Source organism: Micromys minutus (genome assembly GCF_963924665.1).
Source record: "Micromys minutus genome assembly, chromosome: 17".
Lineage (NCBI taxonomy): Eukaryota > Metazoa > Chordata > Mammalia > Rodentia > Muridae > Micromys > Micromys minutus.
This window is the reverse complement of record NC_137952.1, coordinates 36,992,338-37,250,237: the sequence shown is the minus strand read 5'-3', so window position 1 is coordinate 37,250,237 and position 257,900 is coordinate 36,992,338. Positions and strand designations below refer to the sequence as shown.

At 45.9% G+C, this 257,900-nt stretch overlaps 12 protein-coding genes and 1 pseudogene across 24 annotated transcripts in view; 8 read left to right on the top strand and 5 right to left on the bottom strand.

The window, feature by feature from the left end:
• The window catches only part of SLC4A11 (solute carrier family 4 member 11), a gene marked incomplete at its 5' end in the record, with an annotated part of 12,187 nt that extends 6,651 nt beyond the window's left edge, over window positions 1–5,536 (top strand). Inside the window, 13 exons of the mRNA XM_080931219.1 lie at window positions 1,760–1,963; window positions 2,038–2,131; window positions 2,220–2,345; window positions 2,425–2,538; window positions 2,617–2,749; window positions 2,940–3,013; window positions 3,595–3,853; window positions 4,046–4,152; window positions 4,242–4,410; window positions 4,499–4,672; window positions 4,853–5,048; window positions 5,121–5,290; window positions 5,400–5,536. Of these exons, the coding sequence (XP_080787345.1) occupies window positions 1,760–1,963; window positions 2,038–2,131; window positions 2,220–2,345; window positions 2,425–2,538; window positions 2,617–2,749; window positions 2,940–3,013; window positions 3,595–3,853; window positions 4,046–4,152; window positions 4,242–4,410; window positions 4,499–4,672; window positions 4,853–5,048; window positions 5,121–5,290; window positions 5,400–5,469 (1,890 nt within the window). The 3' untranslated portion in view covers window positions 5,470–5,536. The remainder of the gene's footprint in view (window positions 1–1,759; window positions 1,964–2,037; window positions 2,132–2,219; window positions 2,346–2,424; window positions 2,539–2,616; window positions 2,750–2,939; window positions 3,014–3,594; window positions 3,854–4,045; window positions 4,153–4,241; window positions 4,411–4,498; window positions 4,673–4,852; window positions 5,049–5,120; window positions 5,291–5,399) is intronic.
• Window positions 5,537–8,097: 2,561 nt separating this feature from the next.
• ITPA (inosine triphosphatase) lies at window positions 8,098–20,977 on the bottom strand. The gene is made up of 8 exons (XM_080931761.1): window positions 20,846–20,977; window positions 18,186–18,243; window positions 18,026–18,090; window positions 17,565–17,638; window positions 15,601–15,632; window positions 14,263–14,378; window positions 10,829–10,905; window positions 8,098–8,720 (listed from the first exon to the last, which is right to left on the bottom strand). Exons 1-8 carry the CDS (start codon window positions 20,909–20,911, stop codon window positions 8,612–8,614), a joined length of 597 nt encoding a protein of 198 aa, XP_080787887.1. The 5' UTR covers window positions 20,912–20,977; the 3' UTR covers window positions 8,098–8,611.
• A 3,224-nt stretch (window positions 20,978–24,201) lies between these two features.
• Window positions 24,202–35,248, top strand: DDRGK1 (DDRGK domain containing 1). The gene is made up of 9 exons (XM_080931715.1): window positions 24,202–24,342; window positions 25,335–25,541; window positions 26,924–27,036; window positions 27,263–27,364; window positions 30,616–30,738; window positions 31,034–31,072; window positions 34,033–34,089; window positions 34,553–34,601; window positions 34,962–35,248. Exons 1-9 carry the CDS (start codon window positions 24,252–24,254, stop codon window positions 35,126–35,128), a joined length of 948 nt encoding a protein of 315 aa, XP_080787841.1. The 5' UTR covers window positions 24,202–24,251; the 3' UTR covers window positions 35,129–35,248.
• Window positions 35,249–45,784: 10,536 nt separating this feature from the next.
• LZTS3 (leucine zipper tumor suppressor family member 3) lies at window positions 45,785–55,508 on the top strand. Of its 2 annotated transcripts, XM_080931312.1 has the most exons (6): window positions 45,832–45,896; window positions 48,081–48,130; window positions 50,552–50,714; window positions 51,133–51,609; window positions 51,905–52,759; window positions 53,055–55,508. In XM_080931312.1, exons 3-6 carry the CDS (start codon window positions 50,643–50,645, stop codon window positions 53,751–53,753), a joined length of 2,103 nt encoding a protein of 700 aa, XP_080787438.1. In that variant the 5' UTR covers window positions 45,832–45,896; window positions 48,081–48,130; window positions 50,552–50,642; the 3' UTR covers window positions 53,754–55,508. The 2 variants fall into 2 exon arrangements, with proteins under 2 accessions (XP_080787439.1, XP_080787438.1); XM_080931313.1 differs by lacking the exon at window positions 48,081–48,130 and having other exon boundaries at window positions 45,785–45,896.
• Window positions 55,509–58,493: 2,985 nt separating this feature from the next.
• FASTKD5 (FAST kinase domains 5) lies at window positions 58,494–74,268 on the top strand. 2 transcript variants are annotated; one of them, XM_080931292.1, is made up of 2 exons: window positions 58,494–58,571; window positions 71,513–74,268. In XM_080931292.1, the coding sequence occupies exon 2, from the start codon at window positions 71,675–71,677 to the stop codon at window positions 73,961–73,963; it is 2,289 nt and encodes a 762-aa protein (XP_080787418.1). In that variant the 5' UTR covers window positions 58,494–58,571; window positions 71,513–71,674; the 3' UTR covers window positions 73,964–74,268. The 2 variants fall into 2 exon arrangements, with proteins under 2 accessions (XP_080787418.1, XP_080787417.1); XM_080931291.1 differs by lacking the exon at window positions 58,494–58,571 and adding an exon at window positions 59,672–59,803.
• UBOX5 (U-box domain containing 5) lies at window positions 58,494–94,871 on the top strand. 4 transcript variants are annotated; one of them, XM_080931294.1, is made up of 6 exons: window positions 58,494–58,571; window positions 82,185–82,346; window positions 84,401–84,494; window positions 85,914–87,111; window positions 89,486–89,644; window positions 93,164–94,871. In XM_080931294.1, the coding sequence occupies exons 3-6, from the start codon at window positions 84,411–84,413 to the stop codon at window positions 93,370–93,372; spliced, it is 1,650 nt and encodes a 549-aa protein (XP_080787420.1). In that variant the 5' UTR covers window positions 58,494–58,571; window positions 82,185–82,346; window positions 84,401–84,410; the 3' UTR covers window positions 93,373–94,871. The 4 variants fall into 4 exon arrangements, with proteins under 4 accessions (XP_080787420.1, XP_080787419.1, XP_080787422.1 ...); XM_080931293.1 differs by lacking the exon at window positions 58,494–58,571 and adding an exon at window positions 59,666–59,803; XM_080931296.1 differs by lacking the exons at window positions 58,494–58,571; window positions 89,486–89,644 and adding an exon at window positions 59,666–59,803.
• Window positions 94,872–101,176: 6,305 nt separating this feature from the next.
• Window positions 101,177–103,157, top strand: AVP (arginine vasopressin; the record flags this gene model as incomplete). Its single annotated transcript, XM_080931786.1, has 3 exons — window positions 101,177–101,308; window positions 102,556–102,757; window positions 102,985–103,157. The coding sequence occupies 3 exons, from the start codon at window positions 101,177–101,179 to the stop codon at window positions 103,155–103,157; spliced, it is 507 nt and encodes a 168-aa protein (XP_080787912.1).
• Window positions 103,158–105,808: 2,651 nt separating this feature from the next.
• On the bottom strand, window positions 105,809–106,508 carry OXT (oxytocin/neurophysin I prepropeptide; the record flags this gene model as incomplete). The annotated part of the gene is made up of 3 exons (XM_080931460.1): window positions 105,809–105,864; window positions 105,946–106,147; window positions 106,389–106,508. 3 exons carry the CDS (start codon window positions 106,506–106,508, stop codon window positions 105,809–105,811), a joined length of 378 nt encoding a protein of 125 aa, XP_080787586.1.
• Window positions 106,509–113,323: 6,815 nt separating this feature from the next.
• On the bottom strand, window positions 113,324–118,128 carry MRPS26 (mitochondrial ribosomal protein S26). The gene is made up of 4 exons (XM_080931310.1): window positions 117,895–118,128; window positions 117,660–117,806; window positions 117,456–117,579; window positions 113,324–116,982 (listed from the first exon to the last, which is right to left on the bottom strand). The coding sequence occupies exons 1-4, from the start codon at window positions 118,104–118,106 to the stop codon at window positions 116,863–116,865; spliced, it is 603 nt and encodes a 200-aa protein (XP_080787436.1). The 5' UTR covers window positions 118,107–118,128; the 3' UTR covers window positions 113,324–116,862.
• Window positions 118,129–125,348: 7,220 nt separating this feature from the next.
• On the bottom strand, window positions 125,349–223,836 carry PTPRA (protein tyrosine phosphatase receptor type A). 2 transcript variants are annotated; one of them, XM_080931272.1, is made up of 22 exons: window positions 223,570–223,836; window positions 171,650–171,728; window positions 170,894–171,235; window positions 165,596–165,622; window positions 162,300–162,384; window positions 161,115–161,188; window positions 160,639–160,775; window positions 148,850–148,940; window positions 146,240–146,316; window positions 144,585–144,621; window positions 141,947–142,044; window positions 139,752–139,871; window positions 138,873–139,039; window positions 138,164–138,299; window positions 137,120–137,269; window positions 135,509–135,602; window positions 135,196–135,272; window positions 134,648–134,782; window positions 131,022–131,147; window positions 130,791–130,942; window positions 127,012–127,147; window positions 125,349–125,917 (listed from the first exon to the last, which is right to left on the bottom strand). In XM_080931272.1, the coding sequence occupies exons 2-22, from the start codon at window positions 171,720–171,722 to the stop codon at window positions 125,843–125,845; spliced, it is 2,409 nt and encodes an 802-aa protein (XP_080787398.1). In that variant the 5' UTR covers window positions 171,723–171,728; window positions 223,570–223,836; the 3' UTR covers window positions 125,349–125,842. The 2 variants fall into 2 exon arrangements, with proteins under 2 accessions (XP_080787398.1, XP_080787399.1); XM_080931273.1 differs by lacking the exon at window positions 165,596–165,622.
• Window positions 204,535–205,025, top strand: LOC308431662 (coiled-coil domain-containing protein 12-like; annotated as a pseudogene). The gene has a single exon. The product of its transcript is annotated as a coiled-coil domain-containing protein 12-like (transcript).
• A 6,344-nt stretch (window positions 223,837–230,180) lies between the features above and the next one.
• Window positions 230,181–247,941, bottom strand: VPS16 (VPS16 core subunit of CORVET and HOPS complexes). Of its 3 annotated transcripts, none has more exons than XM_080931559.1 (24): window positions 247,826–247,941; window positions 236,073–236,161; window positions 235,769–235,866; window positions 235,560–235,688; window positions 235,336–235,480; window positions 235,131–235,246; window positions 234,910–235,032; window positions 234,716–234,771; window positions 234,304–234,393; window positions 234,114–234,208; window positions 233,890–233,966; window positions 233,481–233,612; window positions 233,263–233,390; window positions 233,100–233,135; window positions 232,818–232,926; window positions 232,531–232,665; window positions 232,330–232,438; window positions 232,139–232,236; window positions 231,948–232,052; window positions 231,599–231,676; window positions 231,349–231,518; window positions 231,171–231,267; window positions 230,484–230,587; window positions 230,181–230,369 (listed from the first exon to the last, which is right to left on the bottom strand). In XM_080931559.1, the coding sequence occupies exons 1-24, from the start codon at window positions 247,876–247,878 to the stop codon at window positions 230,225–230,227; spliced, it is 2,517 nt and encodes an 838-aa protein (XP_080787685.1). In that variant the 5' UTR covers window positions 247,879–247,941; the 3' UTR covers window positions 230,181–230,224. The 3 variants fall into 3 exon arrangements, with proteins under 3 accessions (XP_080787685.1, XP_080787686.1, XP_080787687.1); XM_080931560.1 differs by lacking the exon at window positions 247,826–247,941 and adding an exon at window positions 245,712–245,782; XM_080931561.1 differs by lacking the exon at window positions 234,304–234,393.
• On the top strand, window positions 247,590–253,225 carry PCED1A (PC-esterase domain containing 1A). 4 transcript variants are annotated; one of them, XM_080931566.1, is made up of 9 exons: window positions 247,590–247,780; window positions 248,317–248,430; window positions 248,732–248,868; window positions 249,363–249,442; window positions 249,553–249,791; window positions 249,882–250,032; window positions 250,121–250,367; window positions 252,357–252,617; window positions 252,908–253,225. In XM_080931566.1, exons 3-9 carry the CDS (start codon window positions 248,745–248,747, stop codon window positions 253,153–253,155), a joined length of 1,350 nt encoding a protein of 449 aa, XP_080787692.1. In that variant the 5' UTR covers window positions 247,590–247,780; window positions 248,317–248,430; window positions 248,732–248,744; the 3' UTR covers window positions 253,156–253,225. The 4 variants fall into 4 exon arrangements, with proteins under 4 accessions (XP_080787692.1, XP_080787691.1, XP_080787690.1 ...); XM_080931565.1 differs by lacking the exon at window positions 248,317–248,430; XM_080931564.1 differs by having other exon boundaries at window positions 248,317–248,868.
• Window positions 253,226–257,900: the final 4,675 nt, after the last annotated feature.

Below are 257,900 nucleotides of genomic sequence, written 5' to 3'. Positions count from 1 at the left end.
CACCTCTATCCTGAGATAGTTATTCTGAAACAGGCTGGAGCTGGCCTCGAACTCTACATCCTCTTACCTTCCCAGTGCTGGCCTTCTCACAGCACATCCACCTCTCTTTTTATTTATGTGTGTGTTAGTGTGTCATCTGCACTCCCATCTATGTGAGGGTGTTAGATCCCCTGTACCTGTAGTCACAGACAGCTATGAGCTGCCATGTGGGAGCTGGGAATTGAACCCAGGTCCCCTTGAAGAGCAGACAGTGCCCTTATCCACTAGGCCATCTCTCCATCCCCAACAACATCCACTTTTCATTAGCTTTTTGATGACTCCGGTTCAGGCTGCCTTCTCTGGGTCTTCTGGGTGCCGGGAATAGAGGGGCTTCCCTGCTTGGCTAGAAGAGGAGAACAAACAGCTCCTGAGTTAGAAGGAATGGTGCTGGCAGTGTGGCCAGAACAATCGCCTCAAGGAAGTCAGGCTGCATCCAGCAAGGAGATGAGCTCAGGGACACACAGTAGGCACCGCCAACTGTCACTCCAAGTCTGACAGAGGGGCCTCCTGGACTTGAACCATGTGTTAGCTGTCACTGTGATGGATAACGCAGAGAATCAACTCGAAGGAGGGACAGTCTACTTCAGCCTGGGGTTTCACCCCCTGGCCGGCTGGCCTTGTGGCTTTGGAGCAGAATATTGTGATGGCAGGTGCTGTTCTGTGGGAACAGAGCTGGTCCCCTCATGGCAACCAAGAAGCTGGCTCTGACTCTGCGGCATATAGCATATCTGGTCCTCTGAGTTTGGTCCCCAACATCTCCAAAAAAGTGGGGAGAGGGTCCTGGGACAGGAGGTGCCCTTTTAAGGAGTACTTCCCAATGGCTTACTTCCTCACACCAGGTCCACATTGTCCCTTTGGCTACTTCTCAGTCCTGCCATGAAACTGTAATGGGGTCAGGATGTGTGACTTCATGATGAGGTCAGAGCCTTCAGAACCCAGTCAATCCCTCATCCCCCCCATGACCAGACCTATCAGCTGGGGTCAAGCCTTTCAATATGTGAGTCTTTAGGGGAAATTTCATACCCAGACCTTAATATTTGACCATGTCAGGAAAGAGAATACGGTCTGATGGGCCTTGACCCCTCTCAGAGTCAGACAAACCAGAAGACACCAAGGCCTGCTGAAACGTGGCTAGGAATGTGTTAAGTTCCATTGTGACTTCTTGTCGGTGTTCAGTCCTTCTTGCTTAGGACAATGCTAGTGTCTTAGTTACGAGAAAAAAATGCTGGCTGGAGAGATGCCCCAGTGGTTAAGAGCACTGACTGCTTTTCCAGAGGTCCTGAGTTCAAATTTCACCAACCACATGGTGGCTCACAACCATCTGTAATGAGATCTGATGCCCTCTTCTGGTGTGTCTGAAGACAGCTACAAAGTACTCATATATATATATATATATATATATATATATATATATATATATATAATAAACAAATAAACAATTAAGAAATGCCTATGATCTCAACACTTGGGTAGTTGAGGCCACCATAGTTCTGGTCTACAGAGTGTGAGCCTATCTCAAAACAAACAAAAAGGAAAGAAAACCACCAGATCCATGGTGGTTCTGGGGATCTGCTGGCCTAGGGGAGTAGTGGCAAGGTGCATTAATGCCTGAGATGGCGGAACCTACTTCCGGTTGCCTATGCATGGCCGCCCTTGGCAAAGCCAGGGTTTCCTCTGCTGCGGGAGCTGGAGGTGTACCTGTACCATCCTCTGTCCCCAGAAAAGCACCAAGACTGCCATGGAGGTGGCCCGCACATTTGCCACCATGTTCTCAGACATCACCTTCCGCCAGAAGCTCCTGAAGACCCGCACAGAGGAAGAGTTCAAAGAGGCTTTGGTGCATCAGAGACAGCTGCTCACTATGGTGATGCCTAGAGCAACAGGGCACAGCATGAGCTCCCTCCACACCCACAGACACCATCAGGTACAGGGGTGAGGCGGCATGGTCGGAGGGGCATGGGCCAACCAGGGTTGACTTCGTTCTATCTTTTCTCCCAGCCCCCGAAATGCAAGGACTTTTTCCCTTTCGGAAAAGGCATCTGGATGGACATCACGCGCAGGTTCCCCGTGTACCCACTGGACTTCACCGACGGTATGTGCCCTGCCAGAACTCAGCCTTTCGGGTCATGAGGCCACGTGTGCCTCATCCCCGGCAGATGCGGTCTCTCTTTTGTTTCTAGGCATCATTGGGAAAGGCAAGACTGTGGGCAAATATGTCACCACCACGCTCTTCCTCTACTTCGCCTGCCTCTTACCGACCATTGCTTTCGGATCCCTCAATGATGAGAACACAAATGGGGCCATCGGTGAGGGGCCGGGGGAGGGCAGGGATGTGCCAGGCACGACTCTGGGCAGTGGTGACCTCTGACCTTACCACCTCCACAGATGTGCAGAAGACCATAGCTGGACAGAGCATCGGAGGCCTCTTTTACGCACTGTTCTCTGGGCAGCCCCTGGTGATACTGTTGACAACCGCACCCCTGGCCATCTACACCCAGGGTACAGTGGGGTTGAAATGGGAACTGGTCCTGGAACCCAACTCAGCCCCAACCATCCATCCTGCCCTGTTGTTTACAGTGATTCGAGTCATCTGTGATGACTACAACCTGGACTTCAATGCCTTCTATGCCTGGACAGGCCTGTGGAACAGTTTCTTCCTTGCGCTTTATGCCTTCCTTAACCTCAGCCTGCTTATGAATCTCTTTAAGAGGTGATTTGTCCTGGGCTACAGGGTCAGCCTCACGACAAAGCCCTATAACCCCAGGATAGCGTGTTCTCCGAGAGGTTGCGGTGGGCTTATTAGGAGTGCGCTTTCGTGGGGACAGCCGATGCAGGAGTTCAGGGACGCCTTCTCTTCAGTGACCCGTGCACACATCTTGAGGCAGTCCTCCCCCTTGCAGGTCAACAGAGGAGATTATTGCATTGTTCATTTCCATCACATTTGTGCTGGATGCTGTCAAGGGCATGGTCAAAAGTGAGTACAAGTCAGGGGTGGTGTGCATGCCTTCAACCCTATCATGTGGGAAGCTGAGGCAGGAGGATCTCTCAGTTTGAGGACAGATAAGGCTGTCTCAAAAAAAAAAAAAAGTGAGTCCATGCTCAGAGGGGGACCTGCTGGGGGATGGGAGGTCTCGGCTGTGGCCCGATGGGGCAGAAGAGAAGGTGTCAAGCTAAGGTTGGTCTTCCCATGGCAAAGATGCTGTAGGCGCTGTGGCTGGCACAGAGCAACAGCACTGTATGTTGCTGAGGGACAATAGCTTCTCCAGGGAATGGGGCAGAGACACTGGGCCAGGCATAATGGGGTGTCAGGTATAGCAGAGACTTGGAAGACCAAAGATAGATGGACAAGGGGTGGCTCCTGGGTGACTGGGAAGGGCAGAGCCCTCTCTTATTTCTTCTGTCTCCCCTTAGAAACCCTCTCTCCCTTTATGGCCCCTCCCCTTCCCTTCATCGTTCCGACCACCCTTGGGACACCCCTCCACCCTATATCTGTAAAAAACTAAGCTACAGCCTCCCAGAAACCAGATGGCTTAGGCCTGTTGACCTGTCCCACAGTCTTCTGGAAGTACTACTATGGTCACCACTACCACACAAAAAGGACTTCGTCCTTGGAGAGCCTGTTGGGCATTGGCAGAAGCCCCAACACCAGTCTCCACACTGTGCTCAACACCAGCCTCTTGGCCAGCCCCGTAGAGATGGCCACAACCAGCACCCCCAGTGGCGCACACTCGGGCCAGGCTACGGCGGTGCTCAGCCTCCTCATCATGCTGGGCACACTCTGGCTGGGCTATACCCTCTACCAGTTCAAGAAAAGGTAAGAGGACACCTTTGATCCTGGTACTTAGGCGGATGGCGTGGAGGCAAGAGGATCTCCAGTTTGGAGCCAGCCTAAGCTATACATAGACTATAGTTCGAGGCCTTCTCTAAAGGAATGAGGGGGGCTCACGCACGGGGTGGGTGAGGGCCAGCTAGCCCCAGCCCATGCTGACGCGCCCATCATCTCTAGCCCCTACCTGCACCCGTGTGTACGTGAGACCCTGTCTGACTGTGCGCTGCCCATTGCTGTGCTCTCCTTCTCCCTCATCAGCTCCTATGGCTTCCGGGAAATTGAGAGTGAGTTGGGATGGGAGGGATGAGAGGAGGAGGATGGTGTGGCTTTGCTCCCTGGGAACTGCGGGGCCAAGCCTGTCCCCTGTTGGCAGTGAGCAAGTTCCGGTACAACCCCAGCGAGAGCCTTTTTGAGGTGGCCCAGATCCACTCTCTGTCCTTCAAGGCCATCAGTAGTGCCATGGGTCTTGGTTTCCTGCTCTCCTTGCTTTTCTTCATCGAGCAGAACCTGGTGGCTGCCCTGGTCAATGCACCAGAGAACAGGTACTGAGAGGCTGTGGGAGGGCAGGACCCAGGTCTCAGACTTCTGACAGCCAACGGGACTCTGTCTGTGTGTGCCTACCTACCTTAGGCTGGTGAAGGGCACTGCCTATCACTGGGACCTCCTGCTACTTGCCATTATCAATACGGGGCTGTCTCTCTTCGGGCTGCCCTGGATCCACGCCGCCTATCCCCATTCCCCTCTGCACGTGCGGGCACTGGCCTTGGTGGAGGAACGTGTGGAGAATGGGCACATTTATGAAACGTGAGTACAAAAAGTCCCCAGAGTCCTAGGGCAAGAGCCAGGTGAATCCGAAGGTCAGAGGGGGACAGCCTTGGCCTACAGGTGGCCTAGGGAAGGATGTGACTTAGAGACAGGGACTCGGAGGCACTGTAGCCCTAGCTACACCCACATGTAGCCGTGTGCTCTGGCCATCCTCCACAGGATTGTGAACGTTAAGGAGACTCGACTGACCGCACTGGGTGCCAGTGTCCTGGTGGGTCTGTCCCTGCTGCTGCTCCCATTCCCTCTGCAGTGGATCCCCAAGCCTGTCCTTTATGGACTCTTCCTCTACATTGCGCTGACCTCCCTGGATGGCAACCAGCTCTTCTCGCGTGTGGCCCTGCTGCTCAAGGAGCAGGTGGGTGCCTGGACCAGGGAGGGGGTATGGGAACACAACCATCTCTGACTTCCTGGTTGCTGCTGCCCACAGACATCATACCCACCCACCCACTACATCCGGAGAGTGCCCCAAAGGAAGATCCATTACTTCACGGGCCTGCAGATTCTGCAGCTACTACTGCTCTGTGCCTTCGGCATGAGCTCCCTGCCCTACATGAAGATGGTCTTTCCCCTCATCATGATTGCCATGATTCCAATCCGGTAGGACCAGGCTGGCAGCTGTCAGGAGGGCTCAGCCCCCAGGGCTGGACTTAATGGGTGCCTGCTATAACCATCCACCACTCAGTTTACCTCTCCCTCTACTTTGCAGCTACAATCTGCTACCCCGGATCATTGAAGCCAAGTACTTGGATGTCATGGATGCTGAGCACAGGCCCTGACCTGTACCACCCTCCCCATCCTTCAGGCCTGCTTTGTGGCAACATACAGGAATATGAGCTGACTGTGACTCTGGCTTGTTCTCATTGCTGTCATGTGGCCTAGAGCCCCTTGGCCCTGTGGTTTTCAGAGGCGTGTGCTCACTCCTCATCCCATCAACGTTTAGTTTGGGGTCAGAAGCACTGTCGGCGTGGGGCTAAGAAGAGTGGATATTCTTTTGATAAAAGAGTTGATGTCCAGGAGAGAGCCCGTTTCCTTGATTGTATAAGGAACTCGATTGTGCACAGCAGTGTGAATAAAAGTCTTGTTTCTATGCTTTAACACGTTGCCATCCTCCTTGGTATTGCCCCGGGATTGGAGAAGAGGATTCAAACCCACTGTGGGGAGAATAAAAGGGACCGATGTTGAGTGCCCACTATATGCTGTCACCAGCCATGACCATTGGCCCATCTGTAGAAAGTAGACAAACCAGACCTATGTGTCTTCCCATTCAGAGTTTGCTGCAAGGGATGCATTCTGGGAAAAAAAGACCCAGAGCAGACAAGGTTTGTGTAGAGCAAGGTGCTGTATGGTGTATGAAGAAATTAGCTGCAGGATGAGGGCAGGAGTGTCCTGTCTAGCCCAGTAATGTGATTTGGAGAACTGGATGTTGACTTTTCTCTTTCAGTTCCAGCGAATTACTGAACCCTCATGCCTTTGGTCATTCCTGACTCTGAACACATCTGTTGGCAAGTCTTGACAAAAACAGAAGTCTCTATACCCAAATGGATAGAGACTGTATGTAGTAACCCATGGTCGTAAGCACCTTAGCAGTCACTTGCTTCTACACTGGAACCTATGACTCCCCTAGTCACAGGTCGTCCAAGTTCCTCATGCCAGACGTGAATTTCCTCCCTGCAAAGCAGGCCTCCAGCCCAATCAGAAAACTGGTTCTCTCCACAACCACTTGTGCATCTGACCTGGTACTTCCATCATGAAACATGCAGGATCAGCAGCTTAGCAGCCTTGTCATGGAGGGGACACTTCCAGCCCTGTCCTAGCTTTATTTTATCAGACAGCCAAAGCAGCAACCTCTTCTGCAATAGCGTTTTGCCATTAAGTTCTGGAAGGCAATCAGCAACTGTGGCAAAAGCCTCTGGTTTTAGGAGCCTCAAGAGTACCTGTGGGTCACCCACTCCCAGCACTTGCTTCTTTGGATACGTTCATGTCTCTCCAGTGAGTTGCTACCTCTGTGTAATAAACCCTTTATTCTGACAATGGACAGGACAATGGCTGCAATGTCCTGAACTGCCAATCCATCTATGGATTGTCACCTCCAAGAGTGGGTACCAGCTCAATTCAACAGTAGACAGACCAAGGCTGTAGAGACAGCAGCTCAGTGTAGTGTTCTGACTTGTGCAAAACCCTGGTTTGGTTCCCAGCACCGCAAAAAAAAAAAATAAGTGCCAGATAATACCACAGACCAAACAGAAGATGCCTCCATATTAGGGCACCAGTCCCGCACACTAGCAAGAGGAAAGGATACAGGAATGCGAGAGATGCTCAAAGCCCTTGGCAGAGCTGGGGGTGTGGGTCTACAGAATGCCTTGAATGCAGGAGGCTGAGTTTGCCCACTGTACTCAAATCAGAAATATAAGCCGAAAGGAATTCCACCTTAGCTGACAGATCAAAGGCTGAACACACTAGGATGACAGTGGTACACCCATAGGTGCAGGGTGTGGACCTACACATAATCCTGCCCTGGGGGATCAGGTACAGTATGTTCTCCATGGCTGTTTATAGGGATGGGTCAAGTAACATGGGGGAGATTCAGGAAGGACTGAGCAGGAAACACATTGCCTGTGTACTCACCCCCTCCTCCTATGTGATCCAAAATTTAAAATGGGAGGGGTGGATTTCCTCAGCATTGTGGGCATGTCCAGAATGAGGCAAGGGGCAGAGGCCCCCAGTACTCACTAGAGCAGGCAGACTGCTGGGATAGTCAAGCAGTAGAGGACAGGAGGGGAAGAACGGTGTTCTACGCTCACCCACATTCCCTGCCTGAGGTCAGAAGTGCCTGTATGACATGGCTAACCCCAGAGCCACCTAAATCTCCAGTAAATGTCTACAGAACTGCCTGGACACAGGAACCTGCTTTCTTTCATCTTTCCTGAGCATCCCCTTCCTCAGCAAGAAACAACAGGGTAGGCACTGCCCCTTGAAGTTCCTCCCAGGGAATGGTTTGGGGAGAGGGGTGTACATCATGGTACAAGGCAGCTTAAGCAGGATTCCTGTAGGGCTGTGACAAAGGTCCTTTAACATTTACTTGTACAGGTGGGGGCAGGGCACATTGTATGGCATACATAAGGTCAGAGAATGACCTGCACGGTCAGCTCTCTCCCTCTTCGTGTGGGCTCTGGTCATTTGCCAGCCTATAATGTCCAAGAGCATAGGGTAAAATACTCCATACTGTGCCTCCACCCATGCCCCAGCATGAATCTGACAGAAAAGAGGCCCAGGACTCACTGCTCTAAGAATTCAAGTAGAGAAAGTATGCCAGCTACACAAGCAGGTGAGCATCCTATACACCATCGCCCATCCAATCACCCATCAAGATGGTTTCCCACCTGTCCAAGGAAACTCAAAAGATAGACGGCTCAAAACAGACATACCATTTATTCTGGAAACAAAGGTCTTCCAGAATTTACATTTGATACATTCTAAAGCCAAAAGTTGTGTTTCTTTGCCAAACCCTCAACCAGACAAGAAGTGGGAACACCCAAAATTTTCTCAGGATCCCAGAGCCAGAGGCTGCAAGAACAACTTTTTGATGTTGTTTTTACTTTGCTTTTGAGAGTGTCTCACTATATAGCTCTGGCTGTCCAGGAATTAACTATGTAAACCAGGCTGGCCTTGAACTCACAAAGATCTGTTTGCTTCTGCCTCCACATTCTGGGATTAATGTGTACTATCAGGCCTGGCCAAAGTCAGCTCAGGAATCCTAAAGGGCAGGAGGTCAGCATTAATTGGCTCAGAGTTCCCCGATGCAGAGCCAACTGCTCTTCCAAGAACTGGCTGCTAAGCTGCCTGGACCCCTGGCAGAGAGAAAGCCTTACAGGAGTGCCTGCCTCCTGGGGTGTTCCGCACTAGCCCCCACCCGTGGCCCTAGTGGTCACCAGCCCCAGCAGCCACACTAAAGTACTCCTGTAGTTTGTGCAGGGCCCGGAACCGATGAGAAATGGTGTTCTTCTCAGCCTTTGGCATCTCTGCATACCTAAGAAAAGAAAAGCCACTCAGAAGATAGGGAATCCAGATATTGGGAGGACAGGCACCCAAATGCCACGCTGAACTATAAATGTTTTTTTTTTTAATCCAATTAAAAAAAATTTACTCTTGGGCTGGAGAGATGGCTCAGGGGCTGGAGAGATGGCTCAGCGGTTAAGAGCACTGACTGCTCTTCCAGAGCTCCTGAGTTCAATTCCCAGCAACCACATGGTGGCTCACAACCATCTGTAATAAGATCTGATGCCCTCTTCTGGTGTGTCTGAAGACAACTACAGTGTACTTATATACAATAAATAAATAAATAAATAAATCTTTAAAAAAAAAATTTACTCTTGCTCTCTTGGCCTCCTGTTCTTCCTCCTCTCTTGCCCCTTTTGTCCCTCCTCCCCCATCCCTCCCCCCCCCACTGTGGTCATGTCCCACTTCTGCTTCTCTTCTCTCTTTTGTCTCTGCCCCTACTACCCTCTTAACTCTCCTCCCCATGCCTGAATAAACTCTATTCTATACTAAGAGAAAAATTCTTCTGTCATATTACATCTCAACTGAATTTCTCCTCCCAGTAGTTCCCCTATCCACCCCCAACCCACTCACTCTTCTTTCAGAAAAGGGCAGGCCTCCCAGGGACAGCAACCAAACATGGGATTTCAAGTTCCAGTAAGACAAGGCATATCCCCTTGTGTTAAGGATGAACGAGGTAACCCAGTATGAGGAGAAAGGTCCCAAAAGCAGGCAACAGAGACAGACACCCCCACTCAACTGTCAGGGGTCCCACAAGAACATCAAGCTACACAACCGTGACATATATGCAGACCTAACTCAGACCCATACAGAATCTGTGTGTGCTGTTTCAGTTTCTGTGAACCCCAATGAACCCTGGTTAGTTGATTCTGTGTTTTTCTTTGTAGTGTCCTTGTCCCCTCTGGCTCCTACAATCAAGCCTCCTCCGCCCCCTCCTAGGACTCCCTGCAATGGAGCCCAAATCTTAATGATTCTATTTGTGGGGGTGAGGGGTTCCCCTGAAGGTAAAACCTGTATCCAGAACCTGTGAACAGGCAAAGGGCAGACAGGCCCCAGCATACCACATCTGAGCCCAAGCCAATGGCCTTTCACCAGGAGAGAGCTAGGAAGGCAGGCAATGGACCAGCTCATCAGCCCGTTAAATCAGTTTTAAACTCCTCTGTGGACAGAAACCCACAGTAACGGGCTTGGAGAGAAGCTGAAATTGCTCTGCTGTGTCCTAGGTTCTTAAGGGAAGCTGGGGACAAGAATGAGGTATGTGACGAAGCCCTGCAGATCAGACAGCAGCCTCAGAGCACTGCGATGACACTGCCACAGGGGTGAGAGGTCACCCCTGCCTGTAGGCTTCAGAACTGGCTACGTGTGCCTAAGTTAATGACAACCGAATAAGTGGAACTGTAGAGATGCTCAGTGATTAAGATGGCTCACGAGCAGCTGTAACCCCGGTCCCTGACAGCCACTCATGTCTTCTGACCCCTGGCCAGTATGCTTACCTGGTGCACACACATGCACACAGGCAAAACACCCACGAACATAAAACAAGCAGAATAAACCCAGTTCCTGTCTAGGTTCCAAGTGCTCTGTGACCACCCAAGCAGAGAGTACATCAGAGGACCCAAAGATATGCCGGCCAGGGCTGCTGCACTGTTCTTGGCCCTGCGAGGTGCTGGCAAGGGAGCCACAGTCTGGGAAGCTGGTCCTTTTATAGCTCTGTGAAGTTTATGTAAGTAAGAGGGTGCAGTTAATGTGATGTGTTAAGAACATGTTCTACTGTATGGGTTTCATGTGCCCACCTGAAGCTACAAAGGTGAGCATTTCCCCAGCCCAGATGGAGCTATGCCATCCCATAAAACTACAAGGTTTATACATCTTGATAGGCAGGGCCAGAGAATGGGAGTCAGCTGGCCGCAAACGGGAGGCGGGGGCAGAACCTAGGCTGCGTTGCCCAGCCATGGACTAGGTAACCTGAATTCCTTGTGTCCACTCCAGCCGAAAGGGCCTCTCCTATATCCACGTGACTGCACAGGGCAAAGTGCCCACCCAAGCCCATGAACCAGAGAAGAAATCTGGGGTTCTTACGTTTGCTCATATCCATCAGGCTGAAAGCAGGGATCCCAGCCAAAGTCCCGGCTGCCTCGTGGCATCACAATCTGTCCCTGGAAAAGGGAAGACAAGTGCGTAACTGGAGCTGTACCAGACTAGTGCGAGTTCCTTTATTTGTAAATCTGAAAAAAAACTTCAGTTACTCAAAGTGTAGTTCAAAGGATCCACAGTGCCTATAAATTTGTCAGACACATCAGTAAGATGTAGAGCAGTAACTGGGCAAGATGGGGCAAGCCTGTCATCAGAGCACTCAGGAAGCTGAGGCAGGAGGACTGCTGAGTTAGTCAGGACTACATAGGAAGATTCTGTCTTTAAAAAAAAAATCAAAAGAAGCCCCAATGTTCATGTGTGTCCACACAGATACAGAACAAAGGATGCAGAGCAGGCTTGGGAAGAGGAACTCTGCATTTGACTGGCCCATCAATACCACCAGGATAACATTTGGATACAGTTGTCGACATTCTCAGCCTGAGGTCACAGCACAACCAGACTTCCCCTCCTACAACAGATGCTATAGGCCAACAGCTCTCACAAGGACAATGTGTATCAAGCACACCAAAGAACGATGATGGAGAATCAGCAGAGTGCACGGGCAGCCTAAGCTCGAACAGGGATCAGAAGGGACCAAAGTACTGGCTGGTTCAAGGCAGTCACTACTTAGTCACTGCAGGAAGTAGCTAAATGGAGATTTCAACAAGCATCACAATTGTTAACAATCTGACAGGGCTGCGAAAGCAAGCAGCCGACCACCACTCACTCCAAGCTTGACCTAAAGAACAGAAAACAAGATCTTGACTCATCTGCACTCTTGGGTCATTGCAGCATTAGTCACAGATCCAAGAAGAACCGGAAGACTGTCAACAGATAAACTAATGAAGAAAGTGTAGAACACGTGAGGGGCACCTGTACTCTTGGGAAGTAGGGACAAGAGGACCAGAAGCTCAGTGATATCTTTAGCTACACAGTCAGTTAAGAGGCCAGCCTGGGCTAAATAAAACTCTAACCCAAAACCAAAAGAAAACACAAGAAAAAGAAGATATATATAGTGGGGGGGGGGGGGGGTGGCTGGATATGTATTGCGGGGGGGGGGCTGAGAAGATAGTTCAGTGTTTAAGAGCACTACTGGCTGCTTTCCCAGAGGTCCTGAGTTCAAATCCCAGCAACCACATGGTGGCTCACAACCATCTGTAATGAGATCTGATGCCCTCTTCTGGTGTGTCTGAGGACAGCTACAGCGTACTTAGATATAAGAAATAAATCTTAAAAAAAAAAAAAGGTATGTAATATGTGTGTCTACACACACACACCAGCCACAAAACTCAGCTCTGCCATGTTGAAGCATGGGCAACATCATGCTGAGTGAACCAAACCAGACACAAATAGCAAATACCGAAGCAGGGACATGGCAGTGCACACCTGCAAACCTTGGTACTCAGCAGACTGAGGCAAGCCTGTCAGGGCTACATAGTGAGACCCTGGCTCAAAAATAAACAAAAGCAATAAACAGGACTGGTGTGTGGTGGCTGTGGTCTTTAACCCCAGCACTCAGAAGGCAGAGGAAGGTAGATCTCCGAGTTCAAGGCCAGCCTGGTCTAAAAGAGTTCCAGGACAGCCAGGGCTATCCAGAGAAACCCTACATTAAAAAACCAAAACAAAACAAAACAAAATAAAAAGGGGAGGACTGAAGAGATGGCTCATCTGTTTAAGAGCACTGGTAGCTCCTGCAGAGAACCTAGGTTTAATTTTCATACCCGCAGGGCAGTTTCCAACCCTCTCTTAAGTGTTGCTCCAGGGAATCCAAAGGTCTCCCTGGCTTCCATAGGCACCAGGTTATACGTGTGGGGAGCTAATATACAGGCAGGAAAAATACCCATATTCATAAAACAAAAATAAATAATAGTAAAGTCGTCAAACTCTTAGAAGTGTTAAGTAAAATGGTAGCTGCTAGGTAAAGAAGGAAAGAGATTTGTTCATTGGGTACTTTCAGACCTGTAAGATAAATTGGGTACATTCTGCAGACCTGTAAATGCAAACACTCACACTGCTGTATACTGAACAATAGTTAAGACGGATTTGTCTGGGCTGGAGAGATGACTCAGTGGTTAAGAGCACCCACTGCCCTTCTAAAGACCAGAGTTCAGTTCCTAGAACCATCTGACTCCATTATCTGTAACTCCAGGGGATGTGATGCCTCTGGCCTCCTTGGGCACCTGCTTTCATGTGCATATAACCATAAGCAGGCACACACCTACACACAGCTAAAAGAAAAGATTGCTTTGTGTTCTCTGAGTGTTTTCTCTTGTTAATATTATCCAGAATTTTAGCCTAACAGAGTAATATAAAGTGTCTATACACCCCAACTGGGAGCTAGGTTTTACTTTGGCTGAAGGGACACGGAACAAACTTGAAGGCAGATGGACACTGGCCTGACTAACTTTACTGGTGATCTGGTGGACCCCCAAGAAAAGCAACTATACCTAAGGTTTGACAGGCAACACTGGGGGGTTACTGAATGGCCACTGGCCAAGTGAACTTACGTGAAGAACTGAAATTCTAGGCTGGAGAAGAAATGATAGAACATTTGCACAGCATGCAAAGGCTCTGACTCCACAAAACTTTAAAATTCTATGTGAACAAAAAAATTCAGAAAGGGCCTTTGATCCCAGTACTCAAGAGGCAGAAGCAGACGGATCTCTGAGTTGAAGGACAGCCTGGTCTACAGAGTGAGTTCTAGGACATCCAGGGTTACACAGAAAAACCCTGTCTATAAAAAACAAAATAAATAATAATAATAATAAAAATCAGAAAGGCTGGGAGACAATCAAGAAGTGGTATAGGCCAGGCATGGTGGCACACACCTACTCGGGAGGCCGAAGTGGCTCTCTTGAGTTTGAGGCCAGCCTAATCTACATAGTGAGACCTACATAATAGAGACCTTGCCTCAAAGCAAAACTGGGGGTAGCAGGGGACAAGAGTATTGCAGAGTGGCCAAGATACACAGGACCACAATACCCCACTGGAGGTAAGTTCCACCCCGGCCACACAAGTTCAAGGCCAACCTGAAACACGTAAGAGACCATCTCAAAAACCTGAGTGGGGCGGACACAGGCCGTGGTAGAAGAACAAGACAGACGCAGCAGCTGGCCCATAGCTTTGGCTTTGAGAGCAGTTACCTTCTGTTTATGCATCTGCATCTTACCAGGACCTACAATGGCAAGATCTAAATATTTAAGGTGAAGGGTCAAATAGGTTTGGGGACTAACATTTTTAGGTTGGTCTCACAGCAAGCAGAGTACACAAAAAGCCACTGCTAACTCTAGCGTCTCCTTGTCTTGTTCCTGAAGATCATGAGCCACTTGCTCAAGCCACGGCATCCTGTGGTGACGTGAACTGTTCAGGTGGGTACGCACCGAGGTCTGGCCTCTGAACAGGAGTACAGGCTGGCTTGGGTCCCCAGTGCTGAGAGCAAATGTGCAGAGTGCATAAGCTGACTTGTCTTCAAAGCCGGCCAGGAGCTGGTAGAGACCTGTAGACACACAGTAAGGCTCAGTGAATTCACGCCGTCCAGTCCCCACCCTTACTCCAGAAACCCAGGGGTGTGAGGGATTCTCCAGAATAGACTGTGTTGGGAGGTTAAAAAGGCTGCAGTCTGGGCCTCACGGGGAGCTGGAGCATCTCCAGGCTCTGATACAAACTAAAACAAGGTTCTCTGTTGAGATCAGGGTCTCATGTAGCCCAGCTTGGCCTTGAACTCACTTTGTAACCCAGGCTGTATTGGAGCATAAGATCCTCTGCCACAACCCTGTAAAGGCTGGGATTGCAGATATGCATCATGACACTTGGGTTACACAGCTCTAGGGAATGAATCCAGAACTTTTATATGCTAGGCAAGCATTCGGACAACAGAGCTACCTCCCAAGCCTTTGTTGTTGAGACCAGGGTCTCAGGTAGCCCAGGCTAGTCTTTAACTTACCACATGGCTGAGGATGATCTATAGTTCTGGTCCTCCCATTTACAGCTCTTAGGATACAGCCTTAGATTACCATGCCTGGCTCTATTTTTGTTTTAAAAACAATTTCTGGCTTTGCAGCCCAGTCTGAAACTTGAGACCCTCCCTAGTATGGGCATGGGTCTCTGTACTTTGCTAACATTAAGATTGTTCCAAAGAACAAACTGGTTTTGTTTTTAAGAGCTTATTTTTATGTAAGTGTTTTGGCAGTATATATGTGCACTGGTGTCCACAGGGGCCAGAAGAAGATGCCAGGCTACTGGAACTAAAGTTAGGGGCAGTTGTAAGCAGCCTTGCAGGTGCTGGGAACTGAGCCCAGGTCATCTGCAAGAGCAACAAGTGCACAAACCACGAAGCCATCTCTCCAGCCTGCTTGGTTTTGTGTGAGATTATAGGATGCACCACTGTGGGCCATTTTGGCATATACTCCTGGACTAAAGGCCAGGCTAGGCCATGGCTGAAGCAAAGAACCACAAGCCGTCATTAATGTCAAGTCCTGTGATAGTCAGCACCAACTAAAGCCTTTGTCCCTACAACCCAAAGCTTTACCATCTCTCCTAGCTCTCTATTCACAGAGCTTTCTGGAGCACAGGGAACGAATGAGCTACAGGCCACCAGTGTGCAGACAGAGAAGAAAGTGGAGGCTGACGTCAGGGTCAAGAGCAACTGATTACTAAGTGGGGACTGCTCCCAGACTCAATGCCATAAGACCCCTGGGGAGAAACAAAGGGGTACAGACCTTCAGGCTTCAGCTTCTGCAGGAACCATTTTCTGCGAAAGAAAGAATGGAGAGTCAGGTACCAAGCACAGAATCTTCCTATCAACTGCTCTGCCCTACATCTGACAGAGTTCCCAGACATGAGAAGGCATGTCTCAGGTCAGCACTATGAAAATAATCCAAAGGCTGGGAGTACAGCCCAGCAGTACAGGAGAAGAGAGGGAAGGACAGGGGGCTGAGGGGAGCCAGGGAAACAGAAGGACAGGGAAGAGAGAGAGAGAGAAATGCGAATCTAATAAAAGAAAAAAAAAAATGGAGCCAGGCAGGCAGCACACAGGAGGCTAAACACACACAGGAAGGCAAGATCCTTAGTGGTGACTAGGAAAACACCTAGGCTGAAGCAGGAAGACTACCACAAGTTCTGGGCAAACCTGGGCTACATAGCAAGTTTCAGGCCAGACTGGGCTAAGAGTGAGACACACTCTCAAGAAAACTAACTAAAGCCAAATCAAACAAGCAAGTGGTAACATTTCACATTCCCTAAACTGCAAAATACTGGAGTCCCAACGGTGCCGGTGAGGCCGTGGGGCACTGGGGCACGCAGACTGCGCTGTGTGTGCGCTACAGCTCTAACAAAACAGGCAGTAAGCAGTCCTTATTTTAAGTTCTACTCTTTTTCTTTACACCACTTTTTAATCTCGGTTACATAACCACATTCTCGTAATTTAACAAAACTATCTCTCTGACTGCTTGCTTGGTTTATGACAAGATCTCATGTAGCCCAGACTGGCCTAGAACTCCTTATGCAGCCCAGGATAACCCAAAACTTTTGATCTACTTGTCTCTCATCTTGCAAGTGCTGGAATTTTAGGCATGCACTGCCATGCTGGACTGTAAACTCCAGTCCTCATGACCTGAGTTGTCTCTCCAGGCCCGTCTCTGATATTCTTTGAGACAGAGTCTCACTGTATAGCTCTAGCTGGCTTGGAACTCACTATGCAGGTCAGACCAGCCTCAAACTTATAGACAGCTGCCTATCTCTTGCCTCCTAGGTGCTGGGACTAAAGGTGTGCTTCTCTCTTTTGTTCTTAAGATTTATGTGGGAGCTGGAGAGGTGGTGGCTCAGTGGTAAAGAGTACTGACTGCTCTTCCAGGGGTCCTGAGTTCAAATCCCAGAAACCACATGGTGGCTCACAACCATCTGTAATGGAATCTGATGCCCTCTCCTGGTGTGTCTGAAGACAGCTACAGTGTGTTCATATAAAACAAAATAATTCTCTTAAAAAACTTTTAAAAAAAGATTTATGTTATTTTTAAATTTTGTGTGTTGTGTGTGTGGAGGGGGGGAGACAGAGAGAGAAAACAGGTGCCCAAGAAAGCCAGAAGCATCAGATTCCATGAAGCTGAAGTTACAATGATAAGTTGCCTGGTTTAGGGCTAAGAATCACACCTGGGTCCAGTGGAAGAGCAGCAAGAACTCTAAACCTCTGAGCCACTTCCCCAGCCCTATCTTTGGTAGTCTCAACCCTTCCTTGGTGTTGATGCCAAGACAGTGAATGGCCCATAGTATCAGGTAACTAATCATTTTACTATTCTGGTATTTTTGTGAATGGGATCCTACAGGGCTATCATAGTTAGGGTTTTACTACAATGAATAGACACCATGGCCAAGGCAAGACTTATAAAGGACAACATTTAACTGGGGCTGGTTTACAGGTTCAGAGGTTTAGTCCAGTATCATCAAGGTGGGAACTGGCAGCATCCAGGCAGGCATGGTGCAGGAGGAGCAGAGGGTTCTACATCTTCATCTGAAGGCTGCTAGTGGAAGATTGACTTCCAGGCAGCTAGGATGAGGGTCTTAAGCCCACACTCACAGTGACACACCCACTCCAACAAGGCCATACCTCCTAATAGTGCCAGTGTCTGGGCCAAGCACGTAGAAACCATCACAAGGGGTAAAGGTGACCCAGTGTAGGAATACTCACATGTAGGGGCCAGGCAGTCCCCCGAGTGCATTAAAGCACAGACAGGTGTCCTCCACAAGTACAGGGCCCTGCACCTGTAACACAAAGACAGTCCTGAGTCACGGGGGCTGGGGCTAGCCCACGGCTAGGTGACGGTGAACTCTGGAGCTATACATCAAGAGCCATACAACCAAGAGCAACGAAGGGCGGGAAATCAGCTAGAGAGGCTAACTCTCCACAACGTGCTCCTTCCCCGTTCTTTAAACTGTGTGAGCGCAGGGGTGAGGGGTTGGCTACGTGGAAGGAAAACATATGGCTGGAATGTATGGATGTAGGAATCAGAAAGGTGAGAGCTGGAACAGCTGCCAGCCTAGCAAGCCACAGCTATTTTATTCTCTGCCTGTTCCCACAAGACACTGGCTCCAGAAGCAGAAGCCATAAGAAGACAGGATGGGGGGGGGGGTGGCACAAAGGCTAAGTACCTGGCGAGCTGCCTCCTGACACTTCTGTATGGAAATTTCATCCGGTTCTCCCTGGTACTCAGGCACTTGTCAGGGAAACGGACAGAAAGATGTATAGTCAGGACACAGAGAGACAGACAAATCAAACCATTTTTTTAAATGAGACGAAACAGGAACATACGGTCAATTTTCTGCGCCACCAAATTGCATGGAAACTTGTCTCCTAGAATCTGAATGACCTGTTCCAAAATGAAAGACATTAGTCACACCATTTGTTAACAACTTCCCTACTAATTCCTGGTTACTGTGTGAGGTGTCACCCCTCTGTCTCATCAGGTAACATTCCCATTAGTACTCTAAAGCTTATCCAATTTGGCATATAAGCTTCACTTCAACTTTCAGAGGCCCCACTGGACTAGCACGCCTTCTCCCCTCCCCTATCCCTTCCAGCCTCTGGCTTTTTTTTTTTTTTTCCTTTTTATCTAGAATTCATTTTCCCCTTCAGTGTCCCAGAATTCTCTACCAAGGCTTAGCTAGAATAGCCAACAGCAAAGAAACCTGCTCTGTACTTTCATTAACCCCTTGTTATTCACCTTAGAATAACAAGCCAGGCTGAACCAGCAGTTCCCACAATTGATCTTTCTTCTTTAACTGTATAGCACTGGCTGGCCTGGACAATTCCTGCCCTTACTATTCCCCCTAGTATTCTATTCAGTACTAGTATTATGGGAATGTGCCATCCTGCCTAGCTTCCCATTGACTTTTGACTCTATTAAAATCAGGGGTTAAAGTGGTATGAGCCACCAGGTGTGCATAGCTATTGTTTTGAAAATCATGCCTTGGGCTAGAGAGATGGCTCAGTGGTTAAGAGCACTGACTGCTCTTCCCAAGGTCCTGAGTTCAATTCCCAGCAACCACATGGTGGCTCACAACCATCTGTAATGGGATCTGATGCCTTCTCCTGGTGTGTCTGAGGACAGTGACAGTGTGCTCATACATGAAATAAATTAATACATCTTTTTTTTTAAATTATGCCTTAGTATAGCTTATTGTCTTAGTATTCAGTGACGAGGCACGCACTTCACCACTCTGCCCCTCACCCCACCCCAGCACACACACACACTTTTTATGAGACCAGCTTTCACTATGTAACTCAAGGTCCTCCTACTTCAGCTTCCAGAAAGTTAAAATTAGAATTTTAACTTTTTGTACATTAGGCTATTATTGGAAGATTGTATGTTCAAGGCCAGCCCAGGCCATATCCTTCCTGTCTTAGAAGGAAAGAAGGGAACAGGGGCCATCGAGATGTGCAGCAGGTAAAAAGCATTTATTGCATTCACAAGCTTGAAAGCCTGAGCTTGTCAAGCAAGCCATGGTGTAAGAAGATAACCAGCGCCTACGTTATTCTCTTACCTCATGTCCCCCTCTCTCAACACATACACATAATTAAAAAAAAATACACACATACTTATGTATGTATGTATTGTTTTAAAGGACAGAGAGGTGAAAGGAAACTTCTCTTGAGTATGGCAACTCACTCCTGTTGTTTCAAATCCTGTCCCTAGGCAGGTTAAAGGGGGAAGATCAGAAGTTCAAGGCCAACTAGGCTACAGAGTCCGTATTTCACAAAAATAGGGGAGATATGGGGCTAGAGAGATGGCCCAGTGGTTACAGGCATCTGTTGCTCTTGCAGAGGACCCTAATTTGGTTCCTAACACTCACAGGGTGGCTCACAACCATCGGTAACTTCAGGCTCAGAGGCTCCAATGCCCTCTCCTGGTCTCCATGGGCACTGCAATGCATGTGGTGCACAGGCTTATATGAAAACTCACAAAGTAAGTCATTTTTAAGCTGAGGGTGTTGTGCTGTGCTGTGGTACGGACTCAATGGGAAGAGCACTTGCAACACAAGCACACCGACTTGAGCTCTGGTCCCCTGCTCCACATAAACTCTGGGATAGTCTTGCTAGCCACATCCTCAGATGTGGAGGAGGCAGAGACAGGAGGATTGCTTGAGCTAGAAACCCCACCAAATAGCACACCCCAGGTTTATTGAGAGTCTGCCATAAGAGAATCTGGAGGAAGACAATCACTGGCAATCTGTAAGTCCTGGGTTAAATCCAAAGCACCTACTGCCTTTACTGTCAGATGAAAACTAAATAAAGTCTCTGGGTCTTCCTTCTAAAAGCTGTAGCATGTAAACTTGAGTTTTTCTTTTGTTAACCTGCCCTTTGTTACACTGTGGTCAGCCATGATTCTTATGAGGTATTACATATCTTACATATGGCAAGTGCTCAAGGGTAGATGGATCATCGTGAGTAGTTTGGATCAACACCCCACCACCACCACCACCACCACCACACACACACACACAGCCTTTACTTTTGAGGCGGGGAGGTCTCTGAACTCAGATTTGAAATCTAGGGCTTAAGGAATGATCTATCTCTGTCACAGAGCCACTACTACAGCTCCCATAGCCCACTGACTTTATCAGCTCATCTAAAAACACGTGAGGTGGAGCATGCGTTCAGACCCAGATTTTGGAAGACAGAGAATGAAGGCAATCCCGGCTACACAGCAGGGTCAGGCTAGCCAGGACTACACGAGCCATTATCTCCAAAATAATAATTATATTTAAAAAATCCTCTGACCCTCAAGGCGTCATACTCCACGGCGGTCTCTCTCCAAGCTCAGTCCTTCACCACAGCCAGGGGCTAACCCACACTCCCCGAGGGTCCAACTCCCGATGTTTCCAGCCTTCCCTCCCATGCTTCCCTTGTGAAGAAAGCCCAACAGCCCAATCTCCACCCGCCTCCGGGACAGTCCCCACACCCCACAAAACCTCCTCCAGCTTCTTTGCGTTTCCCGTCACAAACACTATCTTCTTCCCAACCAAAGACGCGGCCATGGCAAGCGCGGGTTACGGTCCAGAATGCCCAGAAACCCTTCGCCGGGAAGGCACTTCCGGCTGGAGGCGGAAGTAGGTGGCTCGGTTTCCGGCCCTATCTGAACCCTGAAGCTTGCCTCGGGTCGCTGCAGCCAGCAACCAGAAGGTGGCAGCGGCGGCAGAGGAGCATCTCGCAGTGACTGCTGCCTGAGACGCTAGGGACACGCTGGCGTGTGGAGAGGTCTCAGCGCGCGCGCATGCGCGGATCCTCTGCTTTGCCCCTCCGGAGCCAAGAAGCGGCGCTCTGACCAATTGCAGACATTCTAACCTCACTGCGAACATAGCCAAGCCATTATCTGTTAGGCTGGAGAGCTAGTGTTTCGACCCCTTCTCTCTTCCCACCCTATCCTTTCTCCATTCCTTCACCTCCGTTTCTGCACTGGGAACATAACAAGGAAGTTTAGAGTGACCCTATTAGCCCTACCCTGTGTATGCATGTGCCCGCTAAAGCAAGAAGAGGATGTCACAGTCTCTAGAACTGGAGTTACGGGTGCTTTTGAGCTGCCTGGTGTGGATGTTGGGAACCGAACCTAGATTCTCTGAGAGTTGCTAAACTCAAGCTGGAGAGATGGCTCAGTGGTTAAGTGCATTGGCTGCTTTTCCAGAGTTGCGTTCCCAGCACCCACATGATGGCTTTCAGTTGTCTGTAACTCTAGTTCCTGGGAATACATTGCCCTCTTCTGGTCTCTGAAGGCACCAGGTATATATAATGGAGTGCACACTCGTGCAGCTAAACATTCATACATATAAAAAACAAATCTTTAAAAGAAGTACGGATGCTAGCCAGAAGTGGTTGACACTTGTAATCCCAGCACTGAGACTAAACTAGGAAGATCACAACGAGTTCAAGGCTAGCCTGGGCTGTAAATTGTGTCCGGGATGTAGCTTGATGGTAGGTTTGAACAGCTTGGCCAAGGTTCTGGGTTTGGATCCCAAGATCATACACACAAACAATGGAATCCTAATCAAGCCTGATTGTTTAGCTTAATGTTATTAACTGCTTATAGCCTTGGGTATTGTTATATAGATGCAACTTAGGGACTGATGGAACTTAAGCAAGTACTGTACCACTGACCCACATACCCAGCCCACTAATGAATCTTTCTTAAACTCTAGAACTGTCCTCACAGAGTAGCCAAAGCTACATTCTCCACAAATCTTTGCTCAATGATCTTTATATTGTGTGTCACACAATTCAGAAGCTTTGGTGTAGACTGTGTCTTTGAAGATGGGTCACAGTTTCCCCTTCACTGCCCCTCAGTGGTGTTATTTTTTTTTACGATTTGTGGTTCATTAGAGTTGAGTGGGAAAGGCTGGGCTGAGTAGCACAGCCCTTCCTGCATGGCACTTGTCTCCCTCCTCCATAAAGTTAAAGGGAATCCTCAGAAGAGAGGTAGAGGAGGTTTTTAAAGCAAAGGCAACTTCTTGGATGTTAAATGCCTCAGCTCCAGTTTCTCCCTAGGGGGAGCTTGTTATGGATTTGGATATAAGCACTGACCGTAGTGTGCAGGCAATTCATTCAATGATCCCCAGATACTACATCCCGAGCAGTTTGGTTCCTAGGACCCAGGTTAGGGGGGTGAAGGGTTAAAGAAAAGACAAACACATACACAACAAAGCTGGAATCAGGTGGGGTTCTCTAACTGATACCTCTACCCAGAACATTATTTGATCTGCAAATGGTAACTTTATATTAGTAATAAACAGATCATCACTTTAAAGCAGTATTTAGAAAATCTAAGTATTTCTTTGGTGGTTATGCATAGAAATATAAAATATGTGCCGAATAGTTGGGTGTTTTTTCTTTTTTTTCAAGACAGGTATAGTCCTGGCTGTCCTGGAACTCTCTCTGTAGACCAGGCTGGACTCAGAGACTCATTTGTAAAGCATGTACCATCACTGCCCAGCTTTATTTTTCAAACTCACAAAAAAAGAAAGAAAGAAACTAGGAAATTATTATAAGCCTTTAATACACACAAACCAACTTTCAATAATTATTAACATCTATTTTTATTATATCCAGCCTACCATTTTTGCTCTTTTTTAAATTTAATTTTAAAATGTTGGGTAGAGCGATGGTTCCGTGGTTAAGAGTGCTTACTGCTCTTTCGGAGGACCCGGGTTGGTTCCTCTCCTGACCTCCTCTAGTACATATAAAATAATATTTGTTTAAAACGTAGGAGCCAAGCAGGTCTGTGGTGCCACATGCCTTTAATTATAACCAAAGCAGAGGCAGGCAGATCCCTCTAAGTTGTGGCCAGCCTTGTCTACATTTGGAGTTCTAGGCCAAGCAGGGCTATATAATGAGACCTCAAAGAAACAAAACAACCCACACACAAAAGATGGAGGAGTATCTGGACATCAGGGTACATACCTGTACTCCCAGATAACATAAGCACTTGGGAGGCAGAAGCAAAAGTCACTGTTGGCTATATACCAAGTTTGAGGCCAGCATAGGCTACCAGAGACCCTGTCTCAGAACAAAACCAAGCAACAACTAAAGTAGAAACCTGGGCTGAGATAAAATTCCAGCAAAGTCTTAGCCTGCAAGCAAACATGGGTCTAAATCTCCAAATATACGGAAAGAACATAGGTGCTAGAGATAAAGCTTACTGAAATAGCACTTGCCTAACACCTAGAAGGTTTATCAATATTGAGAAACAAATTACAAAATATTCAAAAGTTACAGAAAGTAATGCGGTAGATACCTAAGTTGTGGTATTAGAAAGATGTTTGCACACATTGCACACATTTTCAGTGCTCCAGATCAGACTAAGGGCCTTTGCCATGAGTGTTCTACTACTAATCTACACCTTAACCCCTGCTTACCCACCCCACTATTCTTTTTGCTATTTTTCTCTTAAACACTTATTTTACATGTGTAAGTGTTTTGTGGGTTTGCACATCTGTGTATAACATGCGTGCCCGGTGCATGAGGAAGTCTGAAGAGGGTTTTGGGTCTCCTAGAATTGAAGTCACAGCAGATTGTAAGCCAAGATGTGGGTGCAGCAAACTGAACCCTGACCCACTGGAAGAGCAGCCAGCGTTCTTAACTGCAGACTGGCCTCCATGTTGCCATGTATCTAGAGACGACCTTAAAATGCTGGTCTCCAGAGTCTCCACTTGCAGAGCACTGGGGTGACAGACACAAGCAGCAGCAGGGACTCTGGAGTTAGCAGAGGCCTAGGTTAAGCCCAGGGCGGGGGCGGAGCTCAGCGAGCGCCTGGGCAGGGCGGAGGGAGTGGGCGGGGCCTGGCGATCCGGGTCCCGCAGGCGCGCTGGCTGCTCAGCTAGTGTCGTCATGGTGGGGCCTTGGGTGTATCTGGTGGCGGCGGTTTTGCTCATCGGCCTGATCTTCTTCCTGACTCGCAGCCGGGGTCGAGCGGCAGCAGGTAGGAGGTGCCGCCGTCCCAGGGCCGGAGGAATCCGGTTTTCAGAGTTCCTGGGCTTTGGTAGGCCGTCGCGTCGCGACTCGTGCGCATGCACTGACGTGCCTCCCTGTGCTTACGAGGAGGAGCTGGTGCGCTAGCCGGTGACAGCTCTGCGCATGCGCCTAGGAACACATTCTGAATTAGTGCTGAGCCCAATGGGACACAACTTAGGAACCAAGCCTACCTTTCTACTCTGCACCAATAGGAGAGGCTGCCGGTTTTCTAATATCCTGCCCAGTGTGTTCTGCTTAACTGGAGTAAGAGGGCTAGGCAGCCTCAGGAAACTGAAGTCATCTCCCTCCCGCCAAAGGGAGCACCCATGTCGCTTTGCCTCACCGCCACCTGAATTAGAAGGCCAGGTCATTGGCCTGGCACAGACAACCAGATAGTCCCCTTTACTAACACGTGATGTATGCATAGGAGTTTCTGTATATCTCTCTGATGCCTGACCCCATGAGCTACTTCAGAGCACTTCTGTGTCCCAGGGGCAGACGAGACAAGCTGAGGTAAAGCTGATCGTCAACAAGTCTTCCAGGGAGGGAGGATTCAGCCCCAACTGTGACATGTAGTCTCTAGTTGAAGTGCCCTATAAAATCATAGCATGATGTTAAGCGAGAAGTAAATGTACCCTTGCAGTGGGCATTGAGTGTAAACCTCAGGGTGAGAGTATTTGAGAGTATTCTCACAGGTCGCCTGAAAGTGGGTTGAGTTCAAGAAGATGAAGGTATTAAAGGAGGTAGGAAAAGAGAAAGGAGCATCAGACCAAGGTGTGAGTAAAAAAAAAAAAAAAAAAAAAAAAAAGCCTTGGCAAACCTGAGTTGTGATATTGTGCTGTGGGCAGCAATAGTTCGAAGGAGGTTGAGCAGGGGAGGATGAAACTCCTAAGATGCTGTTTCCTCCACTATCCGGAGAATGGGCTGCTTGACAGTGTTGTGGTTCCTCCCTCCCCAAAGCTGATGGAGAACCACTGCACAATGAGGAAGAGAGGGCGGGAGCACGCCAGGTAGCCCGGTCTTCGCCTCAAGAGTCTGAAGAGCAGAGAACGGGAAGCAGGCCCCGGCGTCGGCGGGACTTGGGCAGCCGCCTCCAGGCCCAGCGTCGAGCCCAGCGTGTGGCCTGGGAAGAAGTGGATGAGAATGAGGGTGAAACTGTTATTCCAGGTGAGAGGTCCAGCCTGGGAGAGGGCGCAGCCTGGAGGAAGGTCCAGCCTGGGGGACAGCCAAGCATGGGGGAGTGGGCCCATCCTGGGGGAGGGCCCAGCCTGGAGGAGAGGGCCCATTCTGGGTGAGGGGGTTTAACCTGGGGGAGGGCCCAGCCTGGGGGACAGCCCAGCATGGGAGAGAGGGCCCATCCTGGGGGAGGGCCCAGCCTGGAGGAGGGGGCTTAACCTGGGGGAGGGCCCATCCTGGGGGAGGGCCCATCCTGGGGGAGGGGGCGTAGCCTGGGGGAGGGCCCAGCCTGGGAGAGGGGGCTGGATTAAAGGGGTTAAGAAGTCCCTCAGGTTAGATATGTGCAAGGAGCATAAAGCCAGTGTAGGAAAGGACATTTAGGGCGGGCCTGGAGTCTTGGGCCTGGCCTTTGGTCCTCAAAATCAGCATTTCTTAGCTCAATCCATTTTTTATTGGGCACCTTTTTCTTTATCTTGGTTTAGTGGAATCAGCTGTAACCAAAGGATAAATGCTTAGAAACAGAGACGTTTCAGCTGACATTTACCTGCACACACCAGACACTGGTAGTCTTACATAGCGCTTATGATTGTGGGAAAGACTGTGTCTTCTTCAGCACTTGAAATCTGGCTTCAGCATGAAGAAGAGAATTTTGGGGAAATTGAGCTTTTGCCTTGAGCCCTTAGGATTGTTAGCCCCTTGGACTTAAAAAGAGACCTTTAGAAGATGTGCGTGCATGCTCATAATTCCTATACTCAGAAGACTGAGGCAAGAGCATGGGAAGCTTCAGGCCGGCCTGGCTTATATAGATGTGTCTAAAGCAGCACCCAGCAACAAGAGGCTCTCTGTTCGCCATCCGTCCTGCCTCGGATTTGGGTCATGTACTCTGAGGCTCATCAGTTATTGTCAGCTGGCCCTGGAATAGTCCTGAGGTTAGGATCTTTTTTTTTTCTGTCTGGCTCTGTTAAGATAAAAGGAAGAATCCAAGACACTAATCAGTTCCTGACTAGAACATACAGAGATGTTGGATTTATGGCAGGGATATTTTTCCTGGAGGTTTGGCACAGAGACGGAAGTTAGGGACTTCTTCAGGTACAAACTCCCGTGAGCCTCAAACATTCAGGTGTTGACATCTTACAGCTGTGCACTGTCTTAAAGTCTTATTTGTCCCCTTGGCCTTCCAACACCCCTAAGTACATAATGTGTATGTTTTCACACTAGTATGTGTATGCACATTTATGGTAGATGCTTCTGGAAAGCAGAGGTAGGTGGAAACCACCCCTTACCCACTCACCTACCCCTTGAAGAAGGTAACAAGGGCTGGGGTGAGTCTTTTCTGTCTAGGACTTAAATTGTCATTGTCTGACCATATCCAGCCCAGGAGGAAGAAGGCATTGAGAAGCCAGCAGAAGTTCACCCAACAGGGAAAATTGGAGCCAAGAAACTACGGAAGCTAGAGGAAAAACAGGCTCGAAAGGCTCAGCGTGAGGCAAGCGAGAGGCTGGGGAAAGCTCCAGGGAACGGGAAAGCACCCAGTCTCTAGTTCTGATGACAAACTGCCCTTTTATGCTGAGCTGGTATCTGCTGTCTCCCTGGCTTTGTGTCCTACAGTCTTAGCCCATGTCCTTGCCCAGACCACGGCTTTCTCTGGCCTCTATGGGGTTGGGCAGACTAGCCAAAGGAAGGGGAAATGTGCCATGGAAACCTCTCTCCAGGCAGAGGAGGCTGAGCGTGAAGAGCGGAAACGCCTGGAGTCCCAGCGCGAGGCCGAATGGAAGAAGGAGGAGGAGCGGCTTCGCCTGAAGGAAGAACAGAAGGTAGGACTGACCCGGGCCCTGCTGTCTGGCCCGTTCCTACCTAGCTTTGCTCCCAGATGCCCTCAGGCGATGAGATAGGCCATGGTACTGGGTGTGGCGGTGACTCCTACATATAATCCCAGCACTTGAGAAGCTGAGGCAGGAGGACAGCCTGTCTAACTTGCAAACTCCTGTCTGCAAACCATCACCTGTAGAAGCATCATGGCTTTAAACTGAGGATTTCTTTCTTTCTTTTCCCCCAATTTTATGTGCATGGGGATTAAAAAAATAAAAAAGCCAGGTATGGTGGTACGTGCTTTTAATCCCAGCATTTTGGGAGTCAGGACAGCCCGGGCTATGTAGAGAGATCCTGTCTCCTAAAAACAAAACCTTTTATGTGTGTGAGCATTTTGCCTGTATGTACATCTGTGCACTTGCCTGGTACCTATAGAAGGTGTCATCCGAACTAGAATTACAAAGAGCTGTGAGCCACCATGTGGGTTCTGGATTGGAACCCAAGTCCTCTGGGAGAGCGGCCAATGCTCTTAAGTGCTGAGCTCTTTCCAACCCAAAGCTGGAGATTCTTGTGTACCTAGACATTTGAGGACGATTGAATGTGGTCAGAGTATCAGGAACTGAGAAAGCAAAGAGGAGCAAAGTAGGTAGAGAGGTACGGGAGTTCTAGATCCTGGGGACCTGAGATTGATTGTCAGCAGTCTTAGGAGATAGTGAATCCACCGGGGCCTGGCACAGGACTGGGGCTGGAGAACTAGAGCTACCACTGGAAGATGGTTAATGAATTCTTACTTGCCAGATTATTCTAGAACCAGGTTTCCAAGAAAGGGAAAGGGCAAACATGTAGGGTACATGTCTTAGTCAGGGTTTCTATTCCTGCACAAACATCATGACCAAGAATCAAGTTGGGGAGGAAAGGGTTTATTCAGCTTACACTTCCACATTGCTGTTCATCACCAAAGGAAGTCAGGACTGGAACTCAAGCAGGTCAGGAAGCAGGAGCTGATGCAGAGGCCATGGAGGGATGTTCCTTGCTGGCTTGCTTCCCCATGGCTTGCTCAGCCTGCTTTCTTCTAGAACCCAGGTCTACCAGCCCAGGGATGGCACCACCCACAATGGGCTGGGCCCTCCCCCCTTGATCACTAGTTGAGAAAATGCCTTACAGCTGGATCTCATGGAGGAATTTCCTCAGCTGAGGCTCCTTTCTCTGTGATAACTCCAGCTTGTGTCACGTTGCACAAAACCAGCCAGCACAGTACATAAAACACAAGGGCCTCTGGTTGGCCTTGCTCCAGAACTCTGTCTGTCTGGAGGAAGCCTGGCTATGGACACTGTAGAAATGGCAGTGGGAGGCATGAACAGAGAAAGTTCTTCACCTTGGAGTAGCCATCATGCCTAATATACCCTCAGTGTTCCGGCTTTCTCTTTGTTTTAGGTTTTTCAGATATTAGTACATTTCTCATAAGAATAATAGCACATCCTTACATTAAGTGGCACACTTTGTTCAGATTCCTTCCTTCTTTCTGGTTTTTTGAGGCAGCAGGTTGGCCTTCAACTTGCTGTAGCCAGTGATGTCCTTTCCTCCTGATTCTACTTCCCAGGTCTGAGAGTAGAGGCGTGCACCACTATGCTGGTTTAGGAAGGAATTAAACCCAAAGCTTCGTGGACAAAAATTCTACCAACTTAGCTACATGCATCCCCACCAGCCCTAGTATTTTTTTTTTTTTTTTTTTTTTTTTTTTTTTTTTTTTCTGTATATGGGTGCTTTACCTGCAAATTTTCTCAGAGGCCAGAAAAGGGTGTCAGATATACTTCAACTATAGTTATTGTGAGCCCCCATGTGGGTGCTGGGAATTGAACCCAGGTCCTCTGGAAGAGTAGTCAGTGCTTCTAACCATCTCTCCAGCTGAGGTATTTTTCTTTTGCATACTTGCATACTGTGTGCCAGTGACTTGTCATGTCTTCTCAGGCCTCTGTGGGGTTTGTCAGGGTTTCCTTATTTATCATCTTACTAGCTTTGAAGGATATTGGAAAACTAGTTTGAAGACTGTAACTTGATTTGGATTGGCTAGTTTTTATTTATTTATATTTTATTTGTCTTTTAGAATAAAAAAATAGGGGCCATCATGTGGGTACTAACACTCAAACTGGGTTCTCTGCAAGAACAGCCAGTGCTATTAATACTGAGTTATCTCTCTGGCCCTGATATTTATTTAGTTGTTGCTTTTGGGTTTTTTTTTTTTTTTTTTTTTTTTTTTTTTTTTTTTTTTTGTATAGCCTTGGCTGTCCTAGAACTCACTCTCAAACTCAAGAAATCTTCTTGACTCTGCCTTCCGAGTGCAAGGACTAAAGGAACACCACACCTAATTGTTTTTTTTTTTTTTTTTTTTTTGGAGACAAGGTCTTACTGTATAAAAATAGGCCTAAGTTTCTGCACAGGCTGGCCTTGAACTTGTACTTTGTGTTCCCCACATATGGAGTCCTGGGATGACTTTATCTGGAGCTATGCTGGGGTTTGCTTTTTGTTGTTGTTTTCTTTACCCCTAGGACTGAGTATTGAACACAGAGCCTGTGACTCCCAGGAAAGTACTCCACTATTGAACTGTTAGTGTGTGTGTTTACTATTTTCCCCATCTCTTCAGACTTGTGTGGAAATGAGTCACTGTTCTGCCACGGTTAGGATATGGAAAGGTGGGTCAGTGGGTAAGGGTTCCCTGCTCTGTCGGAGGACCAGAGCTTGGATCCCAGCACCCTTACCACGTGGCACACAAACACTGGCAACCCTAGCTCGAGATCCACTTTGGCCTCCATGGGGAGAGGGAGGTGAGCAGAGAGACTAGTTGAGCAAAAGGCGAGACAATCTCTGTGTGACCTGCCCTTTTTGATCTGGGCTGCTACCAGAAGGTGGATCTTCCCGGATCAAACAGGGCAGTCAGAACAGTTCTTCAGTGAGACTCTACTCAGGTGACTCAGAAGCCAGACGGCAGTGGGCTGGCTGTGAGCATGGCTGGTAGGAACCAGTGGGCTGACTATGTGCCAGCTGGTATGGAGTAGAATCGGCTGCAAGGGGACAGGGGAAGGGTCTGGCCAGCGTGGCCTGGGTGAGGAGAGCCTCTGCCTGCTTGCTGTTCAGCTTGAGACCAAAGTCTTGAAGAAGCACTGCGTGGATTGTATGAGCATGTGTCCTGCAGACAGGAGAACAGACGTGAGTGGGCAGCTGCCTCAAATACCTGCCTCTTCTTTCTCTGTGTGCACAGGAAGAGGAAGAGAGAAAGGCTCGGGAGGAGCAGGCCCGACGGGAGCACGAGGAATACCTGAAACTGAAGGAGGCCTTTGTGGTAGAAGAAGAAGGTGTTAGCGAGACCATGACTGAGGAGCAGGTGGGCCCATACTCCAGAGAAACCTATGCCATGAGGCTAGCGTACGCTAGGTCCGAGGCCACCCACACCACCTTAGACACTTGGGGCTGTGTACTGAGAAGCTTGCTGAGTGCCAGTAAGTATGTGGTCTTGGTCTCGGCAGAGAAACTTGTCCTGTCATCCCATTGTCTGGGAGGTTCTACCTCTCATGAAAGCGGATGACTGGGTGGGACATAAGACAGGCTGCAGGCAGGCAGCATGCAGGTGAGCAGGTCTCCATCTGTGGTTGATGCTCACTGCCTTCTCTGTCCTTTAGTCTCACAGCTTCCTGACAGAATTCATCAATTACATTAAGGTAAGAGGCTGAGAGAATTCTGGTATCTTTTCCTGCCGTGTGAGTATATGTATGTGTGTCTATGTATATTTTGTATATGTTCTCAGGACCAGGCAGGGGTGTCTCATTCGGTCTTGCCTCAGCGTGGACATGGGGTCCAGAAGGGTTGGCTACTGGTTTTTGGCCAGGAAAGTCCCTTTGCTTCAGACCTAGAAGGTGGAGGACAGAGGTCTGTGTGGGAGGCTCAAGCCTCCAGTGGCTTCCTAATACTTGACTGACAGTCCCTCTGCTCTTCAGACCCCACGCTCAATGAGTCATCATGTTTTGAAGTCATTTCACATGTGTTTTCTGTCAGTTCTATCACGCCGAGGTCCCACCAAATTGGAACAAATGTCCCGTGCCCTGTGGTCCTGACTGAGAGCTTGAGAACCCTGGAGAAGCAGATGATGTATCCAGTGAGCCCCTGAGCAGTCAGCAGTGTCCCTGCACCCATAGCCACTCCACAGGCTGCCCTGGTGCTGCTCTGGGTTGCATAAGCACATCCTGATCCTCTTTGCTGCTAAGCAACTTGTCTCCCACAAAGGATGCGAGAAGGGGAGAGGTTTTCAAGTGCAGCTCAGAGGTGCAGAGGCAGCTGAGGGAAGGAGTGCAGAGGGAGCGGGGGCGATCCTGGGGGTGGTATCAGGGGCTGCCAAGAAGCTGGGGCTTGCATAATCCTCCCCCACCTCTCCTAAAAGAGAGCAGGGCTTAGATACCTCCCAGCAGCAGTGAGGGGCTGGGCTCATGTTTGGGGCCATAGCATCTCCCAGAGGGTCCTTTCCTCTTAGGTGTGAGCATTCCCCTTTGATGAAGCTCACGCTCTACCCTGGCACACTGCCCTGAGCAGACTTTTCCACACTGTCCCATTGTTGAGAACCTGCTGTCCCTACCTACACAGTGGGAAGCAGCACCAGTCTGAAATACTTCCTTTATGAGGCCTCCCTGGTGGGTTCAGGGGTCTGCTTCAGTGTTGCTGTCATTTCTGCGGGGGCCAGAAGAAAGTTGCCAGGTAGTTCTGGCTCTTGCGTTTGGTGGCTCCCTGGAGGTTCTATTCTTGGTGTTCTCCAAACTCTTGGAGCTACCATCTTGGAGCAAGGAAGAAGACTTCAGAAACTCACTTCACCCCACCTTCCTCACCCCAAGGGATCTGACCCTTTAGACAGAATCTCAGAACTGGAAGACGGTTTGTGCACACAACTCACTTGATGTGAACAGTAAGGAGGTGTGTTCCACTTTCTACCGTGGTTAGGTCTGTCTGTTGTGCAAATGCACTTGGACTGTAGCAGTGCCTTAGGCCCCATCCTCAGGAACCAGGCAGCACAGGAGGCACCTCTGGTCCTGCTCTGAGAGGGACTACTGCGAGCTTAGTGCCTGCTTTGTCCCATAGGTAAAGGCTGCTGGCCAGATCATTTTGCGCTTGCCCACTATTGGCCCAACTGCCTCTTGATTGTATCCTTCCCAACCCTCCCACCCCGACCTGCACCCCACCCCGGCCCGCACCCCTGCTTGCACATACGGTTTGGCATTCCAACAAGTCACATGCCATATGTAGCTGAGGAGGTGTCACCATGTCATTACTCCCCCAGCTCATTTGCTGTGGAAGATTTACAGAAATGCAAAGGACCGCCTTCTCTCAAATCATATGCTATATGTGGCAAAGGTGGGGGCAGATGCCTGTGTGGACCCAGCTGTGAGTCCTTGACTGAGCTCAGGTTTCAACTGAGGGTGCGAGAGCGGCACGTGAAACATGGCCCAGAGTTACTTTGCGTGTGTTTGTATGTGTGTGTGTGCTCCTGTCGTGTACAGAGATGCACACATATCTGGGGGCCTTAAGGTCTCACTTGTTCCTCAGGTACTGTCCACCCTTTTTTTCCTTGCAAGGAGAGTGATGTTCTTTGTTTCACTGGCCAGGAACTCTCCATGCAGGCTACCCTAGCCGGCCAGTGAGCCCCAAAAAATTACTTGTCTGCTTTTCAAGTACTGAGGTCCTAAGTGCATGATGCTACCATGCCCAGCTCTTCACTTGCTTGCTTGTTTTTGAGACAGGGTCTCTCTATAGAACAGGCTAGTCTTGAGCTCTCAGTGATCCATCTGCCTCTGCCTACCCAGTTCATACACTGCCACTTCCCGGCGGCCATACCCAGCTTCTTTATGTGAGTTCTGGGGATTGGACTCACGTCCTCAGAAGCACACAAGCACTTGACTGACAGCCATCTTGCCAGCCCTGGTGATAATTATTTGGTCATTCCAGGTGAAGAGGAGTTTGCCTCAGACAGTGTGAAGAGGGAAAAGAAGTGTACACTTATCAGGACCGTGGAGATCTAGATCGAAGGGTGGGAAGCAAACACAAGAGAGACCTTGTGAAAGACCTAGACCTGTTTTCATCTGGTCTGTGTCTGTCTCACCAGATAGGCTTTTAGCTCAGGGGTCTTGTTTACCATTCCTGCAAACTTCCCCCACCCCCTTTAAATGTGTGTGAATGTACAGTCTTGAACTCCTGAACTTCCCGCCACTACCTGCCAAATACTGAGGTTACAGATATGCACCACAACACCTGGCTTAGGTAACCATTTCCTATTTTTAAAAGCTTAAAAAACAAAAGGCCAACTTTTGGGTTAGCAAGATGGCTCAGCAGGTATAGGTATATATTGCTTGCTCAAACCTTAAGCTCCAAGTTCAATCCCTGGGATTCACATGGTGATTGAGTTGTTCTCTGACCTCTCTACATGTGTGTTGTTGCATGTACACAAACACACACAAATTAATTAATTAGAAAATGTTAGTTTAAAGAAATGGTGTGTGTGTGTGTGCATGAATGCAGAAGACAACTTTTTGTGTTGCTTCTTAGGTGCCATCCACCTGTTTTTAAAAGATAGGGCATGCTGGCACAGAGCTGGCCAAATGGTCTCAACCTCTCTCCCTCCTCTTCCTTTTATCTGTAGCAGTCCAAGGTTGTGCTTTTGGAAGACCTGGCTTTCCAGATGGGCCTAAGGACTCAGGTAAGCCCTAGAATGTGGACTAAAGCTACAGGGTCTGTGTGGCCAGTAGGGAGTAGGGGACTAGCCTGAAGATGATAAGTCGTGATGCCCTTTCAGACTGTCCCCAACCAAGAGTGTACAGAGTAGGGGTTTCTTTGCACTTCAGGAATCCTGCATTTCTACAGAGATGAAAAGAACAGGAAAGAAAAAGGAAAGCCAAGAGCCATACTTTAGCCTGCCCTGTGACCAGCGCAGCCCAGCCTTCTTGTACAAAGGGTGTTTTGCAATGAGACATCTCACTATTGCTTTTCTGGCTGGAAGAGAGCTTCCATCAGGGGTTTGGCAGATCTGACGATCAGAGCCCCTCCAGTCAAGATTCCCACCTAGGAGGAGCACAGTCACAGCGAGAACGGCATGCTAGGGAGAAGACGGGTGATGGGTCTGGAAACCACAAAGCAACCTGAGAGACTTGTTTTCTTCACAGGATGCCATAAACCGCATCCAGGACCTGCTGACGGAGGGGACTCTAACAGGTGAGAAAATGAGAGCCAAGCCTACAGTAGGCCCTGGCCTAAGGGCTGAGTGAGCACAGAGGCCTGCAAACTGATTCCACGGGCAGCCTGACCTCTCCGTTTGGGAGGGATATGCAGTGGGGGACACTGAGGAATTGGACTTGGTCACAGGGAAGACATAGAAGCCTCCACCTAGCTTTGGAGTGAGGAATGGGAAGAAAGGATTTGTATGACTCACCCACATGGGCTTTGATGTTTCCAGGAAGGCTGATAGGAGAACTGAAAGGCTCTACATCAGTTATAAAGGAGTAGACGGGAATTTTCAGGTGAGGTAGGAAAAGCCTGGGAGGACTCAGTCCTACTATGTGCATGTCCCCACAGGTGTGATTGACGACCGGGGCAAGTTCATCTACATAACCCCAGAGGAACTCGCTGCCGTGGCCAATTTCATCCGACAGCGGGGCCGGGTGTCCATCACTGAGCTTGCCCAGGCCAGCAACTCCCTCATCTCCTGGGGCCAGGACCTCCCTGTCCAGGCTTCAGTCTGACTCCAGTCCTTCAGAGTGTATCATGTGACCAACATGCATCTTCAGCCTTCCCTGCCATTTCGGGGCAGGGATGGGATATGACCAGAAAGTTGTGGATTAAAGGCCTGTGAATACTTTGAGCTTCTCGTGTGTAGAAGGCCTGACCTGGGGTCTCAGATAAGCAGATAAAAATCTACACTTCAGGGTTTATCTTAGAGGTGCCAGAAGTCCCATTCATGTTTTCACAAGATTTTACTTATTTATTATATATAAATAGATTGTAGCTGTCTTCAGACACACCAGAAGGGGGCATCAGATCTCATTACAGATGGCTGTGAGCCACTATGTGGTTGCTGGGATTTGAACTCAGGACCTCTGGAAGAGCAGTCAATGCTCTTAACCACGGAGCCATCTCTGCAACCCACAAGAAACCTTTTAACACATGTATTGCATTTGTGCTCTGCAAGCACAGCTCCCTAGATGAATCCCTTCTCTTGGACAGAGAAAAGTGCATATTGGGGAGTCTCTCGGACCATATCTCCTCCAGTTGGTGAAGGAAATTTCACCATCATATTTACAGACCCAGGAGTGCTGGGTAGAGCAAAGAACCCAGAAGAGTTGATGAGAAATGTCAAGGATAGAGGCCAGGAGTCAGAGGTCCCTCTGAATGTCTTTCTCTGGAAGAAGACTGGCCGGCTACTGATGAGCCAGGGAGAGGAAGACAGCCCAATTGGGCTGAATGTAACAGTTCTGACAGCACATCACATGAACTCAGCCCTGAATCCCAGACAAGGAAAAGTTCTAGCTGGTGTGGGTGATTCTGCCCACTGCAGGATATGAGGAACATATGCTCAGAAGTGGGTGTGGGACGGAAGATGTGTGACTCTTGTTGGGTTATTTGCTTTGGTTCCTGTGGGCTATGCATGCGGTGGGCATCCTACTGTACTGAGAATGAATAGGAGAGGCATAGTTGATGGTAGAGTCAGTCAGTGGTTACTTAGTTATACATTAGATCCACCTGTGGGGTTCTCAGTACGTTCCTGCTAGACTCCACACAAAGCCAGTTAAGGCAGAATCTTGATACCATCAGAGTACATCAGGAGGAGATTGCACTGTTCGAACAAGCCTGTCAACCCCGGCCCAATCCCTGACACCACATATAAGCTAGGAATGTGACCGTGCATCTGTAATCCTATGACTCCTGCAGTGAGATGGTAGCACAGGGTGCTCTGGTTTCAGCCTCCCAAGTGCTGGGATTATAGGTATATAGTGCCATGCTCCTGCCCCCAGCCTTTAATGATTGGTGATGTTCCAAAGGCTTGATGGGAAAGAAAAGACCTATAACCCCTCTCTCTCTCTCTCTCTCTCTCTCTCTTTCTCTCTCTCTCTCTCTCTCTCTCTCTGTGTGTGTGTGTGTGTGTGTGTGTTTGTACCACATACATGTAATTTCCATAGAAACCATTGAATCCCCTGGAACTAGAGTTCCAAATAGTTATGAGCTGCCATGTGGATTCTAGGAATCAAACCCAGGCTGTCAGGAAGAGCATCCAGTACTTTTACTCACTGAGCCATCTCTCCAGCCCCATTAAAGGCATATAATCTTTTGTGCATTATGTGTTCATTATCTAGTACTTAATCTGTTAATGTAATAGAACATATTAAATGAACGGTTCATTAAATAGTAGGTCACTAACAGTTCACTAAACATGTACAGATTGGTTTCACAACTAGTCAGCTAAAACTTAAAGGGCTGATGACACACACTTTTATTTTCACACTTGGGAGGCAGAGGCAAGTAGATCTCTGAGTTTGAGGCCAACCTGGTCTACATACTGAGTTCCAGAACAGCCAGGCTAAGCAAGTTACTAATTATTAAACCTTAAGTGTTAAAGATTCCTAAATATTTAATTAAAAATTCTCAGGGCTGTGGATATGGCTAATATAGAGATTCATGTTTGATTTCTAGCACCACACACACAAAAGTTAATTTATAAATATTTTAAATACTTATTTCTGTTTCTAGATAGGGTCTCATGTAACTCAAGCAAATTTTATAAGCAGCTGAAGCAAACATTCATAGTACATTACCATGTTCTGGTGTGTCATGCTTTTTGTCTATTGCATTTCAGTGCTGGTCCAATGGTGGCTAGGTTTTCAGAACCTAGTGGTGCCTTGATCTTACAGTCAATCAACAAATCTAATTTTTGTCTATTTTAAACAAAATCTTGCTAAGATACAGCCTAAGCTGGCTTTGAACTCTCAAAGTTCCTGCCTGCCTTCCAAACATTGTACACTACCTGTCTCCAGTAACAGATCCTTGACCTATAGACGTGAAAATGTAATTCAGTATTAGAGTACTTCAATGTGAGGCCTCACATTTTATTTCCAGCACCTAAAATAAGATAGAAGAGATAAAAGGTGTTCTAAAGAGTCCTGTTTCTTTCATACCAAGTACAGGGCCAAGAATGAGTACCTAGGTAAGAGTTATGTGTTGTACATAAATGGTGAATGTGTGTGCTTGATTGGTTGTTTTTTCATCTTGATGATGGATATCAAACTTGATGCCTTCTATAATACTAAACATGTACTTTGCCAGTATATACTCAGCCTCCTGAGTGTTAGGATTGAAGGCTTGAGCCACTACATTGGCAGTGGTGTGTGTGTGTGTGTGTCTGTCTGTCTGTCTGTCTGTCTGTCTGTCTATCATATTATGGAGGCCAGTGTTATCCCATGGAGTGTGAAGCAGTTGTGAGTTGCCAGATATGGGTGCTGGGAACTGAACTCAGAGCTTCAAGAATAGCAGTGTTCCTAACCACCGAGCAATCTCTCCAGCCCCATTATTTATTTGTTTAAAGCTTTAGTGTGTGTGAGAGAGAGAGGGGGAAAGGGAGGGGAGGGAGATCTGGTTGCAGGTATCCATGAAGGATATCAGATCGTAGGAGCTAGAGTTAGAAGTGTTGTGAACCACCCAGTGTGAGTGCTGGGAACTAAACCTAGGTCCTGTTTATTTCTTCAGCCCTGTTTGTTTTTTGAGACAGGATCTCTTATGTCCTAGAAAGGCTCTGAACTTGCTATATAACTTAGGACAACCTTGATCCTTCTATTTCTGTGAAAGTGCTGGGATTAGAGGCATGTGCTACCATGTCTAGTTTCCATGGTGCTATGGATTGAACCCAAAGCCTTGTGCATGCAGACAGGCACTGTGCTAAGATACATCCTAGCCCTTTTTGTTTTTCATTCTATCTTTAGTCCACACATCCCTAGAACGCACTATGTAGACCATACTGGCTGCCTTCGTTACTTCTGTATTGCTGTGTGATGTCATACCATGACCAAGACAACTTGTATAAAGGAAAGCATTTAACTGGCTTACAGTTTCAGAGATTAGTCTCCTGTCTTCACGGTGGGGGCATGGTGACAGGCAGGAAGGTACCACAGCTGTAGTTGAGAGCGCTACATCCTTCATGGCAGTCATCCGGCAGAGACAGACAGACGCTGGCCTGGGCGGCATACCTCCTCCAACAAGGTCACACCTAATTTCTGAGGTCAGCTGGAGACTAAGCACACAAATATATGGTCCTGTGGGAGTTGATTTCATTCAGAACACCACAGTAGCCGTGAACTGTTGATCTTGCCTGGCTGTCTTAATGTCCTTCTATTTTTGTGCATAATGTCTCATATCAAAATAGACTGGAGCAACAAATACAAATTCGTGAGATATTATTGAGCACATTGCCCATAGTCATCAGGACGTTGTTTCCACAACTCAGTTACTGTCCCTACTGAGTGATGACCACTCAGGAGAAGAAACACTGGCCTGGCAAAGTGAGAGACAGAGGCAGATAATAAAAGTCCCATTAGGTCATCACCAACAATGTCTATATTAAGTATGTAAAACAAGTGTTTGAAAACTCTGACTTTTTTTTTTTTAAAGTCTGCATGCTTTCATGAAATCGGTTGAGTCTGTATAACTCCAGCACATGGGAGCGCCACAGTGAGAGCTCATGGTTCTCCTTGGCTACATAGCAGGCTCTAGCTGGTGTGGGAACTAGAGACTTTTCCTTTAACACAAGACAGAACAACCTCTTCTGCTTCACAAATAGGAGTATAGGAGCTTACTTTAGGGTAATGATAGATATTTCTTTTTACTTCGTATCTTGCAAAGAAGTTTACAATGATCAACTACAGGTGGCTCCTTAGTATTATAACTCACCAATTATTTTATTGTTTTATTATTTATTTAGAGACAAAGTCTCACTGTGTAGCATTGGCAGACCTAGAACTCTCTATGTAGACTAGGCTGGCTTTGAGCTCACAGAGAACCACTTGCCTCTGCCAGTGCTTGAGATCAAAGGTGTGAGCCAACATTCCCAAAACAAAAACATTGAATGTTGAGACCTGGGGGAACATAAAAGTATAAACAAACTGTCTATTTTGGGGGCTGGAGAAAGGACTTAGTGGTTAAGAGCACTGGCTGGTTTTCCAAATAACCCAGGTTCAAATTCCAGCACCCACATGACAGTTCACAACAACTGTAATTCTAGTTTAAGGGGATCTGACACCTCACACAGACATATATGGAGGCAAAACACCAGTGCAAACTATCTTCTTTGGGTGAGGCATAAAATTAGTTAAAAAGTGATAAAAATACAGTCATAGATATAGTTTTACATTTTCTTCGCCTTTTGGTTTTTATAGACTGTGGACATGTAATCAGTTCTATAACGCCATAAAAGACCTCTTTCTTGGATCATAGCCATTTCAGTTATATTTTTTATATTGGTCTATGCTATCTTAAGGTCCTTAAGTATTTGGTCCAATTTCAAAGGGTTTTTCTCATTAAGTAAGCATTAAAATTGGCACATCTCTTTAATCCCAGCACTTTCGAGCAGAAGCAGTACATCTCTGAGTTCAAGGCCAGCCTGGTCTATAAAGCGATTTCAAGGACATCCAGGCTACACAGAGGAACCCTGTCTTAAAACAAAATGTTTTAATACAGTAGCTGGAAGGGTGATTCAATGGGTAAAGTACACGGTGGGCACCAATATAAATGCCAAGTCCCAGAATATGTCTGTAATTGGGATGTGTGTGCAAGACTATGGCCTACACAAACATACTCCTGCACCTCATTGGTAAGTAGCTAAACCCGTGAGCTAAAGCTTTAGTGAAAGACCTTGTTTCAAAACACAAGATGGAAGGCAGTCAGGTAAGGTGCCTGATGTTCTCCAGACCTCATATGCAAACCACACACCAGCTTTATAGAAACATCTAAACTAAAAGTGAGTTAAGTCCATCATCTACCACAGTTCGGTGTTCAGAGAAACAGTTCTTCCACAAAAGCTGCCCCACATTCCTCTTTGAAGCTGAAAGTTTTCTATTTCACAGTGGACATTTGGGTTGTGATTTTTTTTCACCATTCAACAATGATCATCTTTCTGTGTCTGCTTTCTAGTGCTGCCTTAACTCTTACAGAGCCTAGCGCCGGGGCACACAGATTTGTTTCTTCTGCATACAGTTATTTTGATGCAGGTTCTCTTGTACCTCAGGCTGACCTTGAATTCCATCCATAACTGAGGATGACATTGAACTTCCGATTCTCTTGCTAAACTCACAAGTACAGGGCTTTGCTGTCTGCTCAGTTTTATATCATGATGGAGCTCAAACCCAGGACTTCATGTAAGCACTGAGGTATAGCCACCACCCAACAGATTTATTACGTTTGGAGGCTTAGAACTCCAGTACAGGTTTTACAAGGTAAGACTGAATTCCTTTCAAGAGCTAGTCTACTGGCTGTCCACCTACATCTGCAAAACCAATTATGTCATTCTCTCTAGCCAGTTTTTTATAGTCAAGCTAGTTTTCCTTCTGTTTTTCTCTCTTTGCTTGTTAACTTTTGTTGTTTGTTTAGACATGGTTTTCTCTGTATAGCCCTGGCTATCCTAGAACTAGCTGTCAACCAGGCTGGCCTTCAACTCAGAGATCTGCCTTGCTCTGACACTGTCCAGCCACATTAGTGTTCCTTCTTAGAAAGGTCTCACTGCATAGCCCTTGCTGGCCTGACACTCGATATATAGAACTCAGAGAAATCCACCTGCCTCTGTCTCCAAAGACTGCTGGGATAAAGGCCAGCATACAGACCCAATCATCAGTCTCTTCTTCTTCCTTCCTTCTTCCCTTTCTCCTTCCCTTCCTCCCAACTTCCCTCCCTTTCTTCCATCCCCTTACTCTCTCTCTTTCTCTATTCTTTCTTTCTTTTTTTCCAGTCTCTTTTGATGTTTGTTTTTAATGGCTCTTCTCTATCCCATTGTTAAGAGAGGGATTCCCAAGCTGCTAGCCAGGCCACCTGGCACTAAGACAACTGAGGTTGATGGCGTGTGTTTCTTAAATGTGACCACAGTGCAATGGAAGAAGACATGCAAAGCTAGGCAAGGCTGCACTGGGGTTGTGCCTGCTCTGCTTGGTACAAAGCTTGGGAGATTTATTCACGCATTCAAAGTGGGAGGGCAACTTGAGCTTAGACCATATAAGCTGTGATTTTACCAAAGCCAAAGCAGTAGGTAGTCCGGAGTCTTAGTATCAGCAGTGATAAATTAAAAGTTCCTCTCCATCCTTCCTAGGATCTCGCTCTCTAGCTCAGGCTGGCCTGAAAGTATGTAAGCAGTGTGATGGTTTGTATATGCTTGGCCTAGGGAGTGGCACTATTAGGAGGTGTGGCCTTGTTGGAGTAGGTGTGTCATTGTGGGCATGGGCAGTAAGACCATCATCTTAATCTCAGTTGCCTGGAAGCCAGTTGTCTAGCTGCCTTCAGAACAAGGGGCAGGACTCTCAGCTCATCCTGCACCATGCCTGCCTGGATGCTGCCATGCTCCCGCCTTGATGATAATGGACTGAGCCTCTGAACCAATTAAATGTTGTTCTTAAAAGAGGTGCCTTGGTCACGATGTTTGTTCACAGCAGTAAAACCCTAACAAAGACACACAGCTTGGCCTTGAACACACAGTCATCCTACTTCAGCTTCACAAGAGCTGGGATTACAGGTCTGAACTACCAGGCCTGGTTTAGGTAATTTTAAAAGTTATTTTGTTTGGAAACCATATCTCACTATGTAGCCCATGCTAGCCTAGAACTCATTCTATAACTTAGGATACCCTTGAACTTTGGTCTGCCTGTCTCAGCTCCAAATGCTAGGTATTGGTTTTCCTTTTGTCTTATTAATTTTGTTAGCTACCATTTCTCCATGTAGCCCTAGCTGATCTGGAGCTCATTTTGTACCCCAGGATGGCATTGTGACAGCCCTCCTTACCTCTCTTACCCCAGTGCCCAGTGCTGGGATCACAGGTATGTGATACCTTTTGTGGTTTGTTTGTTTTTCTAAAGTGGATGGGTATTTTGCTTACATGCACATCTGAGCACTGTATTCACTACTGGTGCCTTTTGGAGGCCAGAAGAGGGCGTTAGATCTGCGACTGAAGTTCTACATGGTTGTGAGCTGCCATGTAGGCGCAGGGACTTGAACCTCTAGAGGAATGAGTCTTCTGGAAGAGTAGCTGGCTGGTTCTCCTAACTACTGAGCCATCTCTCTAGCACCAGAATAACTTAACTTTTCTTTAGATGGAGTCTTACTATGTTGTCCAAACTGACCTCCAGGTTTGTAGGTTTAAAGTCTCTTCACCTCAAGCTCCTGGGACAAGCATATGCTACCACACATAGCTATGAATGACTTCTTCTCTTTTTTTTTTCTTCTTTCTTTGAAGCAGGTTTTTATGCTGTAGCCCAGGCTGGCCTCAAACTCTCAGCAGTCTTCATGCCTCAGCCACCCGAGTGCCGGGATAACCCCGTCTTCCTTGACAGTATTACTTTGAAGACACAAAACCACATTCCCCATGAACTAGGGACAGAGAATCGTAAAGAGAATAATTTAAATTGAAGGCAGAGGAGTAATTGGGCCAACAGGGATGAAATGAGCAGAGTAAATGTCTTTGTGGAGATGCTGAAGATTGAATCTGTGGCTAAGAAAAGCTTCACCTGCTTTCTCAGGATACAGAGGCACTTTTCACAACAGTCACTGAATGCAGCAGTTTTGGTGGGACCCTAAAGTCTGTTCACAAAATGGAAGGAGTATATTGTGGCTTTTCTAAGTTGAGAAGACATCTTTTGTTTCTAGAAAATTAACAAATGGTGCTACTGAGACATATAGTAGTGACATTTGAGTCCTGAGGATAAAGAAAAGCTCTGGGCAGATAAAATGGTTCAGCAGTAAAAGTGCTTGGGGCCTAACCTAAATTCAGGTCCCCAAAGACATAATGGAAGGAGAAAACTGACTCCACTGTTGTCTTGTGACCGCCACACTTCTTCCATGGCTCACTTGCTCTTCCTCAAAAACTCAACAATAATTTCAAAAGGAGGAAGAAGCTTTTAGAAGCTGGAGGTGAAGTATCTGTTTTAAACAGATAAGCCCATCTCTGCTGCCATTCCCAGTGAGAAGACGGGCTAAAGTGGAAGATGGAAGGATTCTGTGAACACGGTCTGCAAAAGCCTTTTCACCTAGGCCAGATGCTTAGAACTGTCATAAACCAGTCATGTGACAGACGGGACCAAAGGAGGGATAGAAAAACAAAGTGTAAACACTGCATCAACATGAGACCAAGTGAACAGAGTCGGCAGATGCCAAAACCGACCTAAATGGATATGCATGGTGCTGGGTGGAGCCCGGGGTCCCACACACACTAGGTTCACACTGTCCCAGTTCTCCAGCATCCTCCCCCAGCACTCCCCAGGCAGAGACAAGGGGTCTCTGATTTCAGGGCCATGGTTAGTACAGAGTGAATTCCAGGCCAGCCAGCTAGCCAGAGCTACCTAGTGAGACCCAGTCTTCAAACAAACAAACTCACAATAACTCCTCAAAATATATGCTCTTGTGGGCTAATCAGAACTTTCTCTTACGTGGAATGGTAGCATAGACCTCTAACCCCAGCACTCGGGAGGCAGAGGCCATAGGTCTCTGTGTTGGAGGCTAGCCTGGTCTAGATGGTGAGTACACATATAGCCAGGGCTCTGTAGAGAGACCCTGCCTCAGAAAAGAAGAAAAAGGGGAAGAAGAGAAAGAAAAGAAAATGTCTCTTGGGGATTCTTCCCATATTATTCTGTCCTCTCTTCTCACTGAAAAGAAGCTGGACTTACTTGTTTAAAGCAAAGATGTCACATTACCTCTCAGACTTAAACGAATTTATCTTGTGATATGGTGGCCACAAACCAGGAGGATCACCACAAGTTCCAGACATTCCTTTCACAGAGCTCTAGATTATATAAATAATTTGTTATTGGCTAATAATGACAAAATAAGGCCTTAGTTTATTTAATATACTTCTTTGCTTGGATTGGTTTGTTGGTTGGTTGGTTTTTGTTTTTGTTTTGATTTTTTTTTTTTTTTTTTTTTTTTTTTTGAGACAGTAAATCTCTGTGTAACCCTGGCTGTCCTGGAACTCAATCTGTAGATCTGTAGACCAGGCTGACCTTGATCTCACAGACTCTGCCTCTGTCTCTCCAATTCTGGGATTAAAGGCATTTACTTAATACATTTAAAAGCAATCATTAGAACTGGAAACAGGAATTCATTAAAATCATTATAGGACATAAAAGCAGTTGTCAAAAAAAGCAAAAAAAAAAAAAAAAAAAATTAAAATCTATGACACAGTTGTATGTCACAGATGGCTAAACTCATCAAGTATTACCACCATCAGCCTTTCACTAATGCTGAAGCCTGGGCCTACCTTTCTTCCTCGTACTGATAGGACCAAGGTCACAGTTGAAGGGTGAGTGCTTCCTTCGGGGAGTTTTTCTGGGCCGCTGGCAGCCCCTGTACTGTGCCACATGCACTCCATCTGAGTCAAGATGAAGTCTTTAACTCAGTCTCTTTTCGGGGTGGGGATTGTTAGTTTTATAGCAGGCATGGGGCACAAGGTATAAAGTACAAATTTCCTGTAGCGACAAGTTTTAGATTGGTCGATTTATTGGCTCTTGCCTCCAGCGAGATTATAGCCACCGGTGCCTTGCATCTTGTAGGTTTGAAGGCTCTTCGGGGCTTTTTGTTTTGTTTTCCCTCCCTCTCTCTCTATATATATATATAACTTTTTAAAGATTCTGTGTATGGTTGTTTCGACCATATATTTGTGAAGCACCCGCGGAGGCCAGAAGGTGTCGTCGAATCCTTTGGAACTAGTTATCATGTGGGTGCTGCGAATTAAACCCAGGTTCTATGGAAGAGCAGCCTGTGCTCTTGACCACTGAGCCATCTATCTGTCCAGCCCCACATTTGAAGGATTTAGGACATCTGGTGCACCGGGAATATCCGGTGCAGGAGTTGAATCTAGAGTCCAAGCAGGGTTTTCCATAAACTAACCACCCAGAAAAGAGAGAAGGAACTTGCTGGAATTGTTGGAGGACAGAAATTGGGGTCTGACCCCAAGAATTTGGTACAGTGGTTAACAGGGACTGAAGCCGACTATCTGCCACCCAGCCTGTTGGGCAGGCGGGCCAGCGCTCAAGGACCAAAGGGGTTAAGGCACCGGAGTCCCACCCCCGTCCAGGATTGGCGGGTCCCGGGGGCGTGGCCGGAGGGCGGGCCCGCGTTTGCCGCAGCCGCTGGTGGGCGGGCCGGGAGCGGGGCGGGAGGGGCCAAGAGCAGAGCCGGGCCGCGCTCGCGCCCTGTGGGGCGGGCTTCGGGCTGCGCCAGAGAGCGGGACAGCTAGCGCCGGTGTCTGAGCCTCTGCGCCGGACTCTGAGGCAGTGAGTAAGTGATACAGGCCTGCTGGGGGGCCCCTCCAGGTTCTTCCTCCGGTCACCATGTCCGTCGCATCGCTCTCTGCTTCTGGCCGCTGGGAAGCTGGGGAGGGGGCGCGTCCCGCTGCTAGGGTACCGGGAGCTGGGGGATGAGGCCGATGATGTCATGGACGCTTCAACCGGCGAGGGGGGAGGAGGTGGCGGTCGGAGGGGGTGCGGCCCGGATTATGTCACCTCTTCTCTCTGCACCCCGCCCCCCCCCGGGGCCACGCGCGTTGGTGGAGAACCGAGGGAGGTATGGGTGGAATTTCCCCAACCGCAGAGACCTCTGTGGCACCTTTGCAGAGAATTTGTGACTGGGGTCTTTGAGCTAGTGAATGACACCCCCCCCACTCCGACACACACATACACAGCTGAGGCAGGCTCCTGTGTGAGCGGGTGGGTGGGGGTGTGCTGTCGGTACCTTCAGCACTGAAGCACTGGCTTCATCAGAGCCAGGATCTAGGGGATGGGCCTCTTCCCCTGCAGGTGCCCACGTTTCCAAGGGAAGATGAATCTCCCCTCACACATCCCAACCAAGAAGTTCTGCTCCCTGAATCCCTTTCCTTAATCCTTCCTGGAAGCTTTTCCTTGTTTTTAATGTCTGAATTCATTTCCTATTTACATTGCTCATAGCCAACGTTCCCACAAGCATTGGCCTTACATTTTCTTAATGCCAGGGTTCAGAGACCCCTAAAGACTTCGTTTGTGCACTGGGGTAACACAGGCTTCCATTGGAGAAGCCTCACAGTGAAATCCCCCTGGGGCATCCGGAGCTAAGTGCTCCAAGACCCCTTGGGTATCAAGGATGCTGTGCTGAGGAGTATTTGGAATGATTCCAGAAGACTATAGGCTGGGCAGAGAGCCGAGAAGAGGTCATGTGTGAAGAGCTGATTCCAGGAGAAATGTAGGATGGCTATCAAGAAAGGCCTTAGAGACTCTGCTACAAGCTCTACTTGGTTGTGGGTGCCAAAAAGAATACTAGGCATTTTACACACAATCCGTTTCCTTCTTAAAACCGCTGTAAGGTAGGTGTGAGAGTCTGAGGAGGAACGGTCTGCATGAGGTTCCACAGCTGAGCTGTGATTTACACCTGGAGCTGATGCTGCAATAATTTTAAGGCACTTGACTCGCTCATGGAAGGGTTTGGCCAGAGCCCATTTGGCCCCTTTGACTACTAGTATTGCAATGTCCCAGGCACTGAGGGTTGACAGAACAGAAACAGAGGCAGGCTCAGACAACGCTATCATCCAAGAGTGATGCTGTTCCACTGCCCTTGCAGATCACAGTTACCTAGCCAGTCCACGAGCCTGTCCTACAGAGCAGCCCTTCCTCTCCCCTCAGTTCCTATTGGCCAGGGAAATCTATTTCACTCCTTGTCCTTCCAACTCTACCAGGGATTTGAGGAAAGACTTCGCAGGATCCCAGGGTTAGAAGAGGCAAGGGCCAGGGAGCTGTTACAAGGTGTTGACAATGACAGGTTAGAACTATGGCAAGGAACTCTATGGGAATTGCCTGTGGGTTTACTACAAAGCCATCCTCACATAGAGACTGAGAAGGGAGGCTCAAGACCATGTTAGGACCCTAAGAATCTGAGAAGGATCCACTGTAGAGGAAGAGTGAGGCAGAATGACATATGACCACCTCCAAACTCTGCAAAGGGTGTGCACTTTGCAGTTTATAAAGATCTTCCCAAACACTCATCATCACCCCGTCACTGCCGGCGTTTGTCCCTTCCTCCGCAGCCTCTGGTGCAGCTCCTTTGCTCGTGTTCTGCCTTGTCTTGCTAGTGGCGTCCGCCTTCAGTGTTTCTATCTGACTTTCCATTCCTAACAAAATGTTGGTTGGTTTTGTGTGTGTGTGTGTGTGTGTGTGTGTGTGTAATGTGTGTGTACTCACAGAGAGAGGGATCACGAGTGTCCTGCTCTATCTCTCTCTGCTTCATTCACATGAGAGTCTCTCACTGAACCTAGAGCTAGGCTGGCAGCAAGCAAATCTGTGAGATCCTCCACAGCGCTGCGGTTACGAGCACTAACGTAGCTGGCTTCTGGGGGTTCAGACTCAGGTAAACATGCTCACGCAGCAGACAATCTTACTGAGCCGTCGCTCCAGCCTGTTGATTAATTATTATATTTTCCTCTGTTTGTTTTCGAAGGCACAATCTCATACAGCCTAGCCCGGACTCCACCTCATTATACACTCAAGGTGGGCCTTGAACACTTGTCTCTTGATCTGCATGCCACCACAACCAGCTTTCAGGGTTACTTCTAAATTAAAAAGGAAAGCCTTTGATTCCAAACTTCCTCAGTGTCGGCCTCCTCCGTCCTCTTTTAACAGAGAACTCTGCTGTCTCTTCTCAGCACCTTGCTGTCTCTTTGCTCTGTCTGCTTTTGTTTTACATGGCTTTTCTGAAACCATTTGACATAGACATCAATGATGTTCTCAGCTGCTAAATCCAGGCCATGTTCTTCAACTCCAGTTTTACCTTCTAGAATATTTCTTTTCAACACTGGAAACTGTCCTTGTGTTCTTTTCTTTCTTCCCTTTCTCCTTCTTGAGTTGTTTTCCCTTTTTCTTTCTTTCTTTCTTTTTCTTTCTTTCTTTTTTTTTTTTTTTTTTTTTTTTTTTTTTTTTTTTTTTTTTTTTTTTTTTTTTTTTTTTTTTTTTTTTTTTTTTTTTTGAGATGGAATCTCACTTGGTTCTCATTGTTGCATTAAACTTCTGGACTCAAGCTTTTCCCTCAAGTAGATCAGGCTGCTAGGGCTGCCCCTCCTACCTGCCTGTCTTCCTTCTCATCCTCTTCTCCTTCCCAATTTTTTGTTTGTTTGTTTGTTTTGCTTTGTACTAGGGATTGAATCTAGGGTCTTGCACTTGCTTGGGAAGCAGTCAGCCATTGAGCCTTTTTTATTTTGTAAGACAGGATCTCACTAAGTTGCTCAGGATGGCCCTGAACTTGCAATCCTTTTGCTTCCGAATCCTGAGTAGCAGGGATTTAGGGCCTGCACCTACAGGCTGGTTAGTGACCTGCTTTGGATCTGCTTCCCACTTTGGCTTTCAGGGCACAGCTTCTCTTAGACTTCTTGCTGCTCACACACTACCTTATGGGGCTCTACCGCCCTTGCTCGATGCTAGGCCCACCCACGCCACTCTCAGATGCTAACAATCCGTCTTTCCACCCTGAAAGAGGTATCTTTGGTCTTCTCCCAGGCAATCTCTGCCTGTCATGATAATGATGTCACACCCACACCAGTGCCCTAGCCTCTTCTCATGTTCTCTCCACCTGAGCTCCAGCTGCATGAAGATTACAGTTCTTCCTGTAACCATGCCCAGGCTTCCCTGCTGGCTCCAAGCCTCGGGCCACTCAACCTTCACTCTGTCAGTCTCTATATGCCCAGAGTAGGGAGAGCAGGAGCTAGGGAAAGGGGAAAAAAATTCTGAGGTCACAGAATGCAAAGGGTCCTCTTCTTGGGGCATCACACCTGTGCATCCTACTCTTAGGTGTTTCTTGTACCCAAGACTAATGTCAATCTACATGTGGGCACAGACTGGACAAAAGGAGGTGGGTGGCAACTGTGCTGTTCTCCTCATCTGTGGGGATATGCGCTGAATGGATTTCTACAATAGCAATGACCAGTTTGCTAGTGAATTTACTGCTACCTAGAACCAGATGTATATATAGTCTGGCCAGGAGAAATTGAAGGGTGTGTGTTGGCAGCTTCCCACGTTTGGGGGCTGACAGGGAGGACACAACATTAGATTTAGGCATCTCAGTAAAAGGAGGTTTGCAGAGCTTTCAATGCTTCATGGGCCCAACTTTAATAGTGAAGAAAGGTGACCCGAAGAGCACTTTTCTTTCATAACTGGTACACATTTGAGCTATTAGAGCTTCTGGCCAGTGGCAGGGACCTGCCTGGTGTCCCTGCCTACCTCTAGAACAGGTGTTCCAAGGAGCTGACTTGAGACAAAAGAACCAGGAAGCAAAATTAGGCCTCTTTGAGCATGAGTAATATGAAGCCTTGCTCCCCCTTCTGTGGGACAGCTTCGAAAGCTCACCCAACAGAACTGGCTCTGCAGACTTCATGGTCACCTGAACGGGATCAAGGTCCAAAGGGGCGTGTGTATGTGGAGAAATGGCTAATCCAAGAACTCTTCCTGGTGGTACTGCATTCTTAGCAGGGTTCAGCAGGCATGGCATCCCCGGGGGTCATCACTGATTGCCCAAGCCCCGCCCCATCTTCACCCACTTGTGAGGAAAAGCCAAGAGGGAGGAGTTGGCTGCTGGTGTTCTAGCGCTGCTGCGACCCTGCCCCAGCCTCAGTCAACTGCTGCAAAGTCTCAGAGAGTGGGGCACTCATGGGCCAGGTCCCCATGAGGCCAACTTAGGAAAATCTCTGGGAAGGCTCTCTTGCTACCTGCTGCAGCCATAGCCCGGGTGTGTCGTTGGCCTGCAGAACCTGGCTACTCCCACCCGCGACCTTGGCACAGGCCACAGCGGCAGCTCCGCCCACCCAACTCCAAGACCTGGGTTCTCTCCGTCGCCTGCCGCCTCCGGGCGCCTGGCGCACGGTAGCACGTTTTTTGTTTTTTGTTTTTTGTTTTTTTTTTTTAATTCCTCCCATTTCACAGAGGAGAAAACTGTAGTACGGGATGGCTTGGTCCGCTAGTCCAAAGTCGCGCAGCTGGTTCGGGCCGAGCCCGGACTTCGAGAGAGAGCCAAATGGCCCCTGCAGACCTGGCCTCGGAGGGTCCCAAGCTTGAGGACCCGCCGGCCCCCCACCTCTTTGGAAAGGTAAGAAGAGAAGTCTACCCTGCAGTTGGCTGTCACCTTAGTCGTTTACCACCTTGGTTCAGGGGGCTGGGAAAGACCCGCGCTGTCAGCTTTCTTTTTGGCTAGGGCTTTTGTGTCTCTCCTTTAACCTCTGGGGTCCCCTATTGGATTCAGGTACTGCTCTCCTCAACCAGTCCAATCCCCTCAGTCCAGGAAGCTGAAATGAAAACTAAATTCTGGGAGGTGTAGCACAGTCAAGAGGATCTCGGGGTGGGGATGGGGTTCATGGTAGAGTGGGGTGCATCTTCATCTTGGGGGCCTGGTAACCCTGGTGTCCATTGTAAGGAATTTGAGAGACAAAGTGAGGCCCCGGATGACTTGCTTGTGGGTGGAGGTGGGATGGATTCTCACCTCCCAACCTTCCCCTTTGTGTCCACAGTGCCCTTCTGGCTTCATCATGGCGAAGCTGGAGACATTACCTGTGCGCGCTGATCCAGGGAGGGATCCTCTCCTGGCCTTTGCCCCTCGGCCTTCTGAGCTTGGACCCCCAGATCCCCGCCTGACTATGGGCAGTGTGGGTAGTGGGGTGACCCATGCTCAGGAGTTTCCTATGAAAAGCGTGGGCACTCGAACAGGGGGTGGGGGCAGCCAGGGCAGTTTCCCTGGTCCAAGAAGCAGCGGTAGCGGGACCAGCAGGGAGAGACCTGGCCGCTACCCATCAGAGGACAAGGTTCTCGCCAACTCTCTCTACCTCAATGGCGAGCTGCGGGGCAGTGACCACACAGATGTCTGTGGTAATGTGGTGGGCAGCAGTGGGGGCAGCAGCAGCAGTGGGGGCAGCGACAAGGCTCCACCCCAGTATCGTGAACCCAATCACCCACCCAAGCTCCTGACCACCTCTGGCAAGCTAGACCAGGTTATTCTCATATTCTTGTTTAGGGTGGGAGGTAACCAGGACAGTAGGCTAAGGTGGGGGCTCTTAGAGGGAATCATGGGAGGCAGGATGGGACCCATCATGGGGAGCAATGGAGTGTAACCCCGAGGCTGTCTCACTTGTGGATCCAGGACAGAGATGGGTTGTGGGAGGCTTAAGGTGGGGAGATCTCACAGAGGGCCGGAGGTGGTTCTTAAGCAAGTGTTGGACATAAGGGAGAGGAGGGGCCAAGGATAAGATCTCAATCTGATGTCTCTTCCCTGTTTTCTTTGTGCAGTGCTCAGAGCCACTAGTTCGGCCATCAGCCTTCAAGCCTGTTGTACCCAAGAACTTCCATTCCATGCAGAACTTGTGTCCTCCACAGACCAATGGGACCCCCGAGGGACGACAGGGCCCTGCGGGCCTCAAAGGCGGACTGGACAAATCTCGGACCATGACCCCAGCTGGTGGGAGTGGGGGCGGCCTCTCAGACTCAGGCCGGAACTCGCTCACAAGCTTGCCCACCTATAGCTCCAGCTATAGCCAGCACCTGGCACCGCTCAGTGCTTCCACCAGCCATATCAACCGTATTGGCACTGCTGGTTATAGTAGCGGCAGCGGTGGTGGGGGGTCAGGCTACCAGGATCTGGGGACCTCTGACAGTGGGCGGGCTTCCAGTAAGAGTGGGTCGTCATCATCCATGGGGCGGTCAGGCCACCTGGGATCCGGGGAGGGCGGAAATGGAGGCCTGCCATTTGCAGCCTGTTCACCACCCTCGCCCAGTGCGCTGATCCAGGAGCTGGAGGAACGGCTGTGGGAGAAGGAGCAGGAGGTGGCAGCTCTGCGGCGCAGCCTAGAACAGAGTGAGACAGCAGTGGCCCAGGTGCTGGAGGAGCGGCAGAAGGCATGGGAGCGGGAGCTAGCCGAGCTCCGGCAGGGCTGCAGTGGAAAGCTGCAGCAGGTGGCCCGTCGTGCCCAGCGTGCCCAGCAGGGCCTACAGCTGCAGGTGCTGCGGTTACAGCAGGACAAGAAACAGCTGCAGGAGGAGGCAGCCCAGCTGATAAGGCAGCGGGAAGAGCTAGAGGACAAGGTGGCCGCCTGCCAGAAGGAGCAGGCCGACTTCCTACCCCGGATGGAGGAAACTAAGTGGGAGGTGCGGGCTGGGGGGCTTAGATTGTTCCCTCTCTTGACTCCTTTTCATTTTTTTCTTCCTCTGGAGACCCCAGAACAGAAGCTTACTACGGTATAGGGCGGTGTGGGGGTGGGGTATGAAAGGTGTAGGACCGATTCAATAGAGATGAGTCTGGTAGAGCGCCCCCTATGGGGTTGAGCCTGAACTCCGGCGCTTAGTGGCTTTGGAACTAGATCTGGGAGCTGGGTTGTGATGAGCCTTTGCTACTTCGGCTCTGCCTTTACCCCGGCTTCTGCTTCTGTCTGTTCTTGTCCAGGTGTGCCAGAAGGCGGGTGAGATTTCCCTCCTGAAGCAACAACTGAAGGACTCACAGGCTGATGTGTCGCAGAAGTTGAGTGAGATCGTGGGGCTGCGCTCACAGCTTCGGGAGGGTAGGGCCTCGCTCCGGGAGAAGGAGGAACAGCTGCTCAGCTTGAGGGACTCCTTTGGCAGCAAACAGGCCAGCCTGGAGCTGAGTGAAGGCGAGCTGCCCCCTGCCTGCCTCAAGCCTGCACTGACCCCTGTGGACCTGGTCGAGCCACAGGAGGCCCTGGCCTCCTGTGAGAGTGACGAGGCCAAGATGCGCCGGCAGGCTGGAGTGGCGGCTGCTGCTTCGCTGGTTTCTGTTGATGGGGAGGCGGATGCTGGGGGAGAGGGTGGGACACGGGCCCTACGCAGGGAGGTGGGGAGACTGCAGGCTGAGCTGGCTGCTGAGCGGCGTGCCCGCGAGCGCCAGGGTGCCAGCTTTGCAGAGGAGCGCCGGGTGTGGTTGGAGGAGAAGGAGAAGGTCATTGAGTACCAGAAGCAGCTCCAGCTGAGTTACGTGGAGATGTACCAGCGCAACCAGCAGCTGGAGCGACGACTTCGGGAGCGTGGGGCAGCAGGGGGTTCCAGCACGCCTACTCCCCAGCATGGAGAGGAGAAGAAAGCCTGGACCCCCTCCCGCCTGGAGCGCATCGAGTCCACAGAAATCTGATTCTCTATTTGCGTGCACAACCTTCTGACAAGTGCCCTGTCTGAAGGTCGTAGTCACCAGTGTCCCTTTTCCATTCATCTCCCTTCCCACGTGTGCTGCACATCCCCAGACCAAAGAGGTTCTTGACGCAGCTGTGAGCAGCCCCCTTGTCTCCCAGTCCATGCAGCTCCAGCACTGCCTTTGTGGGTAAACCACTCCAGACCCTCCTGCCAACGGGAGCGTGGAGGAGGGCAGAGTGCAATGGGGTGAGGTCCCAGGCGCAGGGAGCATGCGCCCTTTTGGGAAAGCCTCCGTGTTGGAGATAGAGGCAGCAGGCTTGCATTGCCAGCGAGTACCCCGCCCCTTTCCCTTCTCGGGCTGCCGCCGCCGCCACCTTGTGTCCAGTGCTACTGTCTGTGCCCTCCTTCTAGGCCACACAGCCTGAGGGAGCCTACCAAGTGTTGACAGACCCTAGGCTCTTGGGCTCTCTCCTTCATGTGCCGTTCTCCTTCCCCAGGCAGATCGGCAGAGGAAGTTGGAGCAGATGGTCTGCCTGTGGTTGAGAGGGCTACCTGCCGACCCCTCCCCCACCAAGGTCTCTGGGGCTCAAGCCTCAGAGCCTGGACTAGTCCTGAGCATGTGTCCCTCTGTGTATATTGAGGGAAGTGAGAGCTGAGGCTAGAAGCCCAGTGCCCAGGGGAGATCTGCCTTCCTATCCTGGGGGAAGGGTCACCTAGAGGCTTCTCAGTCCCACCCTCACCCTCTGGCCAGGATCCTACAAGGCTACACATCCCCCTGCTGCTTGATCAACTCCCCCCCCTCCCGCCCCCAACCCCAGGGTCACTGCTCAGCTCTGACTATACCTGCCTCTTAGGTATTCTGTTTGCCCCGTTTCTGAGGTCAGATGGATGTCTGATGTCTTCCTGTGTTTTCCCTCCCTCTCTCTCTCTCTCCTCGGCCTTCGTTCACGCTCACATCTTCCCAGGCTGCCTTTTCTTCCCGCGCCTCACCTTTCCTTCCAGCAGAAGGCTCTGCCTGACTTTTGGTGCACTGCTCACCCCCAGCTCCGCGGGCCCAAGCCTGAGCCTGGGGCCTTGGTATTGAGGGGCCAGTCGGTTCGCTGTGACTGCCCTGCAAGAGCAAGGCTAATGTGTGAGGACTACTGACCCTTGGGTTGCTTGCCAGACTCTTGAGTTGGCTTATCGGTCCCGGCAGGGTTGGCTGGTATGGTCACCAGTATGGGTTATGACAGTTCCGTCACTTCCTTCTCTAGGATCTCTCAAATTCTATCTCCCCGAGACAGGCAGGGACATTCTAATTTCTCTTTTAAGAAAGTAAACTTCCAATTCACCAGCAATAACAATCAGAGGAGACTTGGCCCCCAGCCCTTGTGTTTCTCTTTTTCACTCTCTCTTCCACCCCAAGATGGAATCCTGGGGTCAGGATTGAGAGGGTTGGTAACTACTGTGAGCAAAGTCCCCCAAGCCCTGACCAGCCTCCTCCCATGACTGGTGACTGTTTAACAAGCTGTGCACACCCCCACAAAAGTAGGAGTGCCCTATTTGTAGCCTCCAGCTCTCTGCACAGCTCCTTCTGGGTGGTCCTCAACAGGTTTTTTACCTTGATTGGCGGCTACTCTGGCAACCACTGCCCATTCCTCTAATCCCTCACTGTACCTGATCCAGACCCTAAGCCTGGTCCACAGGGACTGGGAAAAGGCATTAGTACAAAACAAAAGAGATGGGGGGAGATAAAAATATGAACAGCTTTGGAATGTCCAACCACAAAATAAATTATATATAAATATATAAATATATAAATATATAAATCTACCATATGTGATGGAAAGACTTTTCATTTTTCCTTTCCCAAAGAAATAAAATGGAGAAAGCCTCTTGGATGGCAATTCTGTGGCCAGCTTGTGTCTTTGCAAGTATGGGAGGTAAAGTTGGGCGTAGAACAAAGCTGGAACAGATATTTCTCCAGAGGAGGCATGGGACCAGGCATGTGCTATGCAAGGAGATCGGCTCAAAGCCTGGGTCTTCCATGTTTGTCCAGGAGTCATGGTTCCACCTTTCCTACCAATGGGGGTGTTCTCTCTTCAGTTCAGGCTGTTAGCAGTATTACCAGCTGACTCTAGATCAGGAGCCATACACCAGGTTGTTATCCAGAAGGCAGGTGATTCGGGTTTTTAATTAATGACAAAAGACCCAAGTGATGTAAAATGGTGACCTGTCCTTTTCTTTTTAAACATTGTATCCTATTTTTTTAATATAAAGATTTATTTATTTATTATAAGTACACTGTAGAAGAGGGCATCAGATCTCATTACAGATGGTTGTGAGCGACCATGTGGTTGTTGGGATTTGAACTCAGGACCTCTGGAAGAGCAGTCAGTGCACTTAACCATTGAGCCATCTCTCCACTGACCTGTCCTTTACAGGATTTCCTTCAGTCCTCCCCACAAAGCCTCACAGTATCAACAACAGAGGATTCTGTAAACAGCACATCTAACCACTTAAAAGATTTATTTATTTTATATATTTGAGTACACTGTAGCTGTCTTCAGACACACCAGAAGAAGGCATCAGATACTACATTGATCTTAGCCAAAAGGCCAAGAAGAGGGCATCAGAACCTATTACAGATGGCTCTGAGTCACCATGTGGTTGCTGGAAATTAAACTCAGGACCTCTGGAAGAATGGTCAATGCCCCCAACTGCTGAGCCATCTCTCCAGCCCATAATCTAACCACCTCTAAAAAGTGGTTTATTTTCCCTTCACCTGACAAGTCTAGTAATAGGTTTCATGTATATTGGTTCTCTGTGGATCTAAGGCAATGGTTCATAATGTGTGGCTTTTGACCATGACCTTTTTCACAGGGGTTGTATATTGGATATCCTGCTCTCATATATTTGCATTATTATTCCTAACAGCAAAATTACAGTTATGAAGTAGCAATGAAAATAATTTTATTTTCACCACAACATGAGGAACTGTGTTAAGGGATCACAGCATTAGGAAGGTTGAGAACCACTGAGCTAGAGTCTAGATTGTTTCCCCTCCCACTCACTCACCCAACCTTGTCTCCTCTTTGCCACAGAGCACCACAGCTCTTTGCTAAGATTGATTTGCACCACTTCATCATGATATCTGGAAGTTTTTCTGAGGCTGGGTATGCTAGCATATATCTTTAATTCTAGTACTCAGGAGGCAGAGACAGGCAGATCTCTGCTGGAGGCCAGCCTGGTCTACATAGTGAGTTCCAGAACAGCTAAGGCTACACAGTGAGAGACACCTGTCTCAAAAACAAACAAATCAAACCAATTAAAAAATACAGATACTTTTTTTAAAAAAAAAGAAAAAAAAAAAAAACGGTTTTCTGGGGACTGGGGAAATGGCTCAATCAATAAAGTATCTGCCATACAGGTGTGTAAACCTGAGTTTGTATCCTCAGCACCAATATTAGAGCAGGCCCCGAGGCACAGTCTGTCTGTCGTCCCAGCACAGGAGCCATTAGGTGGATTCCTGGAGCCCCTTAATCACCCAGGCAGAACTGTGAGCTCTAGTTTCAGTGATAGACACCGTCTCAAAAAGTAAGGTGGAGAGTGACTGGTCGCCTGGTGTTGACCACTAGCTTCCATATGCACAAAACAAAAGAGTCCTAGAAGCACGCAATAATCTATCCTTTCCAGTCCTGTTGGCTAGAGGTGGGCTATAAGCTCCTCCCACTTCATGGGAGCTAGAAAACAGCATTTTTCGAAGAGAAACTGGACTGTCATGGCTGCCTAGGTGCGATCAAAGTTTGTCCCCTGGGGGTGGCACTTTTTACTCTGGGTTTGTGAGCTGGCTGTAATCAGGTAAGAAGTCCCCAGTCAGCTTAAGCCACTTTACCAATGGCCTGGGGGGCGGGGAGCACAAATATTCAAATGTTCACAACAAGGCAGATTGCCTTACATAGAACTCAGAAGCTGGGATGCTGGTCTCAAATCAGTCTGCCTCCCCACCAGTGCCTTGGTGAGAGTATGATGCCCCTCTTAGTTTTCCTTCAGAGCTTTTCAACAGGCCTGGAACCAGTGGCCTCTGCTATAGAGGACTTGGTAGAATCTTTCCCTCCCTCCCCCCTCCCCTTCCTCCCTCCCTCCCTCCCTTATCCCATCCCCCTTTCTTTCTTTCTTCTTCCTTCCTCCCTCCCTCCCTCCCTCCTTCCGTCCCTCCCTCCCTCTCTCTCTCTCTCTTTCTTTCTTTCTTTCTTTCTGACAGGTCTTTTTATATAGCCATGGTTGTCCTGGAACTATAATCGGGTTGGCTTCAAATTCATAAAGATTCATCTGCCTCTGCCTCTTTAGTTCTGGGATTAAAGATGCTCATCACCATGCCCGACTCTTGCATCCATTTTTTATCTATCCATTGCTAGTTCCTCTTCTGAAAGCATTTTCACTGTTAGAAATGCATCATTATCCCTTTGTATAGATGACAAACTAGGCTTGAAAAGTTTGCCTGACTTCTCCAAAGTCATAAAACCTAGATGGCAATCCTAGGATTCGAAACTGTGCCAATCACTTCTGTTAAATTACTTTCTAAGAGATCCATTCAGGATAATATTTTCCCCTCTACATGTACCAAGCAAGCTACCTCCCGAAATCAGAATCTAGAAAACATTCACGGAAAACGGTGATTGTAGTCTTTTGAGCCTCGGCAGCTCCGGTATCAACGCAAGCGGAAGGAGAGGGCCGCTGGCCGGAAGTGGGTTGTGGAGTGGTTGATTTGGAGTCTGTGTATTGACTTTCCTGGTGCGGCCAGGGACTGGAGTTAGGGCGCTGTCTTCTTAGGCTTCAGGTGAGTGGGCGGCTGGGGAGGAGGTGGCTCGGTTTGCTGCCTGCACTCTGGCTCCGCCAGGCCCGGGCCGCGCGCTTCGCCATCCTGGTTCTCCCGGGCCTGCTGCGCCAAGGCGGTGCTTCCCAGCCGGCTGGCTACCCTTGCGCCGCCTCAGAGCACCTCTTAGCACCTAGGGCCACCTTGTCACACCGGACTGCTGTGACTCTGGGCAAAAGTCTTCTTCGAACGGTGCTTTTGACGTCCTGTGAAGTGGAGATCGTGTCTGTACGTATCGCACAGGGCTGTTGTGATAGTCTACCCGGACCCTCTTTACATTCCAGTGTGCACGTGAAGCTCTTGCAACGTGATTTAGCGGGTCTAGGGCGAGGCCTGAGAGTCGGTGTTTCTGGCCAGCTTCTCGCCAGCGCTTTAAGCAGCGTTTGGTTTAGGGCTCAGGACAGGGTGAGACCATAGGACATAAACCTTTTCTTCATTTTAAGCAGTTTCTGGTTGTACAAGCCCAACTCCAGCCACTAGTGTTTCTCTCTTTCTCTCACCAGGTATAGGAAATAATTGCTCCTTTTCTGTTAAGATCATGACATCTTTGCTCTGACTCAGGAACTTTGGACAGGAGCTTTTATACTAGATACATTCATGAGTCTCCTCAGAGGCTTCATTGCTCACTCAGTGCAGGCATCTGGGCATTATTTCATCCTGTGGAGCTCATATCTAGGTACTCTAACGTCAGAGGAAACTGGTATTTTGTGCTCATGTTTTCTGCACTTTGCCCACACTGTGAGTACACAGAACAGTGCCTTTCTAGAACTAGGTTCTGAGGCTTACTGCCCTCAGTTGCCTCAGGATAGCCCTAGGGATTTAGTCCTGTTTGGTAGACCAAAATAAAATCTGAAGACTACTTACTATCTGTTTCATTCAGCTGAGAATTGTGCGGGACTGAAGTGCCTTGTGTCCTCTTTTATTGTTCTTTTTGGTCTCCAATGAAGCCTTGGCATTTTTCATGTAAATAAGTCAATTTTTTTCCTTTATTTTTATTGTATGTGTTTGGGCAGTTTGCATTTATGCCTGTCTGCACCATTTGTATGCAGTGCTGGGGGCTGCCAGAAGAGGGCGTTGGATCTCCTGGGACTTGAATTCAAGTTGATTGTGAGTCACAGCGAGGGCATTGGGAATCAAACCCTGATCCTCTGGAAGAGCAGCCAGTGCTCTTAAACACTGAACCATCTCTCCAGCCAGTAAGTCAACTTTTTTTTTCTTTTTTTCAAGACAGGGTTTCTCTGTATAGCTCTAGCTGTTCTGGAACTTGCCCTGTAGACCAGACTGGTCTTGAACTCACAGACATCCACCTACGTCTGCCTCCCAAGTGCTGGGATTAAAAACTAGCTCTGCCATCACCACCTCCACAATTCCTGCCATCAGGCTTTGTAAGACAACCGATAACCTTTATATAAAAGAATTCTGTCCAGCCATGATACTGCCCCCCCCCCAATCCAAGACAGGGTTCCTCAGTGTAGCCAGCACTGACTGTTCTAGACACGAGATCCGACAGCCTCTACCTCTGGAGTACTAGACTAAAGACATGCGAGACCTTCCCTGGCTGGTGGTGCACATTTTTTTTTTTAAAGATTTATTTATTTCATGTATATGAGTAGATTTGCAGCTGTCTTCAGACACTCCAGAAGAGAGCATCAGATCTCATTACAGATGGTTGCAAACCACTATGTGATTGCTGGGAATTGAACTCAGAACCTCTGGAAGAACAGTCAGTGCTCTTAACTGCTGAGCCATCACTCCAGTCTCGTGGTGCAGATTTTTTTTTTTTTATAGAATGCACATTTTAATATGTATTATAAGTCTCCTATGGGTGATTTAAAGTGTGTGTGGAGTGTGCTCAGGTTACATGTGAATACTGTGCTATTGGCACCTGGGAACTGTGAAGCACGTTTTTAATGCCAGCATTCAGGAGGTAAAGGAGGGGCATCTCTGAGTTTGAGGCCAGACAGGGCTATAGTACTATAAGACCCTGTACTCTCCCTACCCTTCTAAAAAGGGACTTCTGAAGTTTCTTACTTTAAAACCTTGCACACTGGGAAAAAGAGAAAAAAAAAAAAGGTTAAAAAGAAAAAAAAAAAAAAAAAACCCAAGTGTTTGGTTGCATGTGACTGGTACTATTGAGAATTTTCTTTTATGACTGTATGGGTGTTTACATTTATCTCCACCTGCTTGCGTTTTCTAAAGTGGAGAATGGGCATGGTGGTGTATGTCTAAGCACACAATTCAAGGCCTGCCTCTATGGCTAGGGTTAAGTTCTCCAACACAGGACAAATGGCTATCTGAGGTGCCTGTTTAACATATCAAAATGGAAATGGCTACCACATTCTCCCAGCATCTCTCAGTACCTGTTACAGAGTCCTCCTGGCTGGCAGACTCCTCCCCTTCCTACCCTAAACTTTCTAGTCCACAGGCTGAGTTTTCCCTCTTCTGGCTTCTTTGAATTCTACATAATTTCAACCATTTTGGCTACCAGCCCTTTACCCTTTTGCCTCTTGGTTACTACTCTTGGTTCCCACTCTCCCTTTTCACCCTTCCATATGGCTCAGTTTAGTCTGTTGGCCATGTTCATTCTGGAATCTTCCAGATGCCTCTAGTTGTTCCCTCCCTCATGTTTACAATAAAACTCCTCAACTATGCGTGCCCTCATCTTTTTATTTCACTCAGCTATGTAGTTTGAGGTCCTGTCTTTAAAAAAAGAAAAAAGAAGAGGAAAGGGAAAAAGAAGAGAGGTGGTTTGTGCTAGATATTATTCTGTTTTGGCTTAGTTCATGGACACTTATTTTGACCTATACACTTGTACACGTATACTTAACCATCCTAGACTATTGGTAGGCTCTGCTTCGGAGCAAAGACAGTAGGGAAGAAACAGCCTAGTTCATGTTCTCACTGATGCTTAGGGCCCTTACTGTCTGTTTCTAAGCCTTTATGGCTTTAAATTTTGGTAGATTCCCAGCATGAGACTTTAGCTCCTAGAAAAAGTTAGAGGCTAAGGCTTTAGTAAGCCTAGCATGTATGAGGCCTGAGTTTCATTACTAGCATTGCAAAAAAAGAAAAGAAAAGAAAAGACAGGAGAGATGACTTGGTGCTTAAAAGCATTGACTGGTCTTACTGAAGATCCAGGTTCAATCCCCAGCAGGTACTTCACAACGATCTAACTCCAGTTCCAGGGGATCTCTTAGAGACATACCTTTCGGCAGAACACCAATACACGTAAAAATAAATCTTAAAAATTTTGGGCTGGAGAGGTGGCTCAGTGGTTGAGAGCACTGACTGCTCTTCCAGAAGTCCTGAGTTCAAATCCCAGAAACCACATGGTGGCTCACAACCATCTGTAATGAGATCTGGTGCCCTCTTCTGGTGTATCTAAAGACAGCTACAGTGTATTTATATGTAATAAATAAATAAATCTTTAAAAAAAAAGACTATGAGATTCAGTAATTGGTAATTTGTATATGTTGAGTGTATTGTGTACTTAATTGGTTTACATTTATCATGGCTTACCTTTTCTGCCCAGTTATAACTTCTGAGCTATGGTTTAAAATGGCCTTGCTGAGGCATATGTCTGGAAGATAGAAAGGTAAGATTTCTGGCTTCTGTAATATCACATTCTTCTGGGTGGTTGAGCAGTACCTTTTGGGAATACCAACACTCTGAAACTGTACTGTGGGCTGTTAGGATCCACAAAGAGGAGGCAGAGAGTAGAATATGTGTAGAGAATTTACACTAGGAAGGGAGCTTTGTACAGTGACATCAGCTTGATCCTTTAATAAAGGAGCCAGGAATTAATTGAACATATCATAGTCTTCTCTTTCCCGCTTTCTTGTATGTGCTCTGGGAAACCTTGAGAAAAGAGGTCACTATTTTCTCTATGTGGTAGGTAGCACATGCTGCCTTTGCAACAGTCCTCCTCCCTACTGGCTTATGCTGCATCCTGTCCCCCCATCCCCCCATCTTTCTTTCTTTAAGCCCTGGCTAGCCAGGAGCTTCCTGTATAGACCAGGTGGACTTAAGCCCACGGAGATACCTGCCTCTATGGAATTAAAGATGTGTACCACTAGGTTTGGCCTTCCCCATCTCACCCTCCCACCCTGAGACAGGGTTTCTCTGTGTAGCCTTGGTTGTTCTGAAACTTACTCAGTAAAACAGAAAACTGGCTGGCCTCAAATTCATGCCTGACTCTGCCTCCCAAGTGTTGGGGCTAAAGGTGTATATCACCATGCCTGGCCAGGTTTGGCCTTTCCTTGTTTGTCTTGTTTTTGAGACTGGGTCTCATATATCCTAGCCTGGCTTCAAATTTAGTATGTAGTTAAGAATGGTCATGAACTCCTGCCTCCACCTCAAAAATGCTGGGAGTATGGGCATACAGCACCACACCTGTAGCACATGTATTTTGTAAATTTAATTTTTGTTTGTGATTTAAATAGTTCAATAGTGTTTATAACACTGTCAGCTTTTCCATTTCTTCCTCTATTTTAGTTCCCCAAAGTATTTTCAATCATCTGTTCTTTGGCATCTATTGGTTTATTTCTTTTTCTTTGGGGTTTGATTCAGTGTTATAGCAGCATGATTAAAAGACGTTTAGAGCAGCTGCTTTCATGTAACTTTCTATTGGTTGGGAGGGCTTCCTTCCTCCCTTCATGTGGTATTGGGAGTGAACTCAGGCCTCTGGTGGGCAGCAGACAACTACTGACTTACATGCATGGGTCCTTTTTACTGTTTTTATTTCTAGATTTATTGATGTGTATGAGAATTTTGCCTAAATGAATGCATATACATCACTTGCTTGCCCAGTGCCTATGGAAGTCAGAAGAGGGCATCAGATCCTTTGGAACTGGAATTATAGATGGTTGTGGGCTCCTTTGAGGGTACTGGAAGTTGAACTCTGGTCCTCAGAAAGAGCAGCCGGAGCTCTTTTTTTTTTCTTTAAGATTTATTTATTTATTATATGTAAATACACTGTCACTGTCTTCAGACACACCAAAAGAAGACATCAGATTCCATTACAGATGGTTGTGATCCACCATGTGGTTACTGGGATTTGAACTTAGGATCTCTGGAAGAGCAGTCAGTGCTCTTAACCACTGAGCCATCTCTCCAGCTCCAGCAAGAGCTCTTAACAACATTGTTGTTTTGAGGCTGGGTAAAACTTTGTCCCATTCCAGCTTCCTGAGAACCTGGGATTACAGGGATGAATGGCTTACAGCATATAGCCAGTGTTGCTCACCCCCTCCCCCCTCTCTGTGGTTTGATTTTGAGACTCATTCCTGTTTCCTGGGCTGCTCTTCAACACCTCCCACCCCCTCCACTCGCCAGTTCTGTCTTTGTCTTTTATACATACCTGTATATATTATGCATTCCACTGTGGATGACCAAGCATGACCTTTACCATATGGCAGGACTTTCATATGAGACTTCTGGCCTCCAAAGGTGAAAATTAACTGTCCCACATCAATAGTTTGCTCATAATTTTTAGTTGGTCATTATTCAGTGTTTATTTTAATAAAATCATGTAATCATTATTCACATAGGAATTGGGAGTATTAATTTCTGTGCATGTATGTGAGTGAGTGCTGTGTGTGAGTGTGCTTTCAAAGGCCAGGGCATTGCCTTCCTTGGAGCTACATTACAGATGTTTCTAAGTGGAACTGACTCAGCCTTTGGAAAAGCAGGAAGTTTACTTAGTTGTGGAGACATCTGTTCAGCCTCTCTCAGACCCTCCCCCTTCTTTTTAATTTTTTCTTAAATTGAAAACAAGATCTCAGTATAACCCATGCTGGCATCAAACTCATGATGTTTCTGCTTCCGTCTCTTTAGTGCTGGGATTGTAAGCACTACATCCCCTGTAGTGTATATGTGTACACCTAGCAGTAGTTTTTGTTAATGTGATTATTGGCTTATTTGCCAGTTTGTCCATCCCTAGATTATCTATTAGAAGTTTGTCAGTCTTGTTATTTTGGAAAAGGTTTCTCTGTTTAGTTTAAGCTAGCCTTAAACATGGGTTGATCCTCCTGCCCCAGTCTCAAAAGTATTGAGGTTAGAGGTATATATAGGTAAGTACCACCTCAACTAATTTAAAATCAGCTCACCCTCCCTCTCAAGACAGGGGTCTCATCACACAGCACCGGCTAGTCTAGAATTTGCTGTGTAGACTAGGCTGGCTTCAGATTCACATTGATCTACCTGCCTCTACCTCACCAGTACATTAGAGGCATATTGAAACTTTTCATTTTTCTTTTGTAAAATTTAGATTTATTATATTTACACATGTAAGTGTTTTGCCCGTGTATACATAGCATGTGCATGTCTGGTGAACTCATCATTCAGAAAAGGGTATCATCCCCTGGAACTAGAGTTGTTAGCTATGTGGCTGCTGGGAAATGAACTAGGGTCCTTTGCAAGAGCAAGTGCTCTTAGCCACTGAGCCATCTTTCCAGCCCCTAAACCTGTTTGTTTGTTGATTTTTGGCTTTTTAAGACTGGGTTATCCTGAAACTTACTCTGTAAACCAGCCTGGTCTTGAACTCAAAGATTGCCTCTGCCTCCCAAGTTCAGGGTTTAAAGGTGTGCTCCACCTTTACTCTTTCTTAGACTTATTTTATTTCATGTGTCTACACATTTTGCCTGCATGTATATCTGTGTACCGTGTTACACAGAGCTGAGAAGAGAAACTGGAATTGCAGATAGAAATGCAAGCTACTATGTGAATGCTGGGAATCAACTCAGGTCTGCATCGATGAGCTCTCTCTCTCTCTAGTCCCTCAACCCCTAAAACTTTAATTTTTCCATCTCATACACCTGCCAACTTTGGTTGTGGTGCTCTTTATTTTGATTATAGCATATCCTGGAAATCCATTCTTTCTATAGATGTCAGTTCTTCTCCTTACTCTTTGTATAAGTAGGAAGACTTGACTATAGCAATACCTAGAATACTACATTAGGTAGGCAGGAGATGCTCTTAAGCTGACCCCGGTATTGATATCCTAACTCCTGGCAGGCGGAAAATGTGGAAGAAGTAGCTTCTTCAGCCCTTACCCTCAAGTCTGGAACTGAGCTTCCTGAATTGTGTTGCTATCTTTCTGTCTACCAGTAGTGTGGCCTTTGTAGTCTTTGAAATCAAGCTCCACTCAGCCCATTGGCTCTGTACCATATGAAAGATTTCTTTTTTTCCTTGTGAGAAATTTCTTTATCTTGTAAAGTCTCTTCCCTCATAACTGATACAGAAATAATAAACCTACCTTACAGAAGGGTTGTTAGAATGAGACTTAAGGCAGGGTGTGGTGGTGCACACCTTTAATTCCTGAGCTAGGAAGACAGAAGCAGTTGGATCTCTCCAAGTTTTAGACCTGTTAGGGCTATATAGTGGGACCCTGTCTCAAAAGACTAAGGGAGGAGTTGGGGTCAAGTTGGTACATAATAGTTCATTTAGGACTCTGAGCCTTGAATGGACACTAAGCAAAGGAGAGGAAGGAACAAGAGAGGGCAGTATTGGGGAGAAAGGATTGTCTGTTGTCTCGTGTAGAATCTAGACTATACACAAAAGTAGAGGTGGTAGCTCAGTGGGTTAAGTGCTTGACCCATAAGCCTGAGGGCCAAGTTTGTATCCCTAGAACCTTCACAATAAACCTGGATATGATGTGTCATGTGTCTTTAGTCCTAGCTCTTCTGGGAGGTGGAGGCAGGAGGATCTCCGGGCTCATTGGCCAGTTTGTCCTTCAAGTTCAGTGACAGACCCTGTCTCAAAATAAAGTGGTGAGCCACAGAGGAGGATGATTCCATGTGTGTACATCGCACACAGTAGTAAAGCAGAAGGGGAAAGAGGACAATGGAGGGGTGAATATGAGCAGTGTACAATGACGCCCATGTGTGAACATGGTATAAATAAAACCCTTTATTTTGGGCCATTGAAATGGCATAAATAAAGGCACTTGTCATCAGTCCTGGCAACTTGAGTTCAATCTTTAGGACCCATGTGGGGGAAGAACAAAGCCAGTTCCTGTGTGTTGTCTCCTGATCCTCACACATGTGCTATGGCATGATGTGTATCTCCACATTCACACACAGACACATATACATTAAGTAAATAATTGTAAAAGTCATTACTTAAAAAAATTTAAAACCCATTGTTCTAACACAAATTTTAATTAGGAAAAGAAAAATACAGCATCTTCCATCTCAGAACTTAATCTGCCTATTTGTTTTCTTTTGAAGCAGGGTCTCAGGTAGCTTCAGCCTTCTATTTATTTTCTGTTTGTAGGTGTTTTGTTTGTATGTGTTTTTGTGTACCATGTGTCTATAGAGGCCAGAAGAGGGTTGGCTTCCCCAGGACTGGGAATATAGATGGTCATAAGCCACCATGTGCTGAAGATTTGAACCTCAAATCCTCTGGAAGTGTGGCCAGTGTTCTTAGCCAGTAGCATCTCTCCAGCACAGCTTTCTTTTTTTAAGGTAAAGTCTCAGCATGAAGTCATAAACCTGAACTATGTGGATATGTTTGCTTCAACTCATAGAGCTCCTCTGCCTCTGCCTCCTGAGAGCAGATAGTGTACCAGTGTGTGTCGCCATGTCCAGCTATAGAAGTGATTTTCTTTACTTTCTTTCTCATTTTTCTTTTTCTTTTTCTTTTCTTTTCTTTCTTTCTTTCTTTTTTTTTTTTTTTAGACAAGGTCTTTTTATATAGCTCTGGCTGGCCTAGAATTCTGTGTCAACCAGGCTGGTCTCAAACTCACAGAGACCCACCTGTCTCTGCTACCCAAGTGCTGAGATTAAAGGTATGCACCATCATGCCTGGTTTATAAAGGTAATTTTAAAAAATGTTTTTAGATTATTACTTTTATGTGTATAAATGTTTTGCCTGAATGAAAGTGTATGTACTGTATACATGCCTAGTACCCACAGAAGCCAGAAGAGGGCATAACTTTCCTGGAACTAGAGTTACAATTGGTTGTGAGCCACCATGTTTGTGTTGAAAACTGAACCTGGGTCCCCTGTAAGAGCAGCAAATGCTCTTAACTACTGAGATGTGTCTATGACATTTAGAGATGATTTTTTAAAAATTATTGTTTATAGGCCTAGGAATACAGCTCACTTGGCAAAGTACTTGCTTGGATGAAGAGGCTCTGGGTCCAGTTTCCAGTTCCCCATGAAGCAGGGGTGGTAGCACATACCTGTAATTCAAGCTGGAGGAATAGGAGGCAGGAGGCTCAAGACGGTCAAGGCCACCTTCAACTACCTCGTGAATTTGATACTAACCTGGACTACATACCCATTCTCAAAAAACAAAAACAGACAAAAGCCCTAAAAAACAAGAAGACAAAAGCAAACAAGCAAAGCCACCTAAAAATGACCATCTGTAAACTAGATATAACGGCACATGCCACATTAGGGGTGGAGGCAGGAAGATCATGAACTCAAAGCCTGTGTAGATTTTATGAAACTGCCTGAAAAAAGCAAATACAGACAAAAATGACTACAGAGGTAATTTAAAAGTAAATGGAGGATTTGTTGTTAATTGATATACTCTTTCATATTGATAGTTTTAATCACAACTAACTAGTGGTCTGTAACATGGGACTGTACTTTTTCCATGAAGAGCTAACTAAAAAACACTGTTTTACAGTCATATCATACCTGAGATAGGTACTCAGTTCTTGTGTTGGGAAAGCCAACACAGACATTAGATATTTCCAGATAAAATGTACTTACAAAACCAGGTACAGGGCTCAATTTGGGCCCCAGGATGTAGTTTGTGACCACCTGAACAATTGGGGCTAGGCAGGTAAAATACCAGGTGTAGCACCAGGCATGGTGGTCACCTTTTCATCCCAGCATTGGGGAGGTAGAGGCAGATGGATCTATGAGTCCATGCAAAATTCAGCCTAGTCTACCTAGTGAATGCCAGGGCCACATAGTGAGATTCTGTGTCATAGAAAGGAACTTAGTGTATAAAGGTTTACTGTGAAATTGGAACATTTCCTATAACCCAGAGGAAGAAGCTTGGTAAATAGAACAAAGCCTTTTGGCCTGCATGCAGTCATGGCTCTTTATGGACTCTGGAAAGAAGAGGCCAAAAGTGGAGTTAGAAAGACACTTCAGGGGCTGGAGAGATGGCTCAGCAGTTAAGAACACAGGCTGCTCATCCAGAGGTCCTGAGTTCAATTCCCAGCAACCACATGGTGGCTCACAACCATCTGTAATGGGATCTGATGCCTTCTTCTCATTAAATAAGTAAATCTTTAAAAAACAAAACAAAACAAACCCCCCCCCCCCAATAAAAACGAGACCTTTCAGAAGATCACTCATGGGTATTTTGCAGTAACAACCTTCTATGGTCCATTGATTGGCCACTCATCTCCTTGGGGTTGGCAAGTAAGTAATGGGGGGAAAGAATGAGCAATGAAGAAAAACTAGGGTATGGAGAGATGTCTGTGGTTAAGAGTACTTGTTACTCTTACAGAGAACACACTTGGGTTCCTAGTACCCATGTGGTGGCTAACATGTGATACTCTAGTTCCAGAGGGTCCAACACCTTGGCTCCATGTTACTGCACACACATGATGCCTCGATATACAGGTAGGCAAAACAGCCATGTAACATAAAATAAAAAAAATAATTTTTTTGCTGTTGTTTTGTTTTGTTCATTTTTGAAACAAGGCCTCACTATCTAGACCAGGCTGTCCTAGAACTCACTATCTAGACCAGGCTGTCCTAGAACTCACTATCTAGACCAGGCTGTCCTAGAACTCACTATCTAGACCAGGCTGTCCTAGAACTCACTATCTAGACCAGGCTGACAATAAACTCTGCTTCCTGAGTGCTGGGATTAAAGTCATATGCCTTCACATTTGGTAGAAAAATAAATACATCCTTTTTTTAAAAGAGGAGGAGGAATATGGGAGAGCCATTTTCATGGACTGCTCATTCTTTTCCATGGGAGGAAAGTGGGAATGGTATTGCTTCCAGCCAGGTGAGGACGTGATTAGTCCCTGGCTCTGGCATCCTCTCCACTCTCCCTCATCCAGGGGAGATGTGCTGTTCCTGGGCCTGTTAGCAGACAGTCATGTGAGCTGGTGTTGCTTGTCCATTGAAGACAGGGTTGAGTAGACTTTTCTCTACCTGTGTGTGCATCAGCAATAAACTAGCTTCTGAACTTTGCTTCCCACTCACCACTACCACATAAAATGTTCTGAGTGTTTGTCCCAGCTCCTGATGACCTGCACTAGTGATCCAAACTCTGTTCGTAGTGTCTGGAAGTTGGATGTGGTGGCACCCACCTGTAACCCCAGCATTTTTTAAAGTAGATGAATGTCATGAATATAAGGCCAGCCTAAGCTGCACACACCAAAAAAAAAAAAAAAAAAAAAACCTCAGAAACAAAGCAGTCTAAAAAGGACAGTTGGGTCAGCATTTTCTAAGAGGATTAGCATTGAAAAGGGCAGGGTTCTGTAGTTCAGTTTGCACTGTAAGAACTGGGAAGGTTACTGTGGCTATAATGAATTAAAGCTTACATTCATTTTAAAACACTCGAGGGGTCAGGAGAGATGGTTCGGCCTTCTGAATAGCTGAGATAGTCCTTCACGCCAGCATTAAAAGTTCCTTTCCAAAGGCAGCACCTGGCTTTTAATTTCTCCTGTGCTTTATTTTTATATCCTCTAAAATGAAAGTTTTCATTATTTACATTTGTTGGCCATTCTAATTTCTGATTCTTCCTACTGTAGAGAGTCATTTCAGAGTTCGGTATCTGCTGCCTAGTTCCATCCTTTACACGTCTACTCTTGCGTTACCCTTCCCAAACCTCCCATGCTTTTCATTTAACCTAAGCCAGGTGTGATGATGTGTATCTTTAATCTCAGCCCTTGGAAGACAGAAACAGGAGGATCTCTGTGAGTTTGAGGCCAGCCTGGTCTACAGAGTGAATTCTATAGGGGCCAGCCAGTGCTACACAGTGAGACCCTGTTTCAAAGTAAAAAAAAGACCTAGATGAATCACTAAATGCCTGTTGTGAGCTGGAAAGACAGCTCAGCAATTAAATGCACTAGCTGCTCTTCCAGGGGTCCTGGGTTCAATTCCCACTGCCCACTGGTTTATAATTGTAGTCCCATTGGATCTGATGCCCTTTTCTGGTGTGCAAAACACTCATACACATTAGATAAATAAATTCATATATATGCAAATATATTAATGAATAGGGAAAAAAGCTTTAAAAAATATATTTCCTGCACTTTCAGAGAACCTGAACTTAGTTTTTAGCACCCAAGTCCTATAGCTCTCAACTCCAGCTCAGGGGATCCAACACCCTCTTCAGACCTTCTCAGACACCAGTCACACAATTGGTACACATGCAGACAGAACATCTGTATACATGAAATAAAAATTTTAAAAATTTAAAAGTAAATCCTACTTTTTCTTTATACTGTTAACATGGCAGCTTTTATCAATTGCTTGTATTCTCCAGGGACTATTGCGTGTTGATAGTAAAGAAATGAGTTGCCCACTTTTTACCCCCAGCTTTCTTTTGGAAATCTGTCCTTCTCAACAAGGAAATGAATCTATATCAAGCAGCAGTCTAGAAATCACCTAATGGTGTCTTGGGTTCAAGGTTTTCTTGTTGGCATTGCACCCAGTCTGTCCTTTACGCTCAATGGCTTGTGCTCTGGGCATTCACTAACACTGAACATACTTGCATGGACAATAAGTAGTACAGTTTGCATCTTTCTCTGTTTTGTCTTTTGAGACAGGGCTTCACAAGATAGTCTCAGCATAGATCCTGTTGCCTCTACCTCATAAGTACTGGATTTAAAGGGTTGTGTCACCACATCCGGCTGCACCTAATTCTTATAATGTGTACATCTTGTATTATAGATAGAACTCATTCTTCATCTACCCTTTTTTCAGTATCTGGCACCAATACTGGCCCCATCATTTGTGGCCCATGGCTCTTGTGGTTTGCCGAAGAGTTACAGGCAGTTTCTGTGGAACATCTCTAATGAAGCGCCATAAAAACAAGAACGTGTGACTTTTTCTCTGACTGCCAAAAAGATCAACACAGACTCCAGAATGTCAGCCACTCTCAAGCTATTAAAACTTTTAAAATACAAAGCATCATGTAATCCTTACCATGTAGCCCAAAGCATGGCATATTGGCATATGGAAAACATCACACAACATGGGGGACAGAATCTTCCTAAATACAATAGCTCCTGCCATCTTGCCAGAAAAGTTAAGAACATTGGTGATACCACCCTGTCTCAGAGAGCCTTCACAGCCAGCAGTGCCCACCTGGGTTTGGAATTCAACAAAGCGTCTACCCTTAAGGCCAATGAATTGCATTCAAACTCACCAAATCCCAGAAGAGGGGAAGAGGATGTAGAGGTCTTTGATTCCTTCGAAGGGACCCGAGTTTTCTTAACACTAAGGCCAGAATACCAGCTTCACAGCTACAGCAGAAGTGAGACTCGCCAACCCTTATCTGCTTCAGAAGGTGAATTAATTTTGCACAAAGTCACATTTTACGGAAATAAACTCCAGCCAGAAGTCATAACTAATTATTTTTGTAAGCTCAGCTCTTTGCCAGCAGAACAGAACTCTGTTTTGCTGTCCAGCAACAGCTTTGCTTTGCTCTGCCAGCTGAGTGTGAAAAGCATACAGCTCTTTACCACCTCAGATCTGATCAGTATTTTGAAAGCCTTTGTTGACTTAAGAATCCCCTTCTCCGCTCTGATGCTAGATGTATATGAAACCAGATTTTGCCATCAGGTATGGAAGATGAATCTGGATCAGCTTCTCCTAGTAGCTGATCTTTGGCGGAACTTAGGCCGTAGAGTGCCTCGTTTTTTAAAAATATTTTTTAGTTACCTTAATTTACACTGGAGAGAGCTATCTTTGTCTCAGCTGATTCACTTAATTTATATTATAGGTGAAAATCGTCAAGTACCACAGGACCTGATGCAAAAACTAGAATCCTTGATCCTTAAGTATATAGATTCAGTCAATGTAGAGGAAGTTGGTACCATCTGTTTGGGTTTTTTTAAGTCAAGTAGTGGTCTCTCTGAATTTGTCATGCGGAAAATTGGAGATCTAGCTTGTGCTAACATGCCAAATCTGAGTAGCCACACCTTAGTTCATATTCTTAAAATGTTCCGCTTCACTCATGTAGATCATGTAAATTTCATGAGGCAGTTTGGAGAAATTGCTCCCCAGAGAATTCCTTCCTTGGGGGTTCAGGGTGTTATGCACCTCACTCTTGCCTGCTCAGCCTTACGCATCCTGGATGAGAGAGTAATGAATGCAGTAGCTGCCTCTTTGCCTCCTAGGGTAGCACACTGTCGAAGTAAAGATGTTGCCAAATTTTTGTGGTCATTTGGAACTCTGAATTATAAACCACCAAACACAGAAGAATTTTATTCCAGTCTACTAAATGAAATCCACAGAAAGATGCCTGAATTCAACAAGTACCCAGAGCACCTTCTCACCTGCCTCATTGGCTTGGCATTTTCTGAATACTTTCCAGCTGAGCTTATAAATGTTGCTCTGAGCCCAGGTTTTGTCAAGATAGCTCAAGAGAGAAGTAAGTTTGAACTCACTAAGGAACTGTTTACTCTTGATGGTACAGTTGCCATTGAGTGTCCAGATTACAAGGGTAATCGTCTTAATCCTCACCTTCAGCAACAAGCATCTGCAAATCTGTGGAATTTAGCAAGCAAGGATATGAGGTCAAAGCCTGAATTCCTAGAAACTCTCTATTTACTTGAGACCATGTTGGGTGGCCCCCAGTACATCAAGCATCATATGATTTTGCCTCATACCCGATCTTCTGACTTAGAGGTTCAGCTTGATGCTAACATGAAGCCATTACCGTTTAATAGTGAAGCAACACCAACTGATGATGTAACCCGATTACAGTTTAAGCAAGTGGGAGTCAGCCTTACAGATGATTTGATGAGTCAGTTGCTAAAGGGAAAAGCCAAGAAGTACTTCCAGGGGGAAATTGAGTTAGATACTGGCCGGCCACCCATGGAGTTAAGAAAGGAGACAACTGTGCCCTTGGTGGACTCTGATTGCAATGGGACAGATAGACTGGGGGATGTGGGGATGGTTGACTTGTGCCCTCTCACCCCCGTGCAGCCCCCACTAGTGAAGCTAGCAATCCAGTTCACAAACAGGAACCAATACTGCTATGGTTCCAGGGATCTACTTGGATTGCACAATATGAAGAGGAGGCAGCTGGTTCAAATTGGGTACCGAGTGGTAGAATTACCCCACTGGGAATGGCTTCCACTACTAAAAAGAACTCGCTTAGAGAAACTAGCATACCTCCATGAGAAAGTGTTCACCTCTGCTCTCTGAAATGGTACTCATGGGCATTTATCCTCATAAAAGGAATGGGTGCACGCCCTACACCTGTAAGTTGAGCATCCTCAACCAAAAACTCAAAGTCAAATGTTCTAAACTCTGGAACTGAGTACTAACATCTCAGATCAGAGATATTCAAGTGGTAGTCTATGCATATATTTAAATCTCAAACACCTCTAGTCTCTAATATTTGATACAGGGATCCTCAACCTGTCTCCCAAGTAATTATAAAAGCCAGAGTGTAGGTGGGTCATAAAACCATCTATTGAGTAGCCATGTGTGTTGTACTCTTTTCTGTTGCAGAGCCGATAGCAATCGTATGTTACTACAGGTTGTGTGTTACCTATGGTTATACTCTAGTTGTAGGTTTTGCTTAGAATAAATAAGCATCTTCAAAATGACGTTGATCTTCAAAGTCTTACTGCACTTTTTTCTGTAGATAAAACTGTTCACATGTGCCTTGTACGGTGAGTGCCTCTGACACACTAAGCCTGTCACTTGCCTGCACACAGCATCAAGTTACAGGTGTCTTTTGGACCCACACCTGTGTTTAATCCTCTTGTACCGGTGGCCAATAGCTAGGAGAGCTGCCTTTCATTTTAACTAGCTCTGAAAAAGGTTTTGAGTCACATTTTTTTCTTGGATGGACAGGTAACTCAACTTAGAGATTATAAGAAATACAAGAAAGCTAAAGTGTCCAATTTCTAAAATTGCTCACTGCACTGGTGTTCCTCTTACTCTTTAAGGTTAAATGCTTTTCCAGTATTTGACAGGTAATCCCCACCTCCCCGGTAACCTGTTTGAACCTACTCTTTAAAATATATGTATCTTCCAGAATTACTTCTATTATGTTCTTGTGAAACTCAGAGTCAGATTGTATAACTCAGCTATGACAACTTCTTTATAGGCCCCAAATGGGTACTCAGATGCTCAGAGTGTCATGGTCACCCCATTCTCTTCCAAAGTAGCTCTTTGTACTTCCTCGCCTCTACATTTTGGATCTCAACAACAGAATGTCAGCTTGTTTGCTTCAAGCTCTGGGGCACAGTCAGCTACCTTTTAGAAAAGATAATTCCTCCCATTTGCCCATTGTCCACTTTGGTATTCAAAGTCCTATGTTCTGGGAAATCCCTCAGCCTTGGGTAGACCAGTACCTAGTAGATAATTCCTCTTGACTTTTCCCTTCCTGAGCCTGAGCACAGAAGAAAAAATGTGTCCCTCCTCAGAGTGTAGCTGAGGATGCGCAGTCCTTTCTTACATCTCTGAGACCTGAGGAGTTCCAGTCAGTGTTTAATTACTTACCTCAACTTCAAATACAAAAAAGGAAAAAAAATCTCCAACAAAACTGTCCACTGTAGTCAGATTTTAACATCTGTGTGCCCGCCATAACTTTCCAAACTGTGCGTTCCTAGAGGGCATCTAACCCAAATCTATGGATTTGAGGCAGATATTCAACACTGAGCCTATCTCTCCAATTCCTAACTTTTGAGGTGGCCTCACTGCTGGCCAGCTTGGCCTTGAACTCTAAAGTGCTTCAGCTTCCCAAGTTGTCCTTCAACCTCCACACGTGTTGGTGTGCTGTGGGACTGCGTGTAAGTATTTTAAAGTCGGTAACAGCGGTAGTAGAGCATACCTGTAATACTAGCAATTGGTAGGTGAAGCAGGGGGATTGCCTTATGTTCCAGGCCAGTCTGAGCGGCACAATAACACTGTCTTCAAAAAAAAGCAAAATAATAAACCCAGCCAATTTCATAGAAGCTTTGAGGATTTTTTCAGTGTACTCAGTAACACATGGGACATAGTTTGTTTTCCTTGTTTCTCTTTTGAATAATATTTCTCCCTCAAAAAAATTAAGAGGGAGAAAAATTCAAAGGGAAGCCTGAAAGTGGAGGCTTTCTCTCCGAACAGTTTGTACCGCAGTGTACATCTTTGCTGTCTTCTAGCCCCTTCTATAGAACAGAGAGGGTGCTTGAGGACTTTTCAGCCAGAAGAAAGAGGGGCCCTTTGAAGGGTGAATTGCTTCTAAGTGGTTCAGAATTGCCTTTGTCATCTAGGAAGTTAATGGAAAACCTCCTTAATGTCATTTTTCTCCTTTGTTATAAGTCTTCTATGACTTACCTATGACCAGTAGCTTTCAGACTCATAGGGTTTTTTTTTGGGGGGGGGTGAGGGAGGTGAGACAGGCTGTCATATAGACAGGTTGTCTAGGCTGGCTTTGAACAATTATAGCCAGGGCTGATTTTCAAGTACTGATATTCCCGTCTTCACCTTTTGAGTACTGGGATTACAGGTGCGCATCACCACTGCAGGTTTATGTGGGGGAAAGGGCTTTTGTATATGCTAGGCAAGGACACCTCAAATGGAGCTACACCACCAACCTGAGAATTTGAAGAACTGTTTTGGCATGTGTAGGAGTATGTGGGGATGTGTGGGGTTATTGTTTGTTGGACACAGACGTTGTAAGTGGTAGGCTACCCACTTACAACTGAGTTATATTCCCAGTGCTTTGTGTGTTTGTCTACATGTACATATGTAGATGGATGCACATGTAGGTGTATGTGGAGACCAGAAGGGTTCAATCACTCGCTTTTAGTTTTCAAGGCAGCATCTCTCACTGAACCTGGAGCTCACCAGTTTTTTAGACTAGCTAGCCAGCAAGTCCCAAGATACCTCCTGTATCCACTAACTCAGCATAAGGGTGGTTACAGGTACACACAGTCACACATGGCTTTTTATGTGCAAACTAGAAAGCTGAACTCACTTTACCAACTAAGCAACTTCTCAGCCCATTGTCTGATTTACCACAACCCTTAGGAAGAAGTCACATTCACAAACAATAATTAATGAGTTGTGCGGTTTAAAATTATTTTAATCATTACTGTACTGCATATATCGTGTATATGTGTGTGTGTGTGTGAGTTTGGATGTGCACCTACCGCAGTGCACATGTAGAGGTCAGAGAAAAACTTTTGGGAGTCAGTTCAGGTTATAAGACTTGCATAGCAAGTACTTTTACCCACTGGGACACCTCACCAGCCTGTGTGTTTGTTGGTTTGAAGCGGGGTCCTATGTAACCACAGGACTCTTTGTGCAGACAAATCGGATCTTTGACTCTTGATCCTCCTGTCTGTCTCTCCAGTGCTAGGATCATAGGCATGTACCACCACGTTCAGTTTATGGCAGTGCTAGTAATCAAACCCAGGTCTTCATACATGTGAGGCCAGCACTCTACCAACTGAGCCACATTCCCTAGCCCAAGTCTGCATATCTGCACACACAGGTACACACACATAGCCATATCTGAAACAAGTTTCACAAAACTGTTCGCCCCTGTATGTTGCACATTCTGGTGTTTCATTTTTAAACTACTTAAAAAGAAACTCTAGTGTGGTGGCATGCATGTGTAATCCTAGCACTAAGGAAGTTTCAGAAGGAGAAAGCCATAAAATTGAGGCCTGCCTGGACTATAGAGGGAGGGGGACCTGTGTAAATTGTGCAGCACACTGGTTGTGACTCAGTGAGCATTGTTCTTGGTTCTTGTTTACTTTTTGTTTTGGTTTTTTTTTTTCAGATTGATATATTTTATGCATGTATGTGAATCACATGTATGCCTGGTGTTCAATATCAAAAGGTGTTGGGTCCTCTGGAACTGGAATTAAGAATGGTTGTGAATACCTCGTGTGTGTGCTGGGAATCAAACCCAGGTCCTTTGCAAGAGTAATAAATTCTCGAAACTGCTGAGCCAGTACTCTAGCCCCTTCTCTTTAAAGATTGTGTTTTTATAATAACCCCTTACCTGTACTTTTTTAAAAAAAAATTTATATGTATATGTGTGTGAGCACGTGTGCACACATGTGCGTACTCATGCACTTTATTAGCATATACACCTGTGTGCCAGAAGAGGGCATCAGATCCCATTACAGATGGTTGTGAGCCACCATGTGGTTGCGAGCCACCATGTAGTTGCTGGGAATTGAACTCAGGACCCCTGGAAGAGCAGACAGTGCTTTTAACTGCTGAGCCATCTCTACAGTCCCCTTTTAAAGATTTTTTATTTTTATGTGTATGAGTGTTTAGCGCACATATGTGAATATGGACCACGTGTATGCCTGGTGCCTGGGGCATTGGATACCCTGGAACTGAAATTACAGAAGGTTTTGAGCCATTTAATATGGCTGCTGGGAATCACATGACAATTCTGTAAAAGGAAGAATCAGTGTTCTTAACCACTGAGCCATCTCTAGCCTCTTCACCCCAAACCCTGCTGTTTTGTTTGCTTGAGAGAGGGTCTTACTATGTAACCCTGGCTGTAGAACTCATCTGTAGACCAGGCTGGCCTCAAACTCACAGAAGACCACCTGCTTCTGCCTCCCAAGTGCTGGAATTAAATGCACGTACCACTGTCGTGCCTGGCTTTTCTTTTTCAGTTTTTACTAGTTCTTTTGAGAATTTTATTCAATGTTCCGATCATATTCACTCCTACTCTTTTTCTCTTTTTTTCTGGGTGTGTGTATATGTGTGAGGTCTCAGTATAGCCCAGGGTGGCCAAAGATGTTCACTGCCCAGGAATTCCATTTTATTTTTGTTTTTTAACAAATAAGCATTAGACTGCAGAGTTGTGCAGGCTAACCTCAATCTCACTTTTGCTAAGTTCTAACCTTGAACTACTTACTGATCCGTCTACTCCCAACTTACAAGTGCTGGAATTAGGAGTTTGCCATGATCCCCTACTTGGCCAGAGGTTTGCTTATTTTTAAATCCACAGCAAGAAATATATTTTGTTTGGACAAGTATCTGTATTAACTATATTTGCATATAGTTATGACATAATACCCATTTTCTGGTATTCTGGTTTTTTTTTTCCCGGTAATTTTTACCTTTTTAAACTTTGGGGGTGTTGCACACATGCCATGGTATGTATGTGGAGGTCAGAAGACACATGGAGAAGTTACCTTCTTTGGTGGTATGGGTCACAAGGGTCACCCCACATCTCAGGCTTCCACTGCTGCCTGACCTCAAGCAACTTTGAGCAGTCAGTTACTTTAGCTGTGATCTAAGATCCCCAGTGTTTACTTTGTTACCACATTTGGAAAAGGAGGCTAAATTTGTGAGTATTTTACTGAATCAGACTTACAGTAACTTTGGTTGCAAGGCAGTTTTCTTGGCAGGGCTGGGAAAGCTGTCTTCCTACGCTCTTTGTCTTTTTTTATGTTGGACCCCACCCTTTTTTTTCTTGGATAAAGCATTAAGGACAGGTTGACCATGAAACATCAGGGTGTTGAAACTAGACAGGTAGCTAGTAAAGCTATATACCAGCTAAGGCAAAGGAGGCAGATCTCTTGAGTTTGAGGCCAGCCTGGTCTACAAAGTTTCAAGACAGCCAGTGTTACACAGAGAAACCCTCCCATGAAAAACACATAAAACTGCATTACATTTCCTGGGAGAGGTGCCTGCTACAGTGTGTACCTGTGGAGGTTCTCTGCTTCTACCCTATGGCTCCACTGAGCATCTCACAGGCATCTTCTTTGTTTTCTTTTTTCCATTCCTTCCAAAGAGGTGTTTTCTGATGAGAATAAATAAGGACAGCTATTCTGTTACAGAATTCTGAAAGTTCTAGCTAATACAGTAAAACAAGAGACCATAAGAATTACCATTTCAGAAAGCTTACTGTTACTGATATTAAAATCAGTAGTAAGTTCAAGCCTAAAGTCAGTAGTAGATTACCTAATATGCATGAAGCTCAACTTGCACCACCCAAAAAAAAAAAAAATCCAAAATAAACAAGCATTGCATTTAAAGGCCAGAAGTATGCATTTTCTTATTTGTAGAATAACTGGCTCAAAGATTAATGGAAGTCAGAATTACAGTGCATGCCTGTAACTCCAGCACTAGGGAGGATGAGGAATTCAAGGCTAGCCTTGGCTGTGTAGTAAGTTCAAGACTAGCCTAGGGTTCTTGTCAACCTGCTTTAAACAACAAAAATTAATGTAGTAAGGAAATCTAATTTATTATTCATTGGAATCTTTAAAACATGTAGATTCCACTTAAAAATGTAAACTGAAGTAGGACTAAGGGAAAGGAAGACAGAAATCTACTCAGCATGCCGTCTCAGGGCTGGGAGGTGGAGGCAGGAGGATCAAGAGGTAGGTACACCTTTGCTGCATAGTGCTCGTGTGGCCGACTGTAAAAGTAGGAGATGACTTACTATTGAATTACTCTTTACTCATCCTACGTGAAATGATTTCACAGCAACTTTACGATATGAATATTTTAGATAAATTTAAATGCTAGACTACGGATTGTATTACCTCTTGCTTGTTCATTCTCTCTTTCCTTCTTCATTCCTCCCTCCCTCCCTTCCTCCTTCCCTCTCTTCCTTCCTCCCTTTCTTTTTATGTTTTTTGAGGCATGGTCTCTACATGGATAGCCCTTGCTATCTTGGAACTCAGTGATCTGCCTGCCTCTGCCTCTAGTTCTGAGATTAAAGGCCCAGGTCACTACTCACTGCATGTGGTTTATTCCTGCTTTATAGCAGCAGAAGTAGAGTGTCCTGGTTGTACCTTAATGCCATCAAGCTGCTTGGGAGAAACTCTTATTTTAATATTGAGAACAAAGGAAAAGTTTCTCATGGGTCTCAAACAGAGCATACCAGGTAGAGAGTGATCATTTTAACAACTTAAGAAAACTGCATACCACCTTACAAGCTGGTTTCCACAGAGCAGGTAGGTCCATGAATATGTGCTGTACGGCAGGGAGCATGCTCATGACAGTAGCTGGTCTGCTCTTAGGGACAGGCCAAGACATTATCCAGAGAGTCAGCTTGAGAAAAGACACATCTTAGAAATGTCATGGTTGTTAGCTGATGTGTTGTACCACCTGTGTCCTACTGTGCTGGTTAGTTTTTGGTCAGCTTCACACAAGCTAGAATAATCTGGAAAGAGGAGACCCTCACTTGGAAAAAAATCTGGGGGCTAGAGAAATGACTCAGCAGTTAGGAGTACCAACTGCTCTTCCAGTGAACCCACCATATGGCAGGTTGTAACCATCTATAACTCTAGTCTCAGAGGCTCTGACATACCTTCTGGTTTTGATAGGCATCAGACATGCATGTGGTACATAGTTATATATATATATTCATACATACATTCATACATATACATACATAGTTATACATATAGGCAAAACAAAAACAATCTCTAGCCAGCTGTGGTAGCACACATCTTTAATCCCAGTACTGGGGAGGCAGAGGCAGGAAGATCTCTGTGAGTTCTAGGCTAGCCTGGTCTACACAGTGATTTTGAGAACAGCCTTCATAGAGCTTCATAGAGAGACCTTGTCTCAAAAAAAAAAAAAAAAAAAAGCTCTACTAGGTTGGCTGATAGGCAAGTCTGTGGGTCATTTTTCTTGACTGATGGTTATGTGAGAGGGTGTAGCCCACTTGGACAGTACCAGCCATGGGCAGGTTGTCTTACAGGATATAAGATGTAAGCAGAGACAGCCTCAACGAGATGCTAGGAAGCTACATTATGCTGTGGTCTCTGCTTCGGCTCCTGCCACCGGGTTGCTGCTTAGTTTCTGCCATGACTTCTCACACTGATGGACTGTGATGTGGAAGTACAGCCAGATAAACTCTTTTCTCCAGCAACAAAGCACACACCAATAAAGTGTCCCAGTCACGGTTCTATTGCGGGGGGTGGGGGTTTCATCTATGGTCACCATGGTAGGGAGCATGGTGGCAGACAGGCAGGCGTGGTGAAGAAGTAGCCAAGAGCTCATATCTGATGGTCAAGTTGTAGGCAGAGAGGTAGAGACAGCCTGGGCCTGTTGTGAGCTTTTGAAACCTACAGTGACACCACCTCCAAGGCCACACCTCTTAATCTTTACTAAACAGTTCCAATAACTGGGGACCGGCCATTCAAACATATGAATGGGCCTTTGGGAGCTATTCTCATTCAAACCACTATATATGGCAACTAAATTGTGTTTTTAAAATTTCCTGTGCTGGGAATTGAACCTAGAGTTGTGCAAATACTAGTCACTTTCTCTACTACTGAGCTATATTTCCAGCCCTATTTTATATCTTTTAAAGTTATTTGTGGTGCTTTGGATTGAACCCAGAGCCTCATGCAAGCTAGCTAGGCAAATAAATGCTCTACCACTGAGTTATAGCCAAAGCCCGAAAATTGAATTAATGTTTCACTTGTTTTTGCTACAGGTGAGGATCCCACCTAAACTTCTGAGAAAGCTGTCGGGTAGCAGTATGGGATAAGACCTGCCGCCGTCCCCAAAGATACCAGATCGAAGGCAGAGATGACACTGAGGCTGACGATGATCTAATACGGATGAACTGAGTAGCCTCTGTCTTCCTTCCAGTGCAGTAAGTGCTTGTCCTAGGCTCCTGCGCTTCAGTACTGTACGCACGGAGTTGGCCACCAGTGATCAGGTTGCAGCGGCTGTATGAGCTGAGTGAGACTTGACGAGAAGGCCCTTACACAGGTCTAAAAGGCAGCGACAACGGGCAGGGCCCATAAGGTTTTCCTTGAGACTCGATCTGATGTACGTTGGAAAGGGTAATCAATTGTCATGGTTCAGGGGCTGGGGATGTAGCTCCTTTAGTAGAGTGCTTGCCTAGCATGTAGGAAATCCTTGATTTAATCTTCATTATCACATAAACTGGGTGTGGTGGCAACTACCTCTTGGAAATAGAGGCAGGAGGAGCCTGGGCTCTTAGAGACCTTATCTCAAAAACATAAAACAAACAAACAAAAAAAAAAGACTTCCACATTTCTATAGCATACAATAACTTTCAATTTGATGTGTATGTTTTCTTGCCTGCATGGTATGTCTTTGTACCACATGCATGCTTGGTGCCCAAAGAGGCCAGAGGAAGGCATCAGATCGAATGGACTGAGTTACAACTGCTTGTAGGTCGTCATGTGGGTACTAGGGTTGGAATCCAGGTCCTCTAGAAGAACAGTCGGTACTTTTAACTTCTGAGCCTTTTCTTAGAAGCCACCCTGGGATAGGAGAGGTGGCACGGCCAGTGAAGGCACTTGTCATCAAGGTCCGATGACCTGAAGTCTCCTCTTAGGATTCCTATAGTAGAATGAGAGAACCAGCGCCTGCCAAGTTGTCCTGTCTTTCCCTCACATACTGTGGCATACCTACGTATGTACACACATGTACACACACAGTAAATAAATAAATGTAATTTTACAAAAGTTCACTAAATGACAGACTCTAGTGGCCTGAGTTAAATACCTAGAACCCGTGTAAAGTTAAAAGGAGAAAAGGGCAGTCCTGGGCTGTCCTCTGACCTCCGCATGGGCTGCAGCACACGAAGCCTCACACGCACCATATGTATACATATAACAACTGTTAAAGGTAAAGTAGGAAAAGGGAATCTGGTATACTTAAATAAATGGCGTATATGCCATGCTCGTAAGGGTTTTATGCCATCCAAGTGCCATGATAATACCCGCAGCTGCTGCACAGATTCTATAAACCAAGGAAACAGCACAGCCTTCTCAAAAATAGTTTGACTCTTCCAGGTGCTTTGTTTAAGGGAACAGTTACACTGACAAGGACTAAGAGCCTAGCACTGCTGTGATTGCTCTCTGTGACCCTGTCCATTCAAACTGCACCCCCACACCCTTTAAAAAAAAAAAAAATTCTTTAAGATTATATACACTGTAGCTGTCTTCAGACACACCAGAAGACATCAGATCCCATTACAGATGGTTGTGAGCCACCATGTGGTTGCTGGGAATTGAACCCAGGACCTCTGGAAGAGCAGTCAGTACTCTTAACCACTGAGCCATCTCTCCAGACCCCCTCCCCCCATGCCTATTTTATTGTGTTCTGTTGCTTATATAATGTCTCCTTCCTATAGGAACATATTGTAGAACTGACATGTTTGGCCATCAGCTAGAAGCCTGGCAGCCTTTGCCAACCTGTAGAACTTATTTTAGAAATTTACCTTCTCAAGTCTGGAGATGTGGCTCCACAGTTAAAGGGATTTAATTCTCAGCGCCCACATGGTAGGTCGAAATCTTCTGTGACTCCAGTCCCAGGGTACCTGAATTTCTGACCTTTTTGAGTTCATGCACATCCCTGGTGCACAGACATACACTTAGGCAATGCACACGTGTACACACACACTCTCTCTCTCTCTCTCTCTCTCTCTCTCTCTCTCTCTCTCTCTCAATAAAATAAGTTTTGGGTTTTTTGTTTGTTTGTTTTTAAAGAAAATGCCCTTTTTAACTTTTCAGTGAGTGATTTTCAGTAGGACACAGGGAAGTGGTATAGACTGGAAGAATATACCAGAAGTTCTGCATCTGCCTGTTTGCTCCTCTCTTAGATTTAACTCCTGAAAGTTTAAAACTGAATTTTAATGTGTCTGGCTAATAGTAAGTTTCAATTTTTTTAAAGGCTGTTTCTGATGCTTGGAACTATTCTTTCATCCACAAAGATGGTGATAAATCTTTGTCTCCCTCAGTTCAAACCAAGAATTCACTGCAACAAGGTAAGCCAAACAAGTACATACACATGTAATGTGTTCTTTAGACCTTCCCCCATTTCCTGGCTTGTGTACTTTACCCCTTAGGTCTCAGCAGGCTGCATTCAGACAAGTATTGGCAGTCCCCAAGAATCACAGAGCACTGTCACTCTGTGACTCATTTGTGAAGACCATTTCCTCTGTGCCAAGCAAGGTCACGTGTGCCCAATGAGCGCTCTTCCCTCCCTCTCCCGCCTCCCCTGTCCCTTTCCTCTCTGTTGTTGTTTTGTTTTTAAGATTCATTTGCTTTTTCCAGGTGTTGTGGTGCATACCTTTAATCTTAGCAGGAGGGAGACAAGAGAGGCAGGAGAATCTCTGTGAGTTCAAGGCCAGCCAGGTGCTGGGAACTAAACCTGGACCCTTTCTGAAAGAACCACACATGCTCTTAACCACTAGAGAGTCCTCCAGACCTGGTTTTTGTTTTTTGTTTTTTATGACAGAGTCTCAGTGCTGACCTGCAGAGCTGAGACTGACCTATAAATCACCATATAGCCAAGGACGACTTTGGGCTGGTCGTTCTTCCTCACCCTCCCCAGCACAGGAACTCACTGGTGTGAACCGCCACACACAGTATCATGTACTGTGATTTTTTGTTTTTGCTTGTTTGAGTCAAGAGTTTCATGTAACCGTGACTGCTCTCTGATTTGCTGTGTAGCACGAGATGGCTTTGAACTGGGTAATGGTAAGTTTATACCAGAAACTCATAATCCCAGCACTGGGGAGGTAGAGGAGGCAAGTCTCTTGAGTTGTTTTGGTGGCTAGCCTAAGCTACACAATGAGTTCCAGGACAGCCAGGACTACACAGAGAAACCTTGTCTCAAAAACAAAAAAAATAAAAGAAAGAAGAAAGAAGGTAAAGAAAAGAAAAGGTCTTGAATTCCTGGTCATCCTGCTTTATCAAATGCTGGGATTGTAGATTTGTACCATAAGCCTTGCTTTTTGCTCACATTTTTAATAATGGGTCATGCTTGGGGCTATTTACCTTCAGTCTGTGACATGATATTGAATGCCTCCAAAAACTTGAGATAATTCAGTTTTAACAGATAAAATGTAAATTAGGAATGTAAAGTTTTTTTTAAAATCAAGTTTTGCAGGGCTGGAGACACGGCTCAGTAGTTAAGAGTGCTGACAGCTCTCCCAGAGGTCCCAGATGCAATGTTTTACACCCACACGGAGACTCACAACCATTGGGACTTAAGTTCCAGGGGATCTTACACCCTTTTCTAGCCTCTATGGGTACTGCAGGCGTGCAGTGCACAGACTTTCAGTCGGGGAATACCAGTATACATAAAATAAAAGCATATTAAAAAGTATTTTTGTAAGTGACAAGTTTTGAAGCCAGTTGTCATTTGCATCAGTGTGTCTCCTGTTTGTCATTCCGTCTAGGTGTCAGCTGATGGTTATGAAGTAGAAAATCTCATCTCTGAAGACCTCATAAAGAGAAGCCATGGCTTTAGGGCAGAGTATTTCATTAGACCTCCAATCTATGTGACAGTTTCCTTTCCCTTTAATGTGGAAATTTGTAGGGTTAACATAGATCTCACAGCTGGGGGATGTCAGAATGTCACTGGCCTGGAATTATATACATCTGCCTTATCCAGCAGAGCCTCTCGGGATGCACAGGACTGCTGGACTACAGTCCCAATGGAGACATCCATTCCAGACAAGGAGGCCTTCACCTTGGTAGGCAAAGTCTTACTGAAAAACCAGAACCATGTGGTGTTCAGCCACAGGGGCTTCAAGGCCAGACCACCTTTTGGCCCAATGGAAGTCACGCTTCTCTCTCCTGCTGTTGTAGCCCAGGAACTCTGGAATAAAGGGGCTCTTTCCCTTAGCCACGTGGCCCACCTCAAGATCGGCATCACCCACGTGACAGGCAGTGGCATCCCTTGCATTAAGCGTTTAGAGGTGTGGGGTCAGCCAGCCAGGACCTGCTCTCAGGAGGTGATAAACAGTGTCTTGTTGACAGCCTCAGAACACCTGCCTCAGGACTTGGGTCTGCACACTCCAGCCTTGCCCATGGAGAGTGACTGTGACCCTGGGGGTCAGTCTGAGGGCCAGCAGCCTTCCTGTACCTTACAGGACATATCCGAGGTGGTTGGAAATGTGCCAGAGGAGTTCCTGGATCCTATCACCCTGGAGATCATGCCATGCCCCATGCTGCTGCCTTCGGGCAAGGTCATTGACCAGAGCACTCTGGAGAAGTGTAACCTCAGTGAAGCTGCTTGGGGCCGAGTGCCCAGTGACCCTTTCACAGGGTTAGCCTTTACTCCACAGTCCCAGCCCCTACCTCATCCTTCCCTGAAGGCCCGGATCGACCGTTTCCTACTCCAGCACTCTGTTTCAGGCTGCCACCTGCTTGGGAGAGCACAGACTACATCAGCAATGACCCCTTCTACCATTGCTCTGCCCTCAAGGAAAAGGAAGCCAGAGGTGTCTGAGCACGGCTCAGCCTGCAGCCTTGGCATGGATGCCTCTTCCTCTGCCACAAGCCCTTTACTCTCATCCACTACCTCAGAGCCCACTGCCAAGAAGATGAAAGCCGCCAGCGAGCTCGGCCTGGCGGACATGGACTGTTCAGCAGGTAACTCACTCTTCTGTGTTCCTGCAGACATGGTGTCGCGGACTTTGACTTTATGATTTACTAGGTTAGATTTAGGAGGCTGGGGACCATGCCTCTTCCTTCTCATTTTTGTAGAGAATCTCAGTTTTGTGGTTTTTGTTTTAAGATTTATTTATATATATGCATTTTATGGATATGAGTATCTTATCTGCACACACACATCCACACCAGAAGAGGGTATCAGATCCCATTATATATAGTTGTGAGCTGCCATAGGATTGTGGGAATTGAACCCAGGACCTCTGGAAGAACAGTCAGTGCTCTAAACTTTGAGCCATCTCTCCAGCCCCCAGGCATCTTAGTTTGGTCCTAGATAACCTGGAAGCCCCGAAGGATTATGTAGGTTCTCTTATTATTCTGAGATTTCTTTTTTTATTTGTTTGTTTGTTTGTTTGTTTAGAAAGAAGGCTTCACTCTGTAGCTCAGGCTAAAGCTTCCTCTGTAATCCTGACTAGTGTTGAACTGTGTTGAGCCTCCTGTCAAGACCTGACACCTGATTGTTCCTAAGTTTTGTCACCATGTTTTGTGATGGATCATCTTGTTGGTGAACTTGCCTGCTTTGTGTTCCCTTTGTATTTTCTGGAAAGAGGGATGCTTTTTCCTGCCTTGAGTCCTCCATTCAGACCTGCTGGGAGGAGAAACAACTGGCTCCTTAAAGCAGACCCTATCTTCTTTTCTGGAACCTTCTATGCATCTTGTGTCTGGATACCTTTGGGATACTGTCTTGTCTTCCCAGAGATGGTGGAAGCACATTGCGGTTCCCCTGCTCACTCACCCATGAGGAGGCACCACACACAAGAAAGCGAAAAAGTAGGAAGTTAGGGGCCTGCCTCTCAGGAAGAAAACATGGTGGTAAATGTGAGTGTGGGTTGTACTGTTGCTGAGTATGTGGCGTCAGCTACCTGGCTTCCTGCTGACGTCACAGGGACTCCTGGGATTGGCATCCCTGCCACCCTGTGAACAGAGCAGCCCTGGCTTGCTTTGGAAATGTCTGGAAAACCATGTAACTTTTTAAGACTGGCAAGACTCTTGGTTGTTTGGTTGGTTTGGTTTGGGTTTTGAGACAGGGTTTCTCTGTGTAATTCTTGCTGTCCTGGAACTTGTTCTGTAGACCAGGCTTGATTCAGACTTGGAGATCCACCAGCCTCCTTTGTACTGGGATTAAAGATGTGCAGCACCACTGCCCCTTCTAAGAATTTTAAAGGTGGCCTTTTTCTTATGAGATAGGGTCTGATGCACCCAAGCTGGCCTGGAACTCTGTATTACTAGGATGCCTTTGACCGCCTAATCCTCCTGCTCCACCTCCCAAGTACTAGGGTCACAGGCACATGCCACCAGAGAGTAGAACACACACTCCTCTCATCCTTCTGGTGGCCAGCTGGGTTCCTTGCAGTTTTTCTTACTACCTTCCACCTTTTAAGGGTTTTGTATATTTTATTATCACTGTTATCGTTGTTGTTGTGTGTGCACTCATGTGTCATGCACGGGTGTGGAGGTCAGAGCACAGCTTTCAGGGTTAGTTACTCTCTTCTGTGGGTTCTGAGGATTGTCAGGACGCTATGGCCAGCAGGCTCCAGCATCTGCCTTTCTCTGCCTCCTCTGCTCTTGGGGTTTGGCACAGACTCTGGAAATGAACTCAGGTGCGCATGCTCTTGCTGTAAGTACTTTACTAACAGCCAGTTCCCTAGCACTTGAGCCTTTTTCTTTTTTCAGATCAGAAAGGTATGGCAGCACATGCCTGTGATTCCAGCATTTGAACTTGAGAGGTAGAGGCTGAGGAATAAACTGAGTTTGAGGCCATCTTAAGCTACATAGTGATAATTTCATCTTAAAAAGCCAAGAGGAAAACAGGAGGGAAGTAAGCTGAGGCAGAGGATAGAGTGAGATGGGGCCATCCAGAGCTGGGATCTGCTTGTCCCATCGTTTCCTTAACCACAGGAAGGCCTTGTGAACTGTAACTTAGGGGCTTGGAGTGTAGCCGAGCAAGTGGTAAAGTGACTGTCTAGATGGCACAAGTTTAGGCTCTGTCCCCAGTACTATATGATAAATGGGGGAAGAAAGGAGGTAGGTGCAGTTCTGCTTGAAGCCTCAAGCTGCCTCTGTCTTGCACAACTCCTTGGGGATCTTTGAGAGAAGCCCAGAGCTTCTGCTTCAAAGATGGGAAGGAGTTGTCAGGGCTCCTAGGACTTGACTCCTTTGTTCTGTGATTACCATCCTGGGGACATTATAGTCACATGTCTGAACTTGGAAGGGTTATTTTCTGCCTCCAAGGACTTGTGTCAATTTCTCTTTTGCTGAGTCTTCCTGGATTTTTATGGTGTGTATCTCTCAACAGGCCCGGTGTCCCATGAGCAGAAGCTGTCACAAAGTCTGGAAATTGCCCTGACTTCCACCCTTGGCTCCATGCCTTCCTTCACTGCCCGGCGCACCGAGGGGCAGCTCCAGCTAGGCACAAGAGGGAGCAGTGCTTGCAGGAGGCCAGCTACCAGCTCTGGTAATCTCAGGGGCTCTGGCGTGTGCCTGTGCATGCTGCTGGGCGTGGTCTCTTCAGGGTCTGTGAGCCTGCATAGCCAGCTCCCTCTCGTCTTCCCCAGGAGATGAAGGGCTGCCCAGGACTAAGCATGGGCAAGCTAGTTAGCCCTGTCATTCTGTGCACGCTGGTCTTCACTACAGGCTTTTGTTTTGATTATTTTGACATGGGATCTTTTGACATGCTGGCCTTGAACTTCCCAGTTCCCAAGTGCATTCCAAGTGGATTGCCGAGGTGCCCACCACACCTGGCTACAGTGGACTGCATAGATCTCTCATGGGACACAAATGCACCTTTTCTGTTTCCTACCCTTCCCCTCATCTGAGGTCTGGTATTTTATGTACATGTGAAGAAAGGTTGAGGTCTCAGATGTCATTTTTCTGCCCTTCTTGGCAACATTGTTACCATTGTACTGGAAAAGCACAGCAGTAGTTACTAAGACACAGTCTGCCTCCCCACGCCCCCAAAAAATAATAACCTAGGAGTATATTGGTTATATTGTATAGTAGATACAAAGTGAGGAACTGACTGGGTGTCTTTTCCTCTTTTTTCATTTGTTTACCTGTATAACTGTTTTATCTGTGTGTCTGCACCATTCCATGCTTGGTAGAGTTCCAAGGAAAGGTCAGATACCCTGAAACTGGAGTTACAGGTAGTTGTAAGCCACCATGTAGGTGCTGGGAACCAAACCCCAGGTTCTTTGCAAGAGCCAGTGATCTTTAATCACTGAGCCATCTCTCCAGTCATGTCCTTCACCAACAACCTTTTTAAACAAAGGACAAGGTGAAGCCTGGTGAGGCTGATGGGTAGGCGCTTGACTCCCCCTGCTGATACAGAGCCTGTCCTCCTATTGTCCTCTGGATTTCCATCTCACTCCTGCCCACTCTGTCTCCTAACTATTTCAAAGGGCCCTGTGGAATGGGGTTTGTGGCTGCTCGTCTGCTCAGCATCCAGGGATGAGACTGGCCGGCCTTTTCTGCCTTCAGCCATTTCTTTTCACTTTCTGTTGTGAGAATCTCCAGTGAGAGCCCTCATCTAAGACTGCCATTTCAGCTTTGTCTTCTCCCTGGAACTCAGACCCCACCCTTCCTGACAGCTGCTGGGACCCCTCTCATTGGCATCCCCAGCACTCCCTACCCCCATGTTGGTAAAGAGCCCCATCTCTACTTGTCAAGCCTTCAGCATGGAAGTAGTCCATTTGTCCTTCAGTGTCCTTTCTTTGACATTATCAGGTCCTTTTTATACATGTGTGGAGGTCAAAAGACAACTTTAAGAAGTTGGTTCTTCCCCACTGTAGATTCTAGGGATGGAACTCAGGTCATCAGGCTGAGTCGTCTCTTCAGCCCCCTTTGCACTTTTCTTTGCTGTGGTTCTGAGAGACACCCTGGTTCCAGCTCTGTGGCCTTTCCCCAGCCCATGCAATACTCTTGTTGGCTCCCTCTAGCTACTTTGCTCACCATCCCCATTGCCCACGGCCTCACCATCCTTATGGAGTCAGATTCTTTCACAGATCACAGTGTTCCACTTAAGGTTCACACATGAGTCAGAGCCCCACCGTCATGTCTCCTTTCCTCCTGATCACACCAGCGTTCCTGCTTCTTTATTCATTTATTTCGATTTAATGATCTTTGTTTTCTGTCTCTAAAACTGTCAAAGGCTTTAGATCTCTGAGACCTATTAATGAGGTTTCCTGTTGGTGGTAAAGGCAGTTGGAGCCCTTGTGTATTTCTCTGTGTAGCCTTGGCTGTACTTGACCTAGCCTGCCTGGTCTACAGTCTCTATGCTGGATGCTTCTGAGGTTGTTAGTACCATGAGAATTCATTTTTTATCAGCCTTTTTTTTTGGTTTGTTTGGTTTTTTTTTTTTTTTTTTTTTTTTTTGAGACAGGGTCTGTCTTAGGGTTTTACTGCTGTGAACAGACACTATGACCAAGGCACGTCTTTTAAGGACAACATTTAATTGGGGCTGGCTTACAAGTTCAGTCCATTATCATCAAGGCAGGAGAGCATGGCAGTGTTCAGGCAGGCTTGATGCAGGAGGAGCTGAGAGTTCCACATTTTATTCCAAAAGCAGACAGGAGACTGGCTTCCAGGGAGCTAGGATGAGGGTTTTAAAGTCCATGGCCATGGTGACACACCCACTTTAACAAGGTCACACTTGGAAATAGTGCCACTCTGGGCCAAGCGTATTCAAATCATCACAGGGTCTCACTGTGGACCCTCGGTTGACTTCAGACTTGCAGTGATTTTTCTGCCTCAGTCTTCCATGTGCTAGGATGGTAGACATGTCCTATCATGTCTTGCAACAGAGACAGGGTCTTACTGCATAGCTCTGGACAATACATTACTTGCTATGTAGTCCAACAGCAATCTTCCTACTTCAGCCTACCTACCCATTCCCAGAGAATCCCAGAGAACCAGAGACTAACACCCTGATGTATGTAGGGGCAAACAGGAGACCCTGTGTGAAGGGCTAAGACCAACAATTGAGGTTGTCCTCTGACTTCCACACTCCAGCCAAGGCACACATACCAGGACTCACATACAAGGATTTAAAAGGTCAGAGTGGGCTGGAGAGATGGTTCAGTGGTTAAGAGTACTTGTTCTTATAGAGAACCTGGGTTCAATTCACAACCATCTGTACATCTGGTTCCAGGGGGTCTGATACCCATTCTGCCTTCTGTGGGCACCAGGCACACGCACAGTACAATTACATACATGCAGGCAAAACGCTCATATACATAAAACCAAATATTTTTAAAGAAAGCAAGGCTGGAGTTCAGAATTTCCAAGCCAGGAATAGTGGCTTTCCAAGCACATAAGGACTTGAAGCAAGATGATCCTAAGTTCAGAATCAACCTGAAAAAAGACAAAACCAAGGAATTTTTGCAAAGTGAGGGTAACTTGGGGTCCCCCAAGTGAGCTTTAAAAACAGGCCAGTCTGTTTCCTAGAGTTGAGGAGAAAGAAGCTTTTTCAAACTAAAATCACTAGGAAGGAAGAGCTACAGAGGGCCAGGACCAGAGCTGCCCTCACTTAGAGGACTTGAAGGAATCTCATAGTGAATCTTGTAGTGGGGGGGGCTGCCCAAGGCCAGGGTAGTTCAAGGGATCAAGGGGTTGGAAAGCAGCCACTGAGAGATCAAAGTTGCCTCTGATGATCCCTGTAACCCCAACTGTTCTGACTGTCCTGGTTGATCCATTCTGCTCTTTGCTTTCCTTACAGCTTCTCTTGGCAGGGTAAGCTTGTATCTTGTGCTAGGTTTGACAGGGGACTGTACAAACTGACAGGGGACTGTGTTTGGGAGGCCAGGGACAGGCCTAATCCTGTGCTCTACATCAGAAGCCAGTTATTAAACACGCATGCATCAGCACCAAGATAAAGATGGCAGATGGGAGGCCTGCTTTGTTTCAGCTTCCAGGACCAAAGCTTATTACACTGAGGAACAACTTCACCTAACCCTGCCTCATTTTTCTGTTTCACTAGAGCATCCAAGGAGTGTCTCTGGCCCAGAGTGTGCCTCTTGCAAACGAGCATTTTCTTCCTACTCCACCAACGAGCCTGTGTACCAGCTGCCCTGTGGTCACCTTCTGTGCCGACCCTGCCTGAGTGAGAAGCAGCGCTCCCAGCCCATGGTGTGCACAGCCTGCCGGCAGCCAGTCACCAGCCAGGATGTGCTGCGGGTCCATTTTTGAGTGATGAGCCTCAACTAGAGAAGCCCCATTTTGGGGAGACCTGAAGGCAAAGGAAGCGAGACCAGGATCCCAGTGCCTCTGTTCTCTCCTGGGCTTGAACACCTCATAGTGTGTTACAGGGCCTGGGTAGGGACATCCCACTCCTGCTTAGGCAACAACAGGATAACAAAGCCATAGGGCTGAGCTGGAGACACATCCCTATTCTCCTTGGCCTACCTTGCCACCACGCAGCCAGAGCCAGCCCCAACTGCTCAGGAGCACTCCCCTGAAGCCCCCACGTTCTCTGCATACAACCTTCTAATGGAGCTCAGTAGACTGACTTGGGAACCTCACATGGCCTTCTCTGCCTCAGGGTCACTCAGAAGTGGACCGTGGTAGGGGCTGCACATGAGTTAGCCATGTGTGCCCCCACCCCTGCAGACACTTGCAGCCTTAATAGAGTGACAGTTGACATTCAACAAGGATTCCTCCTGGCACACAGAACAGGACCGCCATATGCAATGGCTGCCACCGGGTAGGCAGGGGTTCAGCTCTGCCCAGTGTGGGAGTGTCCATGCCAGGGGAGGGCGAGTAGCTCTTGAAGGGAGAGGATTCCTGTTCCATATGTATCCCACTGAAGGAAAATACATATTTATAGGAGACATTCTTTTTAAAAGCCTGTGTGTGTGTGTGTGGGCACACATGGTGTGCCTGTGGAAATCAGTGCTCCAGGGGTCAGCTCACTCTTTCCAACTCCGCGGCTCCCAAACCTCAGGTCATCAGCGACGTGGCCGTCCCCCTACACTCTGAACCACCTCCTTGGATCCCTGTGCTACATTTTTTTTCCTTTCAAAATTAAACCTTAAATTTCAGAGTCCCAAAGAAATGGATTGTATACAGCTCTGTTGGCCCTGCCAAGAGCTTCCAGCCGGTAGAAGGCACAGTCCTCACACTGTCCTGGTCTCTTCCAGGCGTTCCGCTGTGAGCCGCATGCTCTTTGTCTCCTCTGGTTGCTTTCACAGTTCCCAGGAGGTAGCCAGTAGGGAAATGACCCCTTTCTCCTATACCACTAGTTCCTGTCCAGCGTTCACGTGAGACAGCAGGGTCTGTGGGCAGGTCTCCCTGCACTGCCTGCTGACTCCTGTCTAGGTGTTGTGTTCTTAGCCCATCGGCTACAGAGGGCTTGGTTTGTGGGTTGGCCCTACCCATAACCTGTCATGGTCTTTGGAGTAGCCCACTTTCCATTCACCTCTATGTGAGTACTGGGAACCATCCCTGCCCCCTACTCCCAAGAGCCCCCAAGCTGCCGCTCCTCTGCAGTACTGCCAGAGGTGTCTGGCCTACTCTGCTGGAAAACTAGGTCTGGGAGCCCCTGGGGTGGGCTGTAGCTACCCTGAGTCAGGGAAGGGGAAGATGCTCCCACACCATAAATGTGATTAAGTTTTCTCCTAAAGATCTGACCCCCACCCATGTAGAAGTGCTTTTTTTTTTTTTTAATTCACTACCAGAAACATTGTAATCTTCCCTTGAATGTATGAATGAAAGCTGGGTGTGGTGTAAATTTGTAAATTCAAACATCTGGAAGACTGCTGTGAGTTCAAGGGCAGCCTGGGCTACAGAGCAAACTTGTCTCAAAGGCACTGAAATAAAAATATATTTGGTCCCATGGACATTTTATTTCTCATTAGAGACTGGGCCTGGGGCCAGGCACAAAACAGCTTCCTGGTAAACAAGGGGAGCTCAACACCATTGACCAAGAAGATGCAGCTACAACGTTGTCTCCACTTGGCAGCCATCCAGAGATGGCATGTCCTTTGCTGGGTGATGGGGTCATGTACTCAGTGAAGGAACAAGACTCAAGCCGTGGCACCTGGGTCTGCTGAGAACAGGTGGGTGGCTCGAGATGAAAAGTCCACAGCAGCTTCGGGCTCTGGGTCTTCATTCCCTAAGTTTACAAGTGAGGCCTGGTCAGCTGCCTGATGGGGCCACAGCTCTGAGCCTCAGCCGCTCCCTGAGCTGGTGGAGAGTCTCTGAGAGTTAGTCCTGAAGGTAGAAGAAATAGAAGAACCAGATAGCCAGGAGGAAGACCAGCAGCTGCTCACTGTTCATGGAGGATGCCTGCTCCCTGTAGGTGGCCACCTGGACCCTGCAGCCACTAGGTCTGCGGTCTGAGTAGGATTTCTCAGTCTCAGACCTGTTCTTCCTACATTTTTCCATTTTGAGGCTTCTCAGCTGCTGGGCTCCTTCCCATTTCCCAGGGAAACAGGGTCCTCTGACGTGGAGTTCCTGTAACTAGGTCTCTAGACAAAGAGACCAGTCCCCCACTGCCAGTGGCATTGTGACGCAGACCTGAATTCCATTGTGATAGCCACTGGGGTGGAGTGGGGTTCCTGTGGGCTGGCCTTCTCCCACAGAGCTCCCTTGTGCACTCTGGAAGGAAGGGTTAGCCCACAGCTCCCCCCAACTCTGCTCCCTCTTCCAGCCTCCCGTCCTATCACCTGGCCTCCAGGCCACTTGCACGTGCAGCGTCTCAATTTCTGAGTGGAAAGGGGACTAGCCAAAGCCGTACTGTTCAAAACAGTCACCTTTCATCCCTGGGTGATTATATTAAAATAAAAGCTGAGAGTCATGGCTTTTGCTTGTATTTCCAACCTTTATGCATTTGAGGCTGGCCTGGAATACAGAGAAGCCATGTCTCAAAACTAAGCAAATTGGATTTACATTCCTACTGTCACCAGGCAGCCACATATGGAGGCCACTAGACTGGGCAGTTGAGATACGGACACAGGATAGCTTGTACCTCGCTGCTATCCATTGACAACTGTCTGGGGCTCTACTTGCTGGAGTGGGTCTCTTGCCACCCCTCCCAGGGCCCTTCTTGACTCTTGGCACCCTCTCTTTGGGTCCAGGGCCCAGACATTAGCCGTGACTCAGCTGATAAAATGCAACCCCATGGCTCATTAATTAGGAAGTCTGTAATTAGCCTGTCTGGGTGCCTTCAGAGAGAACCCCTTTCACCTGCCTTCCTCCCTCTCACCCAGGGGATGAGCTCAGGCAAGGGAGCATCGCCCCTGAGACAGAAGAGGGGAACGAGACCATGAGCAACAGGGAAAATGAGATGCTGGTGCACACACTTGTGTGTGTGATGTCTCAGAGAGGTCACCTCTAATGAGATGACGGAAATGAGCTGCTCTTCCTGAACCTCGAAGTTTCCTCCAAGAAACCCATAGGGAGATGGAGCCTGGCCCAAGCTAAGGCTGCAACCATTTTAATTTTTGATACGGGTTTTCACTCTACAGCTCTGGCTGGCCTAAAACTCACTATGTAGACTTCAGATTCAACCAAACATCAAAAACCCTGTACCGTCTGCTGGAGAGCTGGCTCAGTTGAGAACACTAGCTACAAGGAATCAAACCCTGGTCCTCTGGAAGAGCATGCTGGTAACACACACACACACACACACACACACACCAGCAATGAGTTCTTCAGGGTCTTCATTGACTTGTTCTGTTATGATGAAATCTTCACCAGGGCAGTCAGGATGGCTCAGTTGGCAAATGCTTGCCCAGTGACCTGAGATTGCTTCCCAGAACCCATGGAGGCAGAAGGAAAGAACCGGCTCCACAAACATGTCTTCTGAACTCCCTATGTGCACACACACCCCACATCGCACACACTCATAATAGTGATAAATAAAAATAAACATGAAACTGATAGCATGCTCAGGCAATGGCTTTGGGAGTGACCTGTCTCTGAGCCATGGGACTCGGTCACTAAGTTCAGTGTTGGTCAGACAAGGGCCAGCACAGACAGCTGCTAAGATTTCTGCCCGACCGCGGAGTCTCTTTGTCTCTCTTTCCTTGTGAGTTTCTTGTCACCTGGCAGTGTTTCTTGGCCCTTTGCTTGATGCCTCTATGGGAAGATGGACAAGCCTGGTGTTTTCCCACAGCCTCTCCCCTCCCCTCCCTGCCCCCCTCCACAAACAAGTTTGTCATACCTCTCAGGGACAGGGGTCTTGTCCCTGTCAAGCGCAGCAGGCCATCATACCCAGAACTGTGAATCTACCCAACTTGTCTCTGTACAAAGATAAACAAGGAAAAGAAAGTTGTTGTTGTTGGTTGTGTTGTTGTTTTTGTTTTTTTTTTTTTTTGTTTGTTTTTTTGTTTTTTTTTTTTTTTTTTTTTTTTTTGAGGCACAGAGAACTGCTTGCCTCTATCTCATCGGTGCTGGCATTGAAGATCTGTGCCTCTGCCATCAGGCTGGGTTTCAAAAGATTTATTGCTTTAAAAAAAAAGATTTATTTATTAATTGTATATAAATACACTGTAGCTGTCTTCAGACACACCAGAAGAGGGCATCAGATCCCATTACAGGTGGTTGTGAGCCACCATGTAGTTGGTGGGATTTGAACTCAGGACCTCTGGAGGAGCAGTCAGTGCTCTTAACCACTGAGCCATCTCTCTCCAGCCCAGACTTAGTGATTTTTATGTGTATAGGTGTTTTGTTTGCATGTATGTCTGTGTATGACAGGCATGCTGGTCAGTCTGCAGAGGCCAGAAGAGTATACCAGATCTCCTGGGACTGAAGTTACTGACAGTTGTGAGCCATCATGGGGTTGCTGGGAACAGAATCTGAGAGCTTTTCTCGAGTAGCAAGTGCTTTTAACCACTCTACAGCCCTCCCCCTCCCCACTTATAGGATTTAAAAATAGAATAAGGTTTGTCACCTGTCTTGGAGACCCTAACCTTTAATTCCAGAACTCTGGAAGTGGAGACAGGTGGATCTCTATGCAGTTCAGGCAAGCCTGGTCTACACAGAGTATCCCACGATAGCAAGAGGAAGATCCTGTCTTTAAAAGAGACAAGACAAGATCCAGACAGTGGTGGCACATGCCTTTAGTCCCAGTACTCTGAAGGCAGAGGTAGGTTCTTTGAGTTCAAGGCCAGCCTGGTCTACAAAGTGAGTTCCAGGACAGCCAGGACTACATGCAGAGAAACCCTACCTCAGAAAACAAAACACACAAGACAAGACAGAAAAACTGCCCTAATCTAGACCACCTCACCTGATTCTCAAAAGATCTCAGCAAAAGTGGGCATGGTAGCACGTGCCTGTAAACCCAGGAGAGGGTAGAGGTGGAGAGAAAAGGAACGGAGTCAGACTCAGCTAGAGAGCAAGTTCGTGGCTAGAGTCAAACAGCTCTGCAATGAAGTAGGAACTGGGGTTAGCACAAGTAACTTCGGAAACAAGTTTGACACACAGCAGTGTCCTGCAGAGCTAAGGCTGTCGTCCCTGGGCCCCCTTCCATCCCTTCAACTCTTTCTATAACTGAAAAGTTCACTGCCTGGCCAAAGCTCCCAGGATTATTAGACACAAATGCTGGTGTTCTCCATATCTTACCATATCCTAGAAGGAAGATAAGCACACATACTGAAACACCCCACAGAAAAGACAGGCAGAGAGGAACCAGCTCTGTACCCCATCAACACAACCCCAAGCTAGAAGAGATCAGGAGTGGCGGTCCGGAGAGATAGTTAACTGGCCCAGTGGTTAAGCCTGCTCTTACAGAGGTTCTGTTCCCAGCACCCCTTTCAGTAACTCCAACCCCAGGGAGTCTGCTGCCCTCTTCTGGTCTCTAGGACACTCTGTGTAAAACTCCTCACTTTACACTCACTGTGTAAAACTCCGCTGGGAGAGATAAAATAAAGACAGACACACCCATCAAAATGGCGGCACAAAGCACTTCCTGATGACAGTAGTAGTTGCAGCAGGCGGATTTGGGCAGCAATCTGAATGGAGGGGATTACAGAGTAAATGCTGACTTTTGGGTGGCTCTCATGGACCTGATGTCCACGCATAAAGGAAGCGCTGGTGGATGTGGCTGCTCAAGGGCTCTGGACAGTCCCAGACAATAATAGTCTGCCACAAAGCTCATCTTCGTCCATTAGTAGAAAAAAGGTTTCTTCTGACCAAGGAAGCTGCTCCCTCTGGAAAACAACCCACTCAACAAGGACATTAAAAACACAAGGCCGCTGTCAGCTAACATCACCAAGACGCAAGCACTTCCCTGGGGTTCATATTAAGTGACTCAGCGCTCTCACAGCCCTGTGCCACGCTTGCCCTCCCTCCTCGATGCTGGAGTTAAGTGGGGAGTCAGACACCCCAGATGACCTGCCCAAGTCAGAAAGCTTCAAGCCACGGAGGCCAGCGTGTCCTCGGTTTCCCTACACATCAGCTGCCTCTTATCCCCGAGGGCTTCACAGTCATTCCTGAAAAGATCTGGCCTCCAGTCCTGAGAATGGAAAGCCAACTTGGCTACCAGTCCCCACTGTACTTGTTGGGAAGAGGCCAAACAGGCCTTTGGAGCTCTCCTGAAGCATTTTGGTATACCCGGGAGAGGTAGCAGGAGCCAATGGGAGCTGGGAGGGTCCTGGCCTATGCATAGTCTAGAAGACACGGGATAACTAGTCTAGGCCACAAACCGTGATGTTTTTCGATTGACTAAAGAAAAGAAGTCTGTAAAGCCTAAAGCAGAATGTGATGACCCATGCCTGTAATCCTAGCACTGGAGAGGCAGAGATAGAAAGATCAAGAATTCAAAGTCAGCTTTCTGCTATGTAGTAAGTTCAAGGCCATCCTGGACTAAACTAGACTGCCTTAGAAACAACCAAATGACTCACAGTCTAAAGTCAGAACTGCAGCTGCATCCTCAGACTGGGTCTGTTTGGCTGGGGCCCCTCCCATTTTCTCCCCTAGAACATCTGCTTCCATTCCTGCCTTAGAGCTGAGGTAGTACCAGCCTCAGGACATGGGGTCTCCCCATAGCTTTTTCCTCTTCAGTACTGCGGGTCTCACCTAGGACTATTTCTAAGCTATATCCTACCCTAGCAACTACCTCAGAACACCTGGAACTCATGGAAATTCTCCTGCCTCTGCTTCCCAGTAGCTGGGATCAAAGGCATGTGCCACAATTGGCATTATTATTATTATTATTATTATTATTATTATTATTATTATTATTATTATTATTATTATTATTATGGAGACAGGATCTCGCTAAGTTACCCAGTCTGGCCTTGAACTTTTGACCCTCCTACTTTAGCTTCCCAAGTAGCCCCGACCACAGGCCCACGAAACCAGATCCTCTGCACAATCTGTGCACCTCACTGAGCCTAGACTTGTAACTGCCATCATAGCTTTCCCAGTCCTTAGTGGGAACAGCAGACACCATCTCTGAGTCCTCCCACCCCATACCTGGCTCTGCGGGGGTATTTGTGGGCTGGAAACATCCTGGGTGCCCCTGAAGCCAGCCACACCTGGCACAGGGCAGACCTTTGACTTCGTGGCGATGGCTGTTAGCCTGTGAGACTGCAAGTGTGGATTTCCTTCTGAAAGCCCGCTTGGCATGGCTGTTTCCTCTCATCCTGGTCCTGACCCTGCTCCAAACATGCCAGCCCTAGGTGGATGGGGCCTGTTCAGTGCAGCTGGAATACTCAGCTATGATTTCCAGGTGACCCTCAAGTCAGCTCATCTGCCTAGCCACACAGCACCAGTCGCTGTGGCGGTGGCTCCTGTCACACGGTGGCCAGTGACAGCCTGGTGGCTGTCTCCCCTCCTCCACCACCCTCGGTACAGACAGGCCCACGTGTGTCCCCAGATGCCTGAATCACTGCTGACAGCTTGGGACCTGTCGGCTGCGGGCTCCTGGGGAGACACTGGGGAGGGGGTTAGCAGCCACGTTGTCGCCTCCTAGGGAACACCTGCAGACATAAATAGACAGCCCAGCCTGCTGAGGCCGCAGAGCAGAGCAGCACACGGTGCCCACCTAATGCTCTCCAGGATGCGAAACACTGCGCTCTCTGCCTGCTTCCTGAGCCTGCTGGCTGTCACCTCTGCCTGCTACTTCCAGAACTGCCCAAGAGGCGGCAAGAGGGCCACCGCCGACATGGAGCTGAGACAGGTACCACTGTGGTCCTTTTAGAGTTCCTGGCAGTGCCGTGGGAACAGGTCAGGGGCTAGGAGAGAGGGAAACGTTGTCTGAACAGTCAGACTTTAGGGCAGGTTCCTGGAAAGAGGCAGTGTCTTACAGCAAAGGAGATGGGCTATCCAGAAGGGTGAGAAGGGACCAGGTGCCAGAGAAGCCACATAAAGGACACTGTCCCCAGGCAGGGGACATGCCAGAAAATGAGAGATAACTTCCTTGTAACTGGGCTTGGGATGGGAAGGTTAAACTGGGTACCCTGGCCTCCTGGAGGTAGGGGGCGGTATGTTAGCTCATCAGGATTGGGGAGGTTATACAGAACTGTTCTCGCCTGAGTTCAAAGCCCTTCCTACCCAGCTCAGCCTCTCTTAGCTCCTCCAGCCAGCAGTGCCAGTTTCTTCCTGTCCACAGAAGATGCCCATTGCCCGGTGTCTGAGCGGAGTACGTCCCACCTCTAACCTCCGCCTCTTGCTCAGATATGTTGTACTGTATGTTCAGCTGTGAGTCTGCCCTTGTCGCAGAGCTGAAGGGAATCCGGGCACCAGGCTCAATTTTGGTCAGGCCATGGGTGGCTCAATTTTGAACAAGCTGGAACGGGCAGTAGGCAGCTCCCATAGTCTGTCTTCGGTTTGCAGAGTTCCTTTGGAGAATTCCGAGGTACCGGGTGTGTCTGTGCACCCATCAGCCTAATTCGGTCCTTGCCACCTACGTACTGGGCATACATAAAGGTTTTCAGGAGGTAAAGGCTCTTGTGAAGCCCACCAGCTTGGGGCAGGGGTTAGAGCATAGCCAGAAAATGTGAGTGAGCGGAGTACGGGAGGGGAGTGGGGTACGGGAGTGGGGAGTGGGGTACGGGAGTGGGGAGTGGGGTACGGGAAAGAGGGTCTTGGGATGTGCAGGACCATCTGAATGTCAGAGAGGTGAGGCTCCGAGAGATTGCTGCACACCAGTGACACATCAGAACTGAGGAAGGTCCCCCCAAGTGTTGGCCCCCGCCCCCAACCAGGAAGACTCTGCCAAAGCAGGAGAGGGTTTTTGAGACCCCAGAGAACTGATCCTCCTGATAACCTAGAGGGTTAGATTTCCGCTCTTGCCCTTTACTGCTGCCTGGTCCTGGACAGCGCCAGAGCACCTGCAACGGGCGGCTGGGACAGCAGCAGGGTGGCCCTAGGTTCCCACAGCCCCTCTTGGCCTCGCTCCAGCTGACCCGCATCCTCCGCCCGCAGTGCCTCCCCTGCGGCCCGGGCGGCAAAGGGCGCTGCTTCGGGCCGAGCATCTGCTGCGCGGACGAGCTGGGCTGCTTCGTGGGCACCGCCGAGGCGCTGCGCTGCCAGGAGGAGAACTACCTGCCCTCGCCCTGCCAGTCTGGACAGAAGCCTTGCGGGAGCGGGGGACGCTGCGCAGCCGCGGGCATCTGCTGCAGCGACGGTGCGCACAAGGCTGAACGTGGGGCGTCGGATGGGGTGGGGTGGGAGGTAAAGGGGGCCTAAGTGGGGAACTGGAAAATCAGGACGGGAGGTGGGGGTAGGGACGGCAGATTGGAGGGTGAGAATGAATGGGGTCGAGGGTTGGGATGAGGGGGATTGTGGGTACGGCACCCCTGGAGCTGCGCCCAGCCCCCCGGGACGCCTGCGCTCACAGAGCCCTTCCTTCAGAGAGCTGCGTGACCGAGCCCGAGTGCCGCGAGGGTTTTCTCCGCCTCACCCGCGCTCGGGAGCCGAGCAACGCCACGCAACTGGATGGACCCGCCCGGGCGCTGCTGCTAAGGCTGGTACAGCTGGCTGGGACACGCGAGTCCGTGGATCCTGCCAAGCCCCCGGTTTACTGAGCCATCGCCCCCACGCCTCGCCCCTACAGCATGGCAAATAAACTTTTAAAAAATGCACCCTGGTGTTTGTCTTTGTTTCTGGGTTGGGGAGAAGAGGGGAAGGAGAGTCACTGGAGTGGGAACTTCTTACTCTGTCCCGGCTCTAACTCTTACAACCAAAGCTATACAGAATCCACGCCCCCACCGCCACAAGGGGCAGAACTTATAAGCCTTACAGTATAAAGAAAGTGTTCTGGTGCTCCTGGATACCCACATAATACTCAGGACAAAGGCAACTCCAAGCTCAGAAGAAGAAAAAGGTCTGAGACCCAGAGTGGCCCTGAAGGGTCAGGGTGACTTAGCGAGTCTCTGAGTTCGAAATACAAGGAGGCAAGACATTGGTGGACAAGAGAAACAGAGCAGGATATGGGGGAGAGACAGGATCGATCGGCAAGAGTGACAGAGAAAGGGGGGACATCAGGACGGGAGGTGGGGGTAGGGACACTAGATTGGAGGGTGAGAATGAATGGGGTCGAGGGTTGGAATGTAGCAAAGGTAGGATCAGAGGATTGTGGGTGCGGCGCCCATCTCAGTCCCGATTTCACCCAGACTAAGGCAAAAAGCAGCTTGAGGGGCCTATTCTTACCCAAGGCTGTGCTTGGGTGTGAGAAGGCACAGAGACATTACTCCAGACCTGCCTACTCTCTGTGCAGACCCCAGCAAGAGTCTAGCTACAAGTCCCCTGCAGGCACGTGTTCACGTTGCCACACCCACTCTCGGGCAGGTAGATAGACCAGATAGGCTGAAGTTGTGGCTCAGGGTAGAAGGCTTCCCTAGCCTGAATTTGGTCCCAGCACCATGGAGATGGAAGGGGAGGGGGAAGGGAAGAGGAGGAAGAGGTAGCTGCTGCTAGGGGTATTTCTATGACTATTGCCCATAACTATAGCTAGTTATGGGTTACAGCTTAGTTAGTTATGGTGGTACAGGGCCCAGGCAGACTCCTAGCCCAGCCTTATCCTTATGTGACCCTCTCAGGGCCTGATCTCCAATAGGGCGAGGTCAGGGCAGAGCCAGACCAAAAGGGGTCAGAAAGGAGGTAGGCGTGGCTGGGGGATTCAATCCCTAGGGCTGGTATACGGGCAGCTTCAGAATAAAGGTCAGAGCCTCATTCTGCCCAGGTGGAGAATTATAAACATCCCTTCCCTCCACCTGTTTCTGGTTAAATCGGGATTCTCTTCCTCTTCCTCAAGGAAAAGGATTACATCTGCCTACCCTGCTTCTGCCCGCTGGACATTTTATTCTTTTTCCCTGTCAGGGAGTTCCTTCCTCAGCTACAGAGTCATTTTAGACACTGGCAGAGTTAACAGTGGATGCCTGACTCCTCTCTTCAGCCAGGAGCCCTCTGACCTCCACGTGGATGCTGCGTGCGCAACCCTCAAACACAGCAAAGCAACAGTGGAAAGCAATTTAGACACCTTTTAGCCTGGGGAGACAGTTCAGGAAGTAGGAGATCACACTGCTCTTGCAGAGGCCCCCAGGTCTGTTCTCCATACCCACTTAGAATGACTCACAACCACTTGGGACTCCAGTTTCAGGGGATCTGATGCCCTCTTCTGGTTCCCATGGGCACTGCACCCGTGTATACAGTCTCTCACACAGAGACACATACACACGAATGGAAATTTCACGGAATAAAAGTCGTAAGATCAAAAAAGAAAAACTCAAATCAATCTCGAAGTCTCTTTGTATATCTTCTGGCCCCCACCCTGTCTGTGGATCCCACATGTGGGGGCGGTGGGACACTTGTGTTCATTTGCCAAGTGTGAGAGCCATATAAAATGTCTGTTTATATGTTTACTTGTTTTCTATGATGGGACGCAGCCCAGGGCCTTAACGTTGTGGGGCAAGACTTTATTTACCCCCTGAGCTCCCCCCGAGCAATCATTGAACAGAATACATTGTGGGCTTCTCTGTCTGTGGACTCCCTGCTTTGTGGTACCCAAAGCACTCTGTCCTACAGAGACAGGCACAGGGTCCCTGAGCTCAGGCCTGGCCCTGGGGTCAGCCGACGGGAGGTTAGCTGGTTCTTGATCTTTGCAGCTGTGGCTTCCTTGGGGTTTGTGTGGGAACTCAGCTCTGTTGAAACCTTATGTTTCTGCAGCTACCCTCCCCTGGCCAAGACCTTTCCTTCTAGGCCAGGGTTGCCTCCTCATCCTCTGAGGTCACGGGTTTAAGTCTCCACCCAGATCTGGAAGTGACTGAAGGAGTTCTCTAGCCTCCTCGCCTGCCTTCCTATCACTCCGACCTTTGTAAGGCTTTGCCCTTTCTCACTGAAATCCGCCATTGCTGTTTTGACTTCCAAATGTGACTCTTAAGTCTGTGTGCCGCAGGCCCGTCCCAGTTGGGAGCGGGGAATGGGGCTAATGGGAGACAGAGCATCCTTCTGTACCCCGAACAGCCAGCTGGGCTGTTCTTGCTCCGAATTGCCAATATCCGTAGTGTTCCCGGTGCTTTTCTTCCCTCCCGGTTCCGACAATTAGACACCAGTCAAGTTTAAAGAGGAAATCTGCTCTATTTATTTATTTCTTTTTCTTTTTTTTCTTTCTGGCGGTGGCCATGAGGGAAGGGGGGAGGGGATGAAGGAAATGCCCTAACTGTATCATCACAAAGGCTCAGCGCTCGGAGAAGGCAGATTCAGGGTCGCAGGCCGGGTCCGTGCGGCAGCCATCTGTAAGAGAAATGGGTCAGTGGCCAGAGCAGCAAACCCGACGGCTCCCTGCCAGCCCGTGGTGGTGGGGCTTCTGCTCACCAGGGCTGCAGCAGATGCCCGCGGCTGCGCAGCGTCCCCCGCTCCCGCAAGGCTTCTGTCCAGACTGGCAGGGCGAGGGCAGGTAGTTCTCCTCCTGGCAGCGCAGCGCCTCGGCGGTGCCCACGAAGCAGCCCAGCTCGTCCGCGCAGCAGATGCTCGGCCCGAAGCAGCGCCCTTTGCCGCCCGGGCCGCAGGGGAGGCACTGCGGGCGAAGGATACGGGTGGGCGCCGTGTACAGTCCGTTTCAGGACAGTGGCAGGGCGAGGGGCAGTGGGTGCTCGGGCGTGGTCTCTGCCTTCACACCGCCAAGAGGGAGCCTAACTTCCCAACGCCATGGGTTCCCAGTAGGGCTGGCAATTGTGTAGGGATGCTCTCTGCGGGTGGGAGAGCGTCTCTGGTCCTCGGCGCTGCCGGAATGGGACAGGACGGGGTCGGAGACTCACCTTGCGCATATCCAGGTCTAGCACGGCCCGCTTGCCGCCCAGAGGGCAGTTCTGGATATAGCAGGCGGAGGTCAGAGCCAGTAGTCCGAGCAGGCAGCAAGCGAGACTGGGGCAGGCCATGGCGTTGGTGCTCGGTCCAGACCCACCGCAGGCGATGGTTCCTCCAGCCCAGATGTACCCTTTTATGTCCGGGCGCTGCCTTGGTGGAGCACTGTCTAAAGAGGGTGGCTGCATGGATGGTCACAGCAGGTCTCTTGGGTCAAATTGTTCCAAACTGTCTCGAGGCAGGCCCTTCATTTGCACGGTCTGGGCTAGGTCAAGGTCACGTCTCAGATAATGACCTGGAGCTCCAAAGGGAAGCAGCCTGGGAGGGGTGGCCTAGGCTGTTCCAGGCTAGAGAGACTTGGGAGGGGTAGAGGTGCAGCCTAGTCAGGAGCTATTTTTCACAGATACTCAACACCTCAGAAAGAGACAGGATAGGGCAAGTGGGTGAGGGAGCCCTTACATGGACCTGAAGCTTAGATGGAGAAAAAAGAAGAAAAAGAAAGAAAGAAAAAGATCTTGTTCAATCTCTGAGTGCACCTCAGCTCTTCTTTTAACTAGCTGGTAAAACAAAATATCAGTAGAGATCAAAACCAAAACACAACAAACAGACCAAAATAAAATACAAAGAAAGAAAAATCACAACAAAAGGAAAATTACATTCGTATTTAAAACTCTGCATTAGAACTTGGTATGTAGACCCGGCTGGCTTTGAACTCACAGTGATCCATCTGCTTCTGCCTCCCAAATACTGATTAAAGTTACCCACCACTATGCTAGGTGCCTACACTCCTATTTGAGAAAACACTGGCTATCAGCTGCTGGAGTCTGGCCAACAGGTGGCCTCAGCTACAGAGAGCCATTTGGCCCAAGGTCATACCCTTCCCAGGTGGCCACGTATAATGGTTGGCCTACGTTGGTACAACTAATTGTGCACCTCTGGGTGCATTTCAGGTTTGGGTGCAGGTCTGCACAGGTCTGCACAGGTCTGCATGGGAAGAATGCTACCTGATGTTAGAAGGATGAAGAGAGTGGGGGGGGCATATGGCCCATGGAGGTGCGGTGAAGCCTGGGGGCAAGGGAGATGCCTCTGGGGGGGGCATGTTGGGAATCTCTTGAGGGACCAACCACAGGACGGTATAGTACAGAATAGAGTTTATTCAGGTCATGGGAGAGTTAAGGGGATAGTAGAGGCAGAGAGCGAGAGAGAGAGAGAGAGAGAGAGAGAGAGAGAGAGAGAGAGAGAGAAGAAGAAGAAGAAGGAGGAGGAGGAGGAGGAGGAGGAGGAGGAGCAAGCAGCCCCTTTTATAGTGTCAGGTCATTGGGGCCGCATACCTGGCTATTGCCAGGTAACTGAGGGGTGGGGTTTACAGAATCCCAACACCAGCAGCTCAGTAACAGACTGCTTGCCTGGTGTGTGAGAGACCTTGGGTTCGGTCCCCAGCATGATGACAGCAATACATTTTGGGGACAGTTTTTGCATTAAAATTTAAATTTTTGTTTGTGTGTATGTTTGTGTACACAGGTTTCCTTGGAGACCAGAGAGGATGTTGGATCCCCGGGAGCTGTTTGTCATGAAAGGAGACTATGCGGGTGCAGGGAACAAAGTTCAGTTCTCTGCAAGAGCAGTGTGCAGGCTTAACCACTAAGCCATCTCCGCAGCCCCTCAGTTTTGCATTTTAATACTGTTAAAAATGAAATACATATCAAGTCAGGGTGATGGTGGCACACACTTTTAATCCCAGAACTTAGGAGGCAGAAGAGTTTCTGTGAGCTCTGGGCCAGCCTGGTCTACAGAGCTAGTTCCAGGACAGCCAGAGCTACACAAAAGAAACAAAACCAAAACCAAACCAAACAAAGACAGATCAGGGCAGTAAGACAAGGAAGATTCAACCCCTTCATTTTATGGCTGAGAAGTCAAAAACAGATCTTAGACCAGGAGAAACTAAGGTCTCAGTACCTCCTTCAACGGCTTCCCCTCTGTGACCTGAAGATCTCCCACTGGGCCCCATCTTAAACATCTTACCATCTTGAGTCTGGAGAGTTGTTTCAGTGGGTAAGAGTTACTCTCAAAGTAATTCCAGTGGAGTCAGTGTCTTCTTCTGACCTCCAGGGACATTCGGCACACATACAGTGCATTACGCACATGCTGGTAGAACATAAAATAAAATAAACAGATCTAAAAAAATTTTAAAAGATAGGAGAGTGGCTGGAGAGATGGCTCAGTGGTTAAGAACACTGACTGCTCTTCCAGAGGTCCTGAGTTCAATTCCCAGCAACCACATGGTGGCTCACAACCATCTGTAATGGAATCTGACGCCCTCTTCTGGTGTGTCTGAGGACAGCTACAGTGTACTCACATACATAAAATAAATAAATCTTTAAAAAAGGGGAGGGGGGAGGAAGCTTTATCCAGACTCGTTATATTTTGTTTTGAGATAGGCTCTTGGTTGGCCTGGAACTCTCAGTGTAGACCAGGCTGGCCTTGAACTCACAGTGATCCACCTGCCTCTAAGTGCCTCCCATGCCAGGTGCCTAGGCTTTTGTTTGAGAAAAACTTGCCATCAGCTGCTGGAATGTGGGCAATGATCTTAGCTGCAGAAAGCCACATGGCCCTTCCCTGGTGTCCACATAGAATGGCTGGTCTATTTTGGTACAAATGCTGGGCACCTCTGACTGCACTTCAGCTTTGGGCTTTAGGTCAGCTGAGGTCTGCATACTGGTTCTGCTCATCCACCCCTTCTCTTCCACAGGGGTGGGTCCAAGGCCTGTGTTCTAAACCCCATCTCAGGCTCTCTTAAGAAGTGACCTACAACATCCAGAAGTGACAGCCAGTGTCCCAGGGATCAGCTCACCACATGCAGTCTCTGTCCCTAGAGAGAATGGAAATGCCCCTAGGCTCTTTGTTCCTATGATCAACTTTCTTCTCAAGGGGCTGGGGCCAATGGGGCAAAGCATTTTACTGAGCTCATCTGACCCTGAGTCACAGTTCCTGAGTCGCTGGTGCAAATTATCAAATGCTAAGTTGGGTGAGGTTGACCTGTATTACAAATCAGTTCATTTCTCACCCAGATTAGCTTATTGGCATTCTGGGTATAGAAGGCCAAGAGCTTGACCCCCAAAATGGCCCAGAGAGACAGCCCACATATTCTGTGGGCATAGTGATCTCATCTAAGGTAATCCATGCACATAAATTAGCATGTCATAATAATATGTACATGATTCTCCTGTAAGGCCAGCACCAGCTCATCTGTGTGTGGGGAGACAGCATCCTCGTCCTCAGGGTGGGGCTGCAGCTGGGAGGGAGAACACTCTCACCCTGAAGTATCAGACACTGAGCTTATATACAAGATAGAGTACATGGAGTACAGTGTCAGCACCAGGAGAAAAGTCTCCATCTCCATGGGGTTTATCTGTCACTGGAGGAGGCAAAATATGAAGTGAGAAGCATATGACAGTGGGGTACCGTTTTAGTTAGGAACTGAGTGTACCCCATGTGATTTACTGTAGGTCCTTAGGAAGCTGTCTTGGGAGATGGTGAGATCATTAAGATAGACCCAGTGGCCGGTCTTTAGGTCACTGATGCCATGCCCACGAAGAAGGTGATCCCTCCTGGGTCTCTTCTTTGGTTTTGCAGGCATGAAATGAAAGGGGCGTATTTCTCCATGTGCTTCTGCCGTGGTGTGTGCTTCCACATAGACCTGTCAGCAACAGAGGCAATGGATCACAGACTGGAGTCTCTGAGACTGTGAGCCCACATAGCCCTCTCCTTCCAGGCATGGAGGCACACACTTGTAATGTCAGCATGCTGGAAATGTGCTGGAGGATCGTGAGTTCAAGACTAGTCAGTGCAGAGCTGCTCAGGGCTTTATGAGATACTCCCTCAAAAACCATCAAATTAAACCTGTTGCTTTTATATGTTAATAACTGCCAGGGGTTTGCTATAGTAATTAAAAGCCACCACAGGAAACAAAGGTAAGCATAGCCCCAGAGGCAGCATGTGCTAGGAAGTTGGGTGGTAGGTATGGACGGCCATGGGGGTGCATAGACAATGTCTATGCCTGGATCCCCCAAGGAGAGCAAGAAAGCCCTGGGTGGATGTCTGACATGGGGCTCAGACCTGTGAGGTTTGGCAACGCTTCCCCTGCACCCTGGGAGTGAGGCGAATGGGGTATGACGAAGCCTTTCTTTGGTCTGAGTGCAGATGCTGATGGTGCATGCTAGTAGAAATACTTACAAAGGATGGACCAGTGTGTGCCACAGAGACGGCAGCCTCCTCATGGATGCTGAAAACCTGGGATTACTGTGTACAGTGGACACCCGGGGTTCTGGGCTGCTGCTGTGGTTGCTACCATCCCACCAGAGACTGCACAGACCACCCGACCCCAGCCTTTCTGTCCGCGTGTCTGTCCTTTCTTCATTCTCTCACTACCCTTCTTAGGGCCCCCGATCCACGTTATGCAGGGGATGGATTGGGAAATGCTGTAGAAAGAGAGGCAGTGCGGGTTGTCTTTCTCCTTAAGGTGACCTGCAAGGACTCAGACGGAGGAAAGAAAGCACGTGCGTGCAGGAGGCTCAGCGTAGCGTGTTGCTGCTATGTACAGGTGAACACAAATGTAACCTCTAGAAATAGCCATTCATTATGTCAGTTTTGGGGGCAGAGCTCAGGCAGGTTTCTCTACGCAGGGTCCTAGCAGCAGCCAAGCCGCAGCTGGTGCAGCCCTTACCAGAGCGTGGTGACCATGGGCACAGGTCATTTCCCTGTGGTTGTACATCACCCGGCAGCTTGCTTCTTTAAAATATTTTTTAAAAAATATGTGTATGAGCCTGCGTGTATGTCTGTGCACAATGTCCATAGACCCAGAAGATGGAGTTCCAGGTGGTTGTGGTTGGCATATGGGTCCTGGAAAATGAAGCCTGGTCTAGAAGAGCAACCAGTGCTCTCAACTGCTGACTCTCACCCCTGCATCTCTGAGGATGAGGAGACAAAGGAAAAGTGAGAGACTGATTCTGTTCCGTCAATCTCTGAGCATATGGAAAGCCTGGGCTCACATTGTGTCATCCATCCATCTATCTATCTATCTATCTATCTATCTATCTATCTATCTATCATCTATCTATCTATCTATCTATCTATCTATCATCTATCTATCTATCATCTATCTATCTATCTATCTATCTGTCTATTTATCTAACACCTATCATCTGTCCATATATCTATCATCTATCTGTCTGTATATCTGTCTGCTTATCTACCATCTGTCAATTTATCTATCTGTCATTTGTCTGTTGATCTATCCATCTACTATGTATTTATTCATCTATGTATGTATATAGGTAAGTATGTATGTATGTAAGTATGTATGTAAGTATGTATGTAAGTATGTACGTACTATCCGTGGGCTGACACTGTACCCCTTGTACTGTATATTACTATTTAGAAAAATGTTTCTGGGTCCTTCTCACATGCTACAGGAGATCACACAAAGGTGTGGGTATCAAAAATGGGGATCACGGTGACCATTTTAGCATTCTACTTCCCACAGAAGGGAGATTTCTAGACAGAAGAAAACAGTTTATATAGAACACTTCTGGGCTGGGGCAGTGGTGGCATGCGCTTTTAATCCCAGCACTTGGGAGGCAGAGGCAGGCAGATCTGCGAGTTTTAGGCCAGTTTGGTCTATGGAGCAGGTTCCGGGACAGCCAGGGCTATATGAAGAGACCCTGTCTTGGAGGAGGGAGGGATCTCTTCATTATCTTGTTCACTTCCTTATGTGAGATACAGGCTTTTTTTTTCTCTGAATATTTTATTGCTGCCTGTGACATTCACAACTTACAAAAAATTGTTAAGACTACATTTCCAGCACTTGAGCTAGTGAAGTTCAGGCCTCTGCTCACCCTGTGATAATATTTGCACAGCCTCCAAAGGATCCCTGGACCCTTAACACCTATTTCTAGCATTTGGAAATCTGAAGCAGGAGGATTGACATAAGTTGCAGACATAGCAAATTATAGGTCAGTTTGAGATGCAGTGTTGACTCCTATCTTAAAATAATTATTAGAATAATTTAGAAGAGTGTGTGCATGGCTGACCTACTGTGTGCTTCTAGAAATCTATGAGTGGGTCAGAACTAGAGAAAACCCTGTGAGAGGCTGTAGAGTGATTTCCCTCCTGTATGCAACCCGATTCCCTCCTGCTGTGTGGGTGCTGGGCATGCAACTAGGTTATGAGGCTGGGTAACAAGCACCCTTACCTCCCGGCCTGGAATCCAGCATCTCCTGGCCTCAGTCTCCCAAGCGCTAGGATGTCTGACATGCCATGTGTCATAACACACACTTCAGTTTTGTCGAAAGACGTGAAACAGGAATAACTCGTACCTACCTATAAGATCATTGTGACAAAGGAGAACATATGTAAAACTAAGCTTAGGATGTAGTAAGTGCTCAATACATGTAAGATCATTCGAGGGCTTAAAGCCAGGGCCTCACACACGCCAAGAACTGGCTCTGTCACTGACCTATACAATCAGTCCCTGTGAATTACTGTGACCTCCGATTAACACCATGGATCTACCAGATGACATCAAATTGGAAATGAATTTCTGAAAGACTTGTTCAGCGTTCTTTCTCTCATCCAAGTCCATGCAAATCTAAAGGTCCCTCCCCATCTCCCTTTGCCTAACCATTGGCTGCTGGCATCTTTATTAATCAATCAAAAACCAATCGAGGACAAGGACCTTCAGTGTTTAGACATGAAGATTCCCAATTTAGGGGCTGAATTAATTCAAAGCATTGGAACCAATCCCCAACAAAAAAGCAAAGGAAAAGTTTACAACTTTGATTACATTTTATTCCTTTATTTGAGAAACAAACATAAGGAAGACCATCAGGGATCTGGACTTTTGAACAGCTTGGCTTTAAAGACTCTGGGATGTTTTCTGTGTTGAACCCAGGGCCTTGGGACATGGTAAGCAAGCCCTCTACCATGAAACTACACCCTGGAACCCAACAAGGCTATTGAAATGAAATTTAAAATAGTAATATATTTTGACAATTAAAGATTTATAATTTCTAAATTTCTGGAAAAAATATACGCTACAAATTTTGTATATGATTAACTTGGTTTTCTGAAAACATCTGAGGTTCTTGCATGTAATTTTGTCTCAGAGCAAATATAACTTAATTCTGACTTTGTAACAGTAAAGATTGTCAAGAAAGGTTTTGTGAAAATGTTCAGTCGCCCAGGAGACTTGCCCTGGTAAACAGTGGTCAGATCACGGGCAAGTCAGCAGATACAGTGAAAACCGCATGTGGTGATCTGTGGAGCACTGCAGGGGAGAGATGGCTCAGTGGTTAAGAACATGGGCTGCTCTTCCAGAGGACCTGGTTCAACTCCAAGCCTTGGGCCCTGCAAGGGCCTTATATAGACTGGCCTCAAGTTCTCCATGTAGCTGAATATGACAGTAAACTCCAGATACTCCCAAGTTCTATTTTACAGTGGTGTAGCACTATGTCTCCTCCACGTACCCCCACCGCCTTTTTGAGATAGGAATTTATGTAGCCCAGGCTAGCCTCACACTAAGTGAAGCTGGCTTTAAACTCCTCATCCTTTAAGGTGCCGCCACGTTCATCTAGCCTTTGCCTCTCTTTTGAGACATGAATTTGCCATGTAGCTCTGGCTGGCCTTATATAATGTGGACTAGACTGACCTTTGACTTGAAGATTGTCTGCTTTATCTCGTTTTTTAAAAAGAACTATTTATTTTATGTATGTGAATACACTGTAGCAGTCAGACACAGCAGAAGAGGACAAAAGATCCCATTACAGATGGTTGTGAGCCACCATGTGGTTGCTGGGATTTGAACTCAGGACCTCTGGAAGAGCAGTCAGTGCACTGAGCATTCTCTCCAGCCTGACCTGTCTGCTCAGTAAGTGCTGGGATTACTGGTATGTGTCATCATTCCTGCCCACCTCTGATGTCACCTTCTAAAATTATGTTGGCATGTCCACATGCATTATATGCATGTGAGTGCAGGGGTTGTGGGCACGTGGGCTGTCCTGTCCTGGAACTGGACTTGTAGTTGGTTGTCAGCCACTTGATGTGGGTGTTTGGAAACCAACTCAGGCCCCTGAAGAAGCAGCGAGTACCCTGATGACTGGAGCATCTCCAGCTACTCCTTTTATTTAAAAAAAAAAAAAAAGTTTATTTTTTTAACAGCACTTAAGAGACAAGAGGCAGGCAAATCTTGAGTCCAAGGCCAGCCTGATATATATACTGAGTTCTAGGGCAGGCAGGGCTAGCTTCAAACAAACAATAAAACCTGCAAGGTTTAAAACTGTATTTTTATTACTTTTAGGTATGTTTATGTGGGTATGTACATGTATCCCCTGGGGCTGTGAGCTGACTAGCATCACCTGTGTTGACATATTTGTTTAAGCACACAAAGAGAGTCTGGCCAGCCTTGGGGTTGGAATACTGCTTTGACTTCCTATTTGGCAATAATAATAATAATTCCAAATTTGATTCTTTGGCATTTACCAGGCTTCCTCAGTGAGTCCGTTGTAACTGTTTTTGCAGATTCACAGAAGGAACTTGAGATCTCAGGACATGTTGGAGAAACTGAGCAATGACCTTAGGCTTAATCACACCTAGATGAAACAGATTAAAATACCCAGCACCACTGAGCTGGCAAATGTACTCCTCTCTCTGTAGCCTTTCAGTCAGCACAGCAGTTTGCCTTCCCTTGGCTGCGGTTGGGCAGCACATGAAGAATCAGGTTGGTCTCAGACTCCCTATGTAGCTGAGGATGGTTGTGAGATTCTACTAATCCTCCTGCCTCCACCTCCAGAAAGCAGGCATTGAACTACCACACCTGGTTTATACAGTGGTGGGGACTGAACTCAGGGCCTATGCAGGCTAGGCAATCACTCTACCAAGTGAACAACACCCAAAGCCCACCTCCTTCAGTTTTGCAGGACCTAACCTAGCTCTAAAGACCATGGCCACAGCATTCACCTCAGCGCCCACTGATCATGAAGGGGAGGGGTCCAGGGTCCTGGTTAAGTATCTATGCTTGTGACTGGGGAAGATACATCCCGGGCAGGAGTGGACTAGGTTGCTCCTGATATGATCCTATCAGTCTACCTCAGATATTTGAATGCAGGGCCTCACCGTGTTCTGCTCAGTCAGGGAGAGTATTTACTACCCTAAAGTGGGTGTTATGGCTCTCAGGGGACTGCGTGTGGGATGACACCTGCACCTTAACACCTGCTTCTTCAGGTAGTAAGAGGCTGCTAACATCCCCAAGGTTTCTATTTCTTGGGTATTACAAAACCCTCAGTAGTGTGGAAAGCAGCTAGGATGGCTTTTCCTCGGAGTGTCTGGAGTTCATGACAATGGTATTCAAGCTCATGACAAGAGCAAAAAGGCAGAGAGCTCACTCCCCAACATGCACGCACTGCAGTCATGAACATCGGGTTTGATCGCCGGTACCACATAAAAGCCATGTGCGTCTAATTCCAGTGCCAGGCAAGCATACACAGATCGATTCTCTGAGGCTAGCTGGCTAGACAGTCTAATCAGTGAGGACCAGTTTCCAGTGAAAGACCCTGCCTCAAAACAAACAAACAAACAAACAAACAAAACAGAACAGAATAAAAAACAACAAAACAAACTTAAACCAGACCAAGGTGAAGAGAATCCTGAAGAATGACACCCAAGGGTGCCCCTTGACCACTGCTTACACACACACTGAAGGGCAGCAGCTGATGAAAGAATCAGGATGAGCTTGGGAGACAATCTGCTGAGTAGTCCAATAACACTGTATCAGGACAGAGCCCCGTTACCGAAATCACTGCTGGAGGGCTATCAGGAGAAACAGGGTTCCCTTTTTGCTTTCTGGATCTTGGACACACCAGACCCTAGTCAGCAAAGCCCAGGATTGAGCAAAGCAGATAACTAACTTGTAGCTCAGTTAGGTGAATCTTGCTTTTGGCTAGTAATCTAAAGACCCAAATAATTAGGGACAAGTAAACTTATTCTACAAAACAAAACAAACAAACAAAAAACCCAGCCATATTACAAATGCCTTTGATTTTACAAGCAAGACTGGGCTCCACTTGTTTATTTATAAAAGCAGGAAACATTTGTCCCACACCACTCCTTCAGGAGATTCAGGAGACGGCTCTTGGCTTCTAGAGGGGACCTAGTCCAGTCCCGGCCTCTGTGTGATAGGAACCTCCCACAGTTCAATGCTGTCATGAGTCTATGTGGTATCAGAACAGGGTACTATGATGGGAGTTCCAGTCAGGAGGTGATTTGCTGTACCTAAAATGAATGGGGGCTGCTCTGGAAAAGCTGAGCCACCCTCTGGGATGCACCAATTCCTACCCCAACATACAGTTCCTAGGCAAGCACCGTCCTTATCTGTGCTCAGTTTCTGACCACCTGCCCTTCTTTGGTGATGGCCCAGTTATAACTCTTCGGAGAATCCAACGCTTCTTCTATCCGAGCCTCCAGGTTCTCCCGAGTGATAAAGCTTTTTGCCTCCTCCTACAGGAAGAGAAAGGTTAGCTATGTGGCTGCCTGCACAGCCCATGGAGTCTGAGGTTCCAAGTACTCCTTTGAAGGGTGCCAAAAGAGCCCAGAGCCTCTTTGAGTGTCCCACTAATCGTCCAGGAAAACTGTACTAGGTGACCTCAAACCATCATAATCCTCTTTCTTGGACAATGACCCATAGAATCTCTCAGCTTCAACCCAAGAAACAAATCGTGACCACCTGGTTAGAGGGGGTGGACTCTCAAGATAGACACTCTCTCTTACACGTTAAAAGTTTCCCTGACTTCAAGTTTCACAAGGCAATACTAGCCTGTAACCTTTCACTGACCATCACTTGCGTGGCACACCCTCTGTGCGCATAACAAAAAGCCTGCTGAAGACTCTGGTCACTTGACACCCTGTGCTGCTCTCCCCAGAGCCTCCGTTGCTGGAGTCTCCAATGCCCATTCCCCACGACCTCGGCCCACCTGCAGTTTGAGGACTTCTTGCTCCTTCAGTTGCACCCAAGCCTGCTCCTCCTGGGCCCTCTGGGCTTGGGCCTCAGCCTGCTGCAGCTCCTGGGCCTGTGCTTCCAGCTGCAACCTAGCTATCCTGCGAGGGGAAAGGAGGCGAGGGTGAGCGGGGTCGCGTTTGAGCCTAGCCCAGCCCACCCAGCTCCGCGCCTCTCGCACCGTAGCTCCTGCAGCCGCCGGTTCTCTTCCCGGTTCCAGGCCATGAGCTCCCGGTGCTCCGTGATGGCCTCCTTCGCCTTGCGCTCAGCCAGAACCCCGGCTCGGGCCTCGTGCAATTTCCTTCGCACCTCCAACGTGAACTCTACCCTGGGTGAGGACGGGCTTCAAGTCAGCACCCATCCTCCAGCCCCAGCACTTCCCAGAGGGCGCCGGAGGCCGCCTGCCCTTCACACACCTGAGAGCGCGCACGGTCTCCCGGTACTGTCGGTAGCGCTCGGTCACAACGAAGAATTCCGCAGGGTCCACTGCGGGAGGCATTTTCACGCGTCCGACCTTGGACTTGGCAGGCGGGTCGTGGCGGGTCTTGCGTCCGCGCACGGGCAGGAGTAGCAGGGTTGGGGGCCGCGCCCCGGGCCCCGCGGCCAGGCGGTTCAGAGCGCGCAACATGACAGCTGGCGCCTGCGCCCGCCGGAAGTGGCCGCGGAGCACCACGGGAGTCCCCTGTTCCCGCCCCCGTTAGGCGGAGCTCTCGCTGGAAGGCTCCTCGCGTCCCCGAAGTCTCGGGTAGAGTGGGAGGGGCCGAGGGGCACCTTGGAGACCACAGCTCGTTGGGCCGAGTCGCCCGCGAATGACAGCGACGCTAGCAGACGCTCTGCCTACTTGTTCACAAGTTTGGACGCCGCCCCCCAAGCGTGTGGCTCTCTGGCCCAATGGTGGCCCTGTCTAGCCTTCCAGACCTGATCCAAGAAATTCTGAGCTTCTTGCTAATTAAGTTAGGCTTACACTTCCTCTTTCAGTAAGCGCTCTTCTGATGCACTTTAGATTTGCAAACGCGCAACAAACCATTCCCTTGCACTGCACTGCCCTGTTGTGGTCTTGGGCAGCTCTGCAGTTGCCAGAGTTGTTAGTATCAGTGACCACTTGTTTTCAACTGGGTGGCCTGTGTGAGGTGAACCTTGTCCTCTTCCACCTGAGCCGGGGCCTTCCCACTTTGAGACTACTCTTATTTATGAAGCTTTTAAAGTCTGATTTCCTCTACGACTGAAGAGAAACAACCGGCAGTGCAGGGCAGAGAACACCCGTCCCAGACGTAGCTCGTTCTCCTGTCCCCCAGCAAGGAGAGTTGTTGGTAATCAGAAGCTGACTATGAGTGCTGGGGAACCGAACTCTCATCCCATTCATTAGTGTTGTCAATACCAGATTCTGCAAAGAACACCAAGCCACGGTCCTGCACTTCCAGGGCACTTGGGAGGTCTGAGGAGTCTGGGCTGGCTGCAATACCTGACATTTTCTCAGAGAACAGAAGCTGCTTACTTCCTGCTCTTAACTTCCAGGCCCATAGGAGGCCCAGCCAGCACCCTTTCCCTCTCAGTCAGGCTTTGGAGATGCAATGCCAGAGGGTACTCTGGAGTCCTGGGGTAACCTGGTGACTTGTTTTCCTTCAGGGTGCTGGCCATAAGATCACTGTTGAGCTCTGGAGGATCCAGGATGGATGTCAGTGGAAACCAGGGAACTATTGCTCCCCTGCCCTGGAGTGACACAGGGTTGCTCTGAATATCAGGGAAGCTGGCACTCCCACTCGCTTTTTGCAACAGGGTCTCACTATGTAGCTCTGGATGGTCTGTCTCTTACAATGTACATCAGGCTCATAAGAGATCCACCTGCCACTGCCTCCTAAACGTTGGGACTAAAGGCACGTGCTACCACACCTGTTCTAACACTTTCTTCTTGGGGTCACCCTAGATAACCAGCATCTCATCTCAGATAACTTCAGTGTCTGGACCAAGAGAATATTCTAGGGTACGGGCCATTTCCTAGAGGCTTCCTAACCTTGCTAGCTCTGAAGTCCTCTCAGCTAGTCGGGTCCACCCATCCTTCTTTTGGAGGGTTTTGTAAGTGTAAGAGATTTAGCCTAAGGTGGATGAAAGGTGTGGAGTCTTTGTGAGTATCTAAGGCTAAGAACTAGAGGGCAGGCTCTTGGCCCCATCTCTGACCTGTTGGGGATTTGGAAATTAACTTTCTTTTCCCTGACATTCCCCACCAAGTGGCAAGATAGAATTGTTAAAGGCAGAAGCTGGGAAAGGAGGCTTTTCTGGGCAGTTCACGGGAAGAAGGACAGAGTTGGAGGAATGGAAACCTCCTCATTTACCAAGGGGGTAAACTATGCAGATGGTCGCAGGTTTTAATGACCAGGCCACTCCGTTTCCTCTGGTGTCAAATCCAGTGATATTAAAACAAAAGACCCCATGTAGAGTCTTACTTGTTGGCGTTCTATTTCCAACAAAACCCAGACTGGCCCCGAACTTGTAGCAATAACCCTTGCATCTGGCTCCAGAGTACAAAGCTTGTGTGTGCCACCATACCAAGGTACAGTGATATCCTGAAGCTGGGAGGTGCAAGTCGCTACTCAAACCCTGTCCCACAATGTTCTTACGAACAAATATGAAGTTGTTGTTGGCTTTTAAGGTCTCTAGACAAAAATGCTCCTCCATCTTAGATCTTCCCAAGGATCCGAGGTTTGAAACAAAATGGGGCTGGGAGAGATGGCTCAGCAATGAAATTCTGAATGTGGTTCCCAGCATCCACATCAGGCAGCTCAGAATGGCCTGCAACTCCAGTTCCTAGGGATCCAACACTCCCTTCTGGCTTCTGGGGAACACTCACGTGCATGTGTGCATATGATGCCTAAGTAAAAAATAAAATACTTTAAAAACCAGGTTTTAAAAATAAAATCTCAATGATTTTTTATGTTCATTGGTATTTTGCCCGCATGTAAATCTGTGTGAGGATGTCAGATCCCTTGGAATTGGAGTTACAGACAGATGTGAGCTACCTGTGGGTGCTGGGAATTGGATCCAGGTCCTCTGGATGAGCAGTCAGTGCTCTTAACCACTGAGCCACCTCCCCAACCCAAATCTTAAAAAAATAAATAAATAAAATGGTGGACCTGCTTATAGGGCAAAGGCATTTTCTGTCAAGCCTGAGGACATGAATTCAATCCCTGGAAGCCACATGGTGGAAGGGGAGAACTCCTGCACATGTGACATACATGTGCGCAGGCGTGCATGCACACATAAATGTAAAAATGCAAAATGGCTACCAAATGGTCAAAAGGGGAGCACAGGCCTTTCTGTGAGCTTCTCAGCCTCAATGACAGATAAGTAGACATACTGGGAACAAATCCACAAGGAACTTTTTCTTTTCTCTTCAGGGGCTGGTCTTCAGCAGAGCCTCTATCACGATTGCTGGGATGGTGTTTCCACACAAGCTAATGCAGCACTGCACACTCAACGCTCCAATCCCACGTTCTGGATTCTAACACTTCTTAAGGATCTGGACATTGCAGTGGGTTTACAGAGCTATGACTGCCCCTTTTTGTGTAGAAGTTACCTCAATCATCCTGACATTTTTCAAAATGGTGTTCACTTTCCTCTTCAAAGTCCAAGCTTGGTGGAACTGCGATAGTCTAAATGGATCTGTTTCAAAGCTGCAAATCAACTCTACATCTAAACAGATATCAATGTTGTGAAAAGTTTATTATGGTGTGTGTGTGTGTGTGTGTGTGTGTGTGCGTGCGAGCGCGTGCACACATAACACAGGAAGTCCAGGGACAACTTGCTAATGTGCATTTTCTTTCCCAGGAATTGGCCTTGGGTCGTCGGCTTGGGAGCAAGCCCTTTTACCCTCTAAGCCATCTTGCTGGCCCAGAGAGTGGCCCACATTGTTTTCACTTCCCTACTTCTTGGCTGTTCGCTTGCAGCCTTCTTAACCTCAAAAGAAGACTGGCGTGGAGAAGGGCGATGCTTGAGGACTCCCTGGCTCACCTAGCTCAGGACTCTGGCCTGAGAACAGCAACCCCAGCAGGGTGAATAGGGGTCTAAGAGAGTTCATACTTACTCACCTGTAAAACAGTGTGGCAGGCTTCATGTAAATTCATACTTGGCACCAGGACTGGGCCACTCTGGAGGGAGGTGGGCTTAGGTGGGGTAGTGCCCACCCAGGGTTGGCCTTTTTGCAAGTGGACCCATGTGGGCAGCCCATGGTGATCCTGCAGTCTCTCTCTGAGGCTGCCATGAGGGGTAATTCTACGTCCTCACACTGCTCATCCACACTCATTTGTAGATCTGGACACAGCTGGCATGGGCTGCTGCAAACAGGTCTTTGCCAGCAGCTCTGATTTCACCCCCTCTGGGAGAGGGGGTGGGGTGAGAAGAAACATTTATAGTCAACAGCCAATCTGTATTTTGGCTGAAAACTGTATCAAGGTAAGGCCACGCTTGGCATAATGGTGACCAGAGCCATTGGGTGATCAATTGCACTCAGCTTTAGGAAAGTGGTGGGCAATATGAGAGGTACCCCTGTGGGCACTGGGTCTGAGCTTCAGGATGGCTCTAACTGTGACTTCCTAGAGTTGTCTTATTAGCAGGAACAGGAAACAAAGGCAGAGAAATGTATGCCACATCCAGAGAGACACAGATTCTGCTAAGTGGATGACTTGTATGCATGTATTCATGTGTGTGTGTGTGTGTGTTTCTTCTTCTTCTTCTTCTTTTTTTTTTTTTTTTGGATACAGGGTCTCAGTGTGTAGCTCTAGCTATCCTGGAACTGGATCTGTTAGCCAGCCTAAATTCAGATCCTAGTGGTTTATTTTTTCTGTATATGTGTGCTTGTCATGTATAAGCGTGTCTTCAGGTGAGTACATGTGAGTACATGAGTACACATGGAGGTCATAGAACACTCTAAACCCTTACAGACATTCTGTATCCATCTTCATATTAGGGTTACAGGCGTATTCAACATAGATATGGCCAACTTTTAATGTGAGTTCTGAAGATCTAAACATGTTTTGTGCTGGCTAGTTTTATATCAACTTGACGCAAGCTGGAGTTATCTGACAGGAAGGAACCTCGGTAGAGAAACTGCTACCATAAGAGCTGTATAGCATTTTCCTAATTCTTAGAGACTGATGGGTGAGGGCCCAGTCCAGTGTGGGTGGTACCATCTTAGACAGGTGGTCCTGGATTCTGTAAGAAAGCAGGTTGAACAAGTCATGGAGCAAGCCAGTAAGCAGCACCCTCCATGGCCTCTGCATCAGCTCCTGCCTCCAGGTTCCTGCCCTGTTTGAGTTCCTGTCTGACTTCCTTCCATGAAGAACAGTGAACTCCCCAAGTTGCTTTGGCCATGGTGTTTCCTCACAGCAACAGAAACCCCAACTAAGACAGGTTTTAATGTACAACACGCTGTCTTACCTGCTGAACCATCTTACCAGCTCCACAGTGTTTATTTTAAAAGATGAGTGGATAACTTTCCTTTCAAAAACCCAAAGAACCATGCTCCAAAGGAAAAACTCTGGCCGAGTTCTCCTGGTAACTTAAGTCTTTTTAAAGGCAGAGTCTATGGAACCCTGGCTGGCCTACAACTTGCTATGTAGACCAAGCTGGCCTTAGCCTCACAGAGATCCAACTCTCTTTGCCTCTTAAGTGCTGGGGTTGAAGGCATGTGCCAGCATGTTTTTAAAGATCGTCTGCTGTTCCTTCCTAATTCAAATTCACTGTTGTGTTCCACTGAGTAGGACAGGAAAGGTATTTGTTCACCATGGAGCTTCTGCTGATGTCAGGACACACACAAGAAAAATCACAGCATCTGAAGTTGTTTGTGGCTAGCTGGGAAAACATGGTCAGAGCTGAGCTGAACTGAGGAGTCATTTGGTGCAGACACATGGCACAAACCCTGAGCAGTGGCCGAAGGTGAGGGAGTTATAGTTTGGCAGTAGAATGGCAAATGAGATGCTCCCAAGGAGATAAAGCGGAAGGGCTGTCCCGTGAGCTTCACGTATGTCTGCATCATTTGCATCATGGAAGTCAGAAGAGGGCACTGGATACCCTGGATCTTGATGATTGTGAGCCATCATGTGGGTGTTGGGAGAAGATCCTAGGGTTTCTCCAAGAACAAGTGCTTTTAACCACCGAGATGTCTCTCTATCTACATTTCTTCTAGTACATAAACACTATGGGCATGTGGTATACACTAGGCTTCTTTTTCACACTACTCTGTGTGATTTAAAGTCTGCTGATGGTTCCAGCTGTCCTTTCCTCTCTATTCAACTAAATTTTCAGCACCGTTTGCGTCTGGTTTAAGTTCCCCCTTTCCCAAGCAGTCCAAGGCACTTATCTCTGAATGAATAGAGGACATACCAGGGCATACCAGGGGTACCTGCTGAAGCCTCTGAAGAGCAGAGGCGATGCCCACCTTCTCATCTTTGTCCTCTATGACAACCAGAACACCTACTGTGCTAAGAAGCTACTTGTGATGCTGGAGGTGGTGGAAAAAAATCACCATCCTTGACACCTCAAGTGAAGGGCAACCATGGGCCTGGGTCCTAGCCATTGGAGATTAGTGAAAATAGTAAAGTGTGCAGATGAAGCTGCTTTCTGAGCTTCTTCCTATTCCAGGTTGGCAGCAGTGGCCTAGGTCCCACTGTGGGATGAGGATGACACCCTCAGAATACCGGCATCAGAAAACGAAAGAACAGGCATGGTGGTGCACGTCTTATAGCACTTGAGAGACAGAGGCAGGCAGACCTCTGTGAGTTCAAGGCCAGTCCGGTCTACAAAGTGAGTTCTAGGTTAGTCTGTGGTACACAGTGAGAGCCTGTCCCAAGAAACAAAACAGAACAAAGAGAAGCTAAAAAGTTAGATGTAGTGGCATGGTCATACTTCTAAAATATGGCCTAGGTTCTAGCCACTGTCTATAAGTCCAGCCCCAGTACTCCTGCCAAAAGATGGCAGGTAGAGAACCCAAATCTCAAATAAATAAATAGCACCGCAGTAGAAATAACAAGACACCAAACCTTCTCGTAAAAAAACAAAAAGAAAGAAACAAAGAAAGAAGAAGAGAAGAATGACCCTCATAGGTTAGTATTTGAATATTTGGTCTTCAGTTGTTGGAGGAAGTATATCACTGGGGCTGAGCTGAGGTTTCTAAGTCCCACATCATTCCCAGTCTCCTCTCTCTCTTTCTCTCCCCCCCATCCCCTCCCTCCCTTTGTCTGTCTGCCTCATGCTCGTACATCAAGATGTAAGCTCTAAGATGCTGCTTGCGCACCATGCCTGCCTGCTGCCATGCTCCACCACGATGGTCAGAGGCCCACCCTCTGGGACTGTGAGTCCCAAATTTACTTTCTTCTGTAAGTTGTCCTGGTTATGGGACCTTACCACAGCAATAGAACAGTGATTAATATACCCTGCCTCAAAAACAAGCTGAAAGGAGAAGCCCAACTCCTGAACAGTAGTGTGCTGTGGCATGTGTGTGTCCACACTTAACACACATTAAAAAAATACATCTCCTTAAGAAAGTTTAAAACTTATTCTGGACAGAAACTGAAGAGGCCAAACTGGCCTCAGCTCAAGCCTGCAGCAGTTCTTCTGTCCCTGGTGTCATTCCTGCAGAGAAACTCAGTGAGACCCTGCTGTCTGTCCTAGGAAGCAAAGTGGGTGGCTGGGACGATTACACTTGATAGAAAAGAGAACAAAGGAATTGGAAGATATCAGCCAACAGCAGGGCTAGGAACAACCCAGGAGAGCCCCAGCTTAATAAGGTTGTTCTGCCCAATACAAAGGGACCGACATTTTCTCAGGGAATCAAGAGTATTTATTACCTGATGATTCCCAGTGTGGGGCCAGAGATGCCACTCGGGCTCATTGTCCCCGTGCCTGAGGTGGCAGATATTGGTGGGAGATGAGGGTGGACTTGGGAGGGGAGGGATATTTACAGGACAGGGAGGGGAGGAGGCCTGCCTGGGGACAGTGAGACAACCATTTCCTCAAGAGCTCTGAGAAGTTTGTGCTTTGTTTTAGTTGGCACTGAGCTACCTTGAATGAGTCTTATGTTTATCTTCTTTAGAAAAAGACATTTGAAGCAAAGAATAACATGGCCCAATCTCCAGGCTGCGGATTTCATTATATCAACTCAAATATCACACTATTTAATTCCCCAATAAAACACTGGAAAAGGACTATCAGTGCTAACACATTTACATACAAAATCTCCACCTAATAGGTAATAGGAGCCTATGTGCCGTTTCTAAAACAGTTATAAGATATATACAATTTTGGGTATATTAACAAAACAGAATATTACAAAATATTAAAGGCAATTCTCCTGTCTGTGGGCCTTGTCACCTGTCACTTGAAGTTGGCATAATCTGAGAAGGCATCGATGTACTCCTGTACCACCTTATAGCAGAATTCATACTGTTCCTGGAAAACAGGCAGAGGCAGGGAAAAAACCAGAGTTATCAAAGGGATTGCTGAAGCCCCCACCTCTTTTTTAAAAAAGATGTATCACTATATATCACTGGCTGGCCTGGAACTCCCCATGTAGACCAGGCTGCCTTAGAACTCACAGAGATCTGCCTGCCTCTGCCTCCTGAGTGCTGGGAATAAAGGCATGTACCAGCACGCTGGCTTAGCAGACCCAGTTTTTAAAGTGGAAACTGAGAGAAAAAAATAATGGTGTAGACTATAGTAGATCTTCTGAAGGCAGAGGTGACCAGACATGTGAGGGCAGTCCTGTAGGTCATATGTAAGCGTGACAGGTTGAACACGTGGCATCTAGGGTGGTCCTCAGCTTGCCCAGGCTGCTAGGTTGAGATGAATCCTAACATCCGAAGCTTTATCTCCTCTCAAATCTCCTAAAAATAACATTTCCCCTCAAACTTTTCTAGCGTAACAAGATTCAGGAAAACCTTTGTGGCTATAAAGACTGTGAAGAGTCAGATTTCTGAACAGGAAAGCCAAGCAAAACAAAGGCGGACACTTCTGTTCACTCCTTACCAGAACCCACAGTACAGTACAGTAAACCCTGTGTGTTACTGAAGCACTCCCTTTGCACATGTGTGCTTGCATGCATATGTGTGATGTATGGAGCTGATGTTTGGATATGGTTATATACCTGTAGGCCTGAGCATCAAGTAGGGAGTCTTCCTCAATTGCTCTCTATTCTCTTGAGAGGATTTCTCTGAACCAGAAGATGGCTGTTTCAGCTAGGCTGGTTGGTCAGTAAGCTCCTGGGACCTGCCCGTGTCTGCCTTCAGTGTTGGGGTTACAGGTGCATACAGCCCACCCAGTTTTGTGTGTATGTGAGAATGAACTCAAGTTCGCATGCTTTCAGAGCAAGTGCTGATACCCACTGAACTATCTCCCCAGCCCCCAGGGATTTTTTTCTAGTCTCTTCTATTTCTTCTGGTACCAGGCTGTGCTCCACTTCCTGTCTCTGAGTATGGGGAGCTCCCTGAAGGCTTGCTGATAGGGAAGAGTATGGATAGTATACACACACAGACATGGAAGCATACCAGTGTCTGGACCATGTGTGGCCTCTGCAGCCGCAGGCTCTTGACAGTTTGGAAGACATCCAAAATTCCTTCTGCTTTCACACGCTCCAGGACTGTGCTCAAGGCACAAAAGGTTCCTGTCCGTCCTGCCCCGGCACTGAAACAGAGCAGATACACTTACCACACCTGCTGCCGGTAGCTGTCTGTCCTGAGGGGTGAGTTTGAGGAGGGGCAGGTTGAGGCTGGCTCTGGGACGCATCAGTGGAACAGGAGACCTGCATTCACCTCTGCCCTCCTTGCCTAGACCTTTGTGAGAGAGAAGCTCTGAAGAGGAAGAGGCGATGGATCCCTGCTGCCCTTCCTGTGTGCCCCGAGGATGTGCCTGTGGGACTACTTGATGACTTTTATACAACCTGCCAGCTTGACTCCTTGCTGTCTACATGGAGTAGCTGTCTTCACCAGCTCTGACTCAAAGTTTTTTTTTTTTTTTGCTGTTTTGCCAATTCCTTTCCATTCTTTCTAAGGAATCCAAACTTCCATCTTGACATGATCCATTTTGTCCAGTATTACCAGCTGATTCTCACAGGGGACAATGAGTACCTGCTCTATGGTAGGGGCTATGAACTCAGCAGACAGTAAGATGTGCAAAGGGAAAAAAAAAAAAAAAAAAAAAAAAAAAAAAGAGGAGCAGAGCCTCAGGGAAGGCTCTCTGAAGGGATGTTGCAAGCACAGACACCAAAGTGGCTATCTGAAAACAAGCCTCTAAGGGTGAGGGTGATGAGGTGTGTACCTGGATTTGGTACATAAGGAATAGGAATAGGAATCCAGCCTTACTGATTCCTTTTGTAAAGATCTGCATTTATGTATGTGAGGGGTAGGAGTGTGTGTGTGTGTGTGTGTGTGTGTGTGTATGTGTGTGTATGTGTGTGCATGTGCACATGTCCAGGCAGCAGGGTTTGGGGGCTGTATAAGTCATAGTGTACACATGGAGGTTAGTAGACAATCTTTGGAAGCTGGTTGTTGCAGCTGATTTTTTGTTTTTTGCCACTGCATAGTTAATACCATGCTAGCTGGCCTGAGAGCTTCTGACCACTCCTCCTCCTGTCTCAGCCTCCTATTGTCACTGCTGGAGCGCTGGGACACCAGATCTGGCTTTGTTGTGGGTTCTGGGAATAAAATTTGGGCTGTCAGGCTTGTGTGGCAAGTGCTTTTATCAATGAAGTCATGTCTTTAACCCAGAGTCAGACTTCTTTTAAAAGATTTTAAGGTTGCTATGCTAAGAATTGGGGGTGGAGGTGGGGGTGGGGGTAGGAAGAGCAGGAAAGCCAGTTTGGGAGGGAAGGTAGTTTTGACTGAGGAGCTGTGGGGGAGGTGGTAATATCTGGGTTCTGGGAAGATGGGGCAGGTAGAACAGGATTCACTGATGGCTCAGATATGATGTGGAGAATGAGAGAAAGAGAACAGGACAGTTCTCAGGCTTCTCCTGAGTTAAGCCTTGACTCTTAAGAGCTAAGCAATACTCAGGTGTCACACGCCTTTAATCCAAGCACTTTGGGAGGCAGAGGTAGGTGGATCTCTGTAAGTTTGAGACCAAACTGGTCTATATAGTAAGACCCTGTGTTTCAAGCACAAAACTAAAAACAAAGAGAGGTCTGGAGAGGTGGCTCAGATGGTTAAGAGTCCTGGATGCTCTTGCAGAGGACCCAGGTTTCACTCCTAGCACCCACATCAGCCCACAACCACCTGTAACTCCAGTTCTAGGGGATCTGATGCCTTTTTCTGCCCCCCTTGAGCACCAGACATAAACTCGGTGCAAAACATAAATGTAGACAAAACATCCTTACAAAAAAATAAAGACAAGAAAGGTAAGCAGGAGAGGAAAGGATACAGATTTAAAGGAGATTTGGAAGGATGACCAGGAGTTATGACCTGAATCTTAAGATACCTGAGCTGAAATTCTGAGTACTAGATGCACACATACCAGAAAGCAATAGGGAATTTAAGGAAGAGTTTGAACCAGAGACCAAGACTCAGCAGTAGATATTACAAGCAAAAGAATTTAGATGGACTACTTAAGGCATTGTCTACTGGACTAGGGAAAAAAGACTAGGCTACAGATAAGAGTAGAATCAGCAGAGACACTGTCTTAGTCAGGGTTTCTATTCCTGCACAAACATCATGACCAAGAAGCAAGGTGGGGAGGAAAGGGTTTATTCAGCTTACACTTCCACATTGCTGTTCATCACCAAAGGAAGTCAGGACTGGAACCCAAGCAGGTCAGGAAGCAGGAGCTGATGCAGAGGCCATGGAGGGATGTTACTCAGTAGCTTGCTTTGGTGATAAACAGCAACATGGGAGTATAAGCTGAATAAACCTTTTCCTCCCCAACTTGCTTCTTGGTCATGATGTTTGTGCAGAAATAGACACCCTAAGACAAACTGGTACTAGCATAGTGGGGTATTCCTGTGGCAACCTGACACATTTTGGGGAGGACTGTGGAAGGACTTTGGAACTTTGAGCTAGAGGGGCTGAAGGAAGCCAGGAGAGACTGAGCATCCTCAGGCAGCTAGGAGGAGGGTCTCCAAGCCCAGCCCCAGAGTGACACACTTCCTCCAACAAGGCCACACCTTCTAATAGTACTTTTCCCTGGGCCAAACATATACAAACCATCACAGACACAGAGATGCAATAATAGTTCATGAAGATGAAAACCACAAGAGAAGCATGTCACAAGAGATGGGTGACTTGTGTCCAGTGTGGCCTTTGTTGCTAGTCATCTTGAGGCTACAGGTAGTCTTGATGGAGGAGAACTGTAATGGAGTGTCAGGATACACACAGACACACACACAGAGACAGACACACACAGAGACACACAAACAGACAGACAGATGCATGCACTAGCTCAAAGTGTAACTGGAATGGGAGGAGGGAGGGAAACCTGGAAGTTAGTACTGAAGTACTTTCTATTGTTTTGCTATATAGTTGAACTTCTGACCCTCCACCTCCTGAGTGCTGGGATTACAAGCCATATGCCAACATGCTTCCTTTTATGTGAAACAGGGTCTTACAATGTAGCCCTGGCTGGCCTGAAACTCACCAGGCTGGTCTTGAACTTAACAGATCTACCTACTTCTGCTTCCTGAGTCCTGGGATTAACCATGTTTTGTGAGACTTCACTATTAAGGACATACACCAGGATAAACTTTTTCCCCCGGGGGTGTCAGGGATTTCACTTGGGGCCTTGAGCATGCCAGCCAAGTGTGTTACCACATCCTCAGCCTTATATTACGTTCCCTCTAAAATGCCGTCTCTTATTTAAGAGTCACTCGCTCCCCAGAACTGGGCTTCTTCCACTATTCTTCTGTTGGTCATGCCAATGTCATTACTAATTTGGGCGGAAACCTAGGGAGCATTCTTCTTCTTCTTTTTCTTCCATTCTTAGTCTCATTGAGTTTCCCCCTCAGATCATTTTCAAAAGACTCTTGTCTTTCCACACACTTCAGGAGATCAGGCCCCTGCCTTACCTAACTGGTCTCTCTAGCGCTGGCTCGCTGCTCCTGACTCTAGTCACTGTCCCATGCTCTTCTCAAGAGATGAATATCCCCACTTCCTCAGCACACACTGCAGGATTTAAACTCCAGGATCCCCTGACTTCCCCGTTGTCTGGACCATCCAACCCCAGGGTGTCCATCAGTGTGTCTGTGTCTCTCCTTGTGGTCTGACCAGTATTCACCATCACCCGCCCCCCAGGTTTCTTTCGGTCCCCCGTGAGGGCGGGGCCAGCACAGGGCCAACAGTACCTGCAGTGCACAGTGATGGGGTGGTTCCCCGACTGCTGCTGCTGCTTCTGCACTGCGGCAATGATGTTGATCATGCCCTTCCCATCGCTGGGGATGCCCACCTCAGGCCAGCCGTGGAAGTGGAACTGCCGAATCTGCCGGCTCTTGTTCTCCTTTGGAAGAAGGGCGGTCAGGGCACAGTGGAAGACTTGACCTTCCTGTAGGAGCTACCCCGCCCAGTACCCAGCTCACCCTGGTGTTGGTGACCAGGAGGTCTCGGACAGTGTAGCTCTCACATTCCTCCTCCTTCTTCAGCTCAACTGTGATGTCTCCATAGGACACCAGGCCATCAGATGGCCAGTACTGGGCACACTTCTCCTGGAGGAACAAGTGGGAGAGGCATGTGAGGTCAGGGGCTAGCGTCTCTGTGTGGTAGAGCAGTGGTGTCCATAAGTAGCCTGGCTCCTCACAGGCCTTCTCTTCTGAGATTTATATTTACATGCATTTATGTATGACTGTTGTGCTTGCATGTATATATGTGTCCCACCTGTGTGCCTGGATCTTACTGTATAGCCCTGGAGGAGGCAGAAGATAAAGAGGCCCCTGCAAGCTGGGGTGGGAAGGGGGATGGAGACAGTGAAAATCTAGCCTCTTCTGGCTGGCTGATGAGAACAGTAGGTTAAGGTGGTTTCGTTTGGTCCTGACTGACCTGGGCTACACACTCATGCTGTATGAGGAGTTTGACGGTGGAAAAGCTATTGCAGGGAGGTGTGTAAGGTAAGCAAGACATGAAATACATCCGGTCGTGTGGTAGAAATAAGATTTAATGGATGAGATGGAGAGACACTGGCTAGATTATTACAGTTGTGAGATTGATGTCTGGGGTTATCCTCACTAAGGAATTCATTCTCAGTCTATAAAGGTAACAACATTCTTCATTTAATTTAGTTCTTTGTGTGGGCTCAACAACAAAAATCAACGTAGTTTGGGGTTTAAAACAAAACAAGAGAAAGTCAAACTCAGAGGGAGAGAGAGTGTTAGAGGGGCAGTGCTAGCAGAGGTGGCCCGTGGCAGTGGGAGCATGGTGGTGACAGCTGTTCCAGCAGCACCAGGTGACAGAAGGCGAAGGACCTCCTGGGCTGCTCTCACAGAACAAGAACCCCGTTTAAGGGACAATATGAGTCGAAGGAGTCTGTAGTGAGACGTACAGGCTACAAACACCGAGGGGTCCTGCGGGGAATGAGGAGTGAGGGCAAAGCTGGGGACCAGGTCCATGGAGTACAGACAGCTGTGAAGAAAATGAGACGCCCCTCACAGAGACAGAGGCTGTGACTGACAGGAAGGGGTGGTATACATACCCATAATTCCAGTGTTTGGGATGGTGAGGCAAAGGGCCTCCATTATTCTGTTCTTTTCTATCCTCTCTCCCTCACTCGCTTCTTCCCCTCTCACAGACACATGGTCTCACCGTGTCTCTACATAGTTCTGGCTGCCCTGGAACTCAGCCGAACTGGGATTAAAGGCATATGCCGCCACCTCTGCTAAAAGGATGCCGATTTAAAAGCCAGCCTGGGAAATAGTGTAAGAATTTCAGAAACAAATAGGGCTTGGGATGTAGTTAAGTTATTGATCACGTTCAAAGCTCTAGGTTTGTTCCCCAACATAGAAAAAATGAGGCATGGTGGTGTACACTTGTAATCCCAGTACTCGTGAATGATATGTAATTTAATTAAATTTAATTCTCATGGTGGGGGCAGGAGGATCCAAAGTTCCAGGTTAGCCTTGGCTACGCAGTGGACTTGAGGTCATCCTGACATACATGAGATCCTGTCTGTAAATAAATAGATGAGATGAGGAAGAAGGGCTGAAGCAAGTTTGGGAACTAGCTGGCTGTCACCACTAAATAACCCTGATATCTACATTTTTAATGAGATCCCCACAAACTCAAACAGGACTTTACGACACAGTTACATTTATATTTTTCAAAAAGGTACCATTTGGCTGCTACATGAAAAACTAAGGTTTGGGCGGGACACAGAGAGTATCAGGCTCCCTTGGGTGAGGCCCTGAGCTGAGGGACTGCATGGGAGACGTCACTACTGTCCCACATGACCACACCTCATCATGTCAGAGAGAATGCAGCAGTGGCCAAACCGTAGTGTTCAGAAACTACCAGGACTCAGCCACAGACTCCCAGGCTGGGGCTATGAAGAACTTGGAGGGGAAGGTAACTCTAGACTTGTGACATAAGTCAATGGGTTAAAGGTGCACTTCCTTATTTGAATGGGTTCGCAGTTAAGCAAATGAGCGATGGCCCTTCTATTTCTGCTCCCCAAGTGCTGGGATTACAGGCTTGTGCCCCTTGCCAGGGTTAAGAGGTCTGTTTATAAAAGGGCACGTATTCATTTACTGTGTGTGGATATGAATGTGCTGTGGGGTGCATATGGAAGTCAGAGAACAGCAGCACCTACTGACCATCTCACCCAGAGTATACAAATTAGACTTGCCAAAGGCAAAAATTGTCTTAAAAAAATTAACTGATGTTTCTGTGCATGTGTGTGTGTGTGTATGTGCCAGTGTGCACAGGAGGAGGCCTGAAGAAGGACATCACACGTCATTTTACACTTCACTTATTCTGTGAGGCAAGGTCTCTCCCTGGACCCAGGCTTTCATTTTCTCAGTGAGGATGGAAACTAGAAAGGCCCAGAAATCCTGTCTCTGCCCACTGGGGCAGGGTTATAGGATTGTGCAGAATACCTGGCGCATTACTGGGTGTTGGGATTCAAAGCTGGTCTCCTTGACTGTCCATCAAGCACTAACTGCTGAGCCATTTCTCCAGCGTCTCCAAGGCTCTTTGGTTTAATGTCCTAACTCTTCTCTGTAGTGTAGGAGTAACCGTTACCAGGCCACACGAGCTTCCCCAGGCTCGTCTACTGATTCTGAACTGAGTCACCTACTTATGACGGCACACAGACTTGATGCAAAGAGGCTTCAAAAAAAAAAAAAAAAAAATCCTAACTATGGGAATTCAGCCTCAGGTAAGAGAGAGAATACGGCACCCTGTTGAGGCTGTACCACCAGGAACAGAGAGTGGGGAGTGATTTCCTAAGCTGAGGAGATGACTTAGGGCATCTATGAGGTCTCTGCATAGTCAGAGTCCCATACACTACTATTTTTAAGTAGCTTTAAGTTTTCTTCTTCCTTAAAAAAAAAAAAAAAGGCCATAAGTATGAGCTACAAAGCTGCTGGCACAGCAGCGGGGCCATTTTTTCTTCTTATCTCTCTGGTTCTGAGAAAGCGCCTCTTGCTAAGAATTTTTTTTTTTTTTTTTTTGACACAGGGTCTCACTATGCAGTCCTGGCTGGCCTGGAACCCCCTGTGTAGACCAGGGGCCTCAATCTCATACAGATCCTGCTGTCTCTGCCTCCACAGTGCTGGGATTAAAAGTGTGTGCCTCCATACCTGGCCTCAAATTATTTTGTTTTTTAAAATTTGGTTTTCTTTTACTTTATATTTCTTAAATTTCACTGTTTGCTTTTGTGTAGTAATTACAAAAAGTGAGCATGTCTTGAGGACATTCAGATGCTTCTACTTCAGAGACCTGGCCTGGCTATACAGCGTCTCTTCTCTCAGGCTTTGCCCTACCAGGGAGGTAGGATGAAGATGGTGTGTGCAATGCTAGTCTGAGGGCTGGATGCAGGAGAAAACTGGCATGGGGGGAGACATCTGGAAGCAACTGAAGGTTCAAGGAGAAGCTGAAGGACACTCAGCTACCAACCGTCTGCTGATATGCCAGGGTAGCACCAAACATCCAAACATACCTTACGGTTGCCCTCAACCTTCTTGTTTCTCATAACCCAGCATCTTCTTGAACTCACCTGGCCTCTCTCCTCCAGTTCTGTGAGCATTACGATGGAACAGGACTTCCATTCCCAGATCATTCGCCAGAAGTCCTCAATTGTGTGGAGAAGAGGGCCCTGGCTGGCGATGTAGGAGTCTTTCTGCCGGTAGCCCTGTATGGGTCAGGTTAACCACAGAGGTGGACTGTCAACAAGGGGTGAGTGGAGAAGACAGGCTTATCTGGAAGGGAGTGAGAGACCACTTGGAGGTAGACGGATTCCACAAAGAGCTCTCTTTGGAGGAAGGATCAAACCAGGGGAAGGGAAGTGGGGGTATGGAGGTAGGTGGAAAAGTAGACACAGGAAAGATTAGATCAGCTTTAGAGTCTTGTGTGTGATTATGTTGTAAGGTTCTCTTCTAGAAATATGTCTCCTGTACACTGTGTTCTTTGTGGCTACACAGACCTAATGCTCAGAGTGGGTAGGCAGCAATGAACTTAGTAGCTGTAGATTTATTCAAAGACGTTCTTCTCAAGTAGGCATATAAGGGAGGCATAGACACGCATGGGACACGACCCGTCACTTACATCAATGAAGGATGCGTTCACATAGTCTGTGTTCTCTTCGCCTCGCTTGACTGGAATGATCACTCTGTTAAATTCATCTGCAAGGAGGACAACGGATGGCTTGCAGCTCACCAACATTCCCCCTACCAAACTCCTCAGTCAGGGAAGCAAAGATACCAATGTGCCTTTGGCTTTTGTGCTTTTTTATTTCCTGTGACCACTAAAGAACTCAGAGAATCAAGAGGCAATGATGTGACTCTTGACTTTGGCCAATCACAATGCCGAAGGAGCTGGAGTCTGGAGCGGTAAGACCGGAGCGGGGAGGGGCACTTACATGGAATGATCTGTAAAACCCGGTTCTTCTTCATGTTGGCTGGAAGGTTTCCCGTACGCATCTTGTCATTCTGGATTTTGATTGAAGTTAATTTCTGAAGGAAGGAAGAAGAGCGACCATTGCTCCCAGTGAAGAACCTGAGGAGACTCGCCGACACCTCCAGGCCCCTGACTGCACGGTCTCTTCCCTACAGCGCTCCATCTCCATTCCCAGACGTCATTTTTCTGTCTTTAAGTTTACTAAGAAGTCAAACGAATGTTTAAGAAGTAACGATTCTAGGCTCCTGTGGGACTTCCTGAGATTCTTCTGACCTGGAATTTTCTTGGCCACTTTTCTGCCATTTAGAAAAATATTCAAATGATATTCTTCCTTCCTGGCTCTGAGGTTGTTTCCTCGTCTGTATGGGTGTGTTCCCTATGTGTGTGCATGTGGACCCCATTTTATACTCCCGCTGTACTTTTTGAGACGGGGGCTCTCATGGAACCTGGAGCTCGCTGTTGCAGTTGGCTGGTTGGTTGGCCAGTGTCTGTCCCCTTTCCCGTCTCTGTTTTCCTAGGAGTTACAAGCATACCCCATCACACAGTTTTTCAGGGGTGCTGTACATCCAAACTTGAGTTGTCAAGCTTGTGCACTGTCCCAGTGAATCAAGTATACATTACAGTGCAATAAGGAAACTTTAAGGTGACTGGTTCTCTGCATCCCATTCACTACCTGTCTTATGTCTGAGAGCACACTCACCACACTGCCTTTTCTTTTTAGACAGGGTCTTTCTACATAGCCCACTCTGTCCTGGAACTCACTGTATAGACCAGGCTGGCCTCGAACTCACAGTAATCTGCTTGCCTCTGCCTCTCAAATGCTGGGATTAAAGGTGTATGCTACCACATACAGCTCAATTCCATTTCTTAAATTTTGAGATAGTCTTGCAATCCTCCTGCCCCAGCCGCCCACGAAGCTGTAGTTACAAGCCTTTCAGCCTAGGCTTGAAACTTCATGTTTGTTTTGAGACGGGGTCTCTCTATGTAGTTCTGACTGTCTTGGAGTTTGCTGGCCTCAAATTCAGAGATCCTCTTGTCTACACAGGGATTAAAGGGGAGAACCACCATGCTCAGATCCTAGGAGTACCTCTCGATGAGAGTGTGACATGGGCTGCTGGGGATTGACTCCACAGCCACATGCTGTGCGTTCATTCTGTCACTGAGTCAAACTCCTAGTCACAGCCATAAGTGTTCACTAATAGCAGCAGAAGTGGTCAGCTATCCAGGGTTCATAAGCCAAACATTGCCTGTTACCTGGAAATAACAGCCTAGACCATTTGCTCTGGGAGCCTCTGTGTTACACGGGCAGTATTAAGGAGCTGGAATACTGTATGTCCTGCAAAGCCCAAAAGACTCTTTACCTGGCCTTGCACTGCTGCACACTATAAACATCTAGGAGTGCTGAGAGGCTTAAAGAAATACTATTTTCTATCCATTTCCTTACAGACGATTCAAGTGTCTCTATCATGCAGGACACACTCAACTACACAGAATTAGCATTTTTTTTCTTAGATCTGTTTTTTTTCAGACCGTGTGGTCCCTTCCGTTTGGACACTGTCCAGCTTCAACTCACCTTAAATTCCTCCTCTAACCCATTGTTGCTAGTCCCTGGGATCTTGTTATAAATTTTTTGCAGGTGGGTTTCTAGAGAGGTCACTTCCAGTTCTGTATCCCCGTACAGATAATGCTCCAGAAGGGCCTGGTATATGAAGACGTACTGCATCTGAAAGATTGTACAGAGGTCTCAGTTACAAACAGTATGTACCAGATCACTCCAGTGCTAGCTTTACTCCATGCACTCTCCCTTTGATTTTTGCAGGGAAAAAATTGTCATTCATAATGTTCCAGTACAGTGAAGCAGGACTTAAAATTCATGAGTTCCCCTGGGGGTTGTTAGGTTGGGAGACAGGGGCCTGGCCTGGTGGATTCCACAGTCTGAAGAGTCTGCCAGAAAATGGACATACACAAAGGCTGTGAGAACATGCAAGGTCTGTAAGGCAGACTTCAGCCTGCCTGGATCCATCTTGGGTCTGTGAAGGGCTCACAGAGTCTCACTACTGCTCTTGGACTTGACTGCATCATGACTGGCACGCCTGTGTTCAGGAACAACTATTCCCTTATCCTTAGGGGCCAATAGAAATGACAGCTGACTTTCTGTCACACCAGCCATAGAGCTACAACCTCTTGTATGCATTATTTCTTTTTTAAAAGATTTTTTATTTATGTGTATGAGTGTTTTGCCTCATGTATGTGTAAGTACTATGTGCATGCCTGGTGCCTGCAGAGGCCACAAGAGGGTGCTGTACCTCCTGGAACTGGAGTTACAGACAGTTGTTAGCCTCCATGTGGGTGCTGGGAACTAAACCTGGGCCCTCCGAAAGAAAAGCTAGTGCTCTTAACCACTGAGCCACCTTTCTAACCCCTGTGCTTTGTTTCTTTATGTATATGGCAGAAAGAAAGAGCTAACTTGTAATTTGTTCTCTGACCAACACATGCATTCCATGCACATGTATATACTCTATGTGATGCCCATGCACAATGAGCGGGAGTCCTCAGAGCAAGCAGACGTCCTGGCATTAGAAAGCCCTCCCCATTGCCTCACCCACAGACTACTCACGTCTGTTTGTACCATCTGGCAGCGCTGGGCCCGGATCCGGCTCACAAACCCATATACATCCACTTTGCGCTCTGAATGCATCATGTCCAGCATGGCATCGATGACAACAAAGGTGCCAGTGCGCCCTACACCTGCACTGTAGCCAGAGAGCACGGGGTCAGTGTGTGCAGGAACATCAACAACCCTACTGTGCTAGGAGCTCCTGGTCTCAAGTTATCAGGGCCTGGTACCCTGATATTTAAGGGACTCAGGATGGTGAGGGAACTGAGCCAGTCAACTGGCTTCACAGTGTAGTCTCTCCACTCCAAACCTAGGAGGGCTGCTTTCTTAAGAAAGGTACATTAACTCCAATAAATGTACTAGCAGAAGCACATGATTTTATCTCATGCATTGTCAGGGGTATATACTGAAAATAGCGGGAGCCAGGGAACAAATGCTGTAACTGCAAATACTGCTTCTAGAGGTAAGATATAGGCTCTGGCTCGAGTCTTCCTTCACAGTTATTTTAGAACCAGAGAAAGCTGCCCGACTCCCCGCCTTTCCACAGGTCATTCTCCACCCCACACTAGAGCTGGAGGATTCTTTCTGGCTGCTGCCTGGGTCCCAGTTATGCATTCTTCTCTGTCAGTCTCCTTGGTCAGGGTCCCCATGCTGATCCCTTGCTCTGGCCAAGGGGACAGAAAGTGGGCAAGGGTCAGGCCACACTGACCTGCAGTGGACCACGATAGCCCCTGCATACTGAGGGTTACAGGCTTTCACCTTCTTGAGGAACTTGAGCATGCCAATTGGGGTAAAAGGCACCCCGAAGTCTGGCCAGCTGGTGAAATGGAACTGAGTGATGAGACGCTGTGGTTTCCTGTTGGTCACGTCGCCCACCTGTGAAGTGAGGAGTGAAGTGTTGGTTCTGGTAACCGGAGGAGGGCAGCAGGAGGGCAGGCACGCTGTGACAGAGCTCAGTGAGCAACAACCAGGAGGCTGCGTGCCTGCTACCACGCTTGGCCTACAAAGGCAGAGGAGACTCAGAGAACTTAAGTGACCTGGTCTAAGTCCAAGAACCATTACAGTAAACAGCAGGGTTGGAGACACATGCAGGCCATAGGATCTCACTCTGTACAACACAGGATCTCCTCGTCAGATAACCTCCTGCCTGTGCCTCCCAGTGCTGGGATCAAAGGTGAGCATTGCCACAGCTAGCAGGGCTCCCGGCTCTTGATAAATCCTCTTTCCACAGAACCCTGATCCTCAGCTCCAGCTCAGGTTTCCATGGTCACCCTGGAAGGCTTACAATAGTTCCTGAACACTCTTGGTGTTAGAAATCCTTAGCGAGGTGAACACAGCATCCAGAAGACTGCCCTACCTCCTGAAACCCCTCTTCACGGCCTGGTCACAGTTAAGGCCGTCAAACTTTGCCTGAACAGGTCCTTTTCCTCCCAGCCATAAAAAACACGGCTCATTTTGCTTTGACAGAGAAGTCCCCGGAGGTCAGATTCCTGGTTTTAAACCCACACAGACTGTATATTGTGTGATTCTCTGCCACCCTCTTAATGATCAGCAGATACTACACAAACGCCTGGAAAGAAGACTGTACCTGCTGGATGCAGAATTTCCGTACTGTATAGTCCACCAGAACAGTCACATCCTCGACAGACACACGGACATTCCCATAGGTCCAGCAGCCTTGGTCTGGCCAGTACTGGGCACATTTACACTACAATGAAAACAGACACATGTCTCTAACTCAAGACTGCCCCGGCAGATGTAAAGGGACTGAGAGAAACCCCACAAAGCCTGTCTCTCCTCTCACTTCTGTCAGCTAAAGGTTTAGTCACTGTATCTTTCTTTCAACTGTACCCAGACTTACTCACAGACCTCCCCAACGTTTTTACTCCCATCCCTCAGTTCAAAGCAAACAGGAAACTTTTACCAGCAAAGCCTGCACCACCCAATCTCCCAGGTCAGGCATTAGACACAAGCCTGTGTGAAGGAGGGACTATGTGTCCATACACACACACTTGCCAACCCAAGGTCTTTCTGCTGACTGAACAGCTTCCAAGAGCTAACGGCTGGCTTGGTCTGCTTAGAGCATACTATCATAAAACACAGCCCCAAACTACCCTTCTAAGCATTGTGGGGCTGCTGAGCAATACACTTAATAATCTACAATAGATCAAGGTGACAGAGGGCCATCCTTAAGAAAGTCATAAACAAGGATGATGACTCTGTGATCCAGTGTAGTGGTTTGAATGAGAATGGCCCCCCATGGGCTCATAAATTTGAATGCTTAGTCATCAGGGAGTGGCATTATTGAGAAGGATTAGGAGGTGTGGTCTTGTTGGCTGCTGCAGATCCAGATGTATAACTCTATTGTTCTTGAGCAGCAACCCTGCCTTTCTGCTGCCATCCCCTCACCATGACAACAATGGACTAAACCTCTGAAACTGTAAGCAAGCTCCAGTTAAAAGTGGTTTCTTGGTCTGGAGAGATGGCTCAGTGGTTAAGATCACTGACTGCTCTTCCAGAGGTCCTGAGTTTAAATCCCAGCAACCAGATGGTGGCTTACAACTATCTGTAAATGAGATCTGATGCTCTCTTCTGGTCTGTCTGAAGACAGTGACAGTGTGCTTAAACATAATAAATAGACAAATCTAAAAAAAGTGCTTTCTTTTCTAAGAGTTGCCTTGGTCACGGTGTCTTCGCAGCAATAGAACAGTGACTACGGTGTGACGCTGGCTATAGACCAGCTACAGAGCTGGTCAGGCCACAATGTAAAAAAAGGAGCGGTTAGGAGCTGCCAGTAGGGCTCTATTCTCTCCTGGGCGGCGGCGGGGTAGAGCTGGCCCTGGAAGCAGTGGTTGCTCGTGAGCCTGCCCAATGGACATGAGTGCAGCAGAGCTAGCGGGCTGACCAGCTCAGAGACCTCTGAGGCCCAGATCCAGGGCTCTGAATTGGCCCACCCCAACAACTACACACCCCACTGATGAACTGCTGGGAGTTCATGAATGGGTTGGTCCTACAGATCCAAACTACCGGATCTCCATGACATAGGGCAACAACAGGATATCCAAGAGGAGTCCCAGGGAGGTTCCAGAATCTACTGACACAGTAGCAGAAGCCAGAGGCCTCATAGCAGACCAACAACTCCTTGCAATAAACATCTGTAAGCAATAGTATGGACAAAAGGGTGTACAGTGAGACACACTGTGACACACTAGAGATTTTTTTTTTCCTCTCCTGTGGAGTGGGGGAGGGAGAGATGAGTAGGGTTCGGGTATATGCTGTGAAATTCACAAAGAACCAATGAAAAGTTAAAAAAAAAAAAAAAAAGCAGCTGCCCACAGGACTTAGTGTAGCTTCAGCTTTGCTGTCCTCTGATGGCCATCCCTATATTAGGGACTCTGCTGGTTCATATGGCTCCCTCTATCAGCTTGAGGGTATATCAAAAGCTTTAGCAGGAGATTAAGGGCATGAGTGACCAGAGAAGCTGAGGGGGAAGCCTCTTGTCTATTCTAGCTAATGGCCCACTTCTCTCTTCTTGGTTACTTTGGAATGAAAACTAGCTATTTTAATTCTAGACATGACACTGCCATGAACACCTCTACCTTTGTCCTGAGGTTCATCTGAGTGTCCAGATGAGACACAAAAGACACATTAGCTTGTCCGGATGATCTACTAGTACAGTGACGGAAGAAGGAAGGCAGTGAGGCTCAAGCTCAGAGCTCCAGCAGAGCAGACCCTCTACCAGACATACCTACCTCAGGGCTTGCTTCTCAACTTCCAGCTTACCTCCTTTCTCTCCTTCAGGTTGGTCACCATAACAATGGTAGCTGTGTTTTGTTCCCATATCATTCTCCAGAAATCATTCACTGTCTCCTCTTTTGGTCCTAAAGGAGCCAACATGAAGATTGAAATCTAAGACTATAGTCCTGAGTTTTGGAATTTTGTGCTTTTGTATCTTCAGGGGAATATCCACCTTATTATTAATTCATCCACCTGCCAACTAAAGAAAACTTAGTCTCAAACCAACCAAGTAACCAACTGCCATGTATCTACCACGTGTGTATCAGACACTTTATTAGGACTGTGGACAGGAAGATTCTGAGTAGGAAAACACAGTGGTTTTCTAAGGATGGAGGTTAGAAGTCATGACTGATTACGGAATACAGTCCAGACAATAAGTAAGAAACTGACATTTACTCTGCCTCTTACATTCTGGAGTGAAAGTCGTCAACCCCAGAGAGGGTGAGGAACCTGTTCAGGCTGGAATTCAAATGTACTTTCCATAGGGCACCTTTCAGAAAGCCACAAGAAATTCCTAAACAAAGCCAGGCTCTGGATAATTGGGGGTGGGGGGATTTAACAGTGGAGAGGCTAGTGGAATTCCAGAGTATGGTAGATAGAAGTCTTCTCAATTGGCAATTAAACTGACAGGGCTCAGAGGAGCTGGATCTGCTATAGAACTAAAGGTTTTAGGAAGGCTCCAAATGTACTTAAAATAATGAAACCTTAGGAGGCAACAAGATAGCTCAGCGGGTAAACTTGCAGTCCAACCTGATGAACTGAGCTCAGTTTCTGGAACCCATAAGGTAGAAGGAAAGAAGCAACTGTTCAAAGTTGTCTCTTGACCTTTGCATGTATTCCATAGCATAGGCTTGTCCCTTCCAATCAATCAATCAATCAATCAATCAATCAATCAATAAAATCTTCAGCTTGTTAGCATGGTAGCACATGCTCTTAATACCAGCACTTGGGAGGCAGAGACAGAGAAAGCTCTGTGAGTTGGAGGCCATCCTGGTCTATATAGGAAGACTTAGTCTCAAACTAACCAACTAACCAACCAACCAAATATCCAGCTCAGCTGGATGTGGTGACCTACGCTTTTAATCCTAGCACATGAGAGGCAGAGGATCTCTGCGAGTTCCAAGCCAGCCTGGTCTACACAGTGAGCCCCTACCTAAAAAAATTTAAAAATCTCATTTATCTGAAGGTGTTGAAAGGAAAGAGTTAAAGAGTTTAAGGGGAAAACCAGTATCATTTTCTATGAAGAACTAGATGACTAGAGAAACAAATCAATGATTAATCTTGGAAAAGAAGATTACAAGAGCATGACATATTAACAACAGGTTTTCTTCACCAACAGATTCAAGTCAAATGAAAGTATAAAGGGGAGCTTATTGGTGCGGCTCTCAGGTGGGTTCACTGATCCCACAGGGGACGTCAGGGAAGTGGCTGTGCAGTCAAACAGACAGAAAAGCAGGGCGAAGGAACAGCTGGGGAGGGAAGCTGTGAGCTGGAGGGGGTTAGGGTGGGGGAGGAGGTGAGAAGGACCGACATGCTAGCGTGGACTCTGAAATGGGTAACAGGCATGTGTGACTGAGGGAGCCTGGAGGCCAGCATGCACTTTGTTACACTAACAGGTACCACAGGTGGTCATTTGTCCCTTCTGCTAGCGATAAGGGAGATGACTCTCCCAGGAATGCTGCTTTTATCTATCAGCCAGAAACCCTCCTAGATTTTTATTGTAGATAAGAGAGAGACCATCCAGGGGTACCCGAGGAGTCCAGAGCAGAGAGACAAAGATGCAGTCTGACCACAGGCAGCGTGCCGCACTTCCTGGGAGCCATCTAAGCCTTCCTGGCGTGTCTGTCTGTGGTTTTCCTTCTTTCCCTACGCTAATCTTTCCCTTCGTTTTGTTCTCGTTTTTTTAAGACACGGTCTTACTGTGTATCTCTGACTGGTCACTCCCCTCATCACTGGCAGAAGGGACAAATGGCCACCTGTGGTACCTGTTAGTGTAAGAAAGTGAACGCTGGCCTCCAGACTCCCTCAGTATCCCGGGGCCTGCTACATATTTCTAGCACCTCAGCTTCTCTCCCACCATAAAGACGGATGGGCGTCTCTCCCCAGCTCCTCATTCTCCTTCTAACCTGCTATCGGCTATGCTCTGGGCTCTCAGTCTCTCTCTCTCCCTTTCTCTTTCTTCCTCTCTCCCTCTCTCCTCCTTTATTCAATTCTTTATCTCCCTGCTCTGCTCCTACTACCTTAGTCTACTTCATTTCTCTGGACTCTTCTAGATTCCTCTGGAATGTTTTTGCTCTCAAATCTACAATAAAATCTCCCCATAACCATCCCACAAAGCAGTTATGTTGTCAGCGTATATGAGGTGACCTCTGCTCTTAACATGAAGCCACCTCTCAAGCTTCAAGGGACTTTTGCTAGGAATCCAAACTCAGGCTTTCAAGTTTGTCAGCAAGCACTTTACCAACTGAGCCATTTCCCCAGCCCCCTCTATATCTTTTAGGTGACAGCAACTGGAGAAAACTTATTGTATTTTCATTACTTCCTTTAGCATTTGGGCAAAATCCTCCACCCTCAACCCAGTATGGGATCATGGTATAGCCCAAGAATAAAACATTGTCATTACCTTGTGCGGCGATGAACTTGTTCTTTTCCTGGTAGCCCTGGGTGGAAAGGGATGAGAAAAAAAAGTGAAAAGCAGAAGTTGGGAAGAATGACTCTCTGGTGGGTTTCTCAGTTCACAAAACCTCCCCTGTGAATGGTCAAGGCAATTCCTAAGAACTTCCATTACAGAAGGCCCAGGAAGGTCGGCTTTGAAGAGGAGAATCAGAAATGATGAAGCTCAAGAGGTCTAGGCATTCTTCTCAAGGTGAATTATTAGGAATACTTGGGCAGGGTATCCAGAGACTACCCCTGGTCTACACTGTGTTTGATGCTTTACTAGTAGCCAACAATGTGGGTTTAGTGTTCATGGGGTGAGGCCTTCCAAGGCAGGGCATATACGGTAGCTCCGGGGTGGAGCTGGGCTGAAAATGGAAAGGACAAAGGGTTTGTTCTTAAGGCTGTTTCTCCGGTGTAAACAAACTTCACAAACAGCCAGGTTTGACAATGAACCTCTCCATTAGTCAGTGGGAGACTGGGGATGCCATCCAAAGAGATATGGAGTCTCTGAGAGACATGGACCAGACAGGGTCTCTCTGTTCTCCCTGTGCAGATGCCAGTGAGGTGGGCAAGGGGAAGCAGTCTTGCTGGGACACAAGGCTACACCAAAGTAGTGATAAAATCAAAGGACCCACCTAAATCTGAGAAGTCATTTCCTGTTCTAGTATTCTAGTTCAAACAAAGGCAGGATAGAATTGTTTCATAGCAGAGAAAAAAGAATTTAAAGTCAGCAATAAATAGCAGGTTTCTTACAACTTTCTTCTGAAAGTTCAATGGAACACAAAAATGGTAAAGAAAAAAAAATCAACACAAACACACAACACAGAAGCCAGCCCCAGAGAATTTCCTTTGTGGGTCAGTTACTGCCAGGAAGAGTGCCCACAGTGATACGGTCCCCTAATCATTAAAGCAGAACAGAAGGAAAAGCTACTAAGAGACTGATGAAATGCGGTGACTTAGCTGCTGCCTTGGCTCTGGGTACTGAAACCCGGGTCCCAGCTGGTTGTGTAGGTGGAATTTACATTCCTTCCAATAGAAACTCTTTGAAAGACTTGTTATGTGCCCTCAGGCATCTAAAGAGAGTAAGGAACCGGTTCTTTCCAGTCTAGACTGGAGTCTCCTGTCAATGTGTCGACAGCTCTGTGTCAAGTTTTGGGATCATTAGCAGGTGTGATAACCTTTGTGTTGCCCAGGATACAGATGTCTCTGCTGTCTGCACCACTCCAGGGTACCTGGAGGACTCTGCTTCCCTCAGATCTTGGTTCACAGGGGACACACTGACCAGACTTACTTGGTAGCAACCTTCTTGTTCTCTCTTATTTTTACTACAGAGGGTAGGTCTGCTTTTGTTGGTAGCATTTGAAAATGCTCAAAAAGGGTTTACAAAAACATACATCTAGATTCAGATTTTAGTACTGGAAACTGTAGCGAATGATGAAAAAATAAACAAAAATGTATTTTAAGTTAACCACTATTAAAAAAAGGAATTAGCCACTTGAAAAGAAAATCAGATTTGTTAGGAAAAGGTTGCGGTAGCAATCTCTCAAAACATAGCTAGGAAGAAGTCAATGGACGGCAGCTAGTAGCTTCTCACAGGATCAATAAGAACACAGGCCTTACGTTAATGAAGGAAGCATTGATGTAATCAGAGTCTGGAACCCCTTCAACAGGCGTCAGGTGCACTCTGGAGTGGTCATCTGAAAATCCAAACAAGAAGGTAACACTTAAACAGATCCAATCTTGTTTCTTATTGTCCCTGAAGCAGGTTAGCTCAGACACCTTGTGTCTCTGTGACTGAGACATGGTATTTCAATGTTCTATTTTTTTTGATATAGTCTTACTTTGTAGATCAGGCTAACCCAGGACTCCCATTGTAGCCCAGGCTGACCTGAACTCACAATAATCCTTCTGCTTGAGACTCCCATGTGCTAGGTTCATAGAAACATAGAAACCACTGCACCTAGCCTTTAGACTGTATAAAACTTTTAAAAATATATATTTCTTTTGTGTGCATCTGCTTCCTTGGGCTTGTGGAGCTCAGCAGACAAGAGAATCGAGTCTCTCCTTCCGTGACATGGGATCTGGGCATGAACTCAGGTCACTAGGCTTGGCAGCAAGTGCCTTTACCCTGAGCATCCTTGCTGCCTACCGCACTTGCCCTTTAAAACTGTTTTTTAGTCTTAGCCTCCAGGAGGCAGGGGTAGGCAGATCAATGTGAGTGTGAGGACAGCCTGGTTTGTACAGTGAGTTTCAGGACAGCCAGAGCTACATAGAGAAACCCTGACTCAAACATTTTTTCAGTTTAATATTACTCTGTGTGTGTGTGTGTGTGTGTAGGTCAGAGGATAACTTTCATGAGATGGTTTTCTCCTTCAATTGTGGATGGATCTCAGGGTATCAGGAATCTTTACCTGCTAAACCATCTCACCAGCCCTCAGCATTGTTTTACTTATTATTATTGTTTGTGTGAGATGCATGTGTGGGTACATGTGCTACCCCATGCATGTGGAGGTCAGAGGACAGTCTGTGGAGCTGGCTCTCTCCACATTTATGTAGATTCCAGGTATTGAACTCAGTGTCTCAGGCTTACTCACTGAGGCTGCTCTCAATGCTGTTTTTAGTGCCCTAAATATGTAAACACCTCCACCATATTAGGGTTATTATATTGTATCTGTAATACAGAATATTAAACAGTTAATAAAAAAGTGCTTCTGGACAGATGAACTATTTATTAAAGTTAGAGGAGTGTATACTGTAAATATACCTACTACATGTAAAAAATGTTGTGTACATATATATGCACACTCTCACACGGACACAAATAAGATTGCAGGTTTCACTAGTCACACCTGAGGTATTCTCACTACTTGTTCAATTACTGACACATTATGTACAAGTACTAACACACTTACTGTGCACTAAAGAGCAGACATTTTGAAGGGATGGGCACCTGTGAAATGGCTGAAAGGGTAAAGGCCCTTACTGCCAAGCCTGGCAATCCCAGGAGCTAGAAGGTAGAAGGAGAGCCAGCTCCTGCAAGCTATCTTTCAACCAGCACATGCGCAGCATGGTGTATGTGGCACTATACACATACACAAATATATGCAATTGAAGTTAAAAAAGGATTTAAGAGGATAATTGTTTTAGACAAGACTTATTGCGTGTGTCAGCCTCCATGTAGGTACCGAACTGAACCTGGGTCCTCTGCAAGAGCAGCAACTGCTCTTTAACAGCCGAGCCACCACTCTAGCTCCAAATTGAGAAATTTTTAAAAAGCCAATATATAAATACGAGGAAGTTCAAACATCTTTGTCTCATACCCTACTAGGTAAAGCCAACTCCATAACAGAGACTTAGAAAAGAATCTCTTAGATGACACCAACTGATTATCACTGGCTGGCTCTGGGAAGAAGTTATGTTTAGACTCAAAGTGTGTCTCTAAAATGACACTGCTGTTGACAATGTCTTAAATGACAGTCTGGGCTCAGCCCAGACCGGACTCAGACTAAGCAATAGAAGAACTGATACCTAAATTGATCATCCCCAGAAATCTTGTGAAGTAATTTCCGCTTGTCAGGAAAAGCCATTATTTCCCTTACTTGACCCTTACAACCAACTACATCTGTCAATGGGCTGTGACAGATCCATGTCCCCCCATGCTGGTTCCCAGGCTGTCTGATTCCTATTACTACCCTGCTCGCCTTAACACTGGGAAGGCTTCTTCCTGCTTTTATTGTTTTCTCTGTCCCTAAGAGACAGCCTCTGTAGTTTGATTTTCTAATAAACCAATGAAGTGATTTTATTCAGTGGTTTCACTGCATCCTTGCTTAAAGCTAAAGAGAACTTTGTATGATAGTTTGTTTGAGTAAGCAGTGTGTATCAAACCAACCAACCAACCAACCAACCAGCCAACCAACCAACCAACCAACCAACCAACTAACCAACCAGTCAACCAACCAATCATACAACCTACTTTCTCCCTGGTTCCATGAAGCTGCCCTTCCTGGTCTCTAGAAACAGGACTGCAATTCAAACGGTGGTCCACTGTCCCACCTTGACTGTGGGGTTGCCTGGGTCTTGGGGGAAGTACCTATGCTTTCAGCCCTAAGGGTGAACCACATTGCTCTTAATTGTCCTTTTGTATCAACTTCAAGATTTTTTCCATCCTTAAAGAATCTACCTAGGGATGTAGTTTCATATCATACTCCAAGAACCCCTATAAACACTCACAGGGCAGGATGTTTACATATCGATTTTTTTCCTTGTTTTCTTCCTTGGAGGCAGCCTCGCAGGTGGCCTGGATAGGACAAGCAGGGAGAGCCTGAAAGGTTAACAGAAATTAACAGTTATCAAGAGGGATAAACACCAAGCAGGCATTCTGCTTGACCACACCCATTCTGTCAGCAAGTCCTATGTGGGGGATAGGAGGCGAACGTAGACCCAGGTGAATATTAGCAGCCTAACACAAAAAATTCACCTTTCTCCTAAATCACCTCAAGCCTTACGGATTCACTCAATACCAAGAATCCACAGTGGGAGGATGTATGCTTTTTATATGATTATTAGTTAGAGTATTATTACAATGTGTAGCCAAAATAGACTACACCTGTAAACTGGGAGTGAGGACTGTAAAAGGGGAAATGGGTCACTTATTTATTTAGGCACGAATGTATCTTAACCATCATACAAAGACAGGATGAAACTCGTGTGAGCTACTCTGAGGGACTGGTTAGCCAGTTCCTCTCTAGGGGTCTTTCAGAGACAAGGCATGCAGCCTCTAACACCATATGGCATGGACAGGTGGGCAGCACCCTTGCAGGGGTGCAGAGGTGGATATGGTGAAGATGGATTTAGTGGCAGAGAATGGTTATCAATTGTGGAGCAACTGGAGCGTAGCTGGCACAGGGATGGCAGAGGTAAACAGTCTTGACATGAGAGCCTGGCTGTACGAACTTGAGTAAGTCCGATAATTATCAGCCATTATTACCTTATCTTCAGGGTAAGGAGTGAATGCTGTGACACCATGCGTGGTGCAAATCAGGAAATCGATGTAACGAGAGTGTGATCTGAGTTCTATCTGAACTGTCCCCTCTTGTGTGTTCCACACGCTCACAGCACACAACAAAGAAAGCAAAATAGGAACTAATTTATCGAACTTGAGTAACTTCAACTGAGTGATCAGAATGTTTTCATGTTTAAAATGTTTAAAACAACTCCACTTCTGATAATTTCCTCAAGGAAACAAAATGCCTATGTTTCCTTCATCATCTTTCAAGTGGCTGGATGCTGAGACAAGCCAGTCTTCAGCAGCAGGGAAAGGCTATTACAGTGCATGTGTGACTTTACATTCAAACAGATATATACTGTATGCCTGTTAGGCTGGGCATACAGCAAACACTGTTGAGTAAAATATACATGGTTCTTGCCCTTGTATACAATATAAACTTGTGGGTGACATTAAACTAATAATACAAGTAAAAAATATATAAACACACATATATGTCACAAAAAGCAGAATGTTATTAGAAAAATTATCAGAAAGAGCAAAATTTAGATCAAAAGTAGATGCCCATGTGGAAGAATGAGGCAGGAGATATGATTCCTAATTAACGAATAATAGAACCTGTGAAGATCCAGAGGCAGTGAAGGTTCTCCTGCACAAAGACCCAAAAAGCATGTAAGTATAAGACAATAGCCTGGTGGAGGCGCAGGAGGAAGAGGGATGGCAGGAAGCAGAGAGTCTGACAAGGTGAGACTATTCACTTTTACAGGAATTCTTAAGACAGGAGTTTAGATCCTAAATATGAGTAAACCCCAATGGGGGTTTTAAGAATGAAACTAGTATACATGTTAAGAATACCTTTGGTTGCTATTTGAAAAATAAGACTGAAGAGAGGCAAGAAGCAAAACATGGGATAGATGCGGGTCAGACAATGTGGTCTGAGTAAGAATGGCCTTCACAAGTTCACATATCTGAATGCTTCGAAGTGGCGTTATTTGGAAAGGATTAGGAAGTGTGACCTGGTTGGACAGTGTCTCTGGGAGTGGGCTCTGAGGTTTCAAAAGCCCAAGTCGGGCCCAGGCTGTCTCTCAGGCTATGGATCAGGATGTAGGTCTTTGCTCTAGTGCCAGCCTGTGTGCCCCCAGTTAGAGGCTTTCTTCCATAAGGGTTGCCTTGGTCATGCTGTCTCCTCACAGCAACAGAATTAAGACTAAGGCGGATGATGTGAGCGAGTGAACGGAAGTGAAGCAGACTGAGGGGAGAAAAAGGAACGAAGGAGAGCTCCCAGGTTTTTAACTCTGGAAATAAGACTGATTAAATGAAGGAAATGTTGGCTTTGGGAAAACTGATTTTGTCTGATAAAAGGTGTTTTACAGAGGAAAAAAGGCTATTTCCTGGGTCTTGTGTGACAAGGTATAAATTACACTGTAACTCTAAAGGTAAGGGTAATCAGTCTCAACAGTCGGCCATTCCTTCCTGACCAAGAGATTTCAGTTTAACCCTGGAGATTCTGCAATGTTATTTCCTTAAGATGGCCAATTCTTGACTCTGTGCAGTCGGCACATGACGGCGGCAGGAAAGTTTCCGCTTTTCTCTTCTTTGTAACAACTCTTGCATACAGAACTGAGAACTTCACTACTCCTGGAATTCTCCAACCCACTTACACTGCATCATCCTGGTCTAGCCTGGGCCTCCATGCTGGCACAGCACAGGTGAGATGCCGGCCTTTTCAGTCCTCAGGCTAACCCTTTCTAAGATTCCTACAAACTTCTTTTTAAAAATGATGCAGAGCAGAGAAAGGGAGAGTGAAGTTACTGTACTAGCCATGGCTGGCCTCGAACTTGTTCTGTAACTGAAAATGACCTTGACTTACAATCCTCCTGCCTCCACTTTCAGTCGCTGAGATTGAAGTAATGTGTCACCATGCTCCATTTTATGTGGTGTCAGGGATCAACCCAGGGCTCTGTATGCAAAGCAAGTAATCCCAACTGGGCTGTGGGTCTAGCCCCACAGACACAGTCTTTAACACAAGGGCAGGGGTGAGTGATGGGAGAGCCTGTTCTGCCTATGTCAGGGACAAAACAGAGCGGGCCTTGCACAGTTTGCAATTTTGCTCCGAGAAATGGCTTGCCCTGCTCTTGAAGAAGCTGCAGAACTGAGTGACAGAAGTCATTATGTTCTCTAGAAAACACTAGGTAGTGTCAAAGACCATTTCATTTCTTAGTCAAACTTTAACTGAACCAATGTTACATGCTTCAGTACTTTTTTTTAAAGGTACATCTGCCATCCACTTTAACTTACAAGTTCATTCTGGATTCTTTTACTCCTGATTTCCTCTCTCTCCTTTCACAGGTAGACTTGGGGCTTATCACCATCTTGTTATGATATGTATACCATACACCGCATCCTTACTATTGCTCAGTGTATTCTGTGATGAAAATGTAAACACCATACAGTGCTAAGGTGCTTTTCTTTTGCTCCTGTGCTGCACAGTTTTGTATGAACTTGACATAAGTCACCTAAAAGGAGGGAACCTCAAGTGAGACAATGCCTCAAGATGGGGCGTTAGGCAAGCCTGTATGGTCTTTTCTTAATTGGTGATAGATGGGGGAGAGCCTAGCCCATTGTGGGTGGGGCTATCCCTGGGATGGTGATCCTGAATTCTCTAAGAAAGCAGGCTGAGTCAGCAAGTAAGCAGCACCCTCCCTGGCCTCTGCATCAGCTCCTGCCTCCAGGTTCCTGCCGTTTGAGTTCCTACCTTGACTTCCCTTAGTGATGAATTGTCAACTGGAAGTGTAAGCTGAATAAACCCTTTCCTTCCCAAGCTGCTTTAATCACAGTGTTTTATCTTAGCAATAGAAACCCCAAGACATGTTCTGAAGTCATTCTAACTGTTGTAACTGGAATTTTTCTTTTTAACAAATGAGACACAATATTCATTCTTTTAAAACAATATTCATTCTCATTGTTTTGTTTACATACAGGAATGTCTGTTATATGTGTAGTGTTTGTGTGCCCCAAAGAGGCCAGAAGATGGCACCGGGTCCCAGGCAGCTGGGATTAGAGGTGGTTATGAGCTGTCTGACTTAAGTGCTAGGAAAGGAACCCAGGTCCTCTGCAAGAGCAGTCAGTGCTGTAAAATGCTGAGCCATCTCTCCAGCCCACATTATGAACTCTTAACTGCTGACTCACCAGGCTCGGAACTGGTTTTCAGTGTAACTGTGACTGTTTACACTTCCAAATGTGACAGAACAGATTCCATTGGGACCTTCATCCACACTGTCATGCTTTACATGTATTAAATATAGTCGTAACTGACATTCCTGCTACCAACTGGGTCAACTTTCCAGTTTACCGGTTCAAAGGCTTTCTTCCTCTGCGCAGTGCCTCATGGAGCATTTTCTCCATTTACTTTTCCCACTATTTCTGTATACATCCTGTATACATACATTCTGCATACATACATTCTGGATACTAACTGATCAGTTACCTGTGCTCTTTCACTTCCTTTTATGGTCTCTACTTATCAACAACATTTTTGTATTGCATAGAGTCAAATTCACCAATCTTTCACTTTACTAACATCTTCTGGTGTAAGAAATCTGTTCCTGCTAGGTGGTGGTGGTGGTGCACACCTTTATCCAAGCCTTGGGAGGCCGAGGCAAGGCAGATCTCAGTTTTAGCTCAGCCTGGTCTACAGAGTGAGTTCTAGGACACTGAGGGCTACATAGAGAAACCCTGTTGGGTTGTGGGGATCGGGGAGAAGAAATCCTTTCCTGTTGTGATGCCATAGGTGTGCTTTCCTATGGTATTTTCACATTTTACAAACTTGTCCTTTAAACTTCAATATCTAAATGAAATGTGCCTGGTACTTGTGTTTTATACGAGACAAATGAAGCACTTTGTTTACCCTCATAGGTCTGCCCAGTGTTCCAGTGCTGTATATGGTAAAGGCCATTCTTTCCCCAACCAAAAAGGCAACAGATTTCTGACAAGTCTGTTTCCATTTGTACCTGGGGTCTGTCTCCTCTTGGTATTCTGCTGCGCTAGTCTGTCTACCCCCGCTGACATCATCAAACTTCTGTACTAGGGACTCATTGTGTCTTCTAAGGCCGTTCTCCTCACCTTGTTCTTCTTCTTCGGGATTGTCTTGGCTAGTCTTGACTCTTTTTCTCCTCCATAAAAATTTTAGAATCAGCTTGTCAGGTTCCACAAAAAACCTGTTGAGATTTTTATTGGAATTGCATTGAATCTGTGTATCAGTCTGAGGAGAGCTGACATCTTCACCCAGAGATTTCATTTCTTCACTAGTCTAAGCTATTTCCCTTTAATGTATGCAAACGTTTTTATAGTTTCCTCTGACGATTTTGCAGCTATTTTGTTAAATTTATTCTTAAGTACTTTACACGTTGGATACTGATATAAGAAATATATTTTTAAAGTACTTCATGGCCTACACACAAAAATTAGTTTTTATGCTGCTTTTATATCTGATAATTTATCTCCCGAGACGAGACTTTTCTGAAGAAATATTTGTAGCAATAACATTTTATCTTTGACTTTGCAATCCTGTCTTGTCTTGCTTCCCTGCTCTGTCGGGGATTACCGGAACCTGCTGGATCCCAGGACTGTTACTACCGAGTCTCCATTGAGCATTCTCGTGAAAAAGAACACAACAACCAGACATACTAAATAATATAAACCAGATGCCAGCTGGTGCCTTCCCTGTATCTCTTACAGAGTGAATACTCAAAGCCCTTGTCACGATTCTTGCTAATTTCCACGGGGTCTTAGCTCATTAAGCTAGCTCAAATGTCCGTCTAGTTCCATGACATGCCATACGTGTCTTCTTTACTGGTATTCTAAAGATTAACCTGTCACTAGAAGTAGGGGACCCCAGAGGAGAGCCACACGCAGGATCTGATAATCTCACTGGCTTTTCCTCTTTCATCTCTTCTCTGTTTTTCTCTTTGCTTTGGTTCTAAACCTTTTCTTTCCTTTTTTTTTTTTTTTCTCCTCTTTAAACCTTGAACACTTTAGGAAATGGATTTGTAATGTGTGAACAAATTCAATGTTTCTTTTTAAGATAAATGCTGGAAAATAAAAATGTCCCAGTGTGTAACTAAGATGAAAGATACCGCTTCAAACTTCCAATCTGCAGGGAGTCACAGAAATGCTGTGTAGCCTTCCTTCAGCCTGTCAAACAGCTGTCAAGACCTATGTTCCTTTCCAGGACAGCACACCTGGTGATGCATCTTATAGTGACCTGACCATGATGTGCTGGCCCGAATTCAAAGGCAACTGTTCCATCACAAGTGCAATGCACCCACCAGAGCATACCACAGCCTGTCAGCTCCATTCTGCAAAACCACCATCACCTACTTAAAAAATACAGAGAGATGTAGGCCGTGGTGGTATAAGCCTTTTACCCTAATTCAAGTAGGTCATTGTGAATTTGAGGCCAGCCTGATTTATAGAGTGAGTTTCAGGATAGGCAGATCTACATAGAAGAAACCCTGCCTCAAAAACCCAAACTGGAAATTAAAAAATGCTTATTAAGGAAGTCTAGTGGTTGGATGTGAGGGCGATCTGACTGCGACATATGTCACCCCATCGATCGCCAGGGTTGATTTGGCTGATCTGGCTGGCTAGGCGGGTGTCCCCTTTCTCCCTCACCGCTCCATGTGCGTCCCTTCCGGAGCTGCGCGCTCAAAGAGAACGATCTTAGCCGAATAGAGGAGGATCGGTCTTCGGTCAAGGGTATACGAGTAGCTGCGCTCCCCTGCTAGGACCTCCAAACAAGCTCTCAAGGAAGTGACACAGCAGAAAGCTGTGTGTCCACTAGGATCTTCCTATCACCAAGGCAGGGTCTATTCTGCCTGAGACTATGCGTATGTGCGTGCGTGCGTGCACATGCGCACATGTGTCTGAGAACTGTTTTGTCATGTCATCCTGTCATTTTTCAGAAGCTTTTTTTTTTTTTTAAATAAAATATAAGCGTACTGCAGCTATCTTCAGACACACCAGAAGGTAACATCTGATCCCATTACAGATGGGAATTGAACTCAGGACCTCTGGAAGAGCAGTCCGTGCTCTTAACAGCTGAGCCATCTACCCAGCCCCCAAGGAGTTTTTTTTTAATAAGACTAGCTGGTCAGAAAGTTCCTGAGGTCCACCCATCTCTACTTCCTCAAGATGGCGATTTTGGTGTCTTAAGCCTTTTAATGTTGGTTCTGGGTATAAAACTTAGGTCCTTAAACATTTTACTGACCAAGCCTTCTACCCAGCCTGACTTCCTACTTTTCATTCCAGGAGTATAACAGTGTCTTTACCAAGGCTCTAGGATGATTTTACTGTATGTCCCTAGTATGATACTGATAGTCCTTGCCGTATGATACACACCGGTGAGGAAAACACGGGAGCCTCTGAATGATATGGGAACTGGGAGGCAGCTAGCTCAGTCACTTCAGGGGACCTACAAGACTAGAAAAAGTGCCACTTCCTAAGTGGTATAGAAAACATAAAAGCTTGCAAGACATCCATCTGGTGACAAGCACAGAGAAAATCTGTGTACAGAGTGGATGCTACACCTGTCAATTAAAGCTGATTGGCTTGTAGCTGAGACAGGAAATAGAAGGTGGGACATCCGATAGGGAGAAAGGATTATGGGATAGAGAAGGCACAGAAGGATGGGGCCCCGGGAAGAGGAAGGACAGGCATGGCACCTGAGCAGAGGTAACCTGCTACGTGGCAGAGCTAAGATTAGAATAAGGGATATTAATTCAGGAGATGGTTGGGGAACAGCCAGAACTTATAGCCTAGGTGTTTGTAAATACAATTTGAATCTCAGGGTCATTATTCAGGAGAAAAAAAATTCGGATTTTACAGATGTATGCTATAGTCTCAGTTACTAAGAGAGAAGAATGTTGTAAAACTCAGAGTTTGAGGCCAGTCTGAGAACCAATAATATCTTGGAAGGAAGGGATAAAGAGAGAATAGCAAACGCTAACACAGAGGCCACATGGTCTTTAACAAGGTACGTGGAAGCTGAGGCAAGATCCGCAGTTCCTGGCATGTCTGGGCTACATAGTAAACTTCAGGACAGCCCGGGCTATACAGTGAGCCAACATTAAGCTGGAGCCACAGACTTGACCACTGGCTTTTCCAGCAACGTTTCTTCCTAATGCAGAACCCTTGCTACCTGAATCTAGGTTTAATGGGACAAGTATATGCTTTTTTTTTTTTTTTTTTTTAAGTTGCACACATTATTTAGAGCTGTTTATATTGGTTATTTTATTTATTTACATTTCAAATGTTGTCTCCCTTCCTGGTTTCCCCTCCACAAATCCTCTTCCTCTCCTCTTTGCTTCTGAGGGTGCTCCTCCACCCACCCACCCACTCCTACCTCATCCCTCTACCATCCCCCTATCCTGGGGCGTCAAGCCTCCACAGGACCAAGGGCCTCTCCTCCCACAGATGCCAGATAAGACCATCCTCTGATATATATGTAGTTGGAGCCATGAATCCCTTCATCTGTACCCTTTGGTTGGTGGTCTATTCCCTGGGAGCTCTGGGGAGTCTGGTTAGTTGATATTGTTGGTCTTCCTATGGGCTTGCAATTCCTTCAGCTCCTTCAGTTCTTCCCTTAACTCGTCTATTAGGCTCCCCGGGGCTCAGTCCGATGGTTGGCTGTGAGTATATGCGTCTGTATTTGTCAGGTGCTGGCAGAGCCTCTCAGGACAGCTATACCAGCTGCTGTTTCCCATTTTCATGAAAAGAACTGCCTCGGTGATAAATAACCCTGATCTAGCTGTGGCCACGTTTACCAGTACTGTCTCAAAGTTTCATAGGACATTAGCCTGACCGTCATGCTAATGACGCCAAGCTAATAGAACTTCAAGAGCAAGAGGTTATCTATCTTAGATATGCATGCTGGACATAAAAACAGAACAGAACAAAGCAAACCCCAGGGCTGTCTTGTGACTGGTTTTCTGAGGTCACAGCTGTAGGCCTGCCAGGCTCCTCTCTCTGACATAAAGGATGAGCTCCTGCTTGCCCATCACTCTCCCCAGTAAAAGGAGCAATGCTTGTGTGGCTACTGTGAATCCTGGAGAAAGGATACAACACATGCTTGGGTATCCTTTCATATACTTACTGAATGGTCAGAAAAGAACTGGTCTAGACTGAGGCACATAGCTTAGCAGGTTCAGTGGGATGCTAAACCTCGAAGCTTCATGTCAGAAGTTAGTTATCTGTGAATTAGATATGCCCAGCAGAAATATGCCATGGCTAGAAGCAATGTGTATAGAAGATCTGCCACCTGCCACAGGTTCTTCTCTCTCAGGAGACATCAACTTCTTGTTGATGTCAACAGCTGACTAGGGGAAAGAACTCCGATGTGGTGTATATGACTCTGTGTGTTATGCTGGCCCAAGCTGGACAGAAGTAGACTGTGGTCGAGTTTATGCCTCACTGGCAGCTTTAATGACTGTAAGGAGAATTTAATGACTGTAAGAGAACTTTAAGTACATTGTCACACATCTCATGAGAGACCGGGCTCTAATCAGGAACAAAGAACTATTTATGCTCCAGGGGAGCACTCAACATAGTGCCCCAGCTATACATTATTTCCCTTTCTGTCTGTCTGTCTGTCTCCCACTTTCCCCGGCCCCATGTCCCTTCTAGGACTTCTCTCCAAGGATTTACCAGAATGCTTTATTATGGTATCTCAGGGGATATTATTTCCCAAAAAGAATTTTACAAAAAAAAAAAAAAAAGGTATGTCAATAGGGTCACATACAACAGCATCCAGAAGCAGCTGGTGTTACAGATTACAGAACAGTACAATGTCTACCACAGTTCCATCTGTGAGGCTGTTTGGTGGGATGTGCTAAATGTTCTCAGTAATGAGTATTAAATGGTGCTTTTTTCCCCAACAGTTTAAGACTAAAGGTCTAAACTCTTCTGTCAACTCTTACCTGGTAAATGATCGTTGGCTTCAAGCCTTTACTCCTTCCTACAAACTCTTCACATTGATGCCAGTGATCTTTCTAAAGATATGACTCTGAACATAAACCCTTCAGTGACAGAGCAGTTGTGAGTGTGGTTTGACCACCTGATAACCACGTTCCCTTTTATGTCTTGAGTGATGTCTGAGTATGTGACTGTGCATGTGGAAGCCACAGGTGGACAATGGGGATCTCTCAGTCATTTTCCACCTGATTTATTGTTCCTGTTATAGCATCTCTTACTGAACCTGGAGCTCACCAATCTGGCTAGGCCTGCCAGTCAGGGAGCAACATGGAGTCTTTGCCTTCCTAGCTCTGGGATTAAGGGAGCATGGCAAAGTGCCCATTTTTCTCATGGTGCTCGGGATCTAAACTCAGGTCGTTGGGCCTGAATAGCAAACACTCCTGACTGAGCCAGATCCCCAGCCTCCCTTCCTCTTGGGTTCTAAGGTTTCCCTGTAGTTATCTGCCTGGATCAGAGATGATCTGATTGACTTTACTAAGCTGCAAAACTTTCTCCCCTATCTGGAATCACTTTAAGAAGGAACATGTAGCAAAAGATGTCTCCAGAAACTTAGAACAGTCATCCCTATCCTACTGGACCTGACTGGATCTCTTTATTATTTCTAGAATTGGGGTAGCCATTTTGTCATTATGAGAAGAACCTACCTAAAAGACAAAGATGTTGCATGACACTTGCAAAAGGCAAGGGAAACCAACAGTCTCGGAACTGCCCTCCTCTGCCCTGTCTCCTGTTTCCTCTTTAATATGACCATATTTGATAATTAGGACAGTTAGAACTGGTCGTAACAACTGCTACAGACTAGCTGTATTCCTTGATCCCTATCTAGTTCCCACAGGCTAATCTCCATATAGCAAATAGAATCATTTCTTTTTCAAAACAGCAATCTGCTTAGTTCACAGGTTTCCACTTCCCTCCAGCAATCTCGGGTGGAGTGGTGTGGGCTAGACTTTTCTTCGTTTTGTCCCCCTACTTCTCCTTGTTTACAGGATTTTTCTTTGGGAGATATAAAGTGACCACTCTGATGCCCCCTGGATCTCCCTGCAAGAGTACAGACCACAGGCTTCCTGAGTCTTGATGATCTTTCCTTCTTTCCTCATGAAGGAACAGTTCAGTCAGCAGGAAACAGCTGGACAGCACTGCTCCTAGGCTGTGTGGCCCCTTTAAAACCATCTAAACATGTCTGACTCTTCCCTGACACTTGCCTTTTCTATTTCTGGTGCCTTACTTCCCTTTCTCTACACTTCCACTTCGTCAAGGAAATTGTGCTCAAACAGTAGCTACACATTCCATCGAGGCAGCAGCTTATTAAGTTGCTCAGGCTGGCCTTGAACTTGTGATCTTCTTGCCTCAGCCTCTCTAGTTGTATTGACATGGATGTAAACTAGACTTGGCCATAGTCTCTCCCATCCTTTTCTGTGGTAATGGGGAATAAACCCAGGAACCTGAGACACACCAGGTAAGCAACTGAGCTGCATCACAGCACAGAAGCTTTTGGCCCAGGGTCAGCAGCTGCTGGTTATACTCATCCTGCTTCCTTGAGAGACATGCAAACAACAAATCTCCATATTCAGCCTTCTGTTGAAGCCTCTGCCTTTTACATCAAACTTTGCCTACCATTTCCCATACACACTCCAGATCCCTGCTACAGACAAACAATGCCTTGAATTGCTGTTTGGCTTTCTAGGTAGTTTTGTTCTTGTAAGTGGTTTCCCAAGAGGGCAGAGAGTTATGTGAGGTTGGGACTGAGATTTGTTTTTGCTCTGTGTCATACCCTTGGCACCTAGAGTATTACTTGGTACCTATAAAATGCTTGTCAGCACTGAATGTCGAGTCACTAGACATGACAATGAACTAGTCAGTAATGAACAGATGGGTAGATGAGGAGGGTGAAGTGATTTCCTTTTCTAAAAACGTTCTTTCCATGGTTACACAGGAAAGGCTGGCCCTTAGGTCTCCCTTCCTCTGCTAACAACAGAAAACTCACGTTGAATTCCTCTCTGAAGAGCTTATTGTCATCAGCCATTCTCCGGTTAATCTCCTCTTCCAGCTTGTCCACAGGCAGTGGCGGGTACTTCCTGTTAGTGCTTGGGGACCTGGCCAGAAGTGGTACACTTTGGGGCTCTGTAGTGTATAAAAGGGAAGGTCAGTTAGGTGCCCTAGAGATTGATGCAGCCCCTCTTGTGAAGACTAGTGGTCTCATTGTTTTGAAAAGATGGAGAAAAGAGGCAGATATATATATGGCTGTCAATAAATGGTGTTTGTCACCAAGTGTGGCAGCCTCAACTGGATTCCCAGAATCCACATTATGGAAGGAGAGGACCAACTCTTGAGAGTTAGCCACTGATCTCCATGTGTGTGTGTGCATGCACAAATAAAATAAATAATGAAAAGATAAATGTAAAGGGATGGGGGAAATGTTCATTTCCTGGTTTTCTTCTCCAGATATTCCCCATGTCTTACCCACATCCTCCGTGCGGCCGTTTGACAGGCGGAAAGAATTGGAATGGCTCCCAGCTTGCTTGTATTTCTTAAACCTAATGAGAACATATTTGTGATGAAAAACTAGACACAGAGATAAATCACTCCTTGTATTCTTGCTAATGACTCTGTCTTTCTAAACCTCTTCTGTCAATCAAAGGGGGGGGGCAGCAGGTCAGGCACCTCTGAAGCGGTTCTATTCTGTGGTGACTGAGTCTCTTGGGATGGTTGTCCTTATACCTAGCATCTCGAAGTCGAGTGTAGCGAACACTATACTCCATCCTGTATGGTTCCTCTGTGTAGCTTCAGCTCCACAACACACTTGCATGTACAAGTGGAATATGGGCAAATGTATACAGTGGGGGTGAGGAGGAAGGGGTGATGGGATGGGCAGACAGAGTGGGACAGTTAAAGACTTCATAAAACAAAAATCTTGGTGTTTCCTCAGTGCACTGAGGAGAAGCCCAGAGCTCCAGAATGAGGGACACAGGTTTAATGGAGACACACAAATTCTAGATGACACACTGGACCCCTTCTCTTAATTCCTGAAGAACAAAGGGAGCACAGAGCAGGTTGGGTCCAAGAGAAGGTAGTCAAGGCAGGAGCTTCAGTAGGAAGAGAACAAATGAACCACTATCTTCTTTCTCTTAGGTTTTCTTCCTTGCTTTGTTCATCGTCTAGAAGCTTCTGAAAGGTCTGTCAGAGGAATACTTTTACCCCAAGACCAGCCTAGCGTACAAAGGCCAGGAGCCCTAGAGAGGCTTGGCAACAAAACCTCAAGTAGAAACCAAGTAAGTTTTTGTAGTGCATATAATGTTACCAGGGGCCTTTTAGGGTGTTCTTTCAAAATGACAAACCTGAAGACCTTGACACACCTGTCTCTCATAAGCTATGAGATAGTATGGGAGTCTCTGACTTCAAACCACTACTCTTCTCTAGGCTTTAGGCTGAGCTAAACTGGGAGACTTGGTTTGGACAAATAAAGAAAAGGACACAGAGAGACCAGGCCCTAAGCAAGATTGTCTTCCTAGAAAACACTATAAATCACTGTCCCTCTACTCAGTGTCCCTATGTCCTCAGGCTCCTGTTTTCTGAACTGTGTGGGCTTACTGAGACACAGGGGTATCGGGACAGTCTAAGCAGATGCAGGAACATTATCACACTTACCTTAACATGTACAGAACTATGATAATAAACACAATTACTAGCAGAGAAGACAGGGCCACCATCACCGCAATAATTGGTGTCTCATCTGAAACCAAGAGAAACGCATAGGTCATAACTTTTGTTCAATGAAGGACTCAAGTTAGGAGCTCAGGAAGACACTCTGATGCAGGATAGGGGGCACCACCAAGTAAACATTTCTGCAGATGGTGGGATGTGAAACACACACACACACACACACACACACACACACACACACAGAGCACAAAATGTGAGACAGAGTGGGAGGTGCAGAAACACTCACAAGAGAGCAAGCAGCAGTGCATGCACTACATACAATTCGGGAGAAAAGAATCCCTTGGGCCACCTTAGGGCTACGGGTAGAAAGATGCTGCCCATCTCTGATATATCATACATTTATTTACTGTGTGACTTCCTGTGTTGGGATAAAATTTGTCTTATAAGTCAGAGACTCTTTCATTGCTGTAACATTTGAGCACAAAAGACAAAACAGCAAACAACAAAAAACTAAAAGGACTCAAAGGGTTGGAAGTACAAATCCTGGCAGGCCAGGATCTAGGACCGATATTACATTCCTGCTCAGTCCCAATGTCTTCTACCTAGAGAAAAACAGAAGAGGGAAGGAAAAAGATTGCTCTTTCATAAGCACAAGCGACTTCCTGGCACAGGGTATCTGATTAAACAAGGAGACACTGCGAGATGCTTATGCACCATGCATCAAAGATGCTAGGTGTCCCCTATTCCCTTTTCTCACTTCTGATATCCTGTTCCCTCAGCTGCCTTTTGCTTAATGAAACTTACTATTTTAGTGAAGAACACTGCTTCTCATAGTTAACAGTAGAGATGACAATGAAGACAGGCTAGGAATAAGAGTGACAGCTGACCAGTAGTTCATAGAGACAGAAAGAAGAATAATTATCAGGAAAAAAGAGAGGATGAAATGGAACATTCTGGTTTAATAGTTACAAAGTTTCAATCTGAGATGCTCTGGGACCTGGCAAGATGGCTTAGTAGGCAAAGGTACTTGCTAAGCAAAACTGACAGCTTAAGTTTTGATATTTGAAACCCTCTTGCGGAAGGAGAGAACTGGCTCCTGAAAGCTGTCCTCTGAGCACCATCTGTGAACTCCATGTGTGCCCCCGCACCCACCGTACCCTCCCCCAGCGCTTTTTTTGTTAACTCTAACACTGGTGAGGATAGCTCAGTGTTTGAGAGTTTCTGTTCCAGAAGGCCAGGGTTGGATTGCCAGAACCTACATGGTGGCTCATCTGTAATCTAGTTCCAGGCAACCTAAGACCTGCTTCTAATTTCTGGGGGCACCAGGCATACATGAGGTAACTCAGAGATGCTGGGAAAACATTCATATGCATACAATGAAATATACACATCTAAAAAAGAGTTCTCAAAAGCCTAGTATAATGGCTGATTCCAGAAGTGCCAGGAATCCTGTGCCCAGCTATGCAGGGAATGGTGGCACAGGCCTTTAATTCCCAGCATTTGGAAAGCAGAAGCAGGCCAATCGCTGGGAGTTCAAGGCTAGTGTGGTCTACAGAGCTTCAGATCAGGCAGGCTAGAGTCAAGGTCCCCAGGGCCTCGCTGGCCAGCCAGTCTAACTCAAATGGCAAGTTCCAAAGTTGGTGAGAGACCCTGCCTCAAAAAATACGGAGTGGAGAGTAACAGAAGATACTTTAAGTTCACACACACACACACACACACACACACACACACACGAAAGACTAGGCATGGTGATGCAGGTATATAATTCAGCACTTGGGAGATAGAGGTAAAACATCAGTACACAAGACTCTGGTTCAAAAACAATACCCCCAAACCCAAAATCATGAAAAACTTCTTTACTATTGTTCATTTTCCAAATTCAAATGTAATCATCATTTCTTAGAGTAGATGACTTGTCTTTCAGTCTCTGCCTCTGCCTCCGACTCGGTCTCTTTAAACAGTTGTTCATTCTATAAAATCTGACATCTGTACATAAATACTCATACCGCAGAAATTCAGTTTCGCTTAGATCACAGAAATGGCATCTGTGGGTCTCCAGCCGTGCACTGTCTGAGGGTGGCGCTATGGAACCTTTAGGAGAAGCAGCTTTGCTGAGTGAAGTATGTCACTGTGGACCCAGGCTTCCTGTATGTGGCTAAGATGTGACTGCACAGCCTCTTGTCCTCTGGAGCCATAGGGTCAATAAGCTCTTGAAGTTGTTTTGGTCATTGACAGCAACAGAAACATAAAACACCATCTGGGGTTGTAGGAGCTTTATATTAGGGTGTTGAGAATCTCTAAAAGCCATGGAGTGACAATGCTTTATAAATTAAGGTAAAATCTACAGGAAGCAAATATGACTAAAGGTAATAGACGAAAAGCCAGAAATCAACCAGTTAATTCCTAAGAATTATACCATAGGGACTGAAGAGATGGTTTAGTGAGTAAGAGCACTTGTTGCTCTTCCAGAGGACCCATATTCAAACTCAGCACCTAGACAGTGGCTCACAACCATCTATAACTCCAGTTCCACAGCACACAGGTTCACAGATATACACATGCGGACAAAACATTCACACAAAATAAATGCAACTTGAAAACAAAAGAATTATGTCCTACTATATGACCAAAAGGTAAAATTCTAGCATGGGGGCATGACAAATATACAGTTTTTTATTACTAACTAAAATATATCAAGGGGCTGAAGAAATGGTTCCGTAGCCAAGAGCCCTGGCTATGAGGACTCTTAATCTATTTCTAGCACCCACATGAGGGCTCACAATCACTTGTGACTTCATTCCCAGGGGATCTGATGCAATTTTAAAGCCTCTATGAGCAACATGTATGTGAGTACACACATGTATGCAGCTAAAACACTCATACACAAAGATGAAATTTAAAAACATAAAATACTAAATCTGTTGGAATGTGTAGTGTACATAAAATCAAATGCTGTTTCTTTTACTCTTTTCTAAGGTAAACCTGAGAACATCTAAGGGACCGTAAACAAATGCCAGAAGAGAGATGATGGACAGTGGACAGCACAAAAGAGACATGGTAGACAGTGGACAGCAGAGACAGGACGGACGGTGGACAGCAGAGACAGGACAGACGGTGGACAGCAGAGACAGGACGGACGGTGGACAGCAGAGACAGGACGGACGGTGGACAGCAGAGACAGGACAGACGGTGGACAGCAGAGACAGGACAGATGGTGGACAGCAGAGACATGCAGGCAGTGGACACCCTTAAAGGACAACAGATAAAGGTGATGAGCTCACCTCTCCTGTCTTTTGAGTCAGAATTACCTGTATAACAAGTAAAAAACAGAAACGTTTACTCAGGTTAAAAGAAAACATTGCTATTTAATTTAGGGGAAAGGAAAAGGAAAAGCTCCAGGAACATAGGTAATTTTCTACATTTTCAGTACACTGCAGTAAATGGGGAAGAAGATTATCCAAGGGTTACTAAACTTTAGTAAGTTGTCTCCTTCCTTGTTCCTGAGTACGCCAATCCAATACTTACTAAAAATACAGGAATTCAAGGAAAAACACAAATAAAAGTGAATAGAAGACATTATCTCTTTTGGGGTTTTGATATGCAAAATGACAACATTAAAGATATAAAAGATCTACACAAAGAGATGCAAACAATAAAAAACAAAAAAACTCAATCTAACTGCAAGTCCATATACTAATAGACAAAAGCTTGCTTTCAGAAATCTGTGGTGAACTGGAGAGACAGCTAAGCAGGCAAAAAGGCACTTGCCACAAAGCCTGATGACCTGAGTTCAACCCTCAAGGTCTACATGGTGGGAGGAGAGGATGGTTCCATCACACCTGTACTGCAGCTGCTCCCAACCCCCATCAATAAACACACAGATGCATTTTAAAGAAACCTGTGGTGTATCTACAGCCTAGTCCGATCCCTAAGACAAATATAGTTTTGATATTTCTCATCACTATACAATAAATGTAGAAATTAACTAACAGTCAAAATTTGAACACTACAAAAAAAAAAATGTAACAAAAGCACCTCTGTGTTTTTAGCCAAGTTCTAAGACTAGGTGTGGTCACATGATAAATTCTGGCTGATGGGATTTGTGAAAACTCTAAGGTTGACATTTGGAGAATGGGTCCATGCAGATAAGGCTATTAGTCGATGGCAGGCCATGTAAGAGTGACTTGGCTCCTGATGAGAGGGCAGCCCTCTGACCATATGCAGAGAGAAGACAATCATTCATTTTTATCAGAGCTTAGACAGCATCCTAGCGAACAGCTACCTACAGGAGCACCTGTGCAGCGTATTGGAACCTATCCTGTATAAAAATCACACCACCAAATACTAGTAAGTATGAAAAATAAAAATTCAGCTTTAATTTAAAAAAAAAACTAAGTGGGTATCACAAAATAAACCTTAAAAAGGCAGGAAAGGTAAGAATAATCAATAAAAAAGCTAAGGTGATAGAGTCAATAAGGAATAGTGGGTTCTTCTGGAGGAAAAAAACAGCAAACTATGCAATAATATATCCCAAGGAAAAAAGGGGACAAAAATATGCAAAGTGAGAAACATTCACAGCTGTTTCATAGCTATGTAGGAAATTAAACTATCATGGATTGACTTTCCTTAAATTTGCCTGAATTAGAAAATATGAGTAAAATTCATAGATTTCTATGCATACTTTCAAATTCTTTTTCTTTTTTCTTTAAACTTTCAGGTTCTTTTAATGAAAATAAAACACTAGCAACTGATCAACAGTATCACATCTGTAAAGTTAAAACGGTTCAAATTCACAGAGAAAAACAAAACAAAAAAACCCACTTGTAAATATTACTGAAAACATCCTAAATAAAGGAAAACTTCTTACATATGCTCTGTAAGCAATGTGAATGACACTTTTTGGGCCATTAAAAAAATTCTCAAAAAGGATAGAAATAGGGCTGGAGAGATGGCTCAGTGGTTAAGAGCACTGACTGCTCTTCTGGAGGTCCTGAGTTCAATCCCAGCAACCACAGGGTAGCTCACAACCATCTGTAATGGACGCCCTCTTCTGTGTGTCTGAAGACAGATGTACTCATACAGAAAAAAAAAAAAAAAAAAAAAGAAAGAAAAAGAAAAGAAGAAGAAGAATGGAGCCAGAGAATCAGTAACTAAGAGAGCTGCCTACTCTCTGAGAGTTCAGTTCCCAGCATACGCATGGAGGTTCACAAGCATCTGCAACTCCAGTTCCAGGATCTGACGTCCTAATCTAGCCTTCATAGACAGAATGCATGTACACAATACACATACACACATACATACATGCAGGCAAAACACATATGTATGTAACAACCTTTTAGGAAAAGCCATGGAAGTCGAGGGACTGGCTAGGAAGGACACGATGGGAACACAGTGCTGAAGATGAGAATGCGTTACATACACACATGAAAGTGATCAGATATGTATGCGGGAGCTTTGTTTGCATGTTCATGTTTTTGAGTTAGGGCCTCTGAGTACCACGATGCATGTGTGAGGTCAAAGGACAACCTTGAACACAAGCCGTGTGTTTCTGTTGCTGTGATAAAACACCACAAAGTCAATGTGGGGAGGAGAGGATTTATTTATTTGTAGTTTATCATCCAGAGAAGCCAGTGGCAGGAGCTGACATAGAAGCCGTGAAGCTCAGCTCTTCAAGGCTTGCTCAGCCTGCTTACAGAAGACGCCAAGACTACCAGCCCAGAGGTGGTAACGCACAGTGAGCAGGGCCCGCCACATCAATCACCGAGTGTACCACAGGCCAGTTTCTCAACTGTGTCAGGCTGACATAAAACCAGCCTGCACGGGCCCTGACCTTCCACTGTATTTGAGACAAAGTTTCTTCAGTGTCTGCCATTGCACTGTGTATAGCAGGCTAACTGACCTGTGAGCTTCTGGGAGGTTTCCTGTCTCTACCTCCCATCCTGTCAGAGGAGCACTGAGATTATGCCTGGGCTTATGTGGTTTCAGGGGATTTGAACTCAGGTCCTCACGCTTGTGTGGCAAACACTTTATCCACTGAACTATGCTTGTAGCCCTCGTTTTACCTTTAAGAGGATTTTTAAAAATTACATTTTAGAGAGCGTGTGTATGGGAATCTTAATGTGGAAAGACTACAAAAGTAAAAACTAAGTCTACTTTGCTATTTGCAAGTCTAATATCGTATTTCGTGTTAAATTCGGCATGCACTGACAGGAGGTAATTACTATGGTCATCTCACAGGACTGTGAAGTGGAAAGCAGTAAGGACTGAGAGCCAGGCTAGGAAATCAACTGTGCTTATTTACAGCCCTACCTTCTGTATTCATTCCTTCAGCAGGTGTGATTGCCTTTCCCCCTAAGCAATGGCTATAACTCACAGAAGAACACTGTATGTTGTTATTTAGTGTACCATGTATGTTGTGCATAATAAACAAAAGCTTCAAAACATCACACATATAACAATGGATATGGAATAGGATCACCCACAAAGACAAACACTAATGATTGTGGTCCATTACACAGATTTCATGAATGGGTCATAAACTGTACTTTAACATTAAAATATGAAGTAAAATTATTTGTAGTTCTCAACCTAATTAAGAATAACGGCAGCCACAGACATTTATTGTATCTCTATATTTGTTTATTTTTACAATAACTGAATCCAAGGCTTGGTGCACTTCTGAGGCAAGGGCCTCCACTGAGCATATTAGCCACAGCTCTTTTTGAGACAGGGTCCGATCATGTAGCTCTGGAACTATAAATCCTCCTGCCTCAGCTTCTGAGTGCTAGGATTACAGCCACTTAACATGCCTGGACATGTGGTTTACGCCTCTCAGAGCTTAAGTCCTAACAATTTTAACAGCTGACCCTTAAAAAAAAGGTTGCTTATCACCATGTACAGAACCATAGTAAGCAATTTACCTCTATTGGTTTGTTTGTTTGTTTTCAAGACAGGGTCTTACTATGTAGCGCTGACTGTTCTGGAACTCACTCTGTAGACCAGGTTGGCCTTGATCTCACAGGGATCTGCCTGCCTCTGCCAGGCAAAGTGCTAGGATTAAAGGCATGCATCACTATATCCGGCTTATATCAACTCATCAAACAACTTCTCCACAGGCATGAATTATTACCATCATTCACTTCAACTTTATATATAAAAAATCAGGGGCTCAGTGGTTAAGAGACTCTTCCAGAGGTCCTGAGTTCAATTCCCAGCAACCACATGGTGGCTCACAATCATCTGTAACGGGATCTGATACCTTCTTCTGGTGTGTCTGAAGACAGCTACAGTGGACTCATGTACATAAAATAAATAGATCTTTTTTAAAAATTGCTTCTTGCTATCTGGGGGCAAATACAAAAATCAGAGATACAGACAGTATCAAGTAAATCTGCCTGTGCTCACAGTGGGGCTTACGGCAGAGCTGGAACTGAGCAGGAGCACACTGGGTCCGCAAACTATGCTCTTAACTGTAACTGTTAATGCTCTCTTGCTTGTCCTGCCGAAACAATGTCGTTAAAGCAGACAGGTATCAGGTCTGCACTAGAAGGTCTAGTTGAAAGATGTCATCTTTAGTATCAAATAGGATTAAATTCCAAAAGTACTTTTGGAATTCTACCATGAGCCAGACATGGATCCATCTAAGAGAATCTGAAACAGACAAGAATTCTGAGCCAAAAGGATGTGATCACAGATCAGAGGACAGCAATTTCACTAGAAAGGAAACGTCACTCATGTGGCAGTTGGAGCAATTACTTTACTCCATGCAGATGCTGCTTGAGGGACCCTCTAATTGTCTTGTCTAGACTAGGGATCTGGTTGAATAAGTCAGAAATGTGCTCTAGGTAAGCTGGTGTCAGCCCCAGAGTTCCGATCCTACCTCCAGGCCGCTGCTGCTTCACTCCAGTGACAGACGTGGCCTGAACAGATGGCTCTGAATGGATAGGCCTCCCCGAGCCTCACGCTCTCACTGTTCCTGCGGACAGTATTCCTCTACTTCGTTATGCTATAGGACATCTATCTTCACCCCTTCCCATGGCCTCTGGACTGCTTCCTCCTTAAGGCCAATGCACTATGCAGTCTGTACTGGTCACTTTCAGCTAGTTGATAAATATTCTAATACCTTTAAATACCTTTAAACACACCTGGACCTCCCCAGTCTAATCACGACCTTAGGTGCTATGCTAGCCAGGCATTAGAATTGCTAACATGATAGTGGCTGCAGAGATGGCTCTGTGGTTAAGAGCACTTGCTGTTCCTTCAGTCAACAGGGCTTTGGTTCCCAGTGCCCCCATTGGGTGGCTCACAACCCTCTGAAACTCTAAGACCAGAGATCCAACACCCTCTTCTTGCCTCCAAGGGCAACTCTACACATGTGTTACATATAAACTCATGTAAACACACAGACTCAGACACAGGCACACATACATAAAAACAAATCTTTAAAAAATTTCTGTTTCTAGGTTTCATTTCTTTTCTTGGACAAAAGTATATTTCAAGAATTTTTAGGGCTATAAAATATATGCAAAGACAGTAACTAAGCCCAGAGCAAGAGGAGCAAGCAGAAAGATCTCTGGTACCTGCAGGGGGGAAGGTTTCTGGAGTGGTTGCTGCGGTGCTGGAATTCCCCTCCCAGGGTTCTGTTCTGGCATCTGTGAACTGGTTATCAATAAGCCATGTTCCGTTCGGTGAGATGGTAGTGCCTCCAGATTCTGTGCTGGCTGTTCTCTTGGTCCCATTGTCAGAGTGTGAAGAATTAACAGTAGTTACATAGGTGGGTTCCAGAGTTAGATTTGGGCTGAATGTTGGTGCCACAGAAAGAGAAATTACTGAAGAGGTTGAATTTGAAGTTTTATTCTCTTCCTTAGCCGATTCTGTTGTTGATGTTTTAATCAATCTTGTAGTTCCTAAAGAAGGTGAAACTGCAAATACCAGGAAAAAAAAAAATCTTATGAAGAATGTGAGGCTCAAAAGTTAAGACACAATGTAGTAAGCATTAATAAATACTTCACGAATCTGCACAACAAAGACCAGACAGACAGACACCTATATCCCACACCCTCTTAATGCTGGAACCTTCCTGCTTCCTCTAAAGGACCGCTGCTTTATGGCATGAAGAAAAAGGGCTTTTTCCTTATTTACTCAGAGACACTATGTAGGGATGTAAGTATTAACATTTCTTATACTTATGAAAGAACAATCTCTCCAGTTATTTTAGCAGACAGAACAAAGCTGACTGTTAATATAATTCAGAGATTTCTAGAAGCTTCACAGTCACATTTAAATAACTTAGCATTACTTAAATACTGACCCCCCTCTCAGATGACAACTTTTACCTGTGGTAGCATTGTTAGCACTAACGTGTATTAGACCACTGCCAAACAGGGCAAGGACGAACCAGGAGTCCATGCTGACCTATAAAAAGACACAGGAGATGAAGTCTTAAAGTATTATAATTATGTCCAAATGACTCAAAATACAAAAGGGTATTTTGGGTAGCATCTTTCTTAGGTATTAAAATATGTACACAGGGTCTTCTGACAGCCCGATAGACAGTTTCCCCCAGAAGCCCAGCTATTAATTACCCTCATAGAAATAAAAGTAAATTTAAATAACATATCTTTTAAATTCTCAAACTTGGTTCCAGACTGCATCTTTATGTATGAGAGATAGGCAGTCCTTAAGTTTCCCAAGTTTACCTTTTCAAGACCTGTGTACAATACTGATCTTAGGTTCTAGAGGAAGAATTGAGGACCAATTTATTTAGAAGCCATGCTTTCACACGGTTTACAGTCTAGCTGTAAATCAATATGGCAGTCACTATCTGAGACAGAGAGGGCCTGCCTCCCTAAGAAGCACATGCAGATGCTGAGGTGAGACACATGCTGGTAATTTATACAAGTCCAAGACATGTGCTAGTACAAAGGCACTGCCTAGCAGGAGATGGGTTCAGCAGTGGCCTTTCCCAAGTGCAAAGGTGTTTCTATCCTTTGTAGGGTGTGATAACGGAGCCAGTACCACTTACATTAGACATCTGTAACTCTTAAAGAACTGGATATTGATCACTGGTGGAATCCAGTTCAGCTGCTACCTGATCATACTTCAAAGTTGGGAATGCAAACAAGAATCTGCAGGAGGACCAGGCAGCACGTTGAAAGACTACTGTATATGTGTGCTTGGCTTCTTAGGGCAAATCAACAGAAAATAAGTTGTCTTACAGAATTAGATGTTTAAAATACATTTAAAAAGAGAATAAGCAAATATTTGTGAATTGCAGCTAAGGAAAAAAAAAAACCTCCTAAGCATAAGGGCAATACAAGCAATCATGAAGGTAAAAATGGAAGCTGACAAGAAAAAAAAACAAGTATAAAAAGCTGATTGTAAACAATGCACATGGACAGGAACTTCTTAGCCAGGCAGTAATGTCACACCTTTCATCCCAGCACCCCAGAAGCAGAGGGAAGCAGATCTCTGAGTTTGAGGCAAGTCTGGTCTACAGAGAAAATTCCAAGGCAGCCAGAGAAACCCTGTCTGAAGCCCCTGTCTCACTCTCTCCAGACTAGACTGTAGGTAAATGTAATCTTGAATGTCTAAGTCAACAGGGTGCTTGCCCTGAAGCATGAGGCATGAATGCCACCTCAGCACTCATGAGAAAAAGCTGAGTGGCGGTGGGACATGCATATAGTACCAGTGCTGGGGATGTAGAGACGTGCAGACCCCCTGAGCCAGTCAGTCCAGTCTAACTGGGAACAGCAGAACACCATGAGAGATATCCAAGTTTGTCCCCACACATATGTATGCTCTCACACACCTTCACATACACAGTTCTTTCAGTTGTGGGTGGTGAGTGGCTCATACTTATAACCTAGGTACTCACTCAGGAAGCTGAGGCAGGAGGACTGTTGTGAGTCTGGGGCTAAGCTGGAGATCCTGTCTCAGAAAAACAACAAAGAGCTTCTTTCATGTTTTCTGTGTATTTGAAATTTTTATAGTAGATGACTCATAAAAAAATGACCAGAGAACCAGATCTTAGAAACCCAGAACAAAGCATCTAATACTTTTTTTTTTTAAACCACAGTGAATAGAATATTGTAGTGCTACTTACTGCTTCTGTTGGGTAAAGAAGAACTTGGGGCTGGGGGGCTGGGGGGCTGGGGGGCAGATGGCTCAGCAGGTTAAGGAGCCTGCTGGCAATCCTGACAAACTGAAATCCATCCCTGGGACTCACATGGAAGAAAGAGAAATAACGTTTAAGACCTGTCCTCTGTCCTCCATACCAGCGCCAGGGCACACATACAACAAAACTTGAAAACAAAACCGGGTGTGGTGGCCATGCCTTTAATCCCAGAGCTCAGGAGGCACAGGCAGGTGAATCTCTGAGTCTCGGGCCAGCCTGGTCTACAGAGCAAGATCTAGGATAGCTAGGGCCACACAGAGAAACCATGTTTGAAACAAAACAAAACAAAAACTAACCAAACCAAACCAAGCAACCAACCAGCCAACCAAACAAACAAAACATACCTCCAAAACAAAACAAAAAACCCAAAACTAAAAACTTGGAAACAGGAAGATCCGGACAATAAACAACTTTACAGATGCAAAGCACACTTGTATAAAGCAAGACAAGGGCCCTTCACCCCGGTTAGTCTCATTTCCTAAGTGGGTTCTGAAGAACAGAACTCTGGTCCTCGCATTTGCAAAACTTTGTCTACTGAGCCATCTCTCCAGCTTCTCATTTATTTATTTAAAAATAAAAACAGACACAAAAACTTGAAAATGATAAACCTTTGGTAAAGTGAGTGCTTACCAAGGAAGCAAGGAAACTATGAGGTGAGTCATGATCAGCTCATGTCTTTAGTACACCAAACACAATGGCATACACTGTGTTCTTTCCTTGCTCCTCCGTGTTCAAAGAGCCAGTGTGTAGTCCTTACTTTAAAAAAAAATCAAACAAACGCATTTTTAACTTAACTTTAAAATGGTTCCATTACACATACACTGGCTGATCAATTATTGAAGTTCAACATTTAAACTATAAAGAACACCCAGAGATGTCACTAACATGCATGAAAGCAATATGATAAAAGACTTAGAAAAAAATTGAAGAAAAAAAAAAAGGGGGGGCTGGAGAAATGGCTCAGTGGTTAAGAGCACTGACTGCTCTTTCAGGGGTCCTGAGTTCAATTCCCAGCAACCACATGGTGGCTCACAACCATCTGTAATGAGATCTGATGCCCTCTTCTGGTGTGTCTGAAGACACCTACAGTGCACTTATATATAATAAATAAATACATCTTTTTTTAAAAAAATCATAGCTCTGTCTTGGTTTCTCCTGTTGTGATTAAAGCACCATTAACACCACCCCTGAGAAAGGCAATTTAAGGTGGGGTTTATCCTGGCCAACAGTCTGAGATGACAGCTTATCAAAATGGAGAAGCCCAGCAGCAGCAGCAGCAGCAGCGCCAGCAGCGGATCACACTGTGCCCATAGCTGGGAAGTAGAGAGTGACGAATGCTTGTTGCTCAGGTCACTTTCCAGGATCCTGGCCCACAGGACGGTGCCACCCACAGCAGGCAGGCTTTGCTCTCCAGTTAGCCTAACTGAGATCATTCCTGACAGGCACAACCTTCTATACTTCCTTTCACCTAACCCCGATTCTGCTCTGCTGACAATGCAGAGCAGAGCCACCATAAATTACTCTGAGTATACTTTGCTGTTGGTAGTATATCCCCCACTACACAAACTATAAATGTTAAGTTGAACACCCCCTCACCACACACACACACAGGCAGTATTGAAAATAGTAGCCAGGACTTTGGGTGTGCTACAAACACTCTATTACTGAGTTACAACTCCAGCCTAGAAATCTGAATCAATAGACATTCAATTATATATACTTATACACATTTCAGGGAGAATTTATTTGAAAAAATATATCCTGCATAATTCGAAATGAAGGAATGATAGACCACAGGCATAGTGAATACTTGCTAGACCAAGTCAGACTTGCTGGCTTCTGGCCAAAGAGCAGTATTTCTTGCTCTGATATGTGATCCATGCCAGTGGATGCCAAGGTTGACAGCCATGACCTCTCACTTGAGGGCAAAGAGAGGAAGAAAGCAAACTGAGGTGCAGGAGAACATGCCTAGTATTTAGACAGCTGTGTACAATTGAGAACATCAGAGCCAAAGGACTAATACTCTAAATTGTGTTGTGAGGTTTCGAGGAAGGTGATTTCAAAACCTCTCTCGGGTGCTGGAGAGATGGGCTACAGATGGGCTACTTGCTGCTTTTGCAGGAGTGAGAACTCCCACTATGACATACTGCCGATCTCAGGATGAGATGACAAAGGAGCTCTGCACACGGTTACTAACGAGGAAGGCTGTAAACACTCAACATCACGCAGGTGTTACAGGATGACATTCCCAGCAACCAGGAGGCTGAGGAAGGAGGATCTAGAGTTCAAGGCCAGCCTGGGGCTAGCCATGAGGCTCTATCTCAGGGCAACAACAGTAACAACATTATGAAGTCCTTCCTAGTGAAGGAGAGTTCAGCTATGCACTCCTCAGAGTTTAGACTGTGGTTCTAATATCTTCCAGTAAGTCTTTCTAGTCATGTGTAAGAGTGTACCCTGTAGTCCAGGCTACACAGAGGTCAAGGCAGGAAGATCACAAGTTTGAGACCAGCCTGGCTATACAGCAAGACCCTGTCTCAAAATAAAAATAAAAAGAGCCGGGGATGTAGCTCAGTTACAGAGCATTTGCCTAGCACAAATCATGAGGTTCTTGGTTAGACGGTTACTACCATCAAAAGAAAAAAAATACATCCAGAGTTGAGTGTCTTTAACACATTCCCATTAAAATACGGTCAAGAGATAGGTATGTACTACCACTGGAAATTTTTTATTTCTGTTAAAGTCTTTTATTATTTATTTATTGAGACAGGGTTTCTCTGTGCAGCCCTGGCAGTCCTAGAACTATATGGAGTCCAGGCTGGTCTCGAACTCATAGATCCTCCTACCTTTGTCTCCTGAGTGCTGGGAATCAAATGTGTGCAGTACTATGTTTAGCCTCGTCTTATAACTCTTCTTACTACCATTTTGCAGATAAAGAAATTTGAAAAATAGGTTCTCAGTAGGTAGAGTTCAGATTAAGATTTCCTGGCTTTTTCATAACTAATGAAAAAACAGATAAATCTCCCCAAAATGCCAACTAACTGATGATTCTATTTCTATTTTACAGGTTTTTATTTTTCAGTGATGGAGTGGTGGGCCTTGAACATACGATCAGATTAATCAAGGGCTGATGTTCAAACATTCAGCCTTTGGTTCTGGTCTTGATTTTAAGTAAACTCACCTGTCTGATGGAGACAGCGTTTGTAGTGAGAAAGAGATGCTTTCAGATCCTAGTCTTATTGAATATGCCTTCCAAGTGTGGGACAAATGGCAGCTGGGAGTTATTTCAAATTGCTCTGGGTCATCTCCTGGGGCTGCTCAGTTGACTTGACTTTAAAGCAAAAGGTGACTAGGAGGAGGGATCAGCAACTATTCACTTGCTCAGCAATATTTATTACTGGAAACGATACACAGCTATAACCCTTGATTGCTTGCTTTGTGACTTTGTAACAGTATTTACATACTTCATCCTATTTAATTCTCATGGTATCATAAATTAGTTACTATTTTTCCTAGAGATTAAGGAATTTGTTCAAGGCTACATAGTAATAAATGTTTACAGGTATTTAAACATGGGCTTTTAAAACTCTACAGCTCATGTTCATTTTTTTTTTTCTTTTAATTCCCCCAGATATTGGAGGATACAGAGATCAGATATGGACACTGTTAGCAAGGGCTTCATTTATCTGCAATGAGGCATAAACTACTCGAATCCTGAACTATTACAGGTCATAAGGGGGCCAAAAGGCACTAAAAGGAGGTGGGGGAAGTGCAAACTACAGAGGCAGTTTTCAGTGAAGATGGCGTAAAGCAGAACCTGGAAGAACCAGTTACCAAGGACAAAGACCTGGCAGTCATTAAAACGGAGAGGTCTTCAAAGCTTAAACATAGCTTGTCTTGTACCATCAATGACAACACACTGGGAAGAGGCATAGGAAAGCCTGTTGTTACAGAGCACCGGGGACTAGCAGACACTGCACCGGAGAATAAGCCCTACCCCTGGCACTGGTGCTGAATCAGAAGATCTCAATCTCAAACTCCCCTCTCCTATATGCTTTTAAATCCTCAGACTGTGCAGATGGGGCAGGATTATTGCTGCCGGGACAGTGGGGAGTGGTTGACGGTAACAATGGCTGCTCAGACTTCAAGATGGCAATGGCCAGGTCATGCTCAGAGGAAACAGTTCCAACACAGGCATCAAGCAGGACCCAATGTAAACCTGGAAACGACAGACAAGTGTCTGAGAGGACGAAACTAAGAAGATGTGATGCACACGAGGCAGGACGAGGCAGCCATTATACCACCAAAGGGCTGTTGCCCGAAAAAAAAAAGACTTTTAAAATTTCCCCATAATACAAAGCTCCGATTTACCAGTGAGCACAACTGGGAAATAGCGGCAGTGAGAGAGTAAGGGAACTGACAGAATGATCTGGACTTTGGGACAGTTACCAACAGAACAGAGCTTGACTGGCTGACAGTGAGGTGAGGGGAGTCACTGACCAAAGCCTTCAGAAGGAATGCAGCCATTAAATCAAGAGGAACTAGAGGAGGGGAAGACCATCCAAGACAGACTCCAGAGAGTACACCAGTGTAGAATTAAAAGACTTACTAAGATGCTGGAGGTGCCCAAGGCCCATATGTTGGATTTAAGTGTATCACAATGCCACAGGCAGAGGATAAGCAGATTTGGGGGCATACGGAGGGGAAGGTAATAGACAAGTGAGTTTACTTGTGAATGTGCAGTACCACAGAACACACTGTATCCGCCCAGAGCGATGGGAGAAGGGGCAGAGCAGCACACAAGCAATGACAGAGCAGCTGCCATGAAAGTCAGGCAAAAGGCCAAGGGAGGGACAAAGGCAGTTGATTAGGTGACAAATGTGGTAATGAGCACGCCAGGAGGAAGCCAGGGAGAGAAGCAGTAGGTGGGCGCTGAGCGAAGGGCTGACACCTGCCTGAGAGTGTGGGCGGGGCAAGGAGAGATCAGTAAGAGACAAAATGAATGAGAGGACACCAGAGAGCACTGGAGGGAAGTCCCTAACAACAAACCTGCACCCTCTTTTCTCCCCAGGCTTTGGTGACCATTGTACTTTCTGGCTCTGAGTTTTACTATTCTTCGGGGTCCTGAAATATCTGACTTCTTATATCTGGCTTTTTTCACTTAGAAAAACTCAGGATATGTGACTGATTTTTTTTTTCTTTACAAGTTTGTAATTTTTTCAGTCCTGGGGATTGAACCTGGGTCTATTTTCAGTTACTCCAACTTTAACTGAATCAGGGAGCTCCAGGTTCAGTGTGGAACACTGGCTCAAAAAAGGCGCGCGCGCGGGGGGGGGGGGGGGGGGGCTGATTAAGGAAGATGTGTCCAACACTGACCTGTGTTCTCCTGCCACCCCCCCATCCTTCCCAATACACACCCAACAAAAAAAAAGTCAAAATACTCTGGAATTCTGAGAGTAGTAAAATTCAGAAGCAGAACAAACATGCGGTGGTTGCTATAGGCGGTGGGAAGAAGGACGTGTTTAATGAGCACAGGTTCAGCTAAAGATGAAAGAGTTGTCCATACAGATGTGACAGCTACACAACAATGTGCCTTACATACAAAGCAATATTTTATTTATCTATTTATTTGTTGATTGATTGATTGATTTTGAGACTGGATGTGATAGGAGTGGGCCTGTTGGAGTAGGCCCACTGTGGGTGTGGACTTTAAGACCCTCATCCTAGCTGCCTGGAAGTGAGTATTCTGCTAGCAGCCTTCAGATGAAGATGTAGAACTCTCAGCTCCTCCTGTACCATGCCTGCCTGGATGCTGCCATGTTCCAGCCTTGGTGATAATGGACTAAACCAACACCATAAAATGACAATAAACAGAAGAAGGTATTTAGAAGTCAAGCACATGAAAAAACAAAAACAAAACTGCAAGAATCACTAGTCATCTAGAAATGCAAAATACCAGCATATGCCCATTAAAATGAAACATCAAACATACATAATTAAAAACAGAGAAGGCAAAAATTAATATGAAAGCAAAGTGAACGCATCTAGATATAGTATAAGGAGCAATTAATATCAACAATTATAAGGCAAATGATTTGAAAACTTAAATGTAACATACAAAAAGTTAATCATGATCAATTTGAATCTATCCAAAATGCCTAAAGATGTTTTAAAAGGATATTTTAATCTAACATCTATAAATACATGCTAATTATCAACTGTGCTAGCTAGTTTTATGCCAACTTGATACAAGCTAGAGTCATTTTGGGAGAAAATACCCCTATGATATAGACCTGTGGGCAAGACTTTGATCCTTTTTTTTTTTTTTTTTTTTTTTTTGATGACTGATGTGGGAGGGCCCAGTTCTCCATGGGTGATACCACCCCTGGGCAGGTGGTCCTGTGCTATAAGAAAGTAGGCTGAGCAAGCCATGAGGAGCAAGCCAGTAAGCAGCACTCTTCCATCACCTCTCAATCAGTTCCTGCCTCCAGGTTCCTACCCTGACTTCCTTCAATGATGAAATGTATCATGGTTTGAATATGCTTGGCCAAGGGAGTTGCACTATTTTGTTAGAGTAGGTGTGTCACTGTAGATGTGAGATTTAAGACCCTATCCTAACTACCTGGAAGTCAGTCTTCTGCTAACAGCCTTCAGATGAAGATGTAGAACTCTCAGCTTCGCCTATACCATGCCTGACTGGATGCTTACATGTTCCTGCCTTGATGATTCTGGACTGAACCTCTGAACCTGTAAGTTCAACATGTGTTGTCCTTTATAAGATTTGCCTTGGTCATGGTGTCTGTTCACAGCAGTAAAACCCTACTGGCCAACCATATTCAAATCATGACAGGATGTGTAAACAAAATAAACTTTTCTTCTCCAAGTTGCTTTTGGTCATGGTGTTTTATTACAAAAATAGAAAGCTAACTAAGACATCAACCTAACAATATAGAATAAGCTAAGAAAAAATTATCAGTCAGAAACTAGCTACATGAGGTTGGTCAGTGGGCATGTCTGTTAGGGACTGTCTTAATTAAGTTAATTGATATGGGAAGACGCAGCCCACTGTGGGTAGCACCATTTCCTAGGCACTGGATCTTGATCAGTTTAAAAGTAGAGAAATGAGTGGAGAACAAACCAGGAAGTGAGCATGTATGTGCTCTTTTCTCTTTGTTCTTGACTACTGGTGATATGATCAGCTATTTGAAGTTTCTATTTAGACTGCCCTACAGTGATAGTCTGTAGCATGAAACTGCATGTTCCTTTCTCTCTTAAATTGTTTTTTGTCAAGGTATTTTGAGTTTGAGGCCAGCCTGGTCTATACAGTTAATTTTAGAACAGCCAGGGATACACAGACAGACCTTCTCTCAAAACAGTAACTAACTAACTTAGAAACCCTCTCTCAAATTAACTAACTAAGAGACCCTCTTTCTAATTAACTAACTACCCACCCAACTAAATATTTTGTTTTTAAGCTATGTGCACATGTGTTGTGTGGTCTATGTCTGGGAGTAGAGTACTCAGTGGCCCAAAAAAGGTGCTGGATCTTCTACAGCTGGAGTTGTGGGCAGTTGTGAGTTGCCTCTTACAGGTGCTGAGAATCAATCTTGGGTCCTCTGAAGAGGCCCTTCTCAGCCTCCCCCCCCCATGACCTTCTCAGTGCCCCCCCCCTCATGTCAAAGCTTTACTCTTCTATTCAATTATGCCACACGGGCCTTACCAAAGATTCCTCCTAAATTCTATATTCCCCTTGGTATCACTACTCCTGCAATAACAACTATTTCCAGTGCTGATCAGAAGCTACGACTTACTCTGCCTCCTCTTCTGTTTTGTTTTCAACAAGGGCTCACTATATAGCCTAGGACAGCCTTGCACACGGATCATTCTGTCTCCTCAGTACTGAGATTACAGACGTATACTCTCTCACCGGCAGACAAGCTTCTCTCTAAAAGTTCTGAGTCTAGGTTATAGAAAGCTTTCATAAACATCTCATCCAGTTGATAACAGAAATTCTCTATAGACTACTTTTATAGATAAGTAATTTTAATAAAACACTTCTTAAATCATGGCTTAATAATTTGGTAAACTTTCAGTCACTCCAGCAGACACCAGCAGACATTAACTTTGGTGGTTATAACACTTTATCTGGAAGAAGGGCTGTTCATTGATTCAGGGTTAGCAGTTCCTGCTGAGCTAAACGCAGCTGAAAGAGTCCATGCGGCCAGCAGGGGGATGGGCGGGTAGTTTAATTCTTTCACAATGCCTGTGGAGAGTCTGACAGCAATGAAAGCCTAGAAAACTCATGAAAGGCCCTTTCATAGCCATGTGAATGTGGAGCACAAAGGCGAAGTCAGATGACCTACTTAAAGCTCTGCCTTTATTGATGAGAAATCCATTCTCATTCCAGATTAGTCTCTTTCTAGAAAAAGAAAACCTTATAATAACTGAGAAATTAAGACACAGGAAGTATAACTCACTGGTTCCCATCATCCCCTGTCATTGCATAGAAGTCAGAAAATGCTCAAGAAGGTTCTAAACAGCCTCTTTATTTCAGGGCTCTGAGAAAGGAAAGACAGTTTTTTACACTGATTGATTTTGTGTGTGTGTGTGTGTGTGTGTGTGTGTGTGTGTACACGTACATAGGTCAGAGGATAACTTGTGGGGAGTCAGTTCTCTCCTTCCATTGGGTTTAGGGATTGGACTCAGGTCATAGGTTTGGCAGCAAGCCCTGGGAAATTTAAATTCTGTAGCTATCGGATCAGTTTTGAGCTAGAAATATCATGAAAGAAAATACTCTCTTAATCTCTTCCTGGAATGCACATTAAGTAAATGAATGGTTAAACCTGACATGTAAAGTAATGACCGTCCAAGTTATTTCAAAGCAGGGAAACACTCCTTTCCTCATTTGTTCAATCAAATTCTAATGTTATCTTAAAGAACTGAGAATCCAGAAAAAGCAATGTGAGGTGTTCACATGTCAGACATTTTCTCACTTCCTCTGTTGCCCAAAATATTTCAGTTAGTCAATAAAATCCTTTCATCCAGGAGATGATAATGAACACAGATTTTCTACATTTTGATTCATTTCCTCTTCTTCTACTAATTTCTAATTAGCTAGTTAGGTTTTTGGACACAGAGTAGCTCAGGCTGGCCTCAGACTTGCCCCAGTCTCCTGCCCCAGTCTCCTGCATGCTGATATAAAAGGAGTGAACCCCTGTATCCCGCTACTCTTTCTTTCTTAAGATTTACTTATTATATTTATTTTCTGTACATGAGTGTTTGCTTATAGCATGTATGTACCATGGGCATGCAGTACCAACAGATGCCAGAAGAGGATGTTGGTTATCTAGCAGCTGGTGTTAAAGATGGCTGTGGTCCTCCTTGTGTGTGCTGGGAACCACACCTGGGTCCTCTGTAAGCACTGCGAATGTACTGAACAGCTGAACTCTCTCTCTCTCCAGATCCCATATTCTTTCTTTCAAGTTAAAAACAACACCAACAATATGGAAGCCTCCTACCTCATTTTCTCTTTAATAACAGAAAAAGTATCTGGTTTATTCTAGTTGTTAACTCAGTAGGCACTCCTGTAATGTTTACTACAGGCACCAAGTAGTGACCTCACTCGGGAGGAGCCCAGAGAACCTGAGTCTCTCCTTACATGCCTCCTTTCTTCCTCCCTAGCCCACTTCTATGTTTGCCCTCTTCCTCCTTCTCCTCCTCCCTTTCAACCTGAATGAAACCAAACCCAGGCCTATGTGCCTCAATTTTTTTTTCCTGAAGAGAGTGTCTGTGCCCCAGAGCCGACATCTGTGAACCCATTTCAAACCGCTTCCCACACTGTCCTCTTCTCCATTTCTCCAACATACTTTTTGTTGTCATCTTGTTTTTCAAATTCTTTTCACAATGTTTTTTTCTTTTTAAGACAAAGACAGAAAGTAACCCATGCTGGCCTTGAACACTCACTTCTCCTGCCCCAGCCTCAGCCTCTAGTTAACGTGGTTACAGGAATATGTCACCATGTGAAACTCTACAATTTATTTTTAAAATGTCCATGAGGTGACAGCATGGGAACCAGTGGACAAATCTGGATTTTAGGCAACAATCAATACTGTAGAAAACACTGCAGGCACCCTAGTGTTGGCCCGTAGTCACAGTACTTGCTTTGGAAGCAAAGGCAAGAGGATCGCAATTTGGGACCAGGCTGGGATGCAAGAAAAACCCAGTCAACCGACAAATGCATCAGACTTAAGGGTGCACTGGAAAATCTGGAGGGTTGAGAGTGTGGCTTAGTAGCTGAGATCTTGCTTAAGACAGGAAAGGGCTTGAGGCTGGCCTCCAGCACTGCTGAGGAAACAAACTCTGGGCTTGGTGCTGCACACCTTTAGCTCCAGCACTGGGGAGGGAGATGCAGGCTGATCTCTAGGCCAGCTAAAGTTATATACGGAGATCCTCTCACCAAAAAATTTTACCTAGAATATGTAAATAACTGATAAATAGATCTCAATAGGTAGATTTAAGAATGAAAGTGGAGCTTATGAAAAAATTAATGAACAAATGATAATTAGAAACTTTAAAATGATGGGGAAAGGTGTACAGGATGTAATGAGGTGATATAATCTACATGCTATTTTCGTCCCAGACAAAGGGGAAGAGAGGGACGGGGCACAAGTTACCAGTGCACGGTTAAATGCAGTGTACGTTAACAATGGCCTTTGGTCTAAGCAGCCATCTTGACACTTTTCAACCCGTAACAGACAGCTGGTAGAGTCTTCCCTAGTGCCCTAACTACCTTGACTGAAGGCCAGACTGCCCTCATGTCAGCTGTGGCTATTCTGGATATCCCACAGATGGATCGAGGAAGCTACAAGGCATCTGGTGCTGAAGTACAACCCTGACTCATTGAAATAGTCTCAGCCACAATTGTTTAAATAGCTTGTGGTAGAAATTTTCCACCGCAAGTCCCAGTGAATGCTAGATGATCCATTCAGGCCAGAGGGAGTACTTCCCCTGATGATTTTAGGAGGCCACCTGTGATTGGTACAAACACATTTACTGATGTGAATCCAGCCCCTCATTTGTATAAGGACTGTGGTAACAGTGATTGGGGCAGACACCCTTCTTATAGCTACTTTCTGGAGTATATAAGCAGGCTGGGCCAACAAGATGGCTCAGTGGGAAAAAGCACTTACCACCAAACCTAATTACTGGAGGTTGATCCCTAGTACCCAGAGTGGAGAACTGAATTCTAAAAGTTGTCCTCTGACTTTTCCATGCATGCTAAGAAATGTATGCACTTAGAATCCACCAACACACAAAAAAATAAAGAAATGTAAAAATCAAAACCAAACAAACCAACCAACCAACCAATCAAAACCCTAGACTGTTGTAATCAGGACACTCACCTCATCCTGGTAGCCAGTCAGGAAAACATGCTACTGTAATATCCCCTGGTATTGAAACATTAAGCCAAATAAAGGCTTCACTCCAGAGGTCTTTTGCATACGTTTAATCTTTATCCACAGAGCGGACTGGACTAATAACTTAAAGCAAAGGTGGAAGACGCTATGGAAGCAGAGCGGTGACTGCCCTGCTGGCTGTACTATCAACAGCAGCAGCAGCAGCAGCAGCAAGGAGAGGAGCCCTGAAATCTGAAGAATAGCGTAAGCAGAAATGATGGGAAGCAAAATATGAGAAACAGGGCCATGAAGAGCTGAAAATGAGAGACTGGGCCTTGATCATGGAAGGACTCCAGGGCCAAGAGTCTCTGACACCTTAGGTCTGAGAGTTTAACATTAGCTGCTGTCAAGCAAGGCCTAATGATCCTAATACCCGAGGCTTGTACAATGCTTTAGCATTAGAAGCCACCTACTGCTACTTGTTGCTGACTACTGTCAGAAACAAGAAATGCTTATAAACTGCTGAGCAATAACCTCCAGTGAGTAGAGTTCTAAGTCTCTGGTTTCTAAAATCTGGATCTCAAGATGCAGACCTACAAGCTCCTGGATCTGCTAATCCAGTCCTTAGGCTTGGTAATCAAAGGCTGAAGACTACCAGAGCTAGAATTCCTCCTATTAAGATTCCTACCCAGGCAGAGCAAAAGGACCTTAGCCACCACTTCACTGGTAATACATAAGGAAAGTAAGCACCACCCAAGTGCTTAAGATCCTCTTCTGAGAGATATGAATTTGGGGTTATATGCAACATAGTTCTATCATATTAGTCAGAAACATGAAATTCCTGTTATCTTTATTTAAAGATTAAGCATGTTTTAAAATATGTAAATTGGTACCAAGTTGATAGGGTGTGGGGTTTATGATGACTAATTTCATATGTTAATATTATAGTATACATACGTGACCCTAAAAATTATATTGTGAAACTCCTACTGCTGATAAAAACTTTCAGAAAAATAGCAGGATACAAAATTAACACTCAAATCAGCCTTCCTATATCAAAATGGACTGAGAAAGAAACTAGGGAAACAACACCTTTCACAACAGTCTCAAATAATATAAAATGTTTTGGGAGTAACTAATTAAGCAAATCAAAGACTTGCATGATAAAAACTTTAAGGCATTGAAGAAAGAAACTGACAAAGATATCAAAAGATGAAAAGATCTCCCATAATCATGGATCAGTAGGGTTAATACAGTAAAAAAAAAAAAAAAAAAAAAAAAAGGCCATCTTACCAAAAGTAATCTACACATTCAATGAAATCGCCACCAAAATTTCAACACAATTCTTCACAGAACTTGAAAGGCCAATGTTCAGCTTTGTATACACACACACACACACACACACACACACACACACACACACACACACACACACACACACACACCAGGATAGTTTAAAAAAAAAAAAAGAATCCTGAAGCTGTTTTCTCCAGCCAAGCAAGATGCCCAAAGGAAAGAAGGCCAACGGGAAGAAGGTGGGACCCAGTTATCAAGAGGCAGGAGGCCAAAAAGGTGGTTAATCCTTTGTTTGAAAAAAGGCCCAAGAACTTCAGCACTGGGCAGGATATCTAGCCCAAAAGAGATCTAACACACTTCATCAAATGGCCACGCTACATCAGGCTGCAACGGCAAAGGGCCAAGTTCTATAAGCGGCTCAAAGTACCTCCTGCCATTAACTAGTTCACGCAGGCCCTAGAAAGGCAAACAGCTACTCAGCTGCTTAAGCTTGCCCACAAGAACAGGCCAGAGACAAAGCAAGAGAAGAAGCAAAGGCTACTGGCCCGTGCTGAGAAGAAAGCTTCTGGCAAAGAGGACGTCCCAACTAAAGACCACCTGTCCTCTAAGCAGGAGTCAATACAGTCACCACCATGTTGTAGACCCTTTGAGCTGGTGGTTTTCCTGCCTGCCCTGTGTTGAAACATGGGAGTACCCTACTGCATCATCAAGGGTAAGAACAGGCTGGGGCACCTGGTCCACAGGCAGACATGCACCACTGTTGCCTTCACACAGGTTAACTCAGAAGACAAGGGTGCTCTGGCTAAGCTGGTGGAAGCTATTAGGACCAAGTATAATGACAGATATGATGAGATCTACCACCACTGGGGAGGCAACGTTCTGGGTCCTAAGTCTGTGGCTCACATTGCCAAGCTGGAAAAGGCAAAGGCTAAAGAACTCACCACTAAACTGGTTAAATGTACACTAAGTTTTCAGTACATAAATATAATTACAAAATTATCTTCTAAAAAAAGAATCCTGAATAAAAACAAATTGCTGGAGGTCTTGTTGTCCCTGATCTGAAACTGTACTACAAAGCTACAGTAATAAACCAGTATGATATTGGTATAAAAAGACATGTGGAATTGAAACCCAGATGTAAGTCTGTACACCTATGGATACTGGAATTTGATAAAGAAGTCAGAAGCACACGCTGGGAAAAAGACGCCATCTTTAACAAAAGATGCTAATAACTGTGTGGCTGCAGGTATTAGATTCCAAACAGACTCATACTTCTCGCCCTGCACAAAACTTAACTCCAGATGGATCAGAGACCTCAAAATAAGGCTAGATCCACGGGATCTGACAGAAGAGAAATGGGGACTACTCTTGAACTCACTGGTACAGGAGAGGGCATTCTGGACAGAACACTGAAGACACAGGCAACAATATGGGACCTCAGGATACTGAAAGGCTTCTGGATGAGAAGGACACTTTATATCTAAAGTATATAAAGAAGTAAAAAAAGAAACACAATTAAAACATGGAGTAGAGCGCTAACAGAATTCTCAAAAGGGGAAATGCTAATAGCTAAGGAGCACTTAAAGACTATCTGTGGCCATAAAGGAAATGCAAATCAAAACTACTCTGAGATTTCATCTTACAGCAGTCAGAATGGCCAAGATCAATAAAACAAATGACAGCTCATGCAGGTGAGGATGTGGAGTAAGGGAAACACTTATCCATTGCTGGTGGGAGGGCAAACTTGTACGGCCACTATGGAAATCACTGTGGTGGTGCTTCAGAAAGGTGGCAATCGATCTACCTCAAGATGCAGCCATAAACGTGTGGGTATGGGTAAGCAGCCAGAGGGCATCGTCCCACCACAGATGCTGGCTCGATCACATTCACTGCTGCTTTATTTATAACAGCCAGACACTGAAAACGGCCTAGGTGTCTGTTCTGATGGATGGATCTGGGAAATGTGGTGCATTTACACAATGAAATATTACACAGCTGTTAAAAAAGGAAATCATTAAATTCACAGGCTAAATAAATGGGAGGCTCTAGGGGAAAACTCATTCTGAGTGAGGTAATCCAGATCCAGAAAAGACAGATACGGTATTATTCACTTATATGTGGGTGCTAGTTGTTAAGTCTTTGATAAGCAAGTTATAATCTTTATAACTACATAGGTTAGACATAGAGTAAGGGACTAGGAGGGTGTGGAATCGATCTCTTTAGGAAGGGAACGGTTACAGATAGATGGATGGGAGGATGAACAGGAGGATCAAATGGAGAAAGGGAAGGAAGAGGGGGTAATAAAGACACTATGAGGAGGGACTACTTAAGTTAACAGCCATTTGAGGGGTTATACTTAAACCTAATACAGTAAAGCTTCCTACAATATAAATATGAAGGTGATCTAAATGAAACTGCCAAATAATGGGGTGACAGGCCCAACTAAACAACTCCCAATCACCAAATGCAGCATCTTGTACTGGGAATGGGTTACATCTTACTGAGTTGTTGGTTGAAAGAGCCCCCAAACAACACAGGCTATTGCCAAGGCTACTGGCTGCTCTCCACAAACTGACTGTAAGGCCCTACAGCTGAAGACACCTACACAACTCACTGAACACGAAGAAGGTGAGCTGTGCCTACCTAGAGCCTTCACCCTATGTACTAAAGTTCATGGTACTAGAAGGTCCTCTGCAAACTACTAAAGAAGAAAGGCAAATACCAACAAAGATGAACTGCTGTAGGTGTGCTATGCAAAGGGGGCACACAGCTCGCAGAAGTAATAAAAGAGTATCTGCTTGGGTTTAAGGCCTACTCCCTGAGATGTAGCTTCTCCTGGACACTGCTCTGGACAAAACTCTCAGACCAGGAAACAAGGGGAAAACAAATACTACTGTTATGCTGAAGGAATGTAGCAATAAAATGACTTCTAATGACACTCTGCAGCACTCATAGATCTGTGCCTTGCTCGGATAAATGCAGAGACCCACAGTCACAACACTCAGTTCTAAATGGGATAGCTCCATTAGATTTCTCTCCTAGGAGCACAAGGAGGAGATAAAGGACAGCGAGCAGACAAGGCTTGTACAGCTCTGCACCAGGGGCCTAGCACTGAGAGGAGAATTACACACAAGTCCCCATCCCTAACCCCAAGACTATCTCAAACTGGAGACTACTCACAAATGAAAAATCCGTTTTCTCCAATGGAGGTCTCACTGGGGACACAAACCACTCTTAAAGGCAGACTTCATGCCCATCAGTAGGTGACCAACAAAAAATGAACTCAACAGCCTCTTTGGAGTTTTCGCCTCAAGTTTTGTCAGGACTTTCCCCATCCCTAACCTTACAGATAATTGGCACATATATAGCATGTGTACACAAACGTGTGTCTCTGTGCCTATATGTGCCTTTGTGCTTTTTTCCTTTGGCTCCTTTTCTTCTGTTTGCTTTTATTATTATTCCTTAGATACCTGTTTGCTTTCCAACAAGAGAAAGAGGGTGTAGATTTGGAATGGGGAGGTAGAAAGGATCTTAGAGGAATTGGAGGAGGAGAATTCATAATCAGAATATATTACATTAAAATCTATTTTCAATACAATAAAAAAAGCAAAGAAGAGGAGGAGGCAGAGGAGGAGGAAGAGAAGATCATTTAAAAAGCCCAGCAGTCTAAATGTATATAATCTAACATTGTGGAGGCCATTACAACAGCATGGTAGTACTGGAGAGATGGCTCAGAGGTTAAAAGCACTTGCTACTCTTCCAGAAGACTTGAGTTTAGTTCTCAGCACTCACTTGGTTCACAACCATCTGTAACTCCAGTTCTAGGAGCTCCAATGCCACCTTCTGGCCTCTGTGGACACTACATGCATATGATGTGGAGACATATATGCAGGAGGAATATCATAAAGATTTAAAAAATAATAGCAACACTGTTGCTAGGAAGATGTAAAATAGTTCAGATGCTATGGAAAACAGTATGGTAGTCCCTCAAAAACATTAGTGGATCACAGAACTTCTATATGAACCACAATTCCATTTCTAGATCTACACATGAAAGGACTGAGCGTAGTTACTTGGACAGATACTTGTACCCCCATGCTTAGGTATTAGTTCTAACCCCTCCCCCAAGTTGTGCCAACTGCCACCAAAGAGGGGGTATGAGAGACATAAAATAACCTTATTTAAATACTGGTGCTGCTCTGGGGGTTAGGCAGCACCCTTATTAATTATCTCATAAAGGTATGCTTACAATTCCAGGAACTATAGAACACAATGCCATCTTAATATCTCTGAGCTCTAAGGAGCTCAGGAGGATTGAATTCACATGAAATTAGGCTTTTCTTTCTTTCTTTTTTTTTTCTTTTTTTTGAAATTAGGCTTTTCTAAGTGGGCCATTGGCACTGCTTACTTGTGCAAAAGCTTGGACTGTGTTGCTGCAGAGCTGTTTGCATACCATTACACACTGCCTCCCAGTGACACTGGGCCATGTGTGAAGTTGGTTTTCCACCACAAATGAAGGCACGAGGACGATGTCATGGACACACAGGGGTCAAGGCCCGGGATGCTGCTAAACATCTTATAAATCACAGGACAGTCTCTTAGAACAAAGAATTCTCCAGCTTGAAATGTCTACGGTGTCAAAGCTTTTCAGTCATGCAACAATGAGAAATCTTATTTTCAGGCTAAGTGATTTAGGCTAAATCTATGCATCTCTGTAAGCTCTCTCTCTCTCTCTCTCTCTCTCTCTCTCTCTCTCTCTCTCTCTCTCAGAAAGCTTGTACTAATGGGAGGGACTGGGGGGAGATGAGAGAGAAGAAACTTCAGTCAGGATGTAAATACATACATACATGATAAAGATGTTCTCTCTCAACTCATGGGCAACTAAAATAACCAAATAGATATCTAATAAAATAATAGCTAGTCAGGTGTGGTGGTGCACACCTGTAATGCCAGCACTTGGAAGGTTTGAAGCAGGAGGATCACAAATCTCTGGTCAGCCTGGCAAATCTACTACATAGCACTCCCTTGTCTCAGATGAAAGGCAGACAAAAAGAAGAACAAGAACCCAAAGACAACAACCTCCTTCACTTAAGAACTCTCAATGAGATTTAACCGTATATGAAGTGCTCTTACATGCTTTTCCTTATTTAATTTCTAACTGTCCTCACTATAAGAGGGTAAGTACTGCTCCTACTATTTAGGGAAATAGCTCAAACCCAGACACTTGCCCACAGTCATAAATAAGAAAACTACAAAGACAAAAGTCTGAACCTGCTGAGTCTAATTCTGAAGCCTTCGTTCTTACCATTATCTTCCCTACACCTTTGGACAGAGAACTAAATTAATATTCATTCAATGTACAGACTACTAAATACCATATGGGACCAGCAGCCCAAGGCTGCTGAGGGGTGAGGGATAGAATTTGGTTCATCATGGGGCTGCACTATCTCACAGTGTGGTGACTCACACCTATAATCCTAAGACTTTGGAGATAGAGGCAAAATGATCAAAATGATGGTCATCCTTGGCTACACAACGAGTCAAGACAGGCCCGGGCTAAAGACAACAATAATAAAGTTTATTGAGGTCCTGATGCCACAAGTTGCTTATTCCTTTTACTGACACGAACACTGTAAACAACTACCCTTCTCACATGAAAGAAATTGTCACGCTCTTCAGTCTATTCTACTTTTGAGAATCTATTAAAATAAAAGGATCCTATCTTGTTTAAAATTTCATATAATTCTCAGCACTTGGGAGGCAGAGGCAGGTGGATCTCTGTGAGTTCAAAACTTGCCAGGTCTACAAAGTCTACAAATCAAGTCCAATGAAGTCAGGGCTATTACTCAGAAAAACTCTGTCTCAAAATAACAACAACAAAAACAAACAAGCCCCCACAAACCCTTATATAATGAGGTTCATGGAAAGTATAGAAACATAGGGAACAGATACAATAGATCAAACAAGTCATGCACGTATTTTAAAAACTTGCTGGAATATTACATATACATTTACAGGTTTATGAAGATCATAAAATAACCTATATGTATATATGTGTTAGTGGACATTCTTCTTTTTAAAAAAGAGTCGAGCTAAAGGACAGCTCAGCTGGTAATGTAAGCATGATGCCTGGACTTAGATTCCCCAGATCCCACACAGAGAAGTCACATATGGTGGAGAGGGGAGATGTGGATGTCTAGGACATACAAGCCATCCTGCCTTGCCCATTAAGTGAGCTCCAGGGTCAACTAGAGACCTTGTCTTAAAAAAACAAGGTGGATGGCTCCTGAAGTGTGTGACATGCACAGGACATGTGTTCACATGAGCATACCCCTCCCGTACATAAGAGCTGATTGTCAGGAGCCGGTCAGCATGAAAGCTTTCTACTGTGTGCTTTGTTAGACTCCAGCTCAGCTTTAACTAGACACCTTTCTTCAGCGTTAGCCCTTCATCAGTGACTAGGTGGTGAAATGGAATTTCCACTCCATCACCTGCCTCGTCAGGGAGTCTGGGTAGGCAGAGGCTTTGCAATCTAATCACTCACCACACTCAAACCTGTTGTCCCCACTGTCACCTGACTAGCTGCTCCTGGGAAACCTAACACACTGACTAGTAAGTACATGCATATTGATAGAATTTTTTTTTAAAAAATCAAAGTGCTAGCAATACTAGTTAGAGTTCTGCACTACCCAAGTATCCCCTAAGGATCATCCGCTACGTCCACATAATAAAAATGTATCCGAACAAGCTACATCCACATAATAAAAACATATTCAGGCAAGATATTGCTGGGTGTTGGTGGTGTATGACTTTAATTCCAGCACTAAGGAACAGAGGAACCACACAAAGGAACTGTACTACCTTTCTGAGGATTTCTGGTTTCAAGGCTAGCCTGGTCTATAGAAGAAATTCTTGAACCACCAGAGCTGCACAGAGAAACCCTGCCTTAAACAAACCAAAACCAAACCAAAACAATAACAAGAACCCCACAAAAACAAACAAAAGTTGTGTCCCCAAAGTTATCAAAATTACTAGAAGCCACTTGAAGAAAGATTATGAAAACTATACAAAAATAAAGACTGGACAATTTATTCTTATATGACCACTAAAGTCATTAAGGAAATCTGGGGGGAAATTAAAAATTCCAAAGTCAAACAAAAATGAAAGCAAAACTTACTACAAAATTTGGGAGAAAACTAAAGCAGTTCTAAGAGGGAAATCTAGTTATGAATGTTCATATTAACAAAAAAAAAAAAAAAAAAAAATCAGGGCTGGAGAGATGGCTCAGTGGTTAAGAGCACTGACTGCTCTCCCAGAGATCCCGAGTTCAAATCCCAGCAACCGCATGGTGGCTCATGACCATCTGTCATGAGATCCGATGTCCTCTTCTGGTGTGTCTGAGGACAGCTACAGTGTACTTAAATAAATAAATATTTTTAAAAAAGAAGAAGAAGAAAAATCAGCCAGGCATGGTGGCATACATATTTAATCCAGCATATGGGAGTCAGAATTAGGCAGATCTCTGTGAGTTCAAGGCCAACTGAATTTACATAGAAAGTTTCAGGTCACCTAGGGCTACAAAGTGAGAATCTGTCGCAAAAACAAAATAACAGAAAGATCACAAATAAATAACCTAATGATGTACCACAAGGTCTTAGATAAATAAGAACAATTTAAATCCAAACTGTTTTACATGGTAGGAAACAATAATGATCAAGGCAGAAATTAATGATGGAGATTAAAAGACACAGAAGAATCACTCAGAAAGCCATGGACAAGCCAGCCAAGAGAATGCAAAGCCAAAGCAGAAACAAACGAGACCTTGCCTCAACAAAATGGCAGGTTGCAAACCGAATCCCGGAAGTTATTATCTCATGTGTGCCAACAAGCATATACATTCCACACAACAAATAAAAACATCTTAAAAAGATCACAACAGAATAACTTTAGAAGTCTGTTCTTCGAAAAAGTAAACACGATTGACAGCCTCAGGCAAATTAATCAGAGACTCAAATTCATAAAATTAGAGAACAGAAAAAGGAAAACTATTATATATTTCAGTGAAAATAGACAATTATTAGGACATAGTTTGAAAACATAACAATCTAGAAAATGGGGGTTGGAGCACAGAGAGATGTCTCAGAGGGTGAAAGTACTTGTTCTTGCAAAGAACACAGGCTCTGTTCCCAATATCCTTATAGTGAATCACAATTGCTAACTCCAGTTTAGGGGATCTGATGCCCTCTTCTGGCTCCCACCAGCCATGCACACATGTGGAGCACACACATATATAAAGACAAAACACTCATACACTAAAATTAAATAAAATAAAAAAAATAAGTTTATAAGAAAGCTTTAAAAACATCATATACCACGATCAAGTTAGTTTCATTCTGGATCAGCAAATCAATGAGTGTTATACAGCCATGGAAATCACATGATGATTTCAATCAATACAAAAAAAGGGGCTTCAACAACAACAATCAACATCTCTTTATGATAAAAGTCTTCCAAATGTTAGGGCTAAAGGAAGTACAAAAGAGCCCACATTTTCAAGGACACCCTTAGCGGAAGTACAACTGATCTCTAATATTATCAAACCACAGCAGCAAAAGTAGTAGGACATTGGAATGCAAACACACAGACCAGTGAAATAGAATAGAGTGTCTAGAAATAAACCCACACAGCTATAAGCACCTAACTGTTTTTTTTATAAAATATCTTTTCTGCGTGTGAGTGTTCTGCCCGATGTCTGTGTACCACATATGCCCCTGGTAACCACTGATGCCAGGAAAAGGAACTCGGTCACCAGGAACTGGAGTCACAGATGGTTGTTGAGCCTTCGTGTGGTTGCTAGGAACTGAACCCTGGTCCTCTGGAAAAGTACTCTTAACCATGGAGCCAAGAACAGCCAGTGTTCTCAGCTGTTGAGCCATCTCTCCAGTCCCCATAACCAACCAATTTTTAACAAAGGTTTCAAGAATATATATTGGAAAAGGGAGCCTGTTTAACAAATGGTGCTGGGACTACCATGTTTCCACACAAAGAATGAGTCGTGGGTTGAGGATGTAGACTATCTTGGTAGGTCTATCGGTAGACTGCTTAGATTGCATACACGAGAGCCTGGGTTGATTCCTGAGTGCCATATAAAACCAAACATGGTGATACTTGCCTATAATCCCAACACTCAGGATATGGATGCAGGAGGATCAGAAGTTCAAGGTCCTTTGAGCTTAAGGCCTGGGATACATAAACCCTTACCTCAAAACAAATCAAATCAAATCATCATCACCTCCATCCCTACCACCATACTTCCACCACCACACACACAGACACTCATACATGAGGGTGGGAGTAGTGAGGAAGAGAAGGAGACAGAACATGCAATGAAACTAGATTCATATTTCTCACCTCTCACAAAGATCAATATAAATGGATCAAAGCCTTAATGCAAGGTGAAAAACTTTCAAAACGTTAGAAAGAAATACAGTCCAAGTACGGTTACAGGTGATGACTTTCTAAAAAGAACTCTCAAATAGCACAGGAAACAATCCAATAATTAACAAATTAAATATAAAAGCTCCTGAACACCAAGGAAAATAGCCAACAAAATAGAAAAAAAAAAAAATTGCCACCTACACAGAAGAAGGGACTGACAGCTAGACTATATAAAGAACTGCAAAGACTCCCCAAACCACACAATGAATGGCTGGGCCCAGCAAAACTAGATGGGGAAACTCTATTGGACACCACACACTCTGGTTGCCAAGATAGAAAGAAATCAAGCACAACAAAGCTGGAATTTTCTTCCCCACTGGCCGGCTTCCATAATGTCAGGTGTTTTGCAGGCCATTAGAGGCCAAGGGCATCAGGAAGCCCTACAAATGTCAGCCTATATCAGGTCCAAAAGGAACCGGGGACAAATGGCTGACCGTGGTGTCTGCTGCCTCCAGGCTCACTGACCCCTGTCTCCGCTCAGCTCTTCTCACGTCATCCCCTCCCTAAACGTCTCCAGCTCCCCATTCCTAACGCTGCCATTTCGGCCATGTGTTCTTTTGGTTGTCTTGGCTCCTGGATCCCTCTTGGCATCTCTCTCTTTGTGAACCACCCTCCCCGCCAACATCCTTAGTCATCGGGGAAATGCAGACCCAAACCGCCTTTGGATTCTGTTCTACCTCAGTCAAAATGGCTATTGTCAAGAAAACAATAAATGTTAGCAAGGATTTTGGCAAAGAGAACCCTTAATAGTGCTGGTGAGAATGACGACTTTATACAGCAACTATGGCGATCAGTATGGAGGTTTTCCAAAAGACTAAAAATAGAACAATCCTCTGACCTGGCCACACCACCCCGGCATAGTAACACGCCAGAGCACTTGCACATTCATGCTTATTGTTGCACTGTTCACAATGGCCAGGAAATGGAACCAGCTGAGAAGCCCTCTAACAGATGAAGAGACAAATACAACACACAACACTGGTCCTCAACCTTCCTAATGCTGTGAGCCTTTAGTGCTGTTCCTCATGTTGTGGTGACTTCAGCCACTATTTCCACTGCTACTTCACAACTGTAATTGTGCTACTGTTATGAACTGTAATGTAAGTATCTGTTTTACAATGGTCTTAGATCAACCCATGGAAGGGTCCTTTGATCACTAAAGAGGTTGAGACCCATAGGTTGAGAAGCACTAATATAGAACATTATACACAATGAAATCTTATTTAGCTACAAAAATGAAATAACGTAATTTTCAGGAAAGTTGATGGAATCAGAAATCATTATGTTAAATAGAATAAGACAGATATAAAAGACAAATTATATTTTCTCTCATAGACAGAACCTAGATTGTGCACTTGTGTACATGCATGTGTTTGACCTAATTAGAAAAAGGATCACGAGAGGGAAGAAAGCTCTTAAGGGAGGAAGGGAAAGAGGAGGTAGTGAACTACGCATAGAGCAGGAGGATGGAAATATGAAATGCCACATGAGGATGGGATGAGCTAGAACAAAGTACCATGGTGTATACACATGAAATGCCGCGATGAAACCCACTGGTTTGTGTGCTAATTTTAAAATTTACAATCACCATCTCTGAGAAGCCTGCAATTATCAGTAATTTATGAAGGTTTGGTTTTTGTGAGTCAAATAGTCTCTGTCACAGTTACTCTGTTTGTTGTTACAGTATAAAAGCAGCCACAGACTACATATGACACTTTAGCACAGCTATATCATAATGAAACTACTTATGAACACTGACGTTTGATTTCATGTAATTTTCATCCCAAAACCCATTAATCTTATTTTGATCTTTTTCAGTCATTAAGAAGTGCAAACCTGGGGCTGGGAAGATGTGCTGGCAGAGCTTTGCTGCGGTTTGGCCACCCATCCCGCTCTCAGGACACAGCCAGCAGCGCTTCTTCTCTTTGCCCTGTGGGGTTAAATGACCCCACACAGAAGCCACATGAGAAGATGGGTGCCTGGTGGTGCATAATTGTAATTTCAATGATGGGGAGATGGGAGGTGGAGATGGGCGGGTGGCTCCCTGGAGCTTGCTAGCTTGCTAGCCCAGCCAGTTTGGCAGTGTTTCAGGACAATGACAGACCCTGTTGCAAAAAGTGGAATGTGCCTAAGGAATTACACTGAGGGTGGTCCCCTAACCTCCTCAGGCATATGCATGATGTATGGGTATAATGACTATTCCTGGCTGTCAACTTGACTATATCTGGAATAAACTACAATCCAAAATTGGAAGGCTTACCTGTGATCCAGATCTTGAGGCTAGGAGATACCAGGTTCTGTCCTGGATCTTGGCATGGAGATCTTAAGGCATAGTGGCTATGAATTCTAGGAGACTAAGGCAAGGAGAGCTCTGAGTTCAAGGTCAGCCTGGGACAAAACAAGTCCCAGATCCAGGCTTGGTGGTGCACACCTTTAATCTGGGCCACACCTTCTGCTGGAGACCTGCGTAAGGATGCTGAAGAAGGAAGATCTGCTGTTCTTCCCCTACTTGCATTTACCTGTCAGCACATGTGTTGGGATCTACTAGCCTTGTGGGACTGAGCAACTACCAGACCCTTGGCCTTTCCATTCACAGCTGACCACTGTTGAGGAGTTGGACTACAGACTGTAAGTCATTATAACAAATTCCCTTACTATAGAGGGACTACCCATAAGTCCTGTGACTCTAGAGAACCCTGAGCAACACAATGTTCAATGAAGTTTTGTACATTTTATCTAAATTCTAGATGATATCCTGTGAAAGATAACTCAAACACAAATAGGAATAGCCTCATGGCTCTCTGACTCTATGTAACTTGACTCAATAGATATGTCTAATCTGAACATATTTTGGTACAATCTGATAGGCACAATAAATGGTATACCATTGTACAGCATGGTGACTATACTGGCTGGTTTTGTGTCAACTTGTCATAACTGGGATTATCACAGAGAAAGGATCCTCCCTTGAGGAAATGCTTCCATAAGATCCAGCTGTAAGGCATTTTGTTAATTGGTGAAGGAGAGAGGGCCCAGCCCATTGTGGATGGTGCCAGCCCTGGGCTGGTAGACCTGGGTTCTATAAGAAAGCAGACTGAATAAACCAGGGGACACAAGTCAGTAAGTTACATCCCTCCATGGCCTCTGCATCAGCTCCTGCTTCCTGACCTGCTTGAGTTCCAGTCCTGACTTCCTTTGGTGATGAACAGCAATGTGGAAGTGTAAGCTGAATAAACCCTTTCCTCCCCAACTTGCTTCTTGGTCATGATGTTTTGTGCAGGAGTAGAAACCCTGACTAGGACAATGGGCAACCCCCCAACGTATATATCCTAACTCCCCACAGACACTGGCAAGTGCACACATACTGTAAAAACAATTCTTTATCCCCTATGTAAAAACTAGCAGCAGGTGAACTTAGGTCTGCATGGCTGTGCAATATGTACTTTAATTTTAATATTTTTTAATGTTAAGACTTTTAAAAAGCTTAGCTTATTATTGAATTTGCTAGTAAGGCTTAAAGGAAGAGAAAAACCCAGTAATAATTTTTATGAGGCAGGGTCTCACTAAACAGCCAAGGCTGGTCTAGACTAGCATGTTTCTGCTTCCAAAGCGTTGAGCTTATAGACATGAACTACCTTACCCAGAGGAAAAGCAAAATTTTAAATGTATAAAATAAAGGCTGAGGCAGAAACGGAGCATATTCCTTATTAAACACACATAAGGAAGTGGTCATCATCATGGAATGCCTTAATGACTGTTTAATTGGTGTTTCCTGACAGCTTCTTCTGCTTAGAACTTTGATCTCTGATTAAATCTTGAAAATACCAAAAAAGCAGTGACTACTAGCTGGGCACACACCTTTAGCCCCAGTGCTGCGGAAGCAGAGGCAAGCAGATCTCTGAGTCTGAGGCCAGCCCGGTCTACAGATTGAATTCCAGGACAACCAGGGCCACACGATGCAATTCTGTCTTGAAAAACCAAACCAAACCCCCCAAAACTGATTACCATGTAGAGATAAGCAGGACACAGCAAAAGGAATCAAACAGATCGGTAATAATCTTAGCAACTATCACTAAGTACTTATCCTGTCAAACTATGACACACACACACACACACACTATTTAGCCTATTCTTTTGTAGATATTTTAGATGAAGAAACCGTGATAAAGAATACAACTGTCCACAAACAGCCAGCCGGTGGCAGATCCGGAGACCCAAACTCAACTACTGAACCAGCTCCACAGTTGGTGCTGTCCCTCAGGGACTGCAGAAAGACTAAACCCAGGCTGGTCACTGAATCACCTGCAGGGCTTACTCATGAAGGAGCTGAATGTAAAGTATCAAAGTTCTCCGTTACACCCCAGTCAATATACTGCTACAAAGTACCCAACTAGTAAGGCTTTAAATTGTTGTTTGAGTAAAGCAAATGGGAAGAAGCTATGCATTTGCAGCTCTCAGCCTTCAACTCTCAAAGATGGAAAACAAAACTGTGACAAATGACAAGTGGCATGCGATGGCTCCTTCCCCACAGCTGACAGAACCACAGACAGGACGTTCCTGGCTTACTAGAGCAACCACTGGTTTTTGTTCAACAATTTTTTTTTTTTTTTTTGCAAGTTTTGCATCCTCGGAAAGTAGGCAGGAAAACCTGGTTCTGTATCTACTTGTTGGACAGGGGTTGTTTAGAAATAGAATTTCAAATAGAAGACTCTGTAAAAGGTAGTTCTATATTTTGACTGACACTCAGTACTTCTGCATAGTAAGATCAACCATTAGGGGCCAGCAGGGTGGTTTTGTGGGCAAAGCTGACATGCACATGAATAAAGAAATGTAACCATTAAAGCACATAGCTTTCCTTTCCCCCCTCCCCCAGTTAGTAACACAACAGTCTAGAAAATGAATTAAAACTCTTTTGGGTATTAAGACCTGGAAACACTGGATAAATACTAACACACTCTGGAAAGCACAAGATCGATAAAGAAAACCACAATTGGCAGAACAAGTAAATCAGGACCTAGAAGTTACTCCCAAACATGGTGCACACATCTCCAATCCAAACACTCAGGAAGCAAGGGCAGGTGAAATGCTGAGGTCCCAGCCAGCCTGCTCTACACAGCAAGTTCTTACACAGGAAAGTAACTTAGCATTCAAACTTACAAACACCTAGGTTCAAAATGCAATTCCTTTGTCTTCTCCCTCCCTACAGTTCAAATAATCTAAAACACAAAACATTCCTCTTAGAAAGTTGGAGTTCATATATGACAGTGTGTTGGCATGAGAAAGAAAATCTATGAAAAGCTTGAAGCTAACATATTAAAGGTAGTATTAACACTGCTTTACCCTAACACGAGTAACAAGGCAAGGAGGATAAACGTTCTCACCTCTTCCATCAACCTTGTCTTAGAAGGTTCTAGGTAGTACAGCAAGGCAAGAGAAAGAAACATTCTAATTGATAAAGAGTTACACCTGGGCTCAGTAAATGATGTGCTTGTTGTACAAGTGTGATACCCTGAGCCTGGATCCCAAACACAAAGGCAAAAGCAGGGTACAGTGCCACACACCTGTGACCCCAGCACTGATACAGTGGGGCAGAGAAGGGTGGGTTCTGAGGGTTTGCCGCTTAGCCTAGCAGAAATGGCTCAGCTCAGTACAGTGTCTCCAAAACGATGGAAATAATAAGAATGTCACACACACACACACCCCATATACAACCACCTCAAGAAAACTTTAAAAATATTAAAGAAATAAATTTAATAGAATAAGCTTATCAAAAATATCATATATATGTTGTAAACAGTTAGAAATTAAAATTAAAAAGCACCATGTATAACAGAACAAAACTACCTAGGGATAAACTTGACAATAGACATGCAAACCTGTATGCAGAAAACTGTAACACCCCTGAGCTTAAAGACTTAAGTAAAGAGTCACCCTATCTCTCCATGGGTCAAAAGACTCAAGTTACATATGGTAGCCCAATCTGAGTTATAATCTGAGTACTCAAGAGGCCGAGGCAAGAGGATTTTATGTTCTAAGCTACCCTGAGCTCAATCAAGAGATCCCATCTCAAACAAAACAACACACACACAAACACTCCCTCAAAATTGTTATAAAAGCAGTAACTCTAAACTGATCTATATATTAAGTGCAATCTCAATTAGACTTCCGGCAGATCTGTGAAATGTACAGAGAATGGCGGTGCTGCTCTGACGCAGGAAAGCTGGGAGCACACCTGATAGGATGCTATGACAAACAGAATGAGCTGGAGGGATGTCTCTGGGCTACGAGCACTTGCTGCTCTTGCAGAGGACCTGGCTTAGGTTCCCAGGACTCACAAGCTTGCTCACAGCAATCGATAGATAACTCTAGTTCCAAAGGACCTGATGGCTTCTTCTGATCACCTGAGACACTATGCAGTCAAAACACTCATACAAATAAAAATAAATAAACATAATTAAATTAATAAGAGAAGGCCTTTACCTTTACCTTAAATGACAGTACATTGATTTTATACACTATCTAATAGCTACACAGTTAGATGTTAGAAGTTCAGGTGTACATTGGCTAGGCTCTCACAAAGATAAGACTCAGTATGTCTGCCAGACTTTTAGCTTCCCCGTCTTTGCATACTCTTCCAAGTTCCCAACGCCGTACCAGAACTCAGCTCCTTGCAGCTGTAGGGTCAAGGTGTCTAGTTTCTGTATTTTCAGCCTAAGGCATTCTCAGTCCCTAAAGTCTGAAATCCTTTACATGTAACCTCCATCTTCAAAGCCAAGACCTAAAATTTCCTTTCATCAAATCCTTCTCATGTTTGGTTATTTTACTTCTTGTGATTTTGACTTTGGTTCATGTGGCTGGGTCAGATCCAACTGGATACTCCTCCTTTTGACAATCTCAAAGCAAACTGACTAGCAACTTAATTACACTTGTAAAATTCCTTTAATGTGAGGCAATGTAATACAGTCCCTATAGTAAAATTCCATCATCTTCACAGGTTCCACCAACAATTACTGAAAAGATTTTACATGTGGGTGAGGCAGACACAAGACCTCATCTCTCCCTAGGGCATGAGGCAGTGTCAAGCACTGCTAAAACCACTGTTAATGTTAGCGGTAAGTTCTTATTGCAAGCACGCCTGATGTCCATTTTCCCCTCAATAAGCAAAGTCTGGAGGAGAATGGGCAACCTGAGTCCCTGAGTGGCAACTACTGGACCCCCTTCACTGCTCTGGCTGCCTTGGGGAAGAGAACTGTCCCTCTAACAGCCCAGGGACTAGCCTCACACCAGTGCAGACAGGTTGAACATTCCAGAGACACGTGACTAAATTATCACAGTGAACTGCCCTAGCTTCAAGCAGCACACAGGGCTATCTGGAACAGCTCCTACCAGACATTGTTGTCACATGCCTCTGTGAACTCTAGACAGACAAAGTTTCTACCCAGGTGAGGGGAGAATGGCTTTATCTGCAAGCTCTGGGTGTGACTGAGATCCTCCCTTTTGATTAAAGTGAAGAGCAGTCAAGGAAATGCCCTGTATCAACCTCTAGCCTACACACACACACACACACACACACACACACATACACTATACAAATATACCACACAGCACACACACACACACACACACACCACAAATATACCACACATGAAAAAAGCACATTTACATACATGAATGTGCGCACACACAAAACCTATAATAAATAAAAACCTAGATGTTAATTGCTTCCATGCTTCTGTTTAAATTACATATAACCACTCTTAGTTAAATCACCAGGTTTCATTTAGCCACTTGTTACTATTTAACCAACTTCCTTAAGTCAATTCAGTAACATTCCCAATCCCCTCTGGGATGACATGAAATCATAAGGCACTAACCTTTCCCAAATGTATTATTTCAAATCATAATTGTCATGTGTTTTTAAAAGAAAAGATCAGACCAACGAGAGAAGCTGCCAAGAATGAGTTTACTAGCCTAGTTTCCATGACTACAACAATCTGAAACCAGCACAAGAGAATGCGTATCCTTGGAAACCAGCTTTTTGCTTCCCTCAATTAAGAAAGGGATAAGAGAGAGGGGGGAGGGGACGGGGTGAGACTGATTTATAGTAATTCAAGTTGGTCTAATATGCCTTTTGCACACAATCATCAGCAACTATCCTGTCCCAAGCAAAGTTGTTGAGAGAGCTGTGTGGTCCTTAGTGTAAAAGTCCACATTAGTTTTGGGGGTTGGGGGTTATGATTTTAGTATCAATCTTTAAAAGAACAGTAATATAAGTTGTACAAATACAAGCTTTATGAATCATATGTAAATGAGGAAGATGTCTGCTGGCTTTCTGAGTACCTTTCCAGTATACTTGCATCTCACTAACACCTGAATCCATACATACCCTTGTATGTTCTAGAAGGGCCTTTTGTGAAATATCAGAATGGAAGATTTTTTGAATTATGGAATATTCAATATACTCACTAAAATACCTACATTTCCTAGCATTCATCTTGGTTTTGTTTTTTGGTTTTTTTGTTTGTTTGTTTGTTTTAAAGACAGGGTTTCAGGTTGGCCTTGAGCTTCTTACATAACTAAGGGTAACCTTGAACTCCTGATCCTCCTGTTTCCACATCTCAAATGCTAGGTGGAAGGTGGAAGATCTGACGTTCAAAGGGAGAAAAAGGAGGGTGACACTGACCCCCATCCCCAACTAATAGAAACAAAGACTGGAAGTAACCAGGTCCATGCCATTTTGTAAAGCCCTCCATTAACCTGTTTCCCTAATTCTTTCTCTCTACTCTCAAGAGTTGATTCTGGCTACTCACTGAGCCTGCACGAGGCAGGAGTGAAGAAAAGGGAGGCCTCTGAAATGATGGCGGCTGCTTCTGTGGGTGTGGGCTGCCTCAAGGAAGAGGAGCTACGGTGGAAAAACCGCCTGAGGGCCCTCCGGGAGAAAACTGGGCGAAAGGACAGGGAAGATGGGAGAGCCACAGACCAAGCAGCTCAGAAAAGAGGAAGAAGAAGTTGGGAAGCACGGGGACTCAGGCTTCGGAACTATGTCCCAGAGGATGAAGACCTGAAGAGAAGGCGGGTCCCCCAGGCCAAACCATTTGCAGTGGATGAGAAAGAAGGTGAAGGAGCAGCTGGAGGCCGCCAAGACAGAGCCTGTCATTGAGGAAGTGAACCTGGCAACCTGGCACCCCAGAAACCTGACTGGAATCTCAAGAGAGGCGTGGCCAGGAAGCTAGAGAAGTTAGAAGAGCAGTCGCAGAGTTGATCTGTGAACGGCTAAAACGCCAGGAGGGCAGCCTGGCCTCTGCAGTGGACGCCACCACCAGACAAGAGGCTTGTGACTCTGACTGAGATGTTCTTTCTGTTCAGCACACACACCCTGTGGGAAGACAGTGTCAGACAGGGATGGGGTTAGGCTGGCCAGCACTTCTGGGTCTTGAGAACTGAGCCAAAGCGCTGAGTCTCGACTTTGTTGGGTGTGAGCAGTTCATCTCCCAAGGGTGCCCACCACCCTGAGTAGGGAGTAAGTCAAAGGGAGATCTGTATATATGCAAATGGAACTTTTTTAACTTCTGGAAATAAACCTCCATTTAACTAAAAAAACAAAGAAAAAAGAAAAAAGAAAAAAAGAGTTGACTCTGCTCACAGGCCCCAGCCTAACAGACTCCTTTCCCATCTGCCTGCCAGGAACCAAAAAAGAGGAAAAACAGACTACAGCAGCCATTAATACCATTAGTCACATGGTATTTCCTCTAAGATGTATAGGAAAGGACCTACCATATGGGCCCCATTCCTCCTCACAGCTTCTGACATGCTGCTGTCTGTCCATCTATGGCATTATTATGGCATTAGCAACTCTTACTAAGTAGCATGGTCTCTGCCTCAGTTCCTGCCTCCACTTCCCTTCATGGCCTGAAAGCCAAAAAACACCCTTTCCTCTCCAGGCTGCTTTTGGTCATGGTCTTGATCATAGCGATAGAAAGCTGTGTCTGCAAAGGCTGGTTGACTGATCAGAATGAAAGGTTGCAGGCAGAGAGCTTAACTGCAGTTTATCTTGGGCTACTGTTAACTTACAAAATAGCAATTCCTCGCCTCTTTGTGTCAGACCTAACATATAAAGTCACAGATTACAAATAAGTTGAGCCTAATATCCTAACATAAAACAAACAAGCCAGCCTTTAGAATGCATTAACTTAATAAAGCACTAGTTCTATCAGCCAAAGAGCTAAGAGCGCTTTCAGGTAGCATCTAGGCTTACAGATGAGAATATCCTCTGTGCTGTGTACCAATGTTGGAACATGGAATTTGGGGCAACCTAAATCTGTGTTCCAGAATGAATGTTCTCTTCTCTCCCCTGGGAAACAAGAGCTGAGCTTCTGCCTTGACAAACCCCAAACCCAAATATTTCCCAAGATTTGTACTCACTAGTTTTGTCAACTGTGACAACTGAGAAGAGGGGACCCCAATGAGGGGGTACTGCCATCGGCCTGTGAACATTGTGTGGGGTGCGTTGTTGATTAGTGATTGACAGGGACAGCCGCTCTTTTGCAGATGAGCCTTGGTAAGAAAGCAGGCTGAGCAAGTCATGGGGAGCAAGCTAGTAAGCAGCACTCCTCTGTTGCCTCTGGATCCATTCCCACCTCCAAGTTCCTATTTGAGTTACTGATCTGACTTCCCTGAACGATGGCCTCTCGCCTATAAATGTGGTAAACTTTCCTCCCTATGGTGCTTCTTATATGGTTTTATCCCAACAACAGGGATGTACACTGATACAGGACTATAGTTGTGGGCCACTATGCCCAAAGTGCTTCACCTATATTTCTAAGTTTTAATGAAATAAAGTACATCCACCAAGGTTTCCTTCCTTCCCTTCCTTCCTTTTTCATCCTAGGTCTTCTTAAAGCAGGATTCAAGTAAATTTCTTGAACTACTGCAGGAGCAACCCCTGTGTTCTAAAGAACTAAAAGTGCATAACTCACTTTCTGCTACCCAGTGCATTCCAAAAATGGAAAGTATGAATGCAGAGCTACTTAAAGTTTAGCTGAGAAAAGTATAGACTATGGTTTTCTTACAAGAAACTAGACTAGTTCCAGCTGAGTAATGTTCAGGGACACATTAGCCAGCTACTATAGGGTCAGATGACATTTAAAAATTTGAGTTGCTTCTGATCACAAGTTAGCTTCTGTTTTTGGTTTTGAGACAGGGTCTCGTGTAGCTGAGGCTGGTCTTAAACTCCCTGTGTAATTGAAATGACCCTAAACTCCTGATCCTCCTGCCTCTATCTCTCAGTTCCAGTGCTGACAGTACAGAGCCATATACCTGGTTTTATGTGTAACTGGGAATTAAACCAAGGGCTTTGTGTGTGTTGGGAAAGCACTCTAAAAACTGAGCTGCATTCTCACCATCTACAAATCATTTATTTCTGTAGTCTGGGACCAACGCTATTTAATTAACAATGGTAATAGAAATGTTGCATTTTGGAACCGTGCAAAATAAAGAATAGCTTATGGAACTTAAAGGGGCATTCTGTGGGTGGGGTAATAGGATGGTCTTCACAGACAGAAGAATGATTATCTATATGGCAGTGTAGTGAAAAGGAAGAGACAACATATCTGTCAAAGTCAAAAAAGAGGAAACATGAAAAACAATTCTATAAGGTTAGAGTGAAATTAAGAGTATTTTTTGTGGAAAATGGCTTTCAGGTAAGTGTGTTTATTTATATGCACATATATATTTCAGCATGCACATCTATTCATAATAATCCTAATATTCTATAATTAGTCATTTGGTACCTTAAAAGCAGATGCCAAAATCAGAGGCAATGTTATTTCTGTTCTTACCATCCTTGTTTTTGAGGGTATGTACAAATCAAATTACAATATCCAACACACACAGACACATCTTCCACCACTATAGAAAAGAGGTCCCCACTCATGCCTGTCTCTGGCTCCGTGTGATAACCATCCTAGTGATTTCCCACCTGGTCTTGCACAGCAGCATGGTGTGCGCCCTGATTCTGAAAACCTATGCAGTAACAAGCTTGTCATGGTGTTGAGCTGGGCTGCTACTCAGTCACCTCCACACAGTTGGTCTCAGGAATTTAATTAAAACAATTTCATAGTCAGGTGTGGTGACTCAGACCTGGAGGCTGAGGCAGGAGGATTGCTACAAGTTTAAGTCAACCTAGGCTATTATAGAGTAAATGAGCCCTGTTCAGGGCTCAGGGTATAAGGAAGATCAATTGCAAGAAGCACGTATCAGATTTGATGCCTAACTATATTTAAAAAAAAAAAAAAAAAACTAGAGTTCCCTGAAGAAATGGTTGAGTTGGGGCAAGGTGAGAATGAAATAATGTTGTGCCAATAGATAAATAAAATAACAAACCCATGAAACAAAAGGATACAGGCTGAAAGGGTTAGCACTAGCTAAATAATCATCAAAGTAAGTTCAAAAGGAATAAAATAAAATAGGAAACCATGTTGAGTAATTTTACAAATTCAAAAGACAGAGTGAAAGCTTCTCCTTGTAGGAAATGTCACATGAATGAAGAATGATTAATTTGTTTTTTAATTTGCCATCTGGTTACCACCATAGCAATAATGGATTCAGTCATAAACCCTCAATGGATACTAAATAGGCAATTTACATAACCCCAGTGTCACTTCCACAAAATAAGTATTATTTTCTTGTTAATAAGACAGAAATATTTCTCAGTTAACTTTTCAAAAGCTGGTCAGGCAACATCTTTACCACGTGATAAAACTGAACCCAATTTTAACATGTACAATGGCACAAGTGGACATGTGCCTCCTGACAGAATGCAGTGACAAGCATACAGTGTCTGTGATTTTTCTGTCAACAATAAATAATCTAAATCTACTCATGAAGGGATATAGTTGGCTCGGCCGTTAAGAGCAAGCACTGCTCTTGCAGGACCTGAATTTGATTCTCACAAATGCCTGTTAACTCCAGCTCCAGAAAACACAACAATCTCTCTGGACTCAAATATGTACAAGCATACATATACACACACAAGCAAAAATAAAATAAAGCCTCAAATCTATTGGTGAGAAAACATGAAATAAGTAATTCTGTAAAATACTTAGACTAGTTAAAAAAATAAAGGAGCTAGTAACCTAAGGAAAGTTGGTGGTGACACAAGCCTCTCATTTCAGCACTTGGAGGCAGAGGCATGTGGGTCTCTGAGTTGAGGCCAGCCTGGTCTACAGAGTGAGTTCCAGGACAGCCAGGGAAACTATCTCACAACAAAACAAAACAAGGGTCAAGTTAGAGGCTGGAAAAGATAGCTCAGTGGTTCTATGTGCTTGCTGCTCTTCCTGGAACTTGCATGTTGGCTCACAGCTGTCCTGGAACCCCAGTTCCAGGAGACAACACCCTCTTGATAACACCCTCTTCAGTTACTAAAAAGAAGTCTGAGAAACTATTCTTCTTTGAAAGAGACCAAAGAAATGTGACATGTAAGTACTCAGCAGTGAACGGCTCTAAGGCAGAAGTTAAGAGGTAAGATGTCTTCTGGGTTTTGTTTTTGCTGCAAAGGATATAACTAAGAGATCAGTGTGCAATTGAGAGAGGTTCAGTTTATCTTGATTATCAATTTGAATCGTCTGAGACATGTGGGTTAGTGAAGCAGTTTTGAGTGTAGCTATGACAGGGTTTCCAAGATCACTGCCATAGTAGCAACCAAGGGAAAAGACTCAGCACAGAGGTGTTTGGAGCCATCTGTTAAGCTGGGGCTCCAGCTGGAACACAGAAAAGTAAGGCCATGGGGCAGATACGCTTACTCTGCTTCCTGGCTGTCACGAGGTAAGCAGCTTCTTCTGCCATGTTATACCTCACCAAAGGTCCACAGCAATGGAGCCAAATGAACAGAAACTCAACCCAAAACAGTTGAGTTCCTATGTTACTATCTGAAAAAGTATTAGCAGACAACTTTAAAATCTTCAGTAGCAAGGGAAGATCTAACCACTTTCTTTAGATATTACTTTAAAACTTTTCTAGAGTTATCTTTTTCAAAAGGGTTGTCCTGTTGGACTGACCAGGAAGTCACATGCTTGTTGGGTCATGCAGCTTCCTTTAAGAGTCTTGCTTCAAGCCAGGCAGTGGCTCATACCTGTAATCCTAGCACTAGGGAGGCTGAGGCAGCAAAGATCTTGAGTGCTAGGCCAGCCTGAGCTACTGAAAGAAACCTTAACTAAGAAAAGGGAAAGAGTACCAGCTCACTTATCTTACAGTGCCCGGAGTGGGGGCAGGGTCAGTATGGTTCTATTGGAGTAAACTACTCACTCATACTTACTAAATATCATATAAGAGTTGAGATATCAAAAACCCCTGTAAAACAAGTAAGAACCATACCTCTGTCCCCAAGAGAGCGATTTACTGTATGTAGGAAAGAAACTAACAAAATGTTGACATTAAGACAGTCATAAAAGTCAAGTTAGGGAACTGAAGAGATGGCCTGGAAGTTAGGAGCAGTTACTAGACTTGGGTTTGGTTTCTAGATGGATTAGTAACCACAGTTCCAGAGGATCCGGTGCCCTCTTCTGACCTCTGTTGGCTCCAGATACACACATGGTACACATACATACATGCAGGCCAAACACAAAAAGTAAAATACATACATATCATCTTATACATAAAATAAAATAAATATAAAAAGAAAGAAACAAACAGAAAAGTGAGCTTAGGTGACACATGCCTGTGAACCCAGCTCTCAGAAGACCAGGATAGGAGAAAGTCCAAGTTTGAGACTGGCCTACCTTACAGCAAGATCCTAGCTCAAAATAAAAACACTGGATTAAAAAAGTCAAAGTTTTCAAGTACTTCTGGGCAGCACGTGTGATTTAAATCTAGTCTGAAAACGCAAGACTCCTTCAAACTCTTTTTTTCTTCTGGTAGAGATTAAATCTTATCTTTATATAGAAAGTTCTAGTCCTTTTTGCCCAAAACAAGCAATAAAAGGCAGAATTAGATGCTAACTGAAACTACCAAGGCTCACTATAAGTGAGCTCAGATCTGCTGTCATCAAACTCAATGCAAAAGCAATTCGAATCATGCCTCAGTAAAATTATGTATCATAAAACTGTAGATCATAAAGTTCCTTCTGAGACCACTATTAATTTATATGTTGTATGGATTATCACACAAGTATGCGGACTGCCACACCATTTGATAAAATAACCTGACAGAAAAAGCACAGGGTACTTGAGAGATGGCTCAGCACTGCTTGCTCTCCCCGAGTTCTTGGTTCCCAGCACCCACGTAGTGGCTCATAATCCTCTGAAACTCCAGTTCCGGGGATTCATGCCCTCCTCTCAGCTCTGTGGGAACCAGGCACACATGTGAAACATATACATCCAAGCAAGCAAAACACTCATAAGCATAAAGTAAATAACATGTAAAAGAAAAAGAAAAAAAAAAAAACAAAAACCAGAAACACAGGACACAGTCTGAGCTCAGACTTCTATAACTCTAATACTTTTTCCTTCTTCACAAACCCGTGTGCACTGTGTCTTATAAGGGTACCTGAGTTAGGCCCACCAAAACAAAAAGAATTCCACCTTAACACTACACCTGCCGACATTTACAGTCTTGGTGTCTGATTCTGTATCATGCTAGAAGGACTGTGTGATTGTGTGCTAACAACAGTGAGTAATGCTTCTTCTCTGGGAAGAACTCATCTTTCATGAAACTGTGTGGTACAAACTGACTGTGGAGAGCTGCTGTTCAGCATAATCCCTGCAGTCAGCAACACTGTAGGATACGCTCACAAACCCAGGCGGGCAGATCGCATGTTATGTGTTCTTACTACAGGAACAGAAGTCAAAAAATAAGAGTGACACACAAGAACAATTTTGCAGGTGGTGAATGACTTTTACAATCATTGTGGTGACAGCCTCACAGCTTCACATACTAAACCTCATCCAACTGCACACACTTAACATATATTTCAATGCATATCGTTATACCCCATGTGCTGGTTTTTGTCACCTGACATAAACTGGAGTCACCTGGCAAAGAGAGAACCTCAACTGAGAAACTTCCTCCATCAGACTGGCCTGTGGGCATGTCTGTGAGATATTTTCTTGGTTAATGACTCATGTGGAAGAGACCAGCCACTGTGGGAAGTGCCACCCTGGGCAAATGATCCAAGATAGCAAGCTGGCTATGCCATGAAAAGCCAGCCAGAGAGGAGCATTCCTCCATAGCCTCTGCTTCACTTCCTGCCTCTAGGTTCCCACCTGAGTTATTTTCCTGGCTTCCCTCAGCAATGGACTATACCATGAACGTGTAAGCTAAATAAAGCCTTTCCTCTCCACATTTCTTTAGGCCAGAATGATTCATTGCAGCAACAGAAACCAACTAGAATACCTTACTAAAACTGCTTAAAAATAATAATGAAAACCAAATTGGACTTTAAAAAAAAAAAAGACTTTCAGACTTAAACCATGAATCACTATGAATAGATCAGGAAACCAGAAAGATCTCTTCAGGTAGCATGCAATCAAGAACGTGGAATACGGGAGGAATGGTGATAGAGAATGTGCAGGGCATATCTAGCTGCAGAATGATGTGAGGAACACGGGAACACGAGAAATGGCCCAGAGCAGGCCAATCTGAGAGACAGTAACGTAACGTATTACCAATGATATCAATAGCAACATTTAAATTCTGGTGTCCGTTCATCAAGATGGAGATTAGAAAAGAGGTCAGTCCTGAGACTCGTGCAGGTATCTGGGAAACACCTCAGTAGGGAAAGCAAGGTTGTTGCTTATCAACATAAAGTCACAGACACACTCATGTCCTTCCAAGAATGTGTGTGTGTGGTAAACACAAACAAGGCTGGTGATGGACCCTGGTAAGCCCAAGATTGGTCAAAGAAAACAGGCCTGAGGGAAATGAGGGGAGGCTAGAGAGGACAGTGAGCCATGTAGGAAAGCCTGTTCAGGGTGTAGACGATTTAACTTACTAATCCACCCAATACCTTTCCCTTTCTTCCCTCCTTTCTACATTTCCCTGGTAAAACCAGGAAGGTTAAAAAAAAAAAAAAAAAAAAAAAAAGGCAATTTCTGTGCTCATTCAAGCACACAGCACAACCACCGGATGGTACATTCGGGATTCTACATAAACAGAGCCACCCTCAGAGTCAAAGTATCCCAGAAGCAGAGCATCCAATCTCTCTCCACCCAGTCTCAGAACCCCTACAACTGTATTGCTGTAGTCATAGCTGGGCTTTTCTGTCCAATAACCTTGACTCTTCGAGATGGTCAAACTGTCCCCCAAAGCTGGGTGACAGTACGATCCAGGGAGACAAGCTCTGTGTGATAAAACAAGGCGTATCAAGGTTGCAGCACTAAGAATTCTAAGTTTCAGCTGTGTGTTGGGGGTTCAGACCTAACCAACAGAAAGCACTGGTCTGACAGAACCTGCTCTGCTGCTTTGCGGGTTTAACTCCTTCCTTACGAACACAGGTTGCTCAACGGAGATCGAAGGTGGTTCGCTCTAGCAGGACAAGTACTGGCTGTGCTTGAAGGACTTCAATGTGTAAGTAAATGGCCGTATTTGTCAGTTCAGTGACAAAGAGGGTTGGAAGAATTTCATCTGTGAAATTTTAACATTTATTTAAAAGAGTGAAGAGAGACAAAATACAGAAAAATAGTTTTCCCATTTCTTTGCAAAGAAGCAATTACAATCAAATAAGGCAAAAAAAAAAAAAAAAACAAAAAACTTGACTGTATTGCTGTTTTAGTAAGTGAATTTACAGCCCTTCTATACGAAAAAGCCCCTCCCAGCATCCAGTTCACACAGAACTGGCTGCTCTAACCACTGCCTGTTCCACAGGACTCTCTCAAAGCATAACTTCTGAAAACTAAGCATGACTAATGGTAAGCAACCTGCGGGGCAGCCAGGCCACCGGCCCTGCTCTCTCGTGCCAGGGTTGCGAGTGCCACCATAGCAGGCTCTTCCACCTGGATTTAGGAGAGTCTGAAGTGAGGTCCTGATGCTTTGCTGACTGAGCCATCTCCCTAGGCTCCTAAGGGTGCTTTTGCAAGGAGGAAGCTGGAGGCTGGGGAAAGAGAGGATTCTCTTTTACCGTAATTCTCTACATATTTTATCCTAAGTATTAAGTACTTAAACATGTATGTAATTTTAGAGAGCATACATCTGTAAAAACAGTACAACCCCATGTGTTCCTTTTTTTTTTTCCCTGAATATCCTACTCACCTTGGTCACTCACTGTGACAACTACAGCCAGCAGCAACACTGTAGCACCGAGTACTCCTTAAAGAAATCAATGCACCTTCTTGAAACCACAGACTAGAAGCAAGATCCCAGGCCACAGACAACCCCCCTGGCTGCTGTTGCTCCTCACCTCGGGGGCTTTCAGACTTGAGGACCCGGGAGAAAGAACCTCTAGCTGGGGGCCATTGTGAACTCAGGCCTTGCCAGAAATTGAGAAGGTCCAGACAAGAGCAGTGAACGCTGAAGGGTAGCCATAGCACAAGCACAGGCAAACAGTAACCAAGGTAACCAAGGTAACCCTTGCCAAGTGGGAGAAACGTGTGCGTCACTGGAGAACAGAAGCATCCAGGTAGAAAGATCTGGCCCCTCGGACATCAGAAGTCCTGAGACTGCCCCGTCACTCCGGCAACAGTACTTGAAAGGCATTCTCTTGACTGATTTATCAGCCAATCAGTTCATGTTTGGAAACCACATGCACAGTTCCTCACAGCAGGATTTCAATTTCTTCCTTTATAGAGAAGTTCCACTCACCAATAATCCTCTTCCAAACCTAAACCTGAATCTATTTTTGGTTTGTTTTTTTTTTTTTTTTTTTGTTTTGTTTTTTTTGGGTTTTTGAGACAGTTTTTCTGTATAGCCCTGGCTGTCCTGGAATTTGCTCTGTAGGTTAGGCTGGCCTCAAATTAACAGAGCTCCACCTGCTTCCCAGTTGCTGGTATTAAAGGACTACCATCAGAATTATTAAATCTGGAACTATTAACACTTTTCCTGCTTAGTAATATTTGTCCATATGTCCCAACTGCATTACCATGCCTTCGCAGTAAACCAGTTCCAAACATAAATGCCAGCCCCAGAGGATCTGATGCCCTGCGGATCTGACACCCGATTCTGGCCTCTGCAGGCATGCAGGGGGTGCAGGAGCATACATGCAGGCAAAATATCCATCCACATAAAAATTTTTAAATGTTAAGGTGTTTCCTATGCGAGCCTGATGCCCTGCGTTCAACTCCAGAACCCATGTAAAGGAAGGAGTTTATTCCACAAAGTTGTTTGATGTGAGAAAAGAACCTTCCCTTTTTCTCTCCTTTCCTTGTTGGTAACGAACCCAAGACCTTGGGTATAAAGCACTCTACTGCTACGTTGCATTGCCATCCTTTTAACGCTCATCCTTGTGTTCCATAACAGAGCAGGGCAGAAGTCTGATCTCAGGTAATCAGGTTGCAAAGGGAAGGAGCTCTGGGCTGTGATATTTTCCCACCACTCAGTCACAGAAACACTCTGCTCTAGATAAAAAGCTGGATACAGAGTTGAGGAGGTGAGTAACGTGCTTGCTCCAGAACACAAAAGTTTAAGGACGACCCTGTAAAAAGTTAGGCTCAGTGTCACGTGTCTGTGACTCCAGCACCAAGACGGCAGAGACAGGTGGATGCTTGCAGCTCGCTGGCTGGCTGGCCGGCCTAGTTGAATCTGTGAACTCCAGGTTTAATGTGAGACCATTAAAAAATGGTTTAGAGTGCAGAGGACACCCTACGTTGGCTTCTGAACACCCACATGCGTACAACAACACATATACCTCCTCCCCACAAGCATTTGGGTATGGTTATTCATACATGCAATCTAAGCACTCAGGAGACTGGGGTGGGAAAAATTAGAAGGCCAAGACCAGTCTGGACTACATACCTAACTAAACCCCATCTCATATACTCCCTGCCCTAAAAAATAACAGAACCCCAGAACCACAAAAATTAATTGGTCTAGTAAATGTCCATCTTCTCTGATGCGTTCACTCTTAATAACAAGTTAGATGTCACTTGTTAGCAAACGGGTTTTGAAATCTATTAAAACTCTTCATTTGGACTACTATCTGCCAGTACCTGCCAGGCAAGCATGAGGACCTCGGTTTGATTTCCAGAGACCATTAAAAAAGATAGGCAGGTGGTATGTGTGCATTTATAATCCCAGCAATGGGAGATGGAGACAGGAAAATCCCTGGGGTTGGCTGGCCAGCCCGAGTGAACTAAACTGTGAGGTAATGAAAGATTCTGTCTCAAAAAAAAAAAAAAAAAAAAAAAACAATGTGTGTGGAGGAGGGGTTAGGGTGTGGAAAATTGGCTCAGCGGTTAAGGCTACATATTACTCTTACAGATAATCCAAGTTCAGTTTATAGTAGCCACATTAGATGGCTCACAACGACTCTACTTCCAGGGGTAGCCAATGCTCTCTCTTCAGGCCTCCTTAGGTACCTATACTCAACATGTACATAACTACCACCCACACAGACGCATGCGCGAGCACACACATACACACACACACACACTCGTGCACACACACACACCTGGGCATGGTGGTACGCATATGAAATCCCAAATATAAAATCTTTTAAAGTTAACAAGGCGAGGACCAGGCAGAAGTGCTTGCTGCCAAGCCTGACTGAGCTCGATCCTCCAGTTGTCCTCTGGCCTCCACCTACATGCCATGACACATGAGTGTACACACATAAAATAAGTAAATGCAAAATAAAAACTATTTTTAAAAGGTGCCTGACACCTGAGGAACAACACCCAAGCTGATGGCTAGCCTGCACAGATGTGTGCTCATGCGCACGTACGTGCAGAACAAACACACAGAACAAACCTTTCGTGCCTATTATTCGGTTTTAATAATTACCAACATATGGCAACTCTTTGTTCTTCTATAATCCTTTAGATAGACTGAATATTTTAAGGCAACTTCCAAACATATTGCTTCATCTCTAAGACTTCAGCTCTAATCTCTAAGACAGAAATACTATTATCATATGTAACAAATTTTAAATCCCTTAAAAGTCATCTAATATTTGAAGGCTATACAAGTTATTCCCAATAACCTCAAAAACACCTTTTTACAATGGTGTGGATACAAATCAAGTCTATACATTACACGTAGCTAGTGTCTAATTTATTAAACATGTAGATGCTCCTCTCCATTTCTCCTGACATACATCTGAAGTCAATGAGCTTGATCTGCTCTACGGTATTTCTCACATTATAATCAAAAATACTCTACAAACTGTTACACCTCGAAACTCCGTTTTTATTTAATTTGTAGAGGAGGAAACAGAATATTCACGAATGATGCCATGCTCTTCCTAGCCTGTTGTGCACAGAAGTAAGGATTCAGTTGTGCCAAATTTAGAGCTGGTATGGTTTATCTTAAGATTGTCAGTCTGACCCCTCATTCCAAAGTCCCTTAAGTGTGTTTTAACTATTACTGATAATTACTGCACAGGTCTTTTATTTCATTAGATCATCACATAAAAACTTTATTCTAAAGAAACAGATTTAAGATGTTTTTATCAGATTATAAAATCCTGTTTACAAGTTTCTCAAGTGTGAAATGATAGGAATTTCTTTAAAAGATAATGACATTCTCAGTCTGTAAATCAAACCACAAATCAAAGCTATTTTAGACCCACTAGAGGATGGTTAGAGCTGAAAGGTAAAGACATTGACTGAGATACGGGGATGGAGACATTCTCAGGCAGTGCAGGGGTTGTCATGGACTAGAAAACAGTCCACAGCCTCAGCAAACTAAACACAGAGGTAACTGTGTGTCTGGCTTAGCGACTCTGCTGCTAGACCTATGTATCTAACAAATTATATTCACAAAAACCTTCACCAGTGGGAAAGACCTTGCAAATTATATACCTAGTAAGAGAACACATAAGAACTCAATAATAAAAGAAACCATGTTTCTAAAAGTGGACAAAGACTGCAGAGACATTTTTTCCCCAAGTAACATATACTAATAGCTAATAAACACATAGAAAGACAACACTCCCTACCTTTGGTTTTTTAGAGACAGGGTTTCTCTGTGCAGTCTTGGCTATCCTTTCTTTTTCTTTTTAAAAATTGTTTATTTACTTTATATCCCTAACACAGCTTTCCCTCTCTCTTCTCCTCCCAGACACTCCCTCTCACCTCACCTCTCCCCACCTATACACCTTCCTCCCCTTCTCTGAAAAGAGAGATCCAATGCCATTCTCTGGCTTCTGTGGACACCTGCATTCATGGGCACATAACTATATGGACACAAATGTATCACTTAAAACTGAAAACAAAGTAACTTTAAAAGCAGTTACTTTCTTATTGATTATCAAGAACAGCACTCTTGGGGCTAGAGAGATGGCTCTACAGGAAGGAGTGAGTACTTTATGCTCTTGTGGAGGATGCAGACTCCATTACCAGCACTCACGCCACGCTGCACACAACTGCCAGGAACTCTAGTTCTACAGCACCGGCTCCCAGCCGTGGGCCTCGCATGTCACAACTTTATATAATGATCGAAAGAGCAGCAACATTACAGTTGTGAAGTAGCAATAACGTACTTTTATGGTGGTGGTGGGGGGGGTCACCACAACATGAGGAACCGGATTAAAGGGTCATGAGGAAGGTTGAGAAGCGCTGCTCTAGAGGCTCTAACAGGCTCTCACACGAATACACTGTGCAAACAGAGAGCAAGTGCAACACACACACATACAATAATAAAAAATAAAAATAAATGAAAAAAAATTAACCACCTTACTTAAAGATACTGGCCAGACATTTTTCTAATATTCTTGTTAGGCAGCAAAAAGTTGGCTATTTGTAGTCTAGGCTGGCCTCGTTCAATCCTCTTCCCTCAACCTCTGAGCTGTATGGGTATTATAGTTATGTACTACCAAGCCTCGCAAAAACTGACAGTAAAATAAATACACATATAAATATGTACACATATATACATATGCATGTATATAGACATATATGAAAGTTGTGATGGCTATTCTTGATTGTCAGTTTGACTACATCTGGAATTAACTAAAGCCCAGGTGGCTGGGTACACCGGTGAGGAACGTCTTAATGAAGTCATCTGAAATAGGGAGGCCCACCTTTAGTCTGGGCCACGCCTTCTGCTGGCAGCCTGTGTAAAGGACGTGGAGGACGGAAGCTCTCCCTCTGCCTGCTGCCCTCGCTCTCACCGCAAGCCCATGTCTTCGCTGGCACTGGAGCCTTACTTCTTTGGGATCCTGGCACATACTGAAGCCAAGCTGAGACATCCAGCCTCATGGACATAACAACCACTGGACTCTTGGACCTTCTGTTGGTAGACAGCCATTGTTGGACTAGCTGGACCACAGCCTGGAAGCCATTCTAATAAATCCTGTGTGTGTGTGTGTGTGTGTGTGTGTACACAGAGAGATTCATTCTATAAGTTCCGTTCCTCTAGAGAACTCTGACTAATACACAAGTCATCAGCAACACTATCACAAGATAACAAGCGAATGATAACCTGACTTGTTTGCCCACGAGGAATGGAGTCTCTTCTTTGAGTACATGTATGTGTGGAAGTATAAGACTCCACATATGGCTATGTATATGGAGGCTAGAGGTCACCCCTAAAGTGCCATTTCTTAAGAGTCATCCACCCGTGCTTATTTAATTCTAAAAATATTGTGTGACTGTGTGCATGTCCACCCAACAGAAGCCAGGAGGTGACCCATCCCCTGGAGGTGGAGTTCCAGGCAACTGAGAACTAACTGCCAGATGTAGATGCTGATAACGGAATTCTAGTTCTCTGCAAGAGCACAGCTCACTCTTAATGGCTATGGTATTTCTTTTTCTTACGGTTTTGTTTTTTATTAATTGAGCGTGTGGACATCACTGCAGGTACCCCTGGAAGACAGAGATGTACGTCAAAGCCCCTGGAGCTGCAGTCACATAGGTGACTATGAGTCAACTTATGTGGGTGCTAAATACAAACTCTAGCCTTCTGCAAGAGCACTCAGAGCTCTTAACCACTGAGCCACCTCTCTAGCTCCTGTACATATATATTTTTAATAGGTAAAAATAAATACTAGGATTTGTCTGTGACAGTCACGCTGAAATGGCAAGAAACAGTGGTAGTACTGCAGATAAGTTCAACTTCATCACTAAAATAATCCCATTTCAGTAGGCCCTCTTGATTTTATTGGACAATAAAATCATCCAAAAGTAACTGTACAAAGAAAAGAGAGAATGAAACAGACTTCACAAACTACATGGAATAAGTAATACATTTTAAACGAGATAGAGAAGTAAGTAAATGTCATTATATTAAGATTTCAGAAACCATATTCTATATGTACTGACTACAAGTAACATGAATGTAAGTTCACTGAGGCAAATGGATGTGAGTTGAGAAAACAGTAGTACTGAGTAGTTCATCTTGTCAGTTTGCTGCTTGGTTTTATTAAGTCTGTGTTACACTACTGCTATTTTTGCACCCGGGACCAAAGGAAAAAAAAATTCTTCCGTTTTGGGAATTGGAACACTTACTAGTTCCTGTACCAAAGGAAAAAGACAAGATTCTATATTTGGCCAGCTTCCTGCTTGAAACTCACGTCTGCATCTCATTTCTCCATATAAAGATAGTAAAGGTAATGCAACAATGCTTACAATCTGATGCTGAGGTCCTACAGGAATGGTACTGGGCAAACACTAAACACCAGAACCACCACAGAAAGTAAACCAGCATCATTTGATTCTGATCTCCTTGCACAAATCACATGGCTCCTTCTGAACTAGGCTGCAGTAGGGGAGGGAAACAGGCATACAACTGTTGGAAAAGCTTGGCAGAGGATTCTGCTGGATACTGACTTAGGTTTAAGGAGCCACACTTTAGGGGAGAAAACAAGTAAGCACTACCTCAAAGAGACAGCAACTTGTTGGTGTGTCAAAAATAAAAATACCCACAGGTCCATCTCCTAAAATACATTGTTGAGATAATTGTACATATAAACATATAACAAAGTATCTAGAAGGATGTTTATTGTATTCTTATAAGAAAAAAATCTAGAAACAAATGTTTAGCTTAAAGACTAGTTACAAATACATATAACAGTCCTATGTACAGATAAAAACAACTTATTTTACAGCTGTATAACAAAGTAAGAAATGTCAACACTGCTTCCCACCCCCCCCCCCCAGAAGACATGGTTCAATCCTCTGCACCCACAAGGCACATCACAGTGATCTATACTTCCAAATCCAGGGTTACCAACAACTTTTCTGGCCTCCAAGGGCACCTGGCACACAAGTCCTACACAGACATACATGCAGGTAAAACAACCGATATACATATATTTTTTAATTAAAAAATGTTTTTAAATGTCAACACAAAAAGCAAACGATACTTTATGCTAACATGGACCGATTTCCTAAACATGTGCTCACTTAACGAGTAAGGTGTTACTGGAATGGCCACAGAGGAAGGAGCAGATAAAAGTTTATAAAAGAGGAGGGTTTTTAGAAAAGAATGCAGATACTAGCCAACTTTGGCCATCCTTGGGAAGGTGGTTAGGAGATAAGAGGATAGATTTTCTTTCTCTACATATCCATTTGAATGCTAGAATTTTCCTCTCCAGCGTCTTTTCCCAAACTGAGTAAGAATCTCTCTCAAGAGGAATAATCATCCTCTGGGTCTAAAAGAATGTGATTCTACGTTTGTGGGCAGGTATCAATGAGCATGTGACTCCACAAAGCCTCAGAATGATCCTAACACAACAACAGAAGCCTTCACTCTGATCCTAATCCTACCTTGTTCTGCCCCTCTAGGCCAGCTACACTTCTTCCCAGTTTCCTAAGACAGAGGGGTTTTCCTCCTCAAGACTGCTTGTGTTCTCTCTCTCCTAATGTACAGATCCCTCCTTTAGGCTCAAGGCTTTCCCTCCCAGGAAAGCCTTCCCAGACTACCCAGACGGAGGCTCTAAAAACAGTCAGGATTTAGAGTCTGACTAGTCCCTTAGCTGTCTACTCAACTTCAAGTCCTACAGAATAGGAATGAGACCTTATAATCACTGAAAAGATTAAACAAGATAATTCATGTAAGGCATTTATTATATAGCCTGTCACAGGCACACAGAAAAGCAATTATTATTACTCTGCTAGCACCTATGATGTAACTGTTTATAGCTACCTGTCCCCCTTTGGTCTGTAATCTTCTCAAAGATAAGACTATGACTTTCTCACTTTCATTTTGCATCTCAAGTACTGTGCCTGGCAAATAGGTGGCAAAAAAAAAAAAAAAAAAAGGAATGCACTAAACCAAGGAGTTTGCTTTTCTGGTTCTGTATCCACCCACATACTAAATCAGTGGCTAAAAGGTACCCAGTGAATAGTCCCCTGATCCGACCATGCATCAGGCCACTGGGGCAGAGAGAAAAGTAACTGAGGAGTCATTGGCCTTTCAAGGACAGACAGACAGATAAGAAGCAGGGATGAAGTGAAGCACACAGGTTTCTTCCTGAGGACTATGTGGGTGCTGGGTGTGACAGACGTGGAGATATAGGGAACCAGAGTATGCAAGTCCTGGTATAGGCAACCCACACTCCGAGTAGGCTGCCAGGAAACACTAGTAAACATTTCTCTTGGGAAGTGGTTGAGGACCTTCCAGATAACTAGGCAGAATTCTAACAGGCATGTCTTAAACAGGACACAGCCCATCTTCAAGAAGCTTCTCAAACGGAGAATTATAAAGGAAGGCCTGGAACCTAGCAAGAAAGGGTGAGAAGGAAGGAAGACCCAGAAAGCAAAACATCTCCCCAAAATATGAAGGGGTGGCCAAGCAGCTCTGAATGGCTAACACGGGGTCGAAGGGAAAGGAGAATGAGAGGACTGAGGACCATCAAAGATCACATTCAGGCAAGATTGTCAACAGCCTTGTAGGAAACGGTGAGACATTTGGGTTTTCCTCCACCTCATGGAGGAAGGAAGGTGATGGAGTCTTTAAGAGCACATATGACAGCATCTGACATACGTTTTTTGAAAAGAGTATCCAGACAGAAAGATGCTCATCCTGTCCCAGTCCATCTTTTGGTTCTCTGGCTGCTTCAAGAGTTACAGGTAAAAAGTGGCGCCATGTCCGGGGACATGAGGCTGGCTTCCACAGGGATTCCCTATCCTAGCCAAGGGCTTCGGCTGACATCACACTGTCCAAGAGGGTTTGAAACATTTTTTCCCCTCGTCTTACAAATATCATCACTGACAACAACAAAAGCCCTAATATATCGGGATCGTTTCTGCCTCTTTAGTTGTTATTTTCTTTAGAAAATATTAGGGTTTAAACACCGCCTCCCTCCCCATGGCAATTTTTAAGAATTACTGAAAGTAAACAGAGGAGATGTACGTTCCCAAGCGGCTTGTTTTGAATTCTGGGTAGCTTAAGTCCATATTTTCCTTCTTAAGCATACACAACAGTTGGGAATGGGCGGCAGAGAGGGGCCTGAGAGTTGGACCAGGACGGGTTTTTAAGGGGGGGGGGGGTGGAATGGTCACTGCGTGAGCCACCTTCCCCCCCCCCCCCCATTAAATGGACCTGAGCAAATACTGTTCTTGCTTAAAGTTTTTTTCTTTCAGAATGAACTAGGCAGCGCCCTGGCCCGGGCCCGAGGAGGACGTCCGCAAAGTTCCAGCCTGTCTGTGTCCCGCACGTTTCCGGGACCCCCTCCCTCTGTCCCCCGTGCCAGGATGCACAAGCCGGAGGCGTTCCTCCAGGACGGGATCCGGGGACCGCTCCCACGCGCGGCCGGGCCACCCCACCTTCCCGAGCCCTCCCGACGGCGGCGGGCGCGAACGCTTACCGAGCCCGGCGCTGGGCGGGACCGCGGGGGACGCGCACGGCAGCTCCGCCTCAGCACCGCGGCGGCGTCTCGGCCCGCCGCTCCCCTCAGGGCCGCCGCCCGGTCCGCTGCTCGAAGCCCCGGGGCGGCGGCGGCGGCCTCGCCTCCATGGCGAGGAGAAGCGGCAGAGAGAGGACTGGGCGGGAGGCTGCGATGGCGGCGTGGTCCAGGGGTCTGTGCAAGATGCCCCCGCGAGTCCCTGTCAGCGCCTCACTCGCCGCAGCCTCACTCCCGACGCGGCCTGGGCTGTAAGGCGCCTCGTCATTGGCCGTTGAGAGGCGGGCGCTGGTTCGCTGACGCCAGGCGGGCGTCTCCGCCTCCGCGGGCCCCACCCCCTGCGCGCCCCGCTGCGCCGCGGAGTTCCCCGGGCGCGCTGGGGGTCTCCGGTAACGGGGCGAGATGCGCTCCACCCTCCTCTGGCACCAAACGTCTCCCACTTAGCCACAGTCCTACGTCCCTGGGCATGGGCTTTCTTCTTGGTTTACAGATGAGGAAACCGACACCAGGCACAAGCTCACAACTGGTGAGCTAAGGCACTGGAGAGCCATCTCCACCCCTCTGCAAATGTGATCCTCTCATCGGTCACACACACACACACACACACACACACACACACACACACACACACACACACACTGTTGTAACACACACACTGTTGTAAGGTCCTTAAAGGACGAAGGATGTAATTCTAGCTCTGTGGATCATCTTAAATAAACCAGCCCGCATCATCCCCACCTGAACCCCAGGGAAATCTCTCTTGCTTCCCAGATGTGCATGCTGGGCCTGATTCTCCAGAGCTGGATGGAAGCACACACAGCATATGGTGCCCTGCAGCGGACCGGTGGTCAGGAGGAGAAGATTGAAAGCGCTTTGATAAATCCTATGGTAAGACAGTCGATAGTAGTCAGCACTAAGCATACGCACAAACAACACTAAATGTATATGTAAGAGATACGTAGGACTGAAAATTTTAAATGAGGTCATGGATTTCACATTGAGTGGGGAAAGATAGGAGTTAGGAAAGAAGAGGGAATATAAAAATAGTGAAATATAATGCTAGTATAGTAAATTTTCAAATAATAAGTAAAATGAGTCCAAAAAAGACCAAAGAAAATACAAAACAAAACAAACAAACAAACAAACAAAGAGAAAGTGCTTTGAGACCAGAGGCGTGGACACCGTTCTCTGGGCATTGGATGTATGTCTGGGCATTGGTCCCTTGTCTAGCTTCCCGAAGCCGAAGCCATATGTTGGGTGTTTCGGGAAGTAGCAGTCCTCACTTTAGAGCACTTTGGATGCTGCAAGACCTGGGATACCGAGTTAAAACTCTATGCAAACACCCTTCCTGTATTTGTTGATTAAGTGTACTCAGACCAGACAGAGCCTTGACCTGCAGTGTGCATTGAAACGGGTCTTCTTTAAACTTCCTCCCTCTGGGTAGTAGAAACCTCTACTTGAATAAGATTTGTGAGTTTCCCTCAACAGGACCATCCCAGAGAGTCTGCAAGACCTCTATCCAGTCTTCTAAACGTCAGACTACAGCCAATGAGATCTGCTCCTCCTGTAAGTTCAAGAGACCCATTTCCTAGGAAGTACAAAGTCTACCAGGGATGCAAATACCCACCAAAATGAAAAGTGACCAAATGAAAAGTCAGGTCTTGCACTAGAGCTGAATGCATTAAAAAACAAAACAAGTACAAAACGAAACAAAAAACATCTGAAAAATACTGGTTCTTGGCTAAGAAAGCAGCTTCATGGCTTTAAAGCAAACCCTACCAGTGACTTTAAAAAAAAAAAATCTACAGTTAACCTACATTATTCATTTCTCTTCCTTTTTTATTTGAATTTACAGTATAATAAAGAGTTTCCGGGGCTGGAGAGATGGCTCAGCGGTTAAGAGCACTGGCTGCTCTTCCAGAGGTCCTGAGTCCCAGCAACCACATGGTGGCTCACAACCATCTGTAATGAGATCTGATGCCCTCTTCTGGTGTTTCTGAAGACAGCTACAATGCACTCAGGCATAAAATAAATAAATCTTTTTTAAAAAGGAGTTTCCATACCAGTATCCGGTAATGTAATTAAAATAAATAAAGTGGTTGCCCATGAGACCAAGTGAAAGATTTGCCAGGTTTGACCACACCTGGGAAATTTTGCAGTTGGGTGTGGCAGTCCCAGCTGCAAATTTTAGACCTGAACCTATCTGACTGACTCTTCCTGAGACCTTCCAGGTACATGCAGCTTGGCAAAGTAGCCTGTTCTCAAAGAACAAGTTTCTTTTCTCTATACATTTGGGCAGTGTGGTAGTTTGCAAGGGTGACACAGACCTTCAAACCAAAGTTCTTATGTGGCCTGCCCTGAAGACCCTGGGAAGGGAGGGTCAGTATAGACAACTACCGTTTTTATTAAGAATAAAGTCTCACTCCTTAGCTGGTGAGACTGGCCTAGCTTTTGTCCTACTTGACTCCTAGTCCTTTTCAGAGCTTTCTACCCCTATTAGCACGGTCAAGAGCTGTCTTGGAAGGAAAAAAAAGGAACCAACAGGAAGATAAGCGGGAGGCCGCCTGCAGGAATAGCAGGGTGAATGATAGGATGAAAGGAGCTGTTTCCCTATGAAAGTCAGTCACTTCCCTTCTGCCTTTCTGTTTAGTAAACAAAACAACAGGTTGTTCTCTGCATTCTGAATGCAGATCATGCACTGGACACTGCTGAGATGAAGTCAGAGATGTCAGCTCTCAGGAGCTGACATTCTGGGATATACTTGGATAATAAACCGACAAGCATGTTCACTAAAGTGCCAAGGTGAAAATGAAGCCAGAGAATACGAAAATTGAAATAAATGAAAATCAAGTGCCTTCTCAGGCCACTGCTCATCTCCTGAGGGTCATTTGCTGAATTTCGTAACAAAGATGGACCAGGCAGGCTCTCTGACCTCATACTCTCTACGGTCACCTGGGTAACTTAATCTAGAAGCGTTTCCATACTTGGTTCAAGCTTAAATCCTAACCCAAATGGTTAGATAGGACTTGATCCCTCCCACTGACACGGGCCTTCTTGTACAATCCTCAACATAGACGATACCTTATACTGATTTTAGTTGAGCAAATAAGAATTTGAAACAAAAAAAGCTCTGCTTTTGACCTTTATTTTGCAGGGATGAAGAACTTAGGGGCTCACACAGGCTTGGCAAGTGTTCTCTGAGCTAGCTCCCAAGAACCCCAATCCTAATTTTTTAGATAGAAATATTTATAAGTGAAAACTTACACTTGAGATCTATGAATTTTCTAAAATGGGTAGATACAAAGTCATATCTCCAACCAAGAAGCTAATTGCCATTGATTTGTGTTAGGAAAGGGAAAATTAGTTCTCTTAATTGAAATGTCACTGGGTGTAATCAACCACACTCCATTTTTGTTTGTGTTACTGGTTTTTAAAAATTTGTTTTGATTTTCCATTTTTGCATCTGGGAAGATGTGGAGGAAATTGGGGAAGAAGAAAATATGATCAAAATATAGTGTATGAAAATGTTTCTTAAAAAAAAAAAACAACAAAGAGAAAGATCTATGCATTTCATTATATTTTGCCTGAAAGAAAAGTTGCTGCAAATTACTCTGTATTTTATGTGCTAGATAGTTTAATGTCAATTTGACACAAACTAGATTCAACAGGAAGGGACTTCAATTGAGAAAATGCCTCCCTAAGACCTAGTTGCAGGACATTTTCCTAATTTGTGATATTCCATTGTGAGTGGTGCCATCTCTGCTCTGGTAGTCCCGAATTTTATAAGAAAGCAGGCTGAGCAAGTCAGTACGTTACACCATCTATAACCTCTGCATCAGCTCTTGCCTCCAGGTTCCTGCCCTGACTTCCTTTAGTGATAAACAGTGATGTGGAGGAATAAGATAAGCAAACCCTTTCCTCTCCGTGTTGCTTTAGTCATGGTGCTTCATCACAGCAATAGAAACTTTAACCAGGACAGTTAAGACAGTTTAGAAAATGCATTTAGGGAGAATTATTCTGATGTCTATAATTTGTTCTTTGTGTTGTTGAGACAGGGTCTTGCCCAGGCTGAACTTGAAGGGTCTCTCTCTCTCTCTCTCTCTCTCTCTCTCTCTCTCTCTCTCTCTCTCTCTCTCTCTCTCTCTCTCTCTCTCTCTCTTGAGACAGGATCTCACTATGGAGTCCTTGGCTAGCCTGGAACAGAGGAGGAAATTGGATCTCCGAAACCTAAGTTAACAGGTGGTTGTGAGGTTCAGGGTGTGGGTGCAGGAATCTGGACCCTTCGTGACTAATCAACAAATGCTCCTAACTGCTGAGTCATTTCTCCAGTCCCTAGCTTCAAACCCTTGATCCCCTACTCCAGTATCCAGAATGCTGACATTACAGGGATGGGCTACCACATCCAGCATGTTATTTTGAAATGCACAAATAATTAATGGATACAGGGACAAATGTATAACAAGTATAGTAATGAATAATCCAAGTGCTGAATATACTGGTGTCCAATATAAACATTTTTTTAAGTTTCTTTGGGTATTTGAAAATCCCATAATAAACTCTTGGAGGTAGGGGCAGAGATGCATGAATGTTACAAAAGTATATAAAAAGTTTTTGCTTTTGTTTTGAGGTGCAAAGCATTCAATTCCAGTACTCTCCCGCTGTGCTGCACACATTAAAAGCCTCTGCTTTAAATTTCAGCCACTCTCCCTATAAAGGAGCCCAGTGCTTTATGCATGAACTTTTTTCCCAAGAGTTATAATCACTGTAGCCACTTGCTGTTCTTGTAATTTCTCCTCTACTTCTATGATTCCAGGTGTAGTGTTTACTGTTTGCAGGTTACTATGGGGGTGTGGATTTATCATTTACACTTTTCCTTCCCAGAAAGAAACTCTTTTTCACTAAGAACTCAAAATGTTGGCAATAATCTTTTCAAAGGGCATCAAAGAGACACACAAGCAGTATGGACCTGCGAGGCTGAGACCAGGGAGGAAACACGCCCAATGTTAGCATCCTTTCCCTTGCTTGGAGGTGTCTGCTTGTTCCAAAGAGATTAAAACAAACTGACTCCTGAAACAGACCATAATTTTCCCAGATCCCTATACTCCCGCATCAAGAGGTGAGATGGTGGAGTAGGACTAGCGGACCAGCTTGACAGAGTGTGGTGGGACACATCAGAATGCTGTGCTACATTAGGAAAGGCAGCAGTTCCCGTCTGGCTACCAGATGAACCGGGTTGTAGCTGTTCTCATCCACAACCATAGTAAGGTTCTGATTTACAATGCTTCACCAGAAATGGAAATGAACAAGCCTCCAGGTGATGTCAGCCCCCAGATATCAAGTCACCCTTTGAACTTCCTTTCTGCTGATATCCAGAGCTATGAGCCAGGCATAAACCATCACTGCTGAGCCCTGTCTATATTCCTGAGCCATATAATAAGCCATTGTCGGAATAAGTAGTTGTTTTACAGTGAGGTCTATTTTCTTGGAGGATTCTCGAAAACTTGTATTTACAAATTAGATGGTAATAAGGAAGCCTTCCAAGTACTGGGATTACAGGCAGACACTACTATGTTTAGCTTCTCTTGCCCTTTAAGAACATAGTTAGGACTAGGAGTGCTAGAGAGTGCAAAAGTCCTGTAGACTGCTTTCTTCTGCTAACAGGCGGGTAGTAGGCGTGACGCAAAGGGCTCACCTCCTTGATGGTGGAGTGCTACAGTGCACTGGAGTACACTGGGGGCTGCAGACAGAAGGCAGAAAGTCGCAGCCCTCTTGCTGACTGGAGGTGAAGGACTCACTCAGGTAGGGCGGGATTAGGGGTTTCTAGTTCATAGCTTAGACAGAACTGAGATGGTCTTCCACCCCTTTTCACAAGCACAGGGACCGCTCGAGAACTGCTTGCCACTTACTGTTCAACAGCCAGGGCTCTCAGAGGTGTTTCCTCCAACCCTGACAACGGATGGTCACTGGCTTCCCAGCTACTCTTCAGGTTCAGAGGACTTGACTCCAGTTCCAGCCTGAACTGTCCTAGGTCTCAAATCCTCATTTATTTCTATTTATTTTCATTCATTCACTCACACACCCATTTACTCTGTGTGCTTTTGTATATGGGTAAAGATCAGAGGTCAAGGGTTTAAACTTAAGTTGCCTGGATTGTTGGCAAGAGCTGTTAGCTACTGAGCCACCTTGTCAGCCCAAATTCTTCTTTTGCTATGCATTTGCTGTTATGGATTCAGAACTGCCATGAGGGAGGAGTGAAATAATTAACAGAGTTATAGTGTGGCTCTGTGAGATCATGGACATGCGTGTAATGCTGTGTGGTGTGGGTCCTCCTGGATTGGTGCTTGAATTTCATGCCATTTCTCTCCATACCTCCAGGCTGTGACAGAGCTTCTGAGAGAGTAACTATGGTGCCTGTGTGAATAAACAAGTCTCTCTTATAACTTTCTATTCCCAACCTCACTACAATCAAAACTGTGGCGCTCTGCTGCAGTAGCTAGACGGTTTCCTGCTTTTCTCAAAGCTGGACAGCATACAACTATTCTGAATTAGTATTCCACATTTATTTACATCTGGACATCCCTGGGTTTTAACTAGCTCCGCCCCCTGAGGGACAGGCACATCACTTCTTCTGGGCTTGTGCTCTGGCACGCTGAATCTTGTCAGCTATGGCCCCGTCTGTAGCTCCAGTGCAGTGGGACAAAACGAGGCTCAGCTCGGTTTCATTCCGGTGTTCAATAGCCACATCTGCAGCCTGAGCCACATCCCTGTGGTTTGAGCAGAAGGAGAGATGGTGTTGGGGCTGTTCAAGGGCAACAGACCTGTCTCCTCTCAGCCCACTCTTCAGTCCCCTCACACACAGAGGCCTTCATCTGACTTACCCGACAAGAAGCAAAGCTTTGACCTTTTGTTCAGGGCCCACGCGGGAAGCGTACTTCTTGGCCTCATGTTTGTTATGTTGTTTCATGCAGATCTCTACAAAGGGCTTTGCAAGACAGAGGAGACAAGCCTAGCCCTATTTCCTCTCTCGGGAGAAGCCCAGGGGACACTTGCCCATGGGTATTTTGCACAGTCAGCCTTCCCCTTCCCCTATGCAAAACAACATGGAGCACACCACTGTAACAGAAGCAGCTAAACCAACGACCTGCCAGAGACCTGAGGAGAATCATCTTTGTGCTTCTATTCTACTGCCAGTCCCATCACCAAGATGGGTGTTTCTGCCTCCGGTCTTCTAAGGCCTTGTATTTTCTCTCAGTCTGCCACTGTGAAACTTGCCCTCCATATGTACGAAGCAACCTCTCAAACCTTGGCTCGCCCTGCCCCTTCTGCCCTCAGGCACATAGTGGCCCCTGTAGTCTTGATGGGGTAAAGGAACTCTTACCACCACTAGGTAGGAGGCAGGTGTGTGCCTGTCCTCCAGTGTTCCCTACACAATACGTGTCTGCCCATATTCACACAGCACACAAAGCACTAGCTGAGAACACAGGACAGTGGAATGGGTGCACAAATGGGCCCCCCTCCAGGACTACTCTCACTAGTGGGAGGCCTAGGGAGGAGCCCTGTCTCACCAGGTAGCCAATTGGTGATTTCTTGCTCTTAGAAAACTTCTCAAGCTCCTCCCAATCTTCCAAATCTGCCAGGGCAGCCAGCTTTAACCACCAGAGCCTGCAGGAAAGCGGCACTCAGCACAGGTGTGAAGGGAAGGCAAGAAGTCCCAGGACTACAGAAGGCTGAGGCCTCACTCACCTCTTGTCAGGGATGCGGAAGTCACGTGCCAGCTGCTCTGCCCGCTTGCTGTGGCCTCCGAGGATGAGGGTGGTGACTGTGTTATGTAGAGATAGGTCTAGGAACTTGCCCCCCAGCTCATCCTCTAGGCGCCGCTGTAGCCGCAAAAGCCTCATTTGATCCTCTGTGGCCTGGGGACCAGAACGAGGGAATCAAGGCCAAGGAAGGAAGACCAAGGCAGGAGGGGAAGCTCTGAGAAAAGCTGTCAAACCTTGGCTGCAAATTCATTCTTGGCCTTGTAGAAGGCGTCGGCTGCTGTTTGCAGAGCTGCCACTCGCCCTTCAATACGCTACAGGGAAAGGGACACTGAGGTCACAACACGTTCATTAGCCTTGCCTCTCTCCACCCTCATGCCTAGGGCCAGTCTCATCTACCAGGGGCACTCTCTCATTGTCCTAGAGACACTGGCTTCCTTGAGACCAGTGCCATATTCTGGCCTGATGCTCTCAGAGGTCCTCAACAGTTATGACCAGAGAGAGTGTAACCAAATGCACAGGGCTAGGGCTTTGATAAATGACCCAACTAACCCAAAGGCCCCACCCTCCCCTTGGACCTCAGACCTCTTCAGTATAGCTGGCTCTGATGTGGAAGCTGCCCAATTCCTGGTGATTGTCGTCCTGATTGTAAAGGTCCTTCAGAGTGTCTCGCTCCTGATGCTTACAGAACTGGGTCACGGGCAGAAGATTAGCCAGCAAAGTCAACTAAAAGCTCGGAAGGCTCCAACCCTTTCCTCCCCCTCACACGCACTTACCTGCCGATACAAACTCAGAGCCATGGGTTGGTTCCGCAGAGTCATGAAAAAGTCTCCTCGGTTGAGTTCATTCTTCAGGTGCAGCAGCACTGTGAACACTGAGGTGATGGAGTAGGTGGGCCTCCAGCCCAGCTCTGCACATCACTGCTTTATCGTCCTGTGCCTCCTGGCCCTCCCCCATCCCTGCTCACCCAGGTCAGTGTCTCCACTCTCGATGGCCTTGCTTAGTGCCAGCTTGCTCCTCTTCATCTTCAGGAGAAGAGGCACCTGTTCCCCCGACCGTGGCTCATACTCCAGCAGCTGTGAAGTGGGGTAGAAGGCAAAGAGAGACACTTGGACGAGGACATGGAACACCTACCCTGGGGTGTCTGGGAAAGGTAACACAACCACACCTTAATGGCCAGTTCGGTGCGGCCACAGCCATAGGCCCGCGCAGCAATGTCCGAGTATGAAACCCCAGGTGTGTCACCGAGCTTCTGATTAATAGCCCGTGCTACATCTTCATCTGAGACATCTTTCTGCTGCACCTGTGTGTATGTGGATGTCACACAAGTCTGGATGTCACCCCTCGCCTGCCCAATCCTACAGGACCTCCATCAGAACCCACCCTTTATTTCCATGCTCTGTATTTCCTATATTTTGTCAGGGCCTGAGGTTACCTCATATCCCATGCCCTTGCCTTGTAGCAGGCCCAGTGGGCTAGGATCCTGCTGACACCCTGCACTTCAGGAAGGCGCAGGTACTCGCATATCTGGATAGCCAGGGGATAAAGCCTCCGCAACACAAGCCTGCCAGATAAAGGAGTAAGGGACACAGGGGTGAGGCAAAGTGAGTCGAGCGGGCAGAATGTCCCTAGCCTGTCCTAGGCCTCCCAGTCCTAAAAGGGAAGTGAGTAGTGCCCACAAGTCCCCACACAGTACTACCCACCCTACCCTCCCATAGCACCCCTGGGCTTTCATACCTGTCTAGCAGCACCTGGATGGTGAGCTGCTTGTATCTGTATTTCCATTGGTTAAGGATCAGTTGGTATAAGCCCTGTTTGCCGGGGATCTGCAGACCACATCTCCTGCCCCTTACCCTGCCATGCCCAGCTCTAAACACCTTCACGCCATACATAGGGATACTGGGTATAGGTCAGAGGGATCCCTATGTGGTAGTCCCGAATAGCATTGAGCACTCGAAGGTCCTGACACATGTGCACGAAGCTGTCAGGCGGAAATCTGTCAAGGAAACACTTTCCAAATGAAGCCGCCTGAAAAAAACCAAATGGAAATGAACCTCCCTTGCTGCCCAGCCCACCCCACTCCCAACACACCCTCTCCCAGACCCCCTCCAGGCCAACCCTGAGCAGACTCTTTTGCATGTCTGGCTGGTGCTCATGTCCTGCAGCCTCGATGCACTGCTGCACGGCCTGGACCAGCTGCCCCAGTTCCTGGATCTCCCGAAGGTACTCATCTGCTTTCTGGCTCTCCTTCTGTGGAGAGAGGCCCAGAGACGAGCATCAGAGACAGTCTTGCTCTGGTCCCTAGCCTTGTGGGTCTTGGAAAGCACTTGAGCCTGTGTACAGTGGGCCGCCTTGCCCTTCCTGGCCAGTTTACATGTGCTAGCCTCAGCCAGCCCAACTCGTTGTCTTACCTAACCCCCTCCCCTGGCTATCATGGGTGCTTAGGCAGGGGCAGAGGGCTGGTCTAATCAGGAAAAGAGAAAGGAAGAGAGCATCTTGGGAATCTTAGAAGTTGCCCAGAAATTACCTCATATTCTTTCTGGGCCTCCAATAGCAGGGCTCCAGGGGCCATTGAGGCAATTTTGAAGATCTCTTCACTGGCCACTAGAGGAGTTTTTGAGCAGAGATGAAGCATGAAAATTCTCGGTACTGCCCCTAATACCCAGATCCAGTTTTGGGCCATTGGGAGAGGACAGTGTGGGAGTTTGTGGTCAGGAGCACCTGCCCTGAGTATGGTTGTGGGAGCCTCACCTGGGACTTCATGCAGGAATTCATGGGTGCTTCGGGAGAAGATGCGGACCCCATCAAACTCCGGCACTAAGTAGGAGTCCTCATCTAGCACAAACCTGAGTTTAGTCAAGGCTACTAAGAACATCCAAAGATAGGGTAACCTCTTTTTCCTTCCCTCTCCCAGCCCACACAGGAAGTGTTCCAAGGATACTGAATGCTTTCAGGCGCACTGCCCACCACCATCAGCCGCCTTTCCCAGGCCACAACAACAGCCCTTTCCTTGCTTCGAGGGCGGCTACACCTATGGGCAGTACCATATACTCATGTGGGACACTTGTACATCGGCCCATAGCCATGTCTTCTACATCATCACTTGTTCTTTCTCCTGGGACAGCCTGACACACTGTCCTGGAGCCCATTCCCTGGTCACATGCTGACCTGTTTCCCTCTCCCTCTTGCTCTACCAGTCACGTGGCCCACAGAGGACACCGTTCCCCCTTAAGTGCTGACAGAGAAGAAAAGCCTAAGTTCCAGTTAGTCTGTTCAGAAGACAGGATGACTCAAGCTGTGCCAGGCAACAAGGCCATGTTCTAACCCCATCCTTGAAGAGCCTCTATCCTCACCAGACCATCTGCTTCGGGGGTGCCCGGATGTTGCAGTTGAACTCACACAGCTTCTCCTGAAACGGCACAGCATGTCAAGGCCCTGCCCCAGCATCCTGCTGTTCAACAGTCATCCTGCTGTTGAAAAGCCATGACCCTATCCACAACAGATCTTCCGTGGACAAAGCACAGTGTCCCTTGTTCCAGAACCACACCTTGAGTGATGCTGTCCCCATCCAGATGTAGCCTGTGTCTGTGAAGAGTGCCAGGTAACGATACGTGAAGGATACAGCCATCTGTAGGAAGCTGCTCACTCCCGGAGCTAGGCCAGCAGGAGTCTGGGACAGGACCAGGGAGGAAACCAGATAAACTGACATCTCAATGCCTTCCTACTGGTTGGCCAGCCCTTCCATTTCATTCCCACTTAGGTTCTCACCACTGCAGAGCAGGTAGCGTGATCCAGAAGGTAAAGATCGGGTCCTACAGCCAGAAGAATGTGTGCTACTCGGTCGTGGCACAGTGTGGTCCAACATGAGGGTGCACTCTGCAGACCTGTGACGGGGAAGAGGAAACACTGACATGACCAGAGTCTGAAAGCACATCTGTGGTCGTGAAGGGACCTCTTTAGTATCAGGGCTTACCTGGCACCTCTGGCATCCGACGGAGTTTAAGGTCACCCACGTTGGCACTCAGAGTAAAGCGATAGGCTCCTGTAAGGATGGCCACTCCAGAACCACACTCAGTGTGAAAAATCCGGGCATCCAGGACACGGTTCTGAAGCACTTCCTAACAAGATGGACCATGGGTTAAGAAATCCACAGGTGAAGAGGTGCCCCTTCCCTCCTCCGGCTCCTGTGACCCCTACATTGCCCATGCTGAAGTGCCTCCGGAAGTTTCCATCAAGCCCGTAAACTAGCACTGCACCATCTTCTTGCACACAGAGCAGCTCCTCCTCAGCTGACCAGCCGAGGGCCACCACAGGCCCACTCTTCCACTGCAGAGGAGAGAGGTTCCGATGGCTCTCCTTACCAGCCAGCCCTGCCCATCAGAGATAGGGGTAGGTTCCCTGCTCACCAGCAGGCTAGACAGTGGCATGCCAGAAGCAGAGTAGATCTCCAGTACTGGCCGCATGCTGGCAGCTTTCTCCTTTCTCCAACAGTTCCTCAGTAGAGCTGCAATTTGAGAAGAGACGTCTGTCCTAGAACCTCAGGCCCCATGTAAGGTAGGCATCTTGGATCATTTACCCAGGCTCAGCCCATGGGAACCGAGCCTTGTGAGAGCCCAAATTAAAAACATTTAGAAGGTGGATTGGCAGAGACCCTGAAAGCAACACCCTTGGGAGCCCACAGTATGTAGTAATAATCGAGAGGAAGCGTACCAATGGGACCCCCATAGGGCGCAGCAGCCACCAGGCAATCCTTGAGTTCCTCCTTCAGGTCCCAGTCCATGCTGTACAGTTCATATTTCCTACTCACAGAGATAAACAAAGATTAGTGTCCTCTCCATCTGTATCCAGGAAGGCCTGAAGCTACCGTTTATCCCCTGCAGTAGTGGAGGAGAGTCTTCCCCTCCCCCATGAGAGGCAGAGAGGGGGATGGTGACTAGAAACTGACCAGACCATGCAGGGCTGGGAACCGCAGGTAAGGCAGCATAGTGTATCGACAAGGAAGCGTATAGTTTTCGAGGCAAGTGTCCACTGTTGGCAGGAGCATCTGAGATGGACAGGCTATGTACAAGACACTGAAATGGTGCTAAGGCATGGTGCTGGCTCTGCCTGGAAAGTGAGACCTTCAGAGGCCAAGCTATTGAATAGGAGACCTCTTTTACTGCTGGTTCCAATGATGAATCAGATTGTGCTCTTTATGCCTAAGGTCAAGCTAGAGTTCTAGATGAGGCTAGTTTTAGAAGCATGGAGTTCAGTGTCTGAACCAGGGTACCCAAAATCAGCTCTTCCAAGAGATATGGCTGGGGGAGTCCTAGATGATGGTACTGTGACTCCTGGCTTGCAGGTGACAAAATCACAAATGAGACGCCTGCAGCCCTGGGTATGTACATAAATGCATGCTGCAAGCCTAATGTGTGCATGAATGCATGGAAGAGAGGGGAAGGGACAGAGAAAAGTGGATGTTGTTCTAGACCATCAAAAGAAAATGCAAATAAAGGGGACATTTTTGTGTATCTCAGTGGTCTAATTAACAACCAGGAGCATGCCCACCATTACATTGCCCTCTGGGGGCTCTAGTCAAAATAACTTACGGAAATAATTAACTAACTAAAGCAGGCATGGTGGCTCACACCTGGAAGCCTAGCCCTTGAGAGGCTACGGCAGAATTATTTCAAGTTCAAGGTCAATCTAGACAAAACTGTTTCCAGACCAAACTTGAACTTCAAAATGAGACCTTGTCTCAACTTTCTCCCGGCACAGAAGCTCTTGGCATATATTTTAGAGAAAGAACACAACTGTTACTAAAATTGTGCTCCCATCATCTTAAACTCTGAAATGTTCTGTGTGATGGCTGTTTTTGGTTGTCAACTTGACCACATGTACAATTAACTGAAACCGAATGGCTGGGCACACCTGTGGGGAATTCTTTTTCTTAATCAGATCATGTGAGTGGGAAGAGCCACCTTTAATCTGGACCACACCTTCTGCTGGAAGCCTATGTGAAGGACATGGAAGACAGAAGCTCTCTCTCTCTTTGCCTGCTGCTCTTGCTCTCACTAGCAAGTCCACTCCATCACTGGTGCCAGAGCCTACGTCTTCTGGATTCCAGCATGTACTGAAGACCAGCTGAGACAGGCAGCCTGGTGGACTGAGCAACTACTGGATTCTTGGACCTTTCATTTATAGACAGCAATTATTAGATTAGCTGGAGCCTGTAAGCCATTCTGATAAATCCCATGAATATATTTATATATTTTAATATATAATATTAAATATACATTATAACAAATAGTATTAAATATATTTATATATTTATCCACCCATCCATCTATATATATACCTACATATATATACATATTTATCTCTATATATACATATATATGAATTTATTCTATAAATTCTGTTCCTCTAGAGAGAATCCTGAGTAATACACTTTGCAGTGTGAATTTTCTTGAGTGTTGTTTCAGATTTAAGTTGCAGATTAGATGATAAACTAGCTAAGTCTACACAAATAGTCTAAATTATAAAGAACCCTGAAATATAAAATATTAGTATCTCAGTTTAAGTGTCCCCGCCAGGGACACTTAGCAAAGCAATTTATAGGACAATAAGAGAACTCATCAGGACAATGAATAAACATCAGCCCATGTTTGTATGGCAAGACATTTCTGTTCACAGTGAGACTCATGTAGAGTGAGAAGAAAAGGAAGTGGTGTGGGGGAGAAGGGGAAGGTGGGGGAGAAGGGGAAGGTGGGAGAGGAGGGAGTATGAATAAAGAGGGAAGATGATCAAGTAAGCACTTTCAACCTAGTTTTGGTTGTTTTTTCAGACTCTTACTGGTTGCCCTGGTTCTTGCTATATACCCCAAGCTAGCCTAGAATTCACAACTACTTGCTATGAGGGCAGAAAAGTGTTGGATCCCCTGGAACTGGAGTTATATACAGATGTGAGCCACCACAGGGGTACTGGGAACTGAACGAAGGTTCTCTGTAAGGATGGCCTCCCTGGGCATCAGGCATGTACACAGTACACAGAAATACATGTAGGCAAAACACCCCTGCACATAAAAATATATGCCTGGCATTACTAGAAACTTTTTAAAAACTTAGAAAAATAAATAAATCTTTTCTTTAAAACATTAAAACTTTGGAGTTTGCTTCTAGACAGGATATTACCCTGTAGCTAAGACTGGCCATAACTAGCCCAGGCTGCCCTCAGACTCAAGCTGATCCTCCTGCTTCTGTCTCCTCATGCTAAGTCACATAGTGGCTTCAAGGTTTAAAATTATATATATATATCTATATATATCTATATATATATAGATATAGATATATGTATATATATTTAACATTTTATTACTAAGTTCACTGAATGAAAATATTAGAAAATATATTTTAATGTAGACCTAGCATGCTAGTTATAAAGTGACAGCCATTCATTCAGTCCCCAAATCACAAGTTGTACAGTAATAACCATCATTCCCTCGTCTTTCTTTCAGTAAGCCCAATGTGAAGTTTCGTCAGTAGAGGGCGCTAGAACACTAGAAGAGCACTCAAGACAAGAACTTGCGCTTCTGGTTTCAGCCAGCCATGGGGTCTGAGGATACCCGGTGGTGGCATTTAGCTGCAGTCCCGCGCACACACCTGGGAAACACTGCCTAGGCCTGATCACCTTCTCAGGGCTCTCTGCTCACATTACGCTACCCATGTGTCAGTAGGTCTACGTGTCTGGCTATATACACACTCTGTATACAAGTATGTTTCGATTAGCGCCCTTTACTTGCTCTACATCCAACCTTAGGGTGTGGCTTGCCTTATGGATGCTGTGTTCCAGGTCTCCCACCCCCATTCCTGTTTGTTCCCATCATGCGTGGAAGGCTAACTAACCATGACCTGAGGAGCAGAAAGCTTCTATGACAGGTCTAAGATAATCTCCTATGGCTATATAGTTGTTATTCTAAAAATCAACACAATTTTAATTCACTGAGTTTAAAAATTACAACAGTTAAGTGAATCAGCATGTCACATCTTAAGTGGAAGTTGGTGTACCGATCAGGAAACCCTGGGACCCTGAAACCTAAATAGGGTATGTAATTAGGGCCAGTCCAGATGAAATTGACAATTTTGGAGCCTCTCTTCCTGGTGAGAGTAGCTTGTCTGTCATTTCTCATACCAACTACCCTCAACCTGAAAACCTTATTGAAATTTCATTTGTGATATGGCAAAGGATTCCCTGCTCCAAGTGCTGAGTGTTTAAAACAAGTCCCTACTGTGGCATCATTCTGAAGGGTCCAACCTGCAAGAAGACTACACTGGGTTCTGAAGAGGCAGAGGTTTAGTTACCTAGGGGAACAGGTAACTATTCTCGGTAGGTTTTGCTGGGACCCAGAATCTCTTGACTCACGGAATGCTTTAATCACCACCGCAGCATTCTGCAAAGCACTGCATCTCATCAAGGGGCACATCACAACAGTGTTAAGTCAGCTCTGGCCACAAAACCAACTGGTCTTGCCATATATCCCAACACCCACAAGAAACAATGGAATGTGTCACATATGCAGCTGTGATAAGTACCTAAAATCGTCAAGGAGGAAAGATTTGCTTTGGCTCACAGAATCCATGGTGGTCTGAGTGAGAGTGCTTCCTACAGGGTTAGTCCGGGGTTAGTGGAACTATTCTGAGGAGGTTTAGGACGACTGGCTTTGTTGGAGGAGGTGTGTCACTGGGGGTAGGTTTTGAGGTTTTTATAAGCCTGAATCGGGCCTATTCTTGCTTGCTCTGCCTGTAATTTGTGGGCTTTATGTAAACTCATAGCTGCTGCCCCAGCACCATGACTGCATGCCTACTGCCATGCTTTGCTCCATGCTGGTCATGGACTCACCTTCTGAGGCTGTAAGCAAGCTTCCAACTATTTGATAAGTTGCCTTTGCCATGTTATCTTTTCACAACTATAGAAAAGTAACCGAGAGTATGAAAGGCTTCAGTGAAGGGTCAGACTTTGGGTGTGAGACAAAGAACATCATGGTGTCAAGAGCACATGGTGTGGCTGCTTAGGAAAGCCAGGAGCAGAGAGACAGGAAGGGTTAGACACAAGATACATCTTTTTCCTATATGCCACCAGATACCCACCTCCTACACCTAGGCTCCACCTTCCGTAGTTTTACCATCTCCCAACCCTGTTTCAACTCTGAATCCATCAATGTAAATAACCATTTTTTTTTTAGGTCAGACCTCCCATGATCTAACTGCTTCTCCCCAAGCATAGCTAGCAACCAGGCTCCCCAAACATACAGTTTATAGTGAATATTTCATATCCAAACCATAGCACCTAGTTAACAAATGACAAAATTACAGCACAAACTGGAAGCCAAACTCCCTTAGAGGAATGCTTTGAATCGGAGACTATTACGAGGCATAACTTCCTCCCCCTGGATCAAAGGTTGGAAGCGAGCGTGGCTCCTTATTAGTAGTAGCTTCTTATTCTGGACACTGTTGGTCTGTTGGTCTTCTAGAGCTGAGTCTTCCAGAGGCAAATGCTTCCTTCCATCAGGAGTTGCAACAATTAAGGTACTGAACTGGAAGGTAAGAGTGCTACTTTGCCACCTGGGTTTTAATTTACTAGTTAAAGGGGGTTATTCTGCTTAAAGGGGAAACTACATTGGCAAGGAGGACTACGCCTAAAATCCAAGGACTCTTCCGAGGCATCTCTTTATGGTTTCATGCCCAAAGATAACAGTCAAGGAAAACCTTCAGAAACCAAAACCACAACATGAGAGGAATGAAGCTCAGTGATTGTACTATGGGAGACAACAAGGGCAAAGGATGTGCTGACTAAGGGCAAGCAAAGTTACAGCTGCAGAGGACAGAGGTACACATGAAAGATCTCAACCATGACCTTATGACTGACTTGTTATATATACGTATGGACACAAATGCCTTTCTCTTCCTCTTTCACATTTTTACTTTTGATGCTGGCATATGGTGTATAGAAGGCAGAGGACAGGAACATGCTTATACAAGTGAGTCAAGAGAGCAAGTTTGGTCAGGCAAAATCTAGGCCTTTCCATGCAATGAGCTTCAGTTTTCTAGAAGGTACAAGGTAAAATTATGGGGGGAAGGTGCAAGAAGGCTTCAATTTTCAGTATTTCTGAAGTACCCGGACCATTCACAATTGTTTTATCATGTGATCCTTCACACATTGAGCCTTTATGATGAATATAGGATGACTCCACAAAACAAGATCATAGGAGTGCAGATAAACCGGGAGTACGGTCGGTAGTAGCTACAACCTGCCCACTACCATTCACATTAGCACTCTGCAGCCTTGGCACAGGTAGGGAGCTCTATATCAGCCATGTATAACCAAAGACAAAGAATAAGGCTGTTAGAGAAAAGAACAAAACTGAAGTAACTAACCACAGCTGTCCTCCTAGCTAAACAGGGAGAAAACACGTATAGAAGAGGGTTCTACATGCTTGAGAGGGTTTCAGAATTGTTTCAGAATTCAGTACTGGAGAGGTAGAGCAATTCTGGACATGCACGGAGTGGGGTGGGACACTCAGGGAGAGGCTAAGAGGGATATAATCACTGGAGTACAAATTGCCGGGACTGTGAAGCTAAGTACTCACTTATGTTGCCTTTGAAAGCAGCAAGGGCTGGGATGCACAGGAGGCCATTGGACCAAACTTCTAAACAATCCCTGAGGAATGTGGTCCAGGGGTTCAGCAGCAACAAAGACTAGGAAGGAGGACCTTCCAAAGCCTTAAGTAGATAATAGGGACAATATATGCTATGCCTCTTGGGTTGCATGGGTGCAGATTGGCAACATGGAGGGCAGCTGCTCAGGAAAGCCTATGGTACAGCTTCCATGAGGACAGGCCATCCCTCAATGTAGAAGGCTAGTTATATCCTTCTCTTCCACTCTCTCAGTCGAGAAATGGAAATCTCCTGAGGAGCAGCAATAAATGGATCCCAGATTCTAATCTGGAAAGCCATAAAACCTAGTAAGTACTCTGGTAGCCTCCATCCCAGCCCCTGCAGTCATCAGCAAAGAAATCCTGTAGCTCTCCAGGTAAACTTCTGGGGAAGCACTGTCTACCACAGTGTGAGCAGATCCTGTGTGCAACAAGCCAGAGGGGCTCTGAGTGGGCATATCACGTCCAGTATTAGGGAACGACCCAACAATCTGTAGTCCCTAAGGAGGGACCACTATCATTTCCAAAATCCCTTGCTTCTAAATAACTCAAAACTACATGCTACTCGAGGATTCTTGGGTACTGCAGCTTGTTTGTAAAATGGCGCAGCTGCTGCTGTGGAAGACAGTATAGTACGGCAGCTCTAAGACAGTGTAGTATGGCAGCTCTATAACTGTAAACAGAATTGCCAGACAATCCAGGAATTCTATTTCTAGATATGCACCCAGAAAAACTGAAACAGAAACAGAGTCTGAAAGCGGGGTTTTGTTGGTTCATTTCCTGAGAGTCCTCCCACATACGAAGCAGGTATCCCACCGGCCCCTTTGAAGAGATATCTGCAGATCAGATCTATGACTACAGGAGTGTTACTCTCCAGAGCCAAGGTGACAGCAGCATTGCTGTGTCCAATGGTTTCCTGCAGACGAGATTTGTTTCTGAGACCTGGGTAGAGAGAAGAAAGCCGTAGCTTGCCTTTTCCATCAAGTACACAGCCTGTCCTCATGAAACCTGCACCCATGAGACTTTTCTGAGAAGCCACCATCTGATCTGCCCATTTGTACCTCATGTCACTAAGAGAACGGGTAAGGGAAGTGTAGTGTGTAATGCAACCAAATCTTTCAGTCTTAAAAAAGTAAAGAAATTATGGCACATGCTATAACATCAACCTTGGAGATAGTATATTAAGTTAGATATTCCAGTCACAGAAAGACAAACAATAAATTTCATTCACATGATTACTAAGCACAGTCAAATCCAGAGAAGGAGGAATACTTAATGGGGAGCTGCTATTTAATAGGTGTAGAATTGCTTGATGAAAAACATTTAAATTGGCTAAACACTACAGTAAACATACTCAATACTATTGAACAGGAATTTACAAATGATAAAGAGGAAAGGCTGAGAAAGCAGCTCAGGTGGCAGGTGCTTGTCTAGCATGAAGCCCTGGGTTCATCCCCAACACTGATAAACTAGTCATGATTATATCCCTAGCACCTGACAGGTAGAGGCAGGAAGGCCAGGGGGTCATCACAGGCTACATGAGATCCTGTCTCAAAAAAATAAAACCCAGGAGGGCTGGGAAGGCAGCTCAGCAGTTAAGAGAACTGGCTATTTTCCCAGAGTATCCAGGTTCAATTCCCAACCCCACCATGTTGCCTTACAAATGTCTATAAAATCAATTCCAAGGGGTCCTGTGATCTTTTCTGGGCCCTGTGGGCAATGCATAATGAGACACATAAGCACATATATAAACAAAATACACACATAAAATTTTTTAAAAATATTTAAGTAGTGGTATTTTCTTCAAAAACAATGCAAAACAAAAAAATTAAAAGATATTTTGTTATATATTTAATGATGTTTTTACTAAATACATTTATTCAAAACTATAATATTAAAATAATCTCCTTCCCTTTTAATAATAACAAAAAGGGGGAGAGAAAGAAAACCTTACAAGAATAAGTTCATAAAAAAATACATCATCACTCTTGCCTCTTTTACAAAATCAAACTATTGTGAACATGCAAAATGACAGGACAGGGGAAAGAGCTAACTTATTCACTAACTCCCTTGCTGCAAAAGTGTGAGACCTTGAGTTTGATCCCCAGTACACACATAAAAAGCCAGGCATGGTGGCCCATGTTTGTGAGTACAGTGCTGGGAAGGTGGAGACAGGTGGATCTGTGGTGTGGGGACTGCCCAGCCTAATCATTAAGTCCTGGGTCCAGTGAGGGACCTTGTCATAAAAAAAGGAGTGAATGGCTCCTGAGGAGCAACACCAACACTCCCACTTCTGCAAGAGCCATGCACACCTACACACACCACAAAACACAAATGTACTGAGCCCCAATGCACCCCCCCAAAAACAAGTCCATCTTCTTTTGTGCCAAGTTCACTTTCCCCTTTTCATGATTTTAAGCTAAGAAACCAGACCATCCTCGATTACCTACTTCCTCACAGCCCAAGTTCAGAATCCCACTGTAACTACAATCAAAGGTTGAGTTTATCTGCCTCATGTGCTGGCTGTAAGCCCTATAAATGTCAAAGCGAACCTATGTCTACCTTACTTAACAACACATACTGAATCTCACAATGGTTGGGTCAAATTAAAGGAGTCAGCTCAAGTTGCAGTTTTAGGATTAAAATGGCTAACTCTCCACAACCAGGTAAGAGATGGTCACCGTTTCTCCCTACCTTTCCAAATCCAGCAAGTTCTTGACAATACCAGTTCCAGTGTGGACCCTTGCCCTACAGATGGGACTCAAGTGAAATGTCTCTATTTGTTGCCCATTCATCTACTTATTAGAATCAGATTAAGTCCAAGATAAACACATGGACTTTGAGTATCTATTCTTAAAACACATTCATACTAGTGAATAAACGAGAAAATGCCCTTACATTTTTCTGTTTAAAAAAAAAAAATCTGAAACTGGGCATGGTGGCACACATCCTTGATCCCAACACTCCAGAGGCAGAGGCAGGCAGATCTCTGTGCGTTCCAGGCCAGCCTGGTCTTCTAGTCCAGGCCAGCCAGAGCTGGTTACACCGAGAAACCCTGTCTCAAACAAACATACATCTGGGAGCGGTGACTCAGTTTACAACACAACCGAATGTGCCACCTGATGACCTGAGTTCAGAAATGGTGGAAAGGAAACAATGACTCCTACAAGTTGTCCACAAAATTCTACACATGTGTAGTGGCATGTGTGTGCACACGTGCAAACACAAACACAATTATAAAGTCAAGACTTCTATGTTTGGCCCACAGAGTCTACCACATACATCTTTTGGGTGTGTTATGGGGAGTTTTTCAAAACAGGGTTTCTCTGTGTAGCCCTAGTTGTCCTGGAACCCACTCTGTAGACCAGGCTAGCCTCAAACTCAGAGATCCACCTGCTTCTGCTAGGATTTAAAAGGCATGTGCCACCACCACTTGCAGAACCCGGACTCTCTGTCCCTGAGCTTCCTCATTAATAAGTTGGTATAATCACGATTCTAGTTCTATATGGTGGTGATACTTAGGGAACTATACATAAGTACTTAGCATAATATCCAGAATACAATAAAGTCATTTTTGTCAGCAACCTAGGACATATCTATCAGTCCCAGCAAGGCATAGCACTTATCATTTCTATGAGTCCAACACTTCTATGACTCACCTGCATCTTTTGAAACATTATTTATGTATCCATGAAACTAAAACTTCATTGAGTAAATAGGAGGAGCTCTGTTGTAATGAGGTCATCTTGTCTATGCTCTGATTTTAAAAGTCTGGGTAGGCAACAGGTATTTTTAAAAATCATAGTTAATATTTTATGTTTATTACATTTTAGCTTTTATAATACATATTTTGGGACAAAGTCTCATCTTGCTGAGGCTGGCTATATATATATATATACACACACACACACACACACACACACACACATACACATACATACATACACACACACATATACACATACATACATACACACACATACATATACACATACATACACACACATATACATATATGTGTATATACACATATATGTACATGCATATATATGAACTGAATTGGCATGTATGTACACACACATATACATATATACACACACATATATACATATATATGTACATACATATATGAACTGAATTGGCATGTGTGTACACACATATACATATACACACATATACATATATATGTACATACATATATATGAACTGAATTGGCATGTATGTACACACACACACACACACACACACACACACACACACACACACGAACTGAATTGGCAATCCTAATCCTCCTGCCTCCACGTCCCAAGAGCTGGGCTTACGGCTGTGACACCGCACTCGGCTCATTAGTATTCTCAGTTGTTTCATTCATAGTGCACATGTGTCTAAGAGGAATCATGAATAAACAAATGGAACAGGCCTCTAAAAAATCACCAAAGGGCATCCTCTGTCTAGGAAATGCATCACAATAACAAAATTCCATTTAAAAGTTTGGCTATGAGGAAGGTACACAGTTTTCCTAGCAGAAGCAAAGACTACTGAAATAAGACACCAACGCAATGCCTTTGTGATCTTCAGGTGCATCAATAAAACATTCTTTACAATTTTGTTGGGCAACTACTAGGCTTTGTTTGTTTCTGTTGTTGTTTGGAGACAGGGTCTTACTATGTAGCCCTGACTGGCCTGAAGTATAGACCAGGGTAGTCTGGATCTCAGAGATCCACCTGCAGCTCCAGAGTGCTGGGATTAAGAGTCATGGGCCACCACAGGCTGAACAATTATTAGGTAACAGGCCCTGGCCTAAATTTGCATGGGAAATAGATGTCTTCTTAGCCCTCAAGGAGCTTAGCAGGAGAAACTCATACAAATATTTACCTAGTGTGCCACAAATAAAAAGACTCTACAATTGGACCCGGTGAGGCACAAAGAAGATTCTACTGCAGAAAAACCAAGGAGGTCCTGAAAGATGAGCAACATTCCTCAGGATGATGAGGAAAATAGTAACGCCCATAGAAGAGACTATAGGACTGTGCAAACGCAAAGCCATGGAGTTGCATGTTGTGGTGAGGTCCAGCAATTCTGTGAAGCTGCAAACACCCACGAATTGAGGATGGTTGAGATTAGTTAAACTGGAAACTGCTCAGAGAGAGACAAACACAGGCTGACTGACTGATGGATGAGTGCTCCGCACGCAGTTTGTACTTTATATCTTAAAAGGAAATACAGCCGATGAGACCTGTAATCACGTTACTAGTTTAGCCTTGAGAAACACCCACAGCTAAGAGCACTCCAACTCCAGTGAGTTGCCACTGCCTCGAGTTCCTCAGTAGTGCTGCCCCAAGAACGAATTGCTGTTCACCCCCCTTCTCTCAGCTTTGGTCAGTACAGTCACCCCGCCCGCTGTGGCGACCCCGCCCTCCAGTGAGAGCCCCTGTGGTCTGACTTCAGCAGCAGTTTCCGGAAGGAGACTGGCTCTCGCTGTCGCCGCGGGCGGCCTCCCTCAACGTGATCTGAGCATCCTTCCGGAGGCCAACAGACCTCGGTTTGGGGATGGCTTCAGAGCTTGCCTCAGTTGGCGCAAAGGAAGAACCAGATTGCTGCCTCTAAAGTGTGTAAAGTGGCAGACGCTCTGGCGAGCCGCCATAGGGGCGGACGCCAGCACCCGTGGAGACCCGGACGAGCACCGCTGGCTCTGCCGGGAGGCTCAAGCCAGCAGCAGACAGGCACGGTAAGCCGAGCAGTGGGCCAGAAGGTGGGGCGGCGGGCGGCTCACCGATAAAAGGCAGAGTCCCCGAGTGGATTCCAGTTCGCAGTGTAACAGTCCATGTCTAGTACAGCTGGCAGCTAGAGGAGCCGAGGAAAAACCCGCCTAGCGCAAGCTCAGGCCGCACTTCCGCTTCCGCCCGTCAGGGTCACGTGATGAGGCCGCCATAGCACCCATCAGAACTGTGGGCAAGCTACGCTGAGCTATCTTCCTGCCCTCGGCTCGTATCCGGGCTTCGCGCCCACCCGACTGGGCCTAGGCCTGATTCCTGTTCTTTACAGCGGCCAACCTCGCTGCTGTTCTGACTCCTCTGGCTTTGGGGGGGTGCACAGGGCGGGACATGGGTGACCGGAAGTAGGAGCCATGAGCATCTCCTGAAGCGCAGATGCTGGTGGCGTTGACTGGACCACAGCTACGCACGCATGGAGATCCCTGGTCGTCGAGCTGCTTACCGACAGCTAACCTGGGCACCCGGGCTCTGTGGGGCGGGATCTTTGCAGAACCCAACACTCTCCAGGGACATGGGAACATGACTCTAGATCACGAACCCGCTGCGGACAAGGCGCCCGGTACCTGCCCTATTGGCCGGTGACGCGCTGGAGCCCCGAAACCTGGTAACTGGCGCGAGCGTACGTGTGCGCACGCGCGGGGCCGCCGCTGACACGTGGCAGGGAGCAAGGGAGTCTCTGCGCGCGCGAAGCGCCACAGTATAGGACCACGCACCGCCCAAGTGACCCTACGCCTTTCCTCCGAGTGTGATAAAGGCTGGTGTCTTGGGATTCACCTTGCCGCCCCACTCTCCCCCCTGTTACTCAGAGTAGCTCAGGAGGGGCCAGCGCGCATGGGTCATCTTGGAACAGTCCGACCTACCTGGATGCCCAGCCCTGTATCAGCTTATTGGCCTCTCCCCTGCAGCTGGTGTGACAGCATGGTCTTCTGTTTGGAAAACGAGGTACCTCACCGCCTGCTGGGAAGCACCATGGTCCACTTCCATGCCTCTGAAGTCCAGCAGCTGCTACACAACAAGTTCGTGGTCATTTTGGGGGACTCCAGTGAGTGACCACTCTAGGATGACATTTCATAGCCTTGTATCTGCAGCCTTTTCTTTATCTGCACGCCGCATCTCCATCTCAGACTTCTCCATCACTTACTCTGTTTTAGAGCCCTAAACTGTATTTTTATTAAATTCCCTTCATGCCTTCCACAGGTGCCCTGACATGTCATTTGTGCACTATTTTAGCCCATTCGTGTGGCATCTTTATCTGTTGTTGCCCTCCATTGGTTTTTCTTAAAAGTTGCTGTAGGCTGTGTTGTGTGTTTCCCTAGTGACTGGACCAACTTAATTTCCCCGTTGGTCTTCTGTCACCATACATAAGCTAGAGGAGAGGGAAATAACTGGAAGAGCAGAGCCGCGACTTTAAAACCTCATCCTTTCTTCTCTAAGTCAACCCTCTGTTGAGCTAAGGTTGGGAGAGCCAAGCCCTTTTGGGAAACTCTGGGAGGGGGTGGGGCCCACCTTAACCTTGGGATCCCTATCTCCCTGCAGTCCAAAGATCTGTGTATAAGGACCTGGTGCTTCTGCTCCAGAAAGACACACTGCTAACAGCTTCCCAGTTAAAAGCCAAGGTGAGAGAAACTTGGCAGCCATGCCAGTGTTGGGTGGGTGCAGACCCTGGCCTGAAAAGGACCACCTACCTGGCATGGATCTGACCATCGGGGTGGGGGTGGGTGGGCAGGGGGAGCTGAGCTTTGAACAGGATCAGCTGGTGGCTGGGGGCCAGCTGGGAGAGCTGCACAACGGGACACAGTACCGAGAGGTCCGCCAGTTCTGCTCTGGTTCTGGCCACCACCTTGTGCGCTTCTACTTCCTCACCCGTGTTTACTCCGAGTACCTTGAGGACGTCTTGGAGGAGCTGTCATATGGACCTGCCCCTGACCTAGTGATCATCAACTCCTGCCTCTGGGATCTCTCCAGGTTCAGGCTGGGGGAGAGGGAAACACTGGTTGGAGGTGGAGGTGTGGCAGCATTCCTGTGCTCTTGCCCACCCTAAGTGTTACCCAACAGATATGGCCGCTGCTCAATGGAGAGCTACAGGGAGAACTTGGAGCGAGTATTTGTACGAATGGACCAGGTTTTGCCAGACTCTTGTCTGCTGGTGTGGAACTTGGCAATGCCTTTGGGGGAACGTGTCACTGGGGGTTTCCTCCTGCCAGAGGTGAGTGACTGGGACCCTTCAGGACAGGGGATAGAATGGCTGGCTGGTAGCTAGGAAACCTTCTTAGAGACTCCACTTTCTCAATTAGCTCCAGCCCCTGGCAGTCTCTCTGCGACAGGATGTGGTTGAGGGGAACTTCTACAGTGCTACACTAGCTGGGAACCACTGTTTCGATGTCCTAGATCTTCATTTCCATTTCCGGCATGCTGTACATCACCGTCATCGAGATGGTGTCCATTGGGACCAGCATGCACACCGCCACCTCTCACACTTACTTCTGACACACGTGGCTGACGCCTGGGGTGTAGAGCTACCCAAACATGACCGGCTCCCAGGTAAGGCCTCCCACAGAGTGGTTGGGTACTGGTGTAGATAGAACCTTCCAAGCACAAGACACAAAGAACCAGATGGGACAGAAGTACTCATAGAAAGTAGGGGATCTCTTGAGGATCTCCTGAATGTTCCTTTCTCATTTCTTGGGAACGGTTAGATCACAGGAGTCCTATGGCAACTTCCAGTTCTCTAGCTCGGTGCTTCCTCCTGAATGAACATGCACAAGTTTTGATTGCAAAAGGCACGGTCAAAAGACCCAATTCATGAGATGAATGGAAAAGAAATGAGACTGCTTCCAGGTAGTCCCAGGCATGGGAATTGGGAAGACAGAGATGCAAAAAGGATGGTCTAGGTAGTGTCCCAGAGGCAAGCTCATTAGGGATAGTACAGTCAGCTAGCAGGTTGCTCAGCAGAGACAAAAATGTAACCTACAGTGTCTTTGCAGCTCTCGAGGCGGTAGGGTTAGTAGACAGCAGCTGATGGCCTCCTCAGCTCCACCTTAGGGTCCCAGCTCACTCAGTAGTCACTGCTGTAGGTTCTGAGTTCCACTCCTTCGGCTTTTTTTGGGATACTACTCTAACTGCATTCCTGCTGAGATGTTCTCCGCTACAGATTGTTTGTTCGCTCATTAGTCTCTCAGTCCCTGCCTGCCCACAAAGGAAACGGCATGGCTTATGTCCAAATCTACTTCTCCCTTGTGTCAGGTCACTTGAGCCCTGTGCCAACACAAATGTGCTGCACTTTAACGCCGGGAGTACAGTGTTTGTTGGATTGGAGGAATGAGTCATCTTAGATGCTGTTTTGTTGCAGCAATAGGGAGACATACAGCTTATGGGGGACATAGAAAGGCCAGGAATAGAGACAGGGCGCTGGGATTTAGGAGCTAGGAACTGGAACATTTGGAAGATGACCTGGGATGGATTACATACTGGTTCCATTGTCTTTGTTTTGCTCAGTTAGAGGATTGGTCCGTAGTAAGTAAAGGAATGCTTTAAAGGTTGAAAGGCTAGTTTGTGGTGCTTCACAGCTTCTGATTCCACCTAAGAACGATGGATGTAGCTGGAGATGTGGCTCAGTTGGTAGAGTGCTTAAAGCTGATAGCATGCAAGAAGCCATGCGTTCAGTCTCCAGCACCAGCTTCAACCCGGCAGAGTGGTGTGTGTTTGTAGTTTTAGATCTTAGAAAGTAAGAGCGGGAGATCAGCCGTTTATGCACATCCTTAGCTACAAAGTGAGTTTAAAGCCAGCATGGAGTATGTGAGACCTTGTCTCAATGGGAACAAAAGAAACGATGGCCGTTAACAATAACAACAACAAAACCAAAAAACTTGGTTTGAAGTGGGAGGGTGAGCAGTCGAGTTTGATTAGGGCAGATGTGTGCGAGGGGCTGTGGAAACACTTGGGAGTCATTGGGACCAGCGGAGGGAGAAGTGGAGAGTGGAAGTGTGAACTAGGAACGCCAGCAGAACGGCGCTCACTTTGGATTGGCAGAGAACAGATTGATGGGGAGACACAAGTCCTTGAGACTAGAGAGGTGCTCTCAGGACCATGTTTATGTCATGCGACTGTTGGAAAGAAGGGGTTTGTTAAATTCCATTTAATAGGAAAACCACTGAAGACATGAAGTGTTAAGAGTCACAATACACAGTTGAGGAGGTATATAAATGGGGTAGGATACTGGTTTAGAAGGAAATGAGGACTAGTTGGGAAAGAGAACTGGATCTTTATACTTGACTTGTCTTTTGGCTATGGGAAGGACTTGGGAAGAAGAAAAAGCTACAGACACTGGGCAGGAGCAGGTGTGAGGTCAGAGCACAGGCAGACAAGAGTACCAAGGAAAAAGGAACACAGCTTGGTCTTGGCTTGAAGTGAAAGGGGATGAAGAAGGCGCTGTTCTCCAAGAGGGTGGAGTAGAGCTCTGGAAGTGTGGGTAGCCAGCATTTGGGGCAACCTGGTTTCCCAGGTCTATTTAATACAATCTCCCATTCCCAGACCCATGGATTGAGGACTGGCCAGAGATGGATCACTCATTCCAGGGGAGCCATAAGCAGCCTCCAGACTTCAAAGAGAAGCTGGCCTTGCCCCTGCTCCCACCTTTCCATCTGCCTCCCCCCATGTCTTTTCCTTACCCACTTCAGCCCTCACCACCTCCCTTGTTCCCACCCCTGCCCCAGGATACACCCTTTTTCCAAGGCCAGCCCTTTCCACCCTATGAATTTAAATACAATGCAATGGAGGACTTCTCAATGCCGGGTAGGTGCCTCTATAGTCTCTGCTCACATCTTTCCCAGCTTCCTTTGCACGTTCTCCAGCCCAGCCACCTGTGTTCATGTGAGCTCAGGAATTCGGTACAGCCTTTTGGGGTCAGTCACAATAGTCCCTCAGATTAGAACAGCATTTGTAAATGTATTGTTCTGGTCTGGTGGTAGGGAAGTGGGAATCCCATTTTGCAGATAGAAAATGAAAGCCCAGAGAAACTTACCCCAGAAGAGTAAAGCTACCTGGTCAGAAACTTACTCTGATAATGACTGGTTCTTTTGTAGGATGTGGCCCTGGAATGAACTTTGTGCCTGGTCCCCTGCCACCATCAGTCTCTGGCTCTGTCTCCCATGGTCAACACCGGGGCCCAGTGGTCCACCGGGGCAAGGCACGTTGTGTTCTGAACAACCCCTACCATGTGCCAAGGATCGGGGGCCCTTGCAGGCATCGGCTCAGACACTCAGACAGACTGATCCACACATATAAACAGGAAAGACGGGGACATGCCCATTCGGGAACATGGCCTGGGTAGACAGGATCTAAGATTGGGGATAGAGATGCCAATGGCCCTGGAGGGTCTGCCTGATAACCTAGCTGTTGGGCCGGGGTGTTCTTGTCCATTGCTGTTACCAATAAAAGCATGGAAGGACAGAGTGACATTCCTGTGTGAGGGAGTGGGTCTCCCAAACCATGACCTTAAGGCATGGGGAAGCTGTCCTGGGTCTCTGTGCAAACTATTTAAAAATCTGTGAATACACTCTTCTAGCACAGGTTCGTTTTCACCAGAACATATGCACACTAAATAAAAATCCCCAGAGGGTCCCTTGTTATCAACAGGTCTTTGGGACTGGGAAAAATCAAGGACTGGGTTAAAGTGTCATTATTTTAGATGAGTTTTGAATTTGGCTAATTCTTACCTTCCCTCCCAGTTCTATGTGTTTTTTTTTGGTGTTCATCTCTTCCTGGAGGTAGGAAAGTGCAGCCTTAGTTGCTGGGATGTTAGGGAGAAGCCTCCAAGGGCAGGTGAAAGACCAGTTAGGATCCCATTAGTTCGTTGATTCGATGTGCAGTGAAAACAAAGCATGCACCGATGGACAGGGAGAGATGCTTGCTAAACTGATCACAGAGAAAAGCAGACTTTCAGGGCCTCGGCTTGGAAATAGGGGAGGAGGGTCCAGAGTGTGACAGTGACGACGGGCAGAGAGTAGGGTACGTAAGGACCCCATTACATTTGATTTAGAATGGGTGAAACGGAATCTTTGGTTCAGTTTTGTCCCTGTTAATGAAACCTTTCAAAAGGACTACATTCCACTGAAAACAAAACAGAAAAACTGATCAGGAAAATAGATGTTGGTTAATAATCTGGCACATTAATAAAGGGCATGGTTAACGCAGGCGCTGAGGATGTGGTCACAGATAGTGTGAGTTAATAAAGCCTTTAGAGGAGACAAGAGACTTGCACGGGCACCAACACAGTGCCTGAGAAAGATGTGTAAATTCCTTTCTTCTTAACAAGATTAAAGGGATACAAAAATTAAAAAGCTTTTTTTTTTTTTTGGTTTGTTTATACAGAGATAAGAATTCTGATAATTTTGCTTTCAGAAATGGATTTTTTTCTTTTCATCATCAAAAGCTCATTGTTAGAGCAGTCTTTTCCAGCTGTAGTTTGTCTGGTCCTTTGTCATGTTCTGCATTTCCTTCCAGAGACTTGTATCTTTGATTCTCCAGTGTTGGAAAAAAATGCACGTATATTGATTTCCAGCATGATGAGTCGCTGGTGGTGGCCAGCCTCCTGCATAGGTTCTTGTTACCTTCCCTTCTGGAAAAGTCTAGAAAAGTCTAGAACTCACACTCTATAAGCAACCTTGAGATGGGTGTAATTAGTACTGTTACATACTTCTTCTGTGTTCTAATTTCTACCCCACTCCTCTGACTTCATTCCCAACCCCTTTAAAAATATTTCCTTAGAGCCCTTTAAGGTTTTTGAAATAAGATAGATACCCTTTGGTTGTCATACAGTTAAAAAGTTTTTTAAAAACATAACCTTATACATGTCATCATTTACACTCAAATTATTCCCTGGGCTTTGTTTTGAGATGTAAAAATGATTAAAGCTTAGGTTGCCCCAATATAAAGGCCTACAATTGGCTAATCAGGACAGAACTAAGTTTTCATTGTCTCTAAAGTGTGATCTGCACTGCCTTGTTCACAGAACCATGATTTTCAAAGGATAAGTTCAGTATCAGTTTTTCCACAGGACTGGAAGCAGTGCAAGTCTGTGTGTCAACCTGTCCTGTCCTTAGGGGAGGAGCTACTTAAACTACGTGTGTGTGTGTGTGTGTGTGTGTGTGTGTGTGTGTGTGTGTATGCGAGTGCGTGCACGCACACATGAAAATTTTTTGTCACCTTTGACTGGATCTTTTTTTTTTTTTTAAAGATTTATGTTATATATGTGAGTACACTGTCGCTGTCTTCAGACACACCAGAAGAGGGCATCAGATCCCATTACAGATGGCTGTGAGCCACCATGTGGTTACTGGGATTTGAACTCGGGACCTCTGGAAGAGCAGCCAGTGCTCTTAACCACTGAGACATCTCTGCAGCCCGACTGGATCTTTTAAAATTAAACAATTGTGTATGTGGGTGCACAGGTACTTGTGTACGTGCACTCAGAAGTCAGGTCAACACTTCCTCTGTAGTCTTCTTTCTTGAGATAGGGTCTCTGGGTAAACCTGGAGCTCACTGATTAGTTCACTTGCTTTTCCCCATTGCAGCTTCAGGAATCCTCCTGACTGCTCCTCTACCCTGCACCCACCCAGTGCAGGGACTACAGATGCATGCCACCATGCCTGGCTTTTACTAGGTGCTGGAGGCCCAGACTGAAATGCTTTCATGCAGCACGGTACCAACTGAGCCATCTCCCAAGCCCTGTTTAACCGAATATTTAAAAAGAATTATTTGTGATTTTTTTTTTACTATTAAATACATTTTAGTTTGCTGTCAATTTTTGATGACTTTATCCAGTTAAGATTTTTCTGTCCAGACCATGAATGGGTGAGAAATAGTAAAATGGGGACTAGATAGATAAGTCAGTGATGATGAACACCAGAACCCACATGTGGCTCACAACCAGCTATAATTCCAGTCCTAGGAATCTGATGCCCTCTTCTAGCTTTTGTCACCAGCCACACACACATGCTCATACACACACACACACACACACACACACGCGCACACACACACACACACACACACATATATGCACACATTGGAGAAATGCCAACACATTAAAAATAAAGCCCAAAACCTTCCAGTTAAAGTCAAACTGATGAAAGAAACTGGATACTTCCCCACAGGTCAGAAAGCATCATATCTTCTGTCACTACTTCTGTCCAGGGTCAAGGCTTTTATTATAGCTGTGAGAACAGCTAGAGGTGTCTGGAAGAGTTCAGAGCAGAGAGAAGTTGACTGGCCATGGTGAGGGCTCAGGGAGGGGGAGGAACAGTGGAGATAAGGAAGATGAGTAGCTGGGGTGGGGGGCAGGAAATTGGCGTTAGGGACTTTAAAATGTACTTTGAAAATAAGTACTTTCAAGTAGGGCTGACAGTCTGGAGGTTGGCACGGGCTTTGATACACAGCCACAAATACCTGTCAATGGAGCCATGTGTCCTGCCAGAGGAAACAGAAATGAGTCCTTTTGTTAGAAGGACCCCTCTGTGAGCACCAGGCACACATGTGGCTCTCAGACATATATAAAGGCAAAATACCTAAATATGCAAAGGATAATATTTTTATAAAATGTAGGGCTGGAGAGATGCTCAGTGGTTCAGAGCACTGACTGTTCTTTCAGAGGTCCTGAGTTTAATTCCCAGCAACCACATGGTGGCTCACAACCATCTGTAATGGAAGCAGACACCCTCTTCTAGTATGTCTCGAGATAATGACAGTGTGCTTACATAAAACAAATCTTTAAAAAACTTTAAAGGCAAGTTAGTAAAGAATAGACTTAGGTGGAGAAATCACTGCATAGCCATCTGAAGAAAATGCATTTCAATTTGTAATTTACGTCAAATAACTACTAACTGGAAATAGCTCATAACCCAAAGTGTAAAATTTTTAAATTACAAATCTAGAGGAAAATAGTTGGTAGCCTATTGTTGGACAAAGATGGTAACACCAAAAGCATAATATATAAAAAGATTTTTTTGGAGACAGGGTTTCTCTATGTAGTCCTACCTGTTCTGAAACTCAAACTCAGAGATGTTCCTGCCTCTGCATCCTTGGTGCTGGGATTAAAGGCATGTGCCATCATATCGGGCCCATAAAATAACATTTTGATATACTGTTGGGCTGTGTGGTCCAGTAGAGGAAACTAAAATAAAAGAAAAAGTAAGCTGGAGAGGTGCCCAGTGGTTAATAGCCTCCAGAGGTCCTGCAGACAGTTTCCAGCCCCAACAGTGTGGCTGACAACTGTCTGTGACTCCAGTTCCAAGGAATCTCATGTCCTCTTCTGGCCTTTGTGGGAACAAGGAAAGCACATGTGTATGCAGACAAAACATCCCTACACATAAAGTAATAAAAAAAATAATTTAAAAGAATAAGCAACAAGAGAACAAGCAGCTAACCCAGGCATGGTGGCACACACCTTTAATCTCAGCATGGGGGTGGGGACAGAGGCAGGAGGATCTCTGTCAGTTTGAGGCCACCATGGTCTACATAACTTAGTTTCAGGATACAGAGACTAAATAGACCTTGTCTCAGAAGGGAGGGAGGGAGAAAAAGAAATAAACATCAAACTGGGTGCTCAAAACACCCTGCAGAAATGTACTAGGGAAGCCTTAATGCAGTCAGCTGGATTCCAAATAGAAAGAATCCGGGTGGGACAGTTTCCTTGGGTGGGACAACGAGAGAAAGAATAAATAGCAACAGAGACAGTGTCTTAAAGTCAGGCACTACAGCCAGCAGAAACCAGCTGGGGAAGTCGAGGCAGTCCGTCGGATTCCCACTTGAATTTTCTCTCTATAGATGACTCAATTTGTGGTTTTCTCCCCTGCTGTGTGGGGGAGGGGGTGTCAGGCATTTGAAGGCTGGAGAGAAACTGTAGTAGAATTAAGATGTTAAGTTAATCTCTTTTAAAACGAGTTTATTGCGGGTATCAGAGATCAAACCCTGGGCATCACATGTCAGTCAGTCAAGAGCCCTACCACCGAGCCGCATTCCTAGTCCTAACGTTTATTTTTATTTTTTAAGATGGAAAATACTTGAAAGGTGAGATGT

Excerpts from the sequence above, each read along its gene's own strand:
- LZTS3 (XM_080931313.1), top strand. The coding sequence starts at position 50,643 with ATGGCCCCTGCAGACCTGGCCTCGGAGGGTCCCAAGCTTGAGGACCCG. Across the intron at positions 50,715-51,132 it reads CCCCCCACCTCTTTGGAAAG|TGCCCTTCTGGCTTCATCAT; the intron begins GTAAGAAGAGAA and ends TTGTGTCCACAG. Across the intron at positions 52,760-53,054 it reads TGGAGGAAACTAAGTGGGAG|GTGTGCCAGAAGGCGGGTGA; the intron begins GTGCGGGCTGGG and ends GTTCTTGTCCAG.
- UBOX5 (XM_080931294.1), top strand. The coding sequence starts at position 84,411 with ATGCTTGGAACTATTCTTTCATCCACAAAGATGGTGATAAATCTTTGT. Across the intron at positions 84,495-85,913 it reads CAAGAATTCACTGCAACAAG|GTGTCAGCTGATGGTTATGA; the intron begins GTAAGCCAAACA and ends CATTCCGTCTAG. Across the intron at positions 89,645-93,163 it reads GAGGCCAGCTACCAGCTCTG|AGCATCCAAGGAGTGTCTCT; the intron begins GTAATCTCAGGG and ends CTGTTTCACTAG.
- VPS16 (XM_080931559.1), bottom strand. The coding sequence starts at position 247,878 with ATGGACTGTTACACTGCGAACTGGAATCCACTCGGGGACTCTGCCTTT. Across the intron at positions 234,772-234,909 it reads TGGGGACAGCATCACTCAAG|GAGAAGCTGTGTGAGTTCAA; the intron begins GTGTGGTTCTGG and ends GTGCCGTTTCAG. Across the intron at positions 231,268-231,348 it reads TTCCGCATCCCTGACAAGAG|GCTCTGGTGGTTAAAGCTGG; the intron begins GTGAGTGAGGCC and ends GCTTTCCTGCAG.
- DDRGK1 (XM_080931715.1), top strand. The coding sequence starts at position 24,252 with ATGGTGGGGCCTTGGGTGTATCTGGTGGCGGCGGTTTTGCTCATCGGC. Across the intron at positions 24,343-25,334 it reads CCGGGGTCGAGCGGCAGCAG|CTGATGGAGAACCACTGCAC; the intron begins GTAGGAGGTGCC and ends CCCTCCCCAAAG. Across the intron at positions 27,365-30,615 it reads GCCTGAAGGAAGAACAGAAG|GAAGAGGAAGAGAGAAAGGC; the intron begins GTAGGACTGACC and ends CTGTGTGCACAG.
- FASTKD5 (XM_080931292.1), top strand. The coding sequence starts at position 71,675 with ATGTCAGCCACTCTCAAGCTATTAAAACTTTTAAAATACAAAGCATCA.
- MRPS26 (XM_080931310.1), bottom strand. The coding sequence starts at position 118,106 with ATGTTGCGCGCTCTGAACCGCCTGGCCGCGGGGCCCGGGGCGCGGCCC. Across the intron at positions 117,807-117,894 it reads GAGACCGTGCGCGCTCTCAG|GGTAGAGTTCACGTTGGAGG; the intron begins GTGTGTGAAGGG and ends GTCCTCACCCAG. Across the intron at positions 116,983-117,455 it reads AAGAAGTCCTCAAACTGCAG|GAGGAGGCAAAAAGCTTTAT; the intron begins GTGGGCCGAGGT and ends CTCTTCCTGTAG.
- PTPRA (XM_080931272.1), bottom strand. The coding sequence starts at position 171,722 with ATGGACTCCTGGTTCGTCCTTGCCCTGTTTGGCAGTGGTCTAATACAC. Across the intron at positions 160,776-161,114 it reads CGGCCGCACGGAGGATGTGG|AGCCCCAAAGTGTACCACTT; the intron begins GTAAGACATGGG and ends TATACACTACAG. Across the intron at positions 139,040-139,751 it reads GGAAATTCTGCATCCAGCAG|GTGGGCGACGTGACCAACAG; the intron begins GTACAGTCTTCT and ends CTCACTTCACAG.
- PCED1A (XM_080931564.1), top strand. The coding sequence starts at position 248,658 with ATGGGTCATCTTGGAACAGTCCGACCTACCTGGATGCCCAGCCCTGTA. Across the intron at positions 249,443-249,552 it reads CTTCCCAGTTAAAAGCCAAG|GGGGAGCTGAGCTTTGAACA; the intron begins GTGAGAGAAACT and ends GTGGGTGGGCAG. Across the intron at positions 249,792-249,881 it reads TGCCTCTGGGATCTCTCCAG|ATATGGCCGCTGCTCAATGG; the intron begins GTTCAGGCTGGG and ends GTTACCCAACAG.
- ITPA (XM_080931761.1), bottom strand. The coding sequence starts at position 20,911 with ATGGCCGCGTCTTTGGTTGGGAAGAAGATAGTGTTTGTGACGGGAAAC. Across the intron at positions 18,244-20,845 it reads ACGCAAAGAAGCTGGAGGAG|GTCATTCAGATTCTAGGAGA; the intron begins GTTTTGTGGGGT and ends ATTTTGGAACAG. Across the intron at positions 8,721-10,828 it reads CCTGATGGATATGAGCAAAC|GTATGCAGAGATGCCAAAGG; the intron begins GTAAGAACCCCA and ends TTCTTTTCTTAG.